The sequence below is a fragment of the Nelumbo lutea genome, chromosome 1 (assembly GCF_056320005.1).
Source record: "Nelumbo lutea isolate HS-2025 chromosome 1, American lotus-T2T, whole genome shotgun sequence".
Lineage (NCBI taxonomy): Eukaryota > Viridiplantae > Streptophyta > Magnoliopsida > Proteales > Nelumbonaceae > Nelumbo > Nelumbo lutea.
The window spans coordinates 102,164,701-102,371,872 of record NC_142684.1 but is presented as its reverse complement, the minus strand read 5'-3'; the positions used below and the strand labels follow the sequence as shown (position 1 = coordinate 102,371,872).

Below are 207,172 nucleotides of genomic sequence, written 5' to 3'. Positions count from 1 at the left end.
TCACTTGCTACTAGCATCCCTCCTTTTAACTCTTGGATAAATGCTCGCTCCGATGTTCCGGATTCCATTTAGGAGGGTAACCTCAAATTTGGGGTATTTTATTTAGGATAAATTCCTAAAACCTTCCCTAAAGTTTTGGATATTGTTATGAAGTTTGATAATTACAATCACCTCCCTTCAACTTTTTGATACAGGTAGACACTTTATTAGAATCCTCTAAAAAGAAATAACAAAATATTCAAAATATCCACCATGCAATTACTAGTGAGGCTAGTTTAAAAAAAATAATATAAACTTTATGAAAATAAAAACAAAATAGAATTTAAAATTGCAACTTTACCTTTGAACAATTGATATGAAAAGCAAATTTGGAAAATAAATCAATTTCACAAAAGAGATTGGAAGGTTTGGGATAGTAATTCATATGTTGAGAAAACTTGGAAAATAAACATTTTGATCAAAGCAATTGTATAGATATTTTGGACATTTTCATACCTATTTTAAGAAGATTCTAATAGATATACATGATTGTAAGTTCGAAGAATAAATTGGAAATGAAGAAATCAATAGAGAATTTGCAAGTTTGTAAACAAAATGGATCATTTGGCAATGATAGAAAAAGTAGTTTAAAGTGCAATACCTAAGCAAAAAAAATTGCAAAAGGTGAATTTTCTAATTAAAAGTTTACTGGAAAAAAAATAATAAAAATGTATGGATAATAATATATTTAATTTAATAAAACAAAACAATAAATAAATAAATAATCTGGCGAGATGGTGAAAGAAGGAGATACGACTTTTGTCATTGTATTTTTTATTTAAATAGTGGCATAACTATAAATAGTTAAATAATAATTAATTTAATTTAATTTAATAAATAAATTACATGATTCTAGGTCTTATCTTGCTAGCAATAATAATTTGTTAGATTATTAAATTATTAATTATTAAATAATTTAGTAAAATAAGTAAATAAATAAATAAATGTTTATGTATTATTGGGACAGGATTGGTACAATCTATCTTAAATTATTTAATTAATTAATTTAGCGCTATCAATGGGATGGGCTGGACTATCGGGTCACCTGGTCCATGAACGGGTCTAGTTAGGATAGCTTGTACCTATCCCATTCCAATAATAAATGAGCTTTTATTTATTTATTTTACTATATTAAATTATTCATTTATTTATTTTAATAAATTAAGTAAATGGTATGGGCTTGTTACTATCCATAAATTTTTATTTATTTATTTTACTAAATTACTAAATTAATAAATAATATATTTTACTAACAAATTCTCTCCCCCCCCTTCAAATCCGATATTTAAGGTTGTCAACGGGTTGGATTTGGTTTGAGATAGCCTATACCAATACCGTCCTAATAATAAATAAACTTTTATTTATTTATTTATTTATTTTAAGGCTATCAACAAGCTAGGCTAGTCTATCATGCTACCCGGCTTGCTCTTGGTTGGGCTTGGACAAGAATTTAGGCTTGCAAGATCGAGCCCAAAAACACTAGGCCCAAACTTTTTTTGGGCCTAAGTTGTCAACTGGTTGGGCTTGGTTGTTAGGCTACCTAGCCCACTCTTGGTCACGCTTGGATAGGAATTTAGGCATGTGGGCTTGGGCTCAGGCCCAAAACACCAGTCAACTAGTAAGGTTCGGTTTGAAAAATCTTGTACCAATCCCGTCTCAATAATAAATAAATTTTTATCTATGTATTTATTTACTTATTTCATTTAATTAATTAATTAATTAATATAAGGCTGTCAATGAGCCAGGGCAGGCCATCAAGCTACCCCATCTGCTCTTGGTCGTGCTTGGACAAGAGTGTAGGCTTGCAGGCTTGGGCCCAAAACAACCGCCCAACTTTTTTTTGCCCTAAGTTGTCAATGGGTCGGGCCATCAGGCTACCCGACCCACTCTTGGTCGAGCTTGGTCAAGAATTTAGGCATGCGGGCTAGGCTCAAGCCCAAAACACCAATCAATGGATTGGGGTTTGAGATAGCTTGTACCAATCCCATCCCAATAATAAATGAACCTTTATTTATTTACTTACTTACTTACTTACTTACTTACTTACCTAATTAATTAATTAATTTAAAGTTGACAATAGGCTAAGTCGGACGATCAAGCTACCTAGCCAGCTCTTGGTAAGGCTTAAGCTTTAAAGTATTGAAAACACAAAGTGTATCAGAAAGTCAATTTTAAGAGATGTATCGGGATATGCATGGATACAAACAAATAATCAAAATACACATACATATGCTAGGAAGCTAAAATAAATCCTAAAAAATATATTAATAACAATAAGAACAAGTATTATATGATTGTAAATAAAATTTTAATGTAAAAAACCACAATTTAATGGTTTACATTATTAAATTTTTAATGTAAAAAACCACAATTATAATAACCAATATGCTTTATCTTAATATTTATTAATATATTAATTTTAATAATTAATTCTAGTATTTATTGACAAACATCCACTAAGAAAAGGAGAAATTTTACTTAAAAATAAAAATGCATATGACCATGACAAACAAATGAGTGTGGCTTAGTGGTGAACTTATGGTCATTGCCTAGTAACTAAGGTTTGAAACTTGTTAGCAAAATAATTTGTAGTTTTTATACTTACAATTATAAGAGCTAAGATCAATGGCTAATGTAATTAATGAGTCTCAAAATGAAGTTAATTAACAAATTCAAATTCAATTTTGAGTAATTAACTAATTAATGACGTATTTCCATAGTTTTCGTATTGGACCTTTGTGCAAACGTATTGTTGCAAAATTTTGAACCTTGGTTAAGCTTGGACAAGAATTTAGGCATGCGAGCTCAGGCTCAGACTTAGGCCCAAAACACCAGGCCTGACTTTTTTTTGAGCTTGAGTTGTCAACAGACTAGGTTGGGTTGTCAGGCTACTCGGCCCACTCTTGGTTGGGCTTGGACAGTAATTTAGGCCTACAGGCTTAGGCTTGGGCTCAAAACATCAAGCCTAACTTTTTTTTTTTTCGGGCTAAGCTTAGGCTTTCTCAAAAAACCTAGCTCGAGCTTGAGCCTGACCAAAAAAATATTTTATTTAATAAAAAAATATTTTATATAACAAGACTACATTTTATGTAATGAATTAACATAAATAAATAAATCAATTTGTTATTAAGTAAAGAATAAAAATATTTTTCTCAATTTCTTTGCTAGGCTTCAAGCTTTATATGAGGGTCAGGCTTGGGCTTGGGCCTAAATGTGTTTTATTGATATAAAGGCAAAGCCTAACCCAAACCTAATTAGTGAATATGTTTAACCTATTGATAACCCTAAATATTAGGTTTAGGAAAAGAGAGAAATAATTTGTTAGTAAAATAAATTATTAATTAATTAAATAATTTAGTAAACTAAATAAATAAAATCTATGGATAAAGGGAGAGAGATAAATAAATGAAATGAGAGAGAAATACGATTTTTAGCAAATATGGAAGAGGTAAAAGTTTAGTAATGGCACTATTGTAAATAGTTAGGTGTTTAACATCAAATATAAAAGAGGGAGATGACAAAGGATAAGTTATCTTACTTTTGTCTTATTCAATGGCAACATTGTAAATAATTAAATGTTTAAATAGTAAATATGAAGAATGGGACATAAGATTCCACATGCATGAGCTTTTACACGGGTAAATACATTTTCTTGATTTCTTAAGCATATATATAAAAGATGTTTTATGACCATACCACATGGCCACACTTTGGGCTTTTTTTTGACTAGGTAGCCAAATAAATTCAAACAATCATACAATTGCAACTAATACTTAAAAATAAAATTCATCTAAACTAACTACCAACTTGATGTCATGTCAAATGCTCCCCATAGGGGAAAAGTAATTCAATGGGTTAATCCTTGAGAAGAAAAAAAAAAGGATAGAACTGATCACTTCCTTTGAATCAAGATTCGAAGATCACCTTTGCCACAACCAAAACTAGAAGCCTTAATGCATCCTAGCCTTAGAGATTTTACCAAAACCACAAAGTCATAAAGAAACTTTGAAGCAGAATCAAAGATAATCTACCCATGATGATTTCTAGCCACATAGGCGATAGCAACAAACCCTATCTAGGCTAAACACTTGCATCAATGTTAATCTTAATCCCACCCAAAGGAGGGTCAAGGTTGATGAAGACTCGGGGAACGATTAGTTCTCTAAAGGATGACTAGAGGGTCTTGAATATGCCAGCTTTTGTTCAACAATAAATACCTAACATTTCATAGATACTTGATGTTTAGACCCTTAATTCAAGTTTCGCCAAGCCCAAGAAGGGTGATGACCTATTGAGGTTAAGAGAAAATCCGAGTATGAGAGTAACTTTGTTTTACTAGTTTGCACCACAAAGCATCTTGATCTTAAAGCATCCTCCACACGGTTTTGGCTAATAAAGTGCAATTAAAGCATTTGAGATCTACAAAACTTAACCCTCCAAACCTCTTGCTCTTACACAATTGATGCCACGCCACCCACTTAATCCTGTACTCATTCATCTTTTGCCCCCAAACAAAACTTGCAAACTTCCCTTTTAACTTATTACATAATGCGACTCCAAGAAGTTCATGGTCAATTCAAAAAAAGGGGTCACCACCCATTTTTTTTTTAAAGGAAATGGGTCATCTATAAGTTTTAGGAAATAGACTTTTATTTTAAAACATATTGACTCCATCCTCTACCTTAAAGGCATTACCAAAAGACTTTAAATCTGCTAGGATTGGGAAAGGGAAGGTGTTAGGTACCCCTCTTTTCAATATGAAAATAACAACCCCAATATGGGAGTTGTTTAAACTCTCAACTTCACAAAAGTTCGAATTAATAAAGGTGGAAATCTAGAATTTGTGAACAAGATCCTTTCTAGCCTCCTTTAATTTCAGAAGATTTTCAAAGTTTTATTAGTCAATCCGAGATTTCAGTGATTTCCTTGGGTTTCTCATGCCCAATGGGGTGGTATTCAAACATCAAACATGTTTGTGGCAAGTTTGATTTTGACTTGCCATTGGAAAAAAAATGTAAATTTGAAGTGGCCGTAATGGCCCTTATGTTAATTTCTACGATCAAGAGGGGTTACTTTAGAGCTTTTGGATTCTTTTGGTCTACTTGGATTATGGTCTAATGGGCATCTCCTAAATGGTCTAATGGGCATCTTAACATATTCCCTCACTTTTTTGAGGTTTTAGGTTGGGACATAAAAATGAGAGATTTAATCTAGTGCATCAAAATAGAATATTGTTAGTTTAATAGTCAAATGAGTGAATTAGGTCATGAAAATTGGTCTATTGAGATTTTTTGGATCTCTAATCATAGTGGTGAGGCCTGATGGGTCAAATAGGGTCAAGATGATAGAGATATATGGCTGATAAGTTTTGATTGATGAGATTTGTTGAACTAGATCATTTGCTTGATGGGGGGTCAAACATGGGAAATTTTAGATGAAATTTGGTAGGTAGGCATTTTTAAACATTCCAAATCAGATGGAAGTGATGTATATTTGATCAGAGGTGTGGATTGAAACATTACCGATGTGGTGATATGGCACAATCATAACTGTTAAAAGGGAATCTTGTAGATTTAATGATGAATTTAAGGGTATTTGAGTTAAGGTTTGGTTTTCTGGGGTTTTGACATGTTTTGGGGAGAATGGTGGGGTCTAATCGAGCATCCAAAGTGTGAAAAAGTGAGTTGAAGAGGGGACCAAGAAAAAATTGGGTGCTGACACATAGGGGAAGGAGTAGTTGCCAATTTAATTAAAACTTCTCTACTTATCTAACTTAAAGAAACACTCTTCCAACCTTGGATCGTATTGGTAGTTCAATCAATCATATCGGCAAAAACAACTATCTTATTATAGCTGATAGAGTTTGGGAGGCCAAGATATCTAAATCTTTCATTACTTTCTTTTATCCCTAGCATTCTAGTCAACATTCTTTTGAATTTATGAGGGGGGTTCTTACTAAAAGGTATCACCAATTTTTAGGCATTAATGACTTGATTAGAAGTTTGAACATAGTTCACAAGAATCTTCTTGATGTGGATGGCATTTTGCATGTCTACCTTAAGAAGAACAAGACAATCATCAACATAAAAAAAATAAGATAGATCAAGGGCAATTCTTTTAATTTTAAATTGATGAATATGCTCATATGCTATGCTTGTCTTGATAGCAAGAGATAAGGACTAGGCAGACGAATTGAATATATAAGGGGAAAAAGGGTCCCCTTGTCAGTTTACTCGACTAGGCTTGACCCTCCCCTTTTGTAAAACATTTATATTGAAGTACATTATTTCACCAAGTTGAAACAACTAGATATCAAAAAAATACAATGTTTGAGTAAAACCCCAATTTTTTAAGCATTATTATAATAAAGCTCCACTCAAGGGCCAATCATAGGCCTTATTAAGGTCTAACTTGATCACCATAAAATATGATTTTCCTTTAGCTTTATTTCTCATGAAGTGGAAAGCCCCATATGCAAAACCTTAATATTGCCATATATGAAGTGATTTTTGGCAAAGGCATAGAGGATCATCAATAGATCAAGTTAATATGGATCCAAATTATGGGCCTTGGTATCACAAGGGTAATTTTAGATTTGGAGCCACAAAATAATTAGAATTAATTGTTTGGGTATGTGAAAATTGGAAAAATTAAAAAGAGTGGAATTTCTTCATTCTATCACATATATTTTAACAATTCACCTTCTTTAACATTTAATAGATTAGATACCCATTAACCAGATTTAAATTCGGACCCAATTTCCATGGGCATTGAGATGAATCCATGTGCCACATCTCTTGGATAAAAAGGGCCTTATTTGGGAGGGCTTTAGCATTGATTGGTCTACATTGACTAAGTGTCCGTTTGGGAGGGCTGTCATAATGTGGCTTCTGGTGTTCCAAGTTGGGCTCCACACAAGAACACTAGAAGTTCTATTTAGTGGAAATATGAAAAGATAATCATTGTGTTCTAGATTCCACAAATGCACCACAAGAACGGTAGAAGCTCTATTTAGTAGAAATTTGAAAAGTCAGTCACTATGTTCTAGATGCCAGAAATGTGTATAAAATAGGAAGCTACTCCAACTAGCTTTTTTGGACACGGGTTCTCCACCACCACAGCTGAATCATTGCACCTTGCCTATAATGCAAAAGCCTTCCAAAACGGGCTTTAAGTGCCCATTTGGTAGGGCTTTTTGAGATGTAGCTTCTAGCATTCCAAGCTAAGCTTTGCATGGGAACACCAAAATTTTTTTTAGTGAAAATCTAAAAAGTGTGCCACCATATTTTAGACACGAGAAATGTGATTATAATACAAAACTACTCTAGGTAGCTTTTATGGAACATAGATGATTAACCAACACGACTTAATCATCACAATTCACTTCCAATGAAGTAGTCGTACAAAACAGGCTCTAAGTGCCTATTTGGGAGGCTTTACTGTTGATTGCATTAACTGAATATCCATTTGAGATGGCTTTCAAGCAACAACTTTCTGGCATTACATAAACTAAAAAACCTGAAAAGTTGTTAAGCTATGTTTGGTATTGAGAATCTAAAAATAGGCTTACATGAGCTGAAAAACCAACTTTCAAGTAAAGCTATCTTAGGTAATTACTTCTTCAAAGCAACTTAGTTAACTAAGAAGCCTCCCAAATAAGCCCTAAGCCACTTATAAGAAACTACCAAAACTAGATTCACAACTTAATGAAAGCATTTATGAGATATGTGGTTTTTTTAACCAAAAATGACTTCATGGCTTTCCATATGGGGCACAAAATCTTCTACAACCGACACCAATGAAGACAAAAAAAAATCATTAGTTTCACTATAGGGATAATTTGGTTGGCTACATTTCATGCATGAGAGAAAAGTGAGGTATCTAAACCACTTGCTAAAGTCTTGCCCCCATGCTTGACGCTAGTATCTCAAGATAGAAAACTAGCTTCCACCTCATTAGTACGAAGTTTTCAATATATGTAATCGTGACTTTTCATTTTTTTTTTGCTTTTTAGGCATGTAATGTACCAAATGGACACTTCAAACTTGAAAAATCAAAACACTGCATCAATTTGCTAAATGACTTCTTGAGGGTATGGCTAGATAATTACAATCGTCTAGGACCTAGATTATGATTCATGAGGAATCAAGCAAAGAATAAAACAAACAAAAAAAGAACTAGCATACATTTCAAAGATAATGGAGATATTAGATGGGAGTGAAAGCATGAAAATGTAGAACAAATGAGAAATATTTATCATAACCATGAAAAGGAACCCAAAAATCTTCAAGAGAACGAATCTAAGAAAAATAAACAGCAAGAGAAAAAAAAACTTTCAGCAAACTCACCACCACCCACTGCATCTTAACTAGAACTTTGCAATTGAGAAACACACAGCTTCTACATCATATACAATTGACAGTGTGGATCTAATATGGGAATAGAATTGAATACAACAATTATTTCAAATTGTAATTTCAAAGTATCAAGAACAAATTCAATCCGGCTATTATATTTATGTTCTATTTTTTTAGAGTAGTTCCGGGTTGGTTTAATATTACATAATTGTAAAAGTAAGTTTAAGTAGCTTCATGTTTTAATCTTTGTTCAATATGAAGTAAAGTGATTGCAGAACTAAGTTTCAGTTTCGTGTTCAATCTCTGTTCACATAGAAGTTCATTGTTATTCCTTTAATACTGTGTATTAGAAGTTTGTTAGTGTTTAGAATGCATCACCGACTACTAGTGATCATTTATGCACGGGTGCCAATGGTTGGGAGGTTCATAGCATAGTGATCGTTTATTATTTACTGTTTAGAATATATGAACCAAGGCCTGAGAAGACGATGACTCGACTGAGTAAGAAATGATTATGTATTCGACCATTTATTTATTTTAAAGTGAGTTCCATTAAATATTAAATATTAATATTTTTATACTAGGAAACATTGAACACCGCATAATTGCATTCATCGACAGCTATTATCACAATCGAATTATGTTTTCAATTTTTTTTAATTTTTTCTTCTTTCGTTCTTATTTTCTTATATTTTTTGAACATATAATACATATGTTTGTTGAAATGGGTAATAAGCTACCCTTCTTTGGCCTCTCGAAGGCCTCTATAGCATAGGTTGTCACCACTGTGTTAAGCGGATGATGGGTTGGAGTCGGGTTAAGAATGTGACTAAATATGGGTTGGGTTGGGTTGGGTCTATCCGGACTATGAATTCGGATGTTACTTATTATCGACTTGGTTCAGTTTAACTAGTTTAGGTATTTAAACCAGTTTCCAAACAAACCTAGTTTTTAATGTTTTATTGATAATTAATTACATAGGTTTGTTTTTAAACCTAACCCTTATAATTAATTATTGGTAATTAGTAGCAATGATAATAATGATAATTATTACTTCGGATTGATAATTAATTAAGTCGGATTGGTTTGAAACCAAACCAGGTTTAATTAATTATTGATAATTAATAATGATGTTAATAATAATAATTATTAAATTGGATATAATTATATAATATTTATATTAATTTATAATAATTAATTGATACTTATATCACTAATGTAAATTATTAATAATAATATTATTAGTTAATAATTATTAATATATTTTTAACATTACTGATTTATAATGACTATCAATAATTAAAATATTAGTAATTTTAATATATTTTTAAGATTACTGATTTATACTATTTGTATTATTAATTATTTATATTAGTAACTTTAATATTATTATTAAAATATAAATATTGTTAATACCATTACTTATTTTAAAATCAGTAATATTAATATTACAGTTATTTCTATTGTTAATATTGAGATTTATGAATAATGTTAATTACCGATAGATAGTTATTAACATTATCGACATATAACTAAGATTATTTAATATGAGTACTTATATTTAATAATATCATTATTATTATCAATTAATAATTATTAAAATATTATCAACATCAATAATGATTTTAAAATCATTAACATTATTATTATTATTATTATTATTATTATTATTATTATTATTATTATTATTATTATTACTACTACTACTATTATTATTATATCAGTAATGTTAGTAATTATATCCATAATAATATAAATTTGTAAATTGGAAATTTTAATTAAAAAAATTCTTCCTGAAAATTAATGATTTTGGTAAGTTATTTATTTAAATCGATTCAGTTTCCAACATACCCCGGTTTGAATGTTTTACTGAATTAAATTAATTGGTTTAGTTTTAAACCAAACCCAGTTTAATTAATTATTGATAATTAATATCAGTATTTATAATTAATAGTATTATTATTATTATTATTATTATTATTAACCAATTATAATTTAATTTAGTAAAGGTTAAATTTATAAAACTTTAAATTATTCAATATCATTAAATTTAATTAATTATAATAACAATTATTATTTACTTAATTAAGTAAAAATAATCATAACAAATTAATTACTTAATATAAACAAATTAAATAAATACTTAATAATAGTATCAATCATAAAACATTAAGTACTTAATTACTAAATTAATTAAATAATAATAGTATTAATTATAAAGAGTTAAATATTTACTAATAACAAATTAAGTAATAATTAATAATAATAATTACTAATTACTTAATTAAGTACATAATAAAAACTGAAATAGTGATTGTCATTATTTAGTTTTCAAATTTACTCCAAACCCATTGTAATTAATTACTGATAATTTGCAGCAATGATAATAATGACAATTATTAATTCTGACTGATAATTAATTAAATGGGTTCGATTTCAAACCAATCACAATTTAATTAATTACTACTTATTCCTAATGCTGTTAATAATTTTAACTATTAATTCGTATATAATTATTTAATATTTATATTAATTTATAATATTAATTGACAATTACATACCTAATGTTAATTATTAATATTAATATTATTATTATTATCAATTCCTAATTTTTAGTATATTTTAACATTATTGATTTTACAATGATTATCATTAATATTAAAATAACTGATGTTAGTATTATTAACTATTTATATCAGTAACTTTAAGATTATAATGAAGATATAAATATTATTATATAATTTAATTTAGTAAAAGTTAAATTATAAAACTTTAAAATTTTCAATATCATTAAATTAATTTAATTATAATAACAATTATTATTTACTTAATTAAGTAAAAATAATCATAACAAATTAATTACTTAATATAAACAAATTAAAGAAATACTTAATAATAGTATTAATTATAAAGAGTTAAATATTTATTAATAATAAATTAAGTAAATAATTAATAATAATTACTAATTACTTAATTAAGTACATAATAAAAACCGAAATAGTGATTGTCATTATTTAGTTTTCAAATTTACTCCAAACCCATTGTAATTAATTACTGATAATTTGCAGCAATGGTAATAATGACAATTATTAATTTAGACTGATAATTAATTAAATGGGCTCGATTTGAAACCAAACCCAATTTAATTAATTACTGATTACTACTAATGTTGTTAATAATGTTAACTATTAATTCGTATATAATAATTTAATATTTATTTTAATTTATAATAATTAATTGATAATTACATACCTAATGTTAATTATTATTATTATTATTATTATTATTATTATTATTATTATTATCAATTCATAATTTTTAGTATATTTTAACATTATTGATTTTATAATGATTATCATTAATATTAAAATTATTGATGTTAGTATTATTAATTATTTATATCAGTAAATTTAAGATTATAATGAAGATATAAATACTATTATTATCATTACTGATATTAAAATCAGTAATAGTAATATTACAATTATTTCTATTATTAATATTAAGACTTATGAATAATGTTAACTATCGGTAGATAATTCTTAACATTATCAATATATAATTATGATTATTTAATATTAATACTTATATTTAATAATATTATTAATATCAATTAATTATATTAGTAATTATATAACTTTGTAAATAGGAAAATTCACATTGTAGTCCTATGTGATATGAGAACTTAAAACTCTTGATATAACACCAAAATTTGTAATTGATATTATACTAGCGAATCATTACTACCTTTTCAAAATCCATTTTAGAAAATAATTAATTTTTCTCTTAAAACTAATAAAATGTTTCAATAATATTACAAGTCCTATAAAATTTTTCGTTACTGAGGTTAGATTGCTACACTTTTATTTAACTTTCATAAATAGTCATTTTGGTAAATTTTCAATGAGTTTTATATTATTTTAGTCATTGTTTTGATTGTTCCATTATATTTTAAGTTAGAATAAACTATTTTTACTAATTAATTATTAAATATTATATTTATAGTGGACATGTGTACTTTCAAACAGATTGAAAACTATAAGATGAAGGCAGAACACAACATGATGGAGCAAATAAGAGCTATTAGTGACATGCTGACAATCAAGTTATAACAATATAATACTTCCGACTGAAAGAAGAATCATAATACTATTGAAAATTTTATTTGATGAATGGGAGTTTGTTGCACAATTTATATAGGTTCAGTATTGGAAAAAAGAAATGTAGACATTCTTTTAAGTAGCTTGTGAGGAACTAGCTGAAGAGTAACATGTTTTACAAGGCATTAGGAGGACTGCCACACTTTCTCTATTCCCAAATTTTTGTATTGAAAGACATGTTGGTTACTGTGGCAATGAAAGAGGTTGTAGAGATAGTTGGTTACCCAAAATAGGATCTAGAATATTAGATGATGAGTGGGCACTTGAAGTGTGTAACAAATTAATGTATGGTCCCTTTAGGAGAGTAAGTAAAAAATGCCCATTAAAAAGGCAAAATGAATTTTATAAATTCTTCTTATTCAATGGAAGAATTTATAAATATTTATTTTTATAAATAAATGAGATTGTCAACTTTTATTTGGTAGATTGTAAACATTCTTCCTATTGAATGCAACCATGTTTTTTTTGTTCCTCACTCTTTCATAATCCATTTGTTTAATTAGAGCAATGTTGAATAAATTAATTATTGATTATTTAATCATCCAATGGAGATATTTGATTAAATTTATATTTACTCAAAGGTAAATAACTAAATATCAATTATTTCTCTATTATTATAACTAATATTAACATTTAATTAAACATTAAGTAGTTTTTTAAATAATTAGTTTAATTAATAAATAATTAAATATTTTTTTAAACAAATACCAAAAAATAATTACATGTATTATTAAAGTAAGGGCAAATGTTATATTAATATATTATAATATATCCAAGTAATAATTATGTGAAAAATAAATAATTATCTTAATATATTACTAATTAATCATAATTACATTATATGAAAACTAAATAATTATTATAACACATTTATAATTAATCACATTAATGGCTGAAATTAATATTAGTCAAGCAAATTGAGTATTGAGATAAGATCCTTAATGGTTGAAATTATTCATGCATGTGTCTAAAAAAAGCTTAAATTAATCACCGAAAAAGTTAGTTAGTTAATTCAATTTCTATATTGTTTACTTCTAGAATTAGTTGACTTTTCATAATTACAACATAATTAGGTTGAAGTACAAGACAAAGTAATTAAATTATTCAGCCATAATCAACTTGCCTCACATTTATACTTTACATTTTTGGCATCATGATTTATTAATCGTACAATGAAGAAATGTTTCCGCATTAGTAACCCACATGCAAGATGAAGATTAGCCTATTTGGTGTGGGTAGCATAGAAACTTTAATACAAATTACAAAAAGAAAGAGGAAAATAAGTTAAGAGATGCAAAAAATGTCAATCTAAGTAATTGTTATTGCTTCATAGTTCATTAATACTTTAAAACTAGCCCATATTGAAATTATTCAACAAATAATTTTTTGACAAGTTAGATGGGAAGTTAAAATTGAGCTTAAATCATTTTTTGTTCTTGTAGATTGTATTTGCCTCTTGGATTAAAGTGTTTGTGGATTTTGTAAAATAGCATTTGGGTAAGGTTTTTAGCTTTATTACAATTGTTTGATCTATGGATTTTAGTGTGATTTTCTACTACAATAGTAGAATAATACAATTCTCCAATTTGGCATTTTCTAGCTATGAATTTGTTTATAGGTATTTAAGTTCCCTATATTAATATATCCAAATAGATTAATTGAATTAATCTTTTAATTATATTAATTAATTATAATTAGTTATATAAATTATAATTATAATTATATTATATTAATATAGTAATAATTAATTATAGTAATTATATTATTATTAATAATTTTTATTAGGAATAAATTATTATTGTATTGAAAGAAAATTAATAATTTTAATATTCTAATAAAAATTATAATAATCTATGAATTATATGATTAATTATAAGTAAATAATTAAACATTCACTACTCAATTATCAGCAAAACTAATAATAAAAATATATTAATAACATTAAATAAATAAATCACTATTTAATATTACTAAAACTAACAAAAGCTTAGATTAATATTTAACAAATCAGTAACATTATTATTATGATTATTGCTATTTTTATTATTGTTATTGTTATTGTTATTGTTAATGTTATCGTTATTATTATTATTATTATTATTATTATTATTATTATTATTATTAAACCTTTAAACGTCAACTAAATATTCAAAATGAAATAGCTTTAATATTAAATAATTAAATCAATTACTACTTAAAGAAATTTCTCATTTCAAATATGAAATACAAAAATAAAATATATATTTATTACAATTGATTAGAGATAATTTAATGTTTCGTTTAACTTATTTAAAAAAATGCCTGATGATTTTCATTTGGAAGTTATTATTAAAATAAAACACTAAAAGTATAATAGTTAGCTTAATGCTTCATCATATTTGCATGTTATTATAACAATTTAATTATAAATGAATGAAACAACTATTTATTATTTGTTTGGTAGAGAATTTCATTGAAATAACACTGTGAAATTGTTGAAAATTCTAATTAAGGTACGCTAACCTTATCTATGTAATAAGGTTCTGTAATATTATTCTTTTGCTTTTATTGATTCTTAGTTTATTGACATTTTGGTTATTTTATATTATTAAGATGCATTATTTATGTAAATATTATTCATATGTTATGCTCATGCATAGTTGTAATGGATTTATTTTGACCCAACATAGAAAGAAAAGAAAATTGTTGGATGTTTCAACTACTTCCAATTGTAAACTAAATGTTTCTAATAATAACATTAGTGATATGTTGTTTCATTGTTCTCATTGAGTATGATTATTTATATTTCTTATATAATTGAAACTAATAAAATATTTTCCATTAAATGTACAAGAACAAACTAGGAATTGTCACATTTAGAGAAACATTATATTGACTGAACATAAATAAATAATATTTATATTTTATTTAATAATTTTGTTTTATGTAAAATAAATAATAATTGATTAAGATATACATTAGAAGATATGACCATTTATTTTTAGATGAAAGGATAGATAATGTAGAAGAAAGAGTAGATGTTGATCTAGCTGTAGATGAAATGTCTAATGATGAAGAGGAAAAGGATAGATATGTACAACCTTTTAATAGTATTGAAATTCATTTTAAATTTTAAAATTATACATTATAGGAAATGTAAGAGAAATTTGGGATTTTGGACCTCCTATGAAAGTATGTAATTACTGTGGAGCAATTCTCTAGTATGAAGAAAGGAATAAAAAAACATGTAAACCTTTTACTCCCAAAATTTCAATTTATTGCCAAGTTGGAAGAGTTAAACTGCTTTATCTATAAGAAACTCCTAAATTTTTGAAAAAAAAAACTATTAGATTATGAGGGAGGAGGCCGATCTAAAAAGTTTAGAGACAATATTCGAACTTATAATTGCTTATTTGCTTTTACTTCTATGGAAAAAGATTGATAGTACGATCAACAATGGTAGGAGTCCTTATGCATTTTGTTTAAATGAGTAAAACCACCATAAAATTAGATATTTACTACTATTGAATGGAAAATGACCAAAATTTGCACAACTCTACATATATGATACATTCAGTGAGGTGTCAAATAGGATGGATGTAATACATGATATTGAGGATTACAATGACTTGGATAGAGAAATTGTTAATGGGTTGTTAAGTATGTTGGATGAACATAATATCCTTTCAAAAGTATTCAAAATGGTGATAGATAGATTTAATGAGGAAAATTTCATTATAATCCTATTAAGACTGATTGGTAGTCGTTGTAAAGATGGATGGCAACACAACTTACCAATTGCAAGTGAGATTGCAGTAATTATTATTGGAAATGGAGATGAATATGATGCACGTTGAGATGTAGTTATTGAACAAAGATAAAGTGGCCTAAGGAGAATTAATGAATTACATCCAAGTTTTATGGCAATATAGCATTCACTATTATTTTCATATGCAGATGGTGGATTTAGAATTGATTTATTATTAACGAATCCCCAAAATGAACGTGCAATGAAACACACAAAGATGAGCATGAGTAAAATATTATGCATTTAGGTTACAAAAAAGGAAATTTGAAGGGTAAATATTAATTCGAGAATGACGTCTGTTTTATTAATTTATTGTTGATGCATAGAAGAAAATAGATTGACTTATTTAAGGAATAACTAGTCAAATATTCGAACTGGACTTTATAAGGTTCTAAGAGACGCAGTTGTTGTAGGAGATACTAGTACATAATTTTTAGGATGGCGCGTGGTAGTACCTTCTTCTTTTATTGGAGGTTAGGGATATATGATCTAAAATTATTAGGATGCAATGGCAATACACAGATGGGAAGGACTAGGATATATGATCTAAAATTATTAGGATGCAATGGTAATACACAGATGGGAAGGACTGTCCAATCTCTTTTTTAAATTCACATGTAATCCAAAATGGAATGAAATAAAGAGATTTGTAGTGATCATATCTAATCAGAGAAAAAAATATAGACCAGATATTGTTGCTTATGTATTTAAGATAAAACTAGACCAAATCATGAGAGATTTGAAGAAGAATTCCGTATGTTTGGAAAGAGTCATTGTAGGTATTTTAGTGGGTTATTACTTATATTCATGTATATTTAAATGAAGGTGATGTGGGGTGACCCAACCCATCCCATTTGAGGCTGGGAGGCCCAACCCATGAGTGCTAGATCAGGGAATAAGATCAATTACAGTAGGGGTTGCCCTGCCCCCATCATACGGAGCCAACTGCGATGCACTCACATGACCCTGCCAAACTAGTTGCAGACCCTCGTACGACTCCCATCTCAGGCGTTCATCTCCACCTACCTCCAGGCAGATCAAGTATAAATAGGGGTACTCCCCTCCAATAAAGGGGTTACAAAAACTCAAGACCTATAGCTATTGCTATGATTGCTATTGTGACTTTATTATAGAACTACTTACTAGGATCCTGTCCTGGTACTCTCCATTCATACCTTATAATAACTTGACCGTCGGAGACTCTGCCTCGAGTTCTCACCTGGGGCCTCAGACGAGTTTCTACCTTGCAGCACTTCGGCCATTTACCCTCAGCTTCTTCCAGACTCGGGATCCACCCCACCTCGACCTACACACCTCGTCCTCAGTAGCAACCTCTCTGAGTCTTAAAAGCCTTTGGCTGGCGTTCGGAGTCCAAGGGCGAAATTACTTTGTTGTCCTCCGCCATTTCGAGTACCAACAATTGGCGCCATCTGTGGGATCAACACTGATACATTCCCCGAAAGAACTATCGCAAGTTAACAAGTCCCCAAGCTTTGACCAATCAACATGGTACAAAGAATGAGAAATACGCAAAATCTTGTCACCAGTGAACAGTTCCAAGCCGTGCTCGACCGTGTGGAATATTTGACCCAGTGAGTCGAGCAGAACTTCCCCCAGGCAGGAGATCACCCCCAAGCTGACCACCCTACCGGGAAGTCAACATTGATAGGCCGGTGCGGGTCCACCACCTAGTCGGCCCTCAGCCTTGGCTAGGCAGAGCGGGCCAAGCCCTCAGAGTCTGGTAGCAGTTTTCCGGCCAACCCATGCTCTAGCACCTTTAAACCTCCATGCTGAAGGGAGGAGGATCTAGAGTGATAAGAGGATAGCCGTTAGCCCTTCGAGCAGCATCACCGATGCCGAAGGGCCAATATGAGGTATGAAGGCGGGTGCCACGGTTGTTCCAACGCCCATTCCAAGGCTGAGGGCCGGCATCGAGCCTCTTCCCCTCACGTTTTGGACCTTCGGGGCATCCTAAATGACCGTCGCACTAGGCGCAAGGCGTGTGGCTTCAACTTCGAGCACTTTGGCATCTGTGCTGAGCATCATTGCGTCTGCAAAGACCGGGATGGCACCCAGGCCGAGCCCCCCATGTTCGTTGAGCTCCGAGCCAAGCTCGGTGCCTTCAAAGTCGAGCTCAAATAGGTGAAAGAGGGCCAAACCGACAGCTTGATCGGACAAAGCTCCTGCCAAGGGGGAATGGATGCCTTCTCCCCTGATATTATCACTAAGCCTCTACCCCCAAACTTCCAAGCTTTCACCTTGGAGATGTACAATGGGAACTTTGACCCGAACGACCACCTAGAGAGCTTTAGGGCACTCATGATCCTATATGGGTACTTCGACGCCTTGACGTGCCGTACTTTCCAGGCAATCTTCAAGGAAGCTGCTCAGCGGTGGTTCTCAAGCCTCCCACCTCGGTCCATCAACTCGTGGAAGCAATTTTCCAGCATGTTCTTTGCATGTTTCATCAGTAGTTGACGCGAGGGGAAAGCTTGCGGTCATACATTGACCGCTTCAAGAAATAAGAACTTAATGTTTGCGACCTCGACCTCAAATTCTTCGTGGCCAAAGGCCAACCGAAGATGAAGCTGGAGTTCCTAGAAAGGGCCCAGAAGTATATTGCAGTTAAAGAGGCCACGACCACGGACGCCCATAAGAGGGGCACGGAGCCCCCGAGAAGAAGAGAAAAAACGGGAACCAAAGATGTAGCAACAACAACAACAGAAAGCCTTCGGCCCCAACCTTGGCTTATAATCAATATACGTCAATCAACTTCACCTGCACACAGATCTTGATGTAGATCGGGCAGGAGAAATTTATGAAGTGGCCCAAAAAGTTGAAGAAGAACCCCCATTGGGGGAATCCTAAAAAATACTACAAGTTCCACCGAGGTACCGGCCAGATAGAGTTCTTCATTCATCGGGGCCACCTTAAGCAGTACGTTGGGAGTGAAGCCGATCCCTTGTCCTTTAGCAACAACAGTGGTAGCACCAGCAAGCAGCAGGCATCATCGACGTCATAGTGGGAGGCACGACCTTGGGTGGCGCCTCGACTTCAGCTCACAAAGCCTACGCCAGGTAGCTAAACATCCAGGGGCCGTCTCTCAAGAAGTACAAGCAAGAACCCCTCTCCTTTACGGATGAGGACTTGAAGGGGGTAGTAGTTCCCCATGACGACGCATTGGTGGTTTCGACCATCATTGCGAACTTCGTAGTTAAAAGGATCCTTGTTGACAGTGGCTCCTCAGTCGACATCCTTTTCTACGAAGCTTTTGAAAAGATGAAGATAGCTCTGGAGCACCTTTAGACAGCAGATGCCCCACAAGTTGGCTTCTCCAGCAGCATCGTCAAACCAGAGGGCAAAAATTCCCTTCCGGTTATAGTAGGGACAGAGCCCCAACAGGTGACAAGGATGACAGAGTTTCTAGTCGTGAAGATTGACTCACCCTATAACGCCATCATGGGGAGGCCAACCCTTCACACATTATGGGCAACCATTTTCTCCTACCAACTCGCCTTGAAGTTCCCCACCGAGTGTGGCATCGGGGTTGTTTGTGGGGACCAACATGCCGCTCGTCAGTGCTATGTGGCAACGCTAAAGGGCAAGAATAAAGAAGCTCTGCCACTAGAGGGTCTTGACCTCAGGGAGGAACCGACAAGCTGATGCTAGCCAGCCAAGGACCTTGTCTCGGTTCCCTTAGATGAGGACGATCCCGAAAAAATAGTCCGCGTCAGTTCCAACCTTCCCCCGAGAGCCGATCCGAACTAGTAAGTTTCCTCAGCCTCAATGCCGACGTCTTTGCTTGGTCCGCTGTTGACATGCCCGGAATTGACCATTCAATCATTACATACAGGCTGAGCGTGGACTCGAGCTCTTGGCCAGTTTGGCGAAAGAAGATGAACTTTGCATCGAAAAGTTGGAAGGCCATAGAGGAGGAAGTTGTAAAGCTATTTGATGCCGGATTCATCCAAGAGGTACAATACCCTAATTGGTTGTCAAACATGTTTATGGTAAAGAAAGCTAATGAGAAATGGTGGATCTATATTGATTTCACAAACCTTAACCAAGCCTGTCCCAAGGACAGTTTTCCTTCGTCGAGGATAGACCACCTCGTTGACGCAACTACAGGGTAAGAGCTGCTTAGCTTCATGGATGCCTTCTCCGGATACAATCAGATAAAGATGCACGTAGATGATGAAGAGAAAACCTCATTCATCACTGAGCATGACACATACTGCCACCGTGTGATGCCCTTCAGCCTTATTCATCACCAGGACCTTGTCAACTAGGTGTTCAAAGAGCAGATGGGGAAGAACGTCAAAACTTATGTGGATGACATGGTAGTAAAGAGCCTGAAGGCTAAGACCCACGTCTCAGACCTAGCCAAGACCTTTGACACCTTGCAGAAGTACAACACGAAACTCAACCCCAACAAGTGTGTCTTCGGCGTTACATCAGACAAATTCCTAGGTTTCGTCATCACTCAGAGAGGCATTGAGGCTAATCCTGAGAAGATATAGGCCATACTAGATATGGCACCCCCACGGATGGTGAAGGAGACCAAAAAACTCATTGGCTAAATAGTATCCCTCAATCGCTTCATGTCAAAGTCAACCAACCGTTGCCTACCTTTCTTTTGTGCTATCAAGAAGTTGAAAGAGTTTCAGTGGATGGAGGAGTGGTAACGCACCTTTGACGAGCTCAAGGCGTACCTTACTTCGCCTTCCCTTCTCTCTCGGCTGGTTGAGGGCGAAACCCTATACCTATACCTCTCGGTCGGGGATGAAGGAGTCAGTCAGTCCTCATCAAGGAAGATGGCGTGTAGAAGCCAGTGTACTATGCCAACAAGGTCCTCTGCAATGCTGAGACCAGGTACCCTAAGATAGAGAAGTTGGCTTTCGCCCTTGTGATTTCGGTAAGGAAACTCTGGTCGTATTTCCAAGTACACACTATAGTGGTCTTGACAAGCCAGCCCCTCAAGGTCGTACTTGCCAAACCTGAGACCTCGGCTCATCCTCCTCACCCCATATGACATTGTCTTGGAGTATGCGCTAAGGTTGGACTTTCAAGCATCGAACAACGAAGCTGAGTATGAAGCCCTCTTTGCTGGTCTCCAGCTTGCTAGGGACCCCAACTCCTCATATGTCAAAGTCTTTAGTGACTCTCAACTGGTGGTGAATTAGGTGAATGGCGAGTACGAGGATAGAGAACAAAGCATGTCCAAGTACCTCGCCAAAGTCCAAGGTTTAGCCTGCCGCTTTCAACGCTTTTCCTTACAATGGGTCCCTCAGGCCGAGAATGCATGAGTGGATCCCTCGGCCGGACTGTGCACGTCGAGAAGCTACTTCGGCCCTCCATCAAAAAAGTCCAAGTGCTCCCCATAGAGGCCGAACCTTCATGGATGGATCCCATCGTCAACTTCTTGTCAATTGGATGGATGCCCAAAGATAGAAATGAGGCAAAGCGACTCAGACGACAGGCTACCCACTATACCCTCTTGGAGGGAACACTGTACCGAAGATCATTCACCTTGCCTTACCTCCGATGCCTCCATCCAGATGAGGGCAATTATGTGTTACAAGAAATTCACGAAGGCATCTGCGGTAACCACCTTGGCGGGAGAGCCCTAGCCAAAAAAGCTCTAAGGTAGGGCTACTTCTGGCCTACCCTCCACAAGGACACAACTAGATTGGTGCAAAGGTGTGACCCATGCTAGAGGCACGCAGGCCGGCCACCACTCTCTCGGCCCTCTACAGCCCATGGCCCTTTGCCAAATGGGGCATGGACCTCGTTTGCCCCTTTCCTCCGGCCACAGGGGGGTAAAAAGTACATCGTTGTTGCAGTAGACTACTTTACCAAGTGGGTAGAAGTCGAGCCTTTGGCCGCCATCACGACGCGAGCCATCCAAAGCTTCTTTTGGAAAAACATCATCTACCACTTAGTCCTATCCGATATGTTGGTCATTGACAACGAGAAGCAATTTGATGACGCCAAGTTTCGGGAGTGGTGTGCTTCTCTCGGCATTAGGCAACAGTACCCCTCGGTAGGCTATCCCCAAACCAATGGCCTAGCCGAGATCACCAACAGGACAATACTAGATGGACTGAAGACTAGATTTGACCGAGCTAAAGGCCTGTGGGCTGAAGAACTGAATAGTGTACTCTAGGCTTACCGAATTATACCTCGGATAGCCATGGGAGAAACCCCATTCGGCTTAACCTACGACACAAAAGTAGTAATCCCAGTAGAGATCGACCAGCTGACACTCCGAGTTGAAGCATACGATGAAGCCGACAATGATGAAAGCCTCAGAACAAACTTAGACCTGCTGGAAGAAGCCCAAGAGAAAGCACAAATAAGGGTTACCAGCAATGAGTGGCCCGCTACTACAACTCCAGGGTAAAAGAAAGACACTATCAAGAGGGAGACCATGTCCTCAGAAAAGTCATGGTCCCCAAACCCAGAGTAGGGAAGCTGGGCCCCAACTGGGAAGGCCCCTACAGAATCAAGTGAGTCGACAGCCCCATGACTTTCCACCTGGATGGAAGAGCTGTACCTTGGACATGGAATTCAGAGAACCTCCAGATGTACTACAAATGATTGTAATATCTTTTTGAAATTATGGAATGAGTGAAAAAAAGTTCATCTTCGGCTTAATGCTCAACGTGTGTACCTGCTAAGTCCTTATAACTCTTTGACCTCACGACTGGCAAGGGCGCACAATGACGAAAACATGAAAATGTATATCTAAAGTGTACTCAACAATTGACATTTGTAAAATAAAGAGTTTAAAAGTAATATTTTTCCATAATAATTTTATAAATGTGAATTTTATTATTTGTGTAATTTTTATGCTAGGAGAATTAAAAATTGAATGGAAGAGAGCCCAAATATATGTCCAAGAAACCCAAGTCCACGTTCCAGGACCCAAGTATGAGTGTTGATCCGTTTCCCGATTTACTCTGAACAGAATCCGGTATTTTGGGAATATATTTCTTTATAGATATCAAAATTCAGTGATTCTTGAGGCTATGGATAGGTAAGAGATAGAGCTACAATTCATCTGTTGATAGATTTATCAAAATCAGTCTCTATGTAGGCGAAAATTGGGGGATAAGACATGGATCCGGGCTGAGCAGATTGAGGAGCCTGGCAGAACAATAAAAAGGAAAATTTGACCAAAAAGGGGGACGACTTGCAGAGGTTATTTTGACATTATTTTCTCAGTCTTTCACAGAAGAGAAGAGGGGAGAATGACATCCAAGCACGACTAAAGCTTCAACAAGGATAGGAAGGATCTTGATCGATGAGTTTTACTTGTAATTTTACTTTGATTCCTTGAGAGATTTCAATGTTTAATTTTATTCTTGAGAGATTTTTTTTATTATTTTGATAAACCCTGAAGTTATATTCTTCAATTTTTCATATAAGATTAGTCATACTCTTTTTATGTGCAATTTCTTAGAAAATAGTTGATTGGGTAGATTTATTTTATGAGTTGATCATTGACTGCAATACTAACAATCTGATATATTGTTGTTCTTGGATATCTTGTAAGAACATATCATTTTGTTCTTCATTGAAAATTAATTCTCTTAGAACAAATACTTTTGTCTTGTCGTTGGTTTCAAAGTTATATTTTCCGATTGTTTGTTTGAGATGTGAAACTTGCAATTGAGTAATAAATAGGAATCAAATTCTAGACTAGTTAAGCAAATCGATCAAGTGAATCTCGAAGCCTTGTTCATCACTAACTACTTTTCATCCATTAATCATCGTTACTTTTATTCTATTTTTTTTTCTCTTCTTTTTATTTTTAGAAAATCATTTTTCTTGGTTATTCACTCTTAACAATAACTCCTTTTGTTGGTTTAATCATCTTCTCTATGGATCCGACACCTAAAGCTACGTTTCAACGACTACTTAGCCAAGGGTAATAATTTTGGGTGAGACTATACCCCCTCGCTAGACCGACACCAAGACTTAACGAATAAGTAACAGACACCTTAGCTATAACTTAGTGCATCAAAATACGCCAGGATGGTCGAGGGTCCCATGTGCCTCAACACCCCGCCTCGGCGGCGACTAACCTCCTGAACTTTCACACTTAGTGCTACCAACAAAGAAAGCTAGCCCCTATGTAGTGTTGTGCTCGACCTCGTTGAAACAGGCATGCGGGGATATAGGAGCCAGGCGAGCCTTGGCTTCGCCTAGGTCCTATTGGAGCTAGACGAGCCTCAGCTTTGTTTCGGCCACCCCCCCACCAATAAGGCTGGCCACCTCGGCTTTGCCAAAGCTAAGGCGTAGGGATGTTGGAGCCAAGTGAACCTTGGCTTTGCCTAGGCCCCGCGGAGCCAGATAGACCTTTGCTCTGTCTTGGTTACCCTGCAGTACGGCAGGCCTTTTTGGCCTTGTCGAATCCAACACTTAGAAGAATGAGAGGCAGGAAAACATCAGCCCCCACTCTCGCGTCAACATGTCATCTTGCTATTTACCCATATATAGGGAAAGGAGAGAGAGCCAGGAGAGCCCCACGCTTTTCTTTGGCGTCCCTCCATCACATGCCTATTTGGCCTGCCTAAGTGGACACTTAGAGGGGTGCCAGGCCAGGCAAGCCCCGATCTAACTGCGGAGGCCTCGCCTTGGCCACCCCTTTGCCACGCTTTTGATGCGCAAAGTAAACCGAAGAGAACTACGTTTGTCTCATGCTGAGTTTTTTCTTTTGAAGGGGCAAGGACCCTTTAACAACAAAAGCCTAAGTGCAAAAAATGGTGCAAAAACATACAAGGAAAGATAGCACAACAAAACACAAGTGCAACAATCGAAGCAAAAGATAAAAAAACTCCTCCGATTTTCATTATGCACAAAATATTCCATTGGTTTTACAAATTTGTTTCATGGCCCCTCAGGCTGAATACATATACGAAATAAAAAAGAAGAAAGAAGCCAGGCTTATGCTCACCACCAGCTGGACGAGGAAGTGTAGAGTCAGTAGCCTCTTCGAGGGTATCGAGAATCACCTTCAGAGATTCAACATCGAAGTTCAGAAGCACCGCCAGGAGTGCCTTCTTGGTGTCCTCGATCCCGTCCAAATAAGCCCCAGAAGCGAGGTCGACCAGCTCATTAGCTCGTTTCTCTTCTTCCTGGGCCCTCTTCTCGGTATCAACTGCCTTCTACTCGGCCTCGACAGCCCTCTTAGTTGCCTCCTCGGCCCTCCGTTCTGCCTTGGCTGCCTGCCTGTTTGCCTCAGAGATGCCCTCCTAAGCTTGATGGAGACGCCGCTCGGCCTTGGAGACGAGGCTCTCGACTCGAGCCCTCTCAATATGTTCCTTGGCAAGAAGATCTTATGTCTTCTTCAGGTTCTCCTCGGCCTCCTTGCGGAACTTTTGTTTGTCACTTAAGAACCGCTGCATCTCGTGGCACTTCTCCACAGTGCTGGTGGCTGTTTGCTGAAGCTTGTCTTTCTCAGCCTCCAACTTATCCATATTGGCCAAGGTCAACTTTAGTCGATCCAATAGACCAACAAAATGAAGGCAGACTTGCAACAAGAAAACATTCAATACCCAGCAAAAAGAACGAAAGAAAAAAGAAAAGCGAAGAGGAACAGACTGTTACCTCGGCTAGGCTCTGCAACCCTTTGTCATACATCTTGTTAGGGGCCTTCCCCAACATCTGAAAGCAGTCCTGAGACAACAGGGACCCGCTTGTCAGTGCTGGGCCAACTCCCGCGTTGCGAATTGAGTACCCCTTGTGGACCTCCCACTGAAGGTGGAAGATTTGATCAGATCACTGGGCAAGCTCCTCCAACGGCATGGGAGCAAAAAATGGCCCCATCCGCTCTATGTGGGACCCCCTTGAAGCATTTCCAATAGAACTCCGGGTGTGGGCCACCTTCTGCTACGGTTGACCCCCTGTGCCCCCCCCTTTGCACGGGTAGAGACCTTCTCCTTCTACCCATCAGAAGGCCTTTGAGGCATCTTGGCCCGTTCCTTTTGCATGGTATGAGCACGTTCCAGAACACCCTGGCAGGCATCCATTAACACCTCTTCAAACAAAGTAAAGCCATCAGTAAGGCAACAAAAAAAGAGAGAGAGAAAGGAGAAGAAAAAGGGAGGGGGAAAGGGACGTGTTAAAGGACTGCAGGGTCTCTCTTACCGAGGAGAGCAGGGCTGATACCCACAAAAACTAGTGGGACCTCCTCCTCCACCAAGAGTTGGGCTCGACCTATCCACAGGTCGAGCAATTGCGTGAGATCATCATTCTCCTCACTCGTGAGCACTGGGACACTCTTCTCTGTAGCTTAGCTAACCTCTACCCACCCGGACTTGAAGGACCAACCCTCGGGGCAAGATAGAAAGAAAAATTTTCCCTTCCAGTTATGCATGGAAGAAGGATTGTCTATCGGCTTGGTCTTACGGGGTTGGAGGTAGTACATGCTGTTTGCGAAATAATGCCTCATTGGAACAAACAATGCTTGGAAGAGCCTTAGCGTTAGCTCCACCCCCTAGAACCAAGCCACCAACAGCATGACCACTATGGTCGTTGGGCACCAGCTGGCTAAGAGTAATTCCATACACCCTCAACAGTTCGGAAATCAACAGATGAAGGGGAAACTGGAGACTGAACTAGAGGAAATGTTGGTAGACGCAGATCTCCCCCTCCTTAGGAGTCCACGACCATTTGCTTACTTCGGGCACCCTCATACCATAGGACGAGGGAATGAAGTACTACTGCCTTGCCAGAGCTTTGACCTGGTCCCCATCCAGAGAGTTTTCGAAACCCAAGCGGAGAACATCAGTCTTAGCTACTACTTGGGCAGCCTTCGTCCCGGGAAGGTGGTCTAGGGTTCCCTCCCCCTCGGCTGGGCAAGCCCCTTCAACCTTCCTTAGTGTCACAGAAGCGGCACTCTCAGAGGGAGGGTCCTCGCCTCGATGGCTGCCTTCGGCACCCTCAGGGGATACCCTTCCCCGGAGCACCATGACCTCCTACCGAAGGTGGGCAAGAGTAGAAGGACTCAAGGGGCAAAGGGGAGAAGGGGTACGAGAAGAACTCCCTTTTGACTCATGCAAAAGTTCATAGCACTCAGTTCCAGAATCCGAGAAAGACATTGTTTAAAGTAACCTAAGAAATGTGGAGGAAGAAAGAGTGAGAGTAAAGTGTTGAAGGTTGGAGAGTCCAGAAGCTGATTTCACTCGAAGGCAAAGGCACTTAGAGGTAAACGACAAGAATGTTACTACTAAGGTCCCTATTTAAAGAGGAATGAACGGCCCTGATTTCTCAAGATCCAATGGCTAAGAAGCCACCGCCTCCACTACTCAATCATGGCGCGCCGTGTGACGCTCAACTTCGTAAGGCGAAACAACGTGCTAGCGACGGTTTGGATCGTCCCTAATCCAATGGACGTGAAATGCCTCCACACCTACAATCCAGCTATGCCTCATCCCTAAATGCTTGCCCTTGGAAGGCAAAACGACGCTCACCCTCGAAAGGTGAAATGACGCTCTGGGTGAACCAACGTGTCCGCCCACTGTGGACCACTGGCTTATGGGACCGGCTGCACGAGTGCGTGCATTGGTCAGATCGAAAAGCCGCCCCATGCACGGGTCCTCGGGTTTCATAGGTCTTCAGCCTAAACAGCCTTCGGCTCCATAGGTCTTCGGCCTATACAGCCTTTGGCCCCCTATGCTTTCAGCCCAAATGACGCCACTAGAACATCCACACTGAGCATACCTCCCGAATCACTTGTCTGAAGTAGTAGTGTTGTAAACCACTCGCAGCCTCGACCCAACTCATAAAGATGAACCAGGCAGAGACACGAAAGAGGACGCTACCATAGGGTACACCTCGGCTGTCGGGCCCACTGGCACTCACCATTATTACTCCCATAAGCCGAAGCTGAATTTTCCTCTTTGGCATCGGGAGTGGGGGGCAAGTGATGTGGGGTGACCCAACCCAACCCAACCCATTTGAGGCTGGGAGGCCCAACCCATGAGTGCTAGATCAAGGAACAAGATCAACTACAACAGGGGTTGCCCTGCCCCCATCGTACGGAGCCAATCGCAGTGCACTCACATGACCCTGCCAAACTCGTTGCAGGCCCTCGTACGACTCCCATCTCAAGCGTTCATCTCCACCTACCTCCAGGCAACTCAAGTATAAATAGGGGTACCCCCCTCCAGGTAAGGGGGTTACAGAAATTCAAGACCTACACCTATTGTCATAATAACTATTGCTATGACTGCTATCGTGACTTTATTATAGAGCTACCTACTAGGATCCTGTCCTGGTACTCTCCATTCGTACCTTGTACTAACTTGATCGTCGGAGACTTTGCCTCGGGTTCTCACCTGGGGCCTCTGACGAGTTTCTACCTTGTAGCACTTCAGCCATTTACCCTCAGCTTCTATCGGACTCAGGATCCACCCCGCCTCGACCGACACACCTCGTCCTCAATAGCAACCTCTCCGAGTCTTAAAAGCCTTCGGCCGGCCTTCGGAGTCCAGGGGTGAAATTACTTTGTTGCCCTCCGCCATTCCGAGCATCAATAGAAGGGTAAATCTCTTAAGCTACCCTACTGTTCACGAAATTGACAAAATGTTCCTTTTCTGTTTACATATTGTCTTAAAGTACCCTTACTGTTTTTTAAAATTGACATCACTATTAAGTGCTAATGGAAGGAAACAAAATGTCAAATTTGCCCTCTACTATTCTCCGAACTCTTCCCCTCTTTGTTATCCTTTTCACTCTTGTTAGCTGCAAATCGACCATAAGAACTCCGGTCAGGAATTATTGACTTCTCCATGTTACTCTCCAAGCACATCGATAGATACTCTACTCCATTGATCGAGCTTTGATAAACACTAATCCAAGGGTTACATTCACATGTAGGAAAAAATCATGCTCATTATCTTCTGGGTAATTGATCATCTCCTTGAGCAATATGAGGTTATGCACCTTCCAAGTGAATTTTCCACTCAAAACATCTGAAATTGGAGAACAAAATCGTTATTGAAGATTGTAACTCATTGTTATCATGAGAGAAGGAGATTGATTCATTCAAGTCCAAAATATTTGTGGTGATGACAACATAATCGTTATTGAAGAGGAACCTGGCCTTGGGATCCAAAATTAGGGAAGAAGGGATGAAGTCGCACTAGCCGTGAGATTTCTTCTTGTTGGAGAAGTGGTGCCAAGAGTCTCTCTGAATGGACTTGGATTCGCCAAGATGATTAACGATGGAGAGGAGGTGTTGAGGACGATGATCGGCGAGGATCCATGATTTGGAGATAGAGAAGTAACCAGGAATGGCTTGGGAGTTACCTTCGGGGTAGACGTGGAGCCGACAATCATAGTCGCCCACTTTGAAGTATCGGCTCCATAGTGCCCTAGCTTTCACCTTGGGGAAATTAACGACCGTCCACTGGCAAACAACTGAATGATCTCCCCATTTTCTGGGTGTCTAGCATCGGAGGATAGCCAATGGTTGGGATCTGCAACTTCCAACCGTTGTTTCCTTCGTTTATAAGACTTCTCCTCTCCTCCTCTCCTCCCGCGGAAATTAGCGAGGAGAAGGAATAGTAGAGCCCATGGAGACATACAGGGGACACAACTCCTTAGATGTGTGGGCTAAGAAACAGACACGCCTCGTGCAATTTGTGTCGTCCTTGCAAAGTCGAGCCTTTTACTGCGCCAAGTGAAGTCAGCACTCGAAGACTCCATGTGCCTATTCACACATATCTCCGCGTTTGCATGCCCATTTTCTGAAATCAGGGCAAGGAACACATCTGATGGATGGAGATGATGGAGATCCATTGTTCGGTGATGATGACGACGGCAACCACCTTTTCCCATTAAGTTTGAAAAGGAAAGAGAAAGCAAAGGTGAAGAAGAAACTGCTTCATACTCTGTTTCAGAGAGAACAGAGAGACAAAAATGTGGACAGCGATTTGGAGCTAGATCCGGATGAGAGGGCATCAAAATCAACAAAGAAGCAATGGGGATTTGATGGGTTTAAGAAGGGGGAGAGAAGTAATTGGAAATAAATCAAGTACAAATATTTTGATCATCACTTCAACTAGTAAAGAAATATCATGGTAAGTTTAACCATTCAATCTTAAATTTATTTTGTTATATTATATTATATTATATTATAATGTTGAATGTTAAATATGCGTGTAGGTGTTACATATCTCTCGTCAACAATTGCAACAAAGTTATACTTAAAATTGCAAAATGAATGTATCAATAATTTCTTAGCAAGGTATGAATTGTATATATTGTAAATTAAACACCGTTTGATTCGTGGGAATAGGGGTTTGTAATTGGAATCGGAATGGGCTACTCCGATTCCAACTGTTTGGTTGGGTGGAATTAGAATCCCATTGCTATTCCTATTAGAATGACATTCCCCCATTTGAGAAAATGGTCATTCCCTGTCCCTCCATTGGGAATGAAATCCTATTCCTGTTGATTTTAATTTCCATTTCCATTCTTGTTTGAACCAAACATAATATAGGTATGGACCATTCTGATTCCGATTCCGATTGTGAACCAAAGGAACCCTTATTTCTATTATTGTTCTTGTTCAAATTATCTAATTTATTGTTAAATTTTTTGAACCATTTCATAGTGTTGGATCAAATTCATTGTCAACAATTGGAGAAATAGATATACTTGATAATGATTCTTTATTGTTGAAGGAGAGACTTTTAAAAAACAGGAGAACAGTTTCTGAATTGTTTGACCTAAAAGCAGATAACACATCTAAGGTTTGCATGAATCTTGAATAACATTAATGAATTAAAAATTATAAATATTTATTTATTTATTAATAAAAAGGGCATTATTTATACTTGTAAAGTATCCATAAACAAGATAATACATGAATGTGGATGATATTATATTGCATGTACAAAGTGTGCAAAAAAAAAAAAATTACAAGACCCTACATCACATTGCAACAAGTGTAATATTGATGTTCCCTATCTTGAAGCAAGGTAAATATTTATTTTTATTAATTATAATGATATAATTTTTAATTTTAATCGATTATTTTAGTTTTTTCTAGATTTAGGATCAAGGTGGGGGCGAGAAATTACACAGGTTTTGCTACTTTTGTTCTATTTAATAAAGAAACAAAATTTTTAATCGAATATTCAATAGCACATCTGATAGATGTTTCACTTAAGGTACTATTTTTTCATTTATTTTGGATTTAATGTTACTGTATTATAAGAAATTTATTAAATTTTCATTCATGAGAATGGGATGAATTATTGAGTGTAATTTTTGATGGAGTGATTGGATCGACTTTTGATTTTCAAATCAAACTTTCTTCATATGATTTGCAATATCAAAATTTAAGTTTCACTGTGTCCAAAGTTTTTGTAGTTGACAATGGAATTGACATGAAATATAGTACAAGTGAATATTCAATTATTGGATCAACAAATACAGATGAAAGTCTTCCAAGAAAATAGATTTGTTTAGCATTAGACTATGAAGTAAGGTGTTACATGTTACTGATCTTAATTACAATTTTTTTATATAAATTATGAATATATAATTACACATCAATTATTATTAGGATAATGAAGACAACCAAAATTTTTCAACTTCAGGCATTTGAATATGTAAATAGGACAATATTATTTATTGGCCGAAAGAAGCACTTGCAAAATATGTTTATTTTATTTCACATTGTATGACAATTTTACTTCTTTCTTAACTCCTTTGATTTTATTGTTATTCATACAGCTTTCATTAGACTTTTACCTTTATTAAAAGTTTATTGTTGTTTATTAGTTTTCTAATAAAGATTGAATACATATAACTTAAATTAGCAAACAATTTTTAAATTGAAAACTTTGTGCAAGTGTGTGTGTATATACTTTGTATAAGTTCATTCAATAGCATAACATTTGTCGTTTGAGCTCCAAGTTTGTTATTTGTTGTTGTAGTTCTATCCTTAGTGACTGAGTTGGCATTTTAGAATTTAGATTTCTTTGGGATTGGGTCTTTGGGTAAGGTCCATTTAAATTATGACAAAAAGTCACATCCCTAATCTAACATAAACCCTTTGCTATGGTTATGATTCATGGAGTTTCTCACTTTCTATAGATAGAAAGATCACATGTTGTTACGGGAGTGTGAAGCCATGGGACCTACATTTTTTGAAATCAAAATTGAACTAATAAAAAAGGATCTCAACTTTCCAAAAATGTGGGGATTTATATTATTGGATAAGATCATTCAAATATTAAGAAATGATGCTTTTCATGTACAAGATATTTAAAGGCTTGTTGATGAAATTATGCATGTGGATAAATGATCTCGTTCTAGGGATGATGGTTTTCTAATGCTTTTCTCTATCTCAATTTTTTTTTTTTTTTTTGGAAAATTGGGCCAAAGTATAAGCATACCTATTTGCTTATCTATTTATATAACAAAAAGAAAAAGAAGACCTCCCAAAATTAGACAAGTATGAAGTAACAGTGGATTGGAGATGAAAACATTTCCATGGTAACCTAAGCTGATGCTTGGAATCTTTGATGACATTAGAAGAGACAGAGCCATGAATAATACAGACCACCCTCTCTGAGTTGTTGGCTTAAGACCCTATTAAATACTGATAAGTTCAACATCTTTAGGAAATCCTTGAAGCCATTGGCAACCTCCTGCAATACGAAGAAATTGAAGTTTTGAGTTAAACCAAATATAATCAAAGGAACATTTTGAAGAATCAATATGTAAATAGGACATAATTAGTTCTGAGAGGTAAGTCATAGGAATGGTGACGATTGGCTCCATTCCTAGATTACCAAACAATGATTGAAAAAGAGGGTTGATACACATTAAGATGCACTGAACAAATCCTAAATATTTTTCATTACGCACAAGCCAAATATAATAAAAAGCAATTGTGATCCAAGTAAGAATATGGTTCAGGCTTATTTCCAATTCCTACTACCTCAATGCGAGGGAATGATATGGTGGTGTTTTCCATGGCAATGTTTAATAATAGTTGCATTTCATGAATTTGCCAAATCAACATGATGCAAATTCATTAAAAAACAAATAAAAATTAATTATTTTTATGGACCACGTAAAGGTCAAACCCCTTGTGCTACCTAAGTTGTTGACTCCCAACACTATTGCTAATCAAACCTAATGTTATTAGGGTGATGGGATATGCTGCCACCAAATAGCATGTTAACACCTTGATAGCATGATATCCAAGTTTACATCAAAAACATCTCCTCATGAATGAAACATACAAGTGTCTTGTGGGAGATATTCTTAATGTATGATTGGGTGTGGAGTTGTCAACATTAAACACATTTTTACTGGCTTGTCATTTAGTTAGTTTATTTGTCTAAATATTTTAACTTTCATTTAAAAAATAAATTCTTAGTTTTTAGATTTAAGTTTGGCATTTTTTCAGTCACTATAAGATCAACAGGTTAGGATTTACCAACATCAACATTCCTATAAGAACAATACCATGATGCTTTAGGATTATGATACTTATTCTAAAATTTGCATTTAAACTAAAAATTATTGGTTCACATACATGTCAAATAAATACATACATACATACATACATACATACATATGAATATTTATACATGCAAATATGAATAGGAATATCTGATTCAAGTTCCTTTAACCCTCTACCTCCATTCATTGTATCCTACCCTTGGTCATTGCTTTCAAGGGTGCACCTTGAGTAGGCCCAATCCAGCTCACAAATTTATATAAGTTGGGTTTGGACTTTGAACCTTAAGTTGGGCCTGAGTTCAAAAGTTTGAGCAGTTTTATTTTTTTGGGCTAAGCTTGGTTCTAGTCCTTAGGTATCATGAGCCTGAATTGAACTTATCTATTTACATACATATTTACATATATAGACATATTTGGATGCATATATATATATATATATATATATATATATATATATATATATATATTTGTAAACCGTACATGCATGCATACGCATACACATACACATACACATATATACATTTTATATCAAATTTTAGTATGGCTTGATAGACCAGCCCAAGCCCATCTTTGACCTGACCCAACTTGAGTGCATCAAATTTCAGTTTGGGCTAGCCCTGGGTTGGATAGTTTGGCTTGACCTTAGGATTGGGCCTAGGTTGGGCTTAAACCTAGCCCAACCTGCCCAACTTGCACCCTAATTCCTTTGCCCTAACCCTTGCTGTGTATTTGCAAAGAAACCCCTCTTTACGTATAATAGAGTATGAAGCCTTGAATACAATGGATTAGGTGCAATGTGAGAATTCATGGTTCGTTTGGTTCACAGTCAAAATCGGAATGGTCCATTCCCTTAGTCTATTTTGTTCAGACAGGAATGGGAATGGGAATTGGAATAAGCATGAATGGGATTTCATTCCCAAGAGAGGGGGAGGGAATGATCATTCTCTCAAATGGGGGAATTCCATTCTAATAGAAATGGGAATGGGATTCTGATTCTAACCAACCAAACAGTTGGATCGGAATAGCCCATTCCAATTCCGATTCCAGACCTCTATTCTTGCGAACCAAATGGGGCCTCAGTATTCAAGGCATCCGTATGAGTAGCATGGCTCTGGTTGTATTCACAATTATAGCACAAGGCTACTCCAATAGGCATGGAATATTTTTCTTGCTCTTACAATCAAGGATTCAAATATAAATATGATACGGTCGATACAGGGTGTATCATATTGGTATTGGTGCATATGGGTATGGGATACGCTACGAACAAGGGTGTAGATGGATAATTTGGCTTGACCCTAGGCTTTTGCCTAGGTTGAGCTTAAACCTAGCCCAATTAGCCCAACTTGCACCCCCTAATTCCTTTGCCCTAACCCTTGCTATGTATTGGCACATAAACCCCTCTTTACACGTAATAGAGTATGAAGCCTTAAAAATAATGGATTATTCTCATTATGTGAATTTAATATTTAAGGCACCCGTATGAGTATCATGGTTCTGGTTGTATTCAAAATTTTAGCCTAAGGCTACACCAATGGGCATGGAGAATTTTTCTCGCTCTTATACTCAAGGATTGAGATATCAATATGATATGCCCAATACAGGGCATATCACTTCAGTATCAATGTGTATGGGTATGGGATACACTATGAACAACGGTTTATCTGTTGAATTGTGATACTTGCCCATATTGGCACGTATCACATTGTATTAGACCAATACACAGTGATACACATTGATGCTACATTGCGTATGGTGTCTATTTATTAAAAACACACTCCTAGCGTGATTCAATCCCTAGTCACTTTTACACCTAAATCTTAAATGCATCTTTAGAGCACTGGACCACCTTGCTTCTTATGATACTAAATGAAACATAATAACTTAATAACTTTTGTGTTTACATACTGATATAGGTATATTTGGTCAGTCCACTAGATCATAACACGTGGCATCAGCCAGGGGTATTCTAAACTAGTGATAGTTTTCTAAGGGCATTTGGGTAATTCTCACCCTCAGCGACTAAGGAGCTATTAATGCAGGCGCATGTTCTAGGTGCATTTACTCCTGAGCTAATGACATGGGGTTGTGGTCAGCTAACGCCTCTCCAAGTCCCTCTCTACATGACTGTGATATACGGGACGGTTACACATCGTGCATTACTCCCCACTTGAGCGACTCCTACTATGAAAGGGACACTACAACCAGAGGCACGCACATATACTCGAGCAATCACTTACACTCTTGTGTTGACCTTTGCTTCCTTTAAGCTCTCGGCTAACTTGACCGTCGGAATCCTCACCCTTGGGAACACTCCCGGGGCCTCTGACCTCGGAAATTACTTTTCTTCCCTTAGCTCCAGTTTTGACAACATCATTTGGTGTTGTCTGTTAGAAAGACTTAAAATCATTCCTCTTTGACAAAACTTTTAGAAACCACCTAATATTTCCGAAAAAACAGATGATAACCAAGACAATGTCACCATGCTCAAAACGTGGTCACTCATGAGCAGTTCAGTGCGGTGCTTTAGTAACTAGATAGCTTGGCCCAACAATTAGATGAATTGCGGTGCTTGACAAGGGGCCTTCCATACGGTGGCCACCCTATCAGGGGCTAGTACCAACAAGGTAGGAAACCTGACCACATATAGGTGAGCTAGCATTGAGGCATGTGCATTGCCGATGACCCCTCGAAGTCTGGTAGCAGTAGTTGCTGGGCAAGCAAATATTGGTCTAACACATCTCAGCTTCCACCTAGCCAAGGTGGAAACCACCACGGCTCCCTTGTCCGTGATGCTCTAGAAGACCGTCGAGATTGTCACGTTGACCGCACTGCCTCCAACCACAATAGGGACAACAACGGGTGCTCTGTCCATTACAACCCCCTCAACAATCAGGAGCCGGTCGATGCCATGCCTCTCCCCCACCAGTATCCAACCTCCGCGATCACCTCAACAATCACTGCTTTCTTAGGGCTCGGGATCAGGTTGAGTTAGAAAATTCTGGGAACCATGTAGATCTCTCCTAAGTGAGATAGCCTCGGGAGCTGGCCGAGGTCCCCGTGCCTCAAATTGACTGATGCCTCAGGGACCTCCAGGCATAGATAGGTTCCATACAAGATGAGATCAGACAGGTGAAGGAGGGCCAAGGTGATGCCTCCACTAGTTAGCCCACCTCATCCACATGAATGGAGGCCTTCATTGACTCCATCACCTTGAAGCTGTTCCTGCCTAACCTCAAGGCACCTACTCTTGAGACATATGATAGGAGCACAGATCTGAAAGACCATTTGGAGAGTTTTCGTGCCCTAATGCTCCTTCATGATTACTCCGATGCACTAATGTGTAGGGCCTTATAGGCCACTTTCAAGGGAGCCACCCACAAATGGTTCTCCATGCCCCCCTTGTTTTATCAGCTCCTAGGACTAGTTTCTAGACCTTTTTTTGGCACACTTGTGAGTAGCCGAGAATTTTAGAAGACCATCATCTCCCTGGTGCCCATCAAGAAAAAGCATGGGGAGAGCCTTCAAACATATATGAAGAGATTCAACCAGGAGGAATTCGAGGTCAAAGATCTTGACCCCTCGGTGTCTATGGCTGTTACCATCAGTGGCCTCCTCTTGAGACCCCTCAATTGGTCCATTTCCAAGACTCTGCATAAGAATAAAGCGAAAATCCTAAATAAAGTGTAGAAGTACATTATGGTTGATGAAGCCGAGGCCAACAACCGCCTCAAGAACCCCGAGGCGGGTCCCAATGAGAAGAAGAGGAAGGATAGAGATGGGTTGATCGACAGTCCAACCAAGAAGAACAATAGGAAGAAGTAGTCGGCCCTGTTGTTCGACAAATTCGACAAATGGCAAGGATGCCTCAGTCTCGGCCATCATCTTGGCTATACCCTCCTCTGACTACCTCCAGGTGTACTATCGGCTGCACCCTTTTTTGCGATCGTCTTCGCTGCCACCTCCGCTAGCAATATGGCCTTCATGTTGCTCTTCGTCTTTACAAAAACTGAACCAACTTAAGGCTCATTGTATCCTACCCTTGGTCATTGCTTTCAAGGGTGCACCTTGAGTAGGCCCAATCCAGCTCACAAATTTATATAAGTTGGGTTTGGACTTTGAACCTTAAGTTGGGCCTGAGTTCAAAAGTTTGAGAATTTTTATTTTTTTGGGCTAAGCTTGGTTCTAGTCCTTAGGTATCATGAGCCTGAATTAAACCGTACATGCATGCATACGCATACACATACACATACGCATTTATACATTTTATATCAAATTTTAGTATGGCTTGATAGACCAGCCCAAGCCCATCTTTGACCTGACCCAACTTGAGTGCATCAAATTTCAGTTTAGGCTAGCCCTGAGTTGGATAGTTTGGCTTGACCTTAGGATTGGGCCTAGGTTGGGCTTAAACCTAGCCCAACCTGCCCAACTTGCACCCTAATTCCTTTGCCCTAACCCTTGCTGTGTATTTGCAAAGAAACCCCTCTTTACGTATAATAGAGTATGAAGCCTTGAATACAATGGATTAGGTGCAATGTGAGAATTCATGGTTCGTTTGGTTCACAGTCAAAATCGGAATGGTCCATTCCCTTAGTCTATTTTGTTCAGACAGGAATGGGAATGGGAATTGGAATAAGCATGAATGGGATTTCATTCCCAAGAGAGGGGGAGGGAATGATCATTCTCTCAAATGGGGGAATTCCATTCTAATAGAAATGGGAATGGGATTCTGATTCTAACCAACCAAACAGTTGGATCGGAATAGCCCATTCCAATTCCGATTCCAGACCTCTATTCTTGCGAACCAAATGGGGCCTCAGTATTCAAGGCATCCATATGAGTAGAATGGCTCTGGTTGTATTCACAATTATAGCACAAGGCTACTCCAATAGGCATGGAATATTTTTCTTGCTCTTACAATCAAGGATTCAAATATAAATATGATACGGTCGATACAGGGTGTATCATATTGGTATTGGTGCATATGGGTATGTGATACGCTACGAACAAGGGTGTAGATGGATAGTTTGGCTTGACCCTAGGCTTTTGCCTAGGTTGAGCTTAAACCTAGCCCAATTAGCCCAACTTGCACCCCCTAATTCCTTTGCCCTAATCCAAGTGAACACGTTGTGAGTAAATAGTGGAGTCTCTCCCATCTCCCCCTTCTTTTTAAAGGAAAATGAACGACAGAGATTCACTCCATCCGACGACCATAAGCGAACTGCCTTACCATCCCATGCTAGTTCGCCCATCATCTCCAACTCAACATATGCCAAATCGACGCGACCATTTGGACTTTCGTCCTAAACACAGTCTCCATGTAGCAAAATGCAGGCCTATCTCATACATGACTCTTCGATCAATGAATCCGGTGTCTATCCCAAATACGGATGTTGGGAGCAAGGAAAGAGCATCCGTATGGGAAATGGTGACTTAGCCACTATCATGTAATCAATTCCAATCATGGTCCATGAACAATAAAGCTCACGAAGACTATCAACTACTCTCATTGGCCAAGGCTGAGGCCTCAGCATCAATCACTCGTAGCCCACAGCCTCAGCTTCGAGAGTAGAGGGAAAGTGATATAGGTATATTTGGCCAGCCCACCAGATCTTGACACTTGGCATCGTCTAGGGATATTCTCGACTGGTGATAGTTTCCTAGGGGCATTCGGGTAATTCCCGCTCTTAGTGATTGAGGAGAACTTAATGTGAGCGCACGTTCTGGGTGCATTTACTTCTGAGCCAATGACATGGGGTCATGGTTGGCCGACACCTCTCAAGGTCCCCCCCTATGTGACTGCGATATACGGGACGCATCGTGCATTACTCCCCACTTGGGTGACTCCTACTATAAACGGGACAAACACTACAACTAGAGGTATGCACGCATACTTGAGCAATTACTTACACTCTTGTGGTAACCTTTGCTTCCTTTAAGCTCTTGGCTAACTTGACCGTCGAATTCCTGGCCCTTAGGAACACTCCTAGGGCCTGTGGCATCTTTTCTCTCTTAGTAGGTGAGACCCGTGGCCCTCGGATCTCAGAAATTACTCTATTGCCCTCAGCTCCAAATTCGATAGCATCACATACAATCTAAACAAATAACATATGATTATGTATAACAATTTCAACAAAAAATTAAAAAAAGAAATTCAAAGTTGGTATTTTATAAACTAATAGAATAAATAATCTATCAAATCCACATTCATATAAAAAATGATTTTAATCTTAATAAATTCATACAAAAAATTAATAATAAATAATTATTTTAGTACTTAAAGTTTATAAATTTCTACATGATAAATATCTTAAAATACTTATATATTTTTATAAATTATTAGTTATTATTTTAATTTACATGAAATAAAATTATTTTATCATTACTAAATATAAAAATATTATTTACAAAATAACTGAGAATATAATATTAAATGAATCTATCAAATCCACTAACGTACATTTATATAAAAAATGATTTTAATTTTATAAAATTAATAATGAAATAATTTTTAGTAATTAAAAATTATGAATTTGTATATGATATGTATCTTAGAAATTTTAGTAGATTTGATATTATATTTATTGTTTACAAAAATTACGTATTTAATAATTAAAGATAACATATTTATTGTTTATAAAAATAAAATATTATTTACCAAGCATTGATAATTTAATATTTAGTTGATTTTTTAATGTAAAATAGTAAAAATTATAAAATAAAATTAATATTATAATTAAAATATAATAGTTGCATATGTGGACTTAAATAGAAAATAAAAGAAAAATGGCTTTATGCATGTATTATTTTGTAAAAATCTATTTAATGTGTCTTAGACTCTTGATTGATACATTAGTAAAAAATTATATGATATCAATGCATCCCACTATGTTAATTGTAATGTTTTTCTTCATATTTGCCATTAAATATTCATTTTTATGTATTTATGCATTATTTGTGGCTATTTTGACCAAAACCAGATTCAGTTAGTGCATGGCCCATTCCAACACCCTTTATAGCCTTGCATTGGGAATATCTCCCCATGAAATAAAGCACAGAAGTACGGAGATGTTCCCAATGCAAGGCCGTAAAGGTTGTTTGAACGGGTCTTTTAATGACTAAAGCCAATCACATTTTGACATTAAATTTAGTGTTATTAGTGTATTTATGGAATTATATGTATGTATTTCTTTAACGCATCCATGTGTTTCCATATTGCTTCTCGTTATCCATACATTTTAAAAAATGCATTCATATTCTAATTGTCCAATACAATACCCAATACTGATACTTTGATCCTTATTTACACTATGCCACATGAGCTAGTGCCTACCGCATTTAATTTCCATCCTCATAAATCATACTTCGTTAAAACATTATTTTAATCATCTTTTAAGATTAAGAGGGCACAAGTATTTTCATCCTTTTTCTTTTTGAAAAACATACACACACAAAAAAAAAAAAAAGTCGTGTGTTCCATGGAGAAGCAGGCAGGCTGACTATGTGTTTAGATCTTAAATTACCAAGCCAAGTCATGATTCAAAAAAAACCTCCTTTGAATCCCAAAAATAATCATTGCAGCAACTTTCTTGGAAAAACAGCACATGAAACATAGATTTTCTAGTATTTCTGTTTTTGTTTTAATACAGTACGTACTGCCAAACACCCACCAACCAATCCATGGTTTCTGAAACAAGCAATTGAGAGTTGAAAACTGAAATACAGTTGGTGGATTGTGAATTAATACTATTTTTTAACCAAATGATATAATTGTCTTCATATTTGTGAGAGACAAAACAAAATGATCTCTTTTCTTGTGCTTGTATTTATAGAAGCTTAAATAAATAATACAGAAAAGGAGGGTTGCTCGTTTGTTTTTAAGATTTCTCCTGCTTTCGTGTCTCTTCATCAACTGTTAAACACCAATACAAGGCATAGCGCAATGGGTGGCACTTGAAACTCTCCGACAATGAAATGGAGTAACTAGCGATGGCTGTTCGTCTGAACACTTCTTCCTCTTTGCGTTGGGAATTACTTTTGGCTTCTTTAGATCTTCAAGGCAATGAACATCCTCCATGCATGCGAATGATCGCGATTTCCCCGAGTAATACCTCGACAGTCCTTTTCTGCTGAATAAAGGATAAACATCCACACCCACATTAACACAAACAGGTAGCTAGGTATTACCACAATACCACGTCACGTTAATTAATGATCAGAAATCTCAAAAAATAAAAAAAAAGGGAGCTAGGGTTGAACTATATATTAACCCGAATGCCTCTTCTGCAAATACATGAAATGATGATTCATGAAGCACTTTCTTACTTTTGAGGAAGATCATTTCTTAGCGAATCCATGTCGAAAGCTGTAGTGTCCTCCGTTCCCTTCTTGAGGTTTTGCCAGATCAATTCTGTGCCTAAAGACATATTGGGTTTTGAAGCGAGAAGGTCAAATCAAGAGAAAAAGAAAGAAAGAAAGAAAAAAAAATAATGCAAGCACACAAGCAAAATGATAGTGTAAAATGGGGGTGTTTATATAAGCTTGATCTGTTTGAGAGAAACCGTTCAAAGATAATAGTGTTTGCACGTCAATGGCCGGCCGGGAATGGATCCAATGAGAGATTATGGCCCGATAAAGGTGGGCTGGCTTGGAGGCCTGTTGGGGTTTTTGGGGTTATGATGGAACTCATCAATCATCATCATCCACATGCTCATCGACACTCTCTCTTGTTCATCCAATATCGACTTTAAATAAAGTATGCATCGGATGTGTTTTTAGAATTTTGTTGTAATTAAAATAGAAAAGTTTTGAAAAGTATATGGGCCCCGATAGACAACTGCACTGTTTTCAAAATCAGACTGGACCAGATGGTAGGACCGGAAAAACCGGGAACCGGTCACCTGATGATTTTGTTTTTCCACAAAACCACTGATTTTGATAAACAAATCGCTGAACCAGCCGGTTAATCGTTCAAATGGTTTTGACCATTTTCCAAATTTTTAATTTTTTTTTGTTAGAATGGGCCAGCCGTTCAGGTCGGACAATCGGATTGTTTGAATCGATAACCGAACTCCTAACCGGTTTGGTCACTGGTTCGTTTTTAAAAACTATGGACCATTGTATTGGCATTAATTTTTACACAAGTAGTTAAGGTTCAAGTTGGAAGAAGTATAAATGCAAATATGTAGATTATTTTATATGTATTTATATTCTTTATAAACTGAGCCTAAATTACAAATTTTGTCTATTGACTCGTAATTTAATATTCATGGCATAATACCGTAAACTTTAACTAGCAACATTACATTCTTCTCAAAGGTCGAATTAGAACTGTTAGTAGCGGGGCTCAAAACCGCATTGCATGTAGGGTTTACCCAATTAACCACTCGGTTGAGTGGTATTTGATATCATTATTATTTTCTAACACAGAAGTTACACCTTGGAATTCAATGAAATAATTTCAGGTTCAATGCATGTTTTATATTGTTATTTAATGTCAATTGGGCATCATTAAGTACTAGATAGGCAAAAAGGTGAAAATATTGTTTTTATTGCAAGAAGTATAATTAGCAGATTGGGTTAGGTCATAAACTCGTAGGGATCGGCTTTAATTGGGTTTTGGGTCAGGTTTGCATTAGGGTGAACTCATACTGACCTGACCCGTCGTTACAGTAGCCTTGAAGATATTAGAATTGGATATAAGTATGCTATACATGAGGCAAGGTGGTGCGGGTATGGTACCCTCTTCATTTAGTTTGACTGAGTTGGGTTCGGATTTAAATCCAAACCCAACCGGTTGACATCCCTACTCCTGATTTCCTTGTTCATTGTATTACAAAGGATTGTTTGTTGAGCAATTGAATGAATTCGCCTGGTCAGACTTGAAAGGAAAAAAGAAAAAACAAATTTCCTCCAATTAGACAAAAATAAATGCTGAATTACTGAATACTGATGTAGCTAATTGAGAGGCAAAAGCATGGGTCTCGGATGATGGTCCTGTAGATGGTGGGCTCCATAAATTGCAAGGTGCCCATATTAATGGACTACGGTTCATGGCCCAGTAGCCCACCATCAAATAGATACATCCACTAGGCATTAGTGCATTAAATAGAGTTAAATCTTTCACATGATTCTGTCGTGCTGCTCTGGGTTGGGATTAGCCGGGCCCCGACAAACGGAACCCAGTTAGTCTGCTTTAGCCTTCAAGGTATATGTCCCTTTTGCTTTTGGGTCTTCCCTTGGACAGGCCTAGAGCCCTTTTCCTTGAATGGTCGTCAAGATTTTAGCTGAACTTGACGACGACTTCTGCTGAGATGCTGGGCAAGGTTCGATCGGCGCTGAACACAATGATACATTATTAACCCTTAATTGGCTTCTAATGAACTTTGTGGCCAAATTGAAAGTTCGGATTAGTTGAACGCGAGAGTTGTTCAAACAACAGGTCGTGGAACCAATGGTAATGTCCCATACCAGTGGTAGAATATATGGAATTCACAATTTGAAATTAAATATATAGTTATAGGTCCCATGTTGATGTAGAAATATCTGGCCGACTTGTAGATTTTGATACATGGCGTTGGTGGGATGCATTCTTGCCATCTATTATCTACTATCAACCACTCCCAATTATTGTCTTCTAAGGAAACTCCAATTATAAAAGGGGCTCCCGCATTGAGATAAAGACACATACTTAAATTCTAAGTTTCCTCATTTGCTTGGTCCGACCCCTCATAACCCTCGACTAACTTGACTGTCGAAGTCTTCACCCCTGAGATAACTCTTGGGGCTTTTGACGTCTTCTTTGTCTCAGTAGGTTGGACCTGTCGGCATTGGACACAAAAAATTATATCGTTGCCCTCGGCTTTGCATTTGGTAGCAACAACTGGCACCGTTCGTGGGAAACGCCTTCAAAACTTTTTCTTAAGAAAACAAATTTAACCTAGTCAACTAGTGTTTCCGAAATGACTGACAAGTAAGACACCATTCCTAATGTTCAGAACTTAGTCACGATTGACTAGTTCGATGTGGTCATAAACAGGCTAGACAACTTAGCCCAGTGGTTGGACAATAAGGTATTTGGAAGGAGGCCACCCACAAGTTGGCTGCCTCATCGGAAGCCACAAACAACACGGCTAACGATTTGCCCATACCCCGCTAAGCCAACGCTTGGGTGGCTTAAAGGAGGCTGACACTTGACAACAGCAACCGACGGGCTAGCAAGCCCTATTCTAAGACCCCTCAGCTCCCCAGTCGAAGGGGCGACCCCGTGGGGTTCCATGTCAAGCGCCAGAACCACGACTGTCAACATTGTCGCATAGTGACCATCCGGGATGACGGTGGTCGCTTGGACCACTACAGTCTCCCTCCAAGGGCGGGAGGCCAGTGCTATGTCTCTCCCCCGTTGGTTTCCGACCTCCATGACCTCATCAATGATTGTTGTGCCTACAAGTGTCTGAGCACTCTAGGAATAGGGCTGACCCATCTCGTGCGAGAGAGAACTAGGACCAGGCCGAAGCAATGATGCCATACATCGACTAGCACCTTAGAGATATTCAGGCGTAGATTGGCGCCATTCAAGATCAACTTCGACAAGTAAAGGAGGGCCGAGTTGACACCTCTACCAGTTGCCATGCCTCATTCAGCTGAATGGAGACCTTCATGGATTCCATTATCTCCGAGCCCCTCCTGCCGAATTTCATATTCCCAACGTTGGAGACCTATAATGAGAGTATAGACCCTGAGGACCGCCTGGAAAGCTTTTGGGCTCTCATGCTCCTACATAGATACTTCGACATCATCATGTGCCAAGCCTTCCAGGCCACATTAAAGGGAGCAATACACCAATGGTTCTCGACACTGCCTCCACACTCCATTGGCTCTTGAGACCAGTTCGCAGACCTCTTCTTAGGTCACTTTGTGAGCAGCTGATGGTGTCAGAAAACCATCATCTCCCTAATGTCCGTTAAGCAGAAGTGCAGGGAAAGCCTTTGGTGGCCTCTGGCCTGGACCCCTTAGTTGGTCTATTTCCAAGACTCCACTCAAGACTAAAGCTGAGTTCTTAAAAAAGGTCCAAAAGTACATCACTGTTGAGGAGGCCGAAACTAACAAACGCCTCCAAGATCCAAAAGTAGAGCCTAGTGACAAGAAGTGGAAGGAAATGAATGGCCACGATGATGACTCCACCAACAAGGGTGATGAGAAGAGACTGCCGACCCCTTCCTTCAAAAAGTACACACCACTAAATTCCTCTCGAATGCACATACTAATGCAAGTAGGGAAGGAGGAATTCATGAAGTGGCTAGCCAAGTTAAAAAGGAACCCGAGAAGGGAAACCCTAAGAAGTACTATAAGTACCACTACGACACCAGCCACGACATTTGATGAAAGTAGAATTTATCATATTTTTATCCCCAAATATTCTATCTTTCATAATGAATTAGTACTTAATTGGACTCATATTTGTTGTATTTCGGTTCAGGGCATGAAAGAAGGCATCAGAAGCAAAGAAAGGCAAATCAGATGATTTTTCATAGTTTCGGCATCATTAAGTAATTTAGGCCTAAATCGTGTACCCGAACTCCGATTGGGCTGATTAAAATTCCATTGGAAAGATAAGAGAAAAAGCCACAACTTTCATGTTTTGGGCTTTCACAGATTCAGCCTGCATTGAAACCAAATCCGGGCCCGAAGTCAAGGAAAATTCGTAGGAAGGCCCAAGCCGTAGCTAAAGCCCAACTTGCAAAAAAGCCTGGCAACAACCCAATTCATAGAGGAGGTCTAATATGAATCCAAGAACAAGAAACTGATAAGAGTTTTTCCAGATCTAAATTCTTGATGTAATCTTAGAAAGATAAAGGGATTGAGTTCACTAGATAAAGATATAAGAGTAGGATTAGACTAAGACTTTCTATTCTTGCAAGATAAACTTCAAGAGGAAGTAGGAGACCACCCCCTCCCCTTTAAGCTATATAAAGGGGGGGGGGGACCAGCTTTAGACATCACTCAATCTCTAGATTGAATCAAGAAGCATAGGAGCAATCAATCAAGAAAGGAGAAAATAAATCAAGAAACTTGGGGAAGGTGATCAAGAATTCAAGAAACCTCAAGAAGATGGTGGCGGCAAGAAGAGGAGATCTCAGCACCATAGGCGAATTCGAGAGTTATTTCTTTCCCTTTGTTTGCTTTAATTTTTTTATCTTGAACTAATTTGTCTCTTGCTAGGGCTGTGAAAAGCCTAACAAGGTTAATGAATATATATTTTTATCTTTATGATTTATCCAAGATTGTGATTTCCATATAGTCTAAGAATTATTGTGCTTAATGCAATTCAGAGCTTGGCCACCTCTTAATTGATTTGGGTTATGTGAATGAATCGAGAGAGGAATTCACATAATCGACTGAATAGTTCACAGTGTGAATTGAATTATATATATATATATATATATATACATGATTCATCTGAATTTAATGGTTTTCCTTGGATTTAATGCACTTCCATCTTGAGAGCTCTACTCGAGAGATTGAAGGGTTACCTGATGGGCGTAGTTTTAGTATATCTCGAGATAGAATATTAAATTAAATTGGAAAGACCTCAGCTTATGGGAATGACAAGTAATTTTGGTTAATCGAATCCATTATTATTCATTACATTGGTTAGGTGGACCAAAATCCCTAGCGATTTCATCCATTGCATATTCGGTTAGTGATCACCCTTGCTTCTATTTTCTTTTTCTAGTTTTTATTTTCAGCAGTTATTGCTCAAATCTGAATTTCGGTTGTCCACATAATTAGGGAAGACTATGGTTCTAATACTTATTTTGTTAAATCCCCGTGGGAACAATATTTTTATACTACTTGATAACTAGTACACTTGCTAGGGTTATATTTATAGCTATAAACATTGAGGATTTTTACGAGCTGAAGAATGTGATTGAGTCCCTCATCTGTCGTAGGCACTTAAAAGATTATATTGCGGGCGACGCCCAAGCGCCATTTTTGCAACAGCCATAGGCCGATGCCTCCACGCAAATCCACCATACTCTCTTTGGCTGAAGCCGAGGCCTCCACACCACTTGCCAACTGACCTCGGCCACTATGGCCTCGAGAGTGGGGGGCAAGTGATGTTGGAATATCTAGCCGACTTGGAGATCTTGACACATGGCATTGATCGGATGCATCATGGCCATCCATCATCAACTACCATCAACTACTCCCAACTGCTCATTTGTTGAGGCAACTCTGCCTATAAAAGGGACTCCCATATTGAGGTAAAGACACACAGAGTTAAGCTCTAAGTTTCCTCACTTGCTTGTTTCGATCCCTCACAGCCCTTTGGCTAACATGACTATCGGAGTCTTTTCCCTTGAGGTGACTCCCAAAGCTTCTGACATCTTCTTCTTTGTCTCAATAGATTGGACCTATTGGCCTTGAACAACAGAAATTATGTTGTTGCCCTTGAACAGTTATTTGCTTTCAATTAATCCTTGCTTCCAAATTGGCTTAAGAAGAAACGTAGTGGTTGTTAAACATTAACCTGGCCTGATAGTGCGTAGAAGTAGACCTGTAGACACGATCAATTCAAAGACCCTGGATTTGTTGCTCATCATTCTCGGAGTAAAAGGCAATATAACCAACCATGAGTGTGGGCTTCTAAGAATTCACACATCTGTGACAAAGAGTATATCCCAATAGACTTGTTCATGGGCCGGACGGGCCGGCCCGGCCCGGCCCGGCTCGACCCCCAGACGGGCTTGAACATGCTTATAGGCCCGCGGCCTTAAATTCAGGCCAAAAATCCTGGCCCGCAATAAATTTGAGCGGGGCTCGGGTTTTGTCAAAATAGCTCAGCCCGACCCGGGCTAGTATTAAGCTTAAATTTAGTTATGTGATTATGTCCATTTGAATAAATTTTTTGATTTAAGAATGTAAAATTATGTTTTAAAATATAAAAGAAAGGGAAAAATACCATCTTGTAGGCCCATTGTTCATTTAAATAGAAAAAAAATACTATCTGAATTTTTAATTCTAATTTGAATAGAGAAAAATGTTTTTTTTTTTCAATTAGGTTGGGCTTCGGGCTCGGGGGTTTTGGTCTTTTTACTAGGGCCGGGCTCGGGCCCAAGTTATAGGTCCGTTGGTCAGGCCGGGCTCGGGCTCAGGCTCAAGTCTAGTATATTTTCATTAGTGACAAGTGGAAGTCGGGCCTGAATCCAACCCGGCCTGGCCCGGCCCATGAACAGATCCACATCCCAACCGTGTATTGAAAACGTCTCCCACCGACAACTTTGAAAAATGTTTTGAATGCACGTTGAGATGTGCATATGGGGCGTTTGTGGAGAGCAGATGTGATCTCGGATTTCAGGTGTATGAAATGCTGACGTGTTCATTTGTGATTGAAGATGGGATTGTAATTGGCTATATATTTTTACACACAGCGTGGTGAGCAGCAGATCCTGAATACAGTTTTAAGTATCAGAGATGCACTCAGCACTCCAGCGGGACCGCATCCACTTGCCAGCAAGGAGGAGGAAGGTGCTATGCCATCAATGGAAGCGCAACAGTCTTTCTCAGAAAATGGGTCTTGCAGATAGATATTAAAAAATGAATGAAGAGAGAATGGAGAGAATAAACTTTGGCAGCTCAAAAGGGTGGATTACTACAACGTGTCAAGGACCCTATACATAGGCCAGACACTATTTTAAAGAAAGAAAATCCAACCGTCTTTATCAAAATCTTACAGGAAAGGAACTCGGGCCAAAAATGGAGAGCTTTTTCTCGAACCCACAACTGTAGAGTAATAGATGGCCCAATGGAGAATCATTAATTTTTTTTTTGGCCCAATGGAGCATCAGTATCTTTTTCTTGGTCCAATTGAGCATCAGAATTAACATCCCATAGAATCATAACTCGACTCTCAACTTGCAATTAAAAAGGAAAAGCCTCATTAGCTATCATTCAATCTAGCTGATGACTTTTGGTACATGACTACAAGTCTACAAGCAACCTTTTATTTAGGGATTTAACCTAAATTTCGCCAAAATTTGGAAAATTCCCGTTTCAGAAATCTAAACCCGATTTGTTTCCTGAATCTATTTTGGCTAGAAAGTTGGACTTTTTTTTTTTAAATTTCAAAATACGACAGCTGATTTATTTGATATTTAAATTTCTAATTGGTTTTAATGGTAGTTATTTTGAGCTTTTAAATACTTAAAAATTTTTGTCATGATGTGTTTATCGGAATTTCAATTAATTTTAATAAATTTCCGTTTATAAAATGCTTGGACATGATCCATAACCGACCCAAAATAGTTGGAATTAAGGCTGAAATGCTGAGTTGAGTTTAATTGTTGAATTGCGTTGATTGCTGCACCTGGAGTAGGGTTTTCAAAAATTCCAAATCTTCTATGTTTAAGATTTACGCTAGGATATGGGCCCCCACCCAAGATGGGCTGCCAATTGAAAGACCCAGAGTACATGTTATTCACAGGGGGAAAACGAAAATCCATCGACTCTGACTGGAACAAAATCCGGAAAGTGCACAATACACAATCACACACATTACCAAACACCACCTAGCTACAAGAGTAACACACAGACATTGCTCCGCACCTTGAAACAAAAAGCTCACGTACAACGTGAGTTTATTGTCTATGACCCACAACGTAACTATTATTCCCACAGTTGTTGTATAGCTTAGTCGCTGTTAACCCTCCTGCAGTTCTTCCTGATCTCTCCTTTGGACCCTGTCAATGGAGAGAGGTTCCCCATCTTAACCATGGATATAGCGAACTGCTCGAAGAAGAGTTGGTTGTTCTCTGCATATTCCTTCACCAGCTCCATTGAGGCTTCACTCTTCGTGAGAAGAACTTGATCAGAATTCAGTAGACCCTTTGAATCCAAAATGTTCTTGTAGTAATGGTTGTTGAATTTCGTGGGGCTAACAAAGTCCAAGAAGAAGAGGTTCTGATCGCCACCGGATCTTGGGCAGCGAGTCCTCAACTGGGCGGCATACGACTGGTCTAGTGAGTAATCAGGTTGCCCATTGCCGGACTGGTTGTACAGCCTCTGCCTGAAACTGGTGCATCTAGCATTTCCGATGGTGTGGCTTCCTGCACCGAAATGGTATATACAGTTGTTAAACCATGCCATGCATCGATCCTTGAACTACTTCTATTTGTGTCCCAGCCGAAGAACATAAAAATCTTTGAATTTACCAGAGAGAGCGACGAGATCAACGACGTTTAGTCCCTTCAACTTAAACTTAGTGAGTATAGTCTGAAATGTGTTGTTGGGAGCAGGAATGTTGTTGTTAGAGCCACTTAAGCTTGCACCTCTAGCGTCTCTTCTTCCCAAGGGAACTTCCCAGCTAGGACCACCAGCCTATATATAGATGAACACAATATTTGCAGATACAGTCATCGATCAAGTTTGGTATATATATATATATATATATATGTATATATTCCGGTCATTTTGAGGTTAAAACTGATCATATGGGTTCATTACCAGAACGGTAGAATCTCGAGCAGCAAGGGCCAGGATATCGGCACAAGAGACAGTGTGTGGGCATTCCTTCTCCAGTGCAGATTTTATCTCATCGACGACTTCGAAACCTCGAGCCGAGTTCCGGTTTGGATTCGAGCGCTTCTCGCTGATTATGGTCCCGCTGCTGTCCAACAGAAGGGATGCATCACAGCCCTGTAATTAATGGAAGTCGAATTCGTATTCAGATTCAGTACTGAGTTAAAAGGAAGAACAGAAAGTCCAGGCCATACGTAGAGAGTAGGGAGTAGAGAGTAGGTAGACATTATACTTAACCTTAACAAAGCAGTCATGGAAATGGAGCCTCAGCAATGAAGCAGCCATTCGTAGCTCCTTAGCCACTGCTTTTGCGACAATAGACTTAACGATCTTCTGAGCTCTTGGGCACGAGTGGTCGTAGAACTGCGGGTAGAGGGCACCGCCATTGCTTTTCTGAGAGAAGCAGAGTGGAGACAAGGCAAGAAGAGAAAGAACCATGAGAATGATCTTCGAGAGAGCCATTTCTGTTTAATTTGTTTTCTGCAGGCGGGTTTTCTCGAGGTTACTTGTGATGAGAGTTGAGATGGGTTTGGGTATTTATGGAGACTTCAGGTATGGGTCTGAGTCGTCAAAAAGAAAAAGAGAAGAAAGAAAAGAAATACATAAAGAAATAAAAGAAAGAATAAACGAAAGAAGGAGAAAGAACATAAATAAACAAACAAAAGTATAGGATAGGAGTCGGTAGCATTTGGGGAGATTTAACATGGGTTATTTGTTGAGATGTCTTTGTTAATTTCGGTAACGTGGACTGTAGAAATTTGGATCCTTCAATACAAAATGACTAAAAGGTCCTCATCCAGAAGAAATTTTGGAAATAAATTTGGGATAATATTGGACTGTGTCATGCACAGGAAACCCTAAGCGCTTTTATTTTCTTTCTTTTTTTTTTTTTTCCTGCTGTAGGGCTACACAAGACGAGTTCAGGTTTCCTCCTCACATGCATACACCGTAGATCCAAACCTAAAATCACATGAAACCTAAGCACCTTATTCACACAGGATTGTACATTAATTAATTAGGGGCATACTTTTTACTATTGTTTTTGTGACTTGGTGATTGTTTAATTAATTAATCGTATATATTTATTGGTCCACACCCTCTTAGTAGGTAAGTCAAGGTTCCAATCCAAACCTAACCCAACTAGCTAGCTTGGAATGCCATTAAGTCATGAGGTTTGAACAGAGTGTTCCGGTAAGTGGCTAGCTATTTATGGGTCAGCTGGTTTGATCAGGTTGGGTGACAAGTGTTTTGATCTAGGCGAATTCATACTCAACCTGACCCATCGACCCAATCAACCCAACTTTATTGGGTTGGGTTGGGTTAGGATTGACGTTTTGATATCACAGGTTGAGCTAGGTTGGACCTCAACCCGACCCAGGTGTAAATTGTGCAGCTCAAGATATTGAGTGGATTACTTAGAGAAGAAGGGTATTTTGAAAAATTTTGCTGAAGGATTAAGATAAGTTAGTAGGTTTGGATTTGTAGCACGAGGTGAGCAAATACATTAAACTAAGATGGAATGCAAATGCATATATAATATAAGTGCAGACAGCAAAGAGAGCAGCAACTAGGAATATAAATATTGTAAAATGGGTTGCTCTGTGATTCATCGATCCTTAAACCAATACAGCTTAAATGTCACCACCACAAATCATTATAGAACTCCAAAAATTCTTTATGTGAATAGCAGATTGGCTGAATTTGATAGCTACTTTGCTTTACTAGCTGTGCGACCAATCATTTTTCTCCACCCCAGCTATTGATGCAAGCAAGAGATTGAGTGATTGTGGGTCATGTATTTTTTATAGCTGACGTGGAGCAAAATGATTCGTAGAACAGCTATTAAATTCAGAAGTTTTTTTCAACTAACCTTTAATTCTCATCTAGTTGACGCGCTGTCTAAGAAAAATCGCCTAGAAGTTTCTTCGGCTAATCCTTTAATTCTCATCTAGGTGACGGGCTGTCTAAGGAAAATCGGGTCGATAGCAAATCATCCCAGAGAGTGAGATGTGAAAAAAAATTCAATGGATCCCACCAAAATCTCCATAATCATAAATTAACCTAAAAAATTGGTCTTATTTATCGAATTGTTTCTTTGAGAATGATCTTGAACACCGGTACGTATATGCATAAATCCAATGTTTTAAAAAATGACCCAGAATTAGAACCATTCTGGCTACCGGTTTTTGAATCAACAGTTTGATCGTCCGATTTGAATGAATAGTCCATTCTAAAAAAATTAAAAAATAATTAAAATAAAACACTATAAAAAATCGTTGAATGGGTCGAATGAATCAATGATTTAACCGCCCGAATCAACGGATCATTGACTAATTTAATGGTTTTTGGCTAGAAACTGAATTTGGAGTAACAAAATCGGCTGCCTAAACGATTCTCAGGCTGAATGGTCTGACTGTCTAGGCCAAAGGTGGTTCAGAAACCATGCATAAACCTACAAATGAATGTGTTTCTCCATTGCTCAATTGATGAGCTAGCTCATTTTTCATGATCATTTCTTTTGGATCTCTTTTGAGAAACAGTTGAATGTGCATGGTTGATCTTGACACCATTTTGTGTAACATATGTACTGTATTAGCAAGGTTGATACTTGATAGATAATCATCGATTAATTCCACATATACACATTAGTTTTCTAATGTATTCATAATAGCAGTCTGTTTGGTTGAACGGGATTGAATTATAATTCCCATTTTTGGAAGAATGACATTCTTGAATAGTCATTCTGGCCTCGTTTATGGGAATGGGAATTTCATTCCATCCGACCAAAAATTACGCTTAATATCTTATAAAATCTGGTTTCGTTTCCCATATGAATTAAACAGGCAAAAAATAAATAATTGGCATATACTTAGTGGCTGGGTGTACTTTTTTTTGGATTTTGAGAGGGGGAAAGTAAGTCAATGGGTTTTTGATTCTCATTACTAATAAACTTATGTTCTTTTTTTTTTCAGATTTATGTGGGACTAGAGAAAATTTATTTTCTTGCTTCTAGGGCTTAGTTTGGAAAGAGTACAAATGGAAATATGTACAATGTAAATACATACAAAATATAAAGTTTTGCACTCTACATATTTGCACTTGTACTCCTTCCAAATTCAGCCTAGGTGGGTAAATAACTTTTCCACTTGGGGGGAAAGTTGGCAACACTTGAATTAATGGGACAGAAATAGCCATTTCAATAATAGATTTTTATGGTTAAAATGGTCATTTCTTTATTTACGTGGGAAATAAAAGAACATGAGTAAATGCACTTGCCCGGGTAATTCTTTCCTAGGAAACACTTATTGTAAGGCTATGTTTGGTTTGAAGGAAAAGGTAGGGAAAGGAAGGAAAAGACAGGAAAACCAATATAAAGTTTGTAAAGATTTCCCTACCTTTCCTTTCCTTTTCCTACATTTTCCTTCAAACCATACATGGCCTAATTACATTTACCCGAATAAATAATTTACCGAAAAGCTAACAAGATCCTAACCTTTGTTGATACCTTTCAACACATGGTTATCTGACCCATACTTTGAACAAAAAGAACTTGACTGTATGTGAGACGAATCATATGTAACCTAGCAAAATGGACCATGCTATAGCATAATAATGCCGTGAATGGTTCTAATTAAGAATGATTTTTCTAGTCTTAAACTCCCAAATCCCAATGTCATCAGCCTCCTTAGCTTCCTAAGCCGATTTAAACATCTAATACACACAAGAACCAAGAACCAGTAGTTAGCTAATCCGGTTTCCAAGACAATTCGTACTGGTTGAACCAATCTGGCTTGACCGGATCCCACCATGGTTACCTCTCCTGAACTGAACTATGTTCTGGTTGACTAATACAGTTATTTGACTCATAAAAAACCCAATTGTTCTGATTTCTATAATCTTAATTTCACCCTAGGGGTGGACTGAACTAACTAAACCATTATAATATAAAGGACAAGCAAGTGTCAGAATCTAACGGCACGTGCTAAGTACATGTACAAATAATGGTAAAAAGGTAAAAAGATAAAAAATTTAGCTTTTAATATAATTTTTTTTTACTGTAATTCTTCAGATGTCTTAACCAAGTGATAAAAGTTTAAAGGTTGGGCACATTATATAATAAAGCTAAAGCTAAAGATGATTAGGTTTGTCTATTTTGTGGCTTTAATCCATAAAAATGTAGGAATATTAGGTGATGTGCTAGGGCATGATTTTGGGCTTAGAATTTTCTTTTTCTTTTTTAATGGAGTTGGAGAGCTGCTCGCCTGCTCCCCTGCTTTGTCAAATATCAAATATTAAAAAAAATTCTCATATCCAATGTCTGAGCACATTACTTACGTTGTCCTTCTGACTTTCTACTGCGTGGCCCTTTGAATCCTTCTGTAGGATTTACACGTGGCATCATCAAACAGATATCATTCATTTGAAAATTCTTATTACCGTCCACGTGGCAAAAATAGTAACGAGTTGAAGATTAGATTTTTATATGGGGGTCAACATGGGATGGAACGAATTTCATTATTATTATTTTTTAATTTGGAAATTCCTTTATACTTTTTGGGAGAGTGTCACTGATCACGTCACTTGGGCGGCCTATGAAACTCGTAATTAAGTAAAGGTGACCCATGCAAGTGGTCAGACCAGATGAACCCGGAAGGTTAAACCACTGAACCAGGTTCAATGACTAAATATTCAGCCAAACGATGTCATCTCCGGATTGATTTGGTCCCAAATAATTATCACCAAGGAGCAGGTCCATTACCTACTAGACATGTACATTCATGGTTGGATACTTGGATACGTAGATCCATTTCGAACCAGTTGAAAATTTCAGCTTATCTGAACTCCAATGTTGTTTGTTAAAATGTTGAGTAAATATCATAATCTGAATGATGTTTGGTTAATTTCTGCTCTAAGAATCATTATTTGAAGAATGAACGAGTTCTGAGTCAAAAAATGATTTTTATAAGCTGAATTTTTCAATTTCATCAATTAATCAGCCCTCAGAATGAGCTCTGAGCTAGCCCAGAAAAAAAGAAGAACTAGGTTCGACAATTTTCATAAATCCAAACTAAAAAATTCATTAGAATGATTTCTCTGAAAGCATGTCAAACGCAGCCTTAGTCAGAATGAATTCATTAGAATGGGAGAATTCATTCATTCATTAAAATGAATCTCACATTAATTCAGAAATTGATCCTTGAACAAACTCTTGTTACGTCTCAATTCTCAAGTTAGGTCTTCAGCTTTGAGAGACTAATTAGACAATTTATGTTGTCTGAACTTTGTTAACCAACCCACTTGGCTGTGTTTGGTACGATGGTAGTTTTCTCAGGAGTGGTTTGTAATTGATCTACATATCGAAAATCAGGAGAGTTGTTAGGTTGTGTATATAACCCAAAGCTCATTTGTTCATTGTTACTTATTCCTATCAGGTGCCATCAGGTGCTATATAGGATATGAAGCTAAAAATGCATTTTCAATTGAGTTCACTTCAGCCCCCTTGTATATTAGGAACATCTCCCGATGATGCCTCATCATTTCTTGTATTATTACTGGGAAATGTTTCCAATACACAGCTGGAATATGCTGTGGGACATTGTGGGGTGCCCCCTTGTGGGGGCTGATGTGAACTAAAACCAATGCACAAATACAATTGCTTTGCTTAAAACAACCCAACCAAACGAGAAATATTTAAGGTTTAAGGTTGAAATGCATATATGGTGCTGATGTTGAATACAAGTATAAATGACTTTTAAGAAAACAAGCTACCACAGGAGACCGGATCTGCTCCTCATGCAGGACATCTCACGACCTCACAGGCACATCCCACTGTGCATTGGGAATATCTTCCCTACTTATGTGTCATTATTTATGGGAGATGTTCCCAATGCATGGTGGGATGTGCCTGTGAGATCATTGTGAGGCATACTGTGTGAGGAGCAGATGGTAGGCCAAACATCACTAGTAACTTCTTCAACTTGACTAGCTAGAATCACTACCAAACCTGTTAAACCTGTCATGACTCAATTACCCTAATTAATGCCTACAAAATTTATCATAATTGACTGTATTTAACACTCCATTTAATACAATTGACTCCATGGATAACTTTATTTAACACACCACTAATAACATTCATTAGTTCTGTTAATTATCTTAACTCATAATTAACTCAATTAATTTCATTTAAGCCTATTTAAAATCAGTCCTATGCAAAATTATTATGTTGTTAGAGGGGTTTGAACTTAAGTTGCTTACTTGAAACATAAGTATTATAACCACTAAAATACCCCACAATATCTTATTTAATTAACATTGATTAGTAGTCATATTATATCCAAAAAAAATTTCATTTGCAAATGCCCCGGTATTGAGCCACAACCAAACCATCTCTACATGTTTTTGCTTCTATAATCTCAATTATCCATTTAAAAGATTTTTTTTGGATGACTAATTTCATAAGAGAATGTAATTTTTCTACTACCACATATCATCATTATTTATTAAACTTAATTTATTTTTAAAATTTGTAAGATTTTACATGATCATTAATCATTAATGAGATTTATAATATTACTTTTTAAGCTATGCATATATACTTCACATAAAATCATAAACTATTAAAATACACATTTCTCTTATGTACAGAGTTTTTCCTTTTTTTTTTTATTCTTATGTATAGAATGGTTAGACTATGAATTATAAATAATTCATATAATTTTAAATATATTTGAATTCTATGATATATCCACATATATCTTAACTCTTCCATTGTATCCAGAATCTTGATACATTTCTTTTAATTGCCTCTTTAATATTCTTTTCATTTTTATTGCACCTAATTTTACATCAAATAATTAAAATGTATTGCCCCTCTTAAATAAAAGGGATAAGTGGACTGTACAGTCCCTTTGCCTAGTCAAAATAAATAAATAAATTTTGTTAGACCCAGTTGAAGCGTTCATCACGATTGCTTCTGCCTTCTATCTCCATCTAGAATTCTTAGATTATTCGAGAAATATTAGGTGGTTTAGCCTGTTAATACATAGAGGATGTCTGTGTGTATGCCATGGAGTGGTTGAAGAGACTTGAAGGAGAGGACGAAAATAACAACATTTGGTTAACTGACCTACTCCACTGAGCACAGGCGGGCACATGCCTACCAGATGTAGCAAATACCTAATCATATGGGGAGGAAGTCGAATTAAATAATAAATAACGTATAAAATGACCGGTTTTATATATTTATTTGTTGTGCATACACTTGAATCCAAGCAGGAATCAATATTCAAGCGTTGGTTCAGTATTTCCCTGTAATACGTTGAATTAGAGGATTTGGTACAGAGGACAGTTGATTAATCACATGATCTCTATAAATACAAGCAAAGACCAAAGAACATCTCCATCATTAAAAGACAATACCATCTTGAGACATACAGAATGGTTTTGTTGAGAGGTTTATGCACCATAGCCTTGATTTTCCTGTCTTCCGGTCTTACTGTAGCTTTCCCTGGTTTCGATTTTAACTGGTTTAATGGTGGTGATGAAAATGGAGAAAGTGAAGAGCAGCTTGGTCTCATTCCAGAATTCTATCAATATTCATGTCCTCAAGTAAATGATATTGTCATGTCGGTGCTGGAACAAGCCATTGCTAAAGATCCCAGGATGGCTGCCTCTTTGCTTAGGATCCATTTCCATGATTGCTTTGTACAGGTTCGGAGTAACAAAGAAAAGAAATAAACATACATACATACATACATACATACATAGATACATACATATATATACGTGCATATATACATACACACACATGTTATTAGTAAATTTCCTGCGAATTTTCTTCCTTTATATGTGAATTTTTTCCCAGGAGTATCATTCACAACATTGTCCATGGTTGCCTCATAGTAATCATATTATGAAATTTTAATTGCTTAAGCCAGTAACCATTGTAAATCATCACCTACCATGCATGAGAGCCAATGAATGATGCATCTATCCATCTATTCATTAGCCAAAAACTTGCATCCATTTTTGCCTCTCAATTACCAATACGTGCCATGCACCAATTGCCTGTATGACTGTATATAACCAAGCATGCATATGATGTCTTTCAGGGTTGTGATGCATCAATCTTGCTGGATGATAGTGAGACAATCATCAGCGAAAAGCAGTCAATTCCAAACAAGAACTCTATTAGGGGATTTGAAGTGATTGATGAAATCAAGGCTAAGCTTGAAGAGGCCTGTCCTGGGGTAGTCTCTTGTGCAGACATCCTTGCACTCGCTGCCCGGGGATCCACTGTGCTGGTAAGCAATAGGAAGGCCATCAAATAATTAATTTGGCAATTATGCATCCCAAACTGTCTAAATTCCCCAATGATATTTACAAGAAGAGTTTTAGTAAATGCTTTTTAGTTTCTTCTTCTTTTTCTCTCTTTCCCTGGAGGGGGGGGGGAATCTAAATTTGATCCATTATGGAAATCCAGAGATGGCATATTTTGAAACATGTAAAATTGAATACAGTGGCTGCTGAATTTGCTTGTAACATCTCTAGGACTAAATCTTGGTCTGTCACTCCTGATTTTCTAAGGCTTCTATATGTCCTTGGAGGCTTTGTTTTCTTCCTTGTATCCTTATGTCCCTTCCAAATAAAAATTATGTGTATTGCGGTACAGAGTGGTGGACCTTACTGGGTGCTTCCACTGGGAAGGAGGGACTCGAAGACAGCAAGTCTCAGTGGCTCAAACATTAACATTCCCCCACCAAACTCAACTCTCCAGAACCTCATATCATTCTTCAATCATCAAGGCCTGGATGAGATAGACCTTGTAGCACTCTCAGGTAAGTGAAGATTACCTGATTTTTTTTATCCTTCTTTCAGTACATATCACATTACCATTTGTAATAGAAAGAAAGAGGATGGGATGGAGATTTTTTTCTTCCTTATCCATACAAAAAGACTGGAACACCTTCTTTAAGGACTGCAATATACTGCTCACTAAAGTGAGAAACCATTTTGTATCCATAACATACATAACCGCAGACCTGTGTAGAGTGACTCATTGGGACATGATATGCAATTTCGCCTTTTTTCTAAATCAACCAAAGTCTTAATCATAGTCACTGTGGAGATAGACCAACATAACCTATTAAACAGATTCAGTTAAAATTTCATAACTTTTTTTTTTTTTTTTTTCTAAATACCAATACAAAGCTCACAACTTTGACATCTTTTCACATAATGGACTAAAATAACATTTGTTAGAGAAACTCCAATCTTGGACATCAATGATCAAATCCACAATTAGGAAAATCCTCGGAATGCTCCTTTTGCATTTGCATTATTTCATTTACTTTTGCTACATATGGTGCTTTTAAAAGCCAAATGAACCAACTTTCATATACAGAAGAGTCTTCCGTGTTGCAATTTAATCAATAGATCTATCGGAATCTACCACCAAACTCTCCTTTACAAACACCTTGCTATACAATGTATATGGTTCTTTTTGGCCTTGAATCAAATATGTGCGTTTTGCTTTTTTTTCTATTCCTTAATGTTGTTTTTCTTGTGCAGGGAGCCATACTATTGGAGTGGCAAGATGTCTGAGCTTCAAGCAAAGGCTGTATAACCAAAATGGAAGCAACCAACCAGACGAGACCTTAGAGAGAAACTACTATAATGGTTTGACATCAGTTTGCCCTAAATCAGGGGGTGATAACAACATATCCCCATTGGATTTTGCTTCCCCTGCCATGTTTGATAACAGCTACTTCAAGTTGATCATGGGGGGGAAAGGGCTTCTTAATTCAGATGAAGTGCTTCTGTCAGAGAATAACTGGAATACCATGCAGTTGGTTAAAAGTTATGCAGAAGATGAGGGGATCTTTTTCAACCAGTTTGCATATTCCATGGTTAAAATGGGAAACATCGGTCCTCTCACTGGTTACGATGGAGAAGTTCGGATGAACTGTCGCCGAGTTAACTGAGAAACTAGTTACCATTATTTTGACTCTATGTATTGGGCTTGGGAACTTCCTGTTCTTTTAACCTTGAATGCTGGTCAAGTGTTTCTTGTATTGTCTATGTATGAATTCTAATCCCATATTTATGCTGCTACTGGAAAGATGGGGCAACTGAAATGAGTCTTTTGTTGGTAGGTAAAAGATGTTAGTCCACCTTCAATTAGAAGATTCAAAGGAAACAGAAAAGAAGGGAAGAAACTACTTTTCTTCCATATCTCATATATGTGTAAAACATGAAAGGAGCCTGTGGCCAATGAAGGAGATCTCTGAGGCCAGAATTTGACCAAACATGCACAAGAATCCTAGCAATCAGGTATACCTAGGACTGTAATCGGGTCAAATTCGGATAGGATCCAGCCACATCCAAGTCGAATCCAATTATTGGAAACTTAAATCTGAATTCTATCCAAAATCAACTAAAAGGTTTTAAAAACCTAGTTACTTTTTAATTTATGATATATACATTTATATAAATATGAAATATTGAATTTATTTGTTATAATTTTTTAGATAATTTATCAGCTATCATATATAAAAAATAATTGGAACAGATCAAATGTGGTTAAATCCTGTCCGATCTGATTATGTAAATGGATCATCCAAGTCCAAAATAATCGGATCAGATGTCGGATTGGGTTTCAGACTTTAGGAGCCCTAGGTATACCAACTTGTCTTGGACTGTTAAGGGAAAGAAAGACAAGGAAAAAGACTTCGAAAGGTTTCCATATGCAACCTTCATGATTTATGTGTGGTGTAACAACTGAACATATGGATATCTCCTTTGTGGGGCACATCTGATGGTGGGACATCAGCCCCACCTTACAGCTGTCTTAGGAATCTTGTCCCCACACTGATACTGTGTATCAAGACACAAAACAAGCTGGATCTCGACCTCTCACTTAAAAAGCTACAACATAAATAGAGACAGAGATTTTAGTATGAATAACTTGTTACACAACATGCATCTCAACATTAAAAGGAAAGTTATGATGAACAATCTATAAATAGCCAAGATTGGCTAATGACTGTAGTTCACTTGCAAGTGGAGTTGTGATGTAGCTCAAGTAACTAAAAAATAAAATGGAATAAATAATCCAAAAAGGATGTAGTTGTTCAAGACTGCTATCAGTCTTGATCACTAAGAAATTTCAGGTTCGAAGAGAAGAGAAAGTGAAGAAAAAGGAGGAGAAAGAGTGGTGAGAGAGCAGTAGAACACAGTTTTGAGGAGAAGAACAGAATCTCAATATTCTGCCGCCGCCACTTTTAATTTAATATTTATATGTTATGCTAGTTACATGAAAGGACACATCTGCCCTTGGTGTTTACATCATAACACATAACAATATAAAACTGAAAAGTAAATAACAACTAGAATAACAGAATCATAAATCAACCACAGCTGTGACTAGATACATTCTACCCTACGGACAGAGTGGGACCACAGCTGTGGGGCCCACATCAATGTTCATCAATGTTCTCTACACTCCCCCTCAAGTTGGGAGTAGATGTTTATCATTCCCAACTTGGATAGATCTGCTTCTAGCTTCTTTCTTGATACGGCTTTAGTGAGGATGTCCGTTAGTTGCATACTGGATGTGATGTAAGGGAGGTATACTTCTTGAGATAAGACCCCCTCTCGTACAAAATGCCGGTCAACTTCAATTTGTTTGGTTCTGTCATGCTGCACTGGATTATGTGCTATATTAACGGCTGCTTGATTATCACAATACAACATCAAGGGCTTCTCATACTCGATGCCCAACTCCTCAAGTAGAGATCTTAGCCATAGGATTTCAGCCATTCCGTTGGCCATAGACCTGTATTCTGTTTCAGCACTTGACCGGGAGACAACACTTTGTTTCTTACTTCTCCAGGAAACAAGGTTTCCTCCCACAAGGGCACGACATCCTGAGGTAGACCTTTTGTCATCAACACTCCCAGCCCAATCAGCATCTGTATAGACCTCCACCTTCATGTGGTTGTTGTTCTTGAACAGTATACCCCTACCCAGGCATCTCTTCAAGTAGGCTAAGATTCTTTCTGCTGCAAGAAGATGTGTGGTTCTAGGAGAATACATGTATTGGTTGACAACACTAACAGCATAAGTAATATCTGGCCGAGTGAGACAGAGATATAGGAGCTTTCCTACCAATTGCTGGAACATAACTTTGTCTTCAAGAAGCTCCCCACTCTCGGCACTAATCATGTGGTTCTGTTCAATTGGTGTATCTGTAGGCTTGACACCTAACTTTCCAGTTTTTGCCAACAAGTCTAGGACATATTTCCTCTGAGAGATAAAGATCCCCTGTTTGGATCTAGCAACCTCAATACCCAAAAAATACCGGAGTACACCAAGGTCTTTCAACTCAAATTCTTGATGAAGGAGCTGTTTAAGGGACTCAATCTCATGGCTATCATTCCCTGTGACCACAATATCATCAACATATACTGCCAGTAGCGTCAAGGAGGACTCCACCCTCTTGATGAATAGGGTATGATCTGACTGGGTCTGTACATAACCAAACTTCACAAGGGCTAGTCTGAATCTATCGAACCAAGCCCTAGGTGAATGTTTCAAACCATACAAAGCCTTGTTGAGCCGGCAGACCTTCTTACCTATCTCTGCATCATAGAATCAAAGAGGCAAATGCATGTAAACTTCTTCCTGTAGATCTCCATTCAGAAAGGCATTTTTCATGTCCATTTGGTATAAAGGCCAAGTGTGACTTGCTACAAGGGATAATAGGACTCGAATAGTGGTCATCTTGGTTACCTGTGCAAACGTCTCCAAGTAATCTATGCCATAAGTCTATGTAAACCCTCTTGCAACTAACCGAGCTTTATACCTCTCAATAGATCCATTTGCATTATGCCTCACCGTAAATACCCATCTGCATCCAACTGGTTTCTTTCCTTTGGGCAGATCAATTACCTCTCAGGTGTTGTTTTTCAGCAGGGCATCCATCTCAGCTTGCATTGCATCTTTCCATTCCGGGACGGATAGGGCTTCTTGCACTGTTCTTGGAATAGGGACATTCGAAATGGAGCTAAGGTAGGACCTATAGGTAGGAGATAGGCGATCATAGGATAAAAAGTGGGAAATACAATGGGCTGTAGATGTGGTACAATGTCGTTTCCCTTTACGAACTGCAATCGAAAGGTCAAGATCATCTGTAGGAGGTGAAATGGATGGCACTGTAGTACCTGGACTTGGAGCTGGAGGTGAGATTGGAGTTGGCCTGGACTGTTGATGATCAGGATCAACCTGTCTGCACCGCCTGTGATAGAGCCTCAACTCCTGATCCCTCTGACCACCCTCACCATCCCTGGACTGTTGATGATCAAGATCAACCTGTTTGCACCGCTTACGATAGACCCTCAACTCCTGATCCCTTTGACCACCCTCAACATTGCAGCTCTCCCTCAACTCCTGATCCCTCTGACTACCCTCACCATTGCAGCTCTCATCACCCAATGGAATAGGTAAAGGAACTGCCCCACTCTCACTGCTCTCCCCCTGAAGACAAGGACACAAACCCTCACTCTCACTGCTCTCCCCCTGAGGGGAAACCCGAGGATAATAGGGTGTCCCCTCAAAGAAAGTGACATCCATGGAGACAAACTTCCTCGCTGAGACAGGATCATAGCAGCAATAACCCTTTTGAGTTTGTGCATAACCAAGGAAGATGCATTTGGAGGTTTTGGGTTCGAACTTGGAGTGATGGGGTCCAAGAAGCTGAACAGAGCATGTACAACCGAATGTCTTAAGGGGAATAGAAAACAAGTCCTCACGTGGGTGTAGAAGGAAAAAAGGAGATCTCATATCAAGGACAATGGAAGGAACCTGATTAATAAGGTATACCTGTTAGACAGTTTTTTGTATGCCCTTAGCTTCAATCTGATTTGATGTGCTTTTGTTATTTAGTGGAAATAAATAAAGTGCATGTTTGATTCATGTTGTTTGGTTTAATTCTGTGTAAAACCCTAAAACTGGACATTTATAGAGACTCATGTTAGTTTTAAATGTTCACAGCCGTTGGATAAGTCTGGGGAGATTTATCCTGCCAAGGCTGATACTGGTGTGCCACCAAGTGTTGGGATGGCCTGTCTCAGCCACCAGGGTAAGACCCGAGGCACATGCAGTATGGGATTACTTGAATCCTTGAACCGGACCAGATTTCCAGTATTGCCCTGGACCTTGGAGATAGATGGGCAAAACTGGAAAGTTACACCTGACCCCTAGACTCGATTATGACATTTCACTAGGTGTTGGATCAGGCTGCCTTTGATATGCCAATCAGTGAGATCCTTAGCGGGGATCAAAACCTGGGTATGTTGGGGCAGTTTGAGAATTCATCTGAGTGGGTGATCATAGTGACAGAATCAGCCACTTTGTCGAACAAAGGGTAATGATCGGGAATGCACTCTCTCTGATGGAAACCAAATTGCCGGCAGTTGATTTCAATCGTTGGAATTTTGTTTTGCAAAATTAATATATTTATATATATATGTACGGTTTCGAATTGTTTGCAAATGGTTTTAATTCCCGGGATCCATCTGAGAGGAGAGTGCGACACTGTTCCTTGCAGCCGAGGGAGAGGTCCTCTCTTGTCGGGCAGTGCTTGATCATAAAGGGCTGAGAGGTTAAGTGTAAGACCATTGAGGATAATACCTGATGGGCTAATCTTGCACCTGCCCACAGTCCCTGGGTTTTTATAAGATGGCTTGGCCCAGGGACCACTTAATGTAAGTGTTGGGCCCATAGGGTCCATATGATGGACTCAAGGGGTTCATTGAGTTTTTCAGTGAATTCGGCTGGGCCTTGTTTTAAAGGCTAGGCCGAACCCATGTGGCTGGTGTGTAGATCAATGCTTGGGTCCCACGCCATACAAAGAAGCCCAACTGGGCAGCAGATTGGAAAGTAATTAGACACTGAACACTTAATAGGCCAGAAGCCCATTTCGAGGTGGGTTGATATGATCACCCATCCTTGGGGCGAATTTGAGATTAAAGTTAGTAAAAGGATTGGGCCTTTAGCCTTATCCACTCTTAGAGACCAAATTCAAATTAGATTTGAATCTGGTAACCTCCTGATAAGATCAGGAGTAAGCTAACTCTATCTGCAGAAAGGATTAAGATTATCCCCTATCCAAATACTGATTTGGATTGGGATAACTCCTAATAAGGAGGTTTCTTAACCAAGAAGAAAGGAGGAGAAAAACGAACCAAGATAGAGAGAATTACAGCAGATTTCGAACCAAGAAAAATCGCAAGAAAGGTTCCTGCGAATTGAGATCAGATCTCATACTCTCCAGAAAAGAGAAAAAGCAGTTCAGCCTTTTTCGATTTGGAGATCTCCTCCTGCCGCCGCCATCTGCCATTGCAAGATTAGATCTTTGCAGAAAAGAAAGTCAAGAAATCTGTTCTTGACATCAGTCTTGCAAGAAAGACTGAAAAGGATTCAGTGTTTAGTACTTCCAGAGGATTCTTGTGAAGGATCCAGTGTGTAGGACGCACCCTGCTGGTTCTGTTCCATTCACAGCTGTGTCATCTTCAGCAGGAACGGATCTTGGAGCATTCTTTGGGCGTGAACACCAACTTTGGGAGATACTGCTTCTCCGGATCAGGTATATTCCTCCCATTTATCTTTTGGTACAGATCTGGTTTGATTATGGTTCAAGTAGGATCCTTGAATATTGTATTCTAAATTTAGGGAATATGATTCCCAATTGAGAGAAGGTAGGAAATTTTTGAAATTCGCCCACCCATTCCGCAACCTTTATGGCGTCCATTAGATGGATCCTGCCATTCTTTCAATACCGCCGTGAGGATAGCATCACCCCAGATCTCATATAAAGACTTCTAGCCACTTCCAAAATGTGCCTATTCTTCCTTTCGGCAACTCCATTCTACTGAGGTGTATGAGGGCAAGAGCTCTGGTGGATAACCCCATGATGAAGAAGATAAGATGTCAATGATTTAGCAAAGTATTCCTTTGCGTTATCAGATCTGAGAACTTTGATCTTGGCATCAAACTGGGTTAGGATCATTTGGTGAAAATTTTGGGTCAGGGAAGGTACCTTATCTCGTGAACACATGAGATAAACCTAAGAAAAATGGGTATGATCATCAACAAATATCAAGAAATATCTGTACCCACCCATGGAAGGGATATGATAAGGCCCCAAAACGTCAGTATGCACAATATCAAAAGAATTATCACTCCTTTTATTACTCAATAAATAAGGCTTTCTACAATGCTTAGCAAACTCACAACTTTCACACTGTAACTGAGACAACTCAATAGACTCAAATAAAGCAGGAAACAAACTCTGTAAAGACAAATGACCTAATCGGTTATGCCAAAGCATAACCGAACTCACACTCTGAGAAACAAAAGACATCTTCTCAACTGACTCTCCCTGATGGAACCTCTCCCCGAGCAGATAGATCCCATTCGTCTCACGGCCAGTCCCAATCACCTTCTTCGTCTCCAAGTCCTGAAAAACACATCGGTCAGGAAAGAAGGTTACTGAGCAGTTCATATGCTTGGTAATACTACTGACTGAAAGAAAGTTAGTATCAAACTTAAGAACATGCAAGACAGATGACAGGGAGATAGTATCTGATAACTTGATGTCACCCTTTCTAGAAATAGGAACTAGGGAGCCATCAGCAATAGATACTTTATCCCTACCAGAAGACAAATGGTAAGTAGTAAACAATGAAGGCAAGCTAGCCATGTGATCAGATGCACCTGAGTCTATTACCCAACAAGGTTCAGTAGTACCTAGAGCTGAGGCATGATAGGCTAAAGCTCGAGTACCTGAATGTGCGAAGGCAGATGTGGCAGGTGCTGATGAAGACTGCGGTGGCTGAGCTGAATTTCCATCTTCTTTTTCTAACTGTATTAGGGCAGCCCGAACTGCTGCTAAGGTCTCTAAAGATGTTCCTTTTGTGTCAGATGAAGATGTTGAATCGGTGTTCACGGCTACATGAGCAGTGCCCTTCTTGCTTCTCAACTTCGCAGGAATCAAGTGAGGGTGCAGTTTCCAGCATGTCTCTTTTGTATGTTTGGGCTTCTTACAATGTTCACATACCACATCCTTCTTGTCTTCCTTCCTCCTGTCTTTCTCTGAATCACCCCCTGATTTGGGTGTGACCGCTACAAAGGCTGGTGTGGGGGGCTAATGTTGCATCATAACCTTCCTTCTAGTCTCTTCACTGTGTACAAATGAGTATGCCTGAGAGAGAGTCACACTGTCTCTAGTCAAAATCTGTTGCCGTACAAAATCATCTCTGAATTTAGGCCCGCCAGAAACTCAAATACCTGGTTTGTCTCAACCTGCTTTCTATATATCTATGCATCTTTGGGACTCTCCCACTCAAGAGTCTCTAAGTGATCAATCTCACGCCACAAGGACTGCAAGGAAGAGAAATATACTGAAACCGGTCTCTCTCCTTGTTTAAGATTCTTCACTTCACATTTCAATTCATATGAGACTGCATAGAATTACACAGCCATATCATAACCAAGTAGTTTTCTTGAATCCACTTGGTATATGTCGGGTCTCCCTTGGGAGGTTCCTTCATATCTCCCAAGAGGTACCCTAATTTACCTCTTCCACCAATAGCCATCATGGCTGATTGGGCCCATTCCAAATAGTTTGATCCATCAAACTTTACAGTCGTAATTTGACCACCCATCTCAAAAACATTACCATAACTGATGTTCCCAAGGCTGCCTTCTGCCTGATTTTTAAACTCCATTTCTGTCAAGTCTCAAAACAGCACTTGAACTACCAATCACAATCAAAAAACAGTATGGGCCTGATCTGTCTTCATAGTGTATGTGCACAAAACTGGAATAATTCTGATCTGAAACCAACTAGCCAACACAACAGTAGCTGTCCGTAGAGCTCTAACCCCTTAGGACTCTGAAAAACAGCTTAAAAGAGGTCTGATATACTTGGGAGAGTTAGGGTTTTAATCAGTCCTTAAAGTGAACAATTCAGTTGCACAATCCACTCAGTACTGTGTATATATAGACTTGCAGTAGGGTTAATAAGAAACCCTAGAATCTGTATATATAAATCTCAAGGTTCAGTCCAAACACTAGGGCTTGCCACAAGATTACTTTCAAACCCTAGAGTAGAGAGAAACACAGTTGAGACAGTTCGGCCTAGGGTTTGCTGTAAAGCCCTAGTGAATCGCAGTGAGAAAACCCTAGGATGGTTCGGCCTTCCCCTCCAGATAGGTCCAACCTATCTTCTCTGATCTAACTTCTCTTAGAAAGTAAATAACTTACAAGGAAAAAATGTTCGCTGCCTTCTAGGGTTACCCGAACCCTAGTCTTCTCTGATCCTTCCTGACCACCAACACTCTGCAACCCTAACAAGTTTCCAACAATTGCTAGCACTTCTGGCGATCTTCCAAGAATCAGTCTGCGAACTCCTCCTTTTCAGCTCTTAGTTCTAGGAGATTCTCATGTGGTTGACTGGTATTAGACTCACATGAGAAACCCTAAGTTGGCTCTGATACCATGTAGTTGTTCAAGACCACTATCAGTCTTGATCACTAAGAAATTTCAGGTTCAAAGAGAAGAGAAAGTGAAGGAGGAGAAAGAGTGGTGAGAGAGCAGTAGAACACAGTTTTGAGGAGAAGAACATAATCTCAATATTCTGCCGCTGCCACTTTTAATTTAATATTTATATGTTATGCTAGTTACATGAAAGGACACATCTGCCCTTGGTGTTTACATCATAACACATAACAATATAAAACTGAAAAGTAAATAACAATTAGAATAACAGAATCATAAATCGACCACTGCTGTGACTAGATACATTCTACCCTACGGACAGAGTGGGACCACAGATGTGCGGCCCACATCAATGTTCATCAATGTTCTCTACAAAGGACAAGAGAAGAAAAACGAAACCAATGTAACTTTATAGACAAAGTAATTGATTATATGGAATGTAAAATATTTGGGAACTCACTTGCTCAAAAAAGGACTCTTTAACTCAAAAAGGAAGGCTCTTAGCTACAAACTATTACAAGAAATGGAAAAAATTTGGATGCCTCTTGCTCAAGGTTACATGCTTTATATAAAGAAGAATATAGTTGTAGGAGCATTTAAAGCAAAACTAGTTGTAGGAAACCCACTATCAAGAAGAAGCTGTATTTGGAGATTGGGAATTGGGTATTGAACTGGATTTTAATCTTACCTGATTTTTTAAACGTCCAAAAGGAGTCTTTTGGTCTGATTTTTTGGTCTATATTGGAGATTGTTGATGGGGGCTTTTGAAACATAATTTTTACTTTTTTGTTTTTCCTAAGAGGTGATTGTTTATCACCTGTTGCTTTGAATGGTTGTATCGTTGTTTTTTTATTAATGAATTTTCTTTCTTAGTTGTTCTTAAAAAAACCAAACCAGCTGTTGGAAGTGCATGAACAAACTAGCCACTGGAAATCCACCAACTAAAATAGCTATTGGAACTTGGAACTATGAACTTGGAAGAACGCTAGTGAGCTTAAATGTAGTTCTGTGTCTTTTCCTTTCAAAATGATTTATTGCTTCTTGGAGCATGATTACAAGCTGCATCAACCAAGGAAAATATGGAATGGAAATCATGTTCAAATTCAAAGGCATAACTGGATTGGGGGGGGGGGGGTAAAATTATTAAGGGAACTAGTAGAAGAAAAGCCTATGCCCTTGCAGCATGGGAGCATCTACAATGCATAACACCAAATCAAGGATATAATAAGGCCATGGGAACACGTAAAAGAGAAGTTTCACAATCTTCAAGACTAATAATTACTTTTAATCTTCTAATAGAATAATCATTTTAATAAGTAGTTGATTTTACTTTTACAAAAACAGTAAATTTAATATTACTGCAGCTTGAGTGATAATACAGAATAACAGTAAAGATGGAAATGCTGCCAAATGCTTGATTACAAAGTAACTAATTAAAAATGACTATTCTAGAACAAGGAAATTATCAGCCCTAAATAGTTAGTTTTATGGTGTGAAAATTTTGATAAGTTGAAATTGAACTATAGACAACATGAAGCTTCAATATTTGTAAGCTTTGTTTCAAATCGAACCATATTTTCTTTCATTTGTTCTTTCTTTTCCTCGAGAAGTTACCGGCTGGCGCTCCCAAGAGGCTTGATTGATGAAGGTGCTGTTAAGATCCTCCGCTGGTGTGCAGCCACCCCCACCCACACTCACCTAATTTTTCCAGTTCAACAAAAAACCAGACAATTTTAATGACTGGAGATAGAAATAAACTAAACATACTTCAATGATTCAGCATCAGGCATGCGCTTAGCTGAATAAGATTGCCTTGTCTGCCATTAGCAAATACAAATTTTGGATCTGTAATAAGTCAGCTAATAGATGATTGAAGCAGCCAATAGTCTTTATAATTCAATTTAGTAAACAGATGACATGTACTAGTTATTTAACATCAATATAAGCCATAATAAATGTTACAAAATAAAATTGCGCACTAGATTACAATCCCACTTACAGTTTCTAGACAGGCAGATAAAATTGTCATGCCTGGCAAAGCATCAACACCATGCTGCAAATAAAAATAAACAATTGTTGGAAAAGAAAATTGCATCTCCTGAAAGAAATGAGGCAAAAAGTAAGTTATTTGGATAATGCTTGTAAACATAACAACAAAACCTGATGTTGCACACGCGTCTTGTAAACAAAGCCTCCACAACAGAATATTGATGATATCACAATGAACCTGCGTGTGTCAGTTCAAAAAGCTTCAGATTGAAACTGCAGAAAAGTAATATTGGCCATAAAGATGTTAGAACACCATAAGTATCAGCCTATGCACTACAATGGCTCCCAAACGAATGAAAGGTATTCTCTGAAGCAAATCAATCCAAAGAATGACCTCCTGTTAAAATAGTCCTCATCAACAAGTTGATGGACCATGTAAATACTAAATAATACATTTTCTAGGCTCCAACAAACATTATGCAGCTTCCTTCTCATATAGCTTTTGTGATCTATTTATCTACAGAAATGAAATGTATAACAGACATCATTCTCATAGGTCAGCATCAGAGAGAGAAAGTTGAGTTCAACATACACACAAGAAAGCACTCCAAAAGTTGCCCATCCTCTTGTAGCTTCACCTTCTCTATCCTGCCTATATTCTGCAAAATTATTAGAAAAGCACTTGAGGGAATGTCCACAAATAGCAACACTGAAATCAGAACACCAAGTCAAGACATATAAAAGTTTTTTTGGTAAATAATGATATTTTTATAAGACAATAAAAGGTATTACAATAAAAGAATTCAAACAGAGCAAAAAATAGTTCAGACTTATGATGCACCCCCTGTTTTGCAAAATAATCAGCTAACCCATTTGCTGACCTCCTTTCCCATTGGATGATAATTGTCATATCTCTAATTAACCATTTAAATATTTTCATTGATTGCCTATATTTTCAAACCACAGTTTTCTGTTCCTTCAGTCACCCTACAATTAATTTAGAGTCACTTTCAATTACCAATCTGTCATAGTTTAGGTCTCTAGCAATTTGTACTCCTTGCAAGACTGCTTGGAACTCAGCATACACCGAACCCCCTACTCCCACAGGACCTGAAAATACAGCAAGAATGTGTCCTTTAGTATTTCTAAAAACTCCTGTGCCAGCCGGCCTGGGTTTCCAAGAACATTGCTATCAAACTTTAGCTTGATAAACCTTCTTCAGGGGTATCCAAACAACAACTGGTTTGTCCTTCACAGTAGAACTTCTTGCTACAGCTACCCAATTTTGTCATATACCATAGGAGAACTCTGAGAATAGGTCTAAAGATTTAGCCCAATGTGTAGCCCTATTTACTAAACATTCTTACACTGCTTCCTCATTCCTTTCTTTACCATTGAAAATTCTGTTGTTCCTCTCTTCCCAATACCGTCCAAATCATGGCAGCCTGAGCACATCTCAACATATACAGTAAGTATAAAGGGGATCAACTTGGGCAGGCCTAATCCAAACCTGGCCCAGCCAAAGTCCAGCTTTTGCACTAGTTAGGCTTGGATTTTAGGGGTCTAAGGTATCCCAAAGTCCAGTTTTGGGATGAAACCTAGGGTACCTATTGAGCTGTGGTGTTTGGGCCTTCTTTTATTTTTGTAGAGAAGATGGGCCGAATGGTCCATAGGCTGTTATTCTATGTTATATTTATGTTCTTTGTAATGGGCCTTTTTCTGGGCCCATACTCTTCTATGCTGTGTTTTTTTGTAATTTCTTGCCCAACCAAGGGCCTCTCTTGTAATTATTCAAGAATTAACTTAATAAAATTGTATTAGTGTATTAGACGGAGAGTTAGTTCAAAACTCTCATCCTCTAACACTCCTTGTCGCCAGCTCTCTCTCTCTTATCTTCTCCAATCTTCTCATTTGCTTGGTTTTCTGGTTTTCATCTAATCTTACACAGTCCCATACTTCAAAGGGCTGTTTTCAACTTGGTATCAGAGCAGGCCTGAGCTTGGCGTGGCTCTCATGTGGGTATAGTCCAGCCGACTGCATGAGGGTGATCTAGGACTGGAAGTTTAGACTCATTTGCCTGATTCTTGGAGGTCATTGGAGGGTGTCCAAGGCTCTATTCGCTTGGAGAATAGTTCGGTGACCAGGAAGAATCAGAGAGAAGGACTGTTCGGCCTGATTTGAAGCTCAAATCAGAGATTTATACAACTGTAAGTTGCTTCAGTTATTACTGGGTTGTTTTTCTGATTTGGGGGGACTGTTAAAGTGCTCGAAACCCTTCTAAATCTGCTCTGCTGTTCGGCTGTTGTTGGCCTGATTTAACTCAGAGATTTCTGGGTTAGTTTCTCATCTTGTTGGACTGCCAAGTGGCTGAAACTTGTTTGGACTCAGTAGTACGAGTTTCTACTTTAGTTCAGTTGCTTCTTGGACCTATACGGATTGCTCTTGAAGTGGTTCTTACTAGTTAACAGTGGGGTGTTCACTACTGCATACATAGTGTTTGTAAAAAGGCCTCTTAAGTACTGTGGTCTGTGTTTTTTGCTCTCTTGAGGGCACTTGTTGTTGGGAACATAGAATCCCTAACTAGAAAGGGACTCCAATCGGGTACATAGTGTTTGAAGGTCTGCTGGTTGTCTCTTAAAGGCTGAATCAGGCCTTCTTCTTCTTGAAAGAGCTGCCACCGAACTTGATTCTCACGGCTATCAGGTCTGAACTGGCCTTGTGGGTGGCTGTGTTTGTTGCTGATGGACTTCTCAGATGTTGAGAGTAAGAGTGTTGCTGAATATGGACATACTTTGGGAACCCCAACTGATTCTTTGTTGACTGTAACCACAGTTAAACTGGATGGAACCAACTACTTGGCGTGGTCACAATCTGTGAAAATTCATATTTGTAGTAGAGGAAAGTGGGGGTTTACCTCCGGGAGCAAGAAGGCTCCCTCGGTGGATGATCCCTCTTATGAGAAATGGATGCAAGAGAACTACACCGTTATTGGGTGGCTCGTGAATTCAATGCAGCCACAGATTAGTCAACACTATCTCTGGATGAACTCAGTTAAGGAAATCTGGGACAGTGTTGTAGAAACCTACTCCTAGAAACCAAATGTAGCCACGGGTACAGATGCTGAAGTCGAGTCTACTTGTACACAGTTGGCGGCCACGAAAGTTGAGTATGAAAAGTTTGGGAAGATGATCAGTCATCTCAAAGGTGTAACTTCATCATCCAACCCTTCAGGAAGTTCAGCCACATCTGCATTTGCTCACTCAGGTATAAGAGCTTCTGCTAACCATGCAACCACCTCAGGTAATCCTAAGACCCCTTGGATCATAGACTTAGGTGCTTCCGATCACGTGACCAACCTTTCCACTTTGTTTGTTTCATATGATTTACTTCTTGGTCATGACAAAATCACCTTAGCCGATGGCTCTCTTGCCTCTATTTTTGGCAAGGGAACTATCAAGGCTACAAACTCCTTATTTCTATTTTCCACTCTTCATGTACCTAGAATAAATACCAATTTGTTATCTATAAGTAGCTTACCTAAGTCATTAAATTGTTGTGTAACCTTCTTTCCTTCCCACTGTGTTTTTCAGGATTTGGAGTCTCGGAAGGTGATTGGGAGTGGCCATGAAGTGAATGGAATATACTTGCTCGACACTCCTGGACAATGCCTTTATCATCCTAAGAATGCTGCTTTTGGTTCTACCTCTTCCGAGTCTGTCAGTCGAATTATGTCGAGTCATTGTCGTTTGGGTCATTTACCTTTTTCTGCTTTAAGTCATCTATTCCCTGAATTGTTTAAGGGAATCAGTGTGTCCAGTCTTAATTGTGAATCGTGTCAGTTATCAAAGCATTGTAGAAACAATTACCCTTTGAGCAATAAAAGATCTTATTTTCCTTTTAATGTTGTGCACTCTGATGTGTGGGGGCCTTACCACTTATCTTCTATGAGGGGCTACAGATACTTCATCCTGTTTATTGATGTTTTTTCTCGATTCACTTGGATATTCCTAATGAAATCTCGTGATGAAGTTCCAAGACTTGTGAAGCAATTTCATGAATTTGTTTTGACTCAATTTGATACCAGGATTAAGATTTTTAGATCTGACAATGAAAGAGTATTTTGAGAAGAGCTTATCCTTGTATCTCTCTGACATGGGGGTTATTCATCAAAGCTCCTGTACTAGAACCCCTGAACAGAATGGAGTTGTTGAAAAAAAAAATAGGCATATTGTTGAAGTTGCAAGGAGCCCTTTTGTTTGCCTCACATGTTCCCACAAGATTTCGGGGTGATGCTGTTCTCACTACTACCTATCTCATAAACCGTATGCCATCCAGGGTTTTAGGGTTTAAATCTGTAGAGAATATGGGCCGAATGGCCCATAGGTTGCTTAATCTTTCTTGTTATTTATGTTCCTTTTTTGTAATGGGCCTTATTCTGGTCCATCCTATCAATATTAAGTTCTGTGTAAATTCTTGCCCAACTAAGGGCCTCCTTGTAATTATTCAAATATTTCTAATGAAACAGTGTTAGGGGGCTGAGAGAGGGAGTGTTTGAAATCCTCTTCTCAGACCCTCATTGCCGAACCCTCAACTTTCTTCTCTTCAGTTCTCTTCATGGTATCAGAGCATACCTGAACTTCAGTATCCTAGGGCTGGAAGCTTGACTCGTGTTGCCTAATTCTTGGAGGTCATTGGAAGTGCCCAAGACTTGAATCTCTTGGAGAAGTGGTTCGGTGGCTAGGAAGAATTAGAGAAAAGAAAAAGGGGAAGAGGAGCAGTTCGGTTCTATTGAAGCTTAAAACTGTAAGTTGTACTCAGATTTCTGGGTTCAGTTTTCTTCTGGTTCGAAACTGTAAGTTGTACTCAGATTTCTGGTTCGAAATTGTAAGTTGTACTCAGATTTCTGGTTCGAAATTGTAAGTTGTACTCAGATTTCTGGATTCAATTTTCTTTCGGTTGTGTTTGGACTGTTGAACTGTCTGAAAGCTTTGGTTGTTCTGTACTACCTTCGGCTGCCATTGAATCTGGTTTAACCTAGAAATTTCTGGGCTGTTTTTTCACTCCTTATTGGACTGTCAAACAGCCGAAACATCCCTGTAACAAGGCTGTGGATTGTTGCTTATATCTAGTTGTTTTTGGGGGGCTGTATGAACTGTTCTTGAGGCCTTTTTTCTCTTGACAATGGGGTTGTCTCTATTGCCCACATTGTGTTTGTAAAAAGGGTACTTCGGCTGAGTGCCAAGTGGTATTTACTTTGAAGTCCAGATTTGAAAAGGGTACTTCGGTTGAGTATCTAGAAGTTTCTGTTTTACTTCTTGAAGGCTGAACTCAGTGTATTGCCTTCGTGTGGTCGGCTGAACTCTGTTCTTGCTTGTCCTTATTCAGTATACTTGTAGAAGTCATCTGAAACCATATTTGGAGTGTTTACATGATGTACTCCTCAGAGTTTGAAAACAAAAGTGGTGCTGAATATGGACTGATTCAGGGGACTCCAAGTGACTCCTTATTGACTGTGATCACAGTTAAAATAGATGGAACTAATTATCTGGCATGATCACAATCAGTAAAGATTCATGTATGTAGTAGAGGAAAGTGGGGGTTTATTTCCGGGAGTAAGAAGGCTCCCCTAGAAGATGATCCATCCTACGAGAAGTGGATGCAAGAAAATTACACTGTCATTGGGTGGCTTGTGAACTCAATGCAGCCACAAATCAGTCAACACTACCTATGGATGAATTCAGCAAAGGAAATTTGGGACAGTGTTGCAGAAACCTATTCCAAAAATTCAATGTGGCCCGGGCATATAAATTGAGAAGTGATGTAAAGAATTTAAGGCAATGAGAGAAACCTCTTGCTGTATATTTCTCAACCCTTAAGTCCCTATGGCAAGAGATTGACCTAATAGAAGCTGTAACTTGGGACACCACCAATGATGTAGAGACCTATAGAAAATTGGTTGAAAGGAACAGGGTTTTTGAGTTCTTAACTGGACTAAACCCAGAATATGATATCACAAAACAAAATATTCTTTCCAAGGAGTGTGTTTCTTTGTCACAAGCTTATGCATTGGTGAGTAGTGAAGAGAGCAGAAGGGTTGTTCAGGTTCAAGGGGCTGATATTAATGATTACTTTACTAATATGGGGATTAAACCTAAAGGTAATGCTGGAACTTCTAGTGGTATAGGAAAGAAAGAAGTTATATGTGAGTACTGCAAGAAGCCAAAGCACACCAAAAGACAAATGCTGGAAGTTGCATCCTAATCTTGTTCCCATTCGGTTTCAGAAAAAACATTACAGTAAAAGATCAGGAAGTGCAAATGTAGCTGTCGGGCCAAATAGTGAAGAGATGTCTGCTTCTGCACAGTTGGAAGCCATGAGAGCAGAATATGAAAAGTTTGGGAAGATGATCAATCAACTGAGTGATGTGACCTCTCCTTCCAACCCTTCAAGAAATACTATTACTTCAGCATTTGCTCATTTAGGTATAAGGGCTTCTGCCAATCATGCTACCTCTTTAGGTAATCTCAAGATTCCTTGGATTATTGACTCAGGTGCTTCTGACTATATGACCAATCTGTCTACCTTGTTTGTTTCATATGACTTACTTCCTGAACGTGATAAAATCACTTTAGTTGATGGTTTACTTGCTCCTAACTCTGGTAAGGGAACCATTAAGGCTATGAATTCCTTGTACCTACCTTCTGCCCTTCATGTACCTAAACTAAATACAAATCTGTTGTCTGTGAGTAGTTTAACCAAGTCACTAAACTGTTGTGTAACTTTTTTTCCTTCCTACAGTGTTTTTCAGGATCTGGAGTCTCAGAAGGTGATTGGGAGTGGCCATGAGGCAAACGGAATGTACCTGCTTGATACTCCGGGACAATGCATTGATCATCTTGGGAATGATGCTCTTGGATCTGTCTATTCAGAGTCTGTTAGTCGGATTATGTCGTGTCATTATCGTTTTGGTCATCTGTCTTTTTCTGCCTTGAGTTATCTATTCCTTGAATTGTTTAAGGGAATTAGTCTGTCCAGTCTACATTGTGAGTCTTGTGAATTGTCAAAGCATTGTAGAAGCAATTATCCTTTGAGCAATAAAAGATCTTTTGTTCCTTTTAATATTGTGCATTCTGATGTGTGGGGACCTTACCACTTAACCTCCATGGGTGGCTACAAATATTTTATCCTATTTATTGATGACTTTTCATGGTTCACTTGGATATTCCTGATGAAATCCCGTGATGAAGTTCCAAGACTTGTAAAACAATTCCATGAATTTGTTCTAACCCAATTTGATACCAGGATTAAGATCTTCAGATCGGACAATGCAAAAGAATACTTTGAGAAAAATCTATCCTGCTATCTTTCTGACATGGGGGTTATTTATCAAAGCTCATGTGCTAGGACCCTAGAACAGAACGAGGTTGCTGAGAGGAAAAACAAGCATATTGTTGAGATTGCAAGAAGTATCTTATTTGCCTCACATATTCCTACCAGGTTTTGGGGTGATGCTATACTTACTGCTACCTACCTTATAAACCACATGCCATCCAAGATTTTGGGGTCTAAGTCTCCCTTCACTCTTCTTCATCCAGACAAGGATCTTTTTCCTGTTCCTATTCGTGTCTTTGGCTGCACCTGTTATGTACATGTTCCAAGTGTCCAAAGGCATAAATTTGAACCCAAAGCTCAAAAGTGTATCTTCCTTGGTTATTCCCCCACACAGAAGGGTTATTGTTGTTTTGATCCAAAGTCTGGCAATCGGTATGTCTCGATGGATGTCACCTTTGATGAGCTTTCCCCCTTTTATGGTTCCTGTCCAGAAGGACATTGTCCACAGGGGGAGAATTTGACACAGGTGTTTGCTCTTCCTCTTCCTATCCCTGTTGAGTCTCTTGATGTGTCTACCTCTCCTTCAAATGAATCAAGGGTGGATTAGTCGCTCCATTCTCCTTGTCCCAGTTCTCTACCTCCTCGTCCTATCCTCAATCCCAAGGTGTATCACAGGCAAAGATCTAGAAATGTTCAGGTTGTTTCTCCTTCAACACTTGAGCCTCATACACTTCCAGTCACAGAAGAGAACAGATACTGTTTCAGCACCTTTGGATTCATCCTTTCCTGACCTTGATATTCCCATTGCTGTTAGAAAAGGAAAACAGAAGTGCACTGCACACTGCATTTCCAAGCACCTTTCTTACAGCTTGCTTTCACCTTCATACTTTGCCTATCTCTCTTCTGTTGCTTCTCATCCTATTCCCAGGTCTATGTCAGAAGCTCTTAAGATTCCAGAATGGAGGGATGCTATGAGATCTGAAATCGATGCCCTACACAAGAATGACACATGGGAAGTGGTGGATTTGCCTGAAGGGAATGATCCTGTTGGTTGCAAGTGGGCCTTTACTATCAAATACAAAGCTGATGGCACCATTGAAAGGTACAAGGCTAGGCTGGTTGCAAAAGGCTATACACAGACATATGTGATTGATTATTTAGAGACTTTTGCACCTGTTGCCAAGATGACATCTGTGAGGATTCTTCTATCTTTAGCTGCTCACTTCGACTGGCCCCTTTATCAATTGGATGTAAAGAATGCATTTCTGAATGGTGAGTTACATGAGGAGGTTTACATGTCTCTTCCTCCAAGGATGTATGGAACTGATATAGGCTGAAAAAATCTCTTTATGGACTAAAACAGTCCCCTAGAGCATGGTTTGAGAGATTTAGAACAGCACTTGTTAACTTTGGTTATGTGCAGACACAATCCAATCATACTCCTTTTGTGAAGAGGAGTGGACCTCTGGCAGTATACCTCATTGTGTATGTAGATGATATTGTAGTGACTGGTAATGATGCCTCAGGAATTCATGATCTAAAATCTTTTCTACACATAGAGTTTGAGATTAAAGATTTGGGGGAATTGAGATACTTTCTTGGCATAGAAGTGGCTCGATCCAAGGACGGGGTTTTTATCTCCCAAAGGAAGTATGTTCTTGACTTACTCTCTGAAACTGGAAAGATGGGTGCTAGACCAGTTGCTACTCCTATTGATATGAGTTATAAGCTCTCAGCCTCAGAAGGGACATTGTTAGAAGACAAAGGAATCTTTCAGAGACTTCTTGGGAAACTTTTGTACCTATGCATGACTCGGCTAGATATTGCATATGCAGTCAGTTGCATTAGCCAATTCATGCATGCTCCCCGAGACACTCATATGGCAGCTGCAGAGAGAATCCTATGTTATTTGAAGGGCTCCCCAAGAAAGGGTATTCTGTTTGTCAAGCATGGTCATATGAAACTTGAAGCCTACACCGATGCTGACTGGGCCGGGAACATTGATGACAGAAGATCTACCTCTGGGTATTGCAGCTTGGTAGCTGGTAATGTTGTTTCTTGGAGAAGCAAGAAACAATCGGTTGTTGCTCGACCTTCTGTTGAAGCAGAATACAGGGCAATGGCACATGGGGTTTCTGAATTATTATGGCTAAAATCTTTGATGGAAGAACTTGGAGTTGAATATGACAAGCCAATGATGTTGTACTGTGATAATCAGGCTACCATTAACAGTGTTCACAATCCAGTGCAACATGATAGAACCAAGCATATTGAAGTTGATCGACACTTCATTAGGGAAAGGGTCTCTTTGTGTGAAGTGTGTCTTCCTTTCATCACATCTGAAAGACAGTTGGCAGATTTTCTCACCAAAGGCATTCCCAAGGCAAAACTTCAGCATGATACCAGCAAGCTTGGCATGATTGACATCTATGCTTAGCTTGAGAAGGAGTGTAGAGAATATGGGCCGAATGGCCCATAGATTGCTTATTCTTTCTTGTTATTTATGTTTCTTTTCTGTAATGGGCCTTATTCTGGGTCCATCCTGTCAATATTAAGTTCTGTGTAAATTCTTGCCCAACTAAGGGCCTCCTTGTAATTATTCAAATATTTCTAATAAAACAGTGTTAGGGGGCTGAGAGAGGGAGTGTTCGAAATCCTCTTCTTAGATCCTCATTGCCGAACCCTCAACTCTCTTATCTTCAGTTTTCTTCAAAATCCCCTTCAGTCTTCTTCATCCAGACAATGATCTCTTCCCTATTCCTCTTCGTGTGTTTGGTTACACCTGTTATGTACACATTCCAAGTGCCCAGAGACATAAGTTTGAACCAAAAGCCCACAAGTGTATCTTCCTTAGTTAGCCTCATGCACTACCAATCATAGATGAGACAACAGGTGTTGTTTCAACCTCTTTGGAACCATCTTTCCCTGATCTTGATGTTCCCATTGCTGTTAGGAAAGGAAAACGGAAGTGCACTGCACATTGTATTTCCAAACACCTTTCTTACGGTCTGCTTTCTCCTTCATACTTTGCCTATCTCTCTTCAGTTGCTTCTAATCCTATTCCTAGGTTTGTGTCAGAAGCTCTTGAGATTCCAGAATAGAGAGATACCATGAAATCTGAAATGGATGCCCTACGCAAGAATGATACTTGGGAAGTGGTGGATTTGCCTGAAGGGAAGGATCCGGTTGGTTGCAAGTGGGTTTTTACCATTAAATACCGGGTTGATGGGACTATTGAGAGGTACAAGGCCAGACTGGTTGCAAAAGGCTATACACAGACGTATGGGATTGATTATCTAGAGACCTTTGCACCTATTGCTAAGATGACATCTGTGAAGGTTCTCTTATCTCTGGCAGCTCACTTTGACTGGCCCTTCTATCAGTTGGATGTAAAGAATGCGTTTTTGAATGGTGACTTACATGAGGAAGTTTATATGTCTCTCCCTCCAGGAATGTATGGAAGTGATATGCAAGGAAAGGTATGCAAATTGAAGAAATCCCTTTATGGCCTCAAACAGTCTCCTAGAGCACGGTTTGAGAGATTTAGAGCAGCACTTGTTAAATCCGGCTATGCTCAGACATAGTCTGATCATACTCTTTTTGTGAAGAGAAGTGGATCTCTAGCAGTATATCTTATTGTGTACGTTGATGACATTATTGTGACTGATAATGATGCCTTAGGAATTCGTGCCCTTAAGTCTTTCCTTCGTACAAAATTTGAGATTAAGGACCTAGGGGAGTTGAGATACTTCATTGGCATAGAAGTCGCTAGATCCAATGATGGGATTCTTATCTCCCAAAGGAAGTATTTCCTTGACTTGTTCTCTGAAATAGGGAAGATAGGTGCTAGACCAGCTGCAACTCCTATTGATATGAGTCACAAACTTTCTGCTTTAGATGGAACATTTTTGGAAGACAAAGGGGTCTTTCAGAGACTTCTTTGGAAACTCCTGTACCTTTGCATGACTCGGCTAGATATTGCATATGCTGTCGGTTGTATTAGCCAGAACGAATTGTGTTATTTGAAAGGCTCTCTAGGAAAAGGAATTTTGTTTACCAAGCATGGCCATCTAAAACTTGAAGCCTACATTGATGCTGACTGGGCTGAAAATATTGATGATAAAAGATCTACTTCAGGGTATTGTAGTCTAGTGGCTGGTAATGTTGTCTCTTGGAGGAGCAAGAAACAATCAGTTGTGGCCCGACCCTTAGCAGAAGCAGAATACAGGGCCATGGCACATGGAGTCTCTGAACTGTTGTAGCTAAGGTCATTGATGGAAGAACTTGGGATTGATCATGACAAAGCCAATGATGTTGTACTGTGATAATCAGGCCGCCATCAACATTGCCCACAACCCGGTACAACATGATAGAACTAAGCATATTGAGGTTGATAGACACTTTATTCGAGAAAGAGTCTCTTCGGGTGAAGTGTGTCTTCCATTCATCACTTCTGAAGGACAATTGGCATATTTTCTCACCAAGGGCATTCCCAAGGCAAGGCTTCTGCATGACACTGGCAAGCTGGGCATGATTAACATCTATGCTCAGCTTGAGGGGGAGTGTAGAGAAGATGGGCCGAATGGCCCATAGGCTGTTATTCTATTCTTATATTTATGTTCTTCTCTGTAATGTGCCTTATTCTGGGCCCATACTCTTCTATGCTGTATTTTTTGTAATTTTTTGCCCAACCAACGGCCTCTCTTGTAATTATTCAAGAATTAACTTAATAAAATTGTATTAGTGTGTTAGAGGGAGAGTTAGTTCGAAACTCCCATCCTCTTAACACTCCTTGTCGCCAGCTCTCTCTCTCTTATATTCTCCAATCTTCTCATTTGTTTGGTTTTCTGGTTTTCATCTAATCTTACACAGTCCCATACTTCAAAGGGCTGTTTTCAACTATTTTGTTGCTAGTGGGCTTGAGTTGCAATGGGCCTACTAGCTCTCTTAGTAATTTACTCGTTGCAGCTGCCCTATTAGGGGCAACATCATAGTTTTCAAAGCGCCAAAGCGAGGCTAGGTGAAGTGTGTTGATTAGACAAAATTTAAGTTCCTCCTTTACTTATTGGTTCAGATTTTGAAGTCATTGAGGGTTCAATACAGCAGTTAACAATGTTTGTGTTGATTAAACCCTAACAAATAAGAAAATAATAAAAAGAAATTAGTTTATAAACACAAAAAATGAATATTTTTCTTTAATAATGTCTATTTTATAATTATAATCTCAAAAAAATAACAATATAAAAGTATTTTATTACACAGTATGCAAAACTGATTGGCGACTGGGCGAGGTGAGCCTCCAAGGGTGCCTTGTCGCTTAGGCGTCGTCTTGACAACTATGGGCAACATTGTAATTCTGTACACTTAAATTTTTGTCAAATAAAAGTAATTAAGGGGGCTGGGAGATCGATTAGATTCTGTAATCACTAAAACCCTTCTTTCTTCCTTCTTCCTTCTTGCTTCTATTCTGAACATTTCTCTCTTGTTTTCTGCCATTAAATTTTAGTTAATCACTGTATTTTTCAAGTCTGTCTTACTTGTTAACCTGACCTGATATTTCCTATGCTGTGGGTGGGATTAGTCAGTTTATGCATGCTCCTAGAGACACTCATTTAGCAGCCACTCAAAGGGTTTTTTTGCTACTTAAAGAGAACTCTAAGAAAGAGATACGTTTTGCTAATCACTGACATTGAAAAACAGAGGTTTATACAGGTGTTGATTAGGCAGGTTGTGTTGATAAAAAGTCTACATCCGGATATTGTATTATTGTGGTTGGTAATCTAATCTCTAAAAGGAATAAGAAATAGCCAGTAGCAGCAAGGTCCTCAACAGAAGCAAAGTACAAGGCAATGGCCCATGGAGTGTAGAACTATTGTGGCTGAGGTCATCCTTGGAGAGTTAGGTGTTGTTCATGAAACCAATGACGCTATATTGTGATTACCAGACCATCATCAATATAGCTCATAATCCAATTCAGCATGACAAAACAAAAAATATTGAAGTGAATAGACACTTCATAAGAGAGAGTGGCTTTTGGGGAAGTGTGTCTTCCATTTGTTTCTTCAGAAAAACAACTAGCCAATGTCTTTTACAAAAGGGGTTACCTGACACAAATTGGGACTGTGTAAGCAAGCTGGGCATGATTGACATCTATGCACAGCTTGAGAAATGTTGAGTAATCGTGTTTGAGCCTTTCTACTTTTATTTTATTGTTCGTGGGCTTGAGTTGTAATGGTCCTACTAGATCTCTTAGTTATTTATTCATTGCAATGCCCCATTAGGGGCAAGATTGTAAATTCTGTGCATTTAAAATTTTATCTAATAAAAATGATTAAGGGGACTCGGAGATCTATTAGATTATCTAATCATCCGAACCCTTCTTTCTTCTTTCTTGCTTCTTGCATCTATTCTGATTATATTCTCTAATCAGGAAGGTTTGGAAAGAAAAACCCAATATCTTTTATTTTTTCCTTAAATTGGATTGTATAACCAAAAGAAAATAGATTAGAAAGGTTTGGAAAGGAGCAGCTGAGAACACATTAAGTTGTATCAGGGATCAGCTCAGGTTGCACTTGTCCAACGCTGTTTTTACCCCAACTGAACTAAGCCTTGGAGTGGACACCAGCTATAATGTCAGGCCTTTCTTGGTCCTAAAACCACCCAGGCCCAGCCATGTTGCAGCCAAAACAGAGAAGGGTTAGAATAAAAGAATTGCAAAACTACTCTTTTATATTCTTGTTAATTTGTAACTGATCAGGGTTTTTATTTAGAGTAAGAAAATAGTAAGCACGGAAAAAAGTAATAGACAGTACATCTTAACCATCCCCAATACAGTAAATCAAGAGCCAGCCTGTCATGCAACTCTCTGCAAATACAAATACAAGCTCAAACAAAAGAGTTCAATCCCTGGGTGGTTTACTCCTAATACAAGGTGTTAATGTTGCTGTCAATGATCTTGATTATGTTGGTCCATCAACCTCTTTTTGATTCTATCAGTCAACCTCTTAGTTTTATTTTATTTTTTCAATAACCCCCAAAACTATCCAATTCATGCAAATACATAAAAAATATGTTGCTAAGGTAAGCTTATAGGAAAATATTTTTTATAGTAAATCTCATTACAAAAAGAAATATAATTAAAAAAAGGGACCTTAAACAGATTTGGTTGAGAATTGTAACTGGGAAAATTATTCCCAACAAGAGTAGGACTTGATCTCAAAAATCAATAATGAACTTTTTATTTTATTTTTTATTTTTATCAAGGAAGTCAAATGGAAACTGGAAAGTTTTGGGGTTATGGTGTTTCGGAGGAGTTCATGGATGAATTAACCTTAGGGGCCATTGCTTGGTGAGAAGGACAAGCATGAGAACATGGTTTCTGTCTGAGAGAAGCCATTTGTTGCAAAAAAGTCAAAGGTTAAAGGTTAGGTCAATATCCGGTCTACCCCTCCCCACACCACAGATTGTGTGTGGTGACAGGGGAGCAGGGGTGGTTCTTTCTCTGTGAGATCCTATTTCAAGTGTCTGATGTCTTTGAATGTTGGGGATGTCCCTTGTAAATGGATTTGGGGGTATGGAGTTCCTATGAAGATGGTTTTCTTCTGCTGGACTGCTATAAAATATAAAATCCAGACTATCGATCATCTCAAGTCAAAGGTATAGTGCTAGTTAAACGATGCCCCCTCTATGTGAATGACAATGAATTGGTGATTCACCTTCTAATCCACTTTCTTTTTTCTCTGTCTCTTTGGATCCACATCCTTCAGTTGATTGGCATTCAGTGGGTGACCCATGGAACATCAGTGGTTTTCTCTTGGTGGCTGAATGCTGGGTTCAGCAGGGAAGGCAAGTTGTGGTTGATGGCTCCTCTGGCAGGGTGCTGGATTCTGAGTTCTGAGAGAAATAGTAGAATCTTTAAGGGGAAGGCAGCTTCTCCTCTGGAGGTTAGTCTCTATTCAGCTGGGCAACTCATAAAGACTTCCAGGGCTTATCATTTCAGCAGCTCAGTGAAGAGTGAGAGCGATCATTGGGCTGGGCTAGTCTCTTTGTTTCAGTCTTTTATCACTCTCAAGTGTGCTTAGTGTTTGCTTCTATTGCAGGTACTGCACCTGATTTTCCCCCTTTTCCTCAAAGGGGGTTTGTATATCCTTTCTGATTATAATATAAATCTCTATTTACATTTCAAAAAACAAACATGGATGAATTGAGCTTGGCTAAGATTTTCTCAAGTAACATGAAAACAGTGTCATTTTATAACCATGATAAATTGATATGAAGAAAATGACAAATACTAAAGCCAGCCAATATTTTTGCAGTGCTTCAAACCAAAAAAAAAAAAAAAAAAAAAAAAAAACTAAGGACTAATGCCAGATCTTTTCATCCATTCAAAAAGCAGGATATTTTACAAGGAATTTTTGCTTCAATTAGTGTTAAATCTGAGAGAACACAACAGTTATCGTCATTCAAAACAACTAGCAAGCGAAGATATTACCACAGGTTTTTGTAAGAGTAAACTCAATTGGCGCATAACCCGTCACTGGTATAGAAATATTAACTTCATATGGACTATCATGAGCCTTCTGACCTGGAAACAAAACACCAGAAAATTATGTACTTGATATATGGATAGATAGATAGATGAAAATGATCATACATCTCCAATCTAGCATCAATATTGTAGGTGACAAGGTTGTAGGTGGACTTCCACTTGCTCCTGAGCCTGATAGCTGAACCTCTAAGCCTTTGTCTGGGTTAACCTGGTAGAAGGAAATAAAGTTATAGCTTTTAAGATGATCTGCCAAAGAAACATCAATAAATGCATAAAGTTGCAATGTTTTTTGTTCCTCTTTTATCAAGACTCCTAGTTATATTATAGTAATGGATTAATAGGTTTGCACAAATAAATGGGGTACCTTAATACTGGGCTTTCCCACCAGATTGGAAAGAGAAGAAATCGCAGTCATATAAAGGGACACATGAGTTTGTTGAGTTCCAAAGCTGCAAATTCAGTATATATAATGTAAACAGTGACAATATGGCAAAGTTCAGCAACAAATTTATTTCAGAATCCTATGATGAAAACCGTACTAGATGATGGAGGAACATACCAACAACATAGTTTTCAAGGCACCAAAGCAAGGCTAGGCGACAGGGGGGCACCTTATCGCCTAGTCGCCTAGGCGAGTGATTTTTTTAAGTGAAAAATACATATCCTAGGTAGTTCCCTAGGTTCCATAACCATCTTTCGTTAATAACTATCCATAATTTTCATAAGAAAATTATAAACTTCATGTTTATGTCTAGAAAATCAACATATTTATGAGAAGAAAAATAAGAAAGAGAAGAAAATTCAATAAATATGGGGACTGAACCACTATTTTTGTTATAGGAAAAGAAGAAAAGGTGGAAGAAGAAGAAGAAGAAGATGTGGAGGAAGAAATGTGTTGATTAGACCAAACTTTAAGTTTTTCCCTTATTGGTTTTTCTTTTTCTCTTCTATTTTATTTTTTTCAAACTTCTCAAATGCTATTTTCGCAAAGCCTTCCCCTCCCCAAAAAACTAACCTGAAAGACATTCCTATCTCGACCTCCCTCTCAACCAATTTATTGATATTCGCCTTCCCATTTTGTACTAACTCCTTGACTTCTTGGTGCAAAACACGCCAAAATGAAAAAAAAAAAACATATCTAAGAAACTATTTCTGAAATAGAATAATTGTTAAGGTTGTTTCTTGTTTCTTCTAATAAGTATCAAACAGAATAATTGTTAATTAATATAAATAAATACTTTAGGCCTCTGTATGGGAATAACTAAATTCATAAACTTTAGAACACTTGGCGCAAGGTTACTTATCTTTTTCCAAATACAGAAGACAGAATAAATCACCTTCAAAAAAGTTACATGCTTAACAAAGTGGAGGATAGGTCCTTCTGAAAGAATGAAAACTCACCAGAAATTTCTCATACCTGAATTCATGGCGAGCCTTTTCAAAACCTGGTTGAGTCATTCCATTGTAAACCTACAAGTCCATAATGGTAATCCCTCCTAATGACACGCTGGTTTTTTTTTACAAGATCAAGATACCAGAAAGAGAAAAACGCATACTTACAACTTCCCATGATCGAGGATGAAAACCAATGGTGAAACCTTCAAACACCCGTGGGCCACGTCTCTGACATGGGATGGCAAGCTCAACAAGAACCCTAGATTTCAAACAAGTGCATGTGTAGAATTTGGAACAGTGAAAAAATCAATGGTATAACAGAAAAGTTTAATTCATTGTAAATATATTATTTTTTCCCTCTTCACCTGCTTTTCCATTTCCCTTTATTTTCATTTTCAATTTTGTTGCTATAGAACTTAAGAAAACAAATTCTGTTTCCAATGTTCTACGCATTTGAATAATACCCACAAGTTTCCCTAGTGCCAAAAGACATATGTTTGCCTACACAGCCAAGCATTACAATATTTAGCAGAGCCAAGAATGGTGGTAATCATGTTATTCAGAGCAGTATCTTATAAATTAAAAACTGATACATTTCAGTGCTGCTGCTTCTGTTGTTGATGATGATGACTAAAAGAAAAAAAAAATTACAAAACTTCACATAAATGTTGAGATCATGTAGCACCAATCTAAAGGCATTAGCATGTAATCAAGAGACTAATGGACTACTCCAAAACTCATGATGGACAAATGAATCAATTGATGCACAATTAAAGGGAAAATAAAAGAATAGATAACAATTCAGAAAAGATTAAGTACAGACCTGCAAGTTGTATCATAGGTTACACTGCATATGCAGCCAAGGTCACCTGAGAGAGAAACCAAAACGAGATTTTAATACATAGACCTACAGGAGTAAGTACCATACATAATTCAGTGGATAACAAGGTCAAAGGGGGTATTCATCAAAAAATAGATTTAATCACAAATATAGGATGCAAGTGATACAAATAATAGGAGATTAAATGACAAGATGAAAAATAAGTCTATTTGGCATTCCTTATTTTAAGGACTTATCTCCTTTTTGCTGTTAAAAACCCAGTGTTCATAGGGGCACTTTAACTACAAAAAGGAGTTAAGTCCTTATAATAAGGAATTCCAAATGCAATCTAAACACATAAGGCACAAGATAATGGAAGCGAGGAAAAGTTCACATAAGAAAATAAAAGAAAATAAATAAATAAAAAACAATAGAACCAAAAAGGCAAAAGTGCACAACAGTTAGATTTTCAACAATCCTCTTCTGCTTCATCTATAGCTTCCAAGATTCAGTCCTTGGAAGGGTCAAGAATCAACAATCACCACCGTATCTCTCACTACATTGATACTTCTTAAACCCTAGTGAATGTTGTGACTATAATACCTCCTCTATTTGGCAATTTACTAGAGTTTGTGGAAGGAATTTGTTAGGGCCCAGACTTAGAAGGATTCCACCACACCAAAGCTTCCTGTTTGGCCAGCTATGGTTGGAGTATTTCTAGGAAGCACAAAGCAACGTCAGCTAACAAACTGTCAGAGTTTGTTACGAGCACTACAGCTGCTCTTGAGTGCCACTGAAAGCCTTTATATGAGGCTTTAGCTAAAACAATGAACATAGAACATTTGCCCTAACATCTTCTTTTTCTCTTTTTCTATTCCTGAGGAGGTTTGGCTCCCTTGAAGGGTCACCTGAGGTACACAGTACCCTACTAGTTGGTATCAGAGCGGCGGTCTGGCGATGCCTAACACAAGGGCCTCCACCATGCAGGAGAGGTTCAACTGGATCAAGGTCAAGCTTCACAAGGTCACGACGAAATTGAAGGAGATTAAGGAGACACCATTTCCCACCATGAGAAATCAGCTCCAAGCTCCAGTAAGGATAGTAACAATGAAGGATCATGCCTGGGAAGATTCCAGTGACCAGCACAATCTCCTGATAAGGTGGATAAACTGGATTTTCCTAGTTTTTGGGTGAAGACCTTATAAATCCAAAAAACTAGGAAAATCCAGTTTATCCACCTTATCAGGAGCTTGTGCTGGTCACTGGAATCTTCCCAGGCACGATCCTTCATTGCTACTATCCTTACTGGAGCTTGGAGCTGATTCCTCCAATACCTGCCATTCCAGTGCTTCCCATAGAGCTCCCATCAAAATTTAGTTTCACTTTATTAGTTTCTGGGGGTGACCACTCCATAACCATGTTTTCCTTTCTTTAGTGGAAGCTGCCACTTCAGTCCAAGCTCTTATTGTGTCATTTGCTGAGATGTCTTTGAATATGTCAAGAGTCTTTATCCAATGCGTTCTAATTTTTATAGCTTCACATATTTCCCCTTTTGATCTACTTTTCTCATTGAAGATCCTCCCATTTCTTTCCTCCCGGACAGTCCACACTACTGCAGCCCAAATTGCTTTCTACATAATTCTTCCTCTCTTTCTTGGTCGTCTTAGGAAACTTGGGCTAAATAGGCTCACTACAACCTGTGGAGAGGCCCACCTACAACCAAAAAGAGAACAGAATTCCCAAATACCAAGTGCAAAAGAACAACAAAGCGATAAATGAGATAAGGATTCACCACTTGCACGGCAAAGAAAGCATATGTGAGATGACAGACATTTATTTGGCCTTCTTTTCTGAAGCATATCACAAGTATTTATCTTTCCAAGAAAGATTTCCCAACACAATGCTTGAATTTTAGATGGGATAGGCTTGCTCCAAATCTCTTTCACAGGGAAGTTCCCTCACAAATTATTGGATTACAAGAAAGCATTAAGGAAGCATAGGTAAAAATCCCATTAGAAGTACAAGACAAAACTCTAGTGTCCCCCACTGACTAATTCATGAAAGTTAATTGAAGTCTACCCGATAAATTGGATAAGTGCCTCATACTCACAGTCCGTCAAACCCCTTCTAAACCTGAATCCCAATTTACCCCTAGAGGAGAAAAGGTAACAAATCTTGAGACAGGCTGTTGTTTATAGTTAGACAAGGAATAAAAGCTAGGAAAAGCAAACCAAAGGGGTGTTTCACCCAGCCAAAGGTCTTCCTAGAATAAAGCTTGGGTCCCATTTCCCACATCGTATTTGGTGAAGTTGATGAAAGTTGGGTATACTGTCTGTATTGATTTCCAAGGAGAAAATGATGTTGAAGATGGGGCTACTTTTGCATCCCATCCATTATTCAGTGTACCATGAATGCTTGCAATTACCATATGCCAGAGTCTATCATTTTCAATGGAAATCTCCATAACCATTTGTCTAACAGTGCTGTATTTCTACAAATTAGGTTCCCTATTATAATCCCTCCCTAATCCTTGGGTCTACTAACTCGCTCCCACTTTACTAAATGGTCCCTCTTCTCGTCCCCTGGTTCCCAAAGGAAATCTCTCATGATCTTCTCCAGCTGTCTCGCAACTCTAGATGGACTCCTAAAGGTGGAAAGGTAGTAAATAGGTAAATTAGCTAAAGTTGCTTCCATCCACAACAAACTAATTCTCTACTACTGGCTTCCAAAAATCTTCTGACCTTGGGTTTCCTCCTAGCAGAAGACGAAGATAATTCAAAGGCAACTTCCTTACCTCACACCCTAGGATCTCTACCAACATTCTTAATTCTTCCTCCTCCACATTAATTCCTACAACACAACTCTTCCCCAAGTTCACTCTCAGATTAGAAATTGATTCGAATTCACAGAAAATGATTTGTCATCTGCAAACTGCAAGTGAGTCATTGCCACCTATTTCTGCCTACCCTCCATCCTCTAAGAAAGGGGATAAGGGATCTCCCTATCTCAAACCTTGTTTAGCTGGCCACTCCATTTATCAGACTTAAATAATGCACTGAACTTAAACACCCTCGAATCCACTTTCTCCACCTATCACTTACCCCAATCTTCTCTAGTATTTCAAGAATGAAAGACCAACCCACTAGATCATATGCCTTCTCTAGATCTAGCTTGCAAATCAGGCCTTTTTCCTTCTTTAGCCTCTTCTCTGCTACACTCATTTGCCACCAAGATTTGGTCGATGATTTGTCTCCCTTCAACAAAGGCTACTTGGAACTGTGAGATTACTAGAGGCAACACCTTTTTAAATATTCCTATCATGACCTTTGCTAATATCTTGTAGAGGCTACCCACTAGGTTTTTCGGTCTAAAATCTCTAGGTACCTCGGCTGCCCTCTTCTTGGGGATCAAAACAATAAAAGTTGAATTTGCTCCTTGAGGGATTTCCCCATCATGAAAAACTCATTAAAAACTTCCAGTGGGTCACCTTTTATGATTTACCAGCAATCTTGATAAAATGCCAATGGAAAATCCATCTGGCCCCAGGGCTTTAGATCTTTCCATTGAAAACACTGCCTCTTTAATCTCCTCAAATGTAAACATATTTTCCAAACTTTCCGCTAGGTCTTCTAGCACCCTTTCCCAAGGAAAATCAAGAAGATTTGAGCTTTGCACCCCTGAGGTGGCAAAGAAAGTCTTGAAATGGTTCACAAATACTGTGATTATCTTCTCCACCCTTGTTACCTCCTATCCATCCACTTCTATGCTAGTTATTAGATTGTCCCTCCCTTGTTACACCCGGACATTGCACGGGTATCTTCTGTTGCCAAACCTAACCCCATGACAATTGGTATCAAAGCCATTAGCTAACTACTGCCATAGTTGGTATCAGAGCAAACAAGCTAGCTAGACCTAAGTGGTCATTGTTAGGAACCTGCCTAACTCAGGGATCTTCGAGGGGCCAACTGAAAGAATGGTAGGATCCATCTAATGGACGCCATAAAGGTTGCGGAATGGGTGGGCGAATTTCAAAAATTTCCTACCTTCTCTCAACTGGGAATCATATTCCCTAAATTTAGAATACAATATTCAAGGATCCTACTTGAACCATAATCAAACCAGATCTGTACCAAAAGATAAATGGGAGGAATATACCTGATCCGTAGAAGCAGTATCTCCCAAAGTTGGTGTTCACGCCCAAAGAATGCTCCAAGATCCGTTCCTGCTGAAGATGACACAGCTGTGAATGGAACAGAACCAGCAGGGTGCGTCCTACACACTGGATCCTTCACAAGAATCCTCTGGAAGTACTAAACACTGAATCCTTTTCAGTCTTTCTTGCAAGACTGATGTCAAGAACAGATTTCTTGACTTTCTTTTCTGCAAAGATCTAATTTTGCAATGGCTGAACTGCTTTTTCTCTTTTTCTAGAGAGTATGAGATCTGATCTGAATTTGTAGGAGATATTCTATACCTCTTCAAGGTGGTTCGAAATCTCCTCCTTTCTTCTTGATTAAGAAACCTCCTTTTTAGGAGTTATCCCAATCCAAATCAGTATTTGGATAGGGGATAATCTTAATCCTTTCTGCAGATAGAGTTAGCTTACTCCTGATCTTATCAGGAGGTTACCAGATTCAAATCTAATTTGAATTTGGTCTCTAAGAGTGGATAAGGCTAAAGGCCGAATCCTTTTACTAACTTTAATCTCAAAATTCGCCCCAAGGATGGGTGATCATATCAGCCCACCTCGAAATGGGCTTCTGGCCCATTAAGTGTTCAGTGTCTAATTACTTTCCAATCTGCTGCCCAGTTGGGCTTCTTTGTATGGCGTGGGACCCAAGCATTGATCTACACACCAGCCACATGGGTTCGGCCCAGCTTTTAATACAAGGCCCAGCCGAATTCACTGAAAAACTCAATGAACCCCTTGAGTCCATCATATGGACCCTATGGGCCCAACACTTACATTAAGTGGTCCCTGGGCCAAGCCATCTTATAAAAACCCAGGAACTGTGGGCAGGTGCAAGATTAGCCCATCAGGTATTATCCTCAATGGTCTTACACTTAACCTCTCAGCCCTTAATGATCAAGCACTGCCCGACAAGAGAGGACCTCTCCCTCGGCTGCAAGGAACAGTGCCGCACTCTCCTCTCACATGGATCCCGGGAATTAAAACCATTTGCAAAACAAAATTCCAACGATTGAAATCAAAATTCCAACAATTCGAAACCGTACATATATATATAAATATATTAATTTTGCAAAACAAAATTCCAACGATTGAAATCAACTGCCGGCAGTTTGGTTTCCATCAGAGAGAGTGCATTCCCGATCATTACCTTTTGTCCGACAAAGTGGCTGATTCTGTCACTATGATCACCCACTCAGATGAATTCTCAAACTGCCCCAACATACCCAGGTTTTGATCCCCGCTAAGGATCTCACTGAATGGCATATCAAAGGCAGCCTGATCCAACACCTAGTGAAATGTCATAATCGAGTCTAGGGGTCAGGTGTAACTTTCCAGTTTTGCCCATCTATCTCCAAGGTCCAGGGCAATACTGGAAATCTGGTCCGGTTCAAGGATTCAAGTAATCCCATGCTGCATGTGCCTCGGGTCTTACCCTGATGGCTGAGACAGGCCATCCCAACACTTGGTGGCACACCAGTATCAGCCTTGGCAGGATAAATCTCCCCAGACTTATCCAACGGCTGTGAACATTTAAAACTAACATGAGTCTCTATAAATGTCCAGTTTTAGGGTTTTACACAGAATTAAACCAAACAACATGAATCAAACATGCACTTTATTTATTTCCACTAAATAACAAAAGTACATCAAAATAGATTGAAGCTAAGGGCATACAAAACTGTCTAACACCAACCTCCTGAATTCTTGGAAGAAGAGAGAGAAAGAGAGAGAGAGAGAGAGGGAGAGAGAGTTTAATGCTGAAAGAATCAATGTCCTATTCCCTTTTCTGCTCTACTACTTATAGTTTTACAATCTTGATTGTTACAGTTGTTACAAGGCAGCTGTTACAAGTGGCTGGTTAGTTGTGCTGACATGGCCTCCTCTTGTAAAACTGATTAACTGCCTTCTATTGGTCTGTTCCAGCAGTCTTGACAATCCCCCCTTCCTTTAGAGTGACCTTGCCCTCAAGGTCTAATGTAGGAAAATTTGATTGCAGATCTAAGTAGGATACCCAAGTTGCATCCTCTTCCGGAAGGTTAGACCAAACAACTAATGCCTCTGGTATGACTCTGCCTCCCCGGCGCACACATCTGAAATCAATGATGCGGGCTGGCTCAGTCTGCACTTGTCCTTCTTCTGAAAATATGGGAAGGGTCCCACTTGTAATGACTCCTGACTTTGGCCCCTTCTTCAGTAAGGAGATATGGAATACAGGGTGCAGTTTGGATGTTGCCGGAAGGTCCAGTTTGTAGGCCACTGATCCTATTCTCTCCAAGATTTTAAATGGGCCAAAATAGCACGGGCTGAGTTTGTTCCACTGTCGGCTTGCAACTGAAATCTGCCTTAAGGGTTGTAATTTGGGAAACACCCAATCACCTACTTCGTATTGGACATTCTTGTGGTGTTTATCATAGGTGTGCTTCATCCATTGCTGTGCCTGTAAGAGATGATGTCTCAGTTCCCTCAGCACCTCATCCCGTTGTGTTAGCTGTTCTTCAACGGCTGCTACTATGGTGGTTCCTTTTTCATAAGGAAGTAGAGGGGGAGGGTCCCGACCATATAAAGCTCTGAAGGGTGTCATCCCTGCAGCGCTATGGAAAGTGGTGTTGTACCACCATTCGGCCCAGTGGATCCACTTCACCCATTGTCTTGGTCGATCTCCCGCAAAGCATCTCAGATATGTTTCGAGACTCTTGTTAACCGCCTCTGTCGGCGGAAAAGCTCAGCCCAGAAATGGCTCATAAAGATAGGGTCCCTGTTTGATACAATTGAGCTGGGGAGCCCATGTAGGCGCACAATTTCCTAGAGGAATAATTCAGCAACTGTGGCTGATGTAAATGGGTGTGATAGAGGTAGGGAATGACTGTATTTTGTCAGTCTATCTACTACCACAAGGATAACTACTTTGCCAGCAGAAACGGGCAATCCCATGATGAAATCCATTGATATATCATCCCAGACTTGGGTTGGTATTGGGAGTGGTTGCAAGAGGTCTGCTGGTGTTGTAGTGGTTGACTTGTTTTGTTGGCATACTGCACACTCGGCTATGAAGTTCTAGATAGATGTACGCATGCCTTTCCAATGAAATTGCGTGGCGATGCGTTTTTGTGTTCGTAGGATGCGGAAGTGGTCACCCGTGGGTGAGGCATGGAATAATTCTAGGAGCTTCCTGAGATGAGCAGAGGCTGCCGGGATTTCCAGGCGTCCTTCGAAGAAGAGTAGATCATTCTTAATTGTGTACCCGGGGTGCAGTGAGGGATTTTCCAATACTTGGGCCTTCAATTGCAGTAACTCCTTATGGGATTGGGCTTCTTTTCGTAGTAGATCCAGGAGTGGAGAAGTTGGGGAAGATACTAGTAACTGAAATGACTGTGGATGCCGTGAGAGGGCGTCCGCCACTCGGTTAGCAGCCCCTGCTTTGTATTCAATTCTGTAGTCGTACCCCAGTAGCTTGGTATCCAGCGTTGCTATTCTAGGGATAGAACTGATTGATCCAATAAGAACTTCAGACTTTGATGGTCGGTCCAAATTGTGAACCATCTACCGATCAAGTAGGATCGCCAACGCTGGACTACTAAGACTATTGCTATTAATTCTCGCTCATAAACTGATTTGGCCCACTTTTGTGATGTTAAGGCCTTGCTGAAAAAGGCTAGTGGTCGCCCCGCTTGCATGAGAACTGAAAGAAGGGTAGGATCCATCTAATGGATGCCAAGAAAGGTGCGGAATGGGTGGGCGGATTTCAAAAATTTTCCTACCTTCTCCCAACTGAGAATCATATTCCGTAAATTTAGAATACAATATTCAAGGATTCTACTTGAACCATAATCAAATCAGATCTGAACCAAAAGGAAACAGGAAGGATTATACCTGATCCGGAGAAACAATATCTCCCAAAGTTGGTGTTCACGCCCAAAGAAGATGCCAAGATCCGCTCCTGCTGAAGATGACACAGCTGTTGATGGAATGGAACCAGCAGGGTGTGTCCTACACACTGGATCCTTCGCAAGAACCCACTGGAAACTCTTAACACTGAATCCTTTTCAGTCTTTTCTGCAAGACTGATGTCAAGAACTGATTTCTTGACTTCTTTCTCCTACAAAGATCGAATCTTGCAAGAGGGGTTGGCGGCGGCTGGAGGAGAACTCCTAGGACGAAAATTGTTGAACAGCTTTTCTTCTCTCCGGAGTTCTTGAGATCAAATCTCTGTTGCAGAAGACTTTCTTCTCTCTCTTTCAAAACTTAGTTCGAAATCTAGTATATTCGAACCCTATTTTCTCCTCCTTTCTTCTTGATTAAGAAACCTCCTGATCTTATCAGGAGGTTACCAGATTCAACTCTGATTTGAATTTGGTCTCCTAGAGTGGATAAGGTCATAAGCCCAATCCTTTTTACTAACATTAATCTCAGATTCGCCCCACAGATGGGTGATCATATCAGCCCAGCTCGTAATGGGCTTTTGGCCCATTAAGTGTTCAGTGTTTAATTAGTTTCCAATCTGCTGCCCAGTTGGGCTTCTTTGTATGGCGTGGGACCCAAGCATTGATCTACACACTAGCCACATGGGTTCGGCCCAGCCTTTATTACAAGGCCCAACTGAATTCACTGAAAAACTCAATGACCCCTTTGAGCCCATCACATGGACCCTATGGGCCCAACACTTACATTAAGTGGTCCCTGGGCCAAGCCATTTTATAAAAACCCAGGGATTGTGGGCAGGTGCAAGATTAGCCCATCAGGTATTATCCTAAATGGTCTTACACTTAACCTCTCAGCCCTTAATGATCAAGCACTACCCGACAAGAGAAGACCTCTCCCTCGGCTGCAAGGAACAGTGCCGCACTCTCTACTCACATGGATCCCAGGAATTAAAACCTTTTGCAAGTGTTTTTGAAACCGTACATATACATATAAATATATTAATTTTGCAAAACAAAATTCCAACGATTGAAATCAACTGCCGGCAGTTTGGTTTCCATTAGAGAGAGCGCATTCCCGATCATTACCATTGTCCGACAAAGGGGCTGATCCTGTCACTATGATCACTCACTCAGATGTATTCTCAGACTACCCCAACATGTCCAGGTTTTGACCCAACTAAGGATCTCACTGATTGACATATCAAAGACAGCCCGATCCGACACCTAGTGAAATGTCATAATCGAGTACAGGGGTCAAGTGTAACTTTCCAGTTTTGCCCATCTGTCTCCAAGGTCTAGGGCAATACTGGAAATCTGGTCCGGTTCAAGGATTCAAGCAATCCCATACTGCATGTGCCTTGGGTCTTACCCGGATGGCCGAGACAAGCCATCCCAACACTTGGTGGTACATCAGTATCAGCCTTGGCAGGATAAATCTCCCCAGACTTATCCAATGGCTGTGAACATTTAAAACTAACACGAGTCTCTATAAGTGTCCAATTTTAGGGTCTAACACAGAAATATACCAAACAACATGAATCAAACATGTACTTTGTTTATTTACACTAAATGTCAAAAGTACATCAAATTGGATTGAAGCTAAGGGCATACAAAACTGTCTAACAAGAACAGCCCCAATACCTTGGCCGAAGGCATTACACTCAATGATGAAATCTTTTGTGAAATCGGGAGGTGCTAATGTTGGAGGGCTCACAACTGCCTGTTTCAATTGCTCGAAAGCTTGTCGGGCTATAGTTTTTGATGAAGCGGCGGTAGTACCCGAACAGTCCCAAGAAGGCCCTCAAATTTTTCACACATTTGGGTTGCGGCCGCTCAGTATACTGGAGATTTTATCTGGGTCAGCCGCTACAGTCCCCTTTTCTACAACATGTCCCAAGTAGTGAACTTGGTTTTGTCCAAAGGAGCACCTGGACTCTTTAGCGAACAGCTGGTGGGCCTCAAGTGTTGCAAGGGTGACCTGTAGATGGTTTAGATGTTCCTCCCAATTGGGGCTGTAGACCAATATGTCATCAAAGAAAACAAGGATGAACTTACGTAAATATAGCTGGAATATGTCATTCATCAATGCTTGAAATGTGGCTGGAGCATTGGTCAGCTCAAATGGCATGACCCGGAACTCATAGTGGCCATCATGTGTCCTGAAAGCCGTTTTGTGAACATCCTCCCTATGTATCCTTATTTGATGATACCCAACTCGTAAATCCAGTTTTGAGAATATGGTGGCTTGACTAAGTTCATCAAGCAGCTCATCAATGACTGGTATCGGGAATTGGTCTTTAATGGTGATGTTGTTAAGGGCTCTGTAATCAATACAAAACCGCCACGTCCCATCCTTTTTCTTGACTAATAGTACCGGTGACGAGAATGGGTTGTGACTGGGCTGTATTATCCCTTGTTTAAGCATATCTTGAACTTGCTTCTCGATTTCAGATTTCTAAAAGTAAGAGTATCAGTAGGGCCTTACATTGGTCGGGGCTGATCCCGGCATGAGGGGGATGCGGTGGTCATGCTCCCGGCGTGGTGGCAGTCCTTGGGGTTCTTTGAACATGTTGCCATAGTGCTGAAGGAGTTGTTGTAGGCGGCTTTGGAAGTCTCTAGTCCATGTGCATGAATATGGGCTGATCTGGATCTCCTCTTTGCTTTGTCAGTGTTGCAAGACTGATGGGCCTTGGGCCCTTGCATGTTTTCCCTTGTAGATGGACTGTAGAGTTTCCTAATGTGAAGTCCATGGTGAGACGGGCCCAGTCACAAACCACGGGTCCTAGCTGTCTTAACCATTGAATGCCTAGCACCACGTCCGCTCCACTGAGATGGAGAGGATATAGGTCCACAGCAAACTGATGACCTTGAATCTTTAGTGGTAGGCCCATGCAAATGCTATTGCAAGATAGGTTGTTACCGTTGGCCACATGAACCGTAAAATCCATTGTTGGTTGAACCGGAAGTCCCATTTTATCCATCAAGACCTGAGTTATGAAGTTAAGGGAGTTGCCACTGTCTATGAGGATTGACACTTGGCGTCCTAGGATCAGCCCTGCAACTCTCATTGTCCGAGGGGACGCAAGTCCCGTAAGGGTTTGTAAGGATATTTAAAGCGTTCCATTGGATTGTATTTCCCACCCTGGGTTAGATTCTCTGCAACCGGTGATGTCATCTTCCTCTTCGGCATCTGTTTGGAGGAGAAACGCTTGTTGTTTCTTGCAGTGATGGCCCGGCCCAAATTTCTCTTCGTAGTTGTAACAGAGACCTTTGTCTTTGCATCTTTCATCTTTGCCCAGGTCAGCCGTTTGAAAGGAACTAGTGGGCCTGGGCCCAATACTCCTTCCTCCTTGTCTGGTGCTGACGTCCTTTCTTGCGCCCTTCTTGCTCTGGGACCCCATGGTCGCTGCACCTTTCTTGCTCGACTGAACTTGTCCTCATACAATCTAGCTAGTGCTGCTGCATTGATGACTGAAGTGGGCTGCATCACTTTCACTTCCAGTCGCAGTTCTTCTTTTAGGCCGCCGACAAAGCTTCCCACCAACGCCTTCTCCGTCCACCCTTGGACTCTCACGGCCAGCCTTTCGAACTCCATCTTGTATTCTTTTACTGATCCCACCTGCCGCAACTTTGCCAAATTTTCATCAAGATCTTCGAACCCAGATGATCCAAAATGGACAGTCATGGCGTTCGTGAAGTCTGCCCAGGTTTGACGAGGGTGCCCCCCTCGGTACCATTGAAACCAGAGGATAGCTTCCCCTTCAAGATGCACAGAAGCCAGAGCTACCCTATCTTGCCCCGGTGTTTCATGGTAATCGAAATACCTTTCGGCTCTGAGAATCCAGGGAGTTGGGTCGCCGCCTAAGAAGATGGGGAAGTCGATTTTGAATATTCTTGTTGTCACCCTTGTTCTGCGGCTGTTTTCATTGCTGCACTCTTCTTGGCTTCCTTTGTCAATGTTCGTTGCCCCCTGCTCCAGTCGAAGGAGGAGAGCAGTGAAGCCTTCCTTCATTTCTTTGAGATCTGAAGACATTCAATAGATCTCTACCTCCATCTGATCCACTCGGGTGTCTATTGACGTGTTTCTTGTGTTGGTCAAGCTGGCTCTGATACCAAATTGTTAGGAACTTGCCTAACTTAGGGCTCTTCGAGGGGCCAACCTCCTAAATTCAGGGAAGAAGAGAGAGAAAGAGAGAGAGAGAGGGAGAGAGAGTTTAATGTTGAAAAAATCAATGTCCTATTCCCTTTTTTGCTCTACTACTTATAGTTTTACAATCTTGATTGTTATAGTTGTTACAAGGCAGTTGTTACAAGTGGCTGGTTAGTTGTGCTAACGTGGCCTCCTCTTGTAAAACTGATTAACTGCCTTCTATTGGTCTGTTCCAGCAGTCTTGACAGTCATCATGTCAAGCAACTACATCATGGGGTGCACTCCCTCGACACTCCCACTCGGGTTCAAGCAAGTATCCCACATTAGGCGTCGCAAGAAGCCATTCATGCGGGGGCAGACGCGTGGGCTATCATTTGGAAGGCATACTGTGGTGGTTTGTGTTAGACAATTGTATGCCCTTAGCTCCAATCGAAATGATGTACATTATGAGTTTATTGTAAATGAATAAAGTACATATTTGATTCATGCTCATGTGGTGTGTTTCTGTGTAATACTCTTAAACTAGACACTTAATGGGACTCGTGTTAGTTTAGAATGTTCACAACCAGTGGGTCGGTCTGGGGAGACCTATCCTGATAATGCTGACATTGATGTGCCACCAAGTCGATTGGGGTGGCCTGTCTCAGCCGCCAGGGTAAGACCCTAGGCACATGCAGTGTAGGATTAATTGAATCTTTGAACTGGACCAGATTTTCAGTATTGCCTTGGACCTTAGAGATTAATGGGCAAAACTGGAAAGTTACACCTGACCCCTAGACTTGATTATGGTATTGCACCGGGTGCCGGATTGGGCAGTCTTTGATGTACAAATCAGTGAGATCCTTAGCGATGGTCAAAACCTAGGTATGTTGGGACAGTCTAAGAATTCATCTGAGTGGGTGATCATAGTGAGAGGATCAGCCCCTTTGTCGGACAAAGGTAATGATCGGGGATGCACTCTCACTGAGGGAAACCAAGACTATCGGCAGCCGATTTCAATAGTTGAGATTTGTTTTTGCAAAATATATAAAAGTATATATATATATATATATATATATGTATATATATATATATATCTATATATATATATATACATATATATATGTATATATATACATATATATATGTATATATATACATATATATATGTATATATATACATATATATATATGTATATATATTATATGTTATGGTTTCGAAATGTTTGCAAAAGGTTTTAATTCTCGGGATCCATATAAGCAGAGAGTGCAACACTGTTTCTTGCAGCCGAGGGAGAGGTCCTCTCTTGTTGGGCAGTGTTTGATCATTATGGGCTAAGAGGTTAAATGTAAGACCATAGAGGGTAATACCTGATGGGCTAATCTTGCATCTGCCCACAGTCCCTAGGTGTTACAAAGTGGCTTGGCCCAGGGACCACTTAGGGTAAGTGTTGGGCCCATAGAGCCCATGTGATGGGTTTCAAGAGGTGCACTGTCCATAACAATGTATTTGGCCAGGCCTTGTAACAAAGGTTGGACTGAACCCATGTGGGTGATGTATAGATCAATGTTTGGGCCCCACACCATACAAGGAAGCCCAACTGGGCAGCAGTTAGGAAGGCTAAGTGAGCACATAAACTTAATGGGCCTAAAGCCCATTTCGAACTGGGCTAATTTAATTAGTTAAATATGGGGCGAATTCTGTAATGGATTAGCGGATAGGATAGGGTCTTAACCCTATCCACTCAGAGAGTCTAGATCTGAAATTCAGATCTGGAAACCTCCTAATGAGATTAGGAGAAGGCTAATCAAATCTGTAGATAAGATAAGGGTTTATCCTTATCACCTAAAGGGATGTCTAATCCAAATATGATTTGGATCAGCAACTCCTAATGGGATTAGGAGCTGACCCTTTAAGGTTACAAAAGAATGAAGGGGCGGCAACCTTTAGAAGATATACATTCACATCCTCTTGAGAGCTGAAATCACTGAAGGAAGAATTAAGCATCCCTGCGAAAGTCTTTCTTGCCGCCTCCTTCCTGTTGCTGCCTACCCTGCCAATTCGATCTCCTGTTCAGTGGGATAAATCAAGATTCGATCTTGACATCAATTCCTTGTGAAGGGACTGATAGGAAATTGTGCTCACGTGCCATCCTGCTACTTCTTGCGAAGGATTAGGTTCTTGGAGAGAACACTGCGAATTCTGCTCCATCCTACACTGCGCCATATTCAGTGGGAGCAATCTTTGGATCTTTCCTTGGGCGTGAACACCTCCATTGAGAGAGAATATTTCTCTGTATCAAGTATAATCCTCTCCTACTGCCTTTATTCAGATCTGGTTCAGGTATAATCCTCTCCTACTGCGATTTACGTGCTGAATCGGGTTTCAACCAAATCGGATCTGAGCACTCCATATGAACTTTGCACAGGAAAGAAACCAAGTGTCAGACACTTGAAGATTTGGGGTTGTCTAGCACACGTTAAAAGAACAAGTGCAAACAAGTTGGAATCCAAGACCAGCCATTGCCTATTTATAGGCTACCCAAAAGGCTCTGTGAGTTACCTATTCTATGACCCAAGTGAGCAGAAGGTGTTCTGCAGCCAAAATGCACAATTCTTGGAAACCGATTACATCCTGGACACCCATCGTCATGAAATAGTTCTTGATGAAGAGATCTCAGGAGCAATGGGAGATGTCCCACAAATTCCAGGTAGTGACCAACCTAGAAGATCCACTCGGGTATCCAGGCCACCGGTCTGTTATGGTTATGACCAGGATAGTTACCTGGTGGAAACCTTGACTAGTAAGGAGGATCCCGTGACTTATGCGAAAGCTATGTTGGACATAGATTCCCAGAAGTGGGTGAAGGTCATGAGAGTTAAGATGGACTCAATGGAGACCAATGGAGTCTGGACTCTAGTAGATCCGCCCTCTGGGGTAAAAGCAATTGGTTGCAAATGGATTTACAAGAGGAGAAAGGGCCCCGATGGTAGGGTTGAGACCTTCAAAGCTCGTCTGGTGGCGAAAGGGTACACTTAGAAAGCGGGCATCAATTATGAGGAAACCTTTTCGCCTATGGCCATGCTTAAATCCATTAGGATCTTGCTAGCTGTAGCAGCATACCACGATTATGAGATCTTACTGAAGATATCTATATGCAGCAGCCGCAAGGCTTCATTGCTGCTGGTCAGGAACACATAGTATGTAAACTCAATAGATCCATTTATGGACTTAAGCAAGCTTTTAGGAATTGAAACATCCGTTTTGACTCTGCAGACAAATCGTTTGACTTCAAGCAGAATCTGGATGAGCCTTGTGTTTACAGGAAATCCAATGGGGATAAGGTTACCTTCTTGGTTCTGTATGTAGATGACATTCTACTCATTGGGAATGATGTAGGAATGTTAACTACAATGAAAATATGGCTTTCACAGCAATTCTCCAGGAAAGATCTTGGAGAAGCCTCCTATATATTGGGTCTTCGACTCTATAGAGATAGATCGAAGCGGATAATAGGATTATCCCAATCTACTTACATTGACAAAATAGTCAAAAGATACAGCATGGAAAACTCCAAGAAAGGAAATGTTCCTTTCAGACACGGAGTCACTCTCTCCAAGAAGATGTCTCCCAAGACCTCTGAGGAGATTGAGGGGATGAAGGACGTTCCCTATGCCTTTGCCGTAGGGAGCATCATGTATGCCATGCTGTGCACTCGACCCGACATTGCTCAGGCAGTGAGTGTGGTAAGCAGATTTCAGGCCAACCCAAGGCAGGAGCATTGGACTGCTGTGAAAAACATACTTAAGTACCTTCAAAGGACAAAAGAGTTTTGTCTGGTATTCGATGGTAGCTCACTACAGATCCAGGGGTATACTGATGCCGATTTCTAGTCAGATCCAGATGATAGAAAGTCTACATCTGGATATGTTTTCACGATAGGATCGTGTGATGTTTGCTGGAAAAGCAGTAAACAGGGGTCCACTGCAGACTCCACGACCGAGGCCGAGTACATTGCGGCAAGTGAGGCTGCCAAAGAAGTCGTGTGGATGAAGAAGTTCGTTCACGAGTTGGGAGTAGTTCCGTCCAGCACATCACCCATCCTGTTGTTGTGTGACAACAATGGAGTCATTGCTCAAGCTAAGGAGCCACGAGCCCACTCGAAGTCAAAGCACATCGAGAGGAAGTACCACGTACTGTGGGAGATTGTTGGTAGAGGGGACGTCCTGATTCAAAAGGTAGCGTCAGCGGAAAATGTAGCAGACCATTGACGAAGCCACTATCACAGAAAGTGTTTGAGAAACACGTGGAAAGCATGGGACTCCGGCTTATACCAGATTGGACCTAAGTGCAAGTGGGAGCTATTAGACAGTTGTATGCCCTTAGCTCCAATCGGAATGATGTACATTATGAGTTTATTGTAAATGAATAAAGTACATATTTGATTCATGTTCCTGTGGTGTGTTTCTGTGTAATACTCTTAAACTAGACACTTAATGGGACTCGTGTTAGTTTAGAATGTTCACAACCAGTGGGTCGGTCTGGGGAGATCTATCCTAATAAGGCTGACACTGATGTGCCACCAAGTCGGTTGGGGTAGCCTGCCTCAGCCGCCAAGGTAAGACCCTAGGCACATGCAGTGTAGGATTAATTGAATCTTTGAACCAGACCAGATTTCCAGTATTGCCTTGGACCTTAGAGATTAATGGGCAAAACTGGAAAGTTACACCCGACCCCTAGACTCGATTATGGTACTACACTGGGTGTCGGATTGGGCTATCTTTGATGTACCAATCAGTGAGATTCTTAGCGGTGGTCAAAACCTGGGTATGTTGGGACAATCTAAGAATTCATCGAGTGGATGATCATAGTGAGAGGATCGGCCCCTTTGTCGGACAAAGGTAATGATCGGGGATGCACTCTCACTGATGGAAACCAAAACTGTCAGCAGTCGATTTCAATCGTTGAGATTTGTTCTTGCAAAATATATAAATATATATGTTATGGTTTCGAAATGTTTGCAAAAGGTTTTAATTCTCGGGATCCATATAAGCAGAGAGTGCAACATTGTTCCTTGCAGCCGAGGGAGAGGTCATCTCTTGTTGGGCAGTGTTTGATCATTATGGGCTAAGAGGTTAAGTGTAAGACCATAGAGGGTAATACCTGATGGGCTAATCTTGCATCTGCCCACAGTCCCTAGGTGTTACAAGGTGGCTTGAACCAGGGACCACTTAGGGTAAGTGTTGGGCCCATAGAGCTCATGTGATGGGTTTCAGGGGGTGCACTGTCCATAACAGTGTATTCGGCCAGGCCTTGTAACAAAAGCTAGGCTGAACCCATGTGGGTGATGTGTAGATCAATGTTTGGGTCCCACGCCATACAAGGAAGCCCAATTGGGCAACAGTTAGGAAGGCTAAGTGAGCACATAACCTTAATGGGCCTAAAGCCCATTTCGAACTGGGCTAATTTAATTAGTTAAATATGGGGCGAATTCTAGAATGGATTAGCAGATAGGATAGGGTCTTAACCCTATCCACTCAGAGAGTCCAGATCTGAATGTGATTCAGATCTAGAAACCTCCTAATGAGATTAGGAGAAGGCTGATCTAATTTGCAGATACGATAAGGGTTTATCCTTATCACCTAAAGAGATGTCTGATCCAAATATGATTTGGATCAGCAACTCCCAATGGGATTAGGAGCTGATCCTTTAAGGTTACAAAAGAACGAAGGGGCAGCAACCTTTAGAAGATATACATTCACATCCTCTTGAGAGCTGAAATCACTGAAGGAAGAATTAAGCATCCCTGCGAAAGTCTTTCTTGCCGCCTCCTTCTTGTTGCTGCCTACCCTGCCAATTTGATCTCCTGTTCAGTGGGATAAATCAAGATTCGATCTTGACATCAATTCCTTGTGAAGGGACTAATAGGAAATTGTGCTCACGTGCCATCTTGCTACTTCTTGCGAAGGATTAGGTTCTTGGAGAGAACACTGCGAATTCTGCTCCATCCTACACTGCGCCATATTCAGTGGGAGCAGTCTTTGGATCTTTCCTTGGGCGTGAACACCTCCATTGAGAGAGAATATTTCTCTGTATCAAGTATAATCCTCTCCTACTGCCTTTATTCAGATCTGGTTCAATTTATGGTTCAAGATTGGTCATTGAAAATATGATTTTCTAAAATAGGTAATGCGATTCCTAGTTGAAGGGAGAGAATTTTTTTTGAAATTCGCCCACCTTATTCCACAAGATTTGGGCGTCCATACGATGGATCTCTCATCCCTTCAGTTTGAGTGGGAGAGTGTCATGCTTCCTCATGAACATTAGTCAGTGTTCGTTTTGGTGAGGTGTGGGTGGTGCGCTTACATCTTGATTTCACGACGAATGAGCCATTGTTTCGTAGCTTGTCAGAGAAACAACTAAGGCAGGGACAACAGTCCGAAATTGGTTGGTGTTGATGATTGGTCAAGGGATATTACTAAGGTGGCAGCAAAAGCATCAAAAGGGTCCTCATTTGAAGCTACAATATTGGAATGTTAGGAATGTGGGTACACTAGCCGTTGGAGCATGGCAGCACAACACCAGATCATGCATCGGAGGACATGCTCAAAACACACAAGCGGAATATTAACAGCAACAACACACATCACACAAACGGGTGCATGTTTGGCAACATCATGGGAAAAGTTGCCACCACCCAAAATAAAACATGATCAGATCCTTGAGGCAGAGAACAATGGGGGGTCCTTCGGAGCGAAGAAGGTAGCCTGAATATAACGAGGCGAAGTGTAGTTTGGAAGGCCAAAAGAGTATAGGCCATGGCATGGTTTGAGTAACCCAAACACAATGAGGTGAAGTCCGCAAGTCAGCATGGTGAAAAGGTTTCCCAAGGGAAGCAATGCCAATAGTAGGAGAAGACTATCACATTGTGTTCAATAGCACCACTGAAAAGTTACCAAGAAGTGAGCCTTGTGGTAAAGAGAACATGAGGTGGACCTTTGCGAAGCAACACACACATGCATATATTCGAGGACCAAACACACACATAGAGGGTATAGCCATTGCACAATTTGAGTAATCCCAACACAGCGGGTGAAGTTCAGGTAGGCCAACATGGTGGAATGGTTCTGTCCCCATACATGGACACCAACATAGGAAAGACCTGGCAGCCCTGATTGCGGCAACGTACAGTTAAATTGGAGTACCCATAAATGAGGCGGGACACACACCCATTCATAAAGGAGGCGCTGTCGAGGATGACAACAGATTGAGTGGGGGAGCCTGTCATGATCTAACACTGACGTAGCCTTACCTACGCTTGGTGGCCTATGTTGAGTGGCATTATCGTAAATTCTATCAATATGATTTTTCGAAAAAGTAATGTATCCTTCTAGCAAACCTCCAAAAACTTAACATCCTCTTTGAGAATGGGTGGTTGACCTCCTTAGATGCCTATCCTTGGAACTCTCAAGACCAACATCCCTTGTGGGGCAGCCTTGGTTAATGGCTAGGATGGCTACCAAGGTTTCTCATGGGCACACAACCGCTCATGGGGACAGCGCATGGACCGGCACTATGCAACATACATGAAGGGGAGGCTTTGCACAGTTTACACGTGGATCTGTCCTAAGCATGCCCCTACACCTCGCCAGCCCCGTGTATAAGCTACTTGAGCTATCCATGTCTATAGTGCATGGGTGTGTTCACACAACCCAATAGTTTCCTGGTACATCATTGGCATAGTCCCCCTTTGGCATGTAAGCGATGCCTTTTATGGACTGGCAAGAGCCAACATAGAGCCCCGACCATGTGCAATGAGGTTATAATCCAGTGCCACTGACCTTGGTGGAGCCATTCAACGGGTCAACACATGACCCTTACACACAAAAGGTTTGTCCCAACCGCACATGGCCCGAACGCCGCACGGGTATCTTCCACTACCAAACCTAACCTCGTGACACTATGATAGATAGCCCACTAATTGAACATGAAGTCATGAAGGAAGACTATATACAACACAAATGGTCATTTAAGATGGATTCCCATGAATATGAATGTAATAGCAAATGATTTTTAAGGTAATAATAGCAAATAGTATAACCAGGTTGGGTATTAAAATGGTATTTTTGTGAATCAACCTTTCTTTATAAAGGGAAGGATTGCCTAGTCATAGCTTGTTTGTTTATATACATCCTCTCATGCAAGGATTAAAATATCAATACACCCAATTGGGCTGCCATGGTTCACTTTTTCAAACTGCCCACACTATAGTGGATTGTGCTTGCTTGGCACAAATTTGCCAAGAGGGGACCTCAACAGTTTTTTAAGAAAAGTTGAAAAAAAATAATGAAAAAATAAAATAAATTAAAATAGAAAATAAAAATTTATATATATGTGGGTCATGGTAGGCCTGGCCATTTTCCTATGTAATGACATGCCAACTCATGGGCCTAGACCCCCTAAGCTCAGCATCAATGTTTTAAAATGCAGAGGCGTGACACGAGGTGTTCCAGCGTGAGGCGTAGTTCAAAACACAAGAGCCGTAAGCCTCCTTAAGAGGAGGGGGGTTAGGAGGATGAAGAGGAAGGGGGATCTCATTTTTTTCTTTATTTTTAATAAAAACATTTGATATTAAGAAGAATAAAGATGCATAACATTAGTTGAAAGGGGGATCTTGTTGAAGCAAGGTGAACAAAGCGAAGTGAGCTTGCTCAAAAAAAAAAAAAAGAAATTGGGCTCCATCAGAAAGGGGGCAGGGGGTTCAAGGGGCAAAGCCCCCCAACCGAAGGGGCAGGAGGCAAACCACTTTATTTCCCCTTATCTTTTCTTCCCTTCCCTTTACTTTTCTTTTCTTTCCTTTTCTCTTTTCTCTTCTCTTTCTTTTTCTTTCCCTTCCCTTTCTTTTCCTTTCATTTCCTTTTCTTTTCTTTTCTTTTTTCTTTCTTTTTGTCTTTTTATATAAGATGTGCATGAGGCACATGAGGAGTGCGCCTCTAGCATGCCTCATGAAAAAAGTGCATGAGGTGTACACCTCTTGCACCTGAGGCGTATGCCTCAGAGGTGTCAGTGCCTCTGGCATATGCCTCGGGGCATTTTGGGAGCGCCTCCTCCAGGCGTACGCCTCCCATGCCTTTTAAAACACTACTCGGCATGGCCCAAGGTTTCAAACAGTGTTGTTTCGAACAATGCCTAGCATTGCCCAAGTCATGCTAGGTCAGTTTCTAAAATGATTCAATCAGTCTTGGTTTAGGAAATGGCAAAACCCAATGTCTTGGTTCAAATGCAATTATGCCTTTTGTAACCCAAAGTGAAACCGAACTGAACCGACAGACACATATAAAGCATATATATTATGCCTTTTGTCTTTTTTTTCATTTGATTGACAACCGGTACTCTCTATATTCGATCATCTCACCCATCTCTTTCTTCACTCAATACTCATGCTTTTCTTTCGTACTTCCACAAAAATCCAAAGAAGTAAAAGCTACTGTTTTGGAGCAGCTACAGTAGTCCGAACCAGTGAAGAAGGAAGAAGAAGATGAGGAAGAAGACAAGAGAAAGAGAGAACAGGAGGGTTTAGTCAAACTGATTAGTCTCCCATTCAGTCGACCCCCTTGTGTTTATTAGGTTCTAATTACACTTACAAAGACTAAACTGCCCTCACTTAAGTGTGGGGCAGAGTACTCTAATAAAACAGCCACATAAGCAAAGTACTTAACTGACATAAGATTACTAAATTACCCTTATTCGGCTCACTCTAACACTCCCCCTCAAGCTGGAGAATATATGTCATATAATCCCAGCTTGTTACATAGATGATTCACTTTCCCTGAGTTTAGAGCTTTTGTAAACAAATCTGCCCATTGATCATTCGAGCCCACATGTTCTGTGTTTATCTCTCCAGCAAGGACCTTCTCCCTCACAAAGTGGCAATCAACCTCTATGTGCTTTGTTCTCTCATGAAATACAGGATTGGATGAGATATGGAGTGCAGCTTGGTTGTCACAATACAGTCTCACAGGTTTATCCATGTGAAACCCAATTTCTTGTAGAAGATTCCTCAACCACACTAACTCACAGGTAGTATGTGCCATGGCCCTATACTCAGCTTCAGCACTACTTCTGGCCACAACCGTCTGCTTTTTACTCTTCCACGTCACAAGATTTCCTCCAAGAAATGTGCAATAGCCCGTAGTAGATCTTCTATCATTCACTGAGCCTGCCCAGTCTGCATCTGTATACCCCACTACTTCAAGTTTTCCTCCTGGTTTATACAATAGTCCACGGCCTGGAGCTCCTTTCAGATACCTCGCAATTCTAAGAATTGCATCCCAGTGAGGTATACGAGGGTCCTGCATGAATTGGCTCACCACACTGACTGCAAAGGATATGTCGGGTCTCGTGATAGTTAGATAGTTCAGCTTCCCCACTAGTCGTCTATACCTTCCAGGATCTTCAAATACTTCTCCTGTATCACTGCTCAACTTAACATTTGGTTCCATAGGGGTCTCAGCCGGTTTTGCACCTAACAGTCCTGTTTCTTCCAATAGATCAAGAACATATTTTCTTTGGCACAGATTTACACCTTGTTTTGACCTGGCAACCTCTATTCCCAAGAAATATTTCAATGTTCCAAGATCTTTTGTTTGGAAATGGTTTTGCAAAAATACCTTTAATTTGCCAATCCCCAATTTATCACTGCCAGTAATGACAATATCATCCACATAGACCACTAATAGAATCTTCCCAGCTTCTGAGTCATAGCTGAACACTGAGTGATCTACCTGGCACTGCTTCATTCCAAAACTCTTCACCACTTCACTGAACTTCCCAAACCAAGCACGCGGCGATTGTTTCAACCCATAAATTGCCTTTTTCAATCTGCATACCTTACCATCCTCCCCCTGAGCAACAAACCCAGGTGGTTGCTCCATATATACCTCCTCCACAAGATCACCATGGAGAAAGGCATTCTTGATATCAAGCTGAAACAGAGGCCAATCATACATAACTGCCAGGGAAATTAGTACACGAACAGAACCAATCTTAGCCACCGGAGAGAATGTCTCCATGTAGTCTACTCCATACAACTGGGAGTAACCTTTAGCAACAAGTCTGGCCTTCAGACGCTCTACACTACCATCTGGCAAGTATTTCACAGTATACACCCATTTACATCCCACAGCATGCTTACCAGGTGGGAGAGTAGTAAGTTCCCACGTTTGAGTATGTTGAAGAGCAGAAAGTTCCTCCTCCATTGCCTGCCGCCAATCAGGTGAACTGAGAGCTTCTTGGACATTGTTAGGTATGGAAATAGAGGATAAAAGGGAAACAAACTAGCGATGTGATGTAGAAAGACGAGATAATGAAACGAAATTGGGAATGGGATGGAGGGTAGAACTGCGTTTACCTTTCCGTAAGGCAATGGGTAGATCAAGGTTTGAGGGTTCAACAATAGGAGCCATGAGAGGATCCGCAGATGAGGTAGAAGCTGGAGGAGGGGCCGGTGCCGTTCGACGTGTATACACTTGCCGGATTGGTGGACGTTCGGTGGTGATCTGCATGGGATGAGGTGATGAGTCTACTCCAACAACAACATCTAGAACTGGATCACTGACAGGGAGAGGAAGAGGAAGTGCGGGTGGAGACGAGGGTGCTTCAGGACTTGAGAAGAAGGGGACTGACTCAAAAAAGGTGACATCAGGACAGGCATAGCACTTCTGGGTAATGGGATTATAACACTTGTACCCTTTCTGAGTCCGTGAGTAGCCAAGGAAGACACATTTAATTGAGCGTGCATCTAGCTTGTCTATTCCAGGGCTCAGATTGTGGACAAAGCACACACAACCAAAGACACGAGGAATTAATGGGAATGGAGATAAAGTGGGAAACAAGATAGAGAAGGGGGACCGACCATGAAGAATGAAGGAGGGCATCCAATTAATGAGAAAACATGCAGTGAGTACAGCATCACTCCAAAAACGTTTAGGAACATTCATGTGGTGAAGAATAGACCGAGCAGTTTCAAGAAGTCGACGGTTCTTCCGTTCAGCTACCCCATTTTGTTGAGGGGTGTATGCACATGATGTCTGATGAATAATGCCATGCTGTTCTAAATACTGTTGAAATGAAGTAAGAAAGTATTCACGACCATTATCTGAACGGAGAATTTTGATTGGAACACCAAATTGTGTGCGTATTTCAGCATGGAATTTTTGAAAAATAGAAAACAATTCACTTCTTTCTTTCATTAAGTAAATCAATGTCATTCTTGAACAATCATCAATAAAGGAGACAAAATACTTGTACCCATTATAAGACTCTATTTTGATTGGACCCCAAACATCTGAATGAACCAAAGAAAAAGGACTCAACATACGACTCTCAACTCTTGGACTGAAGGACACACGACGATGTTTCCCAAACTGACATGACTCACATTGCAAAACTGACAAATGACTCAATGACGGGACCAAAATCTTGAGAGCCTTGAGAAATGGATGTCCCAATCGGCAATGCCATTGTAGAGGAGTAAGCGAAGTCTGAAGAGCAATTGAAGATCCACCACCGTCAAGATAGTACACTCCACCAGCTTCATGCCCCCCACCAATCTTCTTCCTCGTCTTGAGATCCTGAAAAACACAGGTGGAAGGAAAGAAGGTAACGGAACAGTTAAGAGCTTTGGTTATTTTACTAACAGACATAAGATTGAATGGAAACTTAGGGACATATAAAACAGATGATAAGGGCACAGGAGCCATGTCAATATTACCAACACCACATATGGGAGATGAGGACCCATTGGCAAGTGTAACAGTTTGTGATGTGGAGGTTTCAGAGAGAGAAGAGAACACACCTGGAGTCCCGGTCATATGATCTGAGGCTCCAGAGTCAATAATCCAGGGAGAGGTTTTAGATGACATGCAAGCAATACCTGATTGGGCAAGTGTGGCAGTGGTATGCTGTGAAGTAGTTTGAAGGAACCGTTCATACTCATCACGCGGTACACTCACCATTTCCCTCCCAGAGGTAGATGTAGATGTGGGATGAGTTCGGTCTGCCGGTTTACTGTCACTGATATCAACCTCACCCGCTACAGCATGATTAGCCCATTTAGAGGGAGGGCCATGTAGATCATAACAGAAATTCACTGTGTGTCCCTCTCTACCACAATGAGTGCATTTCCTTGTAGAGTTATTCTTCCCTCTGCCACGACCTCCCCCTGAGTCACGACCACCCCGACTAATCATGGAACTACCACGGCCTCCTCGGGGAGCATGACCTCCCCCTCTTGTACTATATCCAACCCCTCGAGCTGTCACAAGTGCTGATCTATTAGACTGTGTGGAGTTCTCTGTCTGTCCCAAAGAGATTCTACGAAGCCTTGAGAATACTTCCTCAAGTGTAGGAAGAGTAGAGCCCCCCAATATTTGGGCTCTAACTGGTTCATATTCCAACTTCAGCCCCACTAAAAATCTTGTAACATCTAGTTGCTCCCTTTGCTGTTGCTGAACTTTAATATCTGGAGTAAGGGGGTGATAGACATTGAGTTCATTCCTTATATTCTTCATGTTGGCATAGTACTCTTCTAGTGTTTTGGTTCCTTGTTGTAAATCAAAATACTCCTGATAAAGCTGATACACTCTTGTTGTGTTATCTTGTCCAGAATATAGCTTCTTAGCATGCTCCCATATATCCTTAGCCGTATCAAGAAACATGAAGTTGGCACTAATTTTAGGTTCCATACTATTCCACAGCCAAGTCATGATTTGAGCATCTTCTTGCTCCCAATCATCAAACCCTGGAGAGTCCTCCGATGGCTTTTCATCTCTTACATGCTTTACTTTCTTCTTTGCCTTGAGAAACACTTCCACTGATTTGGCCCATGGAACATAGTTCTCCCCATTCAGCTTAATTGAGGTCATTTGTACCCCTAGGTAGTCGGAGGAAATTACCACATTAGGTTTCTGATCATTGTAGCCATCTCCTATTGCTGCCATTGTACTCTTTCACAGTTGCCTCTAACCTTACTTCTCAGCTACAAGCTGATTGATGTTGTTCACAATTTGATACTTCAGCACCTATTGCAGCCCCTAAACACAACAGTGGGAGCACACACTTGTTCTTCTTTACACTACTGCTGACTTCACACACCTACGACCCACATAAGCATCACAAGCACCACAATACAACAGTAGGCCCTCTTACAACCACTCAATAAAAAAATTGCGCATCACAAGCACCACAACACAGTCAAACTGCTACACCCAGTTCAGATTTGTTTAACACACTTAAGAGGGCATTACACGACCACAAGGAGCTTGGCAAGGTCACTGCATTCCACCTTACACCACTCGGCCACCTACAGCAGCCCTAACACCACTCAACAACTCACAGCAGCCCTACACCATTCGGCTACTGAACACACAGCCCTTTTTAGGGCAACAATGAACCTAGTTCTCTAGGTTCTAATCAGTACTAACTGATTCTTGAAGGGTTCCTACCCAGAAATACCAGCAACACAAGAGGACTAAATAATCAACCTTCCTTTGAGAGTATCAGCCAACCATTCACTGCTGAAATCACCTTCCTTGATGAAGAAAACTGTGCGCAGCAGAGAGCAACGAACTGTGATGTCTCAGACCTAGGGCGAACCAGCTCTCTCCATTAACCAACTAGAAACGAAGAGGAGGGTGTCACGAACACAGCTGAGATGCTTTGCAAGCGGAAGCAGGTCAGAAACCTTGCTCTGATACCATGTTTTGGAGCAGCTACAGTAGTCCGAACCAGTGAAGAAGGAAGAAGATGAGGAAGAAGACAAGAGAAAGAGAGAACAGGAGGGTTTAGTCGAACTGATTAGTCTCCCATTCAGTCGACCCCCTTGTGTTTATTAGGTTCTAATTACACTTACAAAGACTAAACTGCCCTCACTTAAGTGTGGGGCAGAGTACTCTAATAAAACAGCCACATAAGCAAAGTACTTAACTGACATAAGATTACTAAATTACCCTTATTCGGCTCACTCTAACAGCTACTAACAAAAGGTAAAAGCTAATTGTGACTTTATGGGATTAGGAGAGAAGATTGAAGAGATAACATAGATGAAAATAGTGACTAACACTGCAACTGGCCAAATGAAAATGGTCAAGTGTAGGGAGAATATAGGTAGAGGCTAGGGCCACTTATTTATGATCGACCTTTTAAGTTGCAGGCATCGATTTTGGTTTAGTTTAACTAAAACTGATTAAACTGATGTCAAGCAAAATGTAAATTTGAGATCAGTTTCCCCTCCTTGTTGATCAGTTTTGGTTGGCCTCAGTCAACCCAACCTTTTCGGTTTACTTTCTAAATTTTATAAGTATTAGAGGGTCCCCACCTATTACTTTAAAGTTTTAAAGCTTTTAAAAAACCCTTGTATTAGTGTATCCAAGTATATCAGGGTACACCGATATATGATATATATCTGGGCATTCATATTGATATTTTAATCCTTGCTCTCATGTACTTACTGTTTACCATATACAAAATAAATTCAGTTACCTTCTCAAAAAGAAGTATTATTCGGGTTAGTAAGCAAAAAGAACTTAAAAAGATGGTACTGTGTTTTAAAAGTCATAATGAACCAGTCGATGATCAATACAAAAATATTTTCTTCTCAAGTAGAGAAATTTAAGAGTAAACCAAGAACAAGAAGAAAAGCTTACACACCTTTACATCCACCATTTAAACAATTTCCACATACAATATTTACCTGCAAGAACATAAAAGGAATGTTTAAGGAAACTACCCTACCTTAACTAAAAAAAAAGGAAACTACCCTACAACTTTGAAGGTCATATAGAACACTTCGACAATATTAAATTTCATTTCAATACAGAAAAACCACAACACCTCAGACCTGAGCAGTACGCCCCTTTTTATCAAAGCTTTGCTCACAATTCATCAGGTCCCCATTGTAAAATTCCTGGGTTTGCATAGAAGGTTAAATGCAGTAAGATGTCAAGACTGCACACTAAATAATGACTCATATAAACAAAGAAAACAAGGAATTATTTTTTTAAAAAAGAGGTAAAGTATAGTTTATTTATGATGAATAGATAAACATACAACAATGGGGGAAACCACAAGCCAGTTCGCCCCCAAAGGGTATGCCCATAACTCCCACAGACTAACTGAGCTAAGCATCCTAAACAAGTTCTGATTACAGAATTCAGGGATGATAGAAAGCCAGGAAGCAAGTCTGGCCATAATACACTGGACTAACACCTCTGGATCTTTCTTCTCTTTTCTGAAGACTCTGTCATTCCTCTCAGACCATATAGTACTGATTACTGCTGCTGGTAAGGCTATCCATATGTATTTGCCTTTTTTTGAGAGACCTGGAAGGTGCCAACTATGAAGCAGATCCTTCACTGTACCCGGCATTACCCAACAAACACCAGCAGCATCCAAGAATTGGGACCAAATAGTCCAAGCGAGCTTGCAATGAATACAGAGATGATCAATGAATTCCTCTTCAAGACCACATACCCCACAGCTTATGTCATCCAGGCTGACACCTCTTCTTGTTAGGTTGCTTCTGGTTAGGCATGTTGAGGCCCACATCAAGATATTGATTTTGGAGGGGGAATGAGGGTTCCAAATCTGTTTACAGGGGAACTCACTTGCCCTTCTAATGGTCAGACCATCAGCAAACAAACTAACTGAGAGCTTTCCATCAGCAGTCCAGTTCCAGATCCATTGGTCTTCTGAGTGGGGCTTAAAAGAGAATGTATCTAAGCTACTTAGCAGATCCACAACTTCATCCACCTCCTCCCACTCATGGAAATCTCTTCGGACTTAGGCTTCCATATCACTTTACCTTGGACTAATTCAAAAGAGTTGGCAACCATTGCCTCTTTATCCTCAGCCACTGAGAAGAGCATAGGAAATTTCTCTTCCAGAGGGACCTTGGCAAGCCACTTATCCTTCCAGAAGCGGATTCTTCCCCCATTACCTAACTTGAAACTCACCCCTTTTAGGACATTAGGAAGAGTTTTCAAAATAGCTTTCCATATCGAGCATCCATATGAAGGCAAGTTGAGAGCAGTTGCCCCCCCCCCCCGGTATGAAGACCATATTTGGATGCAATGAGATTCCTCCACCAACTATTTTCTTCCACTCCAAGTCTCCAGATCCACTTACCCAATAAGGCTGTGTTCAAGGTTTTGATTCTTCTCAGTCCCAAAACACCTGAATTCCGAGGGGTACAGATCTGATCCCACGCAATCATGTGGATCTTTTTTTCATCTTCCCACTCTTTCCATAAAAAATCTCTCTGTAATTTTTCAATTCTCTTTGCTATTATCCTAGGAATGGGTAAGAGAGATAGAAAATAAGTTGGCAGGTTTGCAAGAGTGCTTTTAATCAAGGTAACTCGTCCCCCTTTTGAAAGGTATTTTTCCTTCCAGGAAGTGAGTTTCCTCTCAAGTCTCTCCAACACTGGCTCCCATATTGCTTTAGAATAACACTTTGCACCCAATGGAAGGCCAAGGTAGGTAGTTCGCAGCTTGTTTACTTTACAACCCAGAGCATCTGCCCACATCATAATGTCTTCAATTCTGCCTACTGGAATCAAAGCAGATTTTCCCATGTTCAACTTTAGTCCTGTTGCCACTTCAAACCAAGAAAAAATCCCCACTAGTGTTTCTAATTGAGCAAAAGAAGCATCAGTGAAACACAAGGTGTCATCGGAAAAGTGGAGCACATTGACCTTTTCACCCCCAGGCTTAATTTCAAAGCCCTCCCAAAGACCAGCTTACCAGCTTGTCCTGCACAATTGATGAATTGGGTCAGGACTTCCATTACACAAAGGAAAATCAGAGGTGACAAGGGATCTCCTTGGTGAATGCCTCTTGAACTTTTGAAGAAGCCAGATGAGTTTCCATTAATTATAACAGAAAATTTTGATGAAGAAAAACATACCTTCATCCAGTTTCTCAATTTCTGGCTGAAATTCATTTTCTCAAGAATGAAGTTTAGGCATCTCCAATTAACGTGATCATATGCTTTTTCAAGATCCACCTTGCATAGAATTCCTGGTTTTCCTGCCCTCAGTCTTGAATCAATCACTTCATTAGCAATTAGAGCACTGTCCAGGATTTGTCTTCACCCAATGAAAGAAAACTAGTTTTCGGAAATTACACTTCCTAAATTCTTCTTTAATCTTTCGGCCAGCACTTTCGCAAGAAGCTTATAGAAGCTATTCAGCAGGCTTATTTGTCTAAACTCTTTGAGGTTTACTGCCCCTTCCACCTTAGGTATCAAGGTAATGAAGGTAGCATTTAAACTTCTCACCAAAGAAGCAGAATCATGAAACTCTTGAAACGCCTTTAACACATCAGCCTTAATAACATTCCAGCATTTCTTATAGAACAGATTAGTTAATCCATCAGGCCCTGGGGATTTATCCCGGTCCATCTTTTCAATCGCTTCCCAAATTGCTTCTTCCGAAAAAGGTTTTTCTAAATCCTCTTTTTGAACTTCATTTAAAGTTTTAAACTGTATCCCTTCTGGCAGAAGACGACTCTTCCAAGGCTCCAAAAAAAGAGATTTGTAAAAATTTGTGGCAATATTCTGAATTTCCCTCAGCTGCTCCCCTACCTGATCATCGAATTCCAACCTGTTAATGTTATTTATTCTGTATAGTGCATTCGCCATCCTATGGAAAAATTTGGAGTTTTTGTCTCCTGCCTTTAGCCACTTCACTTTTGCTTTCTGCCGCCAACTTATTTCATCCTTGTAAGCTAATTTGTCAAAGATGATCTTTGCTTCATCTCTTTTTCTTCTCTCTTCTTCAGAAAGCACTCTTTGTTCTTCTAGATTATCTAACTCCTTGATCAGCTCCAGGCATTCAGACTTTTTTTGCTTAGTTAAAGTAGCTTTTCCTGTTCATCAATTTTTTATGACAGCCTTGATTGCCCCTAGTTTTTTGGCCAGCACATAAGAACCTGTACCCTCCACATGCACTTCATTCCACTTCTCTGCAATTAAATTCCTTAGCTCGTCCTCTTCAAGCCAACTATTGTCAAGTCTAAAAGGAGCATGTTTAGTGATTTTTCTGCAAGAGGTCAGCTGAATAGGGCAGTGATCTGATAGTGGAAGTGGTAGAGCTTCTAGTTTTGAGCCTGGAAAACAATCCTCCCACTCAGCTGAGATTAGGAATCTGTCCAATTTTACCAGAATTGGGTCTTCTTGATTGTTGGACCAAGTAAATTTTGCACCTAAGAGAGGTAAATCTACCAACTCAAATCTGTTTATAAAGTCTGAAAAGTCCCGCATTGCCCTAGTTCTACATTGAGCACCTTTGTTTTCTTCAATAAACCTGGAAACATTAAAATCACCCCCAATTATCCATGGCGATGTCGAACTTCCTCTCATCTCAGCCAGTTCCTCCCAGAAGAGCCGTCTTTCCCTATCAGCATTAGGGCCATATACATTAGTAATTTGGCAATGTATAATCCCATAATGTTAGAATCCCCCCCCCCCGCACTTCCCATTGCAGGCTTCCCCACCCATCTCACTTGCCCTTCCACCCAAACACTTCGAATTATATGAGCACTGATTTTTTCGATTTTTTATTCTTGCAAGAGAACCACCCCTGCCTTCCACCTTTTTAAAGCCTCACTCACCACCACTCTCCTTCTACTGGACCCTAACCCCCTTACATTCGATGACAGGAAGTTTAAATCCATCTAAAACTGAAGAAAAGTTCTCCTGTTGTTTCCTCCCCTCCTTCCCATAGCCTTCTCCTTTGGCTCCCCCTACAACCAAACCCCATGAGAACTGCTGTGTTACTTTACTATTCGTCCCCTGTCCTCCTCCTGCTTTTGCATTTCTTTTTCCTTTCTCCTCTAAAAACCTTCACTCAATCCCCTCTAAGTATTCTATGGTTTCTAATTCCATTCCTTCCATCAAAACGCCCAGGAACTTACCCAAACCCAGCATTTTCAACATTACCCAGATGGAGGAAGACTCCAACCGCCTATTTTTCTCCTCCGTTGAAATACTACCCTCTGCATATTTCTCTCCTCCTGAGTTCTATCTCCTTCTGCTCCCCCAGGTCCCAAATTTGAGACCTCTTTGAGTTGTTTTTGTGAAGTCGAGTTCTCCTTTATCTCTATACTGCTTTGCTGATTTCCATTACCCATCCATGATTTGGGTGTTTCTGCTATGGGGCTTGCTATGGAGTCAAGGATGATTTTTTTCCCTGTCGTCTTCTTCTGTTAGCTTCCTTCCTCATTTCTTTTCTGTGTCGGAGCTTTGCTGCCTGAGCTCTCTCCTTCCTTGATTTTTTCATGAGAGGGCTCAAAAGATTATTTGTGTCCTCCATTCCCATTGGATCATTCTCAAGATTTTTGGGTTGAGTAACTCAATTGGGCCCTTCCAATACTGGTGGCCCATTCTTTCCCCTTTCGGGACTCCCACCCTGAGAGAAGCTGCCCAACGAAGCCGAGTCGCTCCGGTTTGGGTTGAGAGTCCAGGTTCACCTGTCAACTTTCTAGGTGGATTGAGAGAAAAAATGAGCGGATCCTCAATATGAAAATTCTTTAGAATAGGTTCCCAATACAGTTTTTTTTGGAGAGGGAGTATTCTGACACCTACCTCCTGGGTGGGCCCCACCCTTAATTCTTTTAAGCAATATTTATGTCCAAGAGAAAGACATTTTCATTAAAATGTGCAAATATTACATTACAAATCCTAATATCTTTTTTTTATCAATAACAAGAAATCATTAGATTAATAAAAAATTTTAGTTACAGCACTCCAGAGAGAGATAAAAAGGCTTAACTCTCTCCAAGAGGAACAAAGAAAAAACTTACAAAACAGCCCAAAACATTTGATCCCTTCCCACCCCCTGCTTTTCCAAAGCATCTGCAAATGCATTTGCTGTTCTCTTAACCCACTGAAATTGGATTCCCAACACCCTAGTTAGTCATTTAATCTCCCTCCTCTCACTAGCAAATTTCCACAGTCCACTTTCCTTATGTAACCAGCTTAACACCAGCTTTGAGTCCCTTTCAACAACTAACTTTTGTAAATTCAGTTCCTTAGTCTTCCTTATACCCCCCAGTACAGCACAGACCTTAGCTTTAAGTCAGAACATACATAGACTGAATTTCGATGAAAAAACTATATCTGAAAGTCAAACCCCAACCCCAATGGGACCTGAATACATTGCAAGCACCTTTCCATCCTCATCTATGAAGACCCTTCCTACACTTAATGGACCTGGATTTCCCTCACCACTACTATCAAAATTTAACTTCATAAAGCCACAGCCTGATGGTGACCACACAGGACAAACAGGAGAGAAAGCAGGAGAAGAATTAGCCACCTCCATCCATCTATTCAGAGACATATCCATAGAAACATCATCAAGCAGGTCCAAGGATTTTATCCAGTTCACCACTTTAACTGTTATTACTTCGATAAGAGTTTCTTTACTTCTTTCATTTTCAGAAAAAGTTCTGGCATTCCTTTCCTCCCATAGAGTCCAACAAATAGCAAAGCTAACATACATCCACATAATCCTTCCCCTTTTCTTTGGCCATCAAAGGAATGAAGAGCTAAACAAACTTTGAATATTTGGCAGTGGGGTCCACCTGTAACCAAATAAGGAAAGAAACCAGTCCCAAATAACAGCAGCAAGGGGGCAAGAAATTAATAAGTTGTAGGAGCTTTCATCATTAGTCTTGCAAAGAATGCACCAACTCGGAGGCAAGCACCAAAAAGGCCTCTTTTTTTGGAGTAAGTCACAAGTATTACACCTTTCCAGGAAGGCTTCCCAACAAAAGGCTCCAATCCTTAGAGGAATCAGCTCACCCCAAACATCCTTTACTGGAAAATTTTGCGCAGAATTACTAGTTGAAGGTAATAAAGACTTAAAGAAGGAAGCACAAGAGAAGATCACAGAAGAAGCTAGGGTCCACAGTCTCTTATCCCTCTTAGAGGGATCCAACACCACCCCATTTAATATCTGAACCAGATTCATAACATTTTCAACCTCTACATCCCTTAAGCCTCTTGTAAATCCCAAATCTCAATCAAACCCAGAGTTAGACTGAGAAGGAACAAAAAAACTCAAAGTTACAAATCCTAATATCAACAATGAAATCAAGGTATTATGTCCAAAATTTAATAGCATAACATCTTTTCACAGCTACCTAGTTTCTAGTTTCTTAATGTAATTCATGGTTGGGCATGGCAACCTTAGGTGTCTTATATCTCTATGTTTGCAATCATTTAGGAAGAAATGCATACATGCATAGAAAGAAGATAAAGGAGAAGCAGAGAATCCAGGACTAGATATGCAGATCATCCTGATTGATTGTCCTGGTTTGGTAGGGTTAAGGTCAGCAAGCTCAAGTTGAGAATAACTGAGGAATGGCATCATGAACTGAGAGGGACCATTACTTGGTGTGATGACAAAATCTTGGGCTGGAAAGCATGAGAATGTGGATTCAAGTCTGAGGACAGCCACTTTGAGCAAAAAAAGAAGTGCCAAAAGTTAGGACTGTGCCCAATTTACCCCTCCCAAGATCCCAGATAACTGGGACCAAAATTGGGTAATGGCCTTTTTTATATAATGAACTGCAAAGTCAGCAAGGAGCTCTCTAAAAGGAACTTCCAGTCCCAGAAAGACTGAAAGCTAGACCAACAAAGAAAACCAATCTACAATAGAATAAAATGAAAGAACAAAGAAATGTTGGGCTTATCACCAAAGTCAAGAAAGAGCAAGTCCAAGTCAAACCAACAAGTACAAAAAATGAGGCAAAGAGGATTACCAGACCAGGTGTATTGTATATTATTCATAATGAGAATACTCTCTTGTGCAAATCAAACTGACATGGCTGATCTTGAGTTTAATGAACTGTGATGATAATTCTCTTACTTAAGATATCTACTAAAGCGCGTCATTTGGATTTAACTCAAGTAATTTAATTTAATTGATTGTTTTTATGTTTATTGGACTCTAGGTAAAGTGACTCATAGCTGTCATGCTGTCCAAACACATTGAGAGGATAGATGAACTTAGTTGAACCCTAAATATGGATAGCAATGTTACTACAATATATGTTGCACAGGAAAAACCAGGACTTACTTGAACAAAGTTCACATGCCCAGAACCAGCTACAAAGTAGTTGATAATGTCAAAATGGCCAAAATCAAGATACCCCTGCACAATTTAAAGAATTAGTTTGTTGTTCTAAATTATCAAATAGAACAATTACTGCATGCCTCAGGATTAAGAAGGATGCAGTGATGCACCAATAATTTCAGATGTGGGTGACAAGAAAAGTCACCAACAACCAAATCAGACAGACAGACAGGCAGACAGAGTAATATGGAAGTACCATCTGTGATCTACTTTCCACATCTTTACAGAATCTAACAACCAAATCAGAATCCTGCACAGTTAGAATGCCATGACATATCAATCATTTGTGCAGGATGACCAAGAAAATGGCAGCATGCAAATTCTGATCCATGACTAGTAAATTAAATAAGGATGTTACCTTCCCATCATATTCAAAAGGATGCCCAATCCAACTAGTCTGAATCACAGTTTAGATGAAAACAATTTCATTGAAGATGACAATCAAAACTCAAATACAAACATGTCAGTGAAAATGAAAATTCAAATCCCTGATGAAATGAGTTACCAGTGTGAAATTAAAGGAGCCCTGACTTTGGCCTACCAACAGTTTACAAATTGCCAACAACGCAGATAAAGGTGGGTGTGAACATTTACTCAGCAAGTCCTATAAGGCCTAGGGATTGCATATGGAAAGTATCTAAAATCAAATTAGTGCAACCATCCTTTAAGCTTGTCTTCTTGTCTGTCTAACCACATATATTTTCTTCTAGACTCCCAAAAGCAGGTCAAAGATCAGATGTTATGGCAGATCTCTAAGCGATAACAAACCATAAATTACCATCTGTACATCACAGTATATGGTTTTGAAGGATACAAAATCATAAATGTGACTGGTATTGTCAATCACATAGCAATTAGAACTTGGAGCTATAATAGATCCTACCCAAGGCGCCCATAAGAGAAAGGCTGACAATAAGGCAATGCTGCATTAGTTGAATATCAGAATAATGGAATTATAAAATATAAATTCTAAAAAATGTCTTTCAGGAAGCAAGATGCCATTTCAACCCTTGATTTCTTACAAATTAAAAACTTGCCTAAAACCATAGCTACAAGGAAGCAGTTGAAGGAGTGCAAGTTGAAAGGGATTTCCCCACTCAGCATCTCTGCAAAAATATAATAACAATTCACACGAGTTCAACCCACAACCTGACATCAATATAGTAACAGATATTCTAAAACAAGCTTCAGCATCTATGACATCAATATACATGTTATTTGACTGCTTTAGATGGTTGAGAAAACACTGTTGATCCTAATAAACAATAAAGAATCAGGAAAAAACAAGGTGAAGAAGATGGATATGAGAAAGGAGTGTGTAAACATCCCAATTCAATGAAGAACTTTGCAAACTTGTCTTGCTAGCCTGATGATTTCACAGAATTGTGTGACCCATCACATTTTTTACATTGGTTATTGTTACAATTCTGCAGCTAAAACATTTAGTTTCTATGTTTTTTACTTTAGTTTAGGAACTAATTAGGTTCTTGAGATATATTAGGAGGCTTTTTTAGAATGAACTTAGCTGGTTAGGCAACTTAGGTTTCACCTTGTACCATTGCTCTTATATATTGTAGATATGTATGCCTTTTGTTAATGGAAAAAATAATTATGTTTTAGGAGTGTGATCGGACCTAGCAAATGGTCTCAAACATTCAGATAAATGCCCAGAAAACAGCCTAGGTGAGTGCAGAAATAAATATCTAGAAAGTATAGAGGAGAAACTAGGGCTGAAGAGCAAGAGAGATCATTCCAACTGATCTCAACTGCACACTCTTTAATAAATTCACTAATAGAAAGATAAATTACAATTATAACCCTGTTTTTAAGTAAAGAAAGAAAATAAGGAATAAAAGACGTATAACCCTGTCGACCAAACACAAAATAATAAAAGACTTCTAACAAGGAGCAGTTACTCTTATAAAGGATTTGCCCCTCGAAGAGGAAAACCTAGGAGGTCCATCCACATTGTAAGTGGATTTTTCTCACCCTTTTTCTTTTTTTTTTATGAATTTTCTATTTTTTCTATTTTATTTTATTATTTAGTTACAAGCATGCAGGGTCCTAAATTTGGTATCAAAGTTAGGTTTTTTAAGTCATAGAAATTGATGAAAATGAGACACAATTTAAAATAGTTGAAAAAGGGAAAATTCCCAATTAGTACCCTGTACTTTGGGCCTAGTGCCACTTCGGTCCCCGAACTTTAAAATGCAATAATTCAGTACCCGAATTTTCAAAACGTGTCAATCCAGTACCTATCATTAATCAGACGTTAAATGCCTTTGAAAAGGACACAGATGCCCTTTGAGTGTCATCTAATTTTCTTTATCAACCATCCAAACATTGGTAAAAAAAAATTAACAGTCCTAAATCCTTGCCTCTTTTATTCAAGAACGTTGGGGTCCAGAATGCCCACTAAGACGTGACCCCAACTTTCTTGAATAGAAGAAGCAAGGGTTTGGGATTGTTAATTTTTTGTCAATGTTTGGATAGTTGATAAAGAAAATTAGATGACACTCGAAGGGCATTTGTGTCTTTTTCAAATGCAACTTAACGGTTGGTTAACGGTAGGTACTGAATTGACACGTTTTGAAAGTTCAGGAACCAAAGTGGCACTAGGCCCAAAGTACAAGGTACTAATCGGGAATTTTCCCGTTGAAAAAGAAATACAAACTCTCGAAGCAAAGATGGATGTAGAGCTTTGTGCTCTCAAGGAAGACTGTAATTAATTATGGCAAACTCTGAAGAGATCTCACAAAAGTCATCCATTTTTCAAGAAAGAAAACAATAATAGGAGTTAACAGATGCAAAAGATAGAAGAATATGAGCTAAAGGCCATCTCTCAATGTAGGTCCAGCTATCGGGGAACTTGAGAGGGGAAGACTGGATACAGACCTAAGCTTCAGTATCTTCTTACATGAAATAGCTATTCTCATATCCACATTCTTATGCTTTTCAGACTGAGATTTTACCAATTGCACCAAGAAGTGGTCCATGAAGAAGAACATGAGCACCAACTACAAAGTTATGAACCCACCAGTGCCTGTTCAAGAGGTTGTTAACATGAGCAAAGAGAAACCATATTCCATATTCTGAGATCTGTAACGAATAGGTAATAGTTTCAGTCTTCATGGTGGAAAAAAGCTTCAGCATCTATGGAATGACCATGGCAATTAATGATGATGTTTTCTATAGTTTTGAGGAACGTTTTGCTCAGCATAAATTCTTTTAGTAGGTTGAGAAGATGGATTTTCCTTATTCAATTATCATTGGAGAGCCTGAAGAGAAACATGTAACATCTCTCTATGGTCTTACAACAATCATATTTAGTGGAATGGTAGTTCACAAGAAGACCTATCAAAAAAAAAAAAAAAAGTAGTTCACAAAAAGATCAATTTGTTTGATCTGTCAACCATAGAAAGAGACAATAAAATTATAAAATTTGGGATCCTAATGGAGCTTTGATCTTGAGGGTAAGATTGATTTCAAGGAGGGCGTAATGTTTCCATCACGTAGTTAAAATTTTTGGTTTCTGCGTTTATTGTTTTAGTTGAGGAACTAAATAGATTCTAAAGGTATATTAGGAAGTTTATTATAATAAAGATATTTCAGCTTGCACCATTTCCCTCATATATGTAGATGTTTGATGGCTGAGAATGGAGAAGAGTATTGTTTAGGAACAACCCTTGTGGAGGACTTCCCCCCTTGAACAGGAATATCTAGGAGGTTCGTCCCTCTCGAAGTGCACCGTTCTCACCATTTTCTCTAGTTTTTATTTTTAGTTACGTTCTTGTGAGATCGTAATAGTTCTAATCCAACATGAATGAGACATGTTTACAGATATAAACAAAATGAAAAATGAATAACGAATATCTAAGTATTCCGATAGTTTTGAGGTTTTACACTTTACAAAGAAACAAAGATGACTCGAATCTCAGAAAAAAACACTCTTTCCTACTGAACTTTGCTTCGAGGACTATAACATTGATTTTGACATAAGAAGTTATTAAAATCTAACCATGGCTGCAAGAGTTCCCATTTATCAAATTTTCAGAAAATTTAGTGAAATTAAATCGAACCCAGTGTGTTGCCTAAAAAAGTGTTTGGAGGATAGCATTCCTTAGTTCTTCTCTCCCTATCTTCGAACCAAAAGTAGCATATGCATAAATTTTATTTGAGACGTCATTCCACCCAAATTGGCAAACGATTTCGGCGGTTACTCCTTGAATTTGGTTGAATTAAATTTAAAGAAAAAAATGGAAAATGGGATGACAGAGCTGGAGAAATACCTGAAAAAGGTTTTCCGGCGCCAACAAAGCGCAAGAGAACAATATGTTCTGCAAATTATGTTTCGTATATAACGTCTGGTTTTGTCTCTGCAATCCCCTCCCTCCCGGTAACGGTTGCAAAAGATGATGTTATAGTATAGCGCACTGCACGGTTCTATGCTCGGCACTACGGATCCTATGCGTTTGGACTCGTCAATAAATTTCGACGGGTCCAAACCACACTGAACCGGTTGAGACTTGAGAGGGTAACCGGTAAACCAATTAACTCTCTCTTCCCCTCAAATACAAATATCGAAATGACTTTTTCCTCCTCTCTTGTACTCACGACAGCAGTATTTGCAAAACACGTAACTAACTATACCAGAATCTTATGTTCTTTAAAACTATGATGCGGGGATGACATGGTATGGGAAGAGTTTTGACCAATCAAAATACAGCCTTGAATTTTGATAAGTAACACTTAATTGGCTACCAATTTATAATTCTAATTGATTGGTCAAAAGTTTTTAAAATATCAAATCTTTCCCATATTATATTGGAATCTTTTTTAGATTTATGTGAGAATCAGGGAAAATTTATTTTTCTAGGTGGGTAAATAATTTTCCCACCCAGAGGAAAATTATCAACACTTGAATGGGACAAAAATGCCCCTTTTAATAATGGATTTTTATAGCTAAAATGGTCATTGCCTTATTTACATAGGAAATAAAAGAACATGGGCAAATGTACTTATCCGGGTAAGTTTTTCTTGAGAAACATTTACTCGGGTAATTACATTTACCTGGGTAAATAACCTACCGAAAAGCATATGGGCCTTTATGTAATTAGGTTGTATTTAGATTAGATTTAGATTCGACTCCATGTCTCCATCCCAATCCATTAAATTTCATATACAATTATAATATAATATTTATTGATTTTAAGATATAAATTTTATAGGATAACTTATAGATAGGTATCATGTACTGTGGGGATAGTGACAAATAGGTACCCTAAACTTTTAATTGCAACACATGAATACCCTAATCTTTCAAAAATAGACATTTAGGTTCATCCTTTCATTGTATTTCTAAAATCATTCTCAAGTAACCAAACGACTCCCCATGATGACATCCTCACATGAACAACAAATAACATATTCAAAATTTCTGATGACAGCATTCTCTAGTGATGATTTTATTTTGTAGAATGATCTCAAAAATACATGAGAAGGGTATTTTTGAAATTATGTAAAGTTGAATTGACAGAATACTAATGGATGGACCCAAGTTTCTAATTTTGAAAGTTTAGGGTACTCAAGTGTTGCAATTAAAAGTTCATGATACCTATTTGTAATTTACCCAATTTTATATAACTATATATAAAATTATAAAAAAAATATATTTTTTATATTATAATATTATATTATATTATATATGAATTTATATATATATATATATATATAATAAATCCGGTATGTTATATTAACATTAATAAATTATACAAAAAGATAAAAAATGATTAACGTTTTAATTTTTTGTATTTTAACAAATTAAAGTGGAGTTGGATTAATCCAAATCCCTTAGGATTCGAATTCGAACCCAATGTCTTCAAATCCAATCAGATTTTGGATCAGGTTCAGATACAAGTTTTCAATAAATCAGATCGGCTTTGATTTTTTTTTTTAATCCAATCCAAATCTAATCTATTTACAGTCCTAAACGTAGAGAGTTAGAGACTAGACCTGTTCACGGGCCGGGCAGGGCCAGGTTTTGGCTGTCTTTACCTCTTTATTAACTGAAAATGACCAGGCTCAAGCCCAATCTTTATATAAAGTCTGAAGCCCAATATATTATAATACATTAATTATATATTACATAATATTATTTATCATCATCGATGCCATATCCCAACTATACGGGGTTGGCAACTTGGCACATAAATCCTATTTTGCCAATCTGTTTTACTTAAAGCACATTATATGGGCCTGGTGTTTAGAGCCTGAATCCATACATATGGGCCTAAAACTTTGTCTAAGCCCAATAAAGAACAGGCTGGGCTGGGCCAGGCCAGCCCATCGGGCTACCTTGCCCATAAACAAGTTTAATAGAGACCGGGCAAGGGTAAATTTGTCACTTTGTTTTTCAAGGCCGATTCCACTCATCAATAAAAATTGCATGGCCTCCTCCGGCCTAACCAAAGATGAAATGAAGTAAGGAAGAAGGGGGACCATGTTTCACTGTATCTGTTTATGCATTTTTTGACAAGCAAATGAGCCACCATATTATTATCTGGGTTGGCATGTTGAATAGAAATAGAAACATAGTCCAATTATAGTGCATTTACGAATATTTGTTGCACATGTAATCAATATTTCAATCACTCACATTAAATATATCATATGGTCTATTTAATTTTCATTGGCTTATATTTCACAAGATGCATTTATCACCAAAACTTTTTAACAATATTAAAAATGTTAGTTGTGATATGCTATTTTATCACTAATTGGTGTTTTTTCCTTCTCTAAGGTGGCGAGGATAGCTCTATGCAGTAAAACTTGCTGATGAGTAGGGTGTCACATTCAACTGTAATGAAATAAAAACCCAGCTCTAATGCAATTAGCAGTCCTTTTAAGAAAGTCCAACGCTTCAAGTTCTTGTAGAAGACATCATGACAGAAAAGTTTTGCATCTACTACCAATGTGCTTCCTATTGTGATCCTTGGCCAAAATGCCCACTCCCCTCGTGCCCCCCCATATGTTGTACCATCCACGTTTAATTCAATTTCCATTCCAACTTTTTCAACTATCCTATGCCATTTATTTTTTGAAATTGCAAGTGTTTATCCAGCCTTCCATTAATTAATGTTAGATAGTTTATTACCTTGGTGTCAATGGACTCGGATCCATCTAAATCAAAATCATTTTGAATGAATCGGATGGACCAATAAGGCATATTAAATTGAACCAGTCCAGACTTAATAGTCCAAAATATTTATTGAACTGGATTGGACCTAGTCCATTTGTAATGGATTTATATTGGATTGTGTCAAATGGAACTCAGTCCATTGACATTAGATAAAAGTACTGAGTGTCAATGGACCAGGTTTGGATTGGACCCAATTTGAACAGTTTGGATGGTCTAGAGATTAAATTGAACCGGTCTAGAATGGTCTAAAGTATTCAACAGATTGGATTGGACCTGGCCTGTCTGTAATGAATTCATAGTGGATTGAATCGGATTGGACCAATATTCAGTCTATTGACAGCCCTAATGGTAAGTTCGCTAGGCAACACTGGGTCATGGAACTGTTTTGTTGCCTTTCTTTCGATTGAGTATTCAGGTTTCTCTCTAAGGAAATTGATAGGCTTGTCCTGCAATTACGCTGCTACTGCTGTAAACGAACTTGTGAATGGAGATTGATGATGGAAAATAATGATCATGAATGGGTGAAAGATAGATTTGTCTTAGGCTCAGTTTGGAAGGAGTACATATATAATAGAGTGCAAAACCTCATATTTTGTTATTATTTTATATATATTTATACTGTACATATTTGTATTTGTACTCTTTCCAAACTGAACTTAGAATTCTATAATAGAGAAACATTTTCGGTGGTCCATTTGTTAATTGTTCCAATTTTTTAAATCATTTCCTACCATTAAAACCTTGTGTAAAATGATCTCTGGAATTGGAATAGCAATAGGTTGGATCTTATACAAATGAGGTTCCAGCTTTTATCTTCCCTTCAGATGAGAGATGACCACTACAACATGAACTTTTTGAAAAGAAAATGCACCAAGCATGTTTGGATGTGTAGAAAATTCATGCTTTTGTTAGTTTCATTAATAGAGGCATGTTTACATCTACATATTGCTTCTGGCATGTATCACTTTGTATTGTGATATTCATTTTCTCAGTAATTTCATTTGTTTTTTCTTAAAAAAATGATTTGGAGACCTCCTCATTCCTTAATCGCCTTTGATCAGCAGAAGGGCACACCTCGGAGTAAAATGTTTTTTTTTTTTTTTTCAATCCAAAATCAAACACCACCATTATCATCTAAGCCTTACCCCAATCATAAAGAATCATTTATATGAATCATGTTCTGCTCATTTATATGAACAGTAATTTTGAACTATCGTTGACTCAGACAGTTGGACCATTCAACCCAAAAACCATTCAGGCAACTCGGGCAGTTGAACCATCAACTTATTCAACAATTTTTGGTCATTTTTATTTTAATTCTTTATTTTTTTTTTTTAAGTTGAAATGGATTGTCCATTTGAACTGAATAGTCAAACCATATTATGAGCATTAAGCCACTTATTGCTACTTCAATTAATGTCTTTTTTATCTGCCCTTGATCCTCTTCTAAGTTCTAACCCCTTCAAGTTGCAACAGATTGCTTATCTTTCAAGTGTTAAGTGGGGGTAAAGGGTGGAGACAACACCCATACATACGTGAAAGAGTAAGGATATCTAGTATATGTTTGGTATCAGAAAACGGTGCTGCTGATGTGTGGCTTGGAGCACCGTTTTCTCAGAAAACAGTGCTTTTATTTTTGTTTGGAATCGTTGCTGCCAAAGTAAGACGTTTCTTAGAGCAACATCAACTTTTTTTGTTTGGTATCATTGCTCCAAGAAATGCTTTCAGCACTGATACCCATTATCCAATGCCATAGTAGTGTCACATCACTGCCTTTTTAGCAACAATGAGCTGTAGGAAACACCAAATTTGGCATTACTCCAGGCCATGGCTTCCCAATTTCCAAAGCGTGGTTTGGAGCACCATTTTTTATGCAAAAACGATTCCAAACAAATGCCCATTTTCTGAAGCACCATTTTCTCTGAAATAACGCTGATGTGGCACCATTGCTCCAGGAAACAGCAACGATGCCAAACAGCCGCCTAATGATCATCTTTAGGCCCCCCGTCTGGAACGGCTTAAGCTGTGGACTCTAGCACGTACAATGGATGTGCCTATAAGCCGTGCTGAAGGAAGAACAGCTTCCCAAGCTATTGCTAGTTGTCCACATATCTTGCCAAATCCAAACGAAGCCTTTTTGGTTGTGTAGATATCGCTGGGAAAGCCTACAAGCCATCATCAATGGGTGTGCCCGTTTGGGAGAGCTCAACTTAAGAACTTCATTCAAATGGTTGTACGGGACAATGAAAACTGCTACAAAAGAAAACCAACCGCTAATTGGTTATGTGAAAGTTTTGTGAACATTTTTTTTTTAACTTTTTATGATCCATCCAAAAATTAAAATATCGGGGGGAAAAGAAATGTAAGATTTCAAAACCAAATTTGGTGATATGTTCCAAATTCCAAAATGTTGCAAAAGAACAAACCATGCCTAGGATATCAAGCAGAATCATGTTGAAATATGGAAAATATTTCAAGAAAATATGTCTCAATGACATTTATTATTTGAGATATCAAACAATACCCTAAGATTTATTGAAGATTGAATGCTAACATAAAGGACAATTACAGAAAAAAGGATCAGCATATTGAATTACGAGTAATGACTCAGAAGTATTAATTTTCACCCAATATATCATCTCCTATTGACCACTCAAGTTTGACCTAATACCAGTGTTAAATGTAAAATTATGCAATCATTATGCAGAAATAAGTTCACAGAAAGAAAAACATACAGAAAAATGGAGAGAGAGAGAGAGAGAGGATATTAAAATCTATGCACGTATTTACAAAATTTCCACATGAATTTGGGATGTGGAACAGGTCACCACTAGTAATCTTTTATCCCCAGCAGCAATGGCTGTGAAAAAGCACAATTTGCATCCATAGATACCCTGTGGCTATGGTTGTGAAGAACCATTTCTTGGTTTTAAGGGCTTAATGTTGGGATTTGTGAACCAAGTAGTGTAGAGGAACTGCTTATGGGGCCCCACATGGTTGCATATCAATCTAATCTTCTGTCTTTCCCTCATCCATCTCAATACTATTTTCATGTGTCTTTTGCTTGTCAATCCTCTCAAGCCAACGTCCTGAGCAGTCACTTGGATATTAAATCATGGAATAATGTTTATGAAAGTACAAGGTGCAGATTAAAGATAGGATAGAAGATCAGTTCAAAACCAAGTCTTTCCATCAATAGTCAGCCAGACGTTTTAAACATGAAGGCTAATTACAAGTTTAATAAGCTGCAAGCACTATGACAATTGACAAGTTAAACTTGACAAGCATGGGGTTGACATCTAAAGATAATAGACATTTTGAAATTCACTTCTAAAGACTTCATCCTAGACACACTGGACCGCTTCTGATTTTGTTGTTAACATCACTGGTCTGCTTATATACATAATGTCCAATTTTCTAAAGCTATGCTAACATTTTCCTATTTGATTACTTTAGGAGCACTCTGCTACTGAATGATCCATGATTTGAATCAAACATTGGCCTACTGCAGAAGTATCTAAATGCTGGATTTTCCATGACTTTACTATTATGACAATAACAATTGTTTATAAATTATAAAGATCGTAGCACAATGCAGGTGACCAAAAACAGACAGATCAGCCATGACTTAAGCTACATCAGGTTTGGGATGGATATTTCAGTGATAGGTCTATGTCTGTCTAATGTTTATTCTAAGGGTATGATAGCATTTTATTTCTGTTGGCTATAGTATTGTACATCCTGTCATGTATTCACCTTTTTCTCCTTCATATAACTATACTTGAGAAGAAAAAAATGACAAGATCTATCACTTGTACTCCTATCTAATTCCATCACTTTCCATGGACCACTCTCTTTTCATCTTCATGTTAGATTTATTTTTAATTTTAACTGGTCAAGTTGATGAAATATAGGGTTTTGATTGTCAATTGCTAGACATCTTGTAAACTGCCATCTTGTGTCAAATGGTACAATCCTCAATCATGTATGCCTCCAGTTTTTCCCTTGTCAGTGTAAGTCACCTTGGCAGTATTTCTTTGGATAAATAAGGTTATATTGTGTTACTCAGGAGACAGAATCAACAAAAAGAACCCTCTCCCATTGATTTGTAAATTGCTTCTTTTCATATCTATGAACTTCAGCACATTTTCCCATTCGATCATGCATCTCTACCAGGGTATTTTTTTGTAGTAAATAAAAAAGAAAATTTATTAAAATAAAGAAAGAGTACAGCGTGTATTACAATAGAAGGTGATGAGAGATCACTGAAGATGACAACAGTAATTCATTTAGTGATTTTTTTCTTTTTTCACTAAACTTTTTTTTTTTGATAAATCTTTTTTCACTTAACTTTTTTTTGATAAATCTTTTTTCACTCAACTTAGTAATTAAATAATGGAAACTTAAAAGACGCAACCATAGGTTTTTATGATATGATGCTTTTTTCATATCTGAACAACCAAAATGTGTCCAATATAGCAAGACCACATCAATCTCTATTCATAAAAGTTTTGAGATACAATTCTAAAACCTATCATGGACTCAATTAAGAAGAATGTCATCATCATCATCTAAGCCTTGTCCCAACTATATGGGGTCAGTTACATGAATCCTGTTTCACCTTTCCGTTCTATTCAGTGCCAAGGTTCAAAATATCAAAATGTATCAGTGTGTAGCAGTCAATACATATTGATTTTTAGGGTCCCCAATACCCACAACTTAAAGAGTTTTAATATTTTAAAGGTAGTGTGTATTAGTGTGTATCAAAATGTATCTTTATCCTTTGAATCCCCCTGAATTCTCCCGGTTTCCAACATCTGATCCCAGAATTCAGAACTCATAGACTAAACATTTCCTGTTGGGTTACAGTACGAAGTTGCATTGCCCTCACCTCCATCCAGTGTTGTATCCCTGTCAGGCACACATAAGACACTTAAACTTCATAAATTCTGGGGTGACACTTTCCACACTACGTTCCATTTCTACTTGTTTGTTTTGGAATAATGAGCACAGAAAATACATTATGACTTCCATCTGTACCATACAAAACTCTAGGAATCAAAAACAAATTTATTTTTATTCATAACTTGTGACCCCCTGGTCTGTTATAGCATCTCCCACATGGTTCTCACCCTAAGAAGATTTGGTTAAATTAAATAATGGATGCTCCATTGACAATTACATCTGGAATTGGAGGATTTTATCAACAACATAGAATTGATAACCCCTTGGTTTTTGATGCTTTCAGAAAAAAATGCAATGCCAACAAACCTAAAGAATTAATACCATTTAAAAGTTTAAAAGTTCAAATGATCTGAGCATAGTAATCTAGAAGTTGGAAAGAAACTAAGAAATGACATGTTTTGGGCTTTCAAGTTTCAACAACTTTTAAGATTCTTGGAGGTTGATCCATGTACTAAGAAGATTTGGGAGCTTCCTTCATATATACCATCTTGTTCTCTTAAGTATCAGGATAAAAAATGAAAGGATTGACAACCTTGCAGAAGGTATGTGTAAATTGTCCTAATCTTATACCTCTCCCCTTTCCATTAATACGTTTCTTGTCAATTAATTTCCATTTACACATATGTTTTCAAACAAAAGAAAAATGTCTCTGCATAAAAGAGGAAAAGACGCTTTCAGTAAGCCACAAGACTTGTTTACCAGACTACCCACACAATCAGGTAGAAGTGCTGAACAGCCATGGTTTCTAATCAATAACGTCAAACAGAAGAAAGGAGAGGGTTTAAGACCATTACACAAAAAGGCAACTAATGACTAGATCGTGCTAATAGTGAACCATCCTGTAATTCCTGTCACACTCAAATGAACAGAAGGTTCTCAAGGAACGCTTATGAACAGGGCATACTCCTCTTAGACTCCATGTACCAGCATGGCAAAAAATTGCAAAACTGCTGCACGCGTGCACGCACACTCATAAAACATATTTATTTCAATGCATAGAAAACTCAGTCACTACTAAAGGAACTGGAACAAAAATAAATAAATAAATAATACCACCAACATTCCAGTACACCACCACCACCAACAGCAAAACACAAATACCACTTGGTGAAATGGGAGTAGGTTAGTAAAACTGTAAACCTAAAGAAAAGAGTGGGCTAGGAATAGGAAATTTAACCCAAAAGAATTTAGCCCTCTTGGCGAAATAGTTGTGGAGGTTCCCTTTGGAAAGTGATAGGCTTTGGCACAAGGAAGGGGTGAGCATTCGGTTTTTTTGGTTCAAAACCGAACTGAGAAACAAATACTTGAAAAACCGATTTAATAAAATGATAAACCGAACCGAAACCAAAATATACTAAAACCGATCGAACTGAACTGAGATTTCTTTTGGCTGTTTTGGATATTTCGGTTAAAACCGAAATAATGTGCTCCATAGTACCCACTTCCACCATGTCTCTCGGATCAGGCTCACTGCTGCATTGCATTACGATCTCTCTCTCTCTCAAAAACACAAAGTAATAAACCTGTCAAAGCATTTTATACCAAAATGCCTCATCACTGTACCCAGAAGCCAGCACCCACAAAAAAGAGTGAAACCTGTGAAGAGAAGCAATGGATTACCAGTGGAGCTAGCCATACATTAGATCATGGTTGAAGGAGTGATGGAATATAACCAATTCACGTTTCACTTGGGAGCTATTATGACAACAGAAACCAGGGGAAACCATGGAAATGGGTTCCACTGCTTCAGATAGCAAGGGTAAGACCAGTGCATCTCAGTCCTCATCTCCGTCCATTTCAGACTGTGGCTGTCATGGAGAGGTTGAAAAGGTGGAGAAACAATGAAGTACTAACCTTCATGCTAATTGCAACTTGCAAAATATGATGCAATAGATAAAGAAAATGCAGTGTTTTGGTTTTTTTGCCTTCTTGTTTTTTTCTTTATATTGTGCAAATCGGTTTTGTTTGATAGGCGATACTATTGTAGGTTACCCCTTAATTAAATGACCATAAGTGTACATGCCTTCAGAGTTTCAGATTTGCTGGTTGTTACCACTGCCAGTAGTGTTCTTACAGGCTAACCATCAGATTAATTTTATCTGACAAACCTTGATGTATTGTGTTTGGTCTACTGTCCACACAGATTCTCTCTCATGTTGTGTTAAACTGTAAATGTTAACTACGTTTATCCTTCTGATCAAGTGTTGTAAGTTGGAAGAACAATTGGAGATGATATATCATATATATTCATCAATTATAAGGTAGCAAGTACGCTCTTTTCTCATTCCTTTAACAATTTGACCCACTTGAACAATCCTTAACAGAAAAGCCATAACAATACTAAACCTCTGGGTTCTACCTCTCTCCTGTAAAGCCATTTTCGTTGATGGTTATCAATAAAATCTTTAGCAGAAAATCCTGTGGCAATCCAATGCCATTGTTGGTTGATAATAAATTAAGCTTCTAGCTGCAGGGTAGGATAGTTAGTAGGGGGTTTAAATTCTAGGGTAAATTACACATTCACACCCTGTACTCGTGGGGTGGTGACAGTTATTCAGTAAGCCATTATCAGTATATGTATACTGAGTTCTAGCCTTATGGGTTCTATCGAAAACAGAGATTTATCTACTTGCAAGGCTGTAGCCAATTGTGAACGCCTGAAGTGAACAGTAGTCTTGACTTGAGTCTTGAGTCTCTGCCTCCTGGACTAAAAGTCTTGAGTCTTGGGTCTCTGTATCTCTGAAACTGAAAGCCTTTGAGTCTTTTTGACTCAAAATAGAAGGAGGAGAGGAAGACGGTTCTAACTTTAAGTTCCATGAAAAAGGGAGTAGAGGGAAGCCCAGTGGCCCCAGCCTATTAGTATTCCAGTAAATACTATCCCCTCTTTTCTTTTATTTGGCTTTTGAGTTTTGACATTTTTGGAAACTTGGCAAACACGAAATGCAACAGGGACCACAATTGTTTTGTGTCCAAATCAGTTTGTTCGGTTAACCGGTTTAACAACTATGTGAGCCAAAACCAAAAACTGAACTATCTAACATAGTTGTCAAGGCGACATCTAGGCGCATAGGCGAGGTGCATTTCAGGGTATGCGCCTCATGCCTGGTGTGCCTTTTGAAAAATTGATGTTTTTTTGCTTTTTTTGAACATAGCAGCTGGGCCAGGGGCTCCACCCCCCGAACCCCATTGCCATGCCCCTCGAGGCAGACCCAAACAAGTCTATGTTAGGTCTTAAATTCTTAATTTTCACACAAAATCATTATTTGTGTGAAATATCTTCTTAAAAAGCAATTAAAACTATAAAAACATTATTTTTTGTGTGAAAACTAAGAATTTAAGACCTAACGTGGACTTGTTTGGGCTTGCCTTGAGTGGCATGGCACAAAGGCGGCTCGTAAAATCAGGAATGTAATATGTTTTACATTACATTAGCTACTTGAAGTAATGCAATTGAGTGAAAAAAGAGATTAGAGGTTTTACATGCTTGAAAAATGTTTTATATGTTTGATTTTATTTTTAAATTCTCATTTGAATATGCTTTACATCTTATGTTTATGTATTTTAATTTTAGATAATAGGTTTTTAAAACATTATTTTAAAATTTAACTTTACATTTTTTATTAATATTATGTTTAATATATTTTTTTTAATTTTTTGGCTTTTTTTGGAAATTTCTGACCTTTTTTTATATTTTATCTTTTTTTTTTTGTATTTTTGTGCCTTGCTTCAAAAAGGCATGTGCCTCACCTTGTGCCTTGCGCTTTTGAAACACCATTTGGTCCATCACTTCAAATGCTACTTTCACTTGTGCTTCTTTTTTCAACTTTTTAGTTCAGCCTTCATCCTCGGGGGTAAATTTCTTGGTGAATGAAATTTGGAGTAAGTTAATCCCTCATAAAATCTATACACTTTGTTTGGAAGTTATCCTTGGAAAGATTAACACTTGTGATATGCTGCAGAAAAGAAGGCCAAATAAGTTTGTTAGTGTAGGGGTATTTCTATCTTTATACTTATGTTGAGGTTGTTGATCTGTAATATTATATTAGAACTAGTGTCCCTCACTAAAATAAGGGCACATGTGTCTTTTCCATTCTATTAATAATATAAAAACATGTCTGGCCGAATGGGAGAGGTACTTTTACCCTAATTCGAACCAGACTTTTCTTCTCTTTTTCTCCTCCTTTCTCTCTCTCTTTCTTCCCTCTTTCTTCCTCTTTCTTCTTGACTGTTATCAGACTAACAGAACTCAAAGGCAAGCCGAATTATAACATGGTATCAGAGCTCAACTAAGCAACTCAGATCTGCCCAGATTTCTGTTTTCTACGCACTCAATCTAGGGTTTTCCCTTGATTTCTCTGCCATCGATTGGAGATAAGGGAAAGGGCTGAAAAGGAGTGGTCGCCCTCTTCCCTTGGAGGTTTCTATGCCTCAAGAAGGCTATATATGGGCTTAAATAGTCTCCTCGAGCATGGTTTAGTAGGTTCAGTGAGGTGGTAAAGAAGTTTGGTATGAAACAATGCCAAGTTGATCATTTCGTCTTCAGTCATGACTCTCCGATAGGAAAAATACTATTGGTGGTGTATGTAGATGATATTGTTATTACCGGGAATGATAAAATGGGCATTGACAAATTGAAGACTTTTCTGCAGGAACATTTTCAAACAAAGGATCTTGGTAAATTGAAATATTTCTTGGGGATAGAAGTAACAAGGTCTAAGTATGGTATTAATTTGTGTAAGAGGAAATATGTGTTTGATTTGCTGGAGGAAGCATGTTTGTTAGGTGCTAAACCAGCTGAAACACCTATGGAAACAAATACTAAGTTGAGCAGTGATATGGGTGAAGTGTTTGAAGACCCTAGCAGATACCGACAACTTGTAGGTAAACTAAGCTACCTAACCATTACTCGGCTAGATATTTCATTTGCGGTTAGTGTGGTAAGTCAGTTCATGCAAAAACCTCTGCTTCCTCATTGGAATGCGGTTATAAGAATTGTAAGGTATTTAAAAGGGGCCTCTAGTCGTGGTTTGATATACAAATGTGGTAGAACACTTGAAATAGAAGGGTATACTGATGCTGACTGGGCTAGTTCTATGTCTGATAGGCGGTTTACCACAGGTTATTGCACTTTTCTAGGGGGTAATCTGGTGACATGGAAAAGTAAGAAGCAGAGTCGTGGCAAGAAGTAGTGCAGAGGCAGAATATAGAGCTATGGCATATACTGCTTGTGAATTAGTGTAACTAAGGAACCTTCTACAGGAGATAGGATACAACATTAATACTCCAATGAAGCTCTATTGTGACAATCAGGCTGCAGTTCATATTTCTTCTAATCCGGTGTTTCATGAAAGAACCAGGCACATAGAGGTTGACTATCACTTTGTGAGAGAGAAGGTGCTGAATGGAGTGATAGACACTGCATACGTTAATACAAGGAACCAATGGGTAGCCTTATTTACAAAAATTTTGAGTCGGGGAAGAGTGGACTGCATATGTAACAAGCTGGGATTATATGATATATACTCACCAGCTTGAGGGGGAGTATTAGTGTAGGGGTATTTCTGTCTTTATACTTATGTTGAGGTTGTTGATCTGTAATATTATATTAGAACTAGTGTCCCTCACTTAAATAAGGGCACATGTGTCTTTTCCATTCTATTAACAATATAAAAACATGTTTGGCCGAACGGGAGAGGTACTTTTACCCTAATTCGAACCAGACTTTTCTTCTCTCTTTTTCTCCTCCTTTCTCTCTCTCTTTCTTCCTCTTTCTTCTAACTGTTATCAGTCTAACAGAACTCAAAGGCAGGCCAAATTATAACAAAGTTCATATCACCTCACATGTGCTTTTTGTGTAAGAACAATGGTGAAACCATCTCCCAAATCTTTTTATCTTGTCCTTTTGCACTTTATATTTGAGAGCATCTTTGTTCTCTTTGGGTGCAAGTGGACTCCTCAAGATGTGGTTGACCCAAACTTCTTTAGACAACTAGAAAAAGGGGAAGAATTTTGTGGAAAGCCAAAAGCAGTGAGAATCATTGTGTTATGGACTGTATGGGAAGAAAGGAATGGGGGGATTTTTAGTGAAAAGAGTTAAATAGAAATGGAAGTCATTGATTTGGCAAAAATTAAAGTGGCACATTATATGAAGGCACTGGAGGGTTTCCAAGGTTTCTCAACAAATGACATTTTGAGAACTTGGAAGGAAGTGGCTTCATTGGCTCAAACCAAGGAAAGAGTAAATATGGAATGGAGACCTCCAACAATCAACTTTGTTAAACTCAATTTTGATGAGAGTTATATTGGTAGTTAGGTTGTGTTGGGGTTGGGAGGGGTGTTCAAGGACTCAAAAGGAAAAGTTTTAGCATTGTATTCAGGGCCATTCACAAATGGTAATGCATTGACAGTAGAGATGTGTGGATTACTCCATGGGTTAAAATTTGCTAAACAATTCAGTTTCCACAACTGGGAACTGAAGGTGGAAAGGAACTTGTAGGTGGTCATTTCATGGACAAGAGGTAGCTCCCAAGTCTCATGGGTCTATAGACATGCTTTTCAGTAAATGGGATGGCAGCAAACAAGGGACAACAATCCATCAAATGTTTTGGGCAAAATTATAAATTATAAAGATTGTCTCTAAGGTGGAAAAACCCACCTATTGTAATACTTGATATTGAAATTAAAATTAATAAAATCTTTTTTTTTCTTACTGATAAAAAAATAATAAAAAACATCCATCATGAACCACCATAAAAAACCAAAGTTCAGTTCAACCCAACTTCGTGAAACACAAAAAAAATCAATTTGTTTTCCAGAAATAACAAGCGAGGAAGAAATTAAATAGGAAAAAACAACTAAGATTTGAAATATTCATTAAATTTTACATCTATAAACATAGATGTCCTATAGATACAACGGGGTAATGAGCAGAGAAATCTTCACAACCAGACGATAGAGAAACCTGGTATGGAACATAAATTGGTATAACCTACCTCCAAAAATAAGCATTTTGAATGTTTAGCTATCACCCGACTTTTTTTACATAGATTAAAAAATAAGGTCACTTTTTCATACTTGAGAGAAAGAGAAAGGAGGGATAATGTAAATTAAATTACCTTGACATGTTCCCAAGTGTTTGCGATAGTGAGAGGGCCATGCTCCTTCAAAATGTCGAAGATGGCACGGGTGATAGTCTGGGTTTGTTCCGGTGGCGTTTTGAGCTCTATTGGTTTCATCTTCGGCTTCGGCTTTTTAGCCATGCACCTGATTGCAGTTGCAAACATGTCGTTCTTCCTGCAGCAAATGCTATGTCTCTGTGCCTTCTCCCCTCCTAGTCTCCCTCCTTCCTTTCACCAATGGGCTTCTAGTGGAGGCTGAGAAATTGAGAATGGAGGGAGCGATTCAGTTATCATTTGGCATCAATTCTGGAAAATTCTCATTCTCAGAATTCTGATCAATAAATATACGAATGTTTTGTTGCAACTTAAACAACAAAGACAAAGGCAAATCTTTGCCTTCACCACATTTGAAGATAAACCCCCCAAAACACAGATATTATGAGCTGTTTTTAACTGAGAAATAACAGATATAACATTAAAAAAAATAAAATAAAATAAAACAGAATAAACATACAAAAAAATTACCTGTCAGTAGTATGACGATGAACGAATGCAATCCAATGAAGTTTTCGTTGCGGGAGAAGATTATTAGAGATGCGATGCAAAATTAAAAATCGTTAGACTAAGGTGAAACTAGCTGCGGCCGCAGGAGAAGGGTTTTGGCTATTCATTCGTAGGAGTTCTACTTCTAAGAAAAACAACACTACAACAGGTTGAAAGGGTAAGAGTTCTCGTGGTGTTCGGGGTCAACAGGGTTAAAGGGTAAGATCTGTCATGGTATTTGCAACATATCGAGTTATCGACGACGGAGAAGAGACAGGGTTGCAGTAGTGATACCAATTTGTTAGGGCCAATGGTGGTGGCGATATCTCCGACAGTAGATTGAACGAAGTTCCCAACTCTGTGCTGTGCAGCGATGGAGGTGGTGGCAAAGGTTTCCAACTCTGTTAGTAATTGTGAAAGGAGGTGGTGGCGATGGTTTCATTCAGCTCTATGTTGCGGCGATGGAAGTGAGTGAGGACACAACGAAGATGAAATCTAATTTTGAGCACAAAGACTTTTCTACCCCCACTCTTACGGGTAATCTTAGAACACGTATGCGAAACTTAAGGTTACGCCAAGGCGTGCGTTTTTTTTTATTGGGAAAATTTTCGATTAGGCCCTGTACTTAGGGTCTAGTGCCATTTTGGTCATTGCATCCGAACTTTTAAAATGTGTTTAATTTTCTTTATTAATTATTTATATATTGATAAAAAATGAACATTATTAAATCATTGCCTATTCTATTCAAGAAAGTTGGGGTTACGTCTCAAGGGACATTCTGGTGACCCAAATTTTCTTGAACAGAAGAGGCAAGGATTTGAGACTATTCATTTTTCGTCAATGTGTGGATGGTTGATAAAGAGAATTAGAATACACTTGATGGGTATTTGTATCTTTTCTAATGACACTTAACAGCTAGTTAATGGGTTGATTAATGGTAGGTACTAAATTGGCACATTTTGAAAGTTTGGGTACTAAATTGCCACGATTTAAAGTTAGGGAACCAAAGTGGCACTAGACCCAAAGTACAAAGTACTAATATGAAATTTTCCCTTTCTAATAAGTTATAACAAATTCGTAGTAGCCTCTAGGTAAATATCTTAAATTACCCCTGGATTTTAAGAAAGGACAAATTTCTTAAGGTTTAGCTAATTGATTAAGTATAGCCCTACTGTTTGACTATTGTCTAATGTTATCTGACAATTGACTAACTCCACCTTAATGTTAAGATCCGTTAATATCCCGTCACACGTGATATATTATTTTTTTAAAAACCCAATTTTACCCTTTATCCCTCTCCTCCCTTCTTCTTCTTCTTCTCCTCCTCCTTCACCGTGTTCTTCAAGAGACCTACTAGCACCTCCTATCAATCTACTGATGAAAACCCATAAGCTCCACTCTGTGGTGAAGAGAAAATGATGATTAACCCTCTTAATAACATAAAGAAAAATCTATTTACCTCTACCGATTTTGTTAAGAAAATGTGAAAGGGTCATCTCCATCAGAATAAATTTCAGAACCATTTCTTCACCTTTGGCTATCAGAATCTTCAAGTTCTTTCAGAGGCTTTCTTGAGAAGAACTCCTTGTTTTGCTACTTTTTAGATTCGAACGCGAGTCAGGTTAACTGATGTACCATCTTGTAGGGAAGTGGAGAGGGTGAACAAAGAGGGGAAGGGGGTGGAGGAAGAAGATCTGGGAGTTGCAGACTTGGATGTTCTTCAAGAAGCAACGGTTCCAGGGAGTTCTTTCACTACTCTTCTCGAACTTCTAGCCACTCAAGCAATGGAACTTCTCCAAGAGCTGCAATCTACGAGAGTTGCAGATCTTGAAGTTCTTTTCTACTACCTTGGCAGGACTGAGAACAGAATTCGTGCAATCTGCCAAAGTTATAGATTGGAGCTTTCTCGGCTCTGTTATGTTTGCTAGTCTCAAATCTCAATCTAAGAAGTAGATTTCAAAACAAAGGAGCTTCTTGCTCCACAATAAATCTCAAAATGAGAAGACAATTTCATAACAAAGGAGCTTCCTACTCCACGGTATTTCTCCTTTGAATCGGTGAGAGAAAATGAAGGGGATTGAGAGAGAGAGAGAGAGCCATGTGGAGGGGTCTGCCGCTAGGGGTGTCCACAGTTCAATTAACCGAACCATGGCCCTTTTTTGTAAACCAAACCGGTGGTACCGGTTTTTTCATTTTGCCAAACCGAAACCAAATCGGTACCACCGGTTTCAGTTTTTGACCGGTTGGGTTCTTCGGTTCTTCGATTTTTTATATTTATAATATATATAATATAAATATATGTATAATATTATATTATAAATAATAAATTATATATAATATATTTATAAATAGATCATTATAAATATAATATAAGTATATATTTATATATATATAATTTTATATATAATAAATATAAAATATGTGACATATATTAAAAATATATATATAACATATATATATATATACCGGTCGGTTCGGTTAACGGTTGGTTTTTTGTAGGTTAGCCAAAAATCAAACCGGTCCTTTGATTTTTCAAAAATTCCTAACTGAAACCGAACTGATCAATTTGGTTAACTGCATTTTGCGGTTAGGTTTTCTCAGTTCGGTTCGGTTTTTTGGTTTTTCATGAACATCCCTATCCGCCACTGTTGCAGCGACGGTGATGAAACAAGGGCAAGAGGGACTTGCAATGGTAAGAAGAAAGGAGCTTTTACATAAGGGCTAAACAGGGATTTCAGCCCTACTGTTAATATTTTAACGACAATGGTAATATTTCAAAACAGCAGGGGTATACTCAAACAGTAGGAGTATACATAGTCAATTAGCTAAATCATAAGGGTAGTTTAAGAAATTTGTTTTGCTATTTTTTTTTTGAAAATGCCCGTAGGCATTTGCTAACTTTTTTAGTGTCCCTTAGCCACAATCCGTTCACATGATATATAGATTTTTTTAAAATCTAATATTTCTCTTTTTTGATTGATTTTGTCATTCATTGTTCTTCCAATTTTTAAAATAAAATTCAATATGATGATAAAAAATATAGACTTCAACCTTTACTTATTCAAAGGCCAAGAACACAAAAGGGAATTTTTAAACATTTGGATCATCCTAAAATTTTGAAAATTAAAATCAAACACCAAGAAAAATTCTGAGTGCCTATCAGTTGCATTGCAATTTATGATCAACAAACTATAATTCGTTTCCCAGCGAATCTGGGTTTATGCATTAGGACTAAAGGTACTATTGTGTTGATGATAATCTAGAATTGAAGCCTCCTCATTTTTTGCCCAAAGAAAGGTGATAATTGGAACCGGGTAATAAATGTTTTGAAAAAATTGGGAGGGAATAGTGTGCTGCAAATGGAAATGATATCCAATTATCCGAATTTCAATTCAACAATTTTTTTTTCCGGTTAAGTAGGATTAAATGTTTATTTAATTTCAGTTTTGAAATTAACACAAAACTGTAGCAGTGTAGGTTTCTAGGTTAGCGTTCCAATCAGCTTCGTGGGTGGGTTATGACCCAAGAGTTGCATATATGTGCCAATCACACCTACTGCCTTGCTTGAAATGATCAATCAATTATGAGCCTTAAAGCTTCCATCCTTTAGAAGGCCAATACTATTTAAGCAAGTTTTTAACCTCTCTACAGCATCCATTTGAATATGGGAAGTAGTAGGTACGCCAGTTGCTCTCCTTTCTCTTATTGTTTCATACTCCATTAGAGAAGGCACAACCATTTTGAAGTCAGTGGGTCTGATACTTTTTCCTATGGTTCCACAAATTTCACAAATAGTAGGCCCGTGATTAATGAACCACTTCAACGCACAAGCATAATGTGCAAGAGCAAGGTCATTTTATTCAAGAACATCCAAACTCAATAAGGGTGTGTTGATGGTAATATGAACCTGCTTCTAGATCAGTATGACAAATGAATAGCTACCCATCTAGGCTAACAAGCTCAATAAACCCAGACTTCCTTCCACAATTATTTTTAATTTTACTTTCAGTACATTTTGGGTCTCTTTTGTTATTAGAAATTGAATCCTCATTGATTTGTGAGACTTCCTGCAATGGAGGTGTAATATCGAAGAATCCCAATTCAGCATCTCACATTCTGTTAGGTTCAACACATTGGCATGGTCGACAAGTTGCCAAGGTTGCATCTTTATGTGTACTTTGATGCAATGTGGAATGTGTACCTAAATTTTCCTTATCTCATTTGAGGATAAGCTGTCATTATTGACTCTACCATTGATCTCTGTATATGATCTTAATTAGAGACCATTAAATCAAATAAGGCTCTCTAGGATTCAAACAATACACTTTGTAGTTTGCACTACCTTAACCATTGTATCATTTTTCTTCTGCAATCTCACCCAATAAAGTTAATGTAAGGCCAAGTAGTCCATTTTGAACTTCTAAAAAACAAATGCTAAGTACCAGTTTTCCAATATAGAACTCACGGGAAACAAAAAGACTTGAACCAAAAATGTAAGTGAATCTATGCTTTTAAGAAATCCATGATTATTGAACAACTTTAAAATAAGTATTGAATTAGATGAGTAGAGAGAGCACAGAATGTTGAAACTTCCATTTATTCTTTCTTCTAAAAAATTGCAGATACCAACATCTTCTAGAACTACACCAAGATGATACTGATGAGCAGGATGGAATATTTTTGAATAAGGGAGTTTGAGAACCTGCTGCAGTTGTTGAGCTCCTTGGGAGTCAATATGTTAGGGTCGAGCAGGATGATACTCATGAGAGTTTCTTGGTTAGCCTAATAATCTTAACCAAAGCTCTGGCTTTCCTAGGTGACTTCTAAAGACAATTTTCTGCATTGGTCAGTTGCCACTGGGAAACAATTGACCAGAGATAACCTACCAAGGGAAGATATGCAGATCCAGGATCAATCCTGTGGTTTATGTGGGATGGCAGCCGAATGTCTGGACCACCTCTGAATTCATCGTCCTTTTTATTTTTGAACACACAATAAAAAACCAACTAAAATAAAGCAAAACACCCCACAGAGGCCAACCCCCTTACAAAAGGAAACAAAAGCAATTCAAAACAATGTGATCCTGATGAAAAAAACATCTCCCTTTCCAGCTCCAAGCACCCACAAGCGCCACCCGGCAAGGACCAAATCAAAACTCCGGCCCCCTAACAGACTCTTATTCATTCAGTCTTATTGTTCAATTTTTGAATGCAATCTTCTTGTTGTCTTCTGACTCCATTATTGTGTTTTCTTACTATGTTGGTAGGCCCAATGCCAAAAGGGCCTCCTCTTATCTTGCAAAAACTCAATGCCAAACGGACCTCCTTTTATCTGTTGTTGACTCTCTCTCTCTCTGCTTTTTTGAGATCTGCATCTTCTAATTGAGTTTAAATTTACAACTGCTTTTTCCAATTCTCCAACATTCTGACCTCTATCTAACCCATCTTCCCCTCTCAATTCTTCTTCCTTTAGTTTGATCAGCAGACCAAATCACAAAAATAACCATCATCATCAATTGTTTGTTACTTAAATAAATCCAGCAGAAGCCACAAAAATTATATGCAATAAAGAGTTGAAATTTTAATTCCATAGTTTTGCTTCACAGTTTAATGATACAGTATTGAGATCCCTCTCCATAAATATTAATACATTGCTTTGTACTCTGTACACCAAGATCAGGCTCAAATTAAAAGATAAGGAAAACTTAAGAAGAAAACAAATTAAAGATTATTGTTTCCCTTGAATTCAATTACCTCTATAAAGAATTCAACAAAAATGAATTTACAGTTGGGATTAGAGGAGTATATAATAAGACATTCTAGGTGGTTCACCAAGTTTAAGAATCTTTGCAACAAGTCAGCACACAGTTCTCCAGGAAGTTGGTAAGTTGAGAAGTATATAGATTTGGGTCATTTCTGAAGTGGTCAGCATGGGGTGTGGAGATAAAGTTGCAGGCCCGGACCTCACGCCCCACCTTTTGCTTCTCCTCTATAAAGGACTCTAGAGATTCTACTGGAATGACCCTATCTGCAGAACTGTAGATGTATAACTGTGGACAAGGTGGTGGTTATGATGATAGAAGACCCATCACATCAGAGAGCCTCTTGTAATTCAACAAAATGAAAGACAATCAGATGCAAACGAAGATAATGTTGCAGATCAAGCAACAAGAGCATGATTTATTTATGGATTTTGTAAGCTATTTTGTTTAAATGCTGGAGAAGAGAATTATTTTTTAAGAGCTATGATTTATTCACTTGAAAGAGGCAGATAACAACTATTTTCTAGGATTTTATAAACCCAGCTAAACACCCTTCTAGTCACAAGAGCAGTTTAATCTATATTTCAATAAAAGGGAATTGTTTGTAATTTTGTATTGGTAATAATAGGTTCCAATAAAAGCACAACTATGCAACATGACTATTCTTAAACAGGAACAGGAATGTAAGGTTCGGTATGCTTCACATAGTCAACTACTGATATCACAAAAGTGGTTAGCCAGTCAGGTGGTATTCATCAAATTCACCTGGGGGCGGGAGTTGATTGGTCAAAGCTATTTCAGTATCATCACAAATTTACCAAAATAAAACTACATCATGGTGAAATTGGTTTCAGTGCTCACACTGTTCGTACAGTCTTGTGAGCATTGAAGCCGATATTCCTCATGGTTATATTTGAACATGCTTTTACATGTAAATCATGGAGAGGAATTTTCCAAAGAAAATACAGTAAACATCTGTATGTTACAAGTTGGACATACAAAGTGGAAGTGAATCAGTTGAGATATGATTAAATGTAAAAACCAGTGATAATTAGGAAACGACACCTAACCTGTTAATTGTTAGAAGATTAAGAACCACTTTAAAGAACTTCTCCAAAACGGTCAACAAAGCTGTTTCAGTTGCAGCAGGTTTGGTTTGAAAAGAAGTTTTTATGTCAACTAAGCTCTCTGTACCAGCTTCTTTTGATCTAATTAATCCTCTTGTTGCAATGCTCTGCTTTTTCAAAAATGCAATAGAGAAACCTGAAGCCTAGACATAGAAAATGAAATAAGAAAAGATACATGGTTTTAGTATATTTTACTGACCATAAAAGAAAGAATGACAACATATAATACTTGAAAGTCAAAACTATTCCAGAAGACACATGGATTACGGAGTGTTGTGCACATTGCATAAACTGTATTCTACTAAAGAAAATTTACCCAGACAAATTTCCATAGCATCACACTCCCATAGAAATTCAAAAAAGGAATAACCAGAAAAGGTATAAAAGGCTATACAAACTGGATGGGGTATCACCTTGGAATCTCCTAAACTACCTAGTAAATTAATTTTGAATGTGTAATATCTTGTTCTTACAATATGCAAAGTCAATTGCTCCTAATAGAAGAACTTATCTATTGTTAACTTTTAAGTTTTTAATTGAAGATGACACATATATAGAAGAACTTATAATATTACTCCCTGGTAGCACAACTTGGTATTTTAGCAAATTTGAAGTCTTGACAGTATGCCTGGCCAGAAATAAGAGGAAGAGAAGAGAAGAGAAGAGGAGAAGAAGAGAAGAGGAGAGGATAAAAGAGAGAAGGGTTTTGCAATGTAACAGTGCTGGCGGCGCCAACCTTTATTTTAATATATATAGGGTGACAGAAATAACAAGGAAAAAGACCATTGTGCCCCTGAGTACAATAACAGACATAATTGAAAGAAAAAACACTTTAATTAGCCAAACAGACCCTAACATCAGCAACTAAATTATTTTAACACTCCCCCTCAAGTTGGAGCATAGATGTCAATCACGCCCAACTTGTCACACAAATCTTTGTGCCGCACATGAAGAAGACCTTTGGTGAAGATATCTGCGAGTTGTTCTTCTGAGCTGACATATGGTGTACACACTTTTCTACTTTGAAGTTTCTCTCTAATTAAATGCTTGTCCACTTCAATGTGTTTCGTCCTATCATGTAGAATTGGATTAGCAGCAATATTGATGGCAACTTTATTGTCACAGTAGAGTGACATAGGATTGCTCACTGTGAAACCCAGTTCACCTAACAGATTTCTTATCTACATGATTTCCGCAACCCCATGTGCCATCGCTCAATACTTTGCTTCAGCACTGGATCTAGCCACCACACTTTGCTTCCAGGTTTCCTCCTACAAAGGGCACAATACCCACTAGTAGACTTTCGATCATTGACTGCTCCTACCCAATCTGCATCAGTATATACTTCTTCCTTTAAGTGACCATGTTTCTGGAACAACAAACCAGTTCCGGAAAACTTCTTGACGTATCTCAGGATCCTCTCTGCAGCTTCAAAGTGAGTTGTCCTAGGATTGTGCATGAACTGACTAAGGACACCCACTGCATAAGCAATATCAGGCCTGGTCATAGACAAATACAAAAGTCTCCCAACGAATCTCTGGAACTTCTTCACATCTTTCAAAAACTCTCCCTGACTGCCTCCCAGATGATGATTAGATTCAATTGGTGAGTCAATTGGTTTTACCCCCAACTTGCATGTATCTTCTAGTAGATCTAGTACATATTTCCGTTGGAAAATAAATATGCCCTTGTGAGAGCAGGCAACTTCAATTCCAAGGAAATAACGTAAGGGGCCTAAATCTTTCACCTCAAATTGAGTGGCTAAGAATTTTTTTAGTCTTCGTATTTCAGCCTCCCAATCTCCTGTGATCACTATGTCATCCACATACACAATAGGAGCTGCAATTTTCCCTTCACCTCTTTTCACAAATAGAGTGTGATCTGACTGGCATTGTTTGAACCCCATCTATTGAACTGCTAAATGGAACTTACTAAACCAAGCCCGAGATGATTGTTTCAACCCATATAAATATTTTTTTAACCTGCACACGTTTTGTTCACTGCCTTTGGCACAGAACCCTGGAGGTTGGGTCATGTACACTTCCTCTTCCAAGTCACCATTCAAGAAAACATTTTTTATGTCCAATTGGTAAAGTTCCCAGTCAAGATTTGCTGCCAATGAAAGAAGGATCCTGATAGAGTTCATCTTGGCTACTAGAGCAAAAGTCTCTGCATAGTCCACTCCATATACCTGTGTAAAACCTCTTGCTACCAGTCTAGCCTTGTACCTTTCAACAGTTCCATCAGCCTTGTGTTTCACTGTGATCACCCACTTGCAACCCACTGGTTCCTTCCCTTTAAGAAGGTCCACCAACTCCCATGTGCCATTTTTGTGTAAATCATCAATTTCTTCCTACATTGCATCTATCCATTCAGGTTTAGACAAAGCTTCTGCCACATTCTTAGGAACGGGGACACTGTCCACAGAAGAGAGAAAGACACGGCATGAAGGCAAAACATGCTCATAGGACACAAAATTAGAGATAGGATGATTAGTGGTACAAGACCTAACACCCTTCTTCTTAGCAATAGGAATATTAAGATCATTGGTGACAGGTGAATCAACATTTAAAGGAACATACATATCAATGGGAGCAAGTGTACCTGGCTGATGAGACGGATCTGCCTCAGGTGAATCCGATGATGTTGGTTGCATAGTGTTAGGCTCTACGACTCTTGAACTCTGTTGGCTCTTATGGCGACGATAAAAAAACCGGAATGGAGGAGGATCGGGTAAAGGAGGTAGTTGAATTTGAGTCATTGCCTATTTCTCCTCAACCCTACTCTCCCCCTGAGGAGAAATTGAGAAAAATGTTGATTCTCAAAGAATGAAACATCAATGGAAACATAGTACTTGCGAGTAATGAGATCATAGCAGCGATACCCCTTTTGAGATAAAGGGTAACCAAGGAAAACACAAAGAATAGCCCAAGGATCAAGCTTACCATGAGTAGGGGACAGGTTATGGACAAATCAACGACACCCAAAAACACGCATCAGAATGGTGGACAGCAGGGCTATAGGGAACAAGAGCAAATGTGGGGCCTTATACTCTAGTAGCCAAGAGGGCATGCGATTGATGATATATGTCACACACAAGACTACAACCATCCAGTTGTAGATCTGTTTTCCTCATTCCAGATTCAGATCTTTGTTCTGCCCAGATTCAACAAGTTGGAAGAGTGAAGTCTGTTCAATCTGTTCTCTCAGTCAGTATTCCCGCTCTGATACCATCTTGACAGTGTGGCCGGCTAGAAATAAGAGAAAGAGAAAAGAAGAGAAGAAGAGAGAAGGGAGAAGAGAAGAGAAGGGATTAGCAATGTAACAGTGCTGGCGGTGCCAACCTTTATTTTAATATATATAGGGCAGTAGAAATAACAAGGGAAAAGACCCTTGTGCCTCTAAGTACAATAACATACATAATAGAAAGAAAAAATGAAATAAAAAACACTTTAACTAGCCAAATAGACCCTAACATCAACAACTAAATTATTTTAACATGAAGAAAGGAAATGAATGATCTCTCTAGTAAGTCATGATACCCCCTTCCCTGTGTAAATAATGCATCAAATAATATATACTCTTTAGTCTGTAAACATACTACAGTAAATTAAATGCATAACAATTAATAATACATGAAAATACTTACTGTGCAGCCTCTTCATTCATATGTTTTTGTGACTTCATGTATATTTTAATAAGTATTGATTCTAAAACTTCCTTTGGTGTAGGAACAGAGCCAATTGAAGAAACAGAAGGCTAGGAAGATAAAACCACAAATTATTGGTGAATTTCATCCAGAACCTAATTAAAATAGTTATAGAAGCCTAAACTTACATCCATTAGCCAAAAATGAGAGAATAAATATCTTGAAAACAAAAAACAACAGTACTACCTCAAACAATGCTTCTGCTAACATCGCAATCCTTGATATGCTAGCTCTAGCAATGTTGTCATCATCTGGAATGACGTCGTGTTCGATGCTGACCTGCCAAGATACATGACCTCTCATGTCCAGATAAATTTTCAAAGTGGCTACTAAGTTGCTGAAGTGTACAGACCTGTACTTCAGGTAAAGGAGAAGTCATTCTCTTAGGTATGCTAGACCAACAAGAAAAAAATGCATAAGAGGAAATTAAAAAGGATTTCATGTAAAATCATAAGAACAATGCAACAACAGTATTCTAATGCAGGCCTTGCTTAGAGCATAAAATGGACCAGTTAACAGGTTATAGGGGGATCTCCTCGGCCAAAAAACTCATCTAACCAGATGAATTTCATAGCAAATCTATAAATTCAGTTCTTTTCTGCCTATTAAAAGGGATTAGCATCAATGATAATCCATAAGAATCAAGATTTTGCTTAAGAATGCCCTAGCCAGGCCACAGAGCAGTCAAATGGTGGGAGCCAAATGCACTAACAATGCCTTAATAAGAATTGTTGCCATATGTCTGCTAGGTGCTAAAAAGTTTACAAAACTGTGATCTTATTCTTCTTCTCCTCTCAAGAAAATCAAGTCTACGCTCCAAAATGTCATGATATCTGGTGTCTCTTGTTCTTGAGGGCTCTACCTTGTCATTTTGAATGCTTTCAATAGAGCTTGGCATACTGGATAAAGGATAATTAGATGAAGTTGTTGGTGTTTCAGCATTCCTGTCAGAGGCTGATGTCCTTGTTACACCATCCCAAGCATGTCTCCCACTCCCCTGGCTAGAATCTCTAACCTCACTATCTTCATGTAGACAGCCAAACAATCCATCAGAGATTGAGTACTTGCGAAGAGCCCTATCACGGAGCCTGCCAACACTCATTGTTCGGCTAAATCGGACACTTCTTTCAACTGGTTCTCGACCTCTAATTCGTCTATCTGAATGCCTTGTTTCAATGCTCTATGGGAGAGTTCATCCTCAAATGGGCCAGTTCATGGGAGATAATGTCTTTGTGGAGGATAGGGTACAAAGGACTGAGGGTTTGAGGGAGAAACCGAACAGGGAGAAATCCAAGAGAGGTTAGGGGAAAGGGAAATAGTGGAAGTTAGAGTGTTCTTCCTCGGTTCCGAGTGAGAACCCAAAGAGGGAGAACGTAGTGGGAGAGTATATCAACAAAACAGATGCATACAGAACAGAAAATTCCCATTTTGCCTTTCAATATCTAGCCAAACGGTTAGACAAAGAAGGGTAGTACATGTCCACCAAAATGTCCAGAATGGATAGCTATTCGCTTTTTTATCAATAGTATAGATTTTGTATCTGCCTCACAATTGTTGTCAGCCTTCATGCTTTCTAAAATAGAGAAGAATAGCACACATTCTCCCAATTCCCTATCAAGTAATGGTTGCCTTGAAGTAGGACATAAAACAATCTGCTTATCCCTTTTCTAAAACATAACAAACAGTTTCAGAACAAAATTTATGTTATCCTCGAAAAATCTCTCACCAAGCATTCCTTCCCCACACCATTCATCTTTCCAGAACCTCACCCTACTACCATTACCCACCACAAATTTCATAAATCTTGCAAATTCTGATGCTTTTTACAACCATGAATGCAATTTGAAGGCAATCAAACATTGATAACTTGTTTTGTCATTCTAAACAGTAAAAAACATAGTTTTAGGGGTGGGATGAAGTAAAAATCTGAATGATAGATTGCTACAAGAAAAAGGAAAGGATAAAATCTGATAGTAAAAAGAAAATAGGAAAAATTCAAAAATGGCTATGAAGCAATACCTTTTTTATACCATAATATTGAACTATATTCTCATGCTCAAACAAACTTAAAAGGGCAACTTCCTTAAGCAATAAGTAGGGAATTAGATAAAAATCCAAAGTTACATATTGATAAAAAAAAACCATAACCTAAACAATGGTCCTAGCCATCTATAGCCTTGGGAGGGGTGAATAGGATACAGACCTAACCTTTGGCTTTTTTACCCAAAGTGGCCACTCTCAAACTCGAGAATGCATTCTCATGCTTGTTAAACCCAAATTTTAAAAATTAAACCAAGTAATGTTCTATGTTGAAGTTAGGTATCAAATAAATGGAGTCTACTATGTGACCCCGAGTCCAAGAGAAGCCGAACAAATTTATCAAGACACGGTTTGAAGTGAAAAAAAGAAATGGGCAAAAACTTCCCTTCCAATTACAAGTTGGTACATCACACTCTAACCTGTTCAAGTTGATAAAGGCTTTGAATTCCCTGGTTTCCTTGATCAAGCAAAACTTCTTTCATAGCAAAAAAGAATCCATCGCTGCAAGGAAAATTTATGGTAGTGCATTAGCAATGATCAAGTTCAAATCTATATTAATAAGATCAAGTAAGCATTTTTCCCTTTCACCACAATCAATCATATCTCAGTCTGTAATACTATATATAGGCAAATGGTTTTGTAGTTGGGCCTAGTAGGAACCTCTCCTACATGACATACATTTTCCCTAACAATTGGAGTAACGATTTGATATATGATATATCCAAGTTGTACATTGGATAAGGGACTGTCTAGGTCAGCCACACTACATTTGGATTCTTTTTTGAATGATACAACACAAATTCAATAATTTAATCTAAAAAAAAATCTACAAATAATGTCCTATCTTGGTCAAACTCCCCCTTAAATAAAATGGAAAAGTACGGATAGACCCAATGTAGATTTTTTATTTCCATTGCAGAACTATTAACATTCAAAGTGTCAACAACCCACACTCTATGCACCAAAGCTTGCCCATGAATTAGCATCAATTCTGAGCTGGAACCTACCCCAAAAGTACTTTGGGCCTACGAATTTTGACGATGGGCTGAACTGTCATTCTCCCTAAATAAAATGGGGGCAAGTTAGAAGATATGGGTATTTTGGTTACATAAAATCCAAACATTCAAAAGCACGTTCATGGTCATTCAAAACCTATAGTGATATTCGAAAGTAGTGGAAGATAGGGTTTTATTTCTCGGTTGTCAAAGAGAAACCGAATGGATGAGGCTTAACGGAAGAAAATCTAAAGCGGTATTAGGAAGTAGTGGGAGATAGGCTCCTCTTCCTTGATTATTTGGAAGTAGTGGGAGCCATGGTTATTGAATTACTAACTTAGAGGTTAGACAAGTAAGGGTAGTATAGGTTCAATGAGTAGTGCAGAAAATGGGGATGTTCGCACCTTTATTAGTAATATAGTATAGATATGTACAAAAAGCCTAAAAGATACTTACACTTGAATTGCTTAAGAGTAAATCAAATTCACTTCACACCCACGCTTATGATTCTCAAAGCTGACAGGTTCGTAAAATTTCTTCAACAATGAGCACACGAATACATTGGGTGAGGAAAATAGCATGGTGAAGTAGGGTTCCAGCAAGCGGTAATTGTTCGTGTATGCATATTTACGGTCCATCACTTCCAATAAATGTCATAAATGGTTGAATAAAATTTCACTGAACCCACTTCATTTGCATCTTCCTTCAGGAAAAAAATTATATGCAAAAACACCTTGCAATTGGTGGGTAAGGTAAATGAGCTATGATAATAAATGACATTTTTGAGAAAGATATAAAAGTCTTCAATTTAATATAATAAGCCTTCAAAAGGAGTTTAAAAATGGATTTAGAGAAGTATAATGGAATATCAAATAGAAAGAAACAAGAGAAACTAAAATATGTGATTAATAAATAAATCACACAATGTAGAATCTTTGAAATTTCAAGGAGCACATCAAAGTTAAGTAGGTATAGTAGCTTATTTTGAACATATAGAACTTGAAATACTAAATTTAATTGAATTCCTATTATAATTAAAGTTGTTTTTGCAATAATGGAAAAGTTCTATTGAATGTTTGAAATTTTGGATGATTTCAGTCTTTCTCAGTCTTGATTTTTTTTTTTAATTTTATGTCTTTTCTCTCTTCGACGTCTTCTATCCATGTCACTTTTAAGTGGTGTAATTTGAACATGTCTGTTGCTATGACTTTTTCAGAAGTATGACTTGCATTGTTTCTATTGTCTACTTTTATGATGAAGGAGTATATCTTTCCTTTGAGACCTTGTAAATTTGTCATAAAATGATTGTCACATTTACCCTACAAGTAAGAATACTTTGTATTAGTTTATGGTAGTATGTGTTATATTAATATATTATTATAAGTATAAAATAATGATGTATAATATTATGATGCATACATAGAAAATGCATGTGAAATATCTTAAAGTACCTCTTTTTGTGCAATGACGAATTCAGATACTGTGCATCCAATGATGTTTTTTGCAGACTCGAATATTGTCACAGTGATCTTCCTAGTGTTGTCCAATATATTTAACCTTAACATGTATCTGATTCATGTAGAATTTATTATACTTAGTAGAGAAAAACTAAAATTTTTAATGCAATTTCAAGTTTGTGCTATAGATTACCTTTCTAAGTAAGTGGCTTCTTCGTTCTTGCATTTATTACAATATTCTCCTATTGTTGTGATATCTATTTTCTTATTACAATCACTGCAAGCATTATGTCTGTGATGAATGCCTTGATTGAGCAGTAATTTTTCTGCAACATAATCTAATATATTGTGAAAATATATAATAATGATATTAATATCGTAATTTGTTAAGAATTATAAGTTTAGTTGTCGTAGATAGTTATATTTACTTGAAAGCTTTGCCTCTCTATCAAGTCTTTTATTTTGATTTCCTCTAATTGATTTATCAAGTTAGATTTGACATGTGATATTATATCATCTTCGAAAACAAAAGAGTTTTTAAACCTTTACAAATGAAATATTTGTAATTAATATGGATATGTAGAAATATTTAGTTATAATAAAAGTATATACACTTCATTCATTGCTCCCGCCTGTGGAATTGGTGGATTAATTTGAATTGTTGAGGTCACCGTCATAGAAAGAGAGCCACCTGCATAGATATTAAGTTTTTTTAGGAGGTGTTGAAGAAGTTAAGTAATTTTGAATTAAAAATTACAAATTTATTACCTTCAAATGTTAATGCAGTTAAACATGTAAATGCTACCACTAGTTTTTGGTGAAGTTCTTTTAATAAGAATTCACCCTGTTCTTTAGCATACTCTCTCCATAATGTCATAAGCAATGAGCTGCGATTGTAAAAGGAAAAATGTAAAGTAATTAGTATTAAATTAATGAATTTAAATTTCTTATAGATGATTGAGCACACTGAAGTGTTGATATAGTAAGCTCTCTCTTTATGGAATGCTCTTCTTTATATTGAAATTTATGCAATCTGCCAACGTTAATAACAACTGCAAGTACATCTGAAAAAAAATGATGTTTGTTATTGTCTTTACATTATTATTAATATTTTAAACGAGTTGACATTATAAATATGGTAATCTTATTACTTACCAAAAAGCTCTTTACTTTTGATGTATCTGGTGAAGTCATTAAGATTGATGTAATTATATTTAAGTTTTGTAGAGTTGATTGAAATTGCGGCTTCTATGTTTGTTGTTAAATCAGTAATACACGGCTCATATTGTTTATGGACATTCTTGTATAATGGGTTGATGCTCTTTAGTTGGCTATTGGTGATGAAGTAGGTTTTGTTCTGGATAAGATCATCGTAAAATTTGTCTGCAATTGAATTAAACAATATGGCTTGCATTTGTTCTTCCTACAATGCAAAGTATATTTTTTAGTATGATTTTTTTTAGGAAATAAGAGTTAGGTATGGATACTTCTTCGTCAAAAACAATGGCCCTGAATTTTTTTCCACTTCCTCTATAGTTTTTGTAAGTGTCCATCGATCCTTTGTGTATGATCAATGCCTTCATAGTCAAATTTGTGTCATCTTCAAATAACAAGTTAAGGAGGACATAACCTGGTTCTTTATCCATTCTATACAAACATTTGAAATGTGTTAGATGAAAATAACATAAATATTTATTAGTAAAATGTAAATGACAAATAACTGGAAGTAGTTATCATATTTCTAAAAACAAGTAAAAAAATTACTTGTCTTTAAATGCACATTCAGATGGTATATGTTGTTAACATTTCTTTGTACACTATATTTTTTTTTGTGAAAATTCCTCTTCTTAATTGGTTGTTCAGGTTTTGATGAATATTTTTGTTGTTGAAGATGATAATCCTCTTGACAAAGCAATGTATAGTTGTCCATGTGAGAATACATGTTTTGGAAGATAAATGCCTATATGTGGAATTGTCTGGCCTTGAGCTTTATTTATTGTCATTGCAAAACTTAAACGAATAAAAAATTATTTTCGCTTGAGTTTAAATGGGAACCTTTCATCTTCAGATGGTGAGAGTGGAATTCGTGGAAGAAAAACTTGATTTCCGACATGTTATCTTGCAGCAGTTTGTTCATGTATGACATTGCGTTGGAAACTCTTGCAAACCATTCTTGTGCCATTGCATAAAAAGTTCGGTGGATCTAAGTTTCGAAGAAGAATGATAAGGCAATTCACTTTTAAATGGAATCGATGTGGAGGTAATCTGTTAGGAGTTATTGAATTTAAGGAATCAATGGGGTAGTAATTATTGGTGTAATCTTTTGCTAAGTCATAACTGAAGTAAGTGATTATCTCCCCCGAAAAAATCTGAATCAACTTGTCATTCAATGAATCTACGTATTCATTCTTCATCGCCAAGATCACACGTTTTATTATGTAATCAATTGAATCAACATTCTCCTATAGTGATGGGAACACTCAGTGGATCAACTCTTTTTTATCTGTTTCATCTTTTTTGCTTTCGATTACCATGATTGGTGGAATTTCAATCATATCATTTTGTATCACTAGTTTTGTTACATTTCCAACATTCATTAAAAATTCACTGAAACAAAGATCTGAGATGACCTTTATATTCATTGTAAGTTCAAATTTTTCCATACATGGCCATATGTAGGATTTTACAAGACTTGCATCAATTATCTCTAATCTTGTTCCTCTACGAACTATAGGAAGGACTTGTCGAAAATCTCCACCAAATACGATGACTTTTCCTCCAAATGGTAAACCATTGTTCATGATGTCTTTAAGATTTCTATCTAGTGTTTCAATTGATTTTCTTTGGCATCGGTGCTTCATTCGATATAATTTGATTTGCTCTTCCTAAAAGCTCTGTTGTAGCACTTCTTCACATTTGTTGCTTCACAGAAGATTAAAATTGTTGCAAAGAGCCATCGCATTGCTGTTGGCATACGAAACAACGATGCTTCTTCTAAACATTCTAATAAACTTTGGTCTAACTCTAATAAATGCCTTCTCTTAACTGATTCCTTGAAGGATGAACACCGTTTTCCATTAACAGTTAACAAATATTCATATGATGTTGGACCAAGGATATTGTTTAGTAGGAGCCTCAAGTAAAACCTTTCTCCTTCAGAAAGATTTGCACCGACTATACGACCAATAGCCTCTTTTTTCTTTCTAGGGGTTCATTTTTTGGCTTATTTTATCCAATCATAATGCTCAAGGAACTCACGATATAAATATTTCCTTGCATTTTCATCTCTTGAACAAGTCCGGAAGAAATTTGTTAGCATTATTGTAAATGCATTATTTGAATTTACAAGTTGAAGTAGGTTTTGGTTCTCCCAGTAGCAAATGCATTGTTGGTTTGGTAGATGCAATTGCAAATTGATTATAGATGGATAAATTTCATTTAATCCGAATTGAAATATTCTCCATATTGCTTCTTGGGCTGAAACCCACCTTGCATCTTGAAATTGTTTTATTTCATCGATGATATTATCTCCATCAGAATGTGCAATAAAAATTGCTACTCAATCATGCCCCTTGTAAATATACTTGTATAGATATTTAACTGCCTTAATCCCAGAACAAATCTCGACAATGATGTGGAAATTATATCTTTCCAACAAATATGGGTTATAAGGGATAACCCATTGATTATTGAAGTTTTGTTAGGAACAAACGCACTCCGACCATTACTTTGCCTTCAATATATGGGATATGAATCTGTACCTTGCATGGTATACTCTGAGACTTTTCTAGGATAATGGTATTTGCATTGCTTGTTCACCATGTATGAATTGTTTTGATTTAATTTTTTTTTTTAATTTTTTTGGTCAGAACGGGCCGGCTGTCTGGGTCAAATAATCAAACCGCTTGAACTGGTAATTGGACCTCTAACTGGTATGGTTACCAGTTTGTTTTTAAAAATCATGGTGCATTGTACACTCTTTGATCTAATTTCACATCACTTATGCATATTTCATACTTCTCTAAATGTTCAACATCTCTAAGATTTTGAAAGAACTGAGTATGGATTCATAGATAATATTGTTATCAGCTTCTCAATTGTTTCCTTATTCAGCTCTTTGGCACCAACTTTACTCATTCTATTTGCCACTTCATTTTCTGTGTCATAAAAGTATAATTGTAGGAAGCATGGGGTATTCTCCGTGGCTGTAATTGGTGGTAGGTCATGATAAATTCGACCTTGAGCTCGAAAGGTGTAAACATCTATATTGGAGGTGGCCAATTCTTTATCTAGGTGCACTCCAAATGATATGAAGGAGAATATACTGTTATATCCTCTAATGTTGTTTCGGAATTCAATGGCATCATCATCCGCTGAGGTGTATAGCCTGTATAAATCACTTGGAATAGGAGTTGAAGGTAAGTAAACTTGACCACTCTAGCAACAGAAACTTAGGGGCTCATATTCAAATCTCATAGCGCCACAAAAGTTGCATGTTGGAACTTTCTCTAATTCATGTGTGTTTTTTGTAATGGGAGCAGTAGAAGATTCACCTACATATCATATATGTTATTGATAATTTTAAATTTTTATATAAATATGAATAATGAATGAGTTATCTAATAAGTGAGATTATAACCTTGAAGAAAGTTGTAGTCAATATTATCTTCTTGATCTTCTATTTCTGCAATCAAACTCTTCTTTTTCCTTTTATTTGGATACACATTTTCTTTACCTTGTACCTTTCTTTTTTCTACTTGACGTGCATATCTTCTTCTCTCATACTCACGTCTTTGTGCACGTTTCTCTTCTGAAAAATTGTTAGATTAATTATTAATGGATGTTTATGAATGTTACTATTATATAATATTATAGATTCTGTTTTATAAATAAAACTTCTGGTAGAACCATAACAGCATAGTAGATGTTGTCTTTGTATAAGAATACCTGCATATTATTGAATACATTAAATACATTGAACATGAAGATAATAAATAATTGCAAATGAATAAATTACATATTTGATTGTAAATGAATAAATAATTGTCTTTGTTAGACAGTTGTATGCTCTTAGCTCCAATCAAAATAATGTACATTATGAATTTATTGTAAATGAATAAAGTACATATTTGATTTGTGTTCCTGTGGTGTGTTTTTGTGTAATACCCTTAAACCGGACACTTATGAGACTCGTGTTAGTTTAGAATGTTCACAGCCGTTGGATAAGTTTGGGGAGATTTATCCTATCAAGGCTGACACTGGTGTGCTATCAAATATTGGGGTGCCCTGTTTCAGCCACTAGAGTGAGACCCGATGCACATGTAGTGTAGGATTGATTGAATCTTTGAACCGAACCAAATTTTCAGTATTTGTTGGATAGTTTTGAATGCCATTAACTTCAATCAGAATGATGTACATTATGAATTTATTGTAAATGAATAGAGTAAATATTTGATTCATGTTCCCTTGGTATGTTTCTGTGTAATACCCTTAAACTGGACACTTAATGAGACTCGTGTTAGTTTAGAATGTTCACAGCCAGTGGGTCGGTCTAGGGAAACCTATCCTGATAAGGCTGACACTGATATGCCACCAAGTCGGTTGGGGTGGCCTGTTTCAGTCGCCATGGTGAGACCTTAGGCACATGCAGTGTAGGATCAATTGAACCTTTGAACCGGACCAGATTTTTAATATTGCCCTAGACCTTGGAGATTAATGGGAAAAACTGGAAAGTTACACCTGACTCCTAGACTCAATTATGATACTTCACTAGGTGTCGGATTTGGCTGCCTTTGATGTACCAATTAGTGAGATCCTTAGCGGGGGTCAAAACCTGGGTATGTTGGGACAGTTTGAGAATTCATCTGAGTGGATGATCATAGTGACAGGATAAACCCCTTTGTCGGACAAATGTAATGATCGGGGATGCACTCTCTCTGATAGAAACCAAGTCTGTCAGCAGTTGATTTCAATCATTGAGATTTATCTTGCATGATATATTTTATATGAGATATAAAAGTACATATATTATGGTTTCTAAAATGCTTGCAAAGGTTTTAATTCCCGAGATCCATACAAGCGGAGAGTACAACACTGTTCCTTGCAATCGAGGGAAAGGTCCTCTCTTGTCGGGCAAAGTTTGATCATTATAGGTTGAGAGGTTGAGTGTAAGATCATAGAGGGTAATGCCTGATGGGCTAATCTTGCATCTGCCCACAGTCCTTGGGTGTTACAAGGTGGCTTAGCCCAGGGACCACTTAGGGTAAGTGTTGGGCCCATGGAGCCCATATGATAGGGGTGCACTGTCCATAACAGTGGAATCGGCCAGGCCTTGTAACAAAGGCTGGATTGAACCCATGTGGCTGATGTGTAGATCAATGCTTGGGTCCCACGCCATACAAGAAAGCCCAACTAGGCAGTAGTTAAGAAGGTTAAGTGAGCACATGACCTTAATGGGCCTAAAGCCCATTTCGAACTGGGCTGTTTTAATTAATTAAATATGGGGCAAATTTTGGGATGGATTAACAGATAGGATAGGGTCTTAACCCTATCCACTCAGAGAGTCTAGATCTAAATGTGATTTAGATCTGAAAACCTCCTAACGAGATTAGGAGAAGGCTGATCTAAGGGTTTATCTTTATCACCTAAAGGGATGTCTGATCCAAATATGATTTGGATCAGCAACTCCAAATGGGATTAGGAGCTAATCCTTTAAGGTTACAAAAGAAAGAAGGGGCGGCAACCTTTAGATTATCACAAGATCATCAAATCACTGCAAGTCTTTAGAGCTGAAATCACAGAAGAGAGAATTGAGAATACCTGCGAAAATACTCTCTTGTCACCTCCTTCCTGCTGCCGCCTCACCTGCCAGTTCAACCTCCTCTTTAGTGGGAGAAATCAATATTCGATCTTGATATTAGTTCCTTGTAAGGGGATTAATAGGAAGCTATGCTCACGTGCCATCCTGCTATTTCTTGCGAAGAAATAGGTTCTTGGAGAAGAACACTGCTGATTCTGCTCTATCCTACACTGTGCCATCTTCAGTGGGAGCAGTCTTTGGATCGTTCCTTGGGCGTGAACACCTTCGTTGGGAGATATTAGTTCTCCATATCAGGTATAATCATCTCCTATTGTTTTTGTTCAAATCTGGTTCAGTTTATGGTTCAAGATTGATCATTGAAAATATGATTTTCTAAATAGGGAATGCAATTCCCAATTGAAAGGGAGATAAATTTTTTTGAAAATCTTCCACCTTATTCCACAGGATTTGGGCGTCCATACGATGGATCCCTCATCCCTTCAGTATTGCCCTGGACCTTAGAGATTGATGGGCAAAATTGGAAAATTACACCTGACTACTAGACTCGATTATGATACTGCACTAGGTGTCAGATCGGGCTGTCTTTGATATGCCAACCAGTGAGATCCTTAGCGGGGGTCAAAACCTGGGTGTATTGGGACAGTCTGAGAATTTATCTGAGTGGGTGATCATAGTGACAAGATCAGCCCCTTTGTCGGACTAAGGTAATGATCGGGGATGCACTCTCTGAGGGAAACCAAGATTGCCGGTAGCCGAGTTCAATCGTTGAGATTTGTTTTGCAAAATATATTTTATATGAGATATAAAAGTATATATATTATGGTTTCCAATTGTTTGCGAAAGATTTTAATTCCCGGGATCCATGTAACTAGAGAGTGCAACATTGTTCCTTGCAGTCGAGGGAGAGGTCCTCTCTTGTTGGGCAATGTTTGATCATTATGGGCTGAGAGGTTAAGTGTAAGACCTTTAAGGGTAATACCTGATGAGATAATCCTGCATCTGCCCACAGTCCCTGGGTGTTACAAGGTGACTTGGCCCATGGACCACTTAGAGTAAGTGTTAGGCCCATAGAACCCATGTTATGGGTTTCAGGGGGTGTACTGTCCATAACAGTGTATTCGGACAGACCTTGTAACAAAGGTTGTGCTGAACCAATGTGGCTAATGTGTAGATCAATGTTTGGGTCCCACGCCATATAAGAAAGCCCCAATTGGGCAACAGTTAGGAAGGCTAAGTGAGTAAATAACTTTAATGGGCTTAAAGCCCGTTTCGAACTGGGCTAATTTGATAAGTTAAATAAGGGGCGAATTCTGGGATTGGATTAGCAGATAGGATTGGGTCTTGACCCTATCCACTCAAAGAGTCCAGATCTAAATGTGATTCAGATATAGAAACTTCCTAATGAGATTAGGAGAATGCTGATATAATCTACAGATAAGATAAGAGTTTACCCTTATCACTTAAAGGGAATTCTGATCCAAATATGATTTGGACCAGTAACTCCTAATGGGATTAGGAACTGATCCCTTTAAAGTTATAAAAAGAGGAGGGGGCAGCAGCCTTGAGATGACATATACATTCACATCCTCTTTAGAGCTGAAATCACAGAAGGAAGAATTAAGTAAACCTACAAAATTCTTTTTTTGTCGTCGCTTCACCTGCCAGTTTGATCTCCAGTTCAGTGGGAGAAATCAAGATTGGATCTTGATATCAATTTATTGTGAAGGGACTACAGCATTAGATTCTGGGAGGATGACTTGTCTTGTTTATGGAGGTTCTGTGATATCTATCCAAGGTGGTACAAAATGGGTCAGAAGGGTGTACATATTTTGGATTGTGATGAAGCCTCATATGGTACTGTGGAATGGACTCCAAACACCAAGATTGGATCTTGACATCAATTTATTGTGAAGGGACTGCAGCATTAGATTCTGGGAGGATGACTTGTCTTGTTTATGGAGGTTCTGTGAAATCTATCCAAGGTGGTACAAAATGGGTCAGAAGGGTGTACATATTTTGGATTGTGATGAAGTCTCATATGGTACTGTGGAATGGACTCCAAACATCAGAAGAACTTTACTTGACTGGGGGTTGGAGGAATGCATGTAGCTACTGTCCAAATTGTAGTCATTGGAGATCAATCAGGGAATTTGTGGCAAAACATGTGCAACGAAAAGTGGAGGTCTTTGCATGGCTGCGGGCCAAGGGGTGTATCCTACATATTTTGGATTGTGATGAAGTCTCATATGGTACTGTGGAATGGACTCCAAACATCAGAAGAACTTTACTTGACCGGGGGTTGGAGGAATGCATGTAGCTACTGTCCAAATTGCAGTCATTGGAGATCAATCAGGGAATTTGTGGCAAAACATGTGCAACGAAAAGTGGAGGTCTTTGCATGGCTGCGGGCCAAGGGGTGTATCCTGACTCAAGACAACATTAAGAGCCGATGCTTTAAATTCCCAAGCACATTTGTCATTTGTCTATCTGGAGAAGGAAACATATTGCATTAGTGCTACAGGTTTAGCTTCGTTTCCTGAATATGGTCCTAGTTTTTATAGTTGTTTAAGAGGGAATGGTGGTCAAAATCAGCTCAGGCTGAAAACTTTGGATGTTGGCCTAAAGTTCAGAATGGTTGTAAGGTCAAGATTATGTGGAGTTATATTAATTTCGTAGTGTGTTGGGAAGTTTGGAAGGAGAGAAATAAAGAATCTCCGAAAACTAGGAAAAACATTGAGAAGAGGTGGTGGGTCAAATCAGTTCTTCAGTCATAGGTTCCGTGTTAATCCTGGCAGAATTTCAAGGACTAAAGAAGATGAATTTGGGGCAGGCTTTTGGAGCTCCTTGAATGCTTAAGTTATGCTTTTCTGATGTATTTTGGTTGTAAATCTGTTATGTTTTTCTGTTTATTGGGGGTGATCTAGTGTCACCAATGAGCTGTAAACACTTTTTTTATATTTTTTTACTAATATTTTTTTTCTTTATTTATATTAAAAAAATTGATAAAAGATAGCATAAAGGTAAGGCTTGAAATTGCACATTGAGTAAAAACAATGAAAGCTTTCAAATCTACAATGTAAATGAGATAATAAGAGCTTGGACCGAGGTAGCCCAGTATTCTAGAGAATAAGATAGGATAAGGTTAGCTGATAAAAATAAAAGATAGAATGAGGTTAGAGTGGAAACCTCCAGAAGGGAACAAGGTAAAACTGAGATTTGATGCAAGTATTTGGGAAATCCAGGTATGGCAGGTATAGGAGGTGTGTTCTGGAACTCTAGAAGCAAGATATCTGTACTCAGGGCCAATTGGGATGGGAAAACTCTTTGAAAGCAGAACTTATGGCATTATTGCAAGGGCTTCGGTTAACAAAACAGTTAGGATGTAGATAGGTTGAAGTGGAAGGTGACTCAAAGCTGATTATCCAAATGGAAAACTGTAATAGAATTACTCTGTGGACTTCTCAACATACCTTAAGGGAATTAGAAATTATTGCTAAGGTGATGAATGCTGAATTTAAGTGGGTTAGGAATGCAAATGGGAAGGCTGATTCAATTGCCAAACAATGAGTATTAAGGAAACAATTGTTTTGGGTTTCTATGTAGCTTTGTTAGTAATTTAGGGATTGCAGCCTCCCTTTTTTTTTCAGAAAAGTTGACTGAATTCATTAAGAAAAGAGAGAGGTACAAAAGGTGTACAAAACTAAAACAAAATATGGATCAGACCCATAGAAATTATACAGGAGGAATCTTATCATAGTACAAATCTTCTAAAAGAGCACCTAATTTTGCTAACTGATCTGCAAGAGCATTAAATTCACTTGGAACCCACAAAAGGTTTGCATTTGAAGCAGTCAATAAATTCATTGACTCTGCTAGAAAATGGCTAAGCATCCACAGGCTGGCCTCATGCTTTCCTAAACATTTTATGGTGTATGATGAGTTGCCTCCAATGGAGAGGTTCTGGATTCCTAGTCTGTTGATTAATTGGATTCCTGTAGTGTAGCCATCACTTCTGCATTGGTAGAAGCAGATATGCTTATTGGCCCAATGTACAAACAGAAAATGTTCCCATTTTCATCCCTTATACTCCTCCAATACCAGTAGCACCAGGGTTGCCTGAAGCACCTGTCATAAGTTAGAGTCCAAGTTTCTTCACTTCTGAGGAGTGGACCCCTGTAGGTGGGTGGATAGGGAGGGGAGGAGAATATCAAATTTTGTCTAAACTAAATTCATTGTTATCAGGTTCAAGATTAATTAATGGATATTACAAGTACTGGTCCCTAAGGGCCTATTTCTTGAACCTACAGTTACCCATAGCCTCATATTCCATTGGGTAATCACAATATTCAAGGAATGTCAAATATTCAAACATCATTATAAAACTAATGCTAACAATATTCAAATAATATATAAAAGTAATGCAAAGATGCAGCAACATGTTAGGGTTGAACAATATGAAATGGGGTCTTGACCTGTGTAAAGGAGCTAAAAAGACATTAATACAATGAAACCTAATACGATGAACCCTTGGAAGAAGATGGTACTAACCTTGTCAATATATTTTCAAAATCGGTTGGGTAATTCAGCTGATGAACAATGAACTTCACAAAATCAGGATTTTAAAGGACAAAAAGGAGTTATAAAATTAATATATAGAACAATGAAATCTATAATTGAATATTAATTCAAAACATTTATCTATAATTATCAAATAATTAATTCAGAACATTCCTAGCAGAGCTAAGTTGGAAGATTTTAGACTTCGTACCCCCAACCCCCCTTGAGGTAGGGGCTTACAAATCTGACTTCATTTTACAAGATGGTATGTGTGTGAATCCTTCCAACCAGCCCACAAAACGTCTGTCGTCTTCCTCTCTAAAACCTACACCACCTCCAAGGGGATAGGAAAAAGAGACATAAAGTAAGTTGGCTAATTTGCTAGGACACTTTTAATAAGAGTTATCTTTACCCCTTTGGAGAGATGCGTTGCTTTCCAAGTAGCCAATTTCCGATACATTCTCTCTATTATTGGGTTCCAAAAGGTTTTAGAAGTACATATGGTCATTAAAGGCAATCGCAAATAAACTGATGGTAGCTGTCCCACCTTGAACCCCAACAGATATGCCAAGCCTTGAATACTAGGGACCTCTCCCACTGCTATTATCTCACTCTTTGCTAGGTTTACTTTCAGACCTGACACAATCTCAAACCAAAAAAGGTGTTTCAGAATCTGAAATTGCTCCTCTGAAGCCTTACAAAAGAAGACTGTATCATCAGCAAATTGTAGAATTGGAATGACAGTCCCATTGGGCTTCACTTGGAAGCCCTCCAACAGCTCCCCCTTCACAGTCCTATCTACCAACTTTCTTAGACCTTCCATTACTAACAAAAAGAGAAGAGGAGAGAGTCAGGAGATATAGGGCCCCCCTGTCTCAAACCCCTTGAACTGCTGAAATTTACCATGGCTACCCCATTTACAAGCACTGAAAATCTTGGAGTGGAATAGCAAACTTTCAAACAATTTCTCCACTTCGAACCAAAGTGCATTCTGTTCAGCAAATAATCCAAGAAAAACCAATTAACATGGTCATAAGCTTTCTCTAAGTCAATTTTACAGAGTAGTCCACTTTCTTCACTTCTTAGTCTTGAGTCTATTGGTTCATTTTCTATTAGAACTACATCATGAATATGCTTGTTGTGGACAAAAGCCCCTTGGTACTTAGAGAATAGAGAGTTCATCAGCTTTGTTAACCTGTTGGCCAGAAATTTAGTTAAGATCCTGTAAACACTTCCAATCAAGTTAATCGGTTTGAAATCTTCAATTCTGTAGCTCCTTTCTTACGGAGATAGAAGTTGTATTTAAACTTCTCTCAAGGGCTGCACAATCAGCAAATTCTTCCAGGACCTTTAATAGATCTGTTTTAATGAGATCCCAGAACTTCTTGTAAAATAGAATTGAGAAACCATCTGGGTGTGGTGCCTTTCCCCCCTTCCAACTCTTCTCCAACCTTCTTAACTTCTTCCTATGAGAAAGGTTTTTCCAAATCTAAACTCTGCTGTTGAGATAAGCACTTGAAATTCAAACCATACAGCCTTGGTCTTTTCTTGGAAGGTTCCTTGAAAAGATAATTATAAAAATCAACAAAGCATCTGCTATGACTTATTCATTGTTCTCTGTCCTGCTTCCCAATCCCCTTTTTTTATGGAATTAACCATCTTTCTTGCATTGGTCACCTTATGGAAGAAAGCACTATTATTGTCACCTCCAATACTGATTTTGGGAAGCACCAGTACACATTCCCTGTCCCTAGATTGGGAATGAAATCCCATTCTTGCTTACTTCAATTCTCATTCCCATGCCTGTTTGAACCAAACAGACTTTGGGAATATACTATTCCGGTTCAGATTCCAACTGCAAACCAAACAGACTTTGGGAATATACAATCTCCTAAACTACAGTTTAGGAAATTGATGTTGTTTCTATCGCCAGCATGAGAAGTAAAGAAGGCATCCTAGACCAAACTTAAATGGTTACTACTTTTATGATGCCGGTTGATTGGTTGTAAGTTCTTCTACTATCTTGTTTATCCTAGAGTATGAGGACTGACTGTTTGTGTGCTATTAGTAAGTTCTTGCAGATCTCTAGAGTATTTGGTGGACTCAAGAATTTTTATTTTTATCTGTACAGAGTGAAAACATGTGTTGGGAAAATTCCAAGAGCAATTTGTTATAAAGGTACTTTGTTTAAATGAAGCTATTGAATATCTATCTACACTCAAGAATTAAAGTATATTAGACTCAACTGGACCGTGGAACACCACTGCTGTGTGCTAGGATTACAGTGTATAGCCCCATGAAATATTATGCACTGAGAGACAACACTTGGGTGTTGTTGGGCTAGGTTGGCTCGGACATTTGGCTGCAAAGGTTGCTAAGGCTTTTGGAATGCAGGTTACTGTCATAAAAAAAGCTGATACCCAGAATGCAAATGATTTGAAATTCAAGATCCCATAGTGGTTTATTTGAAGGGTTTATGTTGTGGAATAGTTGTGCTGTTGGAAAGTTCCACCTGTGTTTGGAAGTTTGGAACTGATTTGACCATTAAATCTTAAATAACTTTCACGATTAAACTGTTAGGTTATTCCTCAAAAAACTTGCATTTCCTATCCCTTTGCTGCTTTTTCCCGATGTCATGGTTGCTGCTCTACTTTGCTTCATGTGGGCAGTGCTAGCAGTGAGGCAGGGAGTTCCAGAAATATTATCATAGTTGGGCTCTCTCTTTTTTTCTCCCTATCAATACCTGCTTACTTCCAGCAATATGGTGTCAGTCCTAATGCAAACTCATCTGTACCTAGTTATTTCCAACCATACATTGTGCCATCTCATGGACCTTTCCAAGGAAAATATGGTGGGGTATGTATCTCTCCTTCGATAATGCACCTTCTGAAAGTTAGTTGCTTCTTAGTCCTTGCCATGTAGGTCTGTCTATTAGTTGAGTAAAATAAGAAAAATCAATGTGGAAACATTTAGGAGATACTGCAGTATCATCTTCTCAAGTGTATAGAGAATTACTTGTGCTTTAAATCTAAGAAAATTACCGAGAATGTATGATTACAATTTCCTTTGACAGTTAAAGATATTGCATAAATCTCTTTGCACTGATTTTCCATATTTCTAAAGTTATGCCCACTAAGTCTTACATCTAGTACAAATCCCATTTTTGTGTTCAATATATTATTAATTATGAATGAAATAAAAAGAATGCTTATTTATATTCTTTCTCACTGTTATTAGGGGTGGAGCTTAGCTTTTCAGAATTATATGTTGTCTGAAGCCTAATTAGGTATTGATAAAAATAGCCTAATTAGGTAATGATTAAATAAATAAAATTAAAAAAAATAAAAAAATATATATACTTCTAGCTTCATTAAAAAAGATAGAAATACGAAGGAAAAATAGTATAAAGAGGACCTAGTGCCATTTTAGGAGTAATAAGGTAGAAATTAAATATAAAGAGGACCTATTGTACACAAGTTTTTTTTTTCACTTCATGGGGCTACACAACAGGGGGTAGCCCATCCCCTTTCCCTTAACCCCCCCAACCCCTGGTGGCAGCGGGATTTGATCCCAGGTCTCTACTCTGATGAGTCAGAGAACCTACCAACTAAGTCACCATCAGTTGGCCTATTGTACACAAGTTTCAGTTGGAGATTTTTTTACAAGGATTCTGTTTCACATTAATTTTTTTATGAGAAAATTTAGAAGTACCATGTACCCGTATAAGTAATTTTCCTTTATTGTAGCACCTGTTAAAATCAATGTAGGGACAATGTTTGGCCGTGAAGGTTGCTAAAGCTTTTGGAATGAAGGTTACTGTGATCAGTTGATCTGAGAGCAAGAAGAAAGAAGAAATTGAACCACTTTTTGCAGACTTGGGTTTAGTCAGCACTGACCCTGAACTGATGAAGATGAGATTGGTAATTTACACCATTTGGTTGGAAAGAAATTGAAGAATTTTACAAAGCTGTTTCTTGGGCAGCACTTGATAAAATCTGGATTTAAAAGGAAAGAAGGGAATAGAAAAAATTAAAATCTGTAATCAGTGCAGGTTTGGATTACAAATTGCCTATGGCTATGAGCTGATAAAAGCCTCTTAATTTACTGGAAGGATTCTCTTCTAGGGCAAACTGCCCTTCATTTTTGGAAAGGATTCACTTTCCAGAGCCAATTTATGTGCAACTTATTATAGTAAAATAGAATTTTCTGGAAATTGCTTATTTTCCTTCATTTTCCCACCAGAAGAAAGAAAACTGTGGGGAAGTGTAGGGAATCCATAATATAAAATTTCAGATGTAACCAATATAGTTGGAGTTTTGGGGTAGAAACAGCAAGCATTTCCTACCAAACGAACCAGAAGCTTCCCACCAGAAGAAAGAAAACTGTAGGGAGGTGGAGGAAATCCATAATATAAAATTTTAGATGTACAGGAACTCTAGTGATCACAAAAAGCAAGCTTGCTGATGGAACAAATGCAATGACAAATGTACTGGAGACATGACAGAAATTATGAGAATTACTTATACAAAGCAAGTACTTGTAACTTTCTGCCTTAGTTGCTGAGATTCACTGTGCAGTTTGGCACAGATATTGCTGTAGCATTCTATCATTAACAAAAAACATAATTGGCCAAACTATGTACTTGGGAGCTGTTTGGTGTCAGCTAGCTGAACTGAATAACTTGTTGCTTTGTCTCTTAGTGGAAAAAAATGACTTAAAGAATAAAATATTCAAGGGTATAGTAATTGACCTAACTTTGGCTCCTTTATTGTAGCTACCTGAATGTATCTAATGGATCTAAAATTTCAGAGACTTCAAGAGGCAATGAAGAGGTTACCTTACCTTCGTCCAACTGAAATTGCCACAAATGCTGCTGATAACAAAACTGATACAACCACCAACACTCTTGCAGCACAAGACAGCAATGCAATTAATGGCATTTCAAGCTGAACAGAAAAAAATATTTCTTGAAACAAAGAATGCTTTTGTTCTTATAAAATTCAGAAAGTAAAGATGTAAAGATTAGAACTCATGAAGATTGGTTTCTGCATAAAAACCACATAAACTTGAACTTTGATGAGAGTAGTTAGGGAAACCTGGGATCTTCAGGTGTGGGAGTGATATTTGGATATTTAAGGCTCACTGATTGCATGCATTGGGCCTCGAGGTTGCTTCTTGAGGTGATTCATGCATATTTTTTTTGGGCCATGTTTCAAATGCCTTTCCATCAATTCAAATATTTCTCTTTTTCTAATTTGTGTCTTTATGATTTTAGTTTATCCATCACTTTCTTTACTTACCATCCCTTTCAGCATGTGTACACACAGAATCACTTATGACCATATAAGTGGGATTATCCAATCTATCCCAAAGAATAACACAAATGTCTATTCCAAATCCAAAGTAATAAAATAACAGTGGATTCAACGATGATGATGGTGGAAATAGGAAATGGAACCTGATTTCTCAAAGCACTTTCAAAAGGGAATTTCTTAGAGTCCACATCTCATTCTGGTTCAAGTGTGAGCAGGTGAAAGAAACAAAGACTGAGGACAGAAGTTTAATCTTGACTGATTATAGTACAGGGAAAAATTGGATGAAGTGGGTCATTCTGTGTTAAGAGTGTATAGGTCACAGGTCACTTTAACCAAAGATGCAGTTGCTACCACAATTTTGATTTAGTCCAAACATGGCTTGCTGTTTGCTCCATTTGCAGAACACACCATAAACAGAATTGATGCAAACTTGGGAAAATTGCTTTTTTGTTTGACAGAAATTCCAGCTCTAAGCATTTTGTCTTTGTCCAAACAGGCCATTTATGAGATGAAGTCAATTCATCTGCTGACAAGCTAACATGGTTCAAAATAAAGACCAACTTTTGATTTGGGACCAGTTGCCAGTACCGCACTTTGCTTTCAATGGCTCCTGGATCTGATATTCTGTTCTTGTTCAGGTTATTGAATCTCATCCTCCAAAAAAAAAAATTAATGATGAAGCAGAACCCTGCTTCTGTCTTGTCTTGATTGATTGGTACTGGAGACTGCGAAAGTTCATTCCAGTCCATGTCAGAAAACCAAGAGAGATGTAATGAAATTTGGGGTGCTTTTTTAACTTGTTACAGGGACTAATGGCTTCCTCTTGCAAGTTGGTGGTCCTATCAACATGGATGACCAAATACCTTTGCAGGGACAACATGTATATTGGTAAGCATGATAACACATTTCTTATCAAGATTAATTTCCCCTTTTGATAAGTAATTAGTTTTCTACCTTTCCAGCTTTCTATCCATAGATCGACCATTGGATCTGAAACTGCTTTTGATGTACATGTCAATCCCAATGCCCACGCATAATGTGTTGGGATAACACAACATTAGAGAAAGAAGAACAACTAAATATAATATTTATACTTCATATAATTATAACAAGAATAACTTTGTACATGGAAATGTATTATAAACTATCCTAGAACATAAACAACCTTCTTAATGAAACTTTAAGCATGACACTTCTAACATTCACTCTTACTATGATCCACTCTAACATAATCCATAAACTAAACAGATGACAAACTAAAATCCTCCTACAACATATTCTTCGTCTTCTTCTGGTTCTTCATCATCAATACCTTCATTTGTCACAACTTCGGTGTCATTAAGGCTACTTTTTAGTTTCAGTAGCTCTGTTTTCAATTCATCAATGACCCTTTCCAATTGTGAACATTTATGCATATAGAAGTGTAACTCTTCATAATTCACGTCCTCTATTTTCATTTTGAAGTATCTACTATTTTCTTGACCGCCTTCCTAACTGCATCTTGTTCCGTTTCCTTATTACAAATACATCCATTTCCATAGAATTTCCAATTGTCGGCTTCGATTGTGATCAGAACGAAGGCCTTAACATTCACAATTCCGAGCACATCTCGTTAAGTAAATTTTTGAAGGAAATACTCATCTCGTTAAATATTGTCATATGTGTACTAAGTAAAAAAATAATAAATTTATTGAATGAAATTTAATAAATGAAATACGATTTAAGGCTTAAAGAAAACCCTATCTAAATGTTGTAACACCTAAAATAAATTACAATAAATTAAATAGATAATGGAACTTGATTTCTTAATTTTCTTAAATAGAAAAATAACTCCAATTTCATTAAACAGAAAAGTTAAGTGATGCAAATGCATCACTTGAAATTTCTGTCAACCATATTGAACTTATATTAAATAGAAAAATAAATGATTCAATAGCATCACTGATATTTTCATTATCTACATACAAATGTTGTGATTACATGAATTAAAATAGATAAATACAAATAATAATAGGGATAATTGCTGTATTTACATGAATTGAATGTTGTAAATAATTGTTGTAAATTCATGTGGCATTTCTCGTAAAAAAAGAAAACAAATAAACAATGGAGAAAACAATTATATGAAAATTAAATTAACATGTTACACTAATTTTTTTATGGCCACTCACCTGAATAATAATATTAAAAATAGAACCAGATCTACCATGATCCAACTAATTACCAGCTACCCGATAATCATTTAAGCATAAGAAATTTTCCATCGTAAAGAAGAAAACAAATAAACAATGTAAATGAACACTGGATGGAGAGAAAAAAATATATAAAATTAAACATGTTGCACTCATTTTTCTGCCACTCACCTATAAATTATTATGTTAAATTGAACCGGATCTACCATGTCCCAACTAATTGACAAGTACCCGATAATGAATATCTACCAGAATAATGGACAATTTGCAAGTCTGTGGTTATTAATGCAAAAGCTGAAGGGTAGATACATTATTCTGGTAGATAATCATTGCCAATCCAAACCTTTGTCATCTAACTCCTAAAAGAAGGAGCCAAGTCCAAAGCTTTCACATAAAGCCAAACTAAGCACAAACTGCATCAAAGATACAGACAGTGACAATCGCAAGATATTTAACCATTTGCAATCCAATAAAAACAAATCAAGATATTTACCATTGATAGATTATTCTGGTAGATAATCATTGCCGTTAAAAATAAAAATTTTGAAGCATTTGAAACAAGATTCGGCAGAACATTACCTCTTGAAAATCCCTTGCTTCTTTGGTTGAGTAGTTCTTTCAGAAATGGGAGTTGTGTACTCCAAGGCATGGACAAATCCCATTTATATAGATGTCGAGATAACTGCATTCCCCGTTCGTGAGAGAAATTTTGGGAGAGTTCGTGGGAGAGTTCATCCTCAAATGGGCCAATTCGTTGGGGATAACGTCTTCGTGAAGGATAGGGAACGAAGGAATGAGGGTTTGAGGGAGAAACCGAACAGGGAAAAATGTAAGAGAGGTTAGGAGAAAAGGAAATAGTGGAAGCTAGTGTGTTCTTGCTTGGTTCCATTTGCTACCAAAATAATAGGAAATATGTTCTTCCTCATTTCCGAGAGAGAAACCGAAGAGGTAGAACGTACCAAAATAATCGGAAATAGTGGAAGTTTCAGTGTTCTTCGTCGGTTCCGAGAGAGAAACTGAAGAGGTAGAATGTAGTGGGAGAGTGTCTCACCGAAACTGGCGCAGCGAAATGTACAGAATGGAAAATTACCATTATAGGAAATAGTGGAAGTTAGAGTGTTCTTCCTCGTTTACGAGAGAGAAACCGAAGAGGGAGAACGTACCAAAATAATCGGAAATAGTGGATGTTTCAGTGTTCTTCGTCGGTTCCGAGAGAGAAACCGAAGAGGTAGAGTGTAGTGGGAGAGTGTCTCATGGAAACTGACGCAGCAAAATATAAAGAATGGAGAATTACCATTTTTCCCTTAAATATCTAATCAAACGGTTAAACAAAGAAGGGTAGCACATGTCCATCGAAATGTCCAGAATGGAGAGCTGACTCTTTTATTAGTAGTATAAATATGAAAATAACACCATTAGGCAAGGTTTTGAAAACGGAAAATGAAACAGTTTTGGTCACCGTTTTTTAGGTCAGTGGTTCAGCCCATTATATCATAATTAAGTAAAATAAAAAAACATAAAAATATTTATAAATATTGAAAATTTTCATCAAAATTAAATAAATACAAGGTAACGAGGCATCGGATCTGGTTTAGTGGTTCGACCGCCTAAATTGTGGGTTCTTCGACCAATTCAATCTTTACTTTTTCTTTTCAAAAAAAGCAGTCCATACCAAAATCAAACTTGAAACCATAACTAGTTCGTGAGTCAAATGGTTCAATCATCTAGTCCGGTTTCAAAACAATGCCATTAATCCTTCTAAAAAACATCACATGGTGGATCATTCAATTATTAGCAAATGAACTCCAAGTGCTAATGGAGGCAAGACTATTCAAGGCCGAACATTCAATGGATCTACTAGTCACCTTTTATTTTAGAAGCAAAACTTGAATGGTTAAGAAACATGGGCGATACTCTAATAAAAGAAAGAGAATATAAAAGCCAACACAACATTGAACTCCATATTTCTTTGAAAGATAACATAAAACTGGCATCCTCCTTAATTGTAAAAGGGTAGGTTGAGATATGTACGGAGGTGTTTGGTATGTCTTTTTAGGAAGACCTTTCAAAAGCTCAAGACCTCAAAAGAGTGATGAGCTTTCATAAGTAGATCTTCAAATATTAAAGACTGTTTGGTAACAATTTTTTAAAGATCTTTTCAAAAGCTAGGAAGACTGAAAGACTGTTTAGCAAGCATATATGTAGGTCCCTCTTACATACATGTTAAATGTTATGTACAAAACCTAGCAACACATTCAAACATGCAAATATTACTTGTGGGTCCCACTTACACATTTACCTACAATAAATATTAAAATGGACCCCATTCATGTATTTCCCTATATAAGATGACAATGTAATCCCTATTTTTATATATTGATCTTTGTCCATGCCATTCACATGGTAGGTTTTGCAATCTATTAAGATCGTTGCCAATAAGAGCTTGTGCAAGTTCTGGACTAGTCTGTAAGTTGTATAAACATCAGTTACAACAAAGACTTGTAAATCACAACAAAAATAATGGCATGGTAGGTTTTGCAATCTATTAAGATCGTTGCCAATAAGAGCTTGTGCAAGTTCTGGACTAGTCTGTAAGTTGTATAAACATCAGTTACAACAAAGACTTGTAAATCACAACAAAAATAAGGTTCAAGAAAACCAATGACAACTATGATACCCCTGGTAGGACTGAAGGATTTTGGGCAATATCAACATTGGATATGATACCCCTTCTAGTTCTGGTGTGACAAGAACCAAAAAGCTAAAGAAGCCAAGAACCCAAACCATAAGAGCCTTGTATGGTCTTTTTATTTTTAAAAACTTCTCTTGTTCCCCCCTTTGCAAATGTCCCATACAAAGCTTACTATCCATAGAATACCTATTCAAGAACGCATTTCTAGTTCCTTTTGGCTTAGGAGTTAGAACCAATTGAGCTTCCATGAAATTCAATTTGACCTTTTGTTCCTCTCTTTCCCTCAATTTTCTGTTTCTCTCTTATTTTCTATCAAACTAAACATGGTCTTAAGGAAGTCTGAGCTTATATATCAATATATGCAACAATACCTCTCCTTATGTTAGCTAAACCAACTCCTATACATTGAGGCTTAGATGATGATGATGATGATGTTGATGCCAAACAGAAAAAATAATATAGATCAAACAAAAATATATTAGTGGAATATTTCCCTGGGCCCATATATAAATTTAGTTGGTTTCAACACAAGACAACTCCACACCATTTTACTTCTTACAAACAAAAAAAGGCTCAAATCCGACGCAAAAGTAAATGAGGATTTACACTTGGTCCATTTGCACTTCTATGCATACCTATGCTGAGTAGCTTTATTACCACTTTTTTCCAAATGCCATTGGTTTCAAAATTATAAATTAAATAGTGGAATTCATATCGAAGCATAATAATCAATTTCTTCCTTTAATCACTAATACAAGAAAAGCATAGGAATAGAAGCAAGAATCTAGTATGTTATTGCAAGGTTCCAAGTTAGATGCACATTACCTCCAGTTCTATGTACGTATTAGAAAAAGGATGACAAAAGTATACAAGGAAGTACATGGGAGGAGCCTATGACTCCAACCCAAGAAAAGGGAATCATCAATCATCTAAAAAGAAAAGTCCTCTTCTCTCCTCCACCAATAAGATCAAAGACAAACCACTCAAGGGTAGGAGGCAGGGATAGGTACAAGGCTGTTGACATATGGCAGTGTTTGGCATCGATGTCGTTGCTCCAGAAAATGGTGATATATCAGTACCACATTGGAAAAATTGGTGCTCCAGAAAACAGTAACATGTTTGGAACCGTTTTTCCATAAAAAATGGTGCTCTAAACCATGCCTTAGAAATCGAGAAGGTGTGGTTTGGGGAAATGTCGAATTTGATGTTTTCTCAATTTGGAGCTCATTGATGCCAATGAGGACATGATGTGGCAGTGACGTGGATTTCCTATAATGGGTACCAATGCTGAAAATGGATATGGAGCATTGGTATCAAACAGGTGTTGTTGTTGCCCCAGGAAATGTCCTACCTGGCATCAATGTTTTCAAACAGAAAAAGGACACCGTTTTCTCAAAAAACGGTGCTTCCAACCCACTCATATATAGAAAATGGTACTGTATATGCAGCACCGATGCCAAACATATACATAGATGAAGGGCAAAAAAGTTCCCTCAAGACTGCAATTTTTTTTTCTTTTTGATGGCAAGAGAAAAGAAATTTTATTAAAAGAAAAAAACTGGTTGCAATCTGATTCAGCTGAGACGTAACTCATCCAGGAGTACAAACTACATAAAAGAGTAATACATAATAAAAGACATTAGTTTTACAATGTTGTTGGAGAAATTTCAGCATCCACTTCAGGGGATGACCATAAGCCCAGATTCCTTAGAAATGTCCTTAAATTCTGGATGCACCAGAAACCATTCCATGATCAATGAAACCTCTATTCTTCTTGTGATTCAAGATAGAAAGCAATCAAGTGAAAGAATATTTTTGTTCTTCCCAATAAAAGAAAGAAATCGTATGATTTTTGTTCATATCAACAAACTACCTTTCTTGGCACATTTGAACAGAGCACTAGAAATATTGAAATGCATTAAGTTTTTTTGATAATTAATTAGTTGAATGTATTATTATGTTTGCCCTACATGGCACTAGACTTTGGAGTCTTCATCTAAGTCATGCTTGTTTTCATTTCAAAGCTTTGGAGTCTTCATCCTTTCTTGTTATCATTATCCATTTACAGTTAAAATTATCCACAAGACTGGCTCACATTTTGAATGAAATAAAGGGAAACAACAATTGGTAGATTAGTTCGGGCACATTTGACTCCAAGGGAATTAAATTTGGTAATAGATGGGCTGGCCAAATCTGGGGCTTGGAGTCCTTTTATACAAGCCCCAGATTTCTAGGGAACTGGATATTAATTTTCTTCCTTGGCAGTGTCACAGATCTTAGACCAACTTTATTCCTGTGGTTGCAATTCATGTTAATTGAGATGGATGATTTAGTTCATTAGGTTACAAAACTATCTTTTCTGCTCCTTTGCTTGTTTACTTTGTGCCATATGATCCTAATACAACATATTGAATGGACATCAGAATCAACATTAATTAGAAAATGTTAAGGCAAAGGGAAATGGCTATATATACTCTCCTAAGACCATTATGAAATACAATTTTTACAATTCTCTTCTCATTCTTATTCTTACACATTAATCTTGTATCAATTGTATAGGCAATTTACAAGTAAAGAATTTTATCTCTTGTTTAAAATGATACCATCTTTTTTTTTTAATTCCAGAAACTAATCAATTGTTAATTGAATATCTGTTGCATCCAAATTCAGATTATTTTCTATGCAAATCGAGTTTCACTGAAATTCAACTTATTATTGTTTTAAAATTTAAATCCTATTAGGGCATTGAAGATCCACTATTCTAGTCTAAACCCTGCAACCTGGCAAGATAGATGCTGCTATAGTTAGTGGATGATAATCATTTATGAGTGTAAATATTTTACTGGTAATTTTAATTCAAAATTGATTATAATAGAAACCCCATGCCAATTTCTTCTTAATGAAGTTAATAGGTAAGTTAATGCAGACTATATGACAACCAAGGCCAACAGTTCAGACTTCAAACCTTGCAACAAGTTCTTTCTCAAGTTTAAATGACTAAATTCCTTGTTTTTCTGTTTTGTCAAACGTTAAAACTACACAAAATTCTCTTTCTTTTGATCTAATTTTTAAAGCAATATAAGTCAAATTTTTGCAAGTCACGAAATGGCTTGTTCTTGTCCACTGAACTGGTTTATAAGTTTGGACCTTTCAATGTAAGTTACTAATGTAAAGAAAATAAACTACATAAAATTTTAAAGCCACTAGATGTAATTGGTAATATTCAGGTGATATAGGAAAACATGAACTATATGATGATCTCTTTTGGGAGTCTAAACCATTATTATGTTGTAAGTAGAACAACAACAGAACTTTGACTTAGAGTTGCTGGACTAGAGGTTGTAAATTAATATTCTTGTTAACAATAGGAGTAGAATGAGAAAAAATCGATCCCTGCATTTTGTTTGGGCATAAAGACCTACTTCCTCTAAGAGAAATAAAATGAAGTTTAGAAAACTAAAGGAACATTGGCAAACATAAAACAGAACCACAATTTCAATTAGAATTACCAAAACCTAGAGAAGGTAATCAGTTGGCTGACTTCCTTGCATCTAAAGGACATTTAGAGAGCATTCATGATATTTCTCCAGTGTCAAAACTTCAGTTCCATCTTATCTCTCTAATAGACTACTGGGGTGTCCAGACCCAAAAAGAGCAATGTAATATGTTTCGGTGTTAAGACGGGTTCGGCCAAACAGAAATGATAAAGTGAGTTTATCCAAATCAAGAGGGTGAGGGTTGAATCCATGTGGATCTGAGATTAGTATTTATTCCTCCACATGTACAAGGGTAAGATATTTTGAGATATATTATAATTTATCTAACCTTTCATTTATCAATATCTAGGTATTTTATTAATTGATGTAATTGTTGGTACAATGGTAAGGCAACATAGGTTGGTCAAGTCTCCGAAGGTCCAAAGGAGGTGACAGGAAGGAGAGAGAATGTGGGGAAGAGAGGGGAAGAGAGGAGAAAAGGGAGAGTCCCCTTTTGAGAAGCCCTAGGTCAAGGTTGTATGATATTGTCCTATGTAGGGCCGAGAGAATTATTCCCTTTTTATAGAGAGGACCCCAATGTTATAAGGAGAAAGATCTAAAATGGGGCATTTCCTATTAGGAAAGGAGATACTTATTTTTATGTTGGCTATTAAGGGAGCACCATTGGGGTTTTGCCATGTGTCCAACGAGATCATTGAAAGACAAAGTTCCCTTTCTCTTAAGAATTCTCATGTGAAACGTGTAGTCTACGTCCCTTTATGGTTTTCTCAGTGGCCATGTGTTAAAGGACAAGACCAGCGATGTTATTGCAAGTCTTAGGTGATGCCCATTGTTCATCGTGGGTCCCAAGTGGTGTTTTATGCTCATCGCAAGTCTGCAATGGTTACTAAGTTCATCGCAAGTCTGTAATAGTTTGTTAAACTCATCGCAAGTCTTTGTGAGTTTCGAGGTCATCGTGGATGTGAGCCAAGTCATGGACTCATTGTGGGTGTTCTTGTGGGATCAATTTAGCACCTTCTGTGCCCCCATAGTCGTGGTGATCAAAATATACCTACAACGTGATTTGGCGCTCCTTGTTGGCAGACAACTCGGATGCTGAAATGAGTAGGTCGCCTAGCTAAGCTGTAAAGAAAGAGATTAGAGTGTCCAAGTTGCTTTACCCAGGGTAGGCACTCCGATGCTTAAGTCAGCAAAGAGTTTTGAGAGAGCCAAAAAGTGAGAGAGCTAGTGAACTGTGAGAACTAAATCGTGTGTACCTTTTCTTATTGAAGGAGACACCTCTATATACATAGGTAGTTGTGACTGTAACGCATCTGAGATCTCTGGGAGGGCACGGCTATAATGCTCAGGATCAGTTTCTTAGTCGAAAATGGAATCCAAGTAGATTAACTCCAAGGTGGGCGGCACGGGGGGACAGGTCTAACAGTCGAGCGACGTGATCCCATAGGAGTTGGGCACGATGTTTCACTTCAACATGACCGGTCGCCACGTCAGGCAGGTTGCCAATTAGATCCTAGTTAGGTCGATAGGGTATCGGGGGGGGGGGTCTCCCTTCATGCCGAGGTTTCTAGCTTGGTCCAAAGGTGGTCGTCCTGATCCTGATGAAGTGTCTATAGGTCGGCCATGGCTAGGTGGTGACAAAGTGCCCTTAGGGTGTGCGAGGCACATCCGACATGGTTCCGAGTAGGTCTCTGTCATTTTGGCTAAGGAAAGTCATCTCCTAGATGGTGTTGAGGTGTCATGTGACGATTATAGGATCACTACAAAGTGTGTTGTCACTAGAGGGCCAAATCTACCCTCATCAATTGCCTCCCACTCCCAAGTTGAGGTCAGTTCGGCGAAGGGAGTAGTTAGCTACACATCTTTTGCTCAAAGTGATAGTTCAACTGGTTTTTTTTCTTTTTCTTTATTGGCCCAATTTGCTCATCTGAGCTAGAAGAGTCTAAGGGCTAGATGCAGCACTAGGCAAAACATCACTATCTTGACCACTGGGTGTATGAGTGAACTCATCAACATAAGAAGAGGCGTAGTGGGCACTCCGAGGATATTTGTCGAGCTAGGGATGTAGCCATCAAGGAGTTCCATCATTCATAAGAGTGGAGTTCGTTGTGCCCACCCTCAAGAAGGGCTTCAAATTGTGCCATGCTTCCTTAGGTCACTTCACTCACAGACTACTACGTAGTGTCCCTCAAGCCGGTCCTCGTGGGGGTGGCCGACAAGGTTGAGGTTGAGCCCAAAACTGGAGTGGATAATAGCTGCGAGGGCAACGAGAATGATGCCAATGAGGGTGCTGTCGACGAGGACGAGGACGATGTTGCATGTTTAAGCGAGTTGAGGTGCATTAAGCACATGTTAGTAATATGTTTCTGTCGTGTTTCAAATAGGTCGGATTGAGGGAGCTTAATGCTAAACGTGTTTGGCTTCCCATTCATAAATTTTCACCAAAGTGCGTGTATTGCGAGTCGGCTCATCTAGGTTGCCAAAGCGGGTCTTGGTCAAGTTGGCAGAATCAGGTCACCTTTTACGCTGACATGACCTTAACGAAATATTAACAAGCCAGTTTGCTCTTAGCACCTCGGCCTACACACACCTTGTCACCTCGGCAGGGCTGACCTATGAGGGCGGCTCCACAGTTTGTTGGCCATCAATTCATGTGGGAACCATATAGGGCTAACCTATGAGGGTAGTTTCATAGTCTGTTAGCCGTCAACTCTCACGGGGAGCATGGAGAGCTCAACCTGTGGGGGCAGCCTCATAGTCCGGGTTGGGAAATTTTGTCTGGGTTGATCATTCTGATCCTACACCTTGTGGGGGTTCCTTCGATCTAGGCATTACTATTGTTGCTTGAGGATTCCATTACTTAAGGCTTAGAGAATGGGTGGGAACTTAGCTTTTGTGTAGCATGTTCCCACAAATGATGCCAATGGATGATGCACGATTTGGTACTCCCTACTAGCAGACAACTTAGATGTCGAACTGAGTAGGTCGCCTAGCTGAGCTGCAAAGAAAGAGATTAGTGTGTCCGGGTTGCTTTACCCGGGGTGTGCACTCCAATGCTTAAGTCAGTGAAGAATTTTAGGAGAGCTAAAAAGAGAGAGAGTGAGAGAGCTAGTGATTTGTGAGAGATAAATGCCTAAATTGCACGTACCTTTTCTGATTGAAGGAGATGCCTTTATATTGGCATAGGCAGTTGTGACTATAACATGTCTGAGATCTCTAGGAGGACATAACCATAGTGCATCCAAGATCCTTAGGAAGTCATTTGCCATGCTTGGGAGTAGTTTCTCAATCGGAAATGGAATTTGCGTAGATTAACTCCGAAGCGGGCGGCGCGAGGAAATAGGTCTAATGGTAGAGCAACATGAGTCGGGCATGATGTTTCACTTCGAAGTGGCCGATCGCCAAGCCAGGCAGGTCGCCAACTAGGTTCTAGTCAGGTCGGCAGGGTCTTGGGGGAGGTCGCCCCTAATGCCGAGGTCCCTAGCTCGGTCTTGATGAGGTCGCTACCTGAGTCTTTGTTAGGTTGACAAAGGTAAGTCACCTCTTATGTCGTCCTAGTCCTGTCGAGATCATATGCTATCAGGTCGGCAGAGGTAGGTTTCCAGCTTAGTCTCTGTTAGGTTGGCGGAGGTAGGTCACCACCTGAGTCTCTGTCAAGTTGGCGGAGGTAGAGGTAGCTTGACCACCACGTCATGCAAGTTGCTACTTGGACCTAAGTCTAGTCAGCGGGACCTTGATGAGAGGTCTCCCATCATGCCAAGGTCTCAAGCTCGGTCCTAAGGTGGTCGCCCCAATCTTGGCAAGATGTCTACAGGTCGGCCATGGCGAGGTGGTGAAGAAGTGCCATCAGGGCGTGCAAGGTGCATCTGACATGGTTCCGAGTAGGTCTCCGTCATTTTGGCTAAGGCAATTCATTGCCTACTTGGTGTCAGGGTGTCATGTGACGATTTTGGGATTGCCACATGGCGCGTTGTCAATAGAGGGCCAAATTTACCCTCATGAAGACCGGATGTAGATTTTGCTACATCTGGTCTGAGTCTGATCCAATTACAACCCTAATGGTGGGTAAAATAGCCTTTTCCATCTTTTTGTTAATAGAGACTAATGGCGGGAGAGAATTTAATTAATTGTCAAAAAAGGAGTATTTTAAAACAGTTTCTAAACAAGGGGTGAGTAAATCAGCTTTCCAAAACTTTGGAGGCAATTTAAGAGATTTATCCTTTTTTAAGTCAAAAGTTTCACTTTTTAGAAACGCATTATGGATATGATTTTCTCATCCTAAAATGGAAGAATTTTTTAGAGATACAAATTCTATTAAGATAAACATGAGAAACTAAAGATTGTTTGTTTGGATGAATGCCAAATGGGACCGGTTTGGGGTTTTGAAACAAATTAAATTCGTTCTTTTAACCTTAATTTGTCATGGATAGATTTGTTCACGGGCTGGGCCGGGCTTTGTCTCTAAATTAACAAAATATACTCAGGCCCGAGCTCGAGCTTGACCAAAAATTTGGAAAAAAGTTTTTTTTATTAAATAAAAAACTATTTTATTTATATCAAAAGACCTCAAAACCTAAAAAATAATGAAAGATCTCACTCTTATTTAATAAAAGAGAAGAATAATAAAAAAATTATATATATATATATATATATATATATATATAATTTTTATTATATAATACATTATCAAGTCAGGCTTGAACTCAAACTGGGCTTTTTTGAGAAAGCACAAGTTCGAAATCCTATCCAAACTCTACTTAGATTAGTTCGGGCCAAACTGGCCATCGGACTATTCGGCCATGAACATGTCTAATCATGGATGTTGTGTAATTGTTAAAAAATTGTGGCATGGATGTTGTGTAATTGTTAGAATTGTGGCATAGATCAGATTTCAACACTTGCCCGTTAGCATTTTTCAGTCAATCAACTTTGAAAATGATTATCAGAATGTTGTGTAAATGTTAAAAAATTCTACATCCTCCGATTATTCTTTCGTTGTTTCACGGCAATTGATTTTGCTCTTACCATTGGTATCCCTACCCCATTTCTCTCTCTCTCTCCTCCTTATCTTCGAAACTAATTCCTCATCCATTTCTCTTTCCATTTCCAAGTCAGTTAAGTGGAACATGGAGCTAGAGGTATAATGTGGGTTTTGTTGTGGGCCATCAGCATGTAGCGGGCGTTGTTGTGCTGGTATGTAGGTGTTGGTGGGCCATGGGCCGTGCATCTCTCCCCTGGGATAACTTGGGGAGTTGGCCTAGCACAGGCCATGGCCCAAGTTTGTGCGGGCCTGTGCTGTGCAGTATTATTCTACAGGTTGAGTTGGCCCGTGGGTTAAACTTTGGGCCAGGTTGAACCGTGGATTAGAACAAAATAGCTCAGGTGGGTTGTGCTGGGATGTGGGTGGCATGATTTAAAAAAAAATTTAAAAAAATTTAAAAAAATTAAAAAAAAATTAATAAGATAAATAATATATTCAAACAACCTTAAAATTTAATTCCATATAAATTTTGATGTATACAATTATTTATATATGAAATAATAAAATGACCGAAAGCCCCCCCTCACAAAATGAAAACCCCCTAAAGCCTTTATCTTAAAAATCCAGCCGCTCAAACTCACATTTGTTGTGCTGTACTTAAACAAACGCAATATACGTCATTATTCTCTCAATTGTTTTACGAAAATGCCCAAAAAATTCTGATGTTATGAAGACGGCTTTGTAAGCAACCAAAATATGACTAAAACGTCCCTACTCTGGTGATTGCAATAATTTAGTGTATTGGCAAAAAACAACAATTCTTCTCTTTCTCTCTCTCTCTCCCCATCTCTTCCGCCAACCCTCTTTGTCTCTAGCACCCCATGTTCAACATGAAAACTGAACTGATGATTGCAAAATCTTTGTCCCGGCGGTTCTTCTCTCTGTTGATTTCGGCTAAAGCCCACACCAGTGTAACAACGGGTCTAGCTTGGACCTCCACGAAGATTGAACCTCTATGCAATTGAAATGTGCGATTGACGAAGGGAAAAAGGGAAGAACAATGCAGCCCTTTTGATTTTTGGCACCAACCCTGGCTTGTTTTCTTGACCATCCCAGATTTTTCGTGCATTCTTCAATCGCTTCAATGGCAACATATCCCGTCTTCAGGTCACATTATCTGCGTGAACTCACATACACACAATAAGACACACGGCTAGACAAGAGTATCCAGAAAGTGACCTCTTGTTTTTCTAATCTTATGCGGAGGTGGCCTTGGTTAAATAGTTTGGACCAGAACATAATTTGGAGGGAACTTGAAAGGGAGAATAGAAACTCCAAGGGCAGCCCTCCTTGTGAGAAGATTAGTGATGATGCACAATCCAGTCAGTCTTAGCTGCCGGTAACCTTACCTCTGGCGGAATCGAAGGTGTCTGAAATAAGGAAGAAATTGGAGATTTCCAGGGAAGAACCCGATAGGAATACTCTGAAGCTCAAGTTAATACTCTGGAGATGGCAAGGAAAATAAGAGATTTCAAGACCAGAAAGCACAAATATCACATACCTCTTTCTTTGGGGGAAGAAGGTCTTTTATAACGACCTGGTGCACTCACTCCCAAGTTTCTGCCACGTCAGGTATAACCGCCTTTGTGGGGCGCAGACACAACCGCCGCTGTCCTCTCTGTCAGGGCTATCTCTGCCACAACTGAGATGGCGGTAGCAGGTGGCCGTTACGGCGTGATTGCCATCTGTCAGATCCAGACTAGTCTGGCGTGCTGCCTCAGAGTACGGACTTGTTAGGTACGGTTTCATAGTTGTGTGACCTGGAGACGAGGTGCCGGAGTGGTGTGCGAGGTGAAGTCTTGAGTTTGAATGGGAGTCCTATTGTCCCGAGGTACCGGCATATGGTTCGAACTGACCCGAGGTGGGTTAGTCCGGGCTTTGCCCCTCGTGGGCTTCTCTGTTAACCTCGGGACTCTTAGGGAGAGCTCGGGCCACTTCTTGGGGAACTCGGGAGATCGGGACTCTTATTTGAAATATGGTAGTGCTATGTTGCTGTGCCGAGCTGGAGTTCCTGCCAGGTCACCCCAGTTTCTTCCACGTGTCGCACATCCAAGGGGTCAGGCCAAATCTACCTCCATCAATTACCTCCCACTCCCCGTGCCCGGGGTCATGACCCGGCGTGGGAAGTTCGCGGACTGACGGGTGGATTTGCTCCGTGGCGTGCTTAGTCCAGCTTGGAGATTTCCCGGTCTGACCCACCGATGCTCTTGGCTCAATCGGGATCAACGCGGTTCAACCAGAGTCAGATCGGGTCGCGTACAGCGCACGCACGGACGTCAAACTATTTATCAACTATTGGACGTCAAAATTTTGCACTAAACTGATTTCACCTCAACAGTCGTGCAGCCGGTTTTCCCGAGAGCCGTTGGATGGCTTTGATCTTGACCGTTGATGCGCGAGTACAACGACTATAAATAGTGGGGTCCCTGGTCACTTTTTCTTCGCCAATATTCAACGATCGTTCCTTGAGCTCGCGTCGAAGGTCTTCAGCTTGCGTCACTTTCCTTAGTTCGGTATCGTTCCCTTGGTGAGTCCCTTTAGCCTTTTTCAATTTCCTTTCCTTTCCTTTTGCGATGTCTAGTTCAAGTAGTTCGGGTAGCTTAGATAACCTCTTACGAGGGCCTGAGGTGGAGACCTTGGGTCAGGCTGACTCTTTTGACAGCCTTCTGGATAAGCCCGAGGTAGGGCCTTCAGGCCGGGTCACCCCAGGTAGCATAGAGTCCACTTCTCGTCGGGTTCGGATGCTGGACATGTTCGGGCCCTCCACTATGACGTCTGAGAGACTTTGGTCCCTTGTTCGTTAGTTCAACTTGCCTGGGGAGTATGCATATAGCATACCTTCGGGCAACTTCCCTTGGGAGCATGGTCTAGATGAGATCGTGGTCTTTTGGGAGCAGCTCATTGCCGGGCTGCGCCTTCCTCTTCACCCCCTAATCGTCGAAGTGTTGAACCATTTCGGCGTCTCAATCGGTCAGCTTCACCCAAATATGTCTCCCCGCCCGGGATTCAAACTTCTTCACAAACTCCTAAACAAGGTCCCGACGTGGAAGTGGGACTACTTCGTGGTCCGAAGTGCTATGGGGTGGTCGTTTCCTACTCAATGGAGGGCGGTTGTCCCTGACCTCGACATCATGTTGGATAAAGACATTTTGGAGACCTTTCAGTCCTGGGCCCAGGTCGGGCTCGAGTGCGAAGAATACCTCTTGGAAGCTAAACTTATTCAGGCCGGTCTGAGTCCGGGTAGGCTTCTTTACTTAGTTTCCCTTTTTTTTTGGCACTGATGCCAAGCTCTTTTCGTAGGTATCATGGAGACAGAGAAGACCCGCGGTGCCAACCTACTTGATGGCATGAAGTGGAGGAAGCGGGTTACCAAGTGTGCTCGCATGGAGTCTCCTCGGGCCATGGAGTCCGAAGCCCCAAGCCACCCTCCGATCATTAACCTGGATTCTCCTAGGGAACCTGAGGCAGCGGGGCCTATCCCTAAAGTGGCAGTGGAGCCCGACATCGCAGAGGCTCGGGAAGCCAAAACCACAAAGGCTTCTTGAACTTCGATAATGTTTTCCAGTTTGGGGAGCCAAGAGGGGGTTGGCAGTGTGCTGACTCCGAGTTGTGCTCTTCGGAAGAGTAAGAAGGTTGTTTACCAAGGCGAGGTCGCGGCATGGTCCAAGCTTCCTCCAGGCTACATCGGCACACATGCCGCGTCTCATGTTATGGTGGTAAGTTGACATGGTTTTCCCTTTGTGCTTTTTCCTTCATTCTTTACTTTCTTGCCGAACTGACTCCTTGCTTGGCAGGTGAACTCCATCCATGCTCTAACTATCCAAGCAGAAAGGAGCCTGAAGCGGGCACAGGCTGCCGAGGAGGCCTTGGAATCAGCTCGGGAGCAGGCGCAAACTGCCGAAGAGGCTTTGGGATAAGCTCGTGAGCGGGTCCAACGTCTTGAGGGATACCGAAGGGAGAATGACGCCCTGAGGCTTGTCGTGAAACACCTCATGACCTCGAAAGGGGGCCTGGAGCACGAGGTGGAATACCTCAAGGCCGACATCAAGGAGGAGTCTGAGATCTTCTTCTAGGCCCTTGAGGACACCAAGGTGAAGGCTGACTACATAGCGCCGGAGTGCTTCGGTGACCTGATGGTGGGCTCATACCGGAGGGGTTTCAAACTGAGCCGGTGGATAATAAGGCATTCCTACCCCGAACTTGATATTTGTGCCATCACCACCTCGCATATCACTCCGGAGATGGCTGCTGCGGCTGATGAAGATCCAGACTCTAACGACGAGGTTGGCCCTCCGAGTGTTGCTGAAGTCCCTTCTGAGGGCAAGGGGGATATCTCGAAGTGATGTGTACCAAGCCTGTGAGCCCGAAGTGATATGTATCGAGCCTGCGAGCTCATTTTTCCTTCTTTCTTTTTTTTTGAACACTGTAAAGCAAAAGTTAGTAAATGAAGTACTTTTTCTGCTCATGTGTTGTGCAACTATTCTTCTTTTGCCGAAGTGATTATATTGCTGAGCTACATAGAATTAGGTCCCTGAAACGAGGGGATTCCTTGAGGTGGGTCAACATAGTAAGGCTATATGCCCGATCTGTTTTTCGCCTGGATAAAGGAAATAGTTTAGGCCTGGCTTGGAGCGAGCTATACACCTTGGGTTTCATACCCGTGCTGCCTGCTCTTTTTGGCACTAACACTTAGTTTGCGTTGATGAGGTCCCGAGGTCATCCTCAACTCGATGCTTTAGCCTTTAGGATGTTTTCCTAGTTTTTTTTTTGCCCATGCTGGAGAGGCGATTGGGTCTTGTAATGTCGAGGTCTTTGTTACCTCAGAATTCTGGCCCTTAGGCTCTACGAGCGGCTCACAGTCTGCCTAGTTCGGTAGCTTATAGGTAATATCGCCTTAAGTTGACGATGTTCCAAGCTCGGGGTATTTGCCTACCCTCTAGGGTCTCGAGCTCGTACGCTCCTCCGAGTGCTCTCTTTACTCGGTAGGGTCCTCCCCAGTTCGTTCCGAGTTTGCGAACGCCGGGCTTAGGTATCATGACCTTGCGGAGAACCAGGTCGTCGATGCGGAAGTTTCGCCTCTTGACTCTGGCGTTGTAGTACCGAGCTACCCTTTGCTGATATGCTACGGTCTTGATGTATGCGAGGTCCCTCACCTCGTCAAGCAGGTCAAGGTTGGTACGTAGCTCGTCGTTATTGGTATTGCCGCTATATGCTTCCAACCGAAGTGAGGGGATTTCGATTTTAGCTGGGATGACTACCTCCATGCCATAGGTGAGGTTGAAGGGAGTTTCCTCGATGGCGGTTTTTTCTGTAGTTCGGTATGCCCATAGGACACTGGGCAGCTCGTCCACCCATAACCCTTTTGCTCGGTCTAGCCTGGTCTTTAGTCCGTGGAGAATAGCTTTGCTCATGACTTATGCCTGACCGTTGGCACCACTCTTGGAATTTGATGTCTTCGAACTACTTGCGATTGTCGGAGATCAGTATTCGAGGTAGCTCGAAGTGGCACACTATGTTTTTTCTAGAAGAAGTTCTTGACATTTCGAGCTGTGATTGTTACGAGAGTTTTAGCTTCAACCCACTTTGTGAAGTAATCTACTGCCACTACTAGGAACTTCCTCCCTCCCGTTGTTGGCGGGAATGGCCCGAGTAGGTCGATGCCCCACTGTGCGAAGGGCCATGGGCTGGTGAGATACTTGAGGTCGACGGCGAGTTGGTGGTGAATATTGGTATGCTTTTGGCACTTATTGCATTTCCTAACTAGCTCAACGACGTCTGCTTTCATTGTTGGCCAATAGTACCCCTGTCATAGTGCTTTTTGAGCGAGGGCCCTGCCCCCTAGGTGTTTGCCACACAGGCCTTCATGAATGTCGTGGAGTACGAGCTCGGCTTCGGGAGGCTGCAAGCAGCGTAGGTAGGGGAGCGTATAGGATCTTCGGTACAACCGTTCGTCTATTATGACGTATTTGGGTGTCTGGTGCTCTACCCTCCTAGTGGCATTGCGGTCTGTAGGGAGGGTTTCATGTGGTAGGAAACTCGCGAGTGGATCGATCCAGCTCGGCTCTGCTTGGGCGACAGGAGCGACCTCCTTTGCCCCCTCGAGAATGCTAGGCTAAGGTACGTCCTCTGTGTACACGGTTCTCATGGTGTTGTCACTGGTGCTGGCTAACCGGGACAGGGCATCGGCCTCAGCGTTCTCTTACCTCGGGATTTGCCTAATGAAGTGTGACTGGAAGTTAAGTAGAGCCTCCTTTACTTTTGCTAAGTAGGCGATTATAGTTGGTTCGCGGGCCTCGTATTCACCTGTAACTTGATTAACCACAAGCTGAGAATCGCTGCAGATAACTATGTGTTTCGCTTTTACCTCTTGCACCAGGGCTAGCTTGGCTATCAACGCCTCGTATTCTGCCTCGTTATTGGATGCCACGAACTCAAAGCGTAGTGCGTACTCCAGTTTCGTGCCACTCGGGCTGCGGAGAACTACACCGACTCTGCTGCCCTACTGATTTGAGGAGCCATCTACGTGAAAGATCCAGGGCTCTTCATCCCATTTCGCGCTTGGCCTAACCAAGAGAGATACCAAATTGGATGCGACCTCATGGTGCTCGGACTCAATCGGCCTGGGGGCACCGAGCTCACCCAAACTGGGAGCCTCGTGCTCAACCGGGCTAAGGACCTCGGAGCTGAATGTCCATTCTGCAACAAAATCTGCCAAGGCTTTGGCTTTGATAGTAGTTTGTGGCTTGTACTGGAGGTCGTACTCACTGAGTTCGTACTCACTGAGTTCGATGGCCCACTTCGTCAATTGACCAGAGACCTCAGGCCTGAGCAACACTTGCCTCAAGGGTTTGTCGGTGAGGACGGTAATGGTATGGGCTTGGAAGTATGGGCGAAGTTTATGGGCCGTAATGACCAGCGCATAGGCTAGCTTTTCTATCTCTGGATGCCTCGTCTCTGCTCCCTGCAATACTTTACTAACATAATAGATGGGTCGTTGGACCCGATCTACTTCTTTTAGCAGTACTGACTGACCATTTTGTCATTTGCCGAGAGGTACAGTTCTAAAATATCACCCTCTTCGGGCCGGGTCAAAACTGGGATACTTGCGAGGTATCTTTTGAGCTCGTCAAATGCGAGCTGGTATCCTGGGTTCCATTCGAACCCTTTGCTTTTCATCGCGTTGAAGAAGAGCAGACAGCGGTCTACCGATTTGAACATGAAACGACTCAGAGGTGCTATTCTACCATTTAACCTCTGAACCTCTTTTACTTTTCGGGGTGGTTTCATATCTAGGATGACCTTTATTTTATCCGGGTTGGCCTCAATACCGCGCTGGTTGACGATGTATCCTTAGAACTTACCCGAGGTGACACCAAAGACACACTTGTTTGGGTTTAGTTTCATGCTAAATTGACGTAGGATTTGAAAGACAGAATGCAAATCTTGTATTAATTCATGCAAAAACTGTCTTGACGACCCTGTCGAGTCCTTGTGCATCACACCCTTCTTGGCCGCCGCGAGCTGTACTGTTGGGTCTAGACGCGGTATCTGTAAACACGTGTCATTGAACCGTTTGATATAGCCCCAGATGGACTCTCCTTCCTTCTGGACTATCTCGAGGAGGCTCTCCTCGATTTTGGGCACCGCTTGCTGGTGACGAAGTGCGCGGTGAAGACTTGCACAAATTGGGTCCAGCCCCTTATCGACCCGGGGGCCAGGTTCTTGTACCAGGTGCGGCCCACTCCCCTGAAGGTGGTAGTGAACACCACATACATGCAGGACTCACTGGCCCTCGCCAGGTGCATCTAGGACTAGAAGGCATCAATGTGGTCACTGGGATCAAAAGACCCATCATACTTGTGTAGCGGAGGGAGTTTGAAATCTTTGGGCATGGGAACAATGAAGAATTCTGATGACAGGGGGAAGGGACTGAAAGAATAGGGGCAACTTTTACCTCGTCCAAGCTTGCTTCTTCTTTACCTCGGAGCTCGACAGGACACGGGTAGTAGTTCGGCGGCTTCGCTGATGCCTCCATTGTTGCTTGGAAGGTCCGATATTGGCACTACTTGCTTCGGTGTTGCCGAGCTCAATGGGCCCGGACTGCTAGTGGTAGTCTATGGCCAGTATGCCGAATTGGTTCTCCCCGGGCGGGAGTCTGAACTTAGAGTGCAACGGTGGTGCCGACTTGATTGGTAGGGAGGTTCCTGATCTGCCGGCGAGCTGCGAGGTGGGGGTAGCCAGTCTTTCCCTCCTGCCAAGGGATGAGGCCTGGCTTTTGGAGGGGTTCTGAGGGGGGAAGCTTCCCCTTGGTGAAGGCGCCCACCCTAAGGAGAGGGCTTGACTTGCTTGACAGTGGGGTGCCGAGGTGGTAGCTGTGGTTGGTTCTAGGGTAGTTGGGGGAACTGCTGCTGGTAGTGGCACTAAGAGATGTGGTGTAGTACTTGCTGTTGATGGAGTTGGTGTTGTTGAAACTGTTGCATTTGGGCTTGCATGGCCAGCATGCATTGCATCAAGTCATCAAACTGATTCTGGTTGGTCGTCAAAGGGACAACGGCGGTTCGACGAAGGTTATCTTGATAGAGGGGAAGGGGAACGTTCATAGGCGCCATTGTTCATGGAACATTGAGGCTAGGGATTTCGTCCACCGAGAGGGGGATGGTGAACTGCCCGATGCACACAGTGGTGGGCTGAGGGTGTTGTCCTACAGCATTCAGGTCGGCGTTACGTCTGTCACTGCCGGAGGAAGCCATGAATGCTAAGTTTTCTTTTGAAGCGAGTTAAAGGTTAGGGGAGGCCTTTTGATGTCTTTCCCATAGACGACGCCAAATGATGATGCACAATCCGGTCGGTCTTAGCTACCGGTAACCTTGCCTCTGACGGAGTCAAAGGTGCCTGAAACAAGGAAGAAATTGGAGATTTCTGGGGAGGAGCCCAATAGGAATACTCCGAAGCTCAATTTAATACTCTGGAGAGGGCAAGGAAAATAAGAGATTTCAAGACCAGAAAGCACAAATATCACATACCTCTTCTCTGGGGGAAGAAGGTCTTTTATAACCACCTGATGCACTCACACCCAAGTTTCTGCCACATCAGGTATAACCGCCTCTGTGGGGGGCAGACACAACCGCCACTATCCTCTCTATCAGGGCTGTCTCTGCCACAACTGAGATGGCGGTAGCAGGTGGCCGTTACGGCGTGATTGCCATCTGTCAGATCCAAACTAGTCTGGCGTGCTGCCTCAGAGCACGGAGCTATCAGGTACGGTTTCACAGTTGTGCGACCTAGAGCTGAGGTACCAGAGTGGTGTGCGAGGTGAAGTCTTGAGTTCGAATGGGAGTCCTATTGTCCTGAGGTGCCGGCATATGGTCCGGACTGACCCGAGGTGGGTTAGTCTGGGCTTTGCCCCTCGTGGGCTTCTCTGTTAACCTCGGGACTCTTGGGGAGAGCTCAGGCCACTTCTTGGGGAACTCGGGAGCTTGGGCCTCTTATTTGGGATATGGTAGTGCTATGTCACTATGCCGAGCTGACGTTTCTGCCAGATCATCCCGGTTTCTTCCATGTGTCGCACAGCCAAGGGGTTGGGCCAAATCTACCTCCATCAATTAGGTTGCTTTACCATTGGAGATTCATGGTTTGCAAAAACTTGTTCACGTGAATGATATAATAATATTGATAACAATAACCATAGTGATAATATGATAGGATACATAAATAACTAGATAAAGAAATAAATAAATATGTAGAAAATGCAAAATGCAAATAATGTGAATAAATAAGTTATAATAAAGAGATATACAAAAAACGAAAAAAAAAGGAATACAAAGAAAAAATAATAATAATAATAAAAGGTTACTTGTAATGAATTGTTCTTGATTTGTTCTCTCTTTCCATTAGTTTCTCGATTGATTAATAGTTATGCATTTGTGATCATGCTTCTTTAGAATCACCCATGTGGGCCCTACCTATTGGACATGGGAGAATGGTGCCTAATGCCATCCCTCTCCCATCCATGGGTGCAAATGGATCGGATCATGATTTGATTAGATCCGATTTTGTTGGATTCGATATCTCTATTTCAGATCGGATTAGATCATATAATAGGATCTGGTCATAAATTGGATTGAATTCGAATCACCCCCTATCCGATCCAAAAGGATTCGAATATATATATATATATATATATATATATATATATATATATATATATATATATATATGTATATATATCTGTTCTTTATTTATATAAATATATATAACACTTATATATATATGTATGTATATGTGTTCTTTATTTATATAAATATATATAACACTTATATATGTTATTTATTTATAAAAATGTTATTTAAAGTGCACTTTTTTAATTTTTATATTATTATTTTTTATAAAAAACATTTATATATATAATGAAAATAGTTGAAAAGATACTTGTATTTTTTTCTTTATTTAAATTGCTATATTTTATTTTTATTTTAAAAATTTATTAATTTTTTAATTAAATTGGATTGAATCAGATCCAAATATTCGACATCCTCATCGGATTCGAATTCCGATCAATGTTTATGAGATCCGATTGGATGGGATTTGTTGTTCATAGTTTCAGATTGGAATTGGATATACCTTGATTCAAATCCAATCTGATCCATTTGCATCCCTACTCCCATCCAAGTCTTGCCAAAATTGGTTCAACCAATGCCTTAGGTTTGGAGTCTCTATGAAACTATATTTTTGAAAACAATTCTCAGAGATTCCATCACCTTTATTTATTTATTTTTATGGGTGAATGAGAAAACCCATTAATCTTATGGCATAATTGGTTTTGACACCTACACACTAGGGCTTTGGTGACCAGATTGGCACCATTTTTTGTGTGGATGTGAAAACTTGTGTAATGGAGGGAGGAATTAGTCCTTACACCTGGTGTGAGTACTAGAAGGTGGCTCATCTCATGGCTGAACTACCGGAGCTGCAATGCATCATTGAAGAGAAAAGGGAGTGATGGGACTTCAGGTATTGGAATTCAAAGAAGATTTTGATTTTTATTGACTCTCATGCCACTGGTAGAGTTTATGCAAATGAACAATATACTCATAATAGAAACCAAACTAAAACCGACTAGTTTGATTAATTGGAACCTTTAATTTGGCTTTGCCCATTCAATTTGGCTTTTCAATTTTGATGATCATCCCTAGCAGTCTTTTAGGAAAAGGTGTGGAAATCCGTATACAGATAGTAGAGTTGGTTTAGGAAGCTAAACATGCTACATAGGGGTTTCAATGGCTAGATCCGCATTGCCTTTTAAGGGTAGATGCGGATACCCATATAATAAATGCTAGAATTAAGCCTCTTGCATGGATAAACATCAAGGACCGTTATGGGGGTTCTAGTAGTCGTATTGGCACAATATCTGGTTGCCCAAAATTGCGATTTATGACATTTTAGCTACTAAGGATCGTTATGGAGGTTTTGATAGTTGAATGAGTACTATCTTTTATGGCTAGTTGTAGAAACTTTTATAATGGATGGTGGAAATAGGAATTAAAATATCGATATGATATACCCGATACAGGGTGTATCGTGCATATTGACAAGATACATATCTGTATTGGTGTGTATCGCACCGTATTGGCCGATACAGATTAATATGTTCCGATATGATACGTGCACATCTCTTGTCTTGTTTATAAAATTCTCCTATGAAAATTCGAATTCAAGTCTCAGCACCCATGCTATTGCATGTTACCATTCTAAGCCATTGTGCTATCATTCAATGTGTGATATTAAGAGAAATAAAATAAACTTTATTAACTTTACCATTAACATGAACCTAGACAAATATATTGTTTATGTTCAATAATATTAAAAATTACTATTTTATAAACATTAATGAAGCAAAAAAACTATCAAATTTATATTTATATCAGAAATTGTTTTTTACTCTCAATAAATTATACAAATAAAAATATTAATAATAGATAATTATTTTAGTTCTTAAATTTCATAAATTTGTACATTATATGTATCTCCAAATTTTAATATTTGTTTATAAATTATTCACTGATGTTTTAATTTAGACTAAAATATAGTATATTTATTATTTAAAAAAAATATTTACAAAATATTCAAGAATACAATATTAAATTGAATTTATCAAATCCACTAATTTAAATTTATATAAAAAATGATTTTTTATTTAAAAAAACACTATAGAAAATAAAAATGTTAACAATGGAATTGTTACTTTAATAATTAAAAATTATGAATTTCATATGATATGTATCTTAGAAATTTTAATAATTTTGATATACTTTTAGTTAAGATTAAAAGTAAAAATATGATAATAATATATGTATCTTAGAAAAATTATAAATTTCATATGATAGTAATTTGATATTATCAATTATTTCAAAATTTAATATTTAATTTGTTTTTTTATTAATGTTGGAAAGTAAAAATAGAAAATGATTGCTATAGTAATTAAAATATAATAGTTGCATATATTTTGTGTCTTGGACTTATATAATTTAACATAATAATGGTTTTGTGCATATTTTACTTTGTAAAAACTATATAATATAAGTCTTGGACTCTTGATTGTTGGATTATCAACAAAATTATATGATATTTATGTATCTTGTTATTTTGGTAATATATTTATTTATGTATTTATGCTTTATTTGTGGTTATTTTGGCTTTTAAAATTAGTGTAATTGATCTATTTACAATATTTGTATCATTTTCCTAGTGTGTCCATGTGTTTTCATAACTTTCGTCCGTATCCATGTTTCCAAAGCGTATTTATACCCGTATCTATATCCAAACTGTCTGATATGATACCTGATACTAATACGTTGATCCTTGGGTGAAAATGCTCCCGACACCTAAACATGGTAGATAGGGTTGAGCTAGCAGAATCTATGCTTTCACAGCTTCAATTTTTAAGGATCCTCATGAGGATATTAAAGACCTGATGGATATCATCTTTTATAGGAGGATATGGAAACACGTATAGTGAAAGGTAGAATTGGTCTTGGCACCAAGACACATAAGAGAAGACCATACTGGCTAAAATTATGATTTTAAAGTCTTAATTTTTGAGAACCGGTAAGGGGTTCCAATAATGGGGTGGGCACCATCTTTTACGATTGGATGTAGAAACCCATATAATGAATGAAGGAATTGGTTTCGACAACTGGAAAAGCAAGATAGGGCTGGGTTAGCTAAAATTGTGACGTTGAAGTTTTGACCGTTAAGGACCGCTATGGATGTTTTGATGGTTAGAGGAGCACCATCATTTATAGGAGGATGTGGAAACATATATAATGATGGTGGGCCTGGTCCTAACACCTAGACACTTAGTACAATGCCAAATTGGCCAAAGTTGCGATTTCAAAGTTTTAATCGTTAAGGACTGTTATGGGGGTTTTAACAATTGAATGCACACTATCTTTTACGATTAAATGTAGAAACTCCTATAACAAACAGTGGAAATGCTCCCAACGCTTTAATATGCCAAACAGGGCCAGACTAGCCAACACTGATTTTTCCATTTTAACCATTAATGTCTGCTATGGGGATTATTAAGGCCATATGGGCACCATCTTCTGTAGTAGGATGTAGAAACCCATATAATGAATGGTAGAATTTGTATTGACACCTAACCACATAAACAAGATTAGCTAGCCAAAATTGTGATTTTAAAGTTTCATTGTTAGGGACTGTTATAGGGTTCTGATAGTCATATATGCAACATCTTTTATGGGTGAAATTTGAAACCCATTTAAAGGATAAAAGAATTTGTACCGGTAGCTAGACAAACTAGATATGATCAGGCTGGTCATATCTACTATTTCACAATTTTGATCATTATGGACTGTTATGGGGGCTAGGATGGACACCATCTTTTATGCGTGGATGTGAAAATCTATATAGTGGATGGTGGAGTTGGACAAGAGAAAAACTTAGTATGGCCAAAATTATGATTTTGAAGTTTTGACTATTAATAACTAATATGGGGGTTCTAAAAATGGGATGGGCACTATCATTTTACGGGTGGATGTGGAAACCCATATAAAGGATGGTAGATTGGTCCCGACAACTGAACACGCAAGACAGGGATGGATCAATTGAAATTGTGATTTTAAAGTTTTGACTGTTTAACAAATGTTGGAATTAGTCTCGACACATATATACACAAGATAGGGTTTGGTCATCCAAAACTTTGATTTCGTAGTTTCAACCGTGAGGGACCGTTATGATAGTTCTAGCGATTGGATGGGTACCATATTTTACTTATGAATGTAGACACCCATATGATGGATGATTAGTTTGTTCAAACACTCGGAACTGTTAGACACTGCTAGGTCGGTGAAGCCATTATTTTCATAATTTTGAACATTAAAGACCATTTTGGGGGTTCTAGTGATTATATGGGTGGCGACTCCAAATCTAGTCCAAGTGAGTCATTTTCCGATGCTCACACTCCTGCATGCCCTTGATTTTGGTATTGAGATTGGCATGCTTTGTTGTTTTTAGTGATACATGGCATTCTCTAAATGGAGATTGACTCGACCTAGGAGATTTGTGTCTACTGGTGTTGTGCTTAGGGTTTAAGGCACTCCTTAATGGGGGCACGGGCGCTGAAATGCTAGGATCAAGAGTGAGCATCATGGGCTCAGATCCAAGCCTGAGAGCTGGATTTCCAAGATGGCTAAAGTCACTCATGCTCGACCTTAGGCTTCAAAAGGTCTCCTAGGGGCCTTTTGGGGTCCTTGACCATCGAATTGACTACAGTGGGCACATGTTGAGTCTGTGGTATGATTTCTAGGGCATGTTTGGTTTGTCCCAGTGCTTCCATCATTGTTATGAAGCATTCAACCATTTTCTACAAGGCAGTGAATTCCTTGAGGTTGACCTTTTTCAATTGTCAATCTTCACGAGGAGGAGAGGTATATTGAGAGTGGAATCCCTATGATGAGGGTTGAGGGCCAGAGCAGTTGGAGATGTTTTTGGGAGGATGATTGCTAGTGCACGAAGAGAGAGAAAATATAGGCTTTTTGTGCCAATTCCCACAAATGGTGCCAATCTAATACTGTTTGATCCAAGGTGTAGCCGAGCCGAACACGCATCAAATAGTTCCACCAACTTGGATGAAGTCAAGGTAGTGCATTGAGCAGGTCTACAAGTAGAAGAAAGCTAGAGGCCCAAGGATGAGGTCCCCAAGAAAGGGTCTTTGATGCTAAAGTCAATAATAGAGTGGTGAAGTCGATCGGGTCGAGTTGGTCCGAGAGGTGAGTATGAGAGCAGGAGAGCATGAGAATTGAAGATGATGAACCTTAGGGGAGATGCCTTTAAATAGCTAAGTGTAGCGGTGTACTTAGACACATTTCTTGTAGAGTTATAGGGAAGAGGTCACCCGCTAAGGTTTTCGGAACTCTGATGAGGGTGCTTATCTTAAAGAGATGGTGCTTACCCTTATCCGTAAGGGATTACTCTCCTTTCTAAGGTCTTCAGTTACATGACTATCCGTTCTTCTTTAGTGGGCAGTGTGCTGATTTGCTGATGTGGTCCGAAGACATCGGCCACGTGGTACTTCGACTGGCTAAGGCACGGTCCAAACAACTATCTTGGCTCGACGTGACGTGTCTAGGTGCCTATGGTATAGTGTTATATGCACCTAGAAATTAGTTGACAATCAAAAGGTGAGCTTATATACTTGCTTTCAATGAGTTCAAATCAACACATGATTTCAACAAATTAAATGGAATAGCTGAATCGAACTCCACTCCTTCCAATTTCTCTCTCTCATGCAAATCAGATAATAAAGCTTATAAACATGGTGCGACCATTAGGAAATGGCTCACTTGGGCTGATTTGGAGTCGCTACCCATCATTTAAAAGAAATGAAGGTGATGGAACCTTTGATAATTGTTTTCTAAAATATAGTTTCATAGTGACTCCAAAACCAAGGCATTGGCTGAACCAATCTGGGTAAGAATTGGATGGGAGTAGGGATGCAAATGGATTAGATTGGATTTGAATCAAAGTATATCCGATTCTAATCTGATACTATGAACAACAGATCCCATCCAATCCAAAGATCCGTTTGGATCTCACAAACATTGCTTGGAATTCGAATCCGATGAGGATGTTGGATATTTGGATATGATCCGATCTGATTTAATTAAAAAAATTAAAAATTATTAAAAGAAAAATAAAATATATCAATTTAAATAAAAAAATACAAGTATCTTTTCAACTATTTTCATCATGTATATATTTTTTTATAAAAAAATAATAATATAACAAATTTAAAAAAGTGCAATTTAAATAACATATTTATAAATAATAAATAAATAAATAAATAAATAACATATATAAGTGTTATATATATTTATATAAATAAAGAACATATATATATATATATATATTTCGATCTGATTTCTGACAAGATCCTATTATATGATCTGATCCGATCCAATCGAAAATGGGGATATCCAAATCTGACAAAATTGGATCAAATCAGATCATGATCCGATCCATTTTTACCCCTACATGGGAGAGGGAAGGGGTTATGAACCCTTCTCCCATGTCCAATAGGTAGGGTCCACATGGGTGATTCCAAAGAAGC

At 38.7% G+C, this 207,172-nt stretch overlaps 5 protein-coding genes and 3 long non-coding RNA genes across 13 annotated transcripts; 2 read left to right on the top strand and 6 right to left on the bottom strand.

The window, feature by feature from the left end:
• Positions 1-28,908: 28,908 nt before the first annotated feature.
• On the bottom strand, positions 28,909-29,589 carry LOC148876478 (uncharacterized). Its single transcript, XR_016113006.1, has 2 exons — positions 29,453-29,589; positions 28,909-29,326 (listed from the first exon to the last, which is right to left on the bottom strand). It is a non-coding gene; the product is annotated as an uncharacterized LOC148876478 (long non-coding RNA).
• A 306-nt stretch (positions 29,590-29,895) lies between these two features.
• Positions 29,896-30,964, top strand: LOC148876477 (uncharacterized). Its single transcript, XR_016113005.1, has 2 exons — positions 29,896-30,436; positions 30,522-30,964. It is a non-coding gene; the product is annotated as an uncharacterized LOC148876477 (long non-coding RNA).
• A 10,466-nt stretch (positions 30,965-41,430) lies between these two features.
• On the bottom strand, positions 41,431-42,567 carry LOC148876476 (uncharacterized). Its single transcript, XR_016105948.1, has 2 exons — positions 42,171-42,567; positions 41,431-41,974 (listed from the first exon to the last, which is right to left on the bottom strand). It is a non-coding gene; the product is annotated as an uncharacterized LOC148876476 (long non-coding RNA).
• Positions 42,568-50,225: 7,658 nt separating this feature from the next.
• LOC148876475 (peroxidase 72-like) lies at positions 50,226-52,049 on the bottom strand. Its single transcript, XM_088964684.1, has 4 exons — positions 51,663-52,049; positions 51,351-51,542; positions 51,059-51,224; positions 50,226-50,953 (listed from the first exon to the last, which is right to left on the bottom strand). Exons 1-4 carry the CDS (start codon positions 51,885-51,887, stop codon positions 50,538-50,540), a joined length of 999 nt encoding a protein of 332 aa, XP_088820810.1. The 5' UTR covers positions 51,888-52,049; the 3' UTR covers positions 50,226-50,537.
• Positions 52,050-58,835: 6,786 nt separating this feature from the next.
• On the top strand, positions 58,836-61,562 carry LOC148876474 (peroxidase 9-like). Its single transcript, XM_088965072.1, has 4 exons — positions 58,836-59,138; positions 59,540-59,731; positions 60,100-60,265; positions 60,999-61,562. Exons 1-4 carry the CDS (start codon positions 58,866-58,868, stop codon positions 61,409-61,411), a joined length of 1,044 nt encoding a protein of 347 aa, XP_088821198.1. The 5' UTR covers positions 58,836-58,865; the 3' UTR covers positions 61,412-61,562.
• A 9,691-nt stretch (positions 61,563-71,253) lies between these two features.
• Positions 71,254-129,873, bottom strand: LOC148876473 (G-protein coupled receptor). Of its 3 annotated transcripts, XM_088966939.1 has the most exons (19): positions 129,805-129,873; positions 128,488-128,558; positions 126,553-126,621; positions 126,330-126,421; positions 125,874-125,912; positions 125,712-125,765; positions 125,459-125,533; positions 118,214-118,279; positions 118,024-118,066; positions 90,077-90,122; positions 89,419-89,512; positions 89,276-89,328; positions 88,223-88,307; positions 87,964-88,066; positions 87,802-87,894; positions 72,571-72,637; positions 72,150-72,216; positions 71,989-72,042; positions 71,254-71,687 (listed from the first exon to the last, which is right to left on the bottom strand). In XM_088966939.1, the coding sequence occupies exons 3-19, from the start codon at positions 126,617-126,619 to the stop codon at positions 71,550-71,552; spliced, it is 1,236 nt and encodes a 411-aa protein (XP_088823065.1). In that variant the 5' UTR covers positions 126,620-126,621; positions 128,488-128,558; positions 129,805-129,873; the 3' UTR covers positions 71,254-71,549. The 3 variants fall into 3 exon arrangements, with proteins under 3 accessions (XP_088823065.1, XP_088823063.1, XP_088823064.1); XM_088966937.1 differs by lacking the exon at positions 128,488-128,558 and having other exon boundaries at positions 126,538-126,621; XM_088966938.1 differs by lacking the exon at positions 128,488-128,558.
• Positions 129,874-135,278: 5,405 nt separating this feature from the next.
• Positions 135,279-145,813, bottom strand: LOC148876472 (thiamine-phosphate synthase). 2 transcript variants are annotated; one of them, XM_088966926.1, is made up of 3 exons: positions 145,322-145,813; positions 144,794-145,102; positions 135,279-135,802 (listed from the first exon to the last, which is right to left on the bottom strand). In XM_088966926.1, the coding sequence occupies exons 2-3, from the start codon at positions 144,959-144,961 to the stop codon at positions 135,614-135,616; spliced, it is 357 nt and encodes a 118-aa protein (XP_088823052.1). In that variant the 5' UTR covers positions 144,962-145,102; positions 145,322-145,813; the 3' UTR covers positions 135,279-135,613. The 2 variants fall into 2 exon arrangements, with proteins under 2 accessions (XP_088823052.1, XP_088823051.1); XM_088966925.1 differs by having other exon boundaries at positions 144,794-145,051; positions 145,322-145,812.
• Positions 145,814-150,922: 5,109 nt separating this feature from the next.
• LOC148876471 (uncharacterized) lies at positions 150,923-180,649 on the bottom strand. Of its 3 annotated transcripts, XM_088984339.1 has the most exons (9): positions 179,892-180,646; positions 176,643-176,710; positions 171,797-171,834; positions 161,197-161,315; positions 161,041-161,119; positions 158,396-158,477; positions 156,123-156,215; positions 152,171-152,370; positions 150,923-151,442 (listed from the first exon to the last, which is right to left on the bottom strand). In XM_088984339.1, the coding sequence occupies exons 1-9, from the start codon at positions 180,199-180,201 to the stop codon at positions 151,427-151,429; spliced, it is 1,005 nt and encodes a 334-aa protein (XP_088840465.1). In that variant the 5' UTR covers positions 180,202-180,646; the 3' UTR covers positions 150,923-151,426. The 3 variants fall into 3 exon arrangements, 2 of the variants coding, with proteins under 2 accessions (XP_088840465.1, XP_088840458.1); XM_088984332.1 differs by having other exon boundaries at positions 150,923-152,370; XR_016112878.1 differs by lacking the exons at positions 150,923-151,442; positions 152,171-152,370; positions 156,123-156,215; ... (3 more) ...; positions 171,797-171,834; positions 176,643-176,710 and adding an exon at positions 178,197-178,702 and having other exon boundaries at positions 179,892-180,649.
• Positions 180,650-207,172: the final 26,523 nt, after the last annotated feature.

Coding starts and splice junctions, on each gene's coding strand:
- LOC148876471 (XM_088984332.1), bottom strand. CDS start 180,201: ATGGAACCAAGCAAGAACACACTAGCTTCCACTATTTCCTTTTCTCCT. Junction 176,711..179,891: donor AAGCAAGGGATTTTCAAGAG/GTAATGTTCTGC, acceptor TTGTGCTGCAAG/AGTGTTGGTGGTTGTATCAG. Junction 152,371..156,122: donor TAGCAGAAGCATTGTTTGAG/GTAGTACTGTTG, acceptor TTCTATGTCTAG/GCTTCAGGTTTCTCTATTGC.
- LOC148876472 (XM_088966926.1), bottom strand. CDS start 144,961: ATGTTTGCAACTGCAATCAGGTGCATGGCTAAAAAGCCGAAGCCGAAG. Junction 135,803..144,793: donor ACACTTGGGAACATGTCAAG/GTAATTTAATTT, acceptor GTGACTGCTCAG/GACGTTGGCTTGAGAGGATT.
- LOC148876474 (XM_088965072.1), top strand. CDS start 58,866: ATGGTTTTGTTGAGAGGTTTATGCACCATAGCCTTGATTTTCCTGTCT. Junction 59,139..59,539: donor TCCATGATTGCTTTGTACAG/GTTCGGAGTAAC, acceptor GATGTCTTTCAG/GGTTGTGATGCATCAATCTT. Junction 60,266..60,998: donor AGACCTTGTAGCACTCTCAG/GTAAGTGAAGAT, acceptor TTTCTTGTGCAG/GGAGCCATACTATTGGAGTG.
- LOC148876473 (XM_088966937.1), bottom strand. CDS start 126,619: ATGCTGAGTGGGGAAATCCCTTTCAACTTGCACTCCTTCAACTGCTTC. Junction 125,766..125,873: donor CTTTTGAATATGATGGGAAG/GTAACATCCTTA, acceptor CTAACTGTGCAG/GATTCTGATTTGGTTGTTAG. Junction 89,329..89,418: donor ATCCTCGATCATGGGAAGTT/GTAAGTATGCGT, acceptor ATGGACTTGTAG/GTTTACAATGGAATGACTCA.
- LOC148876475 (XM_088964684.1), bottom strand. CDS start 51,887: ATGGCTCTCTCGAAGATCATTCTCATGGTTCTTTCTCTTCTTGCCTTG. Junction 51,543..51,662: donor TCCATGACTGCTTTGTTAAG/GTTAAGTATAAT, acceptor CATTAATTACAG/GGCTGTGATGCATCCCTTCT. Junction 50,954..51,058: donor TGATCTCGTCGCTCTCTCTG/GTAAATTCAAAG, acceptor ATTTCGGTGCAG/GAAGCCACACCATCGGAAAT.